The 228,670-nt window shown below is 39.3% G+C and overlaps 3 protein-coding genes across 5 annotated transcripts; 1 reads left to right on the top strand and 2 right to left on the bottom strand.

The window, feature by feature from the left end:
- Positions 1-412: 412 nt before the first annotated feature.
- CEP55 (centrosomal protein 55) lies at positions 413-19,699 on the bottom strand. Of its 3 annotated transcripts, none has more exons than XM_070945430.1 (9): positions 19,520-19,699; positions 16,903-17,116; positions 15,539-15,823; positions 12,246-12,311; positions 6,874-7,015; positions 4,185-4,489; positions 3,134-3,205; positions 2,605-2,730; positions 413-1,329 (listed from the first exon to the last, which is right to left on the bottom strand). In XM_070945430.1, the coding sequence occupies exons 2-9, from the start codon at positions 17,059-17,061 to the stop codon at positions 1,108-1,110; spliced, it is 1,377 nt and encodes a 458-aa protein (XP_070801531.1). In that variant the 5' UTR covers positions 17,062-17,116; positions 19,520-19,699; the 3' UTR covers positions 413-1,107. The 3 variants fall into 3 exon arrangements, with proteins under 3 accessions (XP_070801531.1, XP_070801532.1, XP_070801533.1); XM_070945431.1 differs by having other exon boundaries at positions 413-1,317; XM_070945432.1 differs by having other exon boundaries at positions 413-1,314.
- Positions 19,700-22,566: 2,867 nt separating this feature from the next.
- On the top strand, positions 22,567-124,133 carry MYOF (myoferlin). Its single transcript, XM_070946096.1, is given in 54 exon segments — positions 22,567-22,654; positions 29,335-29,390; positions 33,485-33,576; positions 45,689-45,797; positions 47,165-47,255; positions 52,580-52,740; positions 53,922-54,050; positions 55,540-55,605; positions 55,696-55,746; positions 56,369-56,399; positions 58,627-58,742; positions 61,481-61,607; positions 63,893-63,996; positions 65,106-65,174; positions 65,263-65,306; positions 66,908-66,990; positions 68,834-68,872; positions 69,797-69,921; positions 71,036-71,152; positions 73,249-73,426; positions 74,217-74,341; positions 75,209-75,322; positions 78,019-78,204; positions 78,701-78,856; positions 80,569-80,697; positions 82,314-82,477; positions 85,725-85,839; positions 87,767-87,872; positions 88,069-88,208; positions 88,353-88,526; positions 89,006-89,114; positions 90,309-90,386; positions 92,583-92,764; positions 92,847-93,005; positions 93,116-93,214; positions 94,080-94,241; positions 95,657-95,822; positions 97,154-97,230; positions 102,548-102,559; positions 103,038-103,136; positions 103,758-103,883; positions 109,192-109,347; positions 109,960-110,051; positions 110,516-110,686; positions 112,875-113,023; positions 115,094-115,233; positions 116,054-116,142; positions 116,349-116,444; positions 116,814-116,955; positions 119,021-119,120; positions 119,234-119,427; positions 120,963-121,072; positions 122,650-122,797; positions 123,828-124,133. Coding segments are annotated over 54 exon segments (6,186 nt in total). The 3' UTR covers positions 123,873-124,133.
- A 75,589-nt stretch (positions 124,134-199,722) lies between these two features.
- CYP26A1 (cytochrome P450 family 26 subfamily A member 1) lies at positions 199,723-213,772 on the bottom strand. The gene is made up of 7 exons (XM_070945640.1): positions 213,581-213,772; positions 213,240-213,464; positions 209,758-210,054; positions 208,759-208,908; positions 204,046-204,180; positions 202,755-202,907; positions 199,723-200,058 (listed from the first exon to the last, which is right to left on the bottom strand). The coding sequence occupies exons 1-7, from the start codon at positions 213,770-213,772 to the stop codon at positions 199,723-199,725; spliced, it is 1,488 nt and encodes a 495-aa protein (XP_070801741.1).
- Between the last annotated feature and the right edge of the window lie 14,898 nt (positions 213,773-228,670).

The following is a 228,670-nucleotide window of genomic DNA, read 5'->3' as shown; positions in this document are numbered from 1 at the left end:
ATCACCACAAAAAAGGTCATAAAATCGATTATATGACCATCAAGACTTGATGGACAGGCTGTCATTACAGTCGTAAGTCAAGGACTATTTGTACTTGGGTGCCTATGATTTTGGTAACAATAATTGCTTTCAGCTCGATGTGAAATATCTGTGTGGTGGTTACAAAACATTGTTCTTATCTACTTTAGTGGTTGCTTTATAAGCCATCAAGACACAGTGTCTCCTAAAGAAGGAGATACAGTCCAATCAAATTCTGGGCAGAATGACCAGAAGCTCAAATCACATTGAAGAAATAGCACAGTAGAAGTTACAAACAGAAGAACAGCACAGGAGATAGTAAATTCAAGAGGGAATAACAAGAAACTGCATGTACAGCTATTCATGATATTTAAAAAAAGACATATGTACAGGATTGGTGGCATAGCCGAATTCCATTTTATTAAAAGCATTTCCTTATACAGGTTCCCTGATAAGTTATATCCCTGAGCTTTCAGCTCAGGGATAACAAGTGCAAATGAGAGCATATCTTAAACAAAATAGATGCAATGGTCAAGACACACTCTGATGTTTTGAATTTGGGACTTGCTTTCTTTCTGCAAAGAAGAGTTCAGTGGAAATTAGAAGTTGGGCTACGTGATATTTGTTTTCCTATTACATCCAACTGTCTCCATGCATTCCTTCATGTGGCCTACATGTTCACAGCTCATTGGCTATTAAAAAGAATTTCCTTTTTTGCAAATGTTAGAGGGCCTCGGTAAGCTGAAATGTCAAAATGCATTTCTGGAGGCAAGGCAAAGAATCATATGTTAATCCAGTAAAGTAAAAACAGCGGTAATTGAACATTTGCATGATGCATTAGCCTACAGAAAATAAGACAACTTTCTTGCCCAAAAGTGCAAATACAATCAGTAGTTCAGAACTGAAGATACCATGCACAAAGTTGTTTACTGCGTGGTCCTTCATGATCATTAAATTATAGCTCAAATGTTTTGGTTGAAATATGAACTGTAGTCCTTTAGCATCTTTATGAGTTGTTTTTAAAAAGTTATTATTTTCTGTTAAATTGCATGGGTGTATTGAGACAGAGCTACAGGCTTACTCTAGGACTTAAACAGTACAGAAATCAACATGAGATAATAATTCCCTATGCTGGCTTGTAGGATATTGGGTTTTACATTTTGGACACTCTAGGAAACTTTCATCCAGAAGGCTTATACGTTTTGGTGAAGAACGTTTGTCTTGTATCATCAACTTGTCTTCAAAAGCAGCCTGGAAGTTGTCTAAGACTTCTAAACATCCACCACGTTCTGGAAGCTTCTGGAAAAAAAACTGTTGCATTTAAATATGACAGTATATAATTTATAATGCATGCCAACGGTATTTCTCCTAGATATCTCCGAGACCGCCTGCTGCTACCGACGGCCTCCCATCGACCCGTGCGCTCCCACAGAGAGGGTCTCCTTGGGGTGCCATCAGCCAAACAATGTAGGCTGGTGACCCCCAGGGGGAGAGCCTTCTCTGTGGGGGCACCCACCCTCTGGAACCAACTGCCCCCAGAGATAAGGAGAATCCAAGACCTCGGTTCCTTCCGCCGTGCCCTTAAAACCTTCTTTTTTCAGCAAGCCGGGCTGGCTTAACATTTTTAAATGTTTTTAACTGGTTTGTCACTTTTTTAATTATGGGGCCAAATTTATATATATCTTTTTAATAGTATTTTAATGTTTGTAGTTTATGTTTTTATTTGGCTGTACACCGCCCTGAGTCCTTAGGGAGAAGGGCGGTATATAAATTTGATATAAAATAAAAAAATAAAAAAATAAAAATTTCTTTTAGGGGGTCAAATATCTAAATATAATTGAATTAAAAAAGGATATCTGACTGGAATGTAACAGAATCTAGTGAGTTGTAAAGAAAAAAAAGACATTAATGTTTTATATCAGAAGTCTGTCTGACTGTCTTGATATTATCTACCATGTTTCTAAATTCCCCACCAGATGCTGTCTTAAAACCAAAGACAAAAGTTCTCAGAGGAGTCAGTACAGAATCGAATAGTCAGAAGTTGCAACAGTGTGTGATATTGTTATAAAAAACAACACATCTGGCAAATAAAATACAAACTCATCAACAATTGCAGTTCAGTATACATGCTGTGGAAAATGGAAAGGATGTCTTAGAGCTGTGCAGGTCTAGATTTGAAGAGCAAAATGACTTCAGAGATGTCTGAAGATGTGACTTCAGAGTCACATTCAGCCTTTCCCCAAGAGTGAACAGCTATCATATCTCAAAAAAAGACTCATTTGGGTTATGGTGTTCCTGACAGATGCTAGAAGTATATGTACACCTGCTGTAAATCTTTCCTTTCCTTTCCTTTCCTTTCCTTTCCTTTCCTTTCCTTTCCTTTCCTTTCCTTCTTTCCTTTCCTTCTTTCCTTTCCTTTCTCCTTTCCTTTCCCTTCCCTTCCCTTCCCCACTTCCCCATGCATCCATCCAATTTATTGGCTACCCATTTTACCACAGAGTAACTCTTATTTTGTCTTTCATGCTGGATCTCTGCACAGCTCTAGTAAAGATTCAGTCTTTAATTAATCCACCAATAAATACTTACTGAGGGCTCAAGACGAGTAATTTGGTCTCTTGCCTTCCGCAGTTCCTTAAGGACTTTGTTCAACTGGATTTGCAGGTTCTGGCGATCTAGTTTTTCATTCTCAAAGTCTGATGTGCATGACTGGATCTAGAAGAAAAGAACTGGATGAAAAAATGAACTGACCTCCTGTTTTTTCTTTCATAGCTGATAATTATATGTTCCATTTAAATATCTGTCGATACACAAAATAAATGTTACCTTTTTATAGATAAAAAGGGAAGAATAGTTTGATAAAAGAAGTAAAGACTTGTAAAGACTACAAAGGGGATACAATTAATCTTGAATGAATTTTAAATTCATATTCGGTTCAAAACTTAAACATGAGCAGTCATTAATGACAAATTACATTAATAACATTCGATTTCTGGACCATAGAAATGTATACTGTTTCTATATTAGAACACATTTTTTACATTAAAATGAATATTAGTGTCGTGGATATTAGTCACAGAGATCTATGCTCAGTGTGAGAGAGAGCATAATTTCGTACCTGCTGTTCCAAAGCTGCTATTCTTGTCTGTTCTTCTTGCTGTTTTATCAAAGACTTGTGGAGCACTTCAACCTGTAAAATATGAACAGGAGATTATGTGACAAAAATACATAAAAAGCTTCCAAATAATAGATATAAGACATTTCCATGGGTTTATTTTGCTACAGTTCACTTCTGCTGTAATAAAAAGAGTGATGAAGTGTAATGAAGAGGAGCAAGATCTCCTTTTCTTCACAGTTATGACTCCCAACTTCTTCTCAGCTACTGTATATTGGTCCAAATACAGAGATAACCTTCAATGGCAAGCCTAGACAGGATGCAGGTGTATCCAGGCCATTATCACCTTTGTTGATATTTAAAGCAATGTTAGGTGAATATATTTAGAGCAGAGGGTTGAAGATCTGCATGCTACAAATACAGGCAGTCCTCGACGTACGACCACAATCGAGCCCAAAATTTCTGTTGTTAAGTGAGACATTTGTTAAGTGAGTTTTGCCCCATTTTAACGATCTTTCTTGCCTCCGTTGTTAAGTGGATCACTATAATTGATAGTTAGCAACCCCGTTGTTAAATGAATCTGACCTTGCTTGTCAGATCGCAAAAGGAGATCACATGACTTTGGGACACAGCAACGGTCATAAATATGAACCGGTTGCCAGGCATCTGAATTTTGATCACGTGAAAGGATGCTACAAAGGTCGTAACTGTGAAAAACAGTCGTCACATTTTTCAATGACAGCATAACTTTGAACGGTCACTAAATGAACTGTTGTAAGTCGAGGACTGTCTGTACAATTCCCTTCCACCTGATTTGTTTCACTCACTGCCAAAATCAGGGTTAAGATATGCACCCAGGTTGTTAACCACATTAGCAGAACCATTTAGAGGGGTTTTATTTTTAAAGTGTCTTTAGACAGACACAACTCTGGTAATCCCAACCCAACCTTCCACCACCCAAATGGAATGAACCTACAATACCCTGAATTCCCAACCTGCGGGATGAGTTTGGGAAGCCTGTGATAAAAAGGCATCTAGGCAACAATACAAAGACCTGAATTGAGAGGGTATGTGCACGCTTCCTTTCTTCATCCAGCTTTTTCCTGGTCGCTTCATGTTCATGTGTAACTCTTTGCAAGAGCTGCCCTTTGAGGTGGTTTTCATCCTGAAGAGCCTTAATGTCAGTTTGCTTCTGCAGCTTGAAGAGGCCTTCTGCATTCAAGGCCTCTTGCTTAATTTCATCATACTTCCTTTGCAGTTCGTTAAGGTCAGCATGTAGCTGGGAGACTATTCGCCTTTCAGCTTCCAGATTCCTTTCAGCTGTGGCCAACATCTGTTCGTAGTATCTCTGCTTGTCTCCTTTTACGAATTCCGACAGAGGGGAAAGGGACACGGAGAAGAACAAAAAAGACATGGAAAAATGAATATACAAATATGTGAAAATATGAAGGGAAAAAGCATATTGCACTTTAGATATAAGAACTGAATTATGGCATCATAGTATTTCACATGTTGGCATCTTCTCATAGTGAGTCCAGAAATCGTAATCACAGTAGATCAAGGTTGTCAAACTCAAGGCCTGCAGGCCGGATCCGGACCATCGGCTGCTTAAATCTGGCCTGGAAATATCAAAGAACTGGCCAGTGGTGCCTCTGCCGGCCAAAATGGGCCACAGGAGGGCACATGCGACACCCAGGAGGCCCGTTTTCAGCCTCCCCAGCCTCTTGCAGCACTCTACTGTCCAAAAACAGGCCGCATGGAGGCCCCACGAGGCCTGTTTTTGGTCTCCCCGGCCTCTAGCAGCACTCTGCAGGCCAAAAATGGGCCGCGTAGAGGCCAAAAATGGCCCCTGCACGACCTGCCAGAATACTGCAGGCGGCCATGGAGGCCAAAAATGAGACACAGGAGGCCATGCGTGTTTTGGCTGGCAAAGTGCTGCAGGAAGCGTCTGTCCCATCTCCTCCCCGTCCCCGCCACTCCGTGCCTCCCCCTCTGCTGGCCCTCGGAGAACTAGTGTTGATCCAGCCCTCAAAAGAAATCCAGTTTGACACCCCTGCAGTAGATTCTTGGAATTTTTTAAATTTAGCACCCATACTATAATACTATTTAGTTATTTCAAATGACTGAATTTTAAGATATACTGTTTTGGGCCGCTATCTTGTATACTTGTTTCTTGCTTACAGAATATTAAAATTGAAAACAAAATAATTCAATAATCTAAATATGAAAATTTAACCAAAAACTGTGGAATGTTTCACAGATACTAGCAACATTAAGCACTTGTTTTGTAAAATGTTCTAACACGAGCATAAATTATCTTACGGTACTTTAAATAAATAAGAATATCACTTTATCTGCTGTTTATAAAGTACTTATAGTTCTAAACCAATATGGTTTTGCATGACAATCTGTTCTTTTTGTAAGAATATAGGTGGTACAAAATGGGAAACCTGATTTAATTGTATTCCGATGCAGACACTTCTTATAGCTTTCCATATGGCCCTTTGTATTACTGGAATTCTACAGCATATTCCAAGGGTACTACAGTGCTTGATGTACCTCTGTTCAAATCCCTAATAAGGTTCATTTAGTGACCTTAAAAACCAACAAGCACGAATAGATTAGTCCACAAACTTAGTCCATAAAATATCCTTCTCAATGATGAAGATCCAATGTTGACAGTTTCTTCCATGCCGCCATTCCATCTTTGAATGTGTTGTTATAGCAACTTTTCTAGTTCAAGTAAAAAGTCCTACTAATTTGCTATTTTTGATTATCAAGAGTCCTTCCTTCACTAATTTTACTTGGTAATGATGATATCAGTTTTGTAAAATGTATCTTGGAAATTGTAATGAAAGTACAAGGCTACAAACTCTAGTCCTCATTTCTACCATCATTCAAGATAAAGAAAGAACTTAGGGATGCAGGCACGGAGAGATGTCTAAACCCTTCCTCTCCTCTATACAATAAAATGTCTTTAAAACTAGTGGCAGAACTTGGGAAAACAGAACCAGTAGTGGTATGGCAAGGTGGGAAGGAGAAAATTACCACTGTTCTTCTCTAGCCTGTGATTACAATGGGATGCAGGAGAAATCTTGGAGCAGAAGGAGCATGATTCCAGAACAATCTCAACAGAACAATCTCAACACAAATAGGAAAAAACATTACTGGGAGATACTGCACTAGAATTTTGATCCTTATGTTTCCAGACTTAAGTTTAAAATTTTATCAACTTTAATCTTTCTGGACAATTAATGTCAGCAATGCCAATATGTCTCATGGCATACAGATGCTTAATCAAACATAGCATAGATAAAAAAATATAATACTAATAACTATTCAGGCACAAAACAGATACCTAATAGCAGAAGAAAGTGTGAAACTTGTTATCAAGAAGTCTTGCCTGCATCTCTGTACTATGGAAGTTGTTCTCAGAAATATTGTAAACTCAGTTGGAATGATATGCATTTTTCAATCAACATCTAAAAAACGAGCTTTATATGCCAGACCAGATCAACAAATCCTGTTTTCCTATTGACAAAATTGGGAGTCCAGGATCTAAACAATGACCGGAATGTATTTTCTCTCCCACTCTCTCTCCTAAAAAAGTACTGTGGCACAAAAACAGTTTTTAGAAGAGCTCTTCTTACAGCTACAATGTTTTGAACAATATATGGAAATCTGACCAATATAAGTTAATTTTTTTTTTATGCTACGCAGTTTGGAGACTAATCAGTCTATACCTGCTGTCCTAGCTTCTTTTGCTTGCTCTTGGATCACTGTTTTTAGCTGCTGTTCCAGGTCAAAAATTCTTGCTAAGACGCTCTGAACATAAGCTTCCCGTTGCTGGTCATATATTATCCATTGCTGGTTTTTCTCTAAAGCCTGTAAAGAGATTTGAAAGTGAGTGAGACTTCTATGAGAAAAAAAACAACTACTTGTTTTATCTCCCTTTTCTGTAAATCAAATATATCAAATGCATCCTATTTGCAAGGTCTCTTTTGCATGACTCCTACTATTAACACGACATTTCAGTAGAATACATGTAGTCTTCAACTTACAACCACAATGCAACCTCAAATTTATATTGTTGAATGAGACACTTGTTAAGTTAGTTTTACCCCATTTGCCATAGTTGTTAAGTGAATCATTGCAGATGTTAAGTTAGTAACATGGCTGTTAAGTGAATCTGGCCATTGACTTTGCTTGTCAGCTGGCAAAAGGTAAATCACATGACCTCCAGGACACTGCAACTGTCATAAAGATGAACCAGTGGCCAAAGCAGCCGAATTTTGATCATGTGACCATGGGAATGCTGCAACGGTTATCGTGTGAAAAAAAGGTTGTCCCTTTTTTTCAGTGCTGTTGGCAATTTGCATGGTCACTAAATGAACTGTTGTAAGTCGAGGACTACCTGTACAGCAGAAGCAAATACTAAACCAGTGAAAAATTATCTCTGTATTTTTTTTTCATTCTCAGCACACATTCTCTTACTGTGGGAAATGATTGTAAATTGATGTGGTTCAATATACAGTGATAGCTAGCCACAACGGTGTTTGAAAACCACTTTCAAATATAACTTGAAAAGAAACAGGTTAACTTAGACAATAGATTTGGATGTTATTTACCTTAATTTTTAACGGAACCCAATAGAAGGAACAATGCAATTCAATGCATCTACTCAAAAGTGAATTCTAGATTAAATCAACAAGATTTCAGGCAGCTATATGATGATATCCCAGTACATTTGTTACATATTGTTCCTTGGCTTGTTCAAACTATGAGTCACATAAAAGTAGGACAGTGGCAATGAGCTTGAAGAATTAGGACAAACTCATTTATCACAGCCTTCAAATCGTCTTTCTTAGGTGCAGGCCACATTGAGAATCAAACTTGCTCTATCACATGCCAAACATTTTCTTATTCAACTATTCTAGCACCTTTTAGATGGACTGGGTACCTATGACAGTACAGTCATACACATGTACGAGAGTTGTTAGTGAAATAAAGTATAAATTAGGAAGGAAGGAAGGAGAGAGGGAGGGAGGGAGGGAGGGAGGGTGGAAGGAAGGAAGGAAGGAAGGAAGGAAGGAAGGAAGGAAAGAAAGAAGAGTGCTAAAAACGAGGCTAGAAAAAGAACAGAAGTAAAAAAGATGGCTTGAGAAAGAATCAAAAAGAAACATTTAAAATAAGCCACTGTTGCTTATTTTGGCCACAAAAGCCTCCCCCACCCCTTGAAGAATGACTACTGCTGGAGATTACAGGTAGTTCTTGATTATTGAATGAACCATGGTTCAAAATTACAACAATCTTGGAAAAAATGATTTGCTACCTATGTTCACATTTATGACCATTGAATTATCCCACAATCACATGATCACAATCTTGGTGTTTGGCAACCAGCTCGGATTTCTGATCACCTCAGGCAATTTTCAACAAAAATCTGGTTGGAGAATTCTGGGTGTTGAAGTTCACAAGTCTTAAAGTTGCCAAGGTCAGAGACCCCTGCTTTAAAGCCTCCCCCAAGATTAATGATTCCAATACAATTTTAAGGTTGTCCTCCAAGTATAAGTATACCTGTGAAGCTGCGAAGTGTTTTTACGTCTTCCCAAATATACAGCTTAATATTTAAAGAGTTTATAATTTTTTGTTCCTTCACACATAGAATTTAGGGCCAAAGTACACAATGAATTCAATATGTGACTTCCTCACGTATTGTATTTTTTGTAGTATAAGTGTGTGGCAGCTGATTTGGTAGAAGGGAAATGTATGTATATTATTTTATGGTGCCAATGGAATTTTTTAACATTACTTATTTCATGCAGGACTGTGTGACTTTTTGTTCATAATTAGAGCCCTGGGGATAAGTCAGTCAGTCAGCCAGTCAGTCTGTCTGGCTAGCTAGCTAGCTATCACCTTCAAGTCATTGTTGACTCCTGGTGATTGCCTGGATTGCCTTGCAGTTTTCTTGGCAAGATTTTCAGAAAAGATTTGATGTAGCCTTGATGGTGGAGTGGTGACAATGCTGTATTGCAGGCTAATTCTGCTGACTGCCAGGAGTTCAATCCTCACCAGCTCACGGTTGACTCAGCCTTCCATCCTTCTGAGGTCAGTAAAATGAGAACTCAGATTGTTGGGGGCAATATGCTGACTCTGTAAACCGGTTGGAGAGGGCTGTAAAGCACTGTGAAGCGGAATATAAGTCTAAGTGCATATATTGCTATTGCTATTCTACCTAGGGCTAAAAGAGACAGACTGGCCCAAGGTCACCAAGTTTTGTAATGAAGGCATGATTAGAACTCACATTCTCATGTTTATTAATCAGATGCCTTAACCACTACAACAGTTACCCAATCTTTTTGACTTTGCAAACTGGTGGGGGGTCGGTGGGAATAGTGGGCCTGGGGATTGGGGACCCCTGCACTACAACAATTGGCTCTTACTTAGTCCCATATTTTGATCCTAATCTTGATCAGTCATTGTACACCCGGCATTGAAGCATCTGCAGTTTATTGGCTTGTGATATTAGCTTTGGTTTGAAACCCGGACCTAAAGAACTAATTCAGTTCCAAAAAGGATATGAAACTTTTACTTTCAGATTATTCTGAACTTTACCATACAAAAACCACCCTACAAAGAAAAGTAAAAATTTAAAACTAGTAATTTTCAGAACTAGAGGTCTCTGCCAGCCCTCTTTACTGAGTGTGAAAAAAATATATACGCACTGTATAAAAAGGTGTTGTCACCATGCATGGCTGGTGTAGCATGTAGGAAAAAGCAACTACAAATAAATTAAGGAACTGTAAATGAAGACTAGAATGTACTTTTCTTTAAGATCGACAAACTTTCGGAAGAACAGGGTAAACGCATGCATGCCATCTTTTATAAATATTTTGAATAATTCCCTATTGAGAGGTTTCTGAAAGCTCTTTAATTTGTACTTATTTTTTATAATTATTCAGTGAATTAACAATACCAAACAAACGATTTGGATTACAAAAATCTCAGAAAAATATTCGTTATAATTGATGTAAGTATGCCTACTTATAAGTATTTTCAACTGAAGATACAGTACTTGGAAGAACTGTATAAAACTGTAACCTTTTTTAAATATACATTCCAGAAGCTGATTATTGCTAAATATTTTTATTCAAAATAGAATGATAAACATTAAGGGCAGGGCCTTTTCAGCAGCAAACCTCCCCTAATGTAACTCCCAAGGAACCTATCCATTCCCTTCAAAGTTATGGCAATGAATTCCAAAACCATACATCTTTAAAATAGAAGCAAAGTGACTCTACTACTTTATATAGCACATCCATATACTGGTACAAGAAGAGTATCTTATTTATTTTTATTAATGTTAACTACATAAATGTATTAATATATTCTTTTGATTTTGATTGCTATATATTGTTGCTACCTGTGAAAGATGGCATTCAACAAGATGCCATATAAATGCATAAAACTGATATCACAGTATCCATAAGTGGCTGCTTGGTTTTAGAAAAAAATGCTCCTTGTTGAAATAAAATTTCCACAAAAGTAAAACAGTGCATTTAATGTGTAGTAATATGTAGGAGATTAAAAGACCCTGACAAGAAATTCCTTATTCCTTTACAGATAAAAAGCTTATGATAACATGCAGGTCAAATAATTTAATAATTATTCAATTTTTAAACTTTATTTGAATCCATATGGCTTTCAATAGCTCAACAAAAGCTTTTCTTTACTCAGACATCATTTGTATTATATTAAAGTAGTTTTTGAATTTCATGAGACATAAAGGTTACTATTAATGGAATTTAAAGCACTTTCTTTATAGCTCAGAGTACTATTTTCACAGTCCTCTTTATATTTTTCTTAAAATGAAAAAACAGAGATATAGACATGATAGCAATATTTAGGAGATGTAATCTAAGGCTTTCAGTCCCTGGCCTTGTTTGAAGTAAGCAGATTGAACTATACTGCATTTTTGTTTAATCATCCATTCTTAATGTTACTGGAACTGGATGTGCCATTTCATAGCAAAAGTTGCCAAGGCATAAACAGAAAGCCCACGTTAAGCTTTCAACATGGTTTGACCCTCTTTTCCAGCTAAGAATGGGAAATGAAATGTTGGCTGCCTGCCATACCTCCAATTTGTTTGTTTTATTCAGAAAAGCAGAGAAATATTATAACGCTTCAGATGCAGGTCAGGTGCACAGACTTAACTGCTGACCAGATGCTCTTTGTGTGACTGAACTATAGCAACAGCTAATTAAGTGGGGGAGGCATCACATCAGATCAGGGTTCTGCCTACAGACAAATACACTAATAGTTGAATGGATAAATTACAATTTAATTGATTTATTGCATTTTAGATGAGATAATGTGCTGCTCTTTGAATGGATACATTCCCAAACATTGAGGATAAAAGTCTAATTTATTCATGACATTGGAGGAGATCCATGTTACTTTATAGTAGCAAAAAATAAGGAGTCTGATTATACCTTTTCAGACTAAGGCATTTTAAATTATACTGATAGTGACTCATATATAGTATAATGTTGAGCTTACAAAGGTATGGCATAAACCAGCAAGTTATTAGCTTTTGTTGCATAGCATTTTATAATTATCTCACTTTCATGCAGTCCATGGAACCAAATTCAATTCCTGCCTCCTCCCTGAATGAAGAAACTTGAGCCCAGATTTAAATCTGCCTCAGCACAATATCTGAACTGGTACAATACACTATTTTACAGGGTAATATAATCATATGCAAGTAATCCTTGGTTAACAACCACTCATTCGGTAACCGTTCAAAGTTTTATACGGGTGATGTACAGTGAATGGTACTTCCAATTATTCCTCAACTTCTGGTTGTTCCCAGTATTCCCATTGTAACATGACTGTGGGGAGCTACAGATCTGACTGCTTACTTAAAAAAAAAAAAGATATTTTGTATGTGATCCTAATCTCCCTATTACAACTACATTCCTTTATACTCTTTGTTGGGGAACCAGCGACAATTAGCTCCAACAGGCTAATATAGGATAATTCTACATTATCTGTATTTATGTAATGTTATTTTATGCCTTAAATAAAACATAATGTATTTGGTAAAATGCCTTACATCTTTCAGTTGAATTTCAATTTCATGTATGTTGACTGGCATTCCAGCACAGTGCACAGCCTTTTCCTGTTAAAAAATAGAATAGTGAAACAGTTCAATTCCATTAACTGAAAGCAGATGCCTGTGTGTTGAAGATAGGAGTAGGTACTGCTATGTTATGCCTTGAAAGCACTGGGTTTCTGTAATTTTTCAAACTGCTAAAACATTCAAGATTCTACATATCATATTTCTACTAAATATTTCCTTCTGCAGAATAAAAGGGCTTGCCAAATTTAAAAAATACTAAGCCGGATGGAACCTAGTTATATTTAGATGAGAGATCACCATACAATCCTATGGCTTACATCTTGGGAGGGAGGGAGGCAGGGAGGGAGGGAGGGAGGGAGGGAGGAAGGGAGGGAGGAAGGAAGGAAGGAAGGAAGGAAGGAAGGAAGGAAGGAAGGAAGGAAGGAAGGAAGGAAGGAAGGAAGAATGGAAGGAAGCAGAAGGCAAACTGTTTCTGTACCAACACCAACATGGTCTTTTCTATTTCATCATGAGTTGAACTGACTCAAAGGAGATTCTTTAATAAATTCCAGAACAGAATCTAATGAGCTACCTACAAAAGGCAAAGTTTCATGTAATTGGCAAAAAATGACAGAAATTCTAAAAGTATTTGGATAAGTGTCAGATTACCTAGACTAGAATCTATTATTTTAAAACATTGTATATTACAGCTTCAGGATAAGAGAGTAATATGTCCCTAACCTATTCAGCCAGCATGCATATATTTGAGTTTAACTGTGCCTATTGTTTTGCATAATGGCTGACATGTTTCAATTACCCAATATCTATAAACATCCTTCCTGATTTGGACAAGCACCTGATTTATCACTGTGGCATTTGGTATTTTAATTTTCAAACTCTATAGGATTGATACTCTACTGCCATCTACTTTCAATAAGTGGTATTTTTCTAATCCTTCCTATAATGTCTCTTAGCTAATCAGGTCAATGGAATCAAATTTATAATCTGTTCAACTTGACTTTTAACAGAGGAATGTCCACAACAGCACTTTTCAGCATCTAGTATGAGTGTACATAGAAATAAAAATTATGTATGTCCATTTTTCATCTATCCTTACAGTTGACTTAATTACACGTAGTTATCAGTTAACTTTTGCTCATATGCTATGAAAACCTGATCTCCCATTAGAAATAACAAGAAGCCAGGGTGAAATTTTAGGACATTTATTCTCGCTCAGCAGCATAATCCAAAATTAAAATATTCTGTGTGGACCACTGTATCTGTCTAGTAAGTTTAAATTAAGGATGCTAAAGATAATAATTAATTTGTTAACTTCATTATTAAGAGTACTTACTCAAAACTACTATTTTAACAGAATTTCAATTTAAAAATGGAGTATAAAAATAAAACAGAGCATCAAAATATATAGAATTTACTAAAAACAAAAGTAACAAAATAGATAAGGAGTGAGTAATATCTTAGGCTAATTCAAACAGTGGTAGAGAGACAGACAGAAATAAATGAATATGAATTTATTAGCGGTACCTGACTGTTTAGTTAAGAGTTTGGAATACTGAAATGTCAAACTTAAAATTTATCCCAAAGGTCCATGAGATTACTATTTTATTAATTTAACTGCTCTCCTGAAAGTCATTTCTGAAATATCTGCTAGGAGGGGAACAATAAGAACAACATCTGTTTTTACCATGTCTGTTTGTTAAGGGGAATGTGAATAAAATGTTATTCTTGTTTCAATAAAAGGGACGACAAAGGATACATGCAGTTGATTCAATTTCCTTTAAGAGACACAGGCATAAACAGTCTTGCACATGTGTGCCATTATATCTCTCTTCCAGAGGAGCTGAAAGTAAAGCTCCAAGTCTGGCTAATGTAAAAGCTCTTCTCTATGTTCAGTACAAAATGCTGCCATGTTATATTATGGCACCTGTGAATGGTCTCCCTAACATGCTTAAGTTACAGGGTTTTGCAGTAAAACTTAGGTCCTTTTTAAGTCTAAGTTCAGAATCAGGTATTTTTTTTAATATCTGAAGAACTTTTTGGTAGCCAGTCAAGATCAGTTACTGTGTGGACAATCTTGGATTTATTTCAGTTAGCCATGAGGGTGGAAAGGTATCTTCTGAAGTTAAGGCAACCAAAGGGCTTTCAAAGATTAGTTTGAGTCAACCTCTCAGAATGCAATGTCAAATTTGGGCTTTAATACAGTCAGGCTTACATCTAATCTTAATAATAAAGAATTAACTGGTCACATACAGGAGGACACTTAGAAATTTTGACCAAACAATTCCAGAGACTGGTGATAGCTGAGATCAGTGCATCATGAAGCAGATACTACCTTAGTTCCGAAGACTTCAACTGTGGTGATGGCATGCTTATTACTGTTGTGGGGTGGAGAATTAGAAAATGGTGGTTATCGCTTTGATCTTAGTGATTTGATGCAGATCACTAAGCCATCTTGTTTCATTTCCTTATTTGCAACGACCCAATTTTTCATATTTATTTAATTCAGCTCAGAGATTTCCCAACTTGTTGACTCTGAGTGGTTCACAGCATAAAAAGCATACAGCAATGTGCAATCCAAATAAAATGGACAACACAGTGACTTTGGCCAATAGCATCATACATACAGCCTACAAGTCAGGGAATAGAACCAGGTCTTTAAGACTCTCTGGAACATCATCTGGCCAAGAGCCACCCAATTTCTCTATTTTTTTCCGATTATCAAGCAGTGCTGTGACAGATAGCACTGCTTGATATACAGAACCTAGAGTACATCAACCCTGTCGGATCAAGCCATACAGGTTGATACGATGGGAGATTGGCAATATCTCAAAAAATCAGGCTCTAGGCAACAAAGGGCTTCATAGGTCAAAACCAGTATCTTGAATTACATCTGGAAGCAAACTGCTTATGAATCAAACAGGCACACCCGACACTGCCTGTGCCACTGCATTCTGGATCAGCTGAAGATTCCAGGTGGAGTTCAAAGGCAGCCCAATGTAAAGTGCACTGCAGTAAGCTGCAAAGTGAAGGGCATTCTAATCTAGGAAAGGGCATACACCAAATGAAGCTGGGCAAGCATTCCTCACTCAGCATGAGCTGTGAGTTCAGACAAACCCTCCCCCCCAGATTGCACATCACTCTTAAACGGGCAAGTGCTACCCTATCCAAGGCTAAAGAGTTCAAAAGGTGTTCAGTCCCAAATAACTTCCAAATAGCAATATGAGGAAAAAGCTTAGGTAACATTGCACACATTTTTATAAACTCACCTGGGCGAGCTGGACATTACTGGCTCTGCTTTCAAGATCTGTACATCTTGCAGAAACTGCAGATATGTGATTTTTCTGCCATTCTACCTCTTCCGAGAGCGAATTTAATAGCTGTTCCCGCTTAGCCACTTCTTTTGTTTTCTCTTCTAGCTGACCTTGTAGAGAAGCAGCATCTGTACTTTTGCTTCTACCTCTTAACTCATCTTTCAGGACCTGGATTTCTTGATCTTTCGTTCCAAGTTTATTTTTATATTCTTCTATTTCTGTTTCAAGGGCAAGTATTTTCTATATGAAGTACAAGCAAGCATTTAACAAGAAAAGGTCAGTTTCCAAACTATAAATTCCTGATTGAGTAGAAACGGATAATCATGCTGGCAAATATTAATCTATTGGAGAATAAAGATAGTAAAATTAAGCTTATGGGACAAGATTTGGAATATGATTGTACTATTCTGCCTAGAAACTGTCCATTTAATTGTAGGTACACTCTCATTAAAATGTTCACGTTTTACCAAAATATGTCTAATATGTCAAAGCATTAAAAAACTCCCCAAAGAACTAAAACAAGACAAAAAAAAGCTACAGCTAAATTCACTTCTTATGAAATCAAGGATTTAATGTTAATATGAAAGCGAAACAAAAAATAGAAGAGCCTCCACCACTTTAACTAACCAAAAAATGGAGTCTTAACATGAACTGCACAATATAAATGACTTATATGTACATAAACAGCTCAGATGATTTCATCTGTCATTATCAACTGTCAGCTATTTACAATTAAATTTGAATTTAAATAGTTCAAAACAGTTCAACTATTTAAATTACAATAGTTCATATAGGCTTTCAAATATACAGACTCTATGAGAAGAGTAGAAGGAAGGGTCCTAAAAGCAACAGTGAAGGAGCCACCCCTTGTCCTGAGTGCTTCATATGCACTAGAACAAAAGGAGCTAATACGTGAATGAATAAAGCAAACATTTAGCATTTCTTAGGGAAGAGTAACTTGCCATCCCATTGTCAGATGTGGTTGTGGTTGCAGAAATCTAGAAGCAATGCTAACAGGCTGCACAGCAAGGCACAAAGAAAAAGCAGGGGTATCTATCACCCCTGGTAAGACATCACATTACAGTTAGGCAGAGTTGGGCAGCATGGCTGGCTCAGGAATTCTGGGAGTTGAAGTCCACAAGTCATAAAAGGGCCATCATTCCCTACCCTTGCAGTAAGGGTTAACATCCCATTATCAATTAGTTTCTTTTGTAATTAGATGAAAAGTGAAGCCCTTGCTTTACAAAATACTTTGTCTCGATCTTAATATCCAGGTTTTAATTTAGATGCAAAACTAGGATTATTTTAATTTATATCACCTCCAAAAGCCTCTTCCTTTCTTCAGGTGTCATTTTTCTCTTCTCCTTAATGATTTCTTCCAAAGACTTTTTCAAAGCTGCATTTTCTTTCTTATACACCTGCAATTCTGTTTCAGATTTGGAATCACCAGACTTGAATCCCCACTTCTTTGATGTCATTCTTGAGGTTCTCGGAAAAAATCATCAGGCGCTATTCAAGAAGCAACCACTTCATCTGCAAGATTTTTTGAAAAAAATCCCTCTAAATTCCAAACCCACAAATAGTACAAGCCCGTGGGAATTCTTTTCTAATATATATTATTACAACTAATCCATTTATTCATATTTTTATTGTATACCAACAGTGTTTTAAAAGTGACAGATAAAAACATGTACGATTCTGCCCTATCACAAATATTATGAAAAATAAAAATTCCTTTCAAAACCCCCTGAACATATTGGTAAAATAGCAAAAATTCTTCCCAAATAGAACATTAAATCTTAAAAATTGACATTATGAGGAAATTAAAGAAAACAGACACAATGTAGATGTTAATTGTCTTTAACTATCCATGTTAAACCTATCCAAATGAGGTAGCTTATGTCAAAGATATTACAATAAAGAATCTTGCAACTGGATGTATCACTTTTAAAAACAATAAAACCTGAAATGCAGCCAGATAAATTTGAGAGCAAAGTGGTGTGGAGAAACCGCCATTCCTCCAATTAAAATGTCTCTCCAATTGTTGCTTGTTTTGTAGAGGGAAAATGGACCTGTATTTTTTCATGCGCATCAGCTGAGGTGAACAATCATTTTATCGATTAAAAGACTTCATCTCAGACTTGCCCTTATTAAACATTAAATTGAAGTAAATGGAAATACCTTCAAATATGACATGTTCAAAAGGGCTGGGCTAGAAAACTAGCTTTAAAAATTTGATAACTGCCAGCCACTCCCTCTCAACCCAGTCCATCTCACCTTGTCATGGGGAAATAGACAGATGTATTAAGCATGTTCGCTGCCTTGAGTTTTATATAAACTATATATATAAAGAAAATAAAGCTAGGTAATATTATAAAATAGTTAATAAAATGCTAATTAAATGCCCATTTTAGAATCAATTACACAGAAGCAAGAGAATCACATAGATTACAAAGGAATGCAAGGCCAAATGTTATGCTCACAGCATAACAGAATTAAGGTATGCTACTTAGAAGCTGACAAAATACGCTATTTCTCATTATGAAACTAAAACTGGAATATTCTAGAACTAGAGATATGCATACTAGCTGTTCACACCTGAATATATAATGGCTTTTCACCTCTTGCAAGGAGTCCACTACATTCAACATTTTTGCCTTGTGTGCTTTATTGTTTTAGGGTGTTTTGATCTGAGCAAGTAATCAACTTTAGAAAAGCATAACTGTTGTGATAAGATAAAGAAGTCCTCAAGTCACACCCACTATTGAGCGCATCCAAGACTTTCTTTTGGCAAAGGGGCTCCGAAATGGCTTTGTCCTTGCCTGGTTCCATGATGTCCCAATGGAGACACAGCCTGGGGATTTCCTAGTGGTCTCCCTTCCAGCCCTAAGAGGGACAAGTGTGCGTCCCTTTCAAGATTGAAAAGTGCTTTTTCAGGAAACAACTGGACTTTCTTGTTTTTCCTTTGAAGACATTTTGCATCTCATCCAAGAAGCTTCTTCAGCTCTGACTGGATGGTGGGGAAAGGAAGGATTTATATTCCTTGCACAGGTGGCCCTTTGCATACTTTTAGAGGGTCATTGAGGCCACTTGGAGGTTTATCTGTGTCCTCGGGGTCACCTGAGTAGTGCAAATGGTTGTGGAGCCTTCTTGGAAGATGTGAACCCTTCCAAGTGGCCTCACTGACCCTCTAAAAAGAATGCAAATGACAAGTTGTTTGCAAGGAATATAAATCCTTTCATAGAAGAGACTAGACAGTCACTGGTCTAAAATGGTATAGGTGCTCCTGCTTGAGCGGGGGGGGGGGGGGGCTGGACTAGAGGACCTCCAAGGCTCATCTCTGCCCTGCTCCCTCAGTGCAGCCCCCCACCCAACACAATACAACTCACACTGAAGACAGAAAATCCCTAACCCAATAAATCATATTAAACAACCCCCAGTCCTATTGCACCGGTGTGAACACGTTACACGTTGCGCCGGCCCTGCAAGTCCATCGTACTACGTAGTTATGATGTTATTTCGCATTCAGGAGTCTGACAGCCCAGGGATAAAAAACTTGTTCTTCAGCCTGTTTGTGCAGGCTGGCTATGCTTCTATATCTCCTTCCCGATGGGTAGGGAGGATGAAGAAGTGTTGTCGACCAGGGTGTGAGGATTTTCCTCACTCTTCTATAGTCCGTTCATTCCCCACCATCTATCAGAACTGAAGAAGCTTCTTGGATGAGAGAAGCGAAACGTCTTCAAAGCACCAAAAAAAAAAACAAAAAAAAACCCAACCAAGAAAATCCAGTTGCCTCTTGAAAAAAGCACCTTTGGGACCCTGGAGGCCTGAGAATCTCCGTAGACATCGGTCAAAGGCCATAACCGCTTCCAAGGCAAGGCCTCCCTTTCTTTCCACACAAAAGGGCCGACGTGACAAGGGCGTCCCCATACACACCTCAGCAAAGCCTCTGGAGCGTTAGATGGAGACAGCCGGGCGGAGAAGGGCGCTTTAAGATGGCAAGGCGGCGGCGGCGGCACCGACAGCACCGCGCCCTCCCTTCCACGGAAGGAAGGGGACGGGACGGGACGGCCCGTAGCGGAGCGGCGAGCAGGAAACAACGGCAGAACCGCTCCGCTTCGAACTGACGCCCTCTGGAACGCGGCTTCCGAGAGTTTGAATCCAGCGGTTGCGTGTGACGTCACTTCCGTCCGGTTGCCAGGCTACGAGCGCCGCGTGGATCCAAAAGGAAAGGCGCGGCGGAACTTGACGGCGTCGTGACGTCACGGACGGGTTCCCTTCCCTGACCGTTCCAAGTGAAGCGGTCGGGAGGAGCGTTAATGAAAGGAACGAAGGCGGGGAGCTGACACACACACACACACACACACACACACACACACACACACACACACCGCTGTCAAAATTAAGCAAATGGGTTTTTTTTAGGAGGGCAAGATAGAATTTAGCTGTATAAATAAGACTAGTTAGTCACTTATCTAAAATAGTACAGGTTCTCCTGCTTGAGCAGGGGGCTGGACTAGACGACCTCTAAGGTCCCTTCCAGTTTCTGTTCCATTTTCTATTTCTATTCTGTTCTAAATATTCATCAGACACATCTAGGAAATCAGTCTAGCATAGATAGCATGAAAAGTAGCTGGACTGTTTGGAACTGTGTGGAATTTCCAAATATTTTTATTACATGCATGGGTGTCTCTGGATTTACAACCCCCAGAATGGTTTAATGATGGTTTTATTTTCTAATGAGTGAATTGTGCACAAATGCTTGGAGATACTTGTTAGCCCGCCAAGACTGGTCATCGAGCAGATATTAGCACCTGCTGTCAACAATAATCCAGTAAAGACACAACTCAATCATCATTTGCTGATCTTCAGAGATCACAGTCCTCTCCCACATGGCAAAAGTCCTGGGCTCATTGTGACTAACTCTCAATAGAGTTGAGTAGAAATGTACTAGAAATATTATTATGTGTGGGTAATCTACAGTTAGATTCATGCATTAACTTAATAATGCAAGTCCTAATCAAGAATCTAAGAATTGTTACTGTAACGACTAAGAATATAGGCAGTTCCAAGATTTCTGATAACCACATCATGAGAAAACTCAGAATCTGCTTTGCTAACATATTAATTGGATGCATATATTGTTCAAAATCATAATGGGGTCTTTAACATGTAGGAATCCCGCAATTGTAGGTTATAGGCCATAGATTATGGTTTAATATCAATCCTGTCATTTGTTGCTTATTGAATGAAGCATGAATTTAAAATTCTGATTTAGTATATTGTGTGATTTTAAATAATGAATGGCCTAGTATAGAAGGGCTTCAAGATATCTCACTTTGAATTAGTTCATTATCCTGGGACATATATATTCGTCTTCGTTCATATTAATTCCATACAATACCTAATGTATGTCTCGAATGGAAGACAGCTTGGTTTCACAATTTGTGCACTTAAACACAACTGAAATGCAGAAGGTTTCCAGAATAGGCTTTTATTCTCTTCCTATTGCAATATGTCAGAGTGGTTCAGATGATGCTAACTTTCTCCTTTCTCTTTCTCCTCTTCTTTCTCTTTCTTCATGGCCTGATCCTTCTGATTCTTTTTGTTTTCTTACAAAGCAAATGTTTTTCTTTTTTATAGGAGGACAAAATAGGATTTAGCTGCATAGATATGTATTTATCAGACATGTATAAGAAACCAGTCTAGCACAGGTAACATGAGAAGTACTTGAACTGTTTGGCGTTTGGGGGGGAAGAACAGAGAATTTCCAAATATGTTTATTACATGCATGGGTATCTGCCTGCCTGCCTGTTTTAGACCTAATCTGGAATCCTAACAACTGCCTGGGCATGTCCATGCAATTTGCAGTTTTGGAATTAGTTTGCTATTTTCTTTTTCCTTGGGCTGAGAGAGAATGACTGGCCCCAAATCACTCAGTTGGCCTTTTAAGGCAGGATTAGAACTGAGCATTTCCTGGTTTCTAGCCTGGTGCCTTAACCTCTAGACACAACTGTTTTATACAATTGCCTTGCCTTATTCCTCAAATTTTATGAAGGATATGATGAACAGTGGATTCCATTCAAAACCTTCCCAATATGTTTCACTTTTCCCATTCTTTTTTCTAAATCTGTTTAGAAGGAAAATCTGCAGTAATTGGTATAATATTTTGTGGCTGGTTCCCATTCAGAAATCTCCACTGGAAGTTCCCTGCAGCACACAGTGCGTGGAAGAACCAATCTGCTATTTTAGCTTCAGGCAGGATGCTGAAAAGCAGTTCAGTCACAATTGATCGCTTTGGAGTTTGATTCTTCTCTCTTCTTCTTACTACAAACTCTGACTGCATGAAATTTAGAGATGACTTTTAGAATTTATGTACAAGGTTGACTTTTGCCGAAGGGGGCGATCTAAGACTGTTTGCAACATTCCTGAATTAAAAAGAAGGAGAACGACACTCAAACCACAAACATGAGGAAAGAATGTATTTTTAAAGGAAACGTTCATGCTTTTTTTTTTTTTATTGTCTTGGTTTGGCCATTATTTCCATAGCCATAAAAATGGAAAGTATGCAATGGATTTGAATGAGTGAGTCCTTGATTCAGTAACTATTTAATGCACGTTTATATTTCTTCCTCATCATTTGCATAGAGAGCATTTTCCCCTTTTTAAGCATCATGCTTTGTAAATTCTTATGTTTGAATTTCAATCATATCAGTTTTGTTATCTAACGGACAGGATTTGTGAATGATGGTATGCATTTCTTTTCTTTAGCTTTGGTAACAAACTTGGTAATTCCGCTGTGAGCTTCTCGTTGCTGTAACAGAGCCATTCCTTCTTGTCTCCTCCTCCTCCTATTCTTCCTCCTCCTCCTGGCATTTCAGTCTGCAGCCTGCCGAGTATCTCAAGTATTTTTTTCCCTCTCTGAACTTTCTACTTCGAAAACAGCTTCTTTTTAAGAAGCATTCGTTTCATTGCTTGAAACAATGCTTCGGGTAATTGTAGAATCAGCTGCAAATATCCCTAAACATACATTTGGGAAACCAGATCCTATTACATCAATTATTTTTAAAGGTAAGGAAAACTAATTTTAGGAGGTTTCTTTTCTTTCTGACAAGGTGGCATGATTAGAACAAGATTGCAAAGAGCTTCTAAAGTGTATAGCTTCTTTTTTCAATGATGAAAAAGAATCTGGAGATGTCTTGAGGTGCCTTGACAAGCATATTTCATTGCACCTGCATCTAGGACACTCACTTTCAGTTTTGGTGAATGGGCAAGTGAATTATATTTTGGCACATAAATAATTTTCCTGCCACAGAAGATGTCTGGTTATTAACCTGCTATACAGGAATGCTATTGAATGCTAATTGATTGAATGCTGGTAGGAAGTGTATGATTTAAAATATTTAAATTCTATTTACATTATTAAATAGAATTTTTCTATGACCTTTCTTATTTGAATTATTAGTACATTAACCAAAAGTAAAGGACAACATTAAAAGCAATAGGATTTGAATTGTATTTGCAAATTTTGTAGTGGGCTTTATATTGGTCCTTTGGCTCACCGTTTAGTTGGATTTGTTTTGGATGTTAAAGAAATCAAATAACTTTTTGCTCAGTATATATATCAGTTTGGGGTACAGATTCCAGCTAAGACAGTTATATTACTTGGTGTACTGAATAAGGACACTCATTTTATTGGAAAAAGTAGGACTATCAAGGACTGGACTAGAATGAGTTTTCTATATTTCTCTACTGCCATCTAGTGGTCCTCTGGATTTCTGCTTCCCAAATTTAGTAGAGTTGCTAAAAGTGGACTGTGGCTTAAGCCTTAAAAAATGTACATGGGAAGCTTAAATGCATGGAGGAAAAAGTATTTCTTTTATTCTTCACTTTGTTCTGTTTTTAAAATGATTCTTCCCTAATATGAAGTCTTTCTCAAATGGGGTCTGGTGAACAAGGAATGCTTGGCTTTATTATCCCTGATCGTTTATGATAATTAAAAAGTTAACTGCATTTCTTTTATTTCAAAATTAGTCACTCAGAGCTGGTAGAATTATCGGTGCATAAATATATTAATCAATAGATAAAGATAAAATCTGGGACTTTTAATTTGTAAGAAAATGAAGCCTGGTGATTTGTTTTGCAACTTGTTTGTGAATCATTCATTCATTACCCAAGACTGGTTTTCCAGTTTCCACTTATATTTCAAAGGGGCCACATTTTTTTTTCCCAATTGGCTTTCTGTAGCCATAATCAAGATGCTTAAAAGGCACCAACAGAAATTAATTTCTATCTTTAAATGGTGTTGTCAATATTCTTCATCCCCTCTCTAAAGCTTCTGTGCTGCTGGGCATATGGGGAGGTGTTTTTTTTTGATAAAATTAGAGGGGGTGCATTTGGTACACCCATCATGCAGCTGATTTTGTTGTTTAAATTTGAATAAGTATCTTGAAACAAAAGCTTGGCAGAAAGGCCAAGAGTTACTGCGTGATTCATGCTTTTTTCCCATGGAAAATGTTAATTGAAGCCTTCAATAGAACAAACTTTAAACAAAGAAGAAACAAACTAAAGATGCAGCCATGCTGTACTTCTAGGAGGATGGGTTGTAGGCGGTGTTTAAAGGCTTAGAATGAAAAGTATTTGTGAGCAGAGACATTTCCATGGAATAGAAACTACACTGCTCAAAAAAATAAAGGGAAGACAAGCAGAAGACATCCGAGATCTGAATGAATGAAATAGCCTTATTAAATACTTTGTTCGTTACATAGAGTAGTTTTGTGTTCCCTTTAATTGTTTGAGCAGTGTATAAACTACTGTATGTAATGAACAAAGTATTTAATAAGACTATTTCATTCATTCAGATCTCGGATGTCTTCTGCTTGTGTTCCCTTTATTTTTTTTGAGCAGTATAGAACACCCTGCAGGAAACGATGGGAGAATGACTTGCGATAAAATGTTTAGAAGCAGTGTCTTCATCCTTGTTCCATTTATTTTTGGGATGTTCAGGTTGTGATTGAGTTGCTATGTACTCAAAATACACCCACTCACAAGGGAGAAGTATCAGTCAGCAGGCCTGAAGAAATCTCTAGAGTTTGCAGAAGTACAAAGATTGTAGGAGGAAAAAAGACATCTTGGTGGAAGCTTAGAAAGAGACAAAAGAAAGACAAATGTCCTTTGTGGCATTTAAAGCTAACTGAAAATGAATGGTCAGAATCTCCAAAAACAACATGTTCTGGATCCTGGTTATATATGCTAAGAACAACCTGGAAAGCACAGGTTTTGCTGAAATACAAATCAGCATTATTGGCATATATTTTAAGGAACTGAATATTGTTAGTGCCATGGAATAGCAATTGAGGTCATTTCCCCACTAGAGACTTACAGTATTATATAGTTATCCTTTCATTGTTGTGCCAAAATTAGTATAATAAAGACAGGCTTCATATTACTTCAGTGATGGCTAAATAATACTATGAAGATGCTAACGAGGAAATCATTTGAATAATGGAAAGGTTGGAGAGGAGGGGAGAGAATGGAATGGGATGAAATATCCTGAATAAGATAAGTATTAATATCTGTAGTTTAGGTTAGCTTAAATTCATATGTTCAAGTTCAAGTTGAACCAATTTCAAATGTTCATTGCAAGGGATCGGTTCAAAGCAGGGGTGAAATCCAGCAGGTTCTGAAAGGTTCTGGAGAACCGGTAGCGGAAATTTTGAGTAGTTCGGAGAACCGGCAAATACCACCTCTGGCTGGCCCCAGAGTGGGGTGGGAATGGAGATTTTGCAATATCCTTCCCCCAGGAGTGGGGTGGGAATGGAGATTTTGCAATATCCTTCCCCCAGGAGTGGGGTGGGAATGGAGATTTTGCATCTTCAAATCTTCGAATCTCGCTGTTTGAGAAACTTGCATAACATTCCTCAGAGATCCTTCCCATCCTGCTTACAATCTTTTTGGACTGTTGCCTTCTGGCAGAAGATAGAGAACAATTAAAACTCGGACCACACGTTTTCTGAATAGTTTTTATCCCAGAGCTATAATTGCACTCAACAATGAACTAAAGGGCCACCATCAGTGAGCTGTTGGACAGTATTACTTGGTCTGTTGTGTGGATGATTGGGTGGTTTAGGGGAAAATTGTGGTGGGTGGGAGTGTGTTTGGGGATTGTTATGTGTGTTGGAGACCTGGCCTTTGGGTGTTAAGTGAATTTCGTTGTATGGATATACTGTGTATACACGTACGATGACAATAAAGTTATTTATTTATTTATTTGCACTATCCTTCCCCTGGAGTGGGGTGGGAATGGAGATTTTGCAGTATCCTTCCCCTGCCATGCCCACCAAGCCATGCCCACCAGGCCTTGCCACGGCCACCAAGCCACGGCCACAGAACCAGTAGTAAAAAAATTTGAATTTCACCACTGGTTCAAAGTGATCTGTCTCCTCCCTCCAGGGAGAAGGAGACGATATCAGGGAAAAAGGAAACAATAGAAACCCAAAGTAAAACGAACGTCGCCATGTCACTTTTATATCTAGCCCTATCTAGTGCTTGCTTCATGTTGGCTAACATGAAGTGATGCTAGCCATGGATGGTGTCTTGAAGATCCCTTGGCCCTGCTTGGAAGCCCCATTGGTCCACTCTGCTGATTGGCTAACATGCAGCTGCATTAGCCAATGGGTAGAGCATCCTTTTTAAAATCCTCCCAAGTGAATTTAAAGCACTCCTTCAGAGAGAAGCACTTTTGTATCCTTAAGATTGCTTGCTTGTAATCTGTTTCTACTTGTTCTTCTATTCCATTTTTCTGTGATTCATTTGAGAACATCAACCTACTTTTGGGCCCTTAATTCAGCCCTGCTCACAACGTCCTAGCAGGTATTCTACGAACAAACACAGAAAATGTTGCCCTCCATAACTGAATTTAATATTTTTTTATATTTCTTGTTTTTTTTAAACCTAGCTTCTAAAGCTTCCTTGGAAAGCAGCATTAAACTTAAATGAAGGAATTATAAAGCAGACTTTATATGGGATTTTTCAATGGGGGTGTCTACCTCCTGTGTCCCAAGGTCACTCCCACAAACCATTATGGGCAGGGGTGGGTTCTAATTTTTTTTACTACCGGTTCTGTGGGTGTGGCTTATTTTGTGGGTGTGGCTTGGAGGTCATGTGACTAGGTGGGCGTGGCTAGCTGGTCAGAGTCATTTCTGGAAGGTCCTCGCACTTACGACCAGTCCTCGCACTTACGACCTGACTCATTTGTTTGCTTTTAACACTGATCAGGTGTAGGACAGCCCTTTGAAGCTCCGCGGCAAGAGTTTAAACAGTTTTTTTCCCTCTAGTCATCAGCTGGGACTCAGGAGGCAGCAATAGATTGGGGGTGGGACCAAATAAAAGGTAAGAATAACGTGGGTGGGTGGGTGGGTGGGAGGGCGGGGGGGAGAACCGGTTCAGTGACGTCATATCGTCACCGCTACCGGCTCGGCCGAACCGGACCAAACCGGGAGGAACCCACCACTGATTATGGAGATATAGCTGAGGATGAGGAGGAATACCTTATTGAGTATGGATATTTACTTGTAGTGATAATAATCTAGAAATCCAGGTACTTTAATAATTTACAGAACTGTGAGAGCTTTCTATCACCTGCTCCTTCAGCACAGAGACAAGGGTTCAGTTCTCTGCTGTTCTCCATTTTCCCTCTTACGTGAAAACTGTCTTACCATTACAACACCACCATCTTCAATACAACCACAATGGATAAATTGGTATTGTTTATTGCGGATTAACTAATGTGCTTAAAGAATTTCACTAAAACGAAATAAGTGAAGATTATACAGTACGACAGTGGAGCTTGCAGTGTTTGATGAGATCTCACATGTTCAGCATTTACCTCAGTAAGACTTACTCTTAGATAAATATACAATACGCGCAAATTTAACTTAAATTTAGCACTTCTCTTCAAAAAATATGTGATAAGCTCATACTTTGAGATTTCAAAGTATCAATTGTAGAAAATGTTGGGCCCAATTCAATTGTAACAGTGTATGCTAATATTAAATAATGGCAAAATTGCATGGGATTATAATAGATTTTTAGCTTAAATATAACATTACAGCTGATATTTGTTCAGTGGGACTTGCAAATCTTTTGTGATCTAGCCGGAACTAATATCTAACACACTCCTTTTTTAAAAAATGTTAATTCCTGTTAGAGTTTTATTACAGGAATGTGAATCACTAGTTTCCACATTGACTAAATAAGGACCAAATTTTCTGCTCTTCCCACACATATCTAGCAGAAGTAGTATGTTCTGTAATTGAACTTCATGGAAGCTATGCAGATTTAGCCATATTTGGAACAGAAGGAGAATATATATCTGAAGCATCCTTTTTTAAAAAAATCACTATTAAATCCTTCCATTACTTTTTAAAAACAGATTTAGTGCAATGCATGCTATAATAGCTGGCTTATTTGGAATAAAATTACTGTATTTTGGCTTTTTCTTATTTCTGTTAGAGATTCTATAGATTGAAAGTATGGATTTGATTTAAAAAGTACTGATTTTCTGTGCAGTTTTTACCTATATTTAGTCAATGTAAATGTGTTGAGGTTAAATGTCCATCTTTTGAAATGATCAGAGTGTCCTTCTATTTACCACAACTAAAATATATTAATAATGATTTAGTCCAATGTTTCTCAATCTCAGCAACTTTAAGATAAAAATTAACTTTTAAGCATGAGTGACTGGGAAATTCTGAAAGTTGAAGTCCATATTAGAGCTGTCAAGATTGAGAAGCACTGATCTAGTCCTAAATTAATACAGTTAGAATCACATGGGAAAAAATAGCTGAAGGGACAATCTGAATCTTACATGGAGATTTATCCTTGTCATGGCCAATTCGCTGCAGCCAGCATGCTGTGACCAACTCGCCATGGCCAGCTCCCCATGGGACAACTCACTGTGATACAAGAGTTGCACTAATATCAAAGGAATAGTAGAATAGAATCATTAAAGAAAAGATGCCAAAGGAGGGGGGAAATGAAATGTGAATGACAAAAGTTAAAATAAAATTTTAATTATTTTAAATAATTGAATTGTTGAATTGCCCTGCAGCAAGTTGTACTGTGGCAAGTTAGCCATGGTTAGTTGACCTGTGGCGAATTAACCGTGGTGAGTTGACCATGGCCAGTTGAATGCAGCGAGTTGTCCCATTCTGCCGAGACCACACTTTAAAAATCAACCATCTTAGATGAGAGGTGATTGCCGTGACACAGAAAAGAGTATTAGAGGTAGGATAAAGATCATCAGAAGGAAAAAGAATATCTGCTGATATACTTTTCTGTCAACATAAGGTCTGCTAAGTCAAATAAATATTTTAAAACTTCTCAATTTTAATTTCTTATGGTAAATATCAATAGATATAACCCTCATAAACCAAAGCTCTTTGGGATCCTCAATCATTTTTAAAACTGTAGAAGTGTTCTGAGACTGATGTGTTTGAGAGCCATTGCTGTAAAAATGTCAAAGCTGAAGAGATGTTATATATTTAACAGCTGTTCTTGGGTAGTGTTGCAAAAAAAGGGAAGCATTTGGAAATGTTATAGGTCTACCCAGGCCCACATAGTAAAGATGAACTCTACCAATGAGTTATTATCATAGCCATGAAAAAGTTTTTTTTTTAAAAAAAAAATTGTAATGGAGTTTTAAAAACTATTTTTCCACACTAGTAACACATTTCTTTCTTTATTTCCAGATGAGAAAAAGAAAACAAAGAAAATTGATAGTGAACTCAACCCTGTTTGGAATGAGGTAACCTGATCTTTCTGTCCCTATAATGTAGGAAAAAGCACAATGTGTTTAATAAGATTCAGTCACATGCCCTCTTTCATGACTTTGACTGTTGCAAACAAGAAGACAGTGAGAAACACATGTGTTGTATATTTGACACTGAGCTTGTCGATCAGAAAGGTCGGCAGTTCGCTGGTTCGAATCCCTAGTACAGGTCTCCTGCGTGAGCAGGGGGTTGGACTAGATGACCTCCAAGGTCCCTTCCAACTCCGTTACTGTAATTCTGCTCAGTTCAGGAGTAGAATTTCTTCCTGTCCTGCTAAGATTGTAATTAGTAGCAGCCAACTAGCAGCCTCTGCAGGAGACTACAGACTGCCAAAATGATGGCCTATGTGCAATGAGATGATTATGCAAATACTACCGTTATATGTTTACATCCCAGTGTTTGATGTAATTTACTGCATTTGCATGAGACCTCATTAAACACATTATCCTTTGCAATCTCCATTGCTCTCCTGGTGGATGCTCATGGAGGCAGTCTTTTTACAGTCAGTGACCATATTTGAGGAGTTAATTATGTTTCACTTAAGGACTTAAGGACTTAAGGACTTCCTTGGGCATGTCAAATCACATAGTAGTGTTTTGGGGTCTTCTGGCCATTGTTCGTTTGGGGATGGTGACAGTGACAGCTGTCACTGATAAGTACAAAACCATGGATTGCAACATATGGCTCTTAAGGACCTTTTTTGATGGTTCTTGAAGGTCCTCCTGACTATGATTAGTGAAAAGGAACAGCCACTTTTAGAAAGAAGCATATTAAATTGTGGAGTAAAGTAGTCATCAACTTATGACCAGTTGCTGTCATGGTCATGTGACCGTTTTACATGTTTTTGCTGAAAACCAGCATTTGCTTCCAATTGTCAGTAAAATCAGCCCACAGTGAACCACTGGTTTGCTTAATGACTGCCACAAAAAAAATTCATAATGTTGAGTTGGTGACCCATTTTACAGCTGCCGTAACTTATCATATCCTATGATGGGCAGGCTCTATTTTGACCAGTTGAGGGCTACCTCCCTATGCCAACTATAAAGAAAATCCCAAAACTGTCCATCTCAAAGCACATATATATATATTTCCACCTATTTGTGATCTTCAGCTATGTTCTCCCCAAAACGTTAAGCAGAGCCCTTAATTCAACAGGTTATCTATCACCTTCTGATATAATTGGTTTACTATCATATCATTCAGTAACTTCTATATCCTTTCCATTAAGTTTAATTGTTAAGAATCTGACCATTCTTCATGTCTTGATCAGGATTACATGGAGGCCTTGTTCTAAGACTGAGAAGTTCCAGGTAGCCAACATTGATGATCTGGAAGTCTCCAGTTATACCAATGGAGGGACTTCCTCCCAATTGAGATACCTGTTTCTGAGGATATTTTTTTACCCATGGGAGATAAAGTCTCCCTCACCTAATTCCAGTGATTGTCAACCTCCCCACCTATAATCTGAATTGTGAAAAGCAAAATAAATTTGCACAGTCAATCCAAAAATGCATCAGATTTGGAAGTTATGATTTGAGTGGGAAATCACCAGGTGACTTCTAGACTATAGGCTAAGCAGAAAAAAAAAATCCCAAACAGACCAAAGAATTCCTGTATTTTTCTCAAAACAGCTGCATCGACCAGGAGTTAAGTTCGGTTTTTATTAATAAGGCAGGAGTTAGTATTAAAATTGAGCAATCTAAATTCAAGGTTATTTTTATCCTCCTAAACAAATAGTTAAAATAAAGGAACAGTCTGGTTAATATCTTCCCTCTTCTTCCTTGTGATTTATTTATGCATATCCTTTTCAGGCCTCTGTTTTTGATAAATGTTAATCCCAGATCCCAATCATACCAGATCCCAATCATAATCCCAATCATACCAGAGCACTTGAATATTTTGAAATGCTTAGATAGGCAACATTTCCATTTCTATAGAAATTACTATTTTGACATCTGCACCAGCACCACAGTTACAATTTCTGGGAATCTAAACAAACAAACCAATAATTATTTGGAATCATTCACAACCTTTGAAATGTGTAAATATTGTGTATGTGTGCTTCTCGAGAATCTTTTGTCTGGGCAGGCAATCTTTTGTCTGGGGTTTTCATTATTTGAGACAGTCAAGAGCTGCAGGGATGCAGTTGCCATGGTTTGGGTGGTTGTTTTATTTAGTCTGGATTTTGGGGAAGGGGGTGGGGTATGTGAGTGGGTTGTTTTTTCTTGTCTCTAACATTTTCCCAAAGTTTGACTTCTCTTCCCCTCCAGAAAACAAGTGTGGGTGTGGGATTGGGGACTCAAAGGTGGCAACACAGCATATGTTAAGATAGTGTTTCTTTCATACTTTCACACATACTCACATCTTAAACTAACTCTAACCCTAATCCTAAACTAGAAAGGTTGGATGAAAGGGAAGGCAACATAGCTAGCTAATGAGTATAATAGCACTGCAAGTAGGAGGGGGCGGGTTCGTTGCTGCACAACTTCATGTGTTAAATATACCTAATATTTCTTTCTTTTCTGCTCATCCATTCCAAATGTCACAACTGCTCGTCTACAGTAACCCTAAAATCAGTAGTGGGTTTCAAATCCCAGCGCTACTGATTTGCTATTGGGAGTGCGCAGGCGCTTGCAAAGCGAGCACGCAGTGCTTCTGCCCATGCGCAGAGCGTTTTTGATGACGTCTGGGCAGGTGGGCGGAGCCTCCTGCCACCGCTGCTACTGGTTTGCCTGAACCAGGGCGAACCAGTAGCAACCCACCAATGCCTAAAATATTAGGAAGAAGAGCAACCCAAAACCCACCATTCCCCATCAATAATACACTTGTTTCCCAGTTGATTTAAAAAACAATATTCCATGCATGTTGGGTTTTTTATTTTTAGATTACAGGTAATCCTCAATTTACACCATTTGTTTAGTGACCGTTCAAAGTTAAAATAGCACTGTAAAAAAGTGATTTGTGACCAGTTTTCACACTTACAACCTTTGCAGCATCCCCATGGTCAAAATTCAGGCGCTAAGCAACCGGCATGTATTTATGACAGTTGCACTTTCCCGGGTCATGTGATCACCATTTGTAATCTTCCCAGCTGGCTTCAATGGGGTAAGCCAGATTCACTTAAAAACTGCATCGTTCACTTAACAACTGCAGTGATTTGATTAACAAGTATGGCAAAAGAAGGTTGTAAAATTCGGCACAGCTCCACATAACAACTACCTTGCCTAGCAACAAAATTTGGGGGCTCAATTGTATTGAGGAAGTTGTAAAAACATATGTTTTAAAGAAGCGTTACATCAATCAAATATTGTCCTATATCGGGTGTCGGCAATCTGCAACTCCAGAGCTGCATGCAGCTCTTTGGGCCCTCTGCTGTAGCTCTCCGTCCCATCACTGGTTGGCCCCGCCAAAGCGCAGGAAAGGTGCGTGCGGGCGGGTGGCTGCTCACTTAAGGAGGGTCTCCTGGCGTGTGCGCAGGCTCCTGGCTCATCCACAGCCCACCAGGGGGTCACAAGAGGAAGAGGGGGAGGAGGGTCACCTGATCATTCCTCTGCCAGCCTGGATTTCCAAAAATATCCAAAAATAAAAAATAAAAGGGGCGAGGGGTGGGGCCAAGCAGTGATAGCACAGGGAGCCACAGCAGAGGGCCTAAAGAGCCACATGCGGCTCCGGAGCCTTGGGTTGCCGACACCCAGACTAGGTATAGAAGTTAAAACACTTTCCGATTGTCTAGACAATATAGGAAACTCTAATTCTTTATTCCACTCATCTCTTGCTGTTTGCATATCAAATTCATTTATTGATAATAAATATTTATAGAAACTAATAATAGGGGTTATTTTTAGCTTTAAAAGATTTAACCAGATGTAGCTGTAAACTGAGTTACATCTGATAGATGATATTTGTATCATAGCAGAACAAATGTTAAAAATTCACCTTCACGTGATAACTGAGTTTAAAAAATATATATTTAAAATACTTATTCCTGAAATACGTTCATTTTCTACTTGTATATGTTCAGTTCTGGGTTAAATCAGTTTTAATGACTATTGCAATTCTTTTCACACAGATTCTTGAATTTGATTTGAAAGGATTACCACTGGATATTTCATCATCCCTGCAGATAATTGTGAAAGATTTTGAAACTATAGGGCAGAACAAGTAGGTTATTTTACTAAAAGTTTTAGTGCATTTATTTCTGAACAAACATTTCATGATTTTAAACTAAATGTACTACTTTTGCAATGCTGTTTATTTATTTCGTAAAGTGTAAAAAAATCAGATATGCTATTTTATGCTTTTTTTGCTTTATGATTAAAGTAAGGCTATTCCTGTGTTAACAGTGTTCAGAGACCATTCAGTTACAATGGCTCTGAATGAGTTGTACTTATGGCCAGTCCTCAAAGTTCTAGCCATCACCCCATCCCCCAGTCCTGTGATTGTAATCTGGGTGTTTGGCAATTAGCTTGCATTTATAATGGTTGCAGAGTCCTATGATCTTGTGATCACCATTTGCAACCTTCTCTGCCACTTTCCCTTCGGCAATGTGAAAGCCAGCAGAGAAGCTTACAAATCACTCCTCTAAGTTACTGCCATTCCCACCAACTTCCTGAGTGCCATCCCATCCTCTGGAGTACCCACCCCTGGCACATACACATTGGTCTGCATCAGCCACCTGTGTGCCTTCCTGCCCTCCGGAGTACCTGCCCTTCAGCCCTTGCACAACAATTGCACTCCATAGAACTCATCCATTTGTTGGCCTGCTAGCAAGCCCCCCGGGACTTGTAATTTCCTGCTGGCTTCCCCATTAACTTTGTTTGTTGCAAGCTGGCAGGAAGTTGCAAGTTACAGTTATGTGAGGTTCTCACTTAATAACCTATGATCGTCGCTTAATTACTGTGCAGTGAGGACTGTGGGTTTTCTGTGGTTAAGTCAGGTGACAACATATTTTATGACTGCACCACTTAATGGAAATTTTGGTCCTAGTTACTGTCATTCAGTGATGTCTACCAGTCAATATTTCTGAATTATTAACACTAGCTTTGTATAAGAGATGAGACAAATCGCATTAGCTTTCTATCCGGAAGGTTGAGTCAACCTTGAGCCGGTCAGGATCGAACTCCAGGCTGTGGTTATAGAGTTAGCCTGCAATACTGCATTGCAACCATTGCGCCACCAGGCCTCCTATACATTTGGTTTAGAAGAGTATTGCCAAAAAGAACCAGATCACTGCTATGATCTGAAAAATGTCTTTAGTAATATTTGTGTCAACACTGCAGACATATTATATAGTATTTCTCATATTGCAGGCATCAAATAGTTGATTTGATTTTTTGGAATGCTGCTTTTAAATTCTCTGTTTTGGTTTAACAAGTAAAGAAAATAGTCTAATGAGATTGTTTATAACTGATTTACATTAATATTTGTCAGGTTTTATTTGAATAAAGGTAAAGGTAAAGGTTCCCCTTGCACGTATGTGCTAGTCGTTCCCGACTCTAGGGGGCAGTGCTCATCTCCGTTTCAAAACTGAAGAGCCAGTGCTGTCCGAAGACATCTCTGTGGTCATGTGGCCGGCATGATTAAATGCTAAAGGCACATGGAACACTGTTATCTTCCCACCAAAGGTGGTCCCTATTTTTCTACTTGCATTTTTTACGTGCTTTTGAACTGCTAGGTTGGCAGAAGCTGGGACAAGTAATGGGAGCTCACATTACACAGCACTAGGGATTCGAATCGCTGAACTGCAGACCTTTCGCTCGACAAGCTCAGGGTCTTAGCCACAGAGCCACTGTGTCCCCTATTTATTTGAAATAGAGAAAGGCATATGTCTTTTGTGGAAATGTCAGTGAGACCAAGCAACCTAAGGATACGGAAACTGACATTTCTCCAGCTGGATGAATGGGAGGGTGGCTGGCAACCATGTGATGCTATTGGCAGTCTCACAAATATATGCAAGTATGTGATTTTTATTCCCATATTCCAGAATCACTTTGTGCAGGACAATTGGATTTCATGTTTGTGTTCTGGAAGTTAGACAAATATTCTATCTTAGAACTCTAAGACCTTAGAAGTCTAACTCAACATCTTGCAAAATTTATATTGTGATTCATATGTAAAAAATTTGCTCATAAGGGTTAATTCAAAGTTAACAGTGTAATGTTTATTTAAGGAACCATTTCCTGCAAGCACTTTTTCATTTTTCTTATGGTGACTTCCTCTAGGACATGTTATAAGCAAGTTTTATTTAACTTTTTTTTTTGTTGTGGAACTAAGTTATAAAACACTTTTTGTTCTGAATGAGAAAAGATGCTTCCCATATAGTTAATAAAATGTAACATCTAAGATCAGAGGTGAAGATCACTAACTGAATATGTTTAAAATATTTAAATAGTTTGCGAGTAAAGACAGTAGTATCCTACATGTGTCTGCTCAGAACATCTGCAGTAAGAACAGCAGAGTGTAGAAGGTTATATAAAGGTTTAAAAGATGATAATTTTAGCCTAAGAGAATTAATGAACTGATTAATGGCTGAATGAGTTAAGATTTTTTGTCCCATCCCTAAAGCTTCATTCCATATTTTTCAAGGAGGTCTTTTTGAAGAAGCATTTGGAAGGGGAGAAGAAATAAGAGGACGTTCCTTTAACTTCCGTAAATAAAGTCTAACAGTATTTCCATCACCACCCTCCAGGCTTTCACAACAGAGTTTGAAATTGACCTATGATCACATTCACTTCTGCCAACTTCCAAATGCAATTCCAGTCCATGGTTATCCTTTTTCCTCAGCATATCCAGCAAAGCAGTGGGAGAGTACACAAATGTTAACCAGTCTTCTGTCCCTTGAATACCACCAGTTTTCCAGTAACACAATTCATCTTACCTGTTCAAAAAAAACCCCAACCCTTTGGTGTTTCTCCCCACCCTTCCCCATTTTTCAGTAGGTACATTTGTGTATGTTCATCTGATGGTTTGCTAATAAAAATAAGAAGTTTTTAGGGTAGAAATAAGGGGAAGTCAATCACAAGATAAAGGTAAATTAAGGTGTTTAACAATAGTGCTCTGGAGTGCTTCAGATCTGATTCTAAGGAAAGGTATATTGGAGTGCCCAGAGATGTGGACATGATTTGTCTGCAACATCATAAATGATGGTGAACCTATGGCACGCGTGATGGCAAACCTATGGCACGCATGCCACAGGTGGCACGTGGAGCCATATTGGTGGGCACGCGAGCATTGCCCTAGCTCAGCTGCAGTGCATATGAGCGCGCAGGCCAACTGATTTTTGGGCCTTCCGGGCAACCGGAAGTTGGCAAGCGGCCGTTTCCAGCCTCCAGAGGGCCTCCAGGGGGGTGGGGAAGGCCGTTTTCACTCCTAGAAAGCCTCTGGAGCCTGGGGAGGGTGAAAAATGGGCCTACCTGGCCCACCGGGCCATCACGTGTCAAAAACAGGGAGCACAGGGTGGTTGCATGTGCATGTGTGGGGGTGGAGGGTGGGGCGCATTGAATTGTGGGTGTGGGCACGCACGCGCGCAACCCCCCGCGCTCCCCCGCTTTTGGCACGCGACGGCCATCACTGTCATGAACCAACTTATGGAATCTCACAGGAGTCCAATTTAAATCTTCCAAAGGCTTCCTGGCAATCTTCCATTTAAAAATATCTGAGAATTGAAGCTGAAATGGTACCCCGTTGGTTTTGATAACTTTCCAACAAACAGTTTCCCAAGTAGGTGTTGTCGTGGTTGCATGGTGCTGCAGGAGGCTGAACTGAAGAGGGAGGATTAATTATGAGGAAATAGATTCTGAACAATGCATACTTAAAGAAACAAGCTCCAGCAGCAAGATGCTGAAGAGAATAATAGCTTACTTGAACCCAGAAGCTCAGAGCAAAGATGAAGCAAGAATTATCATCAGGAAGTAAACAGAACATCCAGAAGCTGTGCAAACCAGCTGTAGTTTCGAACAAACCAGATAAGACCTAATGGCATTAGGAGATGCATCAGTTTCAGAGTTAAACCTAAAGTGATATAAAACACTTATGCGGAAGTTCCCAATCCACAGTATACATTATTACCTTAAGTTCTGCTACAAATTTACTTAATGCTACCTTCTCTGGGCTGCAAAACAAGTTGTAGTTTTTCTATAACCGTTTGCTGTTATCTGCTGTTTGTCCTGAGTGTTGCAGGCTAGATTTGGTAGCCCCAATTTTTTAATAACAATTTAAAATCAGAAGGTACAAAAATACATTTTGGAGGCTACATTCAGAATGTTCTGTAATGTAATGAAAGCCTGGGGCATATGCTGTTTTAAAATGCTTTCGTTGAGTAAGGTATAGAGGAATGTTCCTGAGATCACAAGAAAGATATATTCTTATCTGAACTCCCTAACAAGTTTAGTCTAGCATCCAAACTATGATTTCAGGTGGTTCTGGTTTTCCGTGTCTGAATAAGCTTGTGATATATTTTCTGGTATCAGCTGTGTTTTTATTTGCGTTTTGAATAATAGTCCAGTGCTGATCATTACAAATATTGGCTCTGCTCTTTATGGCTGGGGAGTTGGCTTTCGTGCCCAGCGCAAATAATGAATGTATAAACAAATCCTCTTGAGAACAGAGCCATTTTAAGGAGCAATAGTTATAACAAGGGTTGCCAACTGATCAGAGGTGGGAAAGGCACATGCTGGCTGTTCCTATGATTCTAGGAGTAAGCAAATATTTTCAAAATATGGGAATAAACTTTTTCAGCAGTATGTTCAACTGTTGTAATGAGCAGGGTAATAGCTGGCATAAAATTTATCAGATATCACCAGTGTTTTTGACTCCTCTCAAAGAGTGTATGTGCCAGATTGCTTGAGAGTTAAAAGCAGTTAACATAACTGGCCTACTGTGTGGTAGAACAGACCCAGATTCATTCAGATAATAAATAAATAACTGGTATGTACAATAATTGAATAGGTATTTGATAGTGAGGGAGCAAATTTATAGCCAGCAACACCGGATGACTAGAAATACATTTCTTGTGGCTATATACCTGATATATAGTGTGAAACCAGAAGTAGATATCCTACTAGGGCCTAGAGCAGTGTTTCTCAACCTTGGTAGCTTGAAGATGGGTGGACTTCAACTCCCAGAATCCCCCAGCCAGCAGTTGAGAAACACTGGCCTAGAGCCTCATTCATCAAATCAGTCATCTTCCAACAGTGCTGAATCAGCTACTTCCAGAAAACCCATAAGCAGGTAAGAATACCGTACTCATTTTGTGTTGTTCTTTCCCAGTAATTAGGTATGGAAGACTACTTCTCAATATTATTTATTGGTTATTATTCTTATATCTGCTTTAGTGTACTGGGAAGAAGCAGAAGTATTCTTCAGAAGTATTTCCTTTTTTTTTTCTCACCCCACACAATCTTATAAGCCTATGCTGCTCTACTAAAGTTCAACAATACTTAGACAACTTGTTCTCAGATAATATGCAAGACCTTTTGGGATTAAAAAGAGTTTATTCACAGTGACGGTGGTTTAGAATTGCAGCCTGAATCACCTTTTAGTTATGTTCTGACTAATGATGCTTTCAGATAGATGGCTCTTTGTGCATTGCTTCTTTTTTTAATAAATGCAGAAGAGATACAAGTGGAAACTATTATTAAATCACCTCTATATTAAGAATATACAGCACTAGTATTGTGACTGAATTTGTACCCTAAGTTATAAATTACAGAGTATGGATGTTTATAACTCTTCTCTCAAACATTTGCAAATCTATTTACAATATTTTCTTTTAGCAGCCACTGCAGTGTCTGATAATTTTAAGAACTAGACAACTAAATATCTAAATGGCAGTATGTTTATGGTTGTTTTAATCAGAATGATGTTCCTTTTAGTGAAAAAAAAGTGCAATAGGAAAGTTCTCCTTTCCTTGTCTGTCAAGGCCCCTGTCATACTTGTTACATCTAGGCATAATTTATTGAAAAAGATATCCTAAAAAAATCTTTTGCTTGTTTGAATGACTTTTATGTCGGATGGCCAGATGATAAGCAGGATATACCTGCTGAAATTCCTTTTGCTTATCACTTTTGGGCTTGTTTTACTTCTGGCCACTGTAAGTAGAAGGCTTTTGATGGGCTTTGCATAGAAAACATTGCACAGGATAACTTTAAAGTGAATTTTGTGCACTGAATGCAAACAATGCAACATAGGACATAGTAGGGCACTGAATTTTTATTTGTTAGGAGCCAAATGTTGATTAAACTGGAAGAGATTCCTTTCACAGAAAAAGAGAATGGGTTTTCATTTCTGTTTTTCCAGTTTTTCTTAGTGTTTGAGTTTGCTCTCAAGTTTGGTAACTGTTTCCTTGCAGCTTTGCGTTGCCAGCAAACTATTCATTGTTCTGGCATGTCTGTGTTGTCATATAAAGCTGAGAAAAATGCTGCCTCTTTTTCTGTTTTTTGTAGGTTAAGATTTTTGCAAGTTAACTTGCTTTAACTTGTAAAAGTCTTATCCAACCTTAAAGATCAAACCCGACTGAATTGTTATTACTAAGGTTTAGGTCATTTGGAAAAGTAGTGTCAACAATTGTAGGCTGATGGTATAAAGTAACCACAATATGAACAGAACCACCAGTCCATGTGACTAATTGCATAGCTGGATTTTCCCTTGTAAGGAAAATAGAACAGTAAAGACATCTGTTTTCTGTTATATGCTAACTTTTTCTTCGATGGCTCTGAATTTATTCAAGCTTTTAAAAAAATATTTAACATATTTCAGAAAAATAACTGTGGAAAATTATGTGCTGCTACTGTATATTTTAGAATATTGTACATTGTCGTGCTACAGAAAATAAATCAAACCAAAGTTTATATAAAAGGATCTTATTTCATAGGTAGGAAGAGAAATAAATTTCCCCCTTTTTTTCAGACACTAAATGGTTTGGCATTGGAAATAGAAGGGAAATAGCAGCTACCCAATTTTTCATTTTTTTAAAACAGACCTTAGAACATAGATTTTCAGATAAGTTCTGTAACTATTGTGCAGCTCTTGTCACATGCATTTTTATTCTTATATTGACTCCATAATAATTGTAAGTTTGCCTTCAGAAGTTGTGGGTACTCCAACACTGGAGGTTTTTAAGAAGAAATTGGACAGACATTTGTCTGGAATAGTAAAGTGTTTCCTGCTTGGAAGATCTCCAAAGTCCCTTCTAACTCTGTTATTTTGAATTTTGCAATTCTAGGCAGGATACAGAGTATGACTAATTAAAATTAAAGCAACTATCATTGTTGCAAGAAAGATTGGACAACTGTCTTTCCGTCTGATTATGGAGATAAGGATGGATTCCAGACCCTTGCAGTGATGACGTTATCTAGTTGGATAATGAAATATTTGCAAGCTCAGAGACCACCAGAAACTCCACTTTTCAACCCTGAGCTGCAACCCTGAATGGTTGTTTTCTGCAGAATCCTGCATAATACTAACTGTCCATTTTTAGAGCACTGGTTAAGTCTCTTGTGGTCTTATTTACATTGATTGCAAACTATTTTGAAAGAGTACAAGATCTGTTTTTTAAACACTATACTTGTAAGTGGCACCATTGAATATTTCATGCCAAGCGTCACCTTCTCCCTGCTGAAATAACAAGATTTTGGACACACCACACCATCACAGTAGAAGAAAACCAGGATGTGACATAATGGAAAGCACCAAGTTATACCATAAACAGACTGGTAGGGGACTCAATTTGCTTCCCAAATGGGAATTCTGCAGAAATTAAAGAGTATGACTCAGAATGAGAAGACAAATTATTTTTTTAGACAAAAGTACTTATTATTAAAGACTCACCTCCAATTCTTTTCTTTCTATGCTGTGAGTGAGACAAGGCAGTGTAAATCTGTGATCTGATAAAACTTCTATTGGCTTTGTTCCCATTACCATAGCAATTATGCATACTACCTGGGTTCACACTTTACAGAACACTCACAATATGGTTTCCTTAATTTTGGTTCAGTGTGTTGAACTAGCTTTTGTGATGTGTAAACAGTGGTGAAATCCAAATTTTTTTACTACCGGTTCTGTGGGCGTGGCTTGGTGTGGTGTGGCTTGGTGAGCATGGCTTGGTGGACGTGGCAGGGGAAGGATACTGCAAAATCTCCATTCCCGCCCCACTCCAGGGGAAGGATATTGCAAAATCTCGATTCCCACCCCACTCTGGGGCCAACCAGAGGTTGCATTTGCCAGTTCTCCGAACTACTCAAACTTTCTGCTACTGGTTCTCCGAACTACTCAAAATTTCCGCTATGAGTTCTCCAGAACCTGTCACAATCTGCTGGATTTCACCCCTGTGTGTAAATCACATCTTTTGGCTTAATGTATGCACTATTACAAATCCAATCTATTGCAATGTATTTTAGTAAATCAATGTTTCCTAACCTTGGTAATTAAGATGGGTGAGGTTCAACTGTTGTCCAACCAGCTGGCAGGGGAACTCCGGGAATTAAAGTACCGGTACACCAATCTTAAAATTGTAAAATTTAAGACAATAAATCATAGTTAAGGAAATCAAAGCTTAGCATGATGTACTATCCTGGCTACAGTGTCAAAACAAATGGACATCTTCAGTTGAGTGTTTCTTGCATTCTGTGCCTCAAATGAATATTGTGGAGAATGAAAACTTTTTGTTAATAATTAATACCAATTTACTTGAAATGTTTTTGAAGTCATCCTTTCTACAATCATTTTGCTTAAAAGTGAAAGAAAAGTTGGGGGGGGGAGAAAGGAAATGCTATTACATTAATTCTGTGATACTTTCTTCAGAAAGGAAATGTTCAGAATAAATACTATAACAACGTTGTTTCATTTGACAGTTTCAGCAACCACACCCTTATATTTCATAACAACAATGTGCAAATAAACTGCTAATCGGCCTGGCTTTGATTTTTTTTTTTCAAAGTAGCCCTTCTGTTTCTGCATAAAATGAGTTTTGTAGCCAGATTAAGCATGAAATTAAGCATTTAATATTTAGTATACTATATTTAATAAACAATACAGCAGTATTTGAGAACTTCCATGAGCATCTAATATACCCAATGGATTTTATAGCTATTTACCGGTAGTTATTAAGATTTCCTTAGAATGGAGTATGTATATATAAAATGTGGGTAGAAGTATAAACAGGTCATAAGTTCACATTCCTATATTAAATATAAATCATGATTTAGGTAATTAACACCCAAACAAAAAACAAAGCACATATTGTAAGGTCCTTGCCAATCACTTCGGATAACATTTTTGTTAACTATTATATCAGTTGCTGATCTGTAGAAAATTACAGAGCCAATCACCATAATAATTTTGAATAATAGTACCTGTTGCCAAGAAAATTGTTCTCTGCATTCTCCAAAGAAAATGGAGAACAAATCTCTTTTTGGTATGGTGGCAGGATATGACTGAGAACTTGCTATGAACTCACATTTGGCAATAAATGGATAGTGTGGTTGGGTGATATAGGAGAGCCAAATATTTAACTCATTCATGATTATCCATCCAAAAAATGTTTTAAAATTGCTTTTTTCTAGGTCAACTTTATATGCTGAATTTAAAGCCACCTGTGCTTTGCTTTAGCTATCCATTACCGATCCAACTCTCAACATATGACTTCCCCCATCATTTCTAATTATTTATCTAGCATTTGTTGGAGAGGAAATAATGAAACTTATGGCTGGCCTGTACATTCAACAAAATACTTGATTTTCTCATGTAAGAACGTTAGAATATTTTTCTCAGAATGCTAAAGTGAAAGACACATTGAACTCATTCTCCTTGGACTTCTATATGAATACAGAGAAAGTTCCCTTTTGAAATATGGATATTTTCTCTGATGACTTTACTAAATATAGGTTACGACCACAACTGAGCCTAACGTTTCTATGGCTAAGCAAGACAGTTAAGTCACTTTGGCTCTATTTTACAAACTTTTGTACCACAGTTGTTAAATGAATCAAAGCAGTTGTTAAGTTAGTAAGACAGTTGTTAAATGAATCTGATTTTGCTTATCAGAAGTTCACAAAAAGTTATCACATGACCCCGGGACATTGGAACCAGAATTACAGGTAGTCCTCAATTTACAACCACAATTGAGCTCCAAATTTATGTTGCTAAGTGAGCTATTTGTTAAGTGAGCATTGCCTCATTGTACGAATTTTCTGGCCACATTTGTTAATGCAGTTGTTAAATTAGTAACACTGTTGTTAAATTAATCTGGTTTCCCCATTGACTTTGATTGTCAGAAGGCCACAAAAGGGGATCACTTGACTCTGAGACATTGCAACTATCATAAATGTGAGTCAGCTGTCAAGCATCCAAATGTAAATCACATGAGTATGGGGATGCTGCAACAGTCATAAGCGTGAAAAATGGTCATAATCACTTTCTTCAGTGCCGTTGTAACTTCGAACAGTCACTAAACAAGCTGTTGTAAGTCGAGGACTACCTGTATGATCCAGGTGTAAGCATCTGAATTTTGATCACATGACCATGGGGGATGCTGTAACGGTTTGTAAGTGTGAAAAGCGACCATAAGTAGCTATTTCAGTGCTATTGTAGCTTCAAACTGTCACTAAACACATTGTTGTAAGTCAAGGACTACCTGTTCATAACTTATTCTAAACAGATAACATCCTGTAACATGGCTCAGAGGCATCCAGAGGAATGCAATTAAAGAGGATTTGGATAATGCTGCAAACATACATGTGCTGGTTAGTTAGAATGGCAATGATTAGCCAGGAGGCTATTTCTCTAAAATGATATATTTATGGTATAGGGCCGTGATGGCGAACCTATGGCACGGGTGCCAAAGGTGGCACATGGAGCCATATCGGTGGGCACGCGAGCTCAGCTCCAGCAAGCATGCGTGCGCCAGCCAGCTGATTTTTGGGCCTTCTGGGCCCACCAGAAGTCAGGAAACACACTGTTTCCGGCCTCCGGAGGGCCTCTGGGGGGGGTGGGGAAGGTCGTTTTTGCCCTCCCCAGGCTCTTAGAAAGGCTCTGGAGCCTGGGGAGAGCAAAAAACGGGCCTACTGGGCCCACCATGCCAAAAGCGGTGGGAGCATGGGGGGGGGCCACATAGAATTATGAATGTGGGCACGCTTGCCTGTGACCCCACCGCGCTCCCCCCACTTTTGGCACGCGATGGCAAAAAGGTTAGCCATCACTGGTATAGGGTTTCCTGCTTGAGCAAGGGATTGGACTACAAGACCTCCAAGGTCCCTTCTAACTCTGTTATTCTGATGCAACACAGTCCCCCTTTGGCTAGAAATTTTGTCTGTGGATGGATTTGAAGCCTAAAATTTCAGTGCTAATATTACTGCAATATGCAGATCTTTTGCAATTTAAAGCAGTGTTTTTCAATCTTGACAGCTTTAATATGTGTGGACCAGAGGTGGGTTCTAAATTTTTTTACTACCGGTTCTGTGGGGGGTGGCTTGATGGTCATGTGACAATTATTTAGGATTTAGCAGAGGTACTGGTATACCAGGCTTTTAACTGCTTGCAAAGCTGAACTGATCTACCTATGTATTTTTGCAGGCACTGGTCTACTCATTTGTTTTCTTTTAACACTGATCAGCTGTAAGGCAGCCCTTTGAAGCCCCACAGCAAGAGTTTAAACAGTTTTTTTTTCCCTCTAGCCATCAGCTGGGGCTCAGGAGGCAGCAATAGATTGGGGGTGGGGCCAAATAAAAGAGTAAGAGTAACGTGGGGAGGCGTGGGGGTGGGTGGGGAGGGCGGGGGGGGAGAACCGGTTCGGTGACATCATATCGTCACCGCTACCAGCTCGGGAGAACCGTGCTGAACCGGGAGGAACCCACCACTGGTGTGGACGTCAACTCCCAGCATTCTCCAGCTAGTTAGCTGGCTAGGGAATTCTGGCAGTTCAAGTCCATACATCTTAAAGTTGCCAAGGTTGCAAAACACTAAAGTATCTTCCAGACATACTGATCTACAAAGCCTACCAGCTTCAGCCATCAGAGGTATGGCTCATAATGTCTTGGGTGATGAGAGTTATAATCCAAGAGATTTGGAAAATATCATAGTGGAATAGGTTAGGTTTTTAGCCCATGGCCGTTGTGGTATTTGACAGCTTTGAATAATGTAGCAAACCCGAGCATATTTGTGATCAGCAGTGATTTTCAACATCTCAGGCCTAAATTGGCAACTTCTCAAAGGAAAGCATTGTTTTTCTTATAATACCGTAAGTGTCCTCTTGATAACAGATTTCCCTCTTTTCTTACAGGCTAATTGGCACAGCATCAGTAGCACTCAAGGAACTAGTAGGCACGCAAAGTAGATCTCTTCCATACAAGCTCATTCCCCTGATAAATGAAAAGGGACTGGAAACTGGAGTAAGTGCCCTCTTTATTTTTATTATTTAGCTGGATTATTTAGCTGGGGAACTTTTCGGAAGGATAAATCCACAGCTGCAATCGAAGATGGCTGAGTGGGGAAGATCAGAACTGGCAAGATGATTACTTTATGAATGAATGTATTTACATTAAAGGGACTAACAAAACAAAAATATACATGTTAAAAGGCAAAAGATCTATACGTTGGTTTTAATTATTCTAATATACTGCTTCAACTACCTTACTGTACAGTGGTGAAATCCAAATTTGGTTACTACCGGTTCTATGGGCGTGGCTGGGAGGGCGTGGTGTGGCTTGATGGGTGTGGCTTGGTGGTCATGGCAGGGGAAGGATACTGCAGAATCTTGATTCCCACCCCACTCCAGGGGAAGGATACTGCAATATCTCCATTCCCACCCCACTCTGGGGCCAGTTAGAGGTGGTATTTGCTGGTTCTCCAAACTACTACTATTTCCACTACCGGTTCTCCAGAACCTGTTGGATTTCACCCCTGGTAGCATAGCATTCTTCTGAAATGCAGCCCACAATGCATTTAAATACTAAATCCATAATATTAATGTTAAAGATCCAAAGAATTGGTGAGCCCAAATTTGCTCATACGGGTAGTCCTTGACACCATGGGGACCAGAATTTCCATTGTTAAGTAAGTCATGTCTGATTTTACAACCTTTTTTGCCACAGTTGTTAAGTGAATCACTGCAGTTGTTAAAAGAATCATGAGGTTGGTAATTGAATCCGTCTTTCCTCATTGATTTTTCATGTCCGATGTTGGACGGGACGGTCACATATGGTGATCACATGACCCTTCTACATTGCAACCATTGTAAATATATGCCGGTTGCCAAGCACCCAAATTCTGATCACGTGACCATGTGACTCCTTCAACAGTCATAATAGCAATAGTGCTTAGACTTATAGACCACTTTAAAGTGCTTTATAGCCCTCTCTAAGTGGTTTACAGAGTCAACATATTGCCCCCAACAATCTAGGTCCTCATTTTACCAACCTCAGAAGGATGGAAGGCTGAGTCAACCTTGAGCCGGTCATAATTGAACTCCTGGCAATGAGCAGCAAGTTACCCTACAGTAGTGCATTCTAACCACTGTGCCACCATGGCTAAGTGGAAAATCCAGTTGTAAATCACTTTTATCAGCGCCGTTGTAACTTTGAACGGTCACTAAACAAATGGTTGTAAATCAAAGACTATACTGGAGGTACAAAATAGCTTCATGAAATTAAGAGAATATGTTTTATATATAAGCCACAAGGGTGGCCTGTAGGTCCATAGAACCACCTTGAATTCATCCATTGCAGCATTTGTAAGTTCTTTTTTTCTTTTAATTTAGGCAACAATTGATTTGGTGGTAGGCTATGAGCCACCAGCTGGACCTCCAAATCCAAATGACCCAGGGGGAACAAACCCAGAGAGCACTGAAGGTATGCTAAAACCACTATTCCCACTCATCCTTCCATTAGCAAAGATAAGCAATAAGTTATCCCAAGATTTTAGTTGCCTGCATTTTAGTATTGTATGGAGGAGCTTTCCACTTTTTCTCTCCCCTGATCTGTGGATTGGCGTAACTTTCTCTCCATCTCCTTTGGCACTGCTATGAGAAGATCAAAAACTCCTTTTGGCTTTAAAACAGCACTGATTTTGTTACCTAGTTTGGGTAATGAAACTGCAAGAAAACCACCAGGCTGAGTAAGCATCAAGGACCTTTGGTTTTAAAATAACTTGAGATCTCTACTGCAGCTGAACTCAAGGAAAGGGGAATTCCATTTAGCTTTAATTATAATTAAAGAAGAAAAGGTTTCAAGTTGGCTTGTTCAAACCTTAATTTAAATTTAACCAGCTTTTTAAACATAATGGGGAAAAAATACCCTCAACTATGGAATAGGAGATGTAAGGGAGAATGATGGCTATGGGACAATTAACTACACTGTAAATCAGGGGTGTCAAACTCAAGACCCGCGCAGGCTGGATCCAGCCTGCAGGGTGCTTAAATCTGGCCCACGGGGCTGGCCTGGAAATAGCAAAGGACTGGCGCGTGGTGCCTCTGGCAGCCAGAACCGTGCCCCCCCCCCTTTTTTTTTTCAGCCTGGACAGCCTCCTGCAGCACTCTGCCAGCCAAAAAATATTTTCTGCAGTCTCACTCTAGGCATGATTTCTCAAATGAATAAGTGTGTTCAAGATCAAGTACCTGTATGTGCCTTTGAGTCAATTTTTGACCGCTGGCAACTGCCTGGACAAGTCCCTGCAGTTTTCTTGGTAAGGTTTTCCAGAAGTAGCTTGCCACAGCCTCTTTCCTAGGGCTGAGAGAAAGCGGCTGGCTGAAAATCAACCAGCTAGCTTTGTGCCTAAGGCAGAACTGGAACTCATGATCTCCCAGTTTCAAGCTTGGTGCTTTAACCACTATACCAAAATGGGTGTCTCAAAGTCAGGTAATCCTAGATGAACAGCCAAAGAGCTTTGTTAGCATGTTATATTCAGACTGTGGATTGGCGTAATTTCACAGCCCTGAATGTCCACCCCAATTCTGCTAAAGTAACAAGACTGGCGAGTGATACTCTTCCTACAGCTTTAAGTGATGGACAACTATTACTAGATTGCCCTGGATAGCATAGATAGTTGCCAGTCCTGCACCACACAGACTAAAAATTGTGAATGAATAAATTGTGTATCTGACAAATGATATTGGATAGGAAGGAAATGCTATCGGGGCAATCTAGTAATAATATACTTCAATTAAAGCTTTAGGAAGAGTATCACTTACCAGCCTTGTTAATATATATAGTTCTCTCTCCGTGTGTTTGTGTGTGTTCCTCAGGACATATAACGAAATGCTTTCAGCCTTCAAAATGGAATTGAAACTGAAATCATATATTTCACATTAGCATTTGCAATATGCAACTGCTACACCCTACCACAAGGAGTGAAATTGTAATGGGTGATCTACTGTAATGCCTTAATAGGAACTTTGTTGCCCAAATAAAAGCTTTCAAATAAAATTATTATTCAACTGATGTTATAACATTAAAGTGGATAAGTAGCAACAACATTCTATATTTCAAAATCAGCTTCTCTCAAATTATTTTTTTTTCAGATTCCCCATTGGACAGAAATCAAATTATTAGAAAAAGAAATTTTGCTTATAAAGATAATAGGAGATAAGTGGTTAGCTATATATAGTCCTACACAAATAGTCAAAAATAAAATTGTTCTTTAAAAAAATTCCACTTCAGGCTCCAAATGCAGATTTGTACAGTATTATTGTGATTTTGGTTAAAAAAATAAATTGTTTCCTTTATTTAACTCATTTATGTTTAGTTAAAAACTAAAGAGCCAGCTTATTTTTTTACAATACAATTTTAAGTTTAAAGGTGACACCAACTGGAAAAACTAGTTTTTTTTGTACCTTGGGGGAAGGTAGCACTCTGCCCTTAAAGTATATTTTTTCTATTTACAAAGTTTTCTCTTCTCACCTAGGAATTAAGATAGCATATACCAGCTATTCAGCAGGCTGTCTGTAAGCGAATAAAATGCTTTTCATAACATAAAAAGCCAAAGTTTTTGGAGAGGCTTTAAATCATAGTAGCAACTATTTTGGTCATTTACAACTGGAACAGGGAGCTTCAGATCTAAACCTGATTTATAGAGACATGAAGTGAAAGTGACTGGCATTGTTTCTTTCCTCGCCCAGTTCTTAAAGCAGCAAATCTGATAACCAAACTGTAGCACATAGCAGAACTGTTTCTTTCAACCATCAATCCTATGTAACTGGACGGGTAACAGCCAATGGTGGGATTCAAATAATTTAACAACCAGTTCTCTGCCCTAATGATTTCTTCCAACAACCAGTTCACCAAACTGCTCAGAAAGTTAACAACCGGTTTTCCCGAAGTGGTGCGAACTGGCTGAATCCCACCACTGGTATCAGCTCTCACATAGAATCTGCAAAAATCCAAATTATTACTAGATGGCAGCACAGCGAGAGAAAACTCTCATTCTTTCTTGACGTCTGATGGTGTTTGTGCAATCCTTGTGCAATCCAAGTAACCCTGCTTAATCTTTGTGTGTGATATAACTTTTGTTGAGCTTTCTATAACATACTAGATCAGAGCTCTCCAACCATGGCAACTTTAAGACTTGTGGACTTAAACTCCCAGAATTCCTCAGCCAGCAAAGCTGAGGAATGGAGACCCTTGTACTAGATAACCCGTGACCTGATGGGTCATTGTTAGAGATATTTCTTTTTCCAAACAGAGAAACAGAATGACCACAGGCAGGCAAAAAAAAAAGTACAAGTGATTTTCAATTTCCTGTCGGCTTCCTCATTAAGTTTCCTTGTGGGACGCTGACAAGAAGCATTGGAATTTTCCTTTCTCCCTTCCCTCCCTCCCTCCCATCTTTCTGCCACAACAAGTTTAGGCTTCCTGCCAGCTTCCCCATTGTCTTAATTTTTTTTAAAAAAAAGTTGCCCTGAGGGGAAGGTGTACAAGGGTGTGGTGAATGACGGGAATGGTGTGACTTTGCTTGTGGAAAGCTGGCAGGGAGCATGGACAATCACAATTGAGTTTTCACTTTCTGCCGGCATCCTCTTGATTTTTGTGAAGTTGTCAGGGAGCATTGAAAATGATCAGCTAACCATGGCTGACCATAGCAGACTGGCGGCAATGAAGCAGCCACGGATTTGCCAAATTTCAATCCCACAGTTCTCAAATTTTGGAACATTCTGTAAGTTAGCCAATTTGAGCTATGTTGTTGCCCTATGATACACTATTTTGCCCAACTGAAGATTACAAACATTCTGACACATGAGTTTTAGTATGGTAGTAGATGGATTGTTTGTGCTTTGTGTTTGGTGTTTGCTTATGATTACCTTTGCCATTATTTAATGTCCAATTGTTTTGGTTATCTGTAATGGTTAAATTGCTGAATTCCACTTAGCAGCACTTTAAATGCTTCAAGGATCAGACTGGTGCTGTTTGGATCATTGTCACATATCTTTCCCAAACTTGATACTCTCTGGAGTCCAGACTGGTTTAGCTATCATTCTCCACAGCCATCCTACCTGTGGTAACAATCCACAATTTAAAAACAAAATCTAAATGTATAACTACATTCACCATAAAACATTTTAAAATATTAATTCTCAAAAATATGCATCTCTATTTTTTGAAGGACATGATGTTCCCATGATGTTCCCTTTGTCGTGTCCCCAGCTAATGTGTTGCCTCGCTCTCACAAACATTCACACACTGCAATGGCTTTTATTCAACCCTCCCCCCACCCCACTCCCGCAATTCCAAGAAAGTCCACACAACGTGTGTGTCCCACTGCAATGCTCAGCAAGACTTAGAGCAATACGAGAGTTCTTGGCAACCCCAGTCCACAAAACCCAATACATAGTCCAGAGTCAGTCCAGAATCCAAAACACAAATTCAAGATGCACCAAACAGAGTGCAGAACAAAGAAGTGGACATGTTATTCCAGCAAGGCCCATCTCTTAGGGCGGGATTAAATAGGCAAATGCTGGCGCGGCCCTTCACAATGGGGTGAGGTTGCCTCCTCACAAGTAGTGTTGCATTGCACCTGTCTTCTTTCCATCCTACGTGTCCTTGGATCTGGAGGAGGTGTGGACTCCACCTCCTCATCTTTAGTAGACTCTGGCAGCTGCTCGCGCTCCTCACCTGGAACCTTCACGCTAACCTGCTGCAGCTGCGGCTTCCTCAGTTCAGGCTCAGCCTGCTGCCTGTCCGATTGAATGGCTGCTCCATTGGGCTAGTTCCCTCCATTCCCTAGTCCTGCGATTCCATGATAGTTTCCCCCGAGGTGCCAGGATGCGGCTCATCCTCCTCTTCTAAACTCGCATCCAGAGGGGAGTCCGGAGGAGGGTCCATGACAGCTAACTGCTGACGCAGCCTAAAACTTCCTTTAGTAATTTCAGATGAGAAATGGTATGTTCATTATTCTCCCAATCCAAAACTTCTCATGAAAACCATCTAGAACAGGGGTCCCCAAACTTGGCAGCTTTAAGATTTGTGGACTTCAACTCCCAGCCAGCATAGCTGGCTGGAGAATTCTGGGAGTCTGATCTAGAACAATGTTTCTCAACGTAAGGAACTTTAAGATGTGTGAACTTCAACTCCCCAAATTCCCCTGCCAGCTTATTCACCTTGGATAAACTACGGGTAATCTTTGACTTATGACCAGTCACTTGTTTGAAGTTATGATGGACCACCCCAAAAGCTACTTATGAACTGGTTTCAAAGTTATGGCCACTGAAGCACCCCTATGGTCATTCTCTCTTACCAACTTCTGACCAACTTCAGGGACACTGCAGTGCCTCCACCTATCTCCCCCACCCAACCAGCCTCTCTGAGTCCCTGCAGGCCTTGGGTCTGCTTCCCATGCAGCCACTCAGGGATTTGCATGACTCGGCCTACTCCCCAGCCAGCTTCAAGGTCCAGCAGCACCCAACTTACCTTCTTGTTTTTTTATAGCTCCTGAGAGAGCCTCAGACTTAGCTTTCCTACAGAAGCAGCCGCATATTCTGCAATCAGCTGCTATTCTCACGATCCTTTGGTAACTTCCATCTTTTTAAGGTGGCTCCATTTCATGATTTATCCATCTCATTTTCTTCAGCCCTGGGGATAGCACTTTCAGAGGTCCATATTAGTGCTGGGATCTTTCAGGTTCATTCAGTCTGAGTTTTTCTTACTTTGCTTTCGAGGATAGTAATGTTTGAAATTGTTGGTAGATGGTGAAGAAGATGGCGGTGAGGAGGGTATGCCCGATGGTGGAACTGGAGTTCTCCCCCAAAAGGGTCCAAGCGGTTCCCGTGAAGTTCAACTTGCTCGGCATATTACCAAAGGAAAGAAAAATCGCAGGGTGCTTTCTAATAAACCTCAAGATTTCCAGGTTGGAAAATAATGAATTTTATCAGTAATACGGTAATCCTAACACTAATAATTTACCAGAGAGTAAGCCCCACTGAGTACAATGAAGCATGTATTCTTACATGAAGCTTACTTCTTACATATAAGGCAAAGGTTTGTGGTTAGTACAGTTTGGGCAACATATTTATTTTCTATTTAGAAATCTCTTCCACAAGCTGTTATTTAAATCTTGGAAGATTCTTTTCCCTGGTGTGACGTTTTTGGCTCCAGTTCATAACAACAAAGGAGTGTATAAATAAATTTGAGAATTTAAGAATAAAGACTGGGAATACTTGTTGCATTCCAATTAACTTAAATCCACTATGCTAATTATGAAAAATACTGAAGCATTAGTCTCTAAATCAGGGATTTTTAACCTTTTTGTGACATAGATTCCTGTGACAGTCTGGAGAATAGATCCCTTCTAAGAAAAATGTATTTCAATGCATAAAATTTACAAGTTATTTAGTGGCTGTAAATTACTCTGTTATTATTAAATGAAAAAATCAAGATTACTGAAAATACTGTTGTATTTAGAAAATATGAACTTTCTCCAAGCTGTTCCCTTTCCTAACACGTTAAGAGTACAACTTGGAGAATGTATATATTAGAAGGCAGTATGTTGTTGAAGGCCACATTAAATATTCATCGAGGGGCATTTCTTTAATTCTTTGGGGAAACTTGGATTTTTAAAAACATGTAATGGAAGTTCTCATAATAGGTGTGCTCCAGGAGAGCACCATCCACATCCATTATCTTTTCTAATGTCCTCTTGGTATTCTTTATCATACTATTCTGCTTTTGAGAATGTCCTGAGGCTTAATTATGATTTGATGACTCTAGTGCATGATAGATTGTGATATGCACCTAGATCTTCATAACTGCAGAGGTAGCTGCCCTTCTCCTTCTATGCCTGGGGCTACTCCAGATATATCATGATCAGGTTCCTCATGAACATAAATTCCTTGGATGAGCTTTTCATATTCGGCTCTGTGTATCATTTGGAACTAATGAAACAGAATGTTGTTCATTATAATTCAATAACTGATAATCCCATTCTAATTTATTTAACAGGAAAGCACTCAAGGCACATTCAATTGATAACAGCCAATTAATAGAAAATGTTACCCATCTAATATATGTTATTGTATTACTTGTTACCAGATTCGTGTTAGGGTCATTGAAGGACGTCAGTTGTCCGGGAATAATATAAAGCCAGTTATAAAAGTACATGTTTGTGGCCAGACTCACAGAACAAGAATTAAAACAGGAAACAATCCCTATTTTGATGAGGTAAGTATAATATATATAACAAAACTACTGTATACTTTATAAGTTTAGCTACTATATTTTATGAAAATGGTAATTACATGCAGATAAACTTTGGAATGCCAATTTGGAAGTAAATCTTGTGAAACTGATGCATAGTTTAGTATGATTAGTAAAATCTCTTTCAAGTCCACATATGTTTCTTCTTTTCAGCAATAGTACAAAATTGTTGCTGTTCATCCCTTCAGAAATATTTTTTTGGTATCCTAGTGACTTCTACAGTTCCTGATAGTCTCCTCTCAATATACAAATTAGTTCTTATCCTACAAGGCTTTTTTGATCAGCTAAGATTAATGAGGTGAAAGTATCTACTGTAAATAAGTATGATTAAGTGTAAGTAACAGACACATGACTAAAAGTGAAATAATCTGTGCTGGTTCAAAGTTATCATTTATGTAAAATGTCCTCATGAATCAGCATGTTTCTGTCAGTTCCAAAAGATAGATGAACATTAACTCTGAAATCATGTATGCTGAAACTGCTTTTATCATAAGTTTACAGTGACAGAAACTTGCAACTCTGAATGTGTCCCCCCCACCTTCCTAGCCGCCTTTATTCTGCAGAGAATTAGAGAAGGTCAGATCAAAAATGCTTTGTCAAATTCCATTCCTGATCCAGATTTTTCTTATCTGACCATTTCCTTGGCTGTGGTTTTAATGCCTCTTTTTTCTGCCTCTTCCTCAAGATTATTCTCGAAGTTTATTACATTACAATGTACATAGTGTGTACACCGGGTAGATTATCTGAGACTCCAGGGCTACTGTACAGTAGCTATCCAACATCTTTACAGAGCCACTGGTGCTAGGATTGCCAGACACTAATTGCAAAGTTTCGGGTCAAGTTCAGATAACAAGAACACTAAAAATTGTAAACTCAACATAATTTAACATAACTGAGGTGTCCTCCCTAAGCATGCATCCCCCAACAGGGAAAACAGAAAGTTTCCACATACATGTGGCCACCCACTCTGTATTATTTCCCCACCCATATATATGTTTGTCTATGAATATTCATATGCAGCAGGATCTTTGGAAAAAATGTTTAATCAATTAATTAGAACTTTTACAGAAGAATATTCCTCAACCTCCCTGTGGCATGTCATGGGTCAGGACTGAAAGATCAGGTCCATAGATGAAGGTCCAATTAAATTGAATTATTGCTACTCATGCCTATGTACAGGACTATTCTTAGCACCTGCTTGGAGTTAGATAAGGGCCAGCAGAATTCAAGGGGGCTTGGAGTTAGTCCGCTAGTGGTTATGTAGAGATTCTAGGCTGATCCCTCGTTTAACTCCACTCCCAGGTTCTGCCACTTCTTTTACACAATGGAATTCAAGAGCTTGGTCACATACTGACATCTCATTTATTTTAATAGGGTAACCATCAAACACCTCTATGTTACACCCCAGTTTTTCCTGCAGATTTAGTCTAAAACTGTTTCCCCTTCCTAACAGATATTTTTCTACAACATACACAATATGACGCCTTCAGAGCTATTTGATGAAACCATAAGCATTCGGGTAAGGCAAATGAACGATTGTCTTTATTATTGCTTTACTTTTTGTTAAGTTAAAGCTATAACTTATTCTACTTCTTTCATTTCCTTAAAGGTTTATGATTCTTACTCTTTGCGTCCTGATAGTCTAATGGGGGAATTTAAGGTAAGCATTCTTGATGTTCCGCCATAAATTCATTTGGAGCTTACACAACATGAAATTAAAAGACAAAGAATCAAAACATCCTATTAAAGGCATCTGTTCAAGGCAATATCTGCTTTTTAAAAAATTTGGAAATGTAAATGTGTGAATAGATTTCCTCTTGCCAGTTTAGAATGAAAAAAATGGAAAAAAATAGTCCAAATTTTTATTTCATTTTCTTTTCTCAGGCTTAGAAATTATTTATCCAGTTCTGATAACTGTAAAGTATTATCTCTGCCTGAATTAATGTGAAAATACTCCGTTGGATTTAAGAACAAGAAGCAAAATCCGGGTTCAGCATTAAGCATATTGATGTGAAAAGGTTAATATCTATAACGGGTGTTGCAACTGATTGTGTTTGTGTAGCCACCGTAAAGCTTTAGTTTGAGTATGGCTTACTTTTAATGTAAATATATTTTAGTTACACATGTTTAAATTTAGATCCTGTACTACATGTGGCAGAAGAGCATTCAGATCTGTGACTGAACGCAAATGAGCTTTAAAGCCACATATGTAGTCTGTTATTTTTATTTGATTACCCTATCATTAACTCTAAGGCGATAATATTAATATATTTCTATTACAGATTGATATTGGTTATGTCTATGATGAACCTGGTAAGTAATCTTCATGCAAAATATCTTAGGTTGATTGAGACTAACCATCATATCTAGTAATAGATGCGTTGACTAGGATGGGGCTAAATTTAAGACTTGATCCAGCCTGTATATTCAACCACAGAAAGAAGGGATATATTTTATTTTATTTATTTATTTATAATTAAATTTATATACCTCCCTACTCCCGAAGGACTCAGGGCGGTGAACAGCCAAAAAGTAAAATATACATAATACAAACGTTAAAAACCATTTAAAATACATTAAATACTTTGGCCAGATTTAAAACACCCCAATTATAAAACCAATTTAAAAGCAATTAAAAAGGGAGGTTAGGCCAGACCAGCCTGCTGGAATAAGAATGTTTTGAGGGCGCGGCGGAAAGTACGCAGATCCTCCGTATCTCCAGGGGGAGCTTGTTCCAGATGGCAGGTGCCCCCACAGAGAAGGCTCTCCCCCTGGAGGCCGCCAGTCGACATTGTTTGACCAACGGCACTCTGAGAAGACCCTCTCTACGGGTAGAGGTCGGTGAGAGGCTATTGGTGGCAGAAGGCAGTCTCATAGGTACCCCGGTCCTAAGCCATGGAGCACTCTAAAGGTGGTAACCAGAACCTTGAAGCGCACCCGGAAGACCACCGGGAACCAGTGCAATTCGCGCAGGAGGGGAGTCACATGGGAGCGCCATGTCGCTCCCGTAACCACCCGCGCGGCCGCATTCTGGACCAGTTTGAGCCTCCGGGTGCTCCTCAAGGGGAGCCCCATGTGGAGAGCATTACAGTAGTCCAGTCCATTTTGATGTTGCACTTATCAGCAGGACACTAAAATTGCAATTTATAGTTATTCATTAAAAGTAAATCTTTTTGAAAGAAAAAGAGATTTTATGCTCACTCATAAAAATGTAGAGTGTGTTAATAAAACTGCTGGTAGGAAAATCAACTATCAGTCTTTCTCTTTTAACATATGGTAGTATGAGTTGCTTGGTTGTGGTATGTGTTTGAGCCATTGAATTTAATTGACTTTTAATTTACCTGAATGATAGATATTAAGTGCCAGATACTCCATACCTATGACTCCTCAAGCTGCTTCTAAAGATGTGTGTACCACTCTACTGAAAGCATTAATCCAAGTTGTAAGATAGCTAGCTGATTGGTTACAAGCATGAAGTGAAGCAGAAGACTATTTTCCCAGTGCATTGAGGAGAAGCATCAGACACATCTTCCTTCTTTATCCCATTACTTTTCTCCATTTCTGTGTAGGAATGTACATTCATTTGACCTACTTCTGAATATATTAAGCCTATGTCTAAAAATAGCCTGCCAGGTTGATGGCGTGGAAGAGATCTTTCCTAATTTACTTGGCACTCTTTCTCCAGCCTTGTGATGGATATAAATCATGCTAACAAATATGGAGAGGGTATGCAGAGTGAAGCAGGAAGGAGCAGTTAATAAGAAGTCATGGCCATCAGCATCGCTGGAAGTAGTGTCGGCAAAATGAATTAAGAATAATCAGCATGAGGTTCCTCCCCAAAAGAAAACAAGTAAATATTATGGCTACACAAATCTCCATGTTGGAAAAATCACCTATGTTCATTATTGACCAAAATAGGGGTGAAATCCAGCAGGTTCTGACAGGTTCTGGAGAACTGGTAGCGGAAATTTTGAGTAGTTCAGAGAACCGGCAAATACCACCTCTGGCTGGCCCCAGAATGGGGTGGGAATAGAGATTTTGCAATATCCTTCCCCCAGGAGTGGGAAGGAAATCGGGATTTTGCAGTGGAGTGGGGTGGGAATGGAAATCTTGCAGTATCCTTGCCCTGCCCTGCCATGCCCACAAAACCGGTAGTAAAAAAAATTGAATTTCACCACTGGACCAAAGGTAGACAGTGGAACTCACCTCTCCTTTCTGGTTTAATCTGATCAATGCAGCATAGAACCAGCACTCACCCAAGAGAAAATGTTGCTCTTATTTTTAAATGCATGCCTAGTGCTCTTATACTGTACATCCAAGTATACAAGCAATCAACATAACATCCTTTGAAGCCAGTTCCAGCTCCAGTTTCACATCTTCCTTTCCCCATATCAGCAGCAGGAGCAACAGAAGAAACTCTTTTTTTCCCACTATCACAACTTACAAAAGACTCCACTCTCTTAAAAAAAAAAAAAAATCACGTAAACATGATTTGTGACTTCGCTTCAGTGTTCATGTTCAGTGTTCTTTTGCTTTTCAGGCCATGCAGTCATGAGAAAATGGCTGCTTTTGAATGACCCGGAAGACACCAATTCAAGCCCAAAAGGCTACTTGAAAGTCAGCATGTTCGTTCTTGGAACAGGAGATGAGCCACCTGTAAGTTTAGATGTGCATTTTTTTTTTCTCCCAATACATCTTAGATTGGATACTTCATTTTAATATCCATGTGAGGCTTTACGTTTAATGATAGAAAACACTCAAAGAATGAACCTGCTGACCCTTTGTTTCTTTTCCCTAGTTCTGCTTATTCCGCTACTTTCCACTCTGTTGCCGCATAACCTCTCTTCCATGGCCTTCAACACCACTGCCTTTTGAAGGTACATTTCCCTTAACCTTTTTCACATTTTCATCTCTTGGGTCCAACTTCTCCTTCCTCGTAATGCTGCTTTATTCCTGCTGTTTCATTCAATTGCAAAAGAACATGAGAATATTTTGTGGGATTGTCAAGGATTCCCACTCTATAACATTCTCATGTATGGACACAATTTTCATAAGCATTCTCTCAAAAAGATCAACTTTTTTGCGATTGAATCTGCCTTAGTTAGAAATCACTGTTTAAAGAAGACAAATGAGATTATTTCTACCATTATCTCCAGCCCTCAAGAAGTCTGTTATTGCAGACAACTTATTTATTTTTTTTCTTGGCATGTCAGATATATTTCCAAATAAAATACTGGACGGCAGCCACATACTTTCCTTTTCTTAGACAAACAATGAAGTTTAGACACGTTTTTGTGGCATCTAGGCATACTCTTAGAAATAAATATTTTGATTAAAAATAATTTTATTTAAAAGGAATAAGGAGTGTGATGGGCATCAGTGGAAATATTTCTGTGCATATTGATATCTAAGAAACTTCCCAAAGTCGGTCTGTTAATGAGACATGTGATCTCCAAAATTGAAATATAAAATAAATATAATAAATAAATGCACATTGCTTATCCCTGTATCTTATTTGGCCTGATCTTTAAATTTTCCAAGATTAAAATGAATAAAGAATCTATTGTAGGTTGGCTGTTTGTATTTTTTTATGATAATAATGTATTTTGCATATTTAAAAACTAAAACTAATCATGTTTTAGCTAAAGTTGAGCAACATAAACTACACTATGTACAAATTAGGATCTGGAAATTCATATTTTTCATAAATAGTATTCACAGATAGTATTCATATTAAATGAATGAAAGCCCTACTAAGCAGGTATATACAAAAGTATGAAGGCTATTGCTTAACGCATTGTAAGCTGCCCTGAGTCTCCAGAGAAGGGCGGCATATAAATTGAACCAATAAATAAATAAAGGAGCCTTGGTGGTGCAGCAGACTAAAGTGCTGTTAAGTAGCACTTAGCTGCCAGCTGCCTGCAATTACTGCCAGTTCAAATCTCACCAGGCTCAAGGTTGACTCAGCCTTCCATCCTTCTGAGGTAGGTAAAATGAGGATCCGGATTGTGGGGGCAATAAGTTGACTTTGTATAAAAAAGAACACCGCTAAGGGGGGGCCGAAAGCCCTACTAAGCAGGTATATACAAAAGTATGAAGGCTATTGCTTAACGCATTGTAAGCCGCCCTGAGTCTCCAGAGAAGGGCGGCATATAAATCGAACCAATAAATAAATAAATAAATAAATAAATAAATAAATAAATAAATAAATAAATAAATAAATATCAGTGACAGCCAATGAAAGGTCCTGAAGCAGTCTTTTCAGTGGAAAATTCCTTTAGAAGTTCGATATTTAAATAGGATGGAGAAACTAAATGGGGATGCAGAATATCTTTGTAATTTCAAAGGTACTGTTAATATGGAAATAAGCTATATAACTTTGTTTGGCAAATAAATAAATGTAGAAGAGTAGTCACCTGTTATCCTGACTTTTAAAAAGTTCCGTTTAAAGCAGGAATTAGATATTCTTATCCAGAACTCATTATCAAATGCCATTATTTACAAAGTATAAACATTGGGAGGACACAAGAGTACTGAAAGGATGACTAATTGCTCAAGTGCATTTCTAGCTACCCCATGATACTAATATATTTCCAATGATCATTAAATGCTATTAATACTTACTAATGCTATTATTTGCAACAATCTCAGAAAATCAGCCACAAATACTGCTGTGATAGCCAAAACCTAAACCAGTTGGATATATGAAATTAAATTAATAGGGTTAAGAATTATCTCGGGCCCTTGCTCGGCATTATTCTAAATTATTTCAGATGATCATGTAGTATTCATGCCTTATTGATAGTGACCTGCCTATATTAATTGGCAGGGTGGTGGTGGGGGAACTTTGTAGGGAGAAAGGAGAATGGAAGAGATATATAGGTAGTCCTCAACTTACAACAGTTCATTTAGTGACATTCAAAGTTACAATGGCACTGAAAAAAGTGACTTATGATCGTTTTTCACAATTACAATCATTGTAGCATCCCCGTGGTCACGTGATCAAAATTCAGACGCTTGGCAACTGCCTCATATTTATGATGGTTGCAGTTCCTGGGAGCATGTTATTCACCTTTTGTGACCTTCTGACAAGCAGAGTCAATGGGGAAGCCAGATTCACTTAACAACCATGTTACTAACTTAACAACTGCAGGGATTCACTTAACAACTGTGAAAGAAAGTTGAAAATGAGGCAAAGTTCATTTAACAGCTGTCTTGCTTAACAACAGAAATTTTGGACTCAATTGTAGTTGTAAATTGAGGACTACCTGAGCATATTTCCTCTAATCAGGAAAAATCATAACTTTGCAATCTTTGGGGGTATTAACTGCTTGAGAAGAAAGGTTGCTTTTTTAAAAAAAGAATAGAATAACACTCAAATATGTTCCCAACAGGTGGAAAACAGAGAACGGGAGAATGAAAATGATGATGTGGAAACCAACCTATTGCTCCCAGCTGGAATAGCTCTCCGATGGGTCACTTTTGTTCTTAAAATCTACAGAGCTGAAGATATTCCTCAGAGTATGTATCATAGTTGGATAGTAGGAAAAATGAGTGTGTTTACTATGTTTGAAAATTGGAGAGAAATAGTTGTAGATTTCTTAAACTCTACTGCTGCTGCTGCTAATAGTAATATTTGACTTTAAAGGCCCCCAAATCAGAGAGACTAAAGTAAACCTGCATCTAGAATGCTCCATATTAGTCTTCAGCTGAAAACCTCTGTAATATTGCTATAGATTCAAAATTGGCTGTATCCAGGGGTATTTCATAGTTTTTGTTAAAGGGAACATAGCAGGGGTGGGTTCTACTTACCTTTACTACCGGTTTGCAACAGGGCCGCGCGCGCACTCTTCTGCGCATGTGCAGAAGCATTTTGGTGACCTTGGGGTCAGTGGGTGGGGCTTCCTGCTGGTTTTACTACCAATTCTATAGAACCGGTGCAAACCGGGGGAAATCCACCACTGGAACATAGCCCACATTGGACAGGTTATGATGCAAAGTGGTTTACAACATTATAGGACTACAAAACATTGCAGTTTTCTTATGATTTTCCATCTACAAATAGTGGAAACGTAGTGAAGGCAAAAGGAGATTGATATTACCTGTAAATATTTTTGTTTAGCAAACAAGTTTTCCTCTGTGATCAATTAAGCACGTGTAGAAGAAGATTAGGTTTATTAACCCGACATCAATATTTCATGTAAAAAGATCTTTATGTGGAATGTTCAGCTTTGTGAATTTTCAGTTGCTGTTTGAAGGGATACAGCCCAGATAAAGCTCTGGGATAAAGTGGTGGCAGGGTAATTCAGGAACCAGAATGGGGGAAAGTATTTATTTTTTCAAAGGATATCAAAATTTACCAAAATAGCACACATTAGTCATGGTAACGTTTCTGAGTTTCTGAGGGGAATGGTTGAGGGCCTGGCCACCTTTGCATGTTTTTTTTAATTTCTTTGTTTATTATGTTTTTATCCTATCTTTATTACTCAAGGGAGTAACTCAAGGGAACAAACATATTTCCTCCTATTTCCCCACAACAACCTTGTGAGGTGGGTTGGGCTGAAAGAGAGTGACTGACCCAAAATCACCTAGCCAGCTTTTATATCTAAGGCAGAACTAGAACTCACAGTCTCATGGTTTCTAGGCCAGCACTTTCACCACTATAATTGTAAAAAAGGAATTGAAAAGTTGAAACAATAAGTGGGAGCTGACATGTAATCCTTCTCTCTAGTGATGACAATTTTCTCTCCCTAAATTTGAAAGAGCAGTATTTGCCTGTACTTTCAGTTTTCCCCATTCCCTATCGACCATGATTAAACCAAATCTATCTAATTAAATTTGCTTTCCTTCTAATGCTGGCTCAAACGGAGGCAGTATGGCATGTGATGGTCCTAAATCAACTGGCAACCAGCTGGCATCCTGAGCCAAATCCCAAAAGTAGTTTTTTTTTCAATCATAATTCTGCATTGTCGTATCCACCTAATTCACCTGTATAAGTGAACCACTCTAAGGTACAAAGAGGCAGAGCTTCAGTATCTGAAAAAAAAATCTTAAAAAGAAAAAAACTCAGAACCATTAGTCTGTAATAATAAGTGGAACAAAACATTTATTAGGGGGCAGTAGCGATAGGGTGCCTTGGTGAAAGCAGGGAAGGGAAATCAGATCATGGTGACTGGGGAAAAAACAGAAAAGGAAAGGAATCAAGTAGATTAGCTGAAAATGACATCTGGCAAAAATGCAATGTCATTGATTTGGACAGTTAACATTAAAAGGATACCTGCCAGTAAGAGTCAGGACAAAGAGGTGAAGAAGCTGAAAAAGGAGGAAACAGAGAAAGCAACAGAAACTGGAAATTCTCAATAGGTTCTTTCTTAAATTATAATGAACATTTATTTCAAAACTGAGCAAGTGTAATGGGTAAGGAGGATACTGCTTTAATGCTGGAGGGGAAAGAAAAGAGGGAATGGAATAGAATTGGTGCTGCTGCAGCTGCTAAAACAATGCAACAAGCATTGCCCACTGTAATAGTTTATTGCAGTATTTCTCAAACTTAGCAACTTAAAAATGTGTGGAATTGCAGAATTCCCCAGCCAGTATGCTGGCTCAGGAATTCTGGGGGTTGAAGTTCATACATCTTAAAGTAACCAAGATGGAGAACCACTGATTTATTGCATAGTTTAAGCATCTGTGGCATTTAGTGCTCAATGACACCATTTTGCACGTTCAGAAATATATAATCATGGCTGCAAGTTTTGAGCAATAGAAAGTAACTTCTTTCATTCTCTGTTTTAAAAATTTCTGTCCAGTGGATGATGCCTTTGCACAGACTGTAAAAGAAATATTTGGAGGAGAAGCCGACAAGAAAAACCTTGTGGATCCCTTTGTGGAAGTTTGCTTTGCTGGAAAAAAGGTATTTTGTGCTAATAACTGTATTGTACTAAATAGCCATGGATAAAGTGTCTGATAACTGCTCTTGGATATATATGTTTTCACAGAGATCAAATAACAAAATCTATTGTGGTTTGGATTCAATTAAATTTATTTAGAAATGAACAAAGTATGATTGATTTGATAATACTATATTTTTATATTTTTTGGGAAATCGTGTGTTACCATATATATTAAATACATAGAATTGGGCAGAATTAAGTATTTCTACTAACCTTTAACTACAAAAAGAAAAAAAAATCATATGGAAATATATGTATTTTATGTTGCTTGAAAATATCTTGTCTGTTAAGGTATTTACTTGGATAGAAGACTCCCAGTGAATACCAAGGCTTTGGGGTAAACTGGGAAGTCAAAAATTATCCCGCTAAAAGACATTATTAGATTTTTTGCAAATTGTGGCTGAGAAAAGCACATGATAGTATCCATGTATACAACAGAAGTAAGGCTCAACTCATGCACGACCAATCTCGTTAGAATTATGCTGGAAAAGAACTGAGAAGATTTAACTCTGTTGTATTGCAATATTTAGCAGAATTTTTCTCTTCTTGATCTATCCTTTAGATGGGTTGGTTGGGAACTTCTAGCGTTCCTAGTCCTTGTTGCACAAAATGGAAAGAATTACAATTTAAACAAGATGGGGAGGGGATCAGATTGAGGATAGTTAAATTGATATTTAGATATGTAGAGTACTTCATATTCAAAGGGCAGTGTCTGATTCAGAACATTTAAGGCACATACAACTCATATCTGTTGAGCACCTTGCAAACTGAAGATGTCTCTTTCAGGATCAATTACTTATGCTAGTTCAAGACAGGAGAGGCTGCTCCATGGAGTTCTGGGCTGTTGCTATCTGCAGGACTACACACACTCTAGTGACATTTTCCCCTTTGAATCAGTCCTGCCCTACTGCCATTCAAGAATTAAGTGCATGAGGTCTTTCTCCAGGCTCTGAGTTAGCTAACATTAACAGGATGAGCAATTCTACTCATATCTTTGTGGATAATAAAGAGTAAGGATTAAAAATAGAATTGATTTGGTTTAAATAGAAATGGACTTTTTCTTTGGCAGGTTTGCACCAGTATAATTGAAAAAAATGCTAACCCCGAATGGAATCAGCTTATTAATCTTCAAATCAAGGTTTGTTCTCTAGTATGTTATTATACAATTAGGCTTTCGTATTTAAGAAAGAAGACTTCAATAAATAACATAATTTTCTTTTTTCTAGTTTCCCTCAATGTGTGAAAAAATAAGGCTGATGGTATATGATTGGTAAGCTCTTCCTTGTTATGAAGTCAGTCTTCTACAAAGCAACTGTTAGAATTCTGAGAACAAATATTTTTGCATAAGCTGTACATATTTTTGTTACGTTTACGCAAGCAATACTAATGCAAAGTTTAGTTCCATTTATTTGAAAAATTGTCTTAAAATAATTGCCTTAAAATTAACATAATTTCTTTTCATTCAGTCACTGGCCAACTTTATTTATTTATTAAATTTATATAGCCACTCATCTCATATTGTGACTCAGAACAGCACAGACAGTCAAAAACAAAAAATTCAAAATGATTAAAAAAACAAGACCACTAAATTATAGTTAAAATAGTGAAAAACCTTTAAGAAAAACACAAGAGAATGCATTCAACGTAAACACAATGCAACCATTTAACAGGGCTCTAACTTCCATGGGATTCCCCAGGCTCAGTGACAAAACCTGGTTTTAACAGCCTTCTGGAAAGCCAACATGGCTAGGGACAATCTCATCTCACAGGGAATGATGCTTCAAAGCAAGGGTGCTACAGCAGAAATGACCAGAGGTAGGCTGCATTTACTTAAGCAAAGGGTTCGCTGGTTGTGAAAGCACACGCCCCTTTGGGAGAGAAACAGAGCTTCAAACATGCTCCTAATCAACTCAGGCAGCTCCGGTGAGTATAGCAGGGGTGGCGGGGATCACAGCCGGGCCAGCCAACGAGCCAGAAAGTTAGTTATAAATGGAAAGCATAGCACAGGGGCGGGTGGGCAGGCCCAGCCAGAGCTGATCAGAGCTAAGGGTTCGCCCGAATCCTTGCGACCATGCAGCAGCCCACCACTGGAAATTACTCTCTTCCCTCCTTGACTGACAAGACCCAGGTCGGAACAGGTCAATGTAATCAAGGAGAGGTGGCCCCTCAGAAAACTTGATCCCATGGCATTTAGGGCTCTAAAGATCATAGCCAACACCTTGAATTGGATCCAGAAACAAACTCGCAACCAGTGTGTTTTGTAGAATAGTGATGTAACATGTCCAATTCTAGAAGCATGGATAACTAACTGCATACGCTACGATATTTTGCACCAGCTGAAGTTTCCAGATATTTTTCAAGGGTAGCCACATCTTGAGTGCATTGCAGTAATCCATTCAGAAGGTGACCAGGGCATGAGTAACTGAGAGTAAAGCCTTGAGTTTTTTATCAGCAAATATTTGGATAGTTTTGTGGTTAATTGTGCTTATTTGTAGTTGATAGTTCAGATTGTGGGGAATAAGGAACTGAGATAAATCCCTGCTCTAAAAGAAATACTGTAGGTGATATGCTCTTTTTGAAGATTGCACATTGTGCCCTCTGCTGGCTACCAGTGGAAGTGAAAACTTCCCACATCTGTAAGATACTAGCTATATGCATTTTCTAAAAAAAAAAAAAAGATACTAGCTATATGCATTTTCTATACTGTTGTCTTGCTAACCAATATAGTTACTGTTTATATAATCAACACTCAGAATTTCACACTATACAAGGAAATAGGACAGATACATAGTATTCTAAATGGGACTATTAGAGATACAATGTTTAAAAATAATGTGTATTTAAAATGAATATTGATGAATTTAAATACAGGGATCGTCTTACAAAAAATGATGTTGTAGGCACTACATATTTATGCCTTTCCAAAATAGCTGCCTCTGGTGGTGAAGTTGAAGGTAAGCCAGTCTCTTTTCTTACAGTAGATGTTTCCTCAAAATAACTATGACAAACTCAGAGCAGAAAGACAATGAACACAAAGGAGAATCAGTGGTATTTCCTTAAATATGGTGCAGGACAAAGACTTGGGGAATTTTGCTCTGGTTTATCCAGATTTAATATGAACAAGTCCAAACTGGAATAATCATGCTAATTAGTATAATGCAGATGATGGACTTCTTTCTTTAAATAAAATACTACTGGTTCTCTTATCTTTTCAGAATGACATTTAATGTTCTTGCTTGGCTAAATTTAGCACTGCAAATGATGTGTGTTGATTTTATTTCAGAATTGTTATTTAGTGTATGCTAAATAGTTATTAGAAATATATCATTTCAAACAGAAAGAAGCAAGATATAGTTCTAAATCAAATCAAACAATTATTTTTAAGTGTTGTTTTTCTAGAGTTATCATGCAGGCTTTCTCCATTATATAGAAACATGGCGTGCATGTGTGTGTGTGTGTCTGTGTGTGTCTGTGTGCATAAAATACTGAATTATCATTGGATCAGATGGATACTTAACATTGTTTCTTAGCTTATTCTTTTGATTCCTATTTAGCAGGATTGCTTTTCTTTTAATCTGAAATTTTTATTCTTGAGGAAAAGGCATACTGATTACATATTTTATTTGTCACAGTTAATTACATTAGTTCTTCTGTATAAATGGTAGTCATACGAAATCTGTTCCAATTCATGGAAATAATTTGAAATCTGTTTTAAATTGTATGTGATTTGATTGAATGTTTCTTACTTCATAATATCTGTCATTTGTCTAAGCCATTCAGAATAGAGCTAGTGGTGGTGGTTCAATCTTGTTCATACGTTATCTCTTGTTTAAGTTAATGGGTGAGTCTTTTAAAGTAAAACAATAGTAGCAACAACAAATCTAACATAGTAGGAAATAGTACTATTACTTTTTATAGTGTTCTGTGGATAACCTTGCTAGGGACACTTTACATTTAAAAAGATGAGATAGGATTATTTTGAGGTGCTCCTCACTGTCCAATTTATTGTAGTCATGACAACATAATGTACAGTTGTATGGTTATCTCCATAATGATACCATGTTTCCCCAAAAATAAGACTCTGTCTTATATTTTTTTAACCCCAAAATAAGCGCTTGGCCTTATTTTTGGGGTGGTCTTATTATTTTGGGGTGCGTGGAACAAGATGGGGCTCCTCTTGCCATCTTACCTGATTTCCAGCTCTAAGTTTAAATATTTTCGGGGAGGCTTATTTTAGTGCATGCGCTCAAAAGCCCGATTGCTCTTATTATCAGAGGATGCAGAGGTGGGTTTCAGCAGGTTCTGACTAGTTCTGGAGAACCGGTAGTGGAAATTTTGAGTAGTTTGGAGAACCGGTAGTAAAAATTCTGACTGGCCCCGCCCCCATCTATTCTCTGCCTCCCAAGTCCCAGCTAATCGTGAGGAAATGGGGATTTTGCAGTAACCTTCCCCTGGATTGGGGACGGAATGGAGATTTTACAGTATCCTTCCCCTGGAGTGGGGTGGGAATGGAGATTTTACAGTATTCTTTCCCTGCCATGTCCAAGCCACACCCACCAAGCCATGCCACACCCACCAAGCCATACCCACAGTAAAATTTTTTGAAACCCACCACTGAGGGGATGTCTTATTTTCGGGAAAACGGTAGTATAATTAATTGGTGTAGCTCTTATTAAGTTCTTATGAGCTTTGACACTCCCAATTTGTTAAGATTAATTTTGAGTAAAATGTTTAATATATTTGCTGAATACATTGTCTTATTTGCTAAGCAATTTCTTGTCTTTTTATAAAATGCAGAGCTTTCATCTTCGGGAGCTGGGGCTTCATCATATGAAGGTTCATAATCATATCTTGGAATGTAATATGATTTGCTTTCTTTGGTCCAAAGTAATATTTCTTTCAAATCAAAAGAGTTACCCAAATTATTGCTTAAAGTTGCATTAATGGCTGCAGCAATACATTTATCTTTGTGTAAATAACATTAATCAGCTTGGCATAATTGACAAAAAAAATGCTTTTGCCTTTTGCATGGCTGTATATCAGAGTTTTAGTGCAATTATTATTTCAGCAATCTGGCTGTACAATATCTCTGCTGCTTAAGGAGCTGTAGCTGGTTGGTGGTTTAAATCTCAGCGCTTCTCTTGGCTCAGTGAAAGTACAAACACATGAACAAGTGTTAACCATCAAAGGTGACCCAGTATAATATTGGATAGCCCAGCCATCATATGGTGTGGTTTTGCAGAAAATACATTGCAATATAAATTGGAGGAAAAGAATACAAAATAAAGGAATTGCCAGGAAAACCAGTTCATCCAGCCAGCTGCTGAGACTGCTTAGACACATATCAATGAGTTTGGGGCTAAATGGGCTTTCCAGCTCTATGATCCTGGGGACTTGGGTTTTATCTGTGGCAAGTCTATGAATAAAGGAGTCCTTGTTCATAAGATAGCTAGTCAATCATGTTTATGCCATGATTTTGCTCAGTCACTGATACTTTGCAATGGGCTTCCTTGTGTGGCCAGATTTGGCCTAGTGGCTGCCACTTTCCAACCTCAGGCATACAGCTGGAATTTATAGATTGGGATGGCTATATATATAGATGGAAATAGTCCTTAATATTTAAACTTTCTCCATGTAAACAGAAAAAAACCGTTCTCATTTTACTAACCATTAATACTTAACATTTAACCTTGCTGTAATTAGATTCAGTTATCACACTGTGAGCCTTAATGTCTCCTAATCATGATGTTTACTTATTAGCAAATACTGGAGAAACTGAAGTGGGCTTCTTACCAACATTTGGGCCTTGTTACCTGAATCTTTATGGAAGTCCAAGAGAATACACTGGATTTCCAGACCCATATGATGAGCTAAATTATGGAAAGGTTGGTTCTTGAATATTTCTAGAGAAAATATTTTTTTTCTAAATGTGCGCTCACATTCGCAAATCGGTAGGGAAGGGGCAGGGATTGGCAACCCGCGGTTCTGGAGCCGTATGTGGCTCTTTCATCCCTCTGCTGCGGATCCCTGTCGCTGGTCGGCTCCACAATTGATAGGGCTTTCAGTTATGACAGGTAGAGGAAAAAGGATACCGCGCTAGGAGGAGACTCTATGGTGGGGGAACCAGACTTCCGGTCAGCAGAGGAAAAAGGATGCCTCACTAGGAGAAGACTCTATAATGGAGGAACCGGACTTCAGAATTGAACAGGGGGCTTCTAATTAGAACCTTTGTGGCTCTTTGAGTGTTTAAGGTTGCCAACCCCTGCTTGAGCATGGAGTAGGAGGAGAACATCTCCAAAGTCCCTTCCAACTCTGTTATTCTGTTATTCAGCACCCAGAAGCATACTGGCAATCATTACAGTCCCTGAAGTAGTGGTATAACATGTGCCAAGTAACTGACACCATTTACTTCTCATGCAGCTGCATTTTGTACCAGTTGACGTTTGCAAATGCTCTTCAAGCCCCATATAGAACATATTGCCGTAATCTAGACAGGATGTCAAAAGGGCATGAGTGATGGTGAACAAGTCAATATAAACATCTAAGGGCAAATGCTTCAAGTGTAGAATATGCCCTCCTATGCTAGAGAGAGACTCACATATATGCACACAGAAACTTGTTGCTTTGACAAGTTTCTCTGTACCTATTTATAAGAGCCAGAGGGCAGCACACAAGAGGCTTTCCACTGCTTTCCACAAACAGCAACTCAGGAGATAGTTATAATATACGGCGGTTAACACAACCAGGAGAAGAAAGTCATTTTTAAATAAACCAAAATTCAAGACTCTTTTAAACCTTTAAAGTCTCAAAAAACCTCCCATCTTACAAACACATGTTGAAACCTGTTTTCTTGGGTTCGATAGTCACATTGTCAATGTAATTATAAACAAAAGAACTCTCTTATTCCGATTCAATATGTCAGTTGAAGAATATGGTGCTGCGTTTGTAATGTAGAATATTATGCTAACTCTACATTGAAGTAAATTGCTTGGGTTGCAGGGAGAAGGTGTCTCTTACAGAGGCAGAATCCTGGTCGAACTTTCTACAGTGCTTGATAGCAAACCACATGCTAATAAAATTGAAACTATACCCAGCGATGATGTATTAATTGTAGAGGTAAGTGGCGTTTTGTTTCTCAGTAAACAGCTATCATAGGAAGAAGCATCATCTATTCTAGCTGATCTGTCTTGTTTGGAACAGACTAGTCCTTGGACATCATCAGAAAATCCCAGGCTATAAGCTTTTATAAACTAGATTGGACAATTTTTTTTTAAATTAAACTTATTTGCTGCCCATCTCCCCGATAGGATGATTCTATGCAGCTTCAGATCATAAAGTGATAAATAGAAAAGCAATTCAAATTTTAAAACTATAGATATTAAAATGTTAAAACTATCAAAATACCCAGAACCGTGGAGAAAGATGACACGGAGATAGATCTTCTTATCCTGTCAACCTTTTCCGACAATGAGTAACCTCCTCAAAGCTCAAACAGCAAAACCAAGAAAAACAACACAGTTATTGTTTCTTGTTTTTGCCAAGAAAATGACACAGGCATATCCCTGATGTTACCAGGGCTACAAGCCATCCCATCAGAGGTATAAGGCTGACATCAAAATGTACTGCGTTGCAAGCAGGGGTGAAATGCTCCTGGTTTGGACCGGATCGCCTGATCCGGTAGCGATGGAGGCGGGTGATTCGGAGAACCGGTAGCAAAAATCCCTGCCCCCCCATGCCCAGCTGAGCCGCACAATCATCAGAGGCTTTTTTTTTTTCTATTAAAAGCATTTTTTCTACAACTCTTCTGCCGAAAAAATGCTTTTAAAAGTAAAAAAAAAAAAAAAAAGCCTCTGGCTCAGCTGGGAAAAAAACCCTTTTTTTCTTTTAAATGCCTCTGACGATCCAAGCAGAGTTGCCTGATTGGCAGAGGCTTTTTAAAAAATTCAGCTTGGATCGTCAGAGGCATTTAGGGTTTTTTTTCTTTTAAATGCCTCTGACGATCCCAGCTGAGTTGCCTGATTGGCAGAGCCTTTTGAAAGCATTTTTTTACAACCTCTTCGCTGAAGAGGTTGTAGAAAAAATGGTTTTAAAAGTAAAAAAAAAAATGGCCACACCCACCCAGTCACATTACCCCCCCCAACCAAGCCACGCCCTCAGAACCGGTAGTAACAAATTTTAGATTTCACCACTGGTTACAAATGTAAACAAACTGAAGAATTAGTACTGTATGTATGCCTGGAAAAGCATCAGATATACCACCTAATATCTGCTAAAATTTCCAGTGAATTATAATTTACTTGTTATTATTTTGACTATTGGACTGTAGAGGTATGGATGGATGGATGGATGGATAGATAGATAGATAGATAGATAGATAGATAGATAATATAGAACACAGTGAAGTGCTAAAAATACACTTAAAATTTATTGCAGTCAAAACAAATCATGTGAGACATTCCACCTGCTTGCTTAGCAGCGTTAAGAATTACAATGTATTTTCTTAGCATACCCTTCTAGAACTGCAGTTTTCATCTGCCCTGTATAAGGGCATCTGCAGGAAACCAAAATGGCAGCAGCATGTACAATGCATGAAAAAAGGGGTGAGACTCTATTCATATAACCATGGCTACCACCTTGACTTTTTTTACCGACTCTGTGGACAAGGCTACATAGGTTATAATTTTTAAGATGATAAAATAAATAAAAATAATGTAATAAAAAACATTAAATAACATTAAATAACACGATAGGTAGTTATATTTATTATATTCACCTATTTTAACTTTTATGATTTAATTTAAATTAAATGAAATTATGTTTCTATACCACTCATACATAAGGCCCCATATTATTTATATGTTTGAATATGGCCCCAACATAATAGCAATAGTACTTAGATGTATATAAGCTTCATAGAGCTTTATAGCCCTCTCTAAGTGGGTTTACATAGTCAGCATATTCTCCCCAATAATCTGGGTCGTCATTTTACGGACCTTGGAAGGATAGAAGGCTGAGTCAACCTCGAGCCAATCAGAATCGAACTCCTGGCAGTGAGCATTGAGTTAGCCTCCAATACTGGATTCTAACCACTGCACCACCACGCCTAAGCAAATGTTATGCATCCTGCTATGGATAATAATTAATCCATTAAAACCTTAGGGTAAGATTCAGTTAGTAATATAAGTAAACCAACATGTTTGTTGATCTTCTAGAAATACCAGCGCAGAAGAAAATACAGTCTCTGTGCTGTGTTTCATTCTGCCACCATGTTGCAAGATATTGGAGAGCCCATCCAGTTTGAAGTTAGCATTGGCAATTATGGCAATAAATTTGACAACACCTGTAAACCATTGGCATCAACCACCCAATACAGCCGGGCCATTTTTGATGGTGAGTACTGCGGTTGGGGATCCTACCCAGGGGTGGGTTCTACTCACCTTTACTACCGGTTTGCAATGGAGCTGCGCGCGCGTGCAGTTGCTTCACTCACACACATGTGCGCGCACTCTTCTGTGCATGCGCAGAAGCGTTCTGATGACTTCGGAGTCGGTGGGCGGAGCCTCCCTCCGGTTTTACTGCCAGTTCTATAGAACGAGTCCGAACTGGGGGGCAACCCACCACTGATCCTACCATGGTGACCTATTTAAAGAGGAAATGTTTTTTACATTTTGTTACGTAACTCAGGGCTGTGGTCAAAAAAGCAGGCAATGTTTTGATGACATAGTTTTGGCTACCATCTTGACTTTTTGACTACACCCCCTAAATTGTATGAAAAATATATCTTTCTCTCTCTCTCTCCCTCCCCCCCTCCCCCCCTCTGTCTTTCCATTTGATACTTCGTTATTTGCTTCCTATTTTTAAGCTACAATATTAGTTGTAGATAACCTTAGTTGATCTTGAAAAGAACTTGCAGGTCAAATTTACAATGAGAAAACTTCAGGAAATCTAAATGCTCTAGCTAGGCTAGCGTTTCTTTAACCCCACACCTTAAAGATGTGTGGATTTCAACTTTTAGCTCAGGGGCCAGTCATTTTCTCTCAGGCCAACATAAGTTGTTCTCGGGAAAAACTCGAGAAAGAAATGCTGTCTATGTATATTACTTGGAGCTCCTGAGAAAAGGTGGAATATAAATCTCATGAAATAAATAAATGACTATTCATCTATCAATGTTTCATCCTAGGAAACTATTATTATTATTTACCGTGGGCAAACACAAAGCCAGTAGTAACATTGACTTCTTATTGGGAGGACATAAGTCACAGATTGGATACTTTAAACTTGATTCTTGCCATGATAGTAAAATTGGTAAGTAGTTTGGGACTATTTTAATCAGTTTTTATTATTAACTATTTAATGTTAATGCATGCATTATGAATTTCCAGCATTAGATTTGTATCCAGTTTCTAAAAATAGACTGGTAATGCAGCATCTTTATCTTTATGGGCTGTCTGTTACCTCTAAAATTCGACCAGTTCGTTCCCACAGAGAGGGTCTCCTCAGGGTGCCGTCAGCCAAGTTATGTCGGCTGGCGACGCCCAGGGGGAGGGCCTTCTCTGTGGGAGCCCCAGCCCTGTGGAATGAACTGCCCCCAGAAATTCGTAAGATATCTGACCTCCGGGTGTTTCGCTGCGCATTGAAGACCCTGTTGTTCCGCCAGGGCGGACTATCAATACAATAGTTTTAAATTGGGGTATTTAAATTTATTGGGGTTTTAAATTTGAGCCATTTATTTAATTATTTTAAATTTTATATCATTGTTTTGTTTGTGTTTTTAAATAGGCTGTACACCGCCCTGAGTCCTTCGGGAGAAGGGCGGTATAGAAATAAAATTATTATTATTATTATTTATTATTATAAAATAACTATGCTATCCCCAGTTACATTATTACAATTTCACAATATTTCTAAACTATACACAACAATGCCAACATTCTAACTGAGATTTTGTGATATTTCAGAGTTTCCATCAAGTATGAATCATAGAAATCTTGTAAGATTTCAGGCAAGGGGAAAACCATTGAAGGTCTTAATTTTTGCTGATTTCTGTCCTACATAGAGATGTACACAATGCTTGTAATAAACTTAAATAACTATGAGAGGTCTTTCCAAAGTCGTTTTGATGAATTATAAAAATGAAGCTGGCATTGGCTATTCAATTCTTTCCCTTCCTAGCAAGCCAACCTAACAGCTTTAAAATCAGGAATACAAGCAAAGATGGCAGAAAATCAATTGGCAGAGATATGGTTGAAGCTGATCGATGAACTTATAGTGGACCTAAGGTAAGCTGTCCTGTATCTTTCTTCTCTGTGGCTGCCTCAGAATTAAGATTGCTAAGTATTCCTGTACCTGAGAGCCAGTTTGGTCTAGTGGTTAAAGTGCTGGCCTAGAAACCAGGAGATTGTGAATTCTAGTCCCGCTTTAGGCATGAAAGCCAGCTGGGGGACTCTAGGCCAATCACTGGGAGACTGTGAGTTCCAATCCTCTTTATGCATGAAACCTAGCTGATTCTGGGCCAAATAGTTTGTCTCAGCCTACATGAAAAAGGACATCCCCTCAAAAATTACATTATGGGTGTCAAGAGAGGACCATCTATTCCAATGTTGAGATACAACTGAGCTCTTACCATGCTTAAGCAATGTGCTAGATATTTGGAAGTGCAACTAGTTGAATGTTTCCTACCCGGACACATTTACTATCTATATCTTCCTTTTTAAGCCAGCAGGATACTTGAAACAAAAATTCCAAAGACAACAACTGTTATTGAAGATAATTGTAGAGAAAATAAATCTTTTTTTTTGAATATTTTTTTTTATTTTTTTAAAACAAAAACATAAAGCACATCTTTTCAAAACGAAGCTTTTGCTCCAGTCACATATTAAAGCAAATAAGGTAGGTTTAATAATAGAAATAAAGAGTATAAATTTGGAGTCTAATAGTTAGAAATAAAATGGGTATGTTGAAATTAAATATCTTTGGAATGTTTAATATAATTGTATGCTTTATATTGTTAAAATATATTGTTAAAATATATCCATCTAGGCAAATGAAAGAGAAAAATGGATTGATAATTGGTTAGTTTAAGGTAACGGGTTTTTGGGGATAATGGATAGTTATATAGACAGATTTGAGGGAAATACTTGTTTAAAATGTTTAGTTGTGTTAATTGAAAAATAAGATATGTTAATAATTTGCTTTAATATGTGAGAAAATAAATCTTGACAAACAAAATGGAGGCTTCACCCTCTTTCCCACCAAACTTTTAGATGTGAGCAGGATCAAACCCGGTTCATCTCTTTGCCTAATTCTATGAGGCTCAAATTGATCCTCCCTGCCTCAGACAAAGGCCCCTGCAATTCCATCAAAATCAAATTATAGAAGCCTCCTCACTAGCTCACAGCACAACACAAGGACAATCCTTTTAAGGAAATTACAAACTAGAGAAACTCCAACCTTCCATCCTCCATCAGCTGGTCACCTCAACATTATGGAGTCCATGGTGCTCTCTGAACCTGGTTGTTTTGAAAACTAAACTTGGTTTTCAACTTGGTTTACAAGTTTTCAACTTGGTTAAAAACAACAAAGGATCAAGAATTCCACAATTCAACCCTGGGTTACAAATATCTTCTATTGCAACCTCAACATTCAATTGTATCTTTTTTGCAATAAACTTCTGCTACCTGCTGAAAGGCCTATTTTGTTTAACAATAGTACTATCCCAGTTATCCAGACAAGGAACTGCCTAGATTCCCAAATTGGCTAGCAAATCCCTAGGATTTCCCATCTTGTAGCCCTCAACTTCTATAAATATCTTTGCTTTTCCATTATTTAAGAACTCTCTTTCAAAGCAGGCACCAAAGAATTTATTAAACATGGTTCTCCTCAGTGTTCTGCTCCTTATTCAGACTGATTGTACCTTATGATTCTTGACAAATGTATCTTTTTTTTAATGTACACTGAGAGCATATGCATCAAGACAAATTCCTTGTCTGTCCAATCACACTTGGCCAATAAAGAATTCTATTCTATTCTATTCTGAAAGCACAAGGGCAAATACAATTCTCTCAACCCCCACACCCCCAAAATCACGGCCTTATGAGTTAGGATTGTGCTCTTGTGGAGTAGACTTTATCAGATCCAAAGATCATGGCCTGTTATACTGCACACCTGCTTTATAACTTCCTATCTGGCAAAGTACCCAGATAATTCTGACATTTTGTGTACAATTACTGTTTATAAGATTAATGTGATTTCATTTCCTTGAATGTGCCTAATTATGTTGTATTGTTCCTAAAACTAGACAACCCCAGATCACCTCATCTCACCTCTACTTATAATTAAAACTTGTCTGATTTTATTTAGAATGGCAACTATTTATTTTAATTTTTGGTAATTGTAGAGTCCTGGTCAGTGATTGTAATAAAGATTCCAATTAATAAAGAGAAGAACTTGACTGAGCCTTATTGGTTCCAAGTGGCTGTAAATATAATTGTATCTTCTACTTTTTTCCTATAGAAAAAAGAAGTCAGTGTTTAACGTAATAATAATATATATAATATTATAATATATAATAATATATATAATATAAGTATATTATAATTATTATGATGATACATTTTTAAATGTTCAGTTGACTGACTTTCATGTTTAATAAATAAAAGTTAATAATAATAATAATATTTAAATAGGTGAGGTTTTTACTCTTTATATTTTCACATCTATATTCATGTATTTTCATTTTAAGAATCTTCCCCAACAAAAGGAATATGATTTTCTGAAATGCTTCAGTCATAAATCCTGCTCTTTTTGAGTACAGTTTTTTCCCTTGTACATTTGTTGCATTCAGAGTTTTCCATCCTGGTTTCGTGAGACCCCTGGGGCATTACTACATTGCATTAGTTTGTGGTGATTTTTATGACCTTTTAAGTATTTGCTGAATGAAATTTAATTGCTAAAAATTACTGGCATTTCCTTTCAGTAAGGAGTTGCCTCACTTAGAAGGCAAGCAGAATGTCACCGTCCTTGACACCCAGATCCTCAAATTACGAACCAAGTCCCTCCATCAGATTCAGGAAGCAGCAATTAGACTCAGGAATGAAGCCATGGATGTGAAGGCCACTCTGCCAGACATCGAAGATTGGCTGGACAGATTAATACAACTAACTGAAGAGGTGAATGGATTGTATGTTGGGGAGAGGGGGTTGTTTGCACACACACACACACACACACACACACACACACTTACTTGGGTGCCCATGGGCAAAGGACAACACATGCATCATGATCCCATAGCATAAATGGCATGACTCACCAACTTATGTCAGCTGCCACGATGCTGGTAACATAATTGTGTTATTTGTACATTGATGTCATGAGCCATAATGACATCACTTCGACATAATTCGACATAATTGTGGTTGTACAGATGGTACTGCCGATTCATGCATATATTGTAAATGTGAGTGGCATTTATAAGTGTACGGTATATGATAGTTTTGCAAGCTGGACTCCATTTCATCTGACATTGAAAATAAGTTGGCCTAGGAAGCACTTTAGAATGGGCCTGTTTGCTGATGAGGCATTTCCAAGGAAGTCTACAAATGATGTCGGATATTAGCAAGACTAATAAAGCTATTTCATTGCTCTCTTCTTCATTGAAAACAAAAGCCACAAAACAGTATGCCTGACGTGTTTATATGGATGATCCGGGGAGAGAAGAGACTGGCCTATGCACGTGTTCCTGCTCATGAGATTTTACATTCAACAACATGTCCTGAAGCATCTGGCAAATATTGTGGGAAAACTCAGACAGTCTTTTTAAAGGTACTGTTAACTCCATGCATATCTGTGGCTGGTGAGTCAGTCATTTCTAAACCAGGTTTGGTCCAGCATTTGGTGAATGCATGTAAATCAATAGATAGGCTCAGGATTCTTTTGTTTATGATGGTATCTGTTTTCTCCTAATTTGTCCAAACTAGAATTTTTGGTGACATTTCCTAGTATCTCCTAGTGCAGTGGTCCCCAACCCCCGGTCCGCGAACCGGTGCCGGGCCGTGGAGTACCTGGCACCGGGCCGCGCAGCGGCCGGGGGATATGAACGCTGCAGCGCAAAGGCTCCTGGGCCGTGCGCAATGGGCCGTGCGCAAAAGCTCCTGGGCCGTGCCCCCACCCCTGCGCGCGCTCAGCGGGCCGCGGCGATAAAAAGGTTGGGGACCACTGTCCTAGTGAATTAAAGTAAATACAGCAATTTTTCTCAATCTGGTAGAAATCCTGAAAGTTATAGAGCCAATGCAGTTGAAGGATTCAAGGTTAGAGAAAACTGAGGCAAACATTTCAGTTGGCATAATACACCCCTCTATAGAGAAGTCTGTTTGCTTTAGATGACTTTTTTGTTTGTTTGTTTGCATCCCACCTTTATTATTTTTACACATAACTCAAGGAGACAAACGAAGTCAACACATCTTCCTCCTCCTATTTTTTCCACCACGGCCAACCCTGTGAGGTGGGTTGGGTTGAGACAACCCAAAGCCACCCAGCTGGCTTTCATGGCTAAAATGGCACTTGAACTCATGGCCTTCTGCTTTCTAGCTTGGTGCCTTATCCACTAAACCAAACTGGCTCTAACTGATACAAGACTACTGCAGAATAGTTATTTCTTTAATTAATGATACGATCACCATGGAAATAGGTTGGCAATGTCCTCCAGGTAGCTATGGTATTTTAGCACAGTGTGCGTTCCAACATTAACCACCTCTATTGCCAACTCCCACTACTAAAAACTAAGATTGGGAAAGCCTTCCTCTCATTGCTGATGGTTCTGTTAGGGCATTAGCCAGTCTTGTATTCAATCACTCCTCTCAAGATTATTTGCTGTCATTACCATTGTCCAGGGCTGATTCTTTGCATTCTAGAGAAAAATTCAGAAAAATAACTTACACAAAAATAGGAGAACTGGCCCCTGTAAGGGCATGCCATTTGTATTTCTTAAACTCAAAAGCAATGATAGAAAGTCTGTGACCTCTCATTTCCATTTCCCTGGCCAGCCATACTGGCTGAGGCTGATAAGGGTTGGAGTCCAGCAATATTTAGAAGACCACCCCGTTATAAAAGTCCGGAAGTAAGACTAAAACATGCTTCCAATTTCAATTCAGAAGAAAACGGTGTTTCAGTGGTTAGAGTGTCTCAACTTAACAATGCTGATCTTCAAGTTGCTTATAGTAAGGAAATATTAGCAGTGATTACAATCTTCATTCTCGGAATTGGGTAGTGGCAAAGTATTGTAGGCTGACAATTGGGATTGGAAAAACAGGAAATAGATTAACCATCTGGCTGTCTTTGCTTCCTCTTAAGTCAAATCAAGGACAAGTTTATACTTTGAACCTCTCTCTTTTTTTTTTTGAAGTAGCCTCTGGTAGAAAAAGCACAAGCTATAAGGCACAAGTCCTGGAAATCTGTACTGTATGTCTTTTATTGTGATGAACACACATTGGAAGTGACTGGTTTTTTTTCCTTCTTTTTCTTAAAACATATTCTAGTACCCACAAGACAAAAACAACGTCAAAATACCAGCACAGCTGCGAGTCAATTTTTGGCTTGGCTTGAGTGCAGTCGAAAAAAAATTCAATAGCTTTGCGGAAGGAGCATTCAGTGTCTTTGCTGAAATGGTATGTGCCTAATCATTACTCTGTCATTACTCTGGGAAGTTGAGGTTTGGTCCTTACGCTAATATTCTGAAATCAGGCTTCAAGGATTGGTTTTCTTGTTCTTCATTCTCACGGCCCCTCAGGACTTGAAAATGAAATAAAAATTTATTTCTGTAATGTGTTGTACAGCTCCTGTTCGTTTTAGTGGAACATGCTTGGGACACATGTACAGTGGCTTCTGCCAAAGATTGATCAAATCGATAGTACAACTACTTGTTCAAGGGCAAATCTTAATCTTAATCTTTATTAGTTAATATGTCTATCACTGGTATTGCACATTGCCATCTGAAAACATGAAAAATGTATTGTTTTGTATTCCCCTATTTATTCTTTTGTGTTAGTTGTCTTGAGTGCCCCTTAATATAAAAGTAGGAAATAAAGTGATAAACAAAATAATTCAGCAAAAGCCATGTAATAGATAACAGTTTCATAGCTTGGCACGATATCACCCTTCTCAGTGTTTTGAATCAAAAGACTTATTTCAGGCTACCACAGCCCAAAGCTTGATTTTGAAGGTAGCAGGTGCTTCAGTTCAGACAGCTGCAGCTGTTATACATGGCAGGTAAATATTTTGTGGTTGGAGGCTACACTTTTTTGAGGATGCACTAATATTACCAGAGAGGTTGGGTTTGAAACTTCAGCACTTCTTTGGAAGGATAAGCAGAATTGATCCTGGACAATTTCCTATGGATTCAGGAGAAAGATCTAAAGGGGCAGCTTTATAGGCCACAAAAACTTGGCTGAGGGAAGCTAAAGAGATCTGCAGGCCATATAGGTGGGTTATATTTGGATTCACTGCTGCCATTAGAGAGAGAGAGTTTAATAAATGTGCTCAAGTCTTTATTTAATCTATAGTCCTAAAGCCTTTCCTTAGCTAAAGCTCTACAAAGGTTCCCATGTCTTTAGACTCATATGAACATTGCTCAGGCTTTATTTGAGAGACCAGCAAACTCCATCCTTGCCTCCTTCCATGATCTTCATGAATTTTTAGCTAATTCCAATAGTTTTATTTTTGAAATAGTTTTAAGGCTTCTCCCGACATTACTCACAGATGAACACAATGTATAATTATACATCTCCTGGGGAAGTTTCTTGAGCATTGATATATAAACCTGAACATTTATTAGACTGGGGAAGAGGTATAATACTTGATATGGAGATGTCTTTTCTGTGTGGGCAGAAAAATACCAAGATCTGTTTTTGACAACTAGAATTTTAGGTTTCATTAGGGAGAAGGATATGAGAAGATGAAGAACCTGGAAACCCCTTGACTAGGAATTATTTATTTATTAAATGTATGTGCCACCCATCTCATCTAGATGGAGATTATGGAGTAAAGTGGGAAGTGGTTAAATATGGTTTTCTGCTTGAGCAGGGGTTGGACTAGAAGATCTCCAAGGTCCCTTCCAATTCTGTTATTCTGTTCTGTTCTGTCCTGGGAAAGGCTGGAGTGATGATTATAGATTGAGTATAAAGAAGTTTTAAACATGTACCTGACTTCTTGTTTTGATGGCTTTGGAATGCTGACGGTGAACAGATTCATTTTTCTAAAGTTGTATTTACTTTTTTGGCAACAGTATGAAAACCAGGTTCTTATGTTTGGAAAGTGGGGAACCAGAGGGCTTGTTGGACGCCACAAGTTTTCTGATGTCACAGGAAAAATCAAACTGAAACGAGAATATTTTTTGCCTCCCAAAGGATGGGAGTGGGAAGACGAGTGGTTCGTTGATCCTGAAAGAAGGTCAGATTTTGACTCGGATTCTTCTCACAAAAAGGTGGGGAGGGGGAAGCTTATGTAATTTCCATTGGAGGAAATCTCATAAATTTAGCAGGAAGAAAGGAAGGCAGGAAAATGCTAACTCCTGTTGAAAAGCAGTTCTATCAAGATCTCCTGCATAAACCTGCTTATGCCAAGGGAAGGTAACAACATAAAGGCTTCCTTAAATTATGAATGTTGAGAAAAGGGCTGATGGGCGCAAGCTTGTTTTGACACTTCTGGAGAAGCCAACACAGGTGCATTGTATCCCAGGGAGAAATAACTATGCTATTTCAAGGGCCTCTCAAAGATTTTTAGAGGCAAATTCAAGTTTCGAGGGGCAGAAAAGGACCTTGTCTGAAACCAAGTAATCTACAGAACGTAACTTGGCTAATAGACCAGTCTTACTGAAATCTCAGCTATCAGCAGATGGAAGGAAGGATTGCATTTTCTCAATAAGCAGTTTACTAAAATTTTATTTACTTTTTAATCTATTTACTTTCACCGATTATGTAATCCATGATGATAAGATAGAAGATAAGTGGAAGCTAGGTGCATACCTCTAGTTTTGAGGCGTACTCCTGAGTCTTGTGCAGATTCTCTGTGATAAAATTCCTACTTTTATTAACTGTACTGGAATTATTCCTTTGTACAGGTAGTCCTTGACTTACAACAGTTTGTTAGTGACCATTCAAAGTTAAAACGGCACTGAAAAAAGTGACTTATGACTGTTTGTCACACTTACGACCTTTCCAGCATCCTCATGATCTTATGGTAAAAATTCTGATGCTTGGCAACTAGTTCATATTTATGACCATTGCTCTGTCCCAAGATCATGTGATCATGTTTTGCAAAGTCAATGGGGAAGCCAGATTCACTTAAGAACCGGGTTATTAACTTATCAACTGCAGTGATTCACTTTAACAACTGAGGCAAGGAAGGTCATAAAATGAGGCATAATTCACTTAACAAATGTCTCACTTAACAACCTGGGGCTCAATTGTGGTTGTAACTGGAGGGCCACCTGTAATAGAAGATGTAGGAGATATTTTATTCAGGAAAGTTAATGCTTCTCTTTCGTTCCTGAACAAATCTCCTTTTTTTCTCCTGCTGTATGAAGAAGGGACGCAGTGGCTCAGTGGCTAAAGTGCTGAGCTTGTCAATCGAAAGGTCGGCAGTTCAGCAGTTTGAATCCCTAGTGCTGCGTAATGGGGTGAGCTCCCGTTACTTGTCCCAGCTTCTGCCAACCTAGCAGTTCGAAAGCACGTAAAAAATGCAAGTAGAAAAATAGGGACCACCTTTGGTGGGAAGGTAATAGTGTTCTATGCACCTTTGGCGTTTAGCCATGCCAGCCATATGACCATGGAGATGTCTTCGGACAGCGCTGGCTCTTTGGCTTTGAAACGGAGATGAGCACCGCCCCCTAGAGTCAGGAACAACTAGCACATATGTGCGAGAGGAACCTTTACCTTTACCTTTTATGAAGATTTATGTGCCTAAACATAAATGTGCCTAAACAAATTGAGAAAATTTATATTAAGAACTCTAAAAACTGTGCCTGTGGGTAGAATATCCAGAATAGCTTGGCTGTTAACAACCAGTTCAGTTCCACATGTTTTGCCATCCACCAATCCTCTTTAGCATCCTCCCCTTCTCTTTTGTTGAACTCACCAAATTTTCCTACTCATCTGCTCTCTTGGATTCTGTCCCCAACCAGCTCAGTCCAACTACTACATCCACTCCCTTTAGACTGTCTTCCTTTATAGTGCTTTTTAGAGGTCACCCATCACCACTACTCTTTCCAATTTTCTCCTCTGCTTTTAGCTAATTCTTCTCTTATATGCTACTTATAAGTTATACTTCTTATATATTTATTAACCAAATGTATATGATCAACCAGAGGAACTCTGGATGGTGAACAACGATTAAAAACATAATTATCCAATTGATTTAAAAAAGAAAAATGAAAGACTTTAAAGGTGACAACTGGCATCTAAACTGCACCTCTATGCCAATTGGGAGCTAGTGCAGCTCACACAGCAGTGATATGGAGTGCCATATGTGCACATTATATTTCACTGCATTCTGGATTGAAATTTCAAATGGTTTTCAAGGGTAGCGTCATATTCAGCCTGTTGCAGATGATTAAGTACGTGTGACCTAAAACCCAAAGCCAGTCAGTTTTCTCAGGATTGAGCCAAAGCTAGTTCTTCCCCATCCAGACCTATATAGCCTCCAGGGCCTGGGAAAATGCCTTGACTGCATCAGTTGGATGAGTTGGGACAGAGATATATAACTGACTATCATCTGATGATTCTTGATTCCATGTTGATAGATAACCTCATCCAGCATTTTCATGTAGGGGTGTGGATGGATATGCTGCACCCATCCAAAATCTGCCTTCATCTATAAGCATGGCTGAAGCTGTTTTGGTGCTATATCTTAGCCTGAAACCTGACTGCAACAGGTCCAGATAATTAGCTGGAGATCTACTTCCTTCTCAACAACCAGAAAAGGAAGCTTAGCAACTGGATGAAATTTTCCAGTACTAATGGATCCAGTGACAGGGTCTTGAGAAGAAGGCAGAATAATGCAATCATTATGGCACATGGAATTGCTCCTTCCAACAAAGTAACATTGGACACAACGTGGCCTAGCCACATATCACTTTTCAGGAGGATATGAACCTAACATAGCTGTGATTGTATTTAATCACCCAAAAACACTGCCCACTTTCTTGGGAGTAATAGAACCAAACTCATCCCAGATAACTAATTTTTTTTTTAATTTTGCCCCCAAGCTCTTCTATCAACTCACTGCTTCTATTCTTGGTTTAACTCAATTTTTCCTCCTCCTCTCATGGAGTACTTTCATCCCCCCTCCCCCTTCACTTAGTTTTCTGTCTCCTCATATCTGGTTTTAATTTTTTTTATTCCCTATTGTTCTATTCATAATTTTCCTCCCAGTAGATGGAGCTGTATGTCACCAATGTCTGCATCATATTTTACTAAACTGCAGTTTTATTTATTGCTGTTATTACCAAAAAAAGTTCAGAAAAACTAAAAATAGCTACAATAGCTTTATATTAATTTAAAAAAATAGATAATGTAAATATTTAAAAAAAAAACATTTTAAAAAGAACCGTGCCCTGGGGTTTATACTGTAGCACAGTGTCTTTCGTTGAACATCCCCTGTTATCTAATGCTTTGAAGTCTTCCTTCTGGCTCCACAGCTTGCTAACAGAAGCAGATGCTGGCCACACTGAATTCACTGATGAAGTATATCAAAATGAGAGCCGTTATCCTGGAGGAGAATGGAAAGCAGCTGAAGATCAATATACAGATGTGGTAAGAGCTGCTTCTGGTGGCTTAGCAATTTTAAGTGCTGCTGATTTTTTTTCCAGGTATGGGTGACTTAATGTGTTTGGTGTGTGTGTGTGTGGGAGAGAGAGTGGGGGGGGGAGGGAGAGAGAGAGCGCAGCCAGTTGGTGAGGATCTACCTGAAACTAATTTCTTTCCAATCCCATAAGAGCCATGGTGGTGCAGTGGTTAGAATGCAGTATTGCAGGCTAATTCTGCTGACTGCTGACTGCCAGCAGTTCAGCAGTTCGAGTCTCACCAGCTCAAGGTTGGCTCAGCCTTCCATCCTTCCAAGGTGGGTGAAATGAGGACCCAGATTGTTGGGGGCAATATGGTGACTCTGGGAATCGCTTAGAGAGGGCTGTTAAAGCGCTGTGAAGTAGTATTTAAGTCTAAGGGCTACTGCTACAAGATCTCATTAAGTCTAAGCTATAAACAAATTTTCAGCTAATTGTTGTGGCCCGTCAGCGGCCTGCACGGATTGTGGCTGATCCTGACAACGAGGAGGTTGGTGTGGTGTCGCGCCAGCAGCCTGTGCAGCCGGCGCTCGAGTCGGACAGTGAGGAGGCTGAAGAAGATGTGTGCCAGAGGCAGAGATTCAGCCAGGGCCTTCAGATCCCCCAGAGGCTCCTTCAAGTGAAGAGAGTGAAGTGGAGGAGCCTCTTCTCAATGCACGAGCACGCAGAGCTGCCAAAAGGCAGGAGTGATTACTCAGGAGGAGGTCTCCTTGAGAGTAAGGCTTGGGGCTAATTGGCCACTCCCTTAGCCTATTTAAGTTTGCACACAGCTGGCAAACATTGCAGGAAACAACGTGTGTTCGTCTGGTCGTTCGTTGAGCATTTGAGAGTGAATTTTCCTTGCAAACCTGGTTTCTTGGCTAATTGCCAACTATTGTAAGCCTTTATCTAATCTTTGGAATTTCTGGCAGGTTGTTAAGGACATTTTTAGTAATAGTCTGCATTTGAAAAAGACTGTGTTTGTAGTAAACGGAGTTGTTTGGAGTTTTGTGTGTGCTACATTTCTTGGGTTCCGTAGCTGGGGCAGAACAGCTAATACTAAACCATAATATGGTTTGTTTATTTTGGCAGGGTATGATCTGTCCATTATGGCTTAGCATACTGAACACTGTATTTGTGTTTATCAAATCATGTTTAATATCCTATGTCTATGTCCCTTCAGCCATGGAAGCACTGTAGGTGAGGTTGGGTCAATTTTTGACTCTCAGCCAATACTTGTCTGCTAGATTATACGGAGAAGAATTGGTGGAGAAAATGTTGCCTTGAGCTCTTGAAGGAAACACATTTGTTTTTAATATTATTATTTCTGTGTAAAATGAAACTTAAATTGCAATGTGCAAGCAAACTAAAATGTGCATTACTGAGTTGTAAAATAAATTTGAATGCAGAATTCTTGTGTCACCCTTTAAAAAGTTGCATCTAACTCTATTGCTAGTTTACAACTATTGGATCCTAGTTTGCTGCTTCCAATTGTACATCAGGGGGAGTCAAATAGAAAAGAACTGGTCTTAGTCTTGCTAGTCTAGTGCATCAAACCACTCAATGGTATTATAGTACTTCAAAGGTTTAAACATTTCTTGGGACATACATTTTTGGACCCTCATTTGGATCTGATAATAAAATTAGTGGTCTTTCAGGTACTGTACTTTGAAATGAGTTATTATGAAATGTAGAGGTATCCCCAAATAATGGGGTAAAAAAAAATCAAGATGTTGACCCATCTACGAGATTGAATTTTTTTTTTTGTGCATTATGTGGAAAAAAACGAGTTTTGATATGCAGTTGCAGCTATTATGTTGATTTTTTAACCTCCCCTGAACATCCCTGATTGTATGCACATATATCATTCTGCTAAATGTGAATATAATTCTCAGTATGATTCTTTCTGTGTTTCAAAGAATGGAGAAAAAGCCCCCCCACCAGGTGAAATAACGTGTCCTCCTGGCTGGATGTGGGATGATGATGCTTGGATATATGACATCAACAGAGCAGTGGATGAAAAAGGCAAGTATTTGAACTTGCAGACTGCTTTTTATTTCAAATGTGAATGTAATGAGTCTTATGAATGTTGGCTTATGAGAAAAAGATGAGGAAAGGTTGGCGAACTGAAGGCTGTGAATCTTAGATTTCAGTAGCTACCCTATTGACTATGGAAGGAAAGTCCGGTTTTAATGGCCAATACATGTATTTTTCATTTAAGGTTGGGAATATGGAATTACCATTCCTCCTGACAATAAACCAAAATCCTGGGGTGCAACAGAAAAAATGTATCACACCCATCGAAGGCGAAGGTTGGTTCGAAAACGCAGAAAGGATCCAAACCAAACAACTGCATCAAAGGTAAGACAAAGAAATTGCAGCCGACAATGAGCGTCTATGGAAAAGAATGGGGAGAGGGGGCAGTATATAGAAAATAGATGTCAGAAAATAATTCTATGTTTTGTCAAAGAAGTACATTGAATTCTTGTTATGATTGTCTTTTAGGAAATCACATCATACGAAGATCGCGAAGGGTGGGAATTTGCATCTTTGATTGGGTGGAAGTTTCACTGGAAGCAAAGTAGTTCTGATACTTTTCGCCGCAGACGCTGGAGAAGAAAAATGGCTCCTTCAGATGCATATGGGGCAGCTGCCATCTTTAAACTTGAAGGAGCTCTTGTACGTAGGGATAATTTGCCTTGTTATCACTTAATGATCACTTCGAGGATAACCTATGATTTAAAAAGTGCACTTAAATGTGACCTAGGCAAGTGGATTAAAAAGTGGCACTCTCAATTCTTTTTTCCCTTGTCACAATCCTAACAATCTTCCCTTCTGCAGATGCTGTTTAATATACCAAGAAAGTGTTCTAAGCAGGGCAATTGTTCATTGAGTCGCACCTGATTTTGCGACCGTTTTTGCCGCAGTCATTAAGTGAGTCACTGTGGTTAGGTGAATTGCAGTGTCTTCAGTGACATCATTAATTTTAGGAATCCCTATAGCTAAGAATGGATGGCCGTGTTTGCCTTCTCTCCTTTCCTTTCCCTTTTTCTTTTCACGTTGGGTTTTTATTCGATAAGCCTGATAACAAAGACCACTTTGAAACTATGGGTTTAAGCTAAGTCCTTTATAAACATTGAATAATTATATACTCTTAGGGAGCAGATTTTAGTATTGAAGATGAAGACCACACTTCTGAGAAGTCTACAGATTCAGCAGCAAATTTGTTTGGTGCAAACACTCCAATTGTTTCTTGCAACTTTGACAGTAAGTCAGTTCAAATTGTTTATTCAAAGTGATGGGATTCCTTGATTTTCTCACAGCTGTTCTTTTATTGTAGTTGACATGCAGTATAAACTCAAACTGGCGAACATACCTAATACCCTTTTTGTATTAGGGCTCTTCTGAGCCCTTTCCTGCCAAGAAAGAAGACGCTATGACCCATAGGCCTGATGTAAGGCCTCCCAAAATGCAAATATGCAAACTCCAAGCCAAATTGCTCTCATTGGGCAATGCACAAAAATGAATAGAGTGAAGTGAGAACAGGAAGAAGTCCACATCATTAACCATGATCCATTAATGTCATTCAGTCTTCAGTCTGTTTCTTGGATTAGTAGAAATGTATTGCTATACTTTAACTTCTGGCAAGATTTAGTTAATAATCAATTTGTCTGTAGAATACAGCTGTATTTCACATTATTATTTCAAAATAAACACTGATAGAAATTATAAAGAAAGGTTAATTTCCATTTATTTGATCAGTTAAAGAAGCTAGTCCAAAATGTGGGCATATCTGATATGACCAGTCTTATGCTTATTAAAATTGTACTAAGTTTCCATTCCATTTTCGATCCGATTTGTAGAAATGATCCTAGTTGGTTAGTGCTTTCAACACCCTGGAAACCTACAACCCAAAGACTTCGGAGGCAGACAACACTTATATTAGAAATAACAAATGCATTAGCTGTTCTCCAGTGTTTTCCTGAATGCCAGATGTTGACATAGCATACTGTTGGACCAGATGAATCCATTTATTTGTGGCAAAAACAGATGAAGAGAATGATTGAAATGTTCAACAATCTTCAGCCTAACCAAATAATTAAAATTACTATAGAATTAATGAAGACTAATACATGCTAAACAATGACTAGAAATCGGAAATTATTGACAAGTACAGCATAAAAAATACACATGGGGGAATAACTACAGAGACTCGTACTAACATAGACAGAATAAAGAGGATAAGGAGGAGGAGCAAAAGTAAGTGTTTATAAACTGTCAATTTTAGCCCTTCCTTAGGCACGAAATCAGTTGTGTAATCATAGGCCAGTCACTCTCTCTCAGCCTTAGGAAATAAACTGGAAGGACTTGTCCACTTAGTCATCAGGAGTCATTGGTTCAAAGGTAAGTGTACACAAAGAAAAAGATTGTTTTATTTACACTGACTTTTTGTTGTTTTAGGAGTTTTTAGTTACCACCTTCGATGTTACATCTATCAGGGAAGAAATCTTACAGCTTTGGATAAAGACAGTTTTTCAGGTACAGAGAATAGAAGCTAGGGAATGAATTCAAAGAATGTATATCTTTTTCTGATATTTTTCTAGAACAAACAGCTTGATAAGCAAGGGAAATAATTTGAGCATTTCCTGTTCAGAATGTTATGGCTAATCAAAGATTTGCCTAATTATTTAATAGTGATGTCTATTCATTAAAATATTTATATAGCAGAACTCTTGTCAAATAGTTCAAACAATAACACAAAAAAATAGAAAAAAAAGCAATTTGCGTGCAAGGTCTTTACTTCATGGAAGCATCATTTATGTACATATATCTATACTATTTCATTCAAGAACAGCTCTCATGTCTCTACATATGGATATCACCCAGGGGTGAAATCTACTTACCTTCCCTACCGGTTTAGAAGTGCGTGCTCTGTATGTGATTTTGGACCCTCTGCACATGCGCAAAGCTTTCTGTGCATATGCAGAGGGTCAAAAACAGGTTACTTCCTGGTTAAAACCAGGAAGTAACGACATCCGGGTGAATGGATGGAGCTTCGCACTGCCGCCGCTACTGGTTCACCGGTCTGAACCGGTGCGAACCGGTAGCATTTCACCCCTGATATCACCCCATTAAAAATATGTAAAGGAGAAACATCCCACTAATGAATATTAATCCTCAGTCAGACTACTACTTCAAATATTTATATACTTCAAACATTTCTATTCCAACAAGCTGGTCTGGCCTAACTCTCCCTTTTTAATTGGCTTTTAAACTGGCTTTTAAATTGGGTTTTAAACCTCTTTAGATAAATTTGGAGGTTTTTTAATCTTTGAGCCTAAATTACTTAATCTGTTTCTTAATAGTTTTTAACTTCTATATGTATTTGTATTTATTATGGCTGTTCACTGCCCTGAGTCCTTTGGGAGTAGGGCGGTATACAAATATGAAAAATAAATAAATAAATAAATAAATAAATAAATAAATAAATAAATAAATAAATAAATAAATAAATAAATAAAATATCATGGTCCAATGCTTTATGGGCACCATTACTAAAGGAGCATCACCATACTTGCGCTTTGGTTCTCTTCTGTTTTTTTTCCTTGCTAACACTATCCTGTAACCCAGTCTTTCCCAACCATAAACATTTTAAGATGTGTGGACTTCAACTCCCAGAATATCCTAGCCAGAAGCCCTGGGGTGCAGTTGGGGAACATTGGACTTGGCTCTTCCTCCTCAGATTTAATTTCCAATCCTTCTCAATCTCCTTTTGCTTGTTTTCCAAGTTTCTTCTGATTTCTTCTCCTGTTTAAGGACCAGAAGAGCTCAGGAAAAGGCAGGCAAAAGATTTAGCTAATAATAGTTAGCCAAAAAAAATAAATAAAACATTAGTAGAATCACAAAGAGGAGTTAAGCTGTAATTAGGAGTATTATGCTGCATGTTATGCAATGTCTTTTTTGGGAGCGGGGTGGATTTGAAATTGTAAAATGCAGTTTGTGGTCATTTTGAATCTCTTTGGTTTTGGTTTAGTATATAAAATGTCATAACATATATAATGTAAAACGTATGACAATCTGCGAGGGCATCATATGTAGATTGTGATGATCACACAGCTTTAAGATTTTTCATTAGTTTTTAAAAGCTACAGACTCACAGTTCTTTTTCAAATATCCAGGTAGTTTTCATTTAAAAGTTACATTCTATTTCCCACACACAGAGATAAATCAGGACACCATAAACATTTTCCAGAAAAAAATTATACTATTGGAAAGAAAGAATTACCTGGATAAATATGGGCCCTTGAAGTCTTTATTCACTTCATTAACTTTCTAAATACTAAAGTTAAAAATATATATAACACTGCCATTACATCTCTTGCATAAGGAATCAGAGGGATTATCTTTAAATGATATCCAGTCATAGCAATTTGTACAGAAAACGATATCCTCCCCCACCCCTTCTTCAGAGGTCCGTTATGATTTTAACGGTTTAAAAAAAATAATAGGCCTAAAGCTCTTGTATTCATTTGCGTCTAGTTCTGAAAAAAAGGGAGAGATGTAAATTACAATTTTGGAATCTTTTGGAATCATGCAGTGTGGATTACTATGACTCAGTACCAAGGTTAGGGCTTTTAAGATTGTTAAGTGAAGCGAAAAGAGAGATGGTAGAAAAATGTACGAACTTAACTCTAAATAAGTCTATGTCAGTATTCCCTTGCTGTGCTCTTTCAGATCCATACGCTCATGTTTCATTCCTTCATCGAAGCAAAACAACTGAGATTATCCATTCAACTCTGAACCCAACCTGGGATCAAACAATTATATTTGATGATATTGAAATTTACGGTGATCCCCAAATGGTAGCACAAAATCCTCCTCTGGTGGTTGTTGACCTTTTTGACAATGACCAAGTGGTAGGTACCGTACCAAATTTTTATGTCTTGTTTTAGTTTAATGATATCAGATACATGATCATTTTGGTATTTGGGATTTCAGGGCAAAGACGAATTTCTTGGAAGAACCTCTTGCTCTCCAATGGTAAAATTGAATCCAGATATTGATATCAATCCAAAACTTCTTTGGTATCCAGTTAAGAATGGAGGCAAGGCTTGTGGAGATGTTCTTTTAGCTGCTGAGCTTATACTGAATGAAAAGGTAATGAAAAATAAATTGACTTATTTTGGGCTTAAGATACTTCGATAAGATAATATCCATGTTTGGTCTCACTATACATTGTAGAAACATGTATCTATATCTTTAAACAGGGTGGCACCAATCTTCCAATTCTTCCTTCTCAACGAGCACCAAATCTATATATGGTACCACAAGGAATTAGACCTGTTGTGCAACTTACTGCAATTGAGGTATTTTGATTATTGTTTATTTGTTATCCAAAGTGACATGTTAATAGGGCATTTGGGCATACTTGCTTACACAAGGCCAAGTGCTAGCATAAAATCTTAGTATACTTTTAATGTATAATAAACAGCTGCTATCAAGTGCTTAGGCAACTATCCCCCACCTCCCCAAAAAATCTGGATGATGTTTTATTTTCATTATGCAATGTTCATCCAAGATTTAATGTCATTATTAGAAGCTTTAATGATAAATTCAAAAACCTTAATTCATATCCGTCATGAACTTGATCTCAAATTAACAATTATATCTCAGTCTTGCATCTAAGGACTATTGTGGGCATCCAAGAACTACCTAGGTGAACTAAGAGCACTTTCAAAATATGTTATGGAAATGCTGAATATTATGAAATGGACTTGAATTTATGAATAAAGTAGCATTACATTCATGAGAATAGGTTACCCTGGGAATTAATACAACATTCTAGAAAAAGACAATGGCAAAACATTTGCAAATTCATGCCAAAAAAACCTTCATGGCTATATCTGTGAAGTCAGTAGGAGTCAAGATGCAAAATGAGGGACAAAAGGAAATGTGAATGACAATTTTTTTAAAAAAATATTTATTTTAAGTAATTGAATTGTTAAATGGTTCCATGGTGAGCTTGCTGTGGCAGGTTGGCCATGGCAAGTTGTCCCACAGTGAGTTGGCCATGGTGAGTTGGCCGTGGCAAGTTGGTTGCAGTGAGTTGGCCACAGCAAGTTGTCCCATTCAGACCCCCCCCCCTTTTTTTTTTACATTAATTTTGCAGCAGATTATGTTTCTCTTCATAATGTGATGTTTTGGGGCCTGTTGCTTCATTTGTTTTAATAGATCCTTGCCTGGGGATTACGGAACATGAAAAACTATCAAATGGCTTCTGTGACTTCTCCCAGTCTCATTATAGAATGTGGAGGTGAAATGGTAGAATCTGTAGTGATCAAAAACTTGAAGAGGACACCTAATTTTCCCGGATCTGTTCTCTTCATGAAAGTGGTATGATACTGCAAAGACTTCATAGCAAAGCTGTATAACATATTTTGACTACATATTGATCATTAAAAAAATAGAACTAGTATATATGTTGATACATATATTCACTCTGTAAACTGTCCAAAGCAAAAATTTAACCATTGTAAATAAATCCTATCTTTAAGTTTGGATATGTCTGTATCCTCATTCAGAAGTAGATGGGAAGATACATGATATGGAATGTTGAATTTCTATACCAGAGATATCATTATTACGGTATAAGCCAGTGATGAAATCCAATTTTTTTACTACCGGTTCTGTGGACATGGCTTGGTAGGCATGGCAGGGGAAGGATACTGAAAAATCTCCATTCCCTCCCCCACTCCTGGGGGAAGGATATTGCAAAATCTCCATTCCCACCCCATTCTGGGGCCAGCCAGAGGCGGTATTTGCCGGTTCCGCAAACTACTCAAAATTTCTGCTACCGGTTCTCCAGAACCTGTCAGAACCTGCTGGATTTCACCCCTACACATACAGATGCAAGTGGGAACATTGTAGAATATCAAGCAGTATTCAGTATATCTCCCTTTCCTACTAAATGCTTAATTGCATCCCTTGCTAAATTCATTATCTTCCACATCTCTTCCCTGAACATAACACAGTTTTTGAATTGAAGCAAAAATCACATTCTCCCATCTGAATATATAAAACTGTATTCATTTGTTAGCTTCTTTGGTGTTTAATAGTTTTTTATTCTGAATATCATATAGCAAAATGGATCAAAGCAATTTGTTTTTGATTTAGCTATTTTTTTTCTAAAAATCAAGCTGGGAGAGATGTAAGCAGTCTATGATTGGAGTCCCCAAGCATGTCCATTTTGACTGTAGAATGTGGATCTTAATTTTCACCAGAAAAGAAAGCTTAAATCTGTAATCTCCACGCTGTGCTCCCAATCCATATAAATGTCTTTTGCAGGGATACTCAGGAGATTTCAAACAGAAAAAAGTCAAGACAACAGCTGCAACTATGTCATAAAGTTCAATCAGATTTTATATATGTTGATATACAGTGGTACTTTTGTAGTCATTTTTAATTGGTTCCGGGAAGGGCGATGAGTGTCAAAACAATGAGTACCAAACAAATTTTTCCCATAAGGAACAATGTAGCAAATCACAAGGCGGCCAACACCAACAAGTTTTAATTTGTGCGTTGAGTATCAAACAATGAGTACTGGGACAAAATTTTGTGTTGAGTACCAAATTCAATGAGTTTCAAAGCAGTTGAGTACCACGGTATCACTGTACATTTAAAAATAAATGTAGCTTCAATTATTTTGACTTTTTATCTTCTCCATCCCAGATGTTGCTATGTTAGATGTATTTTTGTAATTGATTTTAAATGTAGTCTATATAATATATATTTTGTTTGTTTTTAACTAGCTGCTGCCCAAAGAGGAATTGTACACTCCATCACTAGTTCTTAAAGTGATAGATCACAGGCAGTTTGGCCGTAAGCCTATTGTGGGACAATGTACCATTGATTTACTGGAGAGGTTTCGCTGTGATCCTTACCTTACTAAAGAAGATATTGCACCACAGATGAAAGGTATAGTTATAAAATAAACACATTATTTTTCATTTATCGTTCTCTCAGTCTTGTTACTACTAAGATAATTTATTGACTTTACAAAAACCCCATTGAAATAAATGAGCACAACAAAACTTTGGTGATAGTTTAACACTTTTATAAAAGTCCATCACTGTTTTTCATATATTGGGTAGTCAGTGAAAAGAAAATCAGTATTAACTGAGAAAGAATGAAACCAGATAATTAATAGCCATTAACATTCATGGTTTGGAATATATACCAAGGATGAATAAGATTACTTTCATTGCTCCTACTATAATTTTGTCTCACTTCTTTAATTCTAGCATATAGTTCTGCATTTAACTTCATTAAAAAGGAATCTTAACCAAAATGTTGCAGTGGGGATTCAGATAGAGACCATCCACTTCACTGCCTTGCCCCCAGAAGTTTTCTGATTGTTCATGAGCACTGAATATGCCTCCTTTTACCTATAAGACTTTGGGGTTCCTCCAAGCTTGGTGATAATTCCATCTTGCAGGAATGGGTTATTTTGGCAACACAAAGCAACTGCATTTTGAGCTTAAATACAGAAAATGTACCTTGCTCTAAAATAAACACTAATTTATATATTTATATCCTGCCTTTTGGAAGCCAATTCCTGAGCAATTTGACTTGGCAGGTAATTTCTCCAAATAGAATTCATTTAGAGCAATGTTTTTCAAATTTGGCCACTTTAAGAAGTGTGTCTATGAAGATTCTCAGTCATCCAGGTCATGGTTGTCCCAAAGGTGCTTTTTTCAAGAGGCAACTAGACTCCATTCCCCACCATCCAATCGGAGCTAAAGAAGCTTCTTGGATGAGACATGAAACATCTTCAAAGGAAAAAAACAAGAAAGTCCATTTGTCTCTTGTTTAAGAAGTATGGACTTCAGCTCCCAGAATTTTGGCTGGGGAGATCTGGAAGTTGAAGTTCATTCATTTTAAAGTTGCTAAGTTTGAAAAACAGTGATTTAGAAGAAGGAAGGATATTTTATTCCAGTTTTAACAATCAGCAGCCCAGTTCTCTAGACCAGAGGTCTACAACCTTGGCAACCTTAAGACGTGTGGAGTGCAACTTCCAGAATTCTTCGCCCAGCAAAGCTGGCTGAGGAATTCTGGGACTTGAAGTCCACAAGTCTTAAAATGGCCAAGGTTGGAGACCCCTGCTCTAGACTGTCCCATCTGGAGGAAACAAATAAAAGAGCAAAGCATTAAGAGAAATAAAAGCTGAAGTTATGACTCCTGAATCTGGTTCTTAGTGTTTCTTGGCTCTTAGTGTTTCTTGGTTTAATAAGTTGTTTTATCTGCAGTTACTATTCTAGCAGCTGCACCTTGCCGAGATGTTGTAATTGAAGTGGAAGATGCACAACCCTTACTAACATCACAGGTAAACTTCTTGTTTACATACATTTTTCTGTGGCCAGTTCATTTGTTTTTTGGCATGCGAATCTTACCAGACAATTTATCCATAATAATTGTTGAAAGCTAATATATTCTCTTATGTAGCCAGAAGGTTACATGTCAATCACTCTATGTTTTTCCATTGTTTTTGTATGTATAAATCAGGTTTCCCTATTTGGTATTCTTCAGATGTGTTTGATTTCTTCAGTCAGTATGATGGTACTCTGATGGGGTCTTATGGGAACCGAAGACCAACATATTTGGAGACCATCAGCTAGGGGGGGCTGATTTAAATTATTGTCTGTCTTCTGTGTGGCTGCAGTTCCTGAGTTGTCTGCCAATAATTTTAGATCATATGTGCTCTCCAGTGAATAGACTGATAAATTGAACTGGCAGTTTGAAGGCTTATCTTCTGAAATCATCATCTAAAATACGTATGAAATTGGGTTAAATGTGGGAGCACTCTCCCTGTCAGATACCATTGGAAAAAATGACAGCTGCATGACAAAATGATTTGGGTGAAATGGCACAGCATAAATTTAAAATTGACATAGCTATTCAACCTTCAGACATATTTCCGATCAGTATCCTCCCTTTTCTGTAAAATAATCACTGTTTAACTACAATTAGATAGATAATTGCTGGGTTATCACAGACAGATATGAGACTAACCACTGATACTAAAGGGATTGTTTTAGTTTTTGAAGCTAAATGATGAAAATATTTAACATTAGATATTCAATTCAGAAAAGTCAACATTTAAATTCAGTGAATTATTCATTTTCTCTCTGTAATTGCAGCGTTTTAAAACTGTGTTCCTCTTGCTTTAAAAATTCCTCACCTCATCTTATTCAATATGTGAAAAGAGAGCCAGTCACAATATATTGTTACTCCTAATTTTATTTATTTATTTATTTATTTATTCATTCATTCATTCATTCATTCATTCATTCATTCATTCATTTCTTAGATTTGCTTGCCACCCATTTTGCCACAATTACAAATAAGAGTAGAAGCTGTACTAGAATTAAGTTGTACAAGATGTAACAGAATTAATTTCAGTAATGTGTGTGTTTTTGCAGCTAATACATTTCTCTGTTATGGTAGTCAGTCTCTTCATTCACTACAGATGGTCCCTGACAGTTACTTTGCAACTGCTGAAAAAAAGCTACTTATGACCCGGATTCAAAGTTCCAACTGCCACCTCCTCAGAGTCACATGACCCCATATTGTGCGCTTGTCAGTCAGCCTCCATTTACATCCATTTTCAGCTACTTACGGTCACGTGACCATGATTTATGTCATTTGTGCCAGAACCTAGCATTTACTTCCAGTTTCTGGCAAAAAGTACCCCCTAACAAACAATGGGTTCCATCGACCATTAAGTTAAGCAGTGGCTTAACTATTGCCATGTTTATAACTGCCAGATTCACTCTTAAAAAAAAGATTGTGAAGTCACATGATGACCTGCTTAGTGACTGTCACATACTTATGACCATAATTGTGGGCTCAATTACAGACATAAGTCGAAGACTACCTGTGGAGCAACTAATAGAGATTGCTCATTAAATATTGGGCACTACTTCATTGTGCATTCTTATGACTGCTACTTTTTGTTAACCTTACATTTCACCAGAGGACACATTATTAGAATTATGACCGAAAGCAAAATGGTTATATTCCCTAATTATTCTGGGGTCTTTAAGCAGCAAACAACATTTTTCTCTATAGAAGATTTCAAAAATCTAAGATAATTTAAAGGCTAAATAGTCAATTCATAGAGATAAACTCCAATATTTTTGTGGTAATTTTTAGGGAGGGGGAAAGCGTGCCACATACAGGTAGTCTTCAATTTACGACCACAATTGAGCTCAAAATTTCTGTTGTTAAGCGAGACATTTATTAAATGAGTTTTTCTCTACTTTATGACCTTTCTTATCACAGTTGTTAAGTGAATCAATGCAGTTAATAAGTTAGTAACATGGTTGTTAAGTGAATGTGGCTTCCCCATTGATTTTGTTTGTCAAAAGGTTGCAAAAGGGGATCACATGTCCTTGGGACACAGCAACCGTCATAAGTATGAACCAGGTGCCAAGCATCTGAATTTTGATTACTTGATCATGGGGATGCTGCAAAGATCGTGACTGTGAAAAACAGTCATAAGTCACTTTTTTCAGTGCTGTTGTAACTTTGAACGGTCACTAAATGAACTGTTGGAAATCAAAGACTACCTACACTATATCCTATATGCTAAATTAGATGTTTGCATATATTGCATACTGTGTAAAAAGATCAACTCATGGCATCTCAAACCACTTTACAGGGTTTACAGGCGAGCAACTGAAAAGATTCCTAATTAAGCTTCTGTTCAACCACTGCCAGACAGAAAAGTGATACTTGTAAAGCAATTTAATAGGCCAAAGTGACTTTAGAGATTAACTACAGAATGGCAACTATGTACATGCTTAGAATAATGTATTATTTATAGGATACCTGAAATAATTAAAGACAAGATAGTAAGCTATAGTGCCTTATTTAAATAAAATAAGGATCACTTTAAGGGGCTTCAAGAAAGCATAAGAAATAAATAATTTATTAAATTTTGAAGGCCAATGTGCATTATTACTGAGTTCCTTTTGGTGAGAACCATTGATGATACAACTCTGTACCAGTAGGTGCTGCATAATCTTTGCACTGTGTTTCTAACAATTAGTGGCAGTTGTAACAATAGGAACTTCTCTAGATCTGCAGCTTCAGGCACAAGGCAAATTGACCAAATAATTATCATTAATGGTTATATTTTGGTATATAGAATATTTTGACTGATATCTAGCCATCAGCACATGGAATTAAGACATGGAATTCTGTGTTCAAAGTAAACATATTTAAAAGCAAAGGGATGTTTAAATCTAATTTCATATATTAATTTGTTTGGAGCTGAATGTTCCTTTAAAGATGCAGCATTCTAATTTTTAATGGAGCAGAATGGAAAATAAAGACTTCTTAGAACAAATGATGTGCAGATCTCAGGCTAGTGTGATAGATGCAGAACTTTCACAAACTGCATTCCAATTTCTAGTGCATAAGCAGTATGTCAGCTGCACTCAGCAAAATGGCTTCTCCAAGCGCAGTACATGTATGTATAGATGAAAAAAATGCATGGGGATTATTCACCTTTGATGCTTTTATCATTGAGCTTTTATGCCACTTTTCAATATTCTACACAGGGAGCTTTTGGAGAAAAATAAAAGTTTTGGTTCAAAGCAAAATTGAGAAACATTTCCATTGTCACCGCTTTGAGGCAGCTGAAAATTACACCTTTCACTGAGAATGGGAAAAGTTGCTTTCACACAGATGTGTTGCCACTAATGTAGCATCTGATTGGCTTGCTAACAGTAGAACATTATGTGTGCATCCTCAGAAATGAATCCAGTGAATTCAGAGGGATAGGCCCCCGTCTATATGGACATAGGATTGCAGTCAATCACAATAAAATTGCATTGCTTGATATGACCAATTTTTTTTCTGCCATTGGAAAACAAAATTTGGTAGTGATTATTTTTACACGCTTTCTCCAAAATCTCAAAGCACTAAGTATGTAATAAATAGATGAAACAACTTTTGGTGATCAGTGATTGCTTATGGGTTCTATCATCAACTGGGTTCCTACTTAGAAATTGTAATTGTATTTTGCTGTGAAGGTCTATTTAAAGACTTCTGCAGGATAATCTATGAAAATAATACTTTTTCAGGAATAATTATAAGAAACAATTTACAGAAGATCTTTCTTTTGGTAAAAACTATAAAGCTCAGCCCATAGGGGTTTTGTTGTATTGAAAAAATGGAGGATGGAAAGGGAAGATATAAAATATATACATACATACATAATATTCTATTCCACTTTCTGTTCATGTGGAAAAATTGAGTTGTTCTTTATCACTCTCCATAAAACAATTCCTGCCTTGTCTGAAGGAAACAGGCAAGCTTAAGGGCATCAGGCAAACTACTTAGCATTCTATATTCTTCTCTAATCTGTGTTCCCCTTAGTGCCATCTGGTTGGCAGGATTATAACATATAGAGACAGAAAGCTTAAACCTGGGATTTCAAACTCAAGGCTAGGGGGCCGGATATGGCCCACAAGGTACTTAGATCTGGCCCATGGGGCCACCCTGGAAACAGCGAAGAACCGGCCCGTGGTGCTTCTGCCAGTGAAAATGGGCTCCCAAGCTCCATTTTTGGCTGCCACAGCCTCCTGCAACCCTCTGCCAGTGAAAACAGAGCTCGGGAGCCTGTTTTTGCTGACAGAGCCCTCGGACCACCCCAGGCGTCCCCAACAGGAATGACGTCGAGCTGGCCCTGCCCCCCCTCCCCCCCCCTCCCGAGGTCAAACACAACCCTGATGTGGCCCTTAATGAAATCAAGTTTGACACCCCTGGCTTAAATAATCATCTGTAGTGTAACGGATAACTTTTTATAAATATTTAGAAAAAAATACAAACTCATTATTTACTGTCATTCAATATTTCTTATATAGCTGGTTTAACATAGTTAAGAATCATTTAATTTTGTTTCCAAATAAAGTTGTATAGTGCTTTTCTTAAAAGATAAACTGTCTTAGCTTATAATAACAGGAAAAAAAATCAAAATACACAGAAAATATGTGTTAGATTACAAATTTCATACAATGTTAAATAAAGCAAAATAGCTGTGCACCCCTATCTGGAAGTACATTTTGTCAAATTCACTGGGATATAATTAATAGAATTTTATTGTAAATTGTTTAAAAAGGTGGTCGTAGGACAAAACGTAGTCAGAGGAACAATTTAATTCAAGCTATTTGGAATTCCTTTGACACATAATAGCAATGTCTATGAAATTAAAGATAAATAGAATAAGATTATTATGCTCCTAACTTTAGTCCTCTTTCAGAGAAACAGATTATTGGTCCAGTCTAAATTTCTTGATGTTCCTAAACAAATCAATTAATCCTTTGATTCTTGGGCTAATCCAGAAGTGTCCTGGAGATAATTTCAAGACATGATTTCTCTTTATGTTCATTTGATAAGACTTATGGAATTATAATATCTCTGGTGGATCTGAATGAACTTCTTCACTTCACTAATTAAAGACACGGGCAATGTTCAGAGAAAAACAAAACACATTATCTGAAAATATATCTGTAATCCAAAATCACATTTTGTCTTCTATAATGTTGTATCAAATACAGATGCTTGGTTTGATTTTAATTGTTCTGTTTTGGTTTTCCCCACCGATCCACCCCGGAATGTGTTTCCATAAACAGCTCACTGAAAAGGTAATTGAATTACATCTATGTAATTTGAATTATTGATGCTATATCTATTAATTTTAACATGCATGAATTTAATATGCACTACTTAATTGGAAAAAAATCTGCCAGAGTCCCTTTATTTGAGAAATAGCTTTACAGGTCCAAAGGATTTAGAAGCTTCTTTGGAAAAATAATGGAACTGAATTACAGTAATTGAATACAATTCTTCAATGTATGCTATAGTATAATGTATATTATAATGTTTTCTTTTTCACAAAAAAAGCTTCTAACGCTAACTCTAACCTTAACTCTGTTCCTCTTTGAACAGGCAGAGACTTATATCAGTGGAAGAGGGAAGGGATTTGGGGTGTGGCTTAAGGAATTGTAACCTAATATGACAGGAAGAAACCAAATTGAAGAAATTATGTGTACAGTATAGCTAAAATAATTATCCTAGAGATTGTTATTGCTTGCTTTTAGTTTTAAATTTGTTATTCTTTAGGAAAAAGAAGTTGTGGATTGGTGGAGCAAATTTTATGCCTCAATAGGTGACACTGAAAAATGTGGACAGTACGTTCAGAAAGGATATGATACATTGAAGGTATTTATTTTTTATTGATGAGACTAGTATTGGTGTCTGAGTTTTAAAAAATAACAATGTTTAAAAATGACTAGGTTTTGGATCGCTACCTTTTCTTAGCCCAATCCATCCTCTCTAGAAAAAAAATATGCAGGACAGGACTTATATCTATTATAATAATTTGTAGTGTTATGATGCTGTTATTTGTTTGTTTTTATTTGGGGGTGGTGCCTTCAAGTCATTGTTGACTCCTGGACAAGTTTTCTTGGCAAAATTTTTCAGAAATGGTTTGCCATTGCTTGCTTCTAAGACTGAGAGGGTATGACTGGCCTAGTCACCTAACTAGCTTTGTGCCTAAGGTGAGACTAGAACTCAGAGCCTCCTGGTTTTCAGCTTGGTGCCTTAACCACTAGACCAAAATGTCTCTTTATGCTATTATTCATTAATTTATTGTTTGAATAATCTGATTTTTTTTTTACCATTATCGAGAATTATTTCACAAGTACAATTAAACATTTTCCCCATATCCTTATATTGGTTTGGAACTGGGAATATTTTTTCCTATTTTAAATTTATCAGCATCTGTCATCGACGTATACATCACAGTTCTTTTAATTGTGGCACTTCACTTTTTTTTGGTAGGTTTACAACTGTGAACTGGAGAATGTACCTGACTTTAGGGGTTTAACAGACTTCTGTGATACTTTCAAGCTGTATCGAGGTAAAACCGAAGAAAATGATGACCCTACAGTTGCAGGAGAATTTAAGGTACAATGAAAACAACAAATAAATTATATTTGCAATAGGGAAACATGGGATACATTGATTTCATCTGTCCTCATAAGCCCATTGAGAATGCAGTCAAACTAAATAGTACAATTATTCCATATTTTCTCATGAACGGATTTGTGAAAAGAAAAGAAAAAATAGAAGTAGATGAAAGACATAATGGGTATAAATGATCGACATTATTTGGGCCAATAGTAAAACTTTAACTGAGGAATGGCTCTTTCTGGAAAGACCAAGAGAAAATGGGGGCTTGTGAAATGATTGCATTATGTGTACAAGGTTGATTCATTCTCCCATGGTCTTATTTATGTTTTTAATTTTATTTAATGGTTATTTTAGACTTGTTTTAAATATTTGTTTTATTTTATACCTTGCAGAGTCACATTATATGAGAAGGACTGGATGGATGGATGGATGGATGGATGGATGGACGGATGGACGGGTGGATGGATGGATGGATGGATGGATGGATGGATGGATGGATAGATATAGAAAACAGGAAGATATAAGAAGCTTCAGAGAGCGAAAGGGAGAAAGCAAACAACATGAAACCCTCCCCACTCTTGGCGTGCAGCTTACCCCTGATTTCCTCCACAATGCATTGATATTCTTGTCAGATTGCCTCAAGGGAACAAGTGTAGCAGTAGTCCACAGAATGAATGGCTGGAAGTTTCAAGTATTCTGTCTCAGAAATATACTGAGATTATATACCCTGGCCCAATCTCCTACTCAGGAATAGTTGTATGGTAGTTACTGCCATCACCCCATATTTTTCCTTGGCATCCTCATTCCTAACTTAGTCCATGAAAGAAACAAACTGCCACAACCTATGTTGTCCTTCTGGCATATAAAGGGTAATGAAATTTTTTTAAAAAAGATTTCAGTACAGTATCCTCACCCTGTAGTTTATAGGCATATGACTAAAGATTACAGTACTTCCTGCCCTTTGGAGACAGAGCAACCTTATCCGAAATAAACAAAATCAAACTTTATTTTAAAAATGCAGGCAGTATGAAATGTTATTTACCAAAATATATGCCATGATGACACTGTGTTAAAATTAATGAGCTGAGGTTGATTCTGCTTTCAAATTAAATTTCAGCTCACGTGAAATTAATAAAAAATGAAATAAGCTTCTTGATAACAATTAGATATTCCATTAAATGTTCTTTTTGTGCAGCTAAATAAAAACATGGAGCAAAAAGTTTTAATAGAACACCCACACACATAAATGAAGATCAAATTCTAATATTTTATTCTGGCTAAACTGGCTTATTTATTTATTTATTTATTTATTTTATTAAATTTCTATACCGCCCTTCTCCCGAAGGACTCAGAGCAGTGAACAGCCAAAAGATAAAACACAGAGATACAAAATTTAAAATAGATTAAAACAGATTAAACAATTTGGCTAAATTTTAAAAATATCCCATAATTAAACAAATTAAAATTAGTGTTTAAAATTTAAATTTAAAAATTTTAAAAGGGAGAAGATTTAGGCCAGGCCAGCTTGATGAAATAAAAACGTTTTAAGCGCGCAACGGAAGGTGCGCAGATCCGGGATCATCCGTATCTCCGGGGGGAGCTCGTTCCAGATCGTAGGTGCCCCCACAGAGAAGGCTCTCCCCCTAGGGGCCGCCAGTCAACATTGTTTGGCCGATGGCACCCGGAGGAGCCCCTCTCTATGGGAGTGTACTGGCCGGTGGGAGGCTATTGGTGGTAGCAGGCGGTCCCGTAGATAACCAGGTCCTAAGCCATGGAGCGCTTTAAAGGTGGTAACCAGAACCTTGAAGCACACTCAGAAGACCACCGGGAGCCAGTGCAGCTCGCGCAGGAGAGGTGTTACATGGGAGCTCCACGTTGCTCCCATAACCACCCGCGCGGCCACACTCTGCGCCAGTTGGAGCCTCCGAGTGGGAGGGAGGGGAGGCCCATGTAGAGAGCGTTACAATAGTCCAGACGAGAGGTGACGAGGGCATGAGTGACCGTGTGTAGGGAGTCCCGATCTAGAAAGGGACGCAACTGGCGGATCAGGCGAACCTGATGAAAAATCCTCCCGGTCACGGCCGTCAAGTGCTCTTCTAGAGACAGCCATGAATCCAGGAGGACGCCCAAGTTGCGAGCCCTTTCCGTGGGGGCCAATGATTCGCCCCCAATAGTCAGCGATGACACCAGCTGACTATATCGGGACGTCGGAAACCACAGCCACTCAGTCTTGGATGGGTTGAGCCTGAGCCTGTTCCTCCCCATCCAGATCGGTACGGCCTCCAGGCACCGGGACATCACTTCAAGGGCATCGTTGGGGTGGTCCGGGGTGGAGATGTACAGCTGGGTGTCGTCAGCGTACTGATGGTACTTCACCCCGAAACCACGGATGATCTCGCCAAGCGGCTTTATATAAATGTTGAACAAAAGGGGCGAGAGGACCCATCCCTGCGGCACCCCACATTTGAGGGGCCTCGGGGTCGACCTCTGCCCCCCTGTCAACACAGACTGCGACCGGTCGGAGAGAAAGGAGGAGAACCACCGTAATACGGTGCCTCCCACCCCCAACTCTTCCAACCGGTGCAGCATGATACCATGGTTGATGGTATCAAAAGCTGCTGAGAAATCTAACAGGACCAAGACAGAGGAGCAACCCCTGTCCCGAGCCCTCCAGAGATCATCAACCAACGCAACCAATGCCGTTTCCATGCTGTACCCAGGCCTGAAACCCGACTGGAACGGATCTAGATACGACGTTTCATCCAGGTACTGGGGAAGCTGTCGTGCAACCACACTCTCAACAACCTTCGCAACGAAGCAAAGGTTGGAGACTGGACGATAATTAGCCAATACTGCCGGGTCCAGGGAAGGCTTCTTGAGGAGAGGCCTCACCACCGCCTCCTTCAAGGCGGCGGGGAAGGCACCCTCACCCAATGAAGCATTTATAATCCCCTGGAGCCAGCCTCGCGTCACCTCCCGGGAAGCCAGTACTAACCAGGAGGGACACGGGTCCAACAAACATGTGGTCGCATTCAGTCTACCCAGAATCCTGTCCACGTCATCTGGGGTCACAGGATCAAACTCGTCCCAGATAACATTCTCAAGACCTGCCCCCGTCACCCTCGCTGGACCTACCCAGTCGGAGTCCAGACCTTCCCGAATCTGAGTGATTTTGTCATGCAAATATTGAACAAAGTCCTCGGCTCTTCCCTCCAAGGGGTCCTCCCGCACTTCCTGGTGGAGCAGGGAGTGGGTCACCCTAAACAGGGCGGCCGGGCGATTATCTGATGACGCAATAAGAGCAGCACAATGAGTACATTTTGCTGCTTTTATCGCCACTAGGTAATTCTTAATATGAGATCTTACCAGTGACCGGTCCGATTCAGAACGACTAGCCCTCCAACTACTCTCTAGGCGTCTTTTCCGGCGCTTCATCTCCCTCAGCTCCTCAGTAAACCAAGGAGCCAGGTGAGAACAGCGCCGGGTCAGAGGCCGCAAAGGCATGACTCGATCCAGAGCTCCAGCGGCCGCTCTATCCCAAGCGGCCACTAGGTCTCCAGTCGAGGCGTGTGCAAGATCCTCGGGGATTGGCCCAAGCTCCCTTTGGAACCTATCAGGTTCCATCAGGCGCCTGGGGTGGTACCATCTTACCGGTTCCGCCTCCCTGCGGCGGGGTACCGCGGTTCGAAGGTCAAGGCGAAGGAGAGAGTGATCCGACCATGACAAGGGCTCAATGACTATGTCCCCTATCTCAAGATCACTCAATCACTGTCCAGAGACAAAAATCAGGTCCAGTGTGTTTCCCCCCCTGTGCGTAGGGCCATGAATTAGCTGGGTCAGGTCCATGGCCGTCATGGAAGCCATGAACTCCCGAGCCACCTCAGATGCCTCACCCGCGGACGGCAGGTTGAAATCCCCCATGACCATAAGTCTGGGGGTATCAACCGCCACCGCGGCGATAACATTGAGTAGCTCGGGCAGGGCTGCAGCCACGTGGCAGGGAGCCAGGTACGTGATCAACAAGCCCATCTGAACCCCATGACCCCACTTCACAAGGAGGGACTCACAACCGGCTGTCTGAGGAACAGTGGTCTCCCTCGGCCTAAGGCCTTCACTAATAATAACCGCTACTCCCCCGCCCCTCCCCTGAGGCCTCGGCTGATGGAATGCGTGGAAGCCTGGTGGGCACATTTCTACCAGAGGGACCCCTCCCTCCGGGCCAAACCAGGTCTCCGTAATACCCGCCAGGTCCGCTCCCCCCTCCTGAATAAGATCACAAATGAGGGGGGCTTTATTTACTTCAGACCTGGTGTTGCACAACATCAGTCAAAGGCCCGGGCCCTGAGGGTCTGTGCAACCTGGAGAATGAGTGGAGCTATGGGGGCCGGAGCGCCCTACTGCTTGAAGACAGCGGGTGCGTGCTCCCTTAACATGATATGGCCCCCTACTCCCTATTTATTGCCCATTTCTTTTTAAATAAAATCCTCTGAGACTAATTCCAGATAGCTAACAGAGTTATTGGGGAGATGTTATCCCAAATACAAATTCATCTTCCATTTCTGAGGAATTAGATTGAAATCTACTAAATCTACTAAAAAGGAAAGATATCAGGAAAAACTGTGTTTCACACGTATGATAGAGAGAATATCTATCCCTCGAATATTGATTGAAAGATTGGCTATCAAATTATTGCAGAGTTTTCATTCTACAGTTATCCAAATAGGTTTTAATCAGTGGTGGGTTTAAATCTTTTTTACTACCGGTTCTGTGGGCGTGGCTTGGTGGGCGTAGCATGGCTTGGTGGGCGTGGCTTGGTGGACATCGCAGGGGAAGGATACTGTAAAATCTCCATTCCCACCCCACTCCAGGGGAAGGATACTGCAAAATCCCCATTTCCTCCCGATCAGCTGGGACTTGGGAGGCAGAGAATAGATGGGAGCGGGGCCAGTCAGAATTTTTACTACCATTTTGAGTAGTTCTCCAAACTACTCAAAATTTCCGCTACCGGTTCTCCAGAACTGGTCAGAACCTGCTGAAACCCACCTCTGGTTTAAATGTTTGGCTTATAGGAATTAATATTTCCAAACTCGTACTTGTTCATTTTGTATTCAGAACAATACAAATAGATCAAGTCAAATCTTACAAACAAATATTTTTAATGAAAATAATGAAGTATGATTGTATATTATGGCTGGATACCATTTTAATAAATGAATAAATAAATGTGATCGTATTTTCATACCTTCCTTTACTGTAATAAGCTTGTTTTGGTTTATTTACTAGTATTCATGTGATTTATTAGGGCTCTTTCCGGATCTACACACTACCAGATGATCCAACCGTACCACCTCCTCCTCGGCAATTTTGTGTGTTACCAGACAGTGGGCCTCAGGAGTGTATTGTACGGATTTATGTAGTACGAGCCTTAGAGCTCCAACCTAAGGATAATAATGGACTGGTAAGTTAATAGCTCCAGCCAATAGAACCAATTAGAGCAGTGTTTCTCAGTCTCAGGAAGTTTAGGTTGTCTGGAATTCAACTCCCAGAATTCCTCGGTCAGCATGCTGACTGGAGAATTCTGGGAGTTGAAGTCCAGACATCTTAAAGCAGCTGAGGTTGAGAATCACTGGATTAAAGCATTGTGGTGCATTAACTGGTAAATAATGAGTTGGAATGTAGTTGATAGGAATGAATAAATATACGGAGATATGAATTGTTCCTGAATAAATGAGTTTCACTAAAGTTATCTGTAAAACAGCATTTATCATGATCTGTCTCAAAGTGGTATGGAGGAATGAATAAGTTAAAGGTTCTGTATTTAATGCCATAATGGAGTAATTAAATGCAACATAAGTAAATCCCAGGCAATTAATTGAAAGTCTTTGGGAACACAGCTACCTTCTCCAGTGAAATTTTTGGAAATTTATAATTTTTCTACCTGGACAGCTGTGAACTTAACATTTATAATGTATTTTTTGATCAGTCTAGCAATGAATGTTAACGTATTTTTAAACATTATTAATATTATTATTAACACTAACAACTTTTTTGTTTATTTGTTTCCAAATAGTGTGACCCTTACATTAAGATCAGCTTAGGCAAAAAAATTGTTGAGGATAGAGATCATTACATTCCCAATACACTGAATCCAATTTTTGGCAGGTAGGTAATTAAAATGTTCTTCCTTCTCTTGTAATTAGAATTTATGTACAGAATACCATCTTGGGAACATTCTATTAAAATAGTAAAAAAATAAATTGTGAATTTATTTTCCTATATGAAAAAATAGGTATGTATGAGAAAGAGGGGGAAAGTGATATGGTTTTCTGGTTTTTTTCTTTCTGTCATTTCTGTTGATTTTATCTAGAGTATATCCTTAGCTGGATTAAAATTCAGAGAATAATTGTGATAGAATAGACCCGTGCTTTGGGCACTCGGTCTGGAAAAGGTTAGCCATCACTGATCAATATCCTTTCCTTTCAAGTACTCTTTTCAATATTACTCTTTTGTTTTAAATAACAGATCTTCAATATTCATCAGTTGTGTGAGCAGTGCTAGTAATATTTTAGCTTCGTTCATCTTTTCAATATCACTTTTCTGGAATTGAAATTTATTTCTGCACTTAGAATGTATGAACTGAGCTGCTTCTTGCCTCAAGAGAAGGATTTGAAAATTTCCATCTATGACTATGATCTGATGACTCGAGATGAGAAAGTTGGTGAAACTACAATTGATCTGGAAAACAGGTTCCTCTCGCGCTTTGGATCTCATTGTGGGATACCACAACAACACTGCACGTAAGTCTTTCCTATCCCAATTAGTCCTCCATGGGTCCTGCTAAAATCAAATCCTGGGCTTAATCCTATGGCAAAAACCACCTAGAATGTGATTGACTGACATACTAGTCAGTCAATAATTCAATAAATCTGAGTGATTTACTCAAAAAACCTAGGTGGGTTCATCTTTCTCTTTCCTTTTATCTGGTTTATTTTTTAAAGATGTGCAGCATGATTGGGAATTGCACTTATTTCTTTTAAACTATAACAAAATATGGAAAGAATGTAACTTCTGGAATTCTTCCCAACTTCTTTTGGATTCCAGTAGTGTCCTCATTTTCTTTGTCAAAACAGTGTAGCATCTTTCATTTCTGTGTGTCTTTCTGTTCTTCTGTTGTATTTATGTGTCTCTATGTATGTTACAGGTAGTTCTCGACTTACGACCACAATTGAGCCCAAAATTTATGTTGCTAAGTGAGACATTTGTTAAGTGAATTTTGCCCCATTTTATGACCTTTCTCGCCATAGTTGTTAAGGGGATTACTGCAGTTGTTAAGTTAATAACCTGGTAGTTAAGTGAATTTGGATTCCCCATTGACTTTGCTTGTCAGAGGATCGTAAAAGTTGATGATATGACCCTGGGACACCACAACTACAATAAACACGAACCAGTTGCCAAAAATCTGAATTTTGATCCCATGCCCATGGGGATGCTGCAATCATCGTAAGTGTGAAAAATGGTCATAAGTCACATTTTTTATTGCTATTGTAACTTTAAATGGTCACTAAATGAACTGTTGTAAGTCAAGGACTACCTATGTTTACTGAGAAACCTAGTATACTCTGCTATGCATCAGATGGAAGTGATGACAGCTGACCAACAATGTTCCAAAGTTCTTTGCAAATGCCTCATTCACAGGAATGCACTGGCAGGGATTTTTTTTCTGGAATGTTCTTCTCTGCAACTCCAAACTGAGTTTTCAAGCCTGATTTTTCTTTTGCTTTTGTTGTGACCTAGGTACCAAGTCATTACAAGACACAATTAGTCCCAAACAAACCTATTTTATTGTAACAGCTGAGAATTACATTCATTCCCAGCTGAGTCCCAATTAGTTGCAAAACAAGTCCTTCGGAAGAAGTCTTTTGGGATAATCACAAGCCTTTATCTTCTTTGACACCCTGCCAAAGGCCTTACTTGGCAAAGCCCCACGAAGTTCAGAAACAAACAAGAGATGCCGACTGGAAACAGAGTTAGCAATGTTGCTTTCCTGCAAAAGACCCCAAGTGCCTTTGTTTCTCTTTTACGCCTTATGGGAGGGGCCAATCATCTCCTGGCCTTACTCCCGAATCGTTCCTTTTGCTTTAGCTGATCTTGCCTTCTGGCAGCTCTGCACATGCGTGCACTAGGAACAGGCTCCTCTTGTTCCTCTGCCTCTCTGCTGTCCAACTCTGGGGGCTCCAGAGTCCATGCATCACTCCCACATGGCCCTGGCCCCATCTCTGCCTCCTTCCCCAGACTCCAGGACTGGCCCATGTTCTCCTCAGCCTCTTCACTGTCCAACTCCACTGCCAGCTCTGCAGGCTGCTGGCAGACCACATCAACTTTTCCCGTGACACTAAAATGATCCTGTCTAGATATGAGAACTCTCTTTTCAAAGTTATCTTATAATGTCACTGTCTTGAGCCACTTTACATAATACCTTTCCATGTGACCTTGGGTGGGAACAAATAAATATGATCCATATAATCACACACATAAAAAATCACTTCTTCCTGAAATGACTTTTCCTACAGTTCTTTCCTACAACTAAACATTTATGCCACAATTCTATAAACTCAAACAGTGTTTTCCAGTTAATTTTATTTATAAACTCCTTTGGAGTTTCATTTAGAAAAGCTCCCTTGTTGAAATCATGGAAAACCTTTAGTAATTCCATATATGCATCGTTGCTTTTCTAAGTATCTGGAAAATGAAATTAAAACAAACTAAAAATAGTTTTCAGGAGGTTATTTCTTTTAAAAAAAACTTACATTATTTGTCATTTTGATGGTACTGCTTTTCTTTTCTTTTCTTTCTTTCTATCTACCTACCTTTTTTTTGCAAGCAGTAGAATTTTACAACAATCACATCTAAGAGTAATCAAAGTATATATAGTATGGCCGAGACTATAATGCATTTATTCCAAAATGTGTTTTGTTTTCTATAAAGGTCAGGTATCAATACTTGGAGGGATCAATTAAAGCCAACACAACTTTTGCAAAATCTTGCCAGAGTTAAAGGCTATCGTACTCCAGTCCTCTCTGAAAATGGAAAAATAATTAGTTATGGAGGAAGGGACTATACTTTGGAAGAATTTGGTAAATCCTTTTCTATTAACTGAGTGTTACTGATTCATATTTGGCAAATTTCCATTTATCTCTATTATGCTTTTAACTATATTCATACAGACTGTAGGGTTGCATTTATGGGCAGTCCTTGTTTAGCAGTCACAAATGAGACCAGCAACTTGGTTGTTAAGTGAAGTGGTCGCATAACCAAAGTCAAAGTTTCATTTTTTTGTTCATCACAAGCACAAAATCCAAAACGATATCCAAATAAAAACCATAAATATATTCTCCTCTTTTAATAGAACAATCAAGTTAGCCATTTCTGTTTTATCTTCCTTGCTAAGGGAAGTTGCTAAACAAAGACACTGCTAAACAACTATCCATACATAAGAGGTTGTGATTTGGGATGCCAGCTCAGCAATGCTCAATGGACTTTTCTCTTGTACACTAGGGAAATGTGAAAAATATGTTTACATAAAATGTGAGGGGTCCTTGGTGGTCTCTCAGCTTGCTTGTTTTCTTGCAGACACTTCATTACCCAAACTAAGTAACCAGTGTATCATCATCAGTGTAAGTATCGGTGTAAATATCATCAGTGCTAGTAAGAAGTGTAGTTTGCTGTCAGATTATATTCTAGTGCCTTGCCCTGTCAATGTTGGTGGGGGGCGTGATCTTAGAGATCCTTTGGTTGGGCTGTTTACCGTTGGCTTCTTTGTCACTATATAGAACAAACAGGCAGAAGACTGGCAGGACACATCCATGAACACCAACTAGCAGTCAGAAGACATGATAAAAACTCTTCAATTTCGCAACATGTAGACAGACTTAACCATAGTTTCAATTGGGAAAAAGTGACCATCCCAGAGCAAGCCAAGTCCAAAAACACCAGGAAATTTCAAGAAGCCTGGTACTCTGACAAATTAGCCATCAAATAAACACATAGGCATTAACATCTGTATATGCAAAAGAGACAATCAACAAGCTAAAAAGGGAACAAAAAGACCCAAGCTCCTCTCCACCAGCAATCAACACCCAGATCAGCATAGATTAACTTCAAGATTAACATCAGACCAACAATCAAGTAAACAATACCCCAATCAAGAAACTGCCAAAGAAGTCAACAGTAAACAGCCCAACCAAAGAATCTCTAAGAGATTCACCAACACTGACAGGGCCAGTCACTAAAATAATAATAATAATAATAATAATAATAATAATAATAATAATAATAATAATAATAATAATAATAATAATAATAATAATAATAATAATTTTATTTCTATACCACCCTTCTCCCGAAGGACTCAGGGCGGTGTACAGCCAGTTTAAAAACACAAGACACAACAATAATTAAAAATTAAAATAATTAAATAGATTTGGCTGCTTTAAAAACTCTAAAATTTAAAATACCCCAATTTAAAATTATTATATTGACAGCCCTGCCTGGCGGAACAACAAGGTCTTCAATGCGCAGCGGAACACCTGGAGGTCAGAGATCTTGCGTATTTCCGTATTTCTAAACTAACAGCAAACCGCACTCCTAACTAGCATTAAATTATCTAGTTTGAGTAATGAAAAGTCTGCAAGAAAACAAGCAAACTCAGAGAGCACCAAGGACCCCACATTTCAACCCTGAGCTACAAATGTTTTCCTTTATTGGTATTATACAAAATATGTCAAAAATCTGAATCCCATATATTTTAGATTTAAAGCACAACATGTAGATATATTCTGAAACCAATATGTAGATATAATGGTATGTGAGAAAGACCTTGAGAGACAGGGCAAGGAAAGGATTACTAGGGAATGGTCAAGTAAGAGAGAGCATAGCCCACAGCTGTATAATGGGTGGAGAAAGAGACTCAGAAGAGACTCTCCCTAGCTTTCCAGGCATTTAAGGAGATAGCAGGAGATGTGTACTTTCAGACTTGCAAGATGTACCTTTAAAAATGTACCTTTACAATAAAGTAGAATTAGCTCACCTGATCATGTTTCCTGTCTGGTCTATTTAGAAAGGTTGACAGCAGATAGGGATGTCTACTTTCAATGCTCTATAGTGAGTGTCTTGTGAGTTTCATTGTTTCTTTCACTTGATTTCAGAGGTAAACAAAATACTGCACGAGCATCTGGGACCTGGAGAAGAAAGGCTGGCTCTTCACATTCTCAGAACTCAGGGTTTGGTGCCTGAGCATGTAGAAACCAGAACCCTGTACAGTACTTTCCAACCTAACATTCCTCAGGTATTACATTTTTTTCTTTTCTTTCTGTTTATGAGATGCAAATCCGTGAAAAAGCTAGATACAAAATGACTTTTCTACTCTCGCATCCTCCTTTTGTCAGTAATTTTATAGGGATATTATCATTTTTTTAGGGATATTCAGGTGTACGTCTAGAAAAAGCCCATTATGAAACACAGAAATTAAGTAAACATCCATAACATAGTCTCCTACCATATGATTTTTCTGATGTAGCTAACTATATAACGCTTGGTACCACACCTTGCATTATCATTACTTTGTTTCATCCAGGTAGGGAGACCTGCATTGGCAGGAAATATACACACACCTTGTAATACTATTTTTAAAAAATCATTCTTATGGTGAAATATCACACACACAACAAAAAATAGTAGAAATATATCATAATAACCAGATGGTCATTACAGGAAGTACCGTGTGAAGGATGCTTCTGACAGTTAAAGTGGGAATAATTTCAAAGCAATCTCACTGCATTATTATGACTTGTTATTATGGGAGAGAGTCTAAAGGGCTGTTTTGCGTATGTCCTGTGAATGGTCTTCTGTTCCCCACTCCATTGCAAAATGCTTTTGAAAAACCCATTAGTTTTAATCATAGTTTGTCCTTTGAATATAAAAGAATTAGGTGGGACTCCTCTTTAGCACAATCCAGCCAAATATGACCTGGGCATGCAGAGTGAATTCTTAGGGGGTTGCATCCATGTCATGTCATCAAATTAGAATACTGATAGTTTAAGAGATGGGTTTTCTTTTCTTCTTTATTTAAGTTAAAGCCTGACATGATCATTATCTTATTGATACAGGGGAAGCTTCAAATGTGGGTGGATGTTTTTCCCAAAAGCTTGGGCCCACCAGGTCCTCCTTTTAACATCACTCCTCGCAAGGCTAAAAAGTGAGTAAGCTTGGCTGAAGTTTGTAGCATGCTATTTCATGGCCCAGAAATATTGATCCTTTCAAATCCTTTCAAGATGAACGAGAAGTTTGCCTTGCATTCTGTTCCCTTCTGTTGCCCCTTGTCACCATCGCTGAATTCACGTGGAAGCAAAGACAAGAGCTTTAAGCCGTACCACTTCATTCTTTCCATTACTTGCATTACAGATATGAACTACGGGTGATAATTTGGAACACCAAGGATGTCATCCTGGATGAGAAAAGCATCACAGGAGAAGAAATGAGTGACATCTACGTAAAAGGGTAACGATGACTTCGGCATTCGAAACTTGTTGAAAATAGGAAAGCATTGTTTAGTGTTATGGAACTTGGTCATTTTGCCCTGCAATCAGTTAGAAGTATTGGAATTGAATAATCGCGTAATATTCACATTCCATCATTTGGTCCATATTAAAAACCATACATTTGGATGCAAGGTTGTACAGTGTTCTTAGGTTAGAAGGATTAGTCCATTAATCTTGACAACTTTCAGATGTATAAACTTCAGCTGCCAGAATTTCCCCACCAGCATGGACAACTGGGCGTTGAAGTCCACACATCTTAAAGTTGCCAAGGTTTGGATTGGTCAGTTCCATGGACTACACAGCCCAATCTGCTGCTTCTGCCTTTCAGATGGATGCCTGGCCACGAAGAGCACAAACAGAAAACGGATGTCCATTATAGGTCCCTTGATGGGGAAGGGAATTTCAATTGGAGATTTATTTTTCCCTTCGATTATTTTCCAGCGGAGCAACTCTGTACAGTTTCCAAAAAGGTATAGATACCAAGGACAACTCTGCAATCGTTAATGAACCTGACAATGAGCATCTAGGCTTGTATTTGTTTTAATGAAACTCTGAAAACCATTGTGCACAAATCCGTAGGAAGACCCACGAGGGATTGTCCTGCTTCTCTGGCTTACTCAACCACTTCTTCATCCATAGGAGAAAAGAATTTTGACTTAATATTTTTCCCTAAGGATGGAAGAGCAAGGAAATGGTATATGGGAAGGGTAATTCTGAATAGGAAATAGAAAAGGGAAACAGCTCTTCCCTTTGCTGTTTTTTCACTAAAGGCTTTCATCTTTCATGCTCAATTTTCTTTTAAAACAACAACAATCAAATATGTTTGTCATGTAATGTCTCATTTGAGAGATATTACATGGTGCAAGTAATAGCCTAGAAATATACTGCTCAAAAAAATAAAGGGAACACAAGCAGAAGACATCCGAGATCTGAATGAATGAAATAGCTTTATTAAATACTTTGTTCTTTACATACAGTAGTTTATGCACTGCTCAAACAACTAAATGGAACACAAAACTATTGTATGTAACGAACAAAATATTTAAAGGCTATTTCATTCATTCAGATCTTGGATATCTTCTGCTTGTGTTCCCTTTGTTTTTTTGAGCAGTGTATAAGACAGGTCACTTTAAGAGTGATTATGCCTTTAAGTGGGCAGTCTTTCCTATGATTGCAGCAAGCACTCATCCCACCTTATTTATTTATAAAAAAAATTTAGCCACCCATCTTACCATAAGGTAACTCTGGGCAGCTTACAATAATAAAAGATATATACACATTATAAATAAGTTAAAATAAACCAAACACTACAATCCATTTAAAGTTGGGAAGGCTGGGGGGGGATGGGGGAGTTGGCATCCATTGTTAATCAGCCACTGAGATGTTCCCCCATTGGACCCCCAAGCTAGCTAGCAGAGCCAGGTCTTCAGAATATTGCGGAAGGGCAGGGGGATGCTGACCTCACAATGTGGGGCGGGGGGAGATATTCCACAGAGCAGGTGGGATGGCAGAGAAGGACCTTCTCCTGACCCTGCCCACCAGAATAATTGGGCTAATGAGGCCTACAGGATGCCTCCTCTGCCAGCACAGGTGGAACAGCAGGACACCTTGCTAGCTGATATTTATTTCTGTATCTATAAAAACACTTTTCTCTCCTTTTTTACTGTAGCAATGACAATAGAAGGAAAGCTCAATTTTTCAGGCAAAAGTGTTCACAAAAAATTGAAATTCAGAGACGCAAACTACATAATCAGATATTGAAAACAATGAAAAACTATATTCAATTCAAAATGAAAAGACTGAGTAAAATACAATCAAAGATTTTAAAATGAGTCAGAACAATTGAGCCTTCAAATTCTTTTCTAAGAACTACAAAGATTGGGGTTGGGGAGTGATGTCAGAGAAAAGACCCCTCCTCCTAATTCTTATTCTGTTTTGCATTATTTTGCCAAATGTGGCAGCAAGGCTGCTAACTGATGCAAGGGATGGGGACCGCATAGTGTGCTGAAAGTTTAACACAGTTCAACACAGATTGTTAGTGATTTACCAAGTGCAAATCATCGAATTCTACTAATCCCTAACAGTGGACAGTTCCACACTTAAATTAGAAGGCAAAAAGAGTCACACATGACATGAGGCACCTATCTGCAACTTCTTAAAAAAAATCTATCTTTTCCCAGGATCATGTAGCATTGTCTCAAGTTCACAGCAGAAAAAATAAATTGCCAAAGATTTTTTGTATAAGACTAACTGAATCTAGTTTACGTATATATTCCTTGAATACAGAGTGTTTAACCAGCTTTCAGTGGTCAGTATCACTGGCTTCTAATGTACGCATTACCATACCTTGAAATACAAAGAACTGAAGGTAATCGATCTTTTTAATCTCTGTAGATTTTCTTCAGACAGAACTGAAATGCTGCTGATAGAAAGTGGTAGATGGGTGATGCTAAGAGCAGTTTTACAAAAGATGATGAGGGAAATTCATTATAAATTCCTTGCTTAGTCTCCTTCTGTTCTGATTCTGGTTCTTAGGAACACTTCTGGAGTCTTGACAATACCGAATTCAGAATTCCACCCAAGCTGCTTATTCAGATATGGGATAATGATAAATTTTCTTTGGATGATTATCTGGGTATGTATAAAGTATTTCCGGATAAGGAAAGTTATATCCTTAAGTTCTCTGTGCCAAAATATCTTGAGATAATAACGATGTTCTCTTTCTCTGCCCTTTCGCTTTTTCTTTAGGTTTTGTTGAACTTGATTTGCACAACACAGTGGTGCCAGCAAAGGTTTCACAAAAGTGCAGTTTAGACATGATTCCAGAGCACAAGCCAATGAGCTTGATGAAGAATGTTAAGATTGCTTCACTCTTTGAACAAAAATCCATGAGGGGATGGTGGCCGTGCTACGTCGAAAAAGATGGCTCCCGTGTTCTGGCTGTAAGGTTCTGTTAATACTCCTTAATCCTTGGGTTTTCATTTTGGAATGGGACAAATCGCCATGGCCAACTCACGTCAGCTGACTTGCCATGGTTAATACACCACAGGACAACTCACTGTGGCCATGGGACAATTCAATGCGGGATAACTCAAGAGAGGGACAAGTGATTTGCAGCAGGCCTTGTCTTGCTTTAGGTTTGAATTTTCTCAAGTTAGAAGTCCTTGGGTTGAAACCTAAAGCAAGACTTTAGCAGCAAGACAAGGTCTGCTGCTACAATTCACTTGTCTCTCTCTTGAGTTATCCCATGTTGAATTGTTCCACGGTGAGTTGTTCCATGGTGATTTGGCTGCAGTGAGTTGGCTAAGGTGAGTCAACTGTAATGAGATGACTAGGACGTGTTGTCCTAGACCCGTGATGGCTAACCTATGGCATGCGTGCCACAAGTGGCACGTGGAGCCATATCAGTGGGCACATGAACGTTGCTTTAGTTCAGCTCTGGTGCGCATGTGTGCGCCGGCCAGCTGATTTTTGGGCCTTCCAGGCCCACCGGAAGTTGGCAAATGGGCCGTTTCTGGCCTCCAGAGGATCTCCGGGGGGGGGGGGAAGGCTGTTTTCGCCCTCCTCAGGCTCCTAGAAAGCCTCTGGAGCCTGGGGAGGGCGAAAAACAGGCCTACCAGGGCCACTGTGGCATCACGTGCCAAAAGCAGGGGAAGTGCAAAGGGGGTTGTGGTGCATTGAAATTATGAGTGTGGGCACACACGTGCATGATCTCCCGCGCTCCCCCCTCTTTTGGCATGCGACGGCAAAAAGGTCCGCCATCGCTGTCCTAAACCCTTTCATTTTGCTTCTCAAACTTTTAACTACCCTTCTTCCTCACAAAAGATTTAAATTGTTTTTGAAGGGAAGTACTGCACACACTATTTAGTTAGTAAGTAAGTAATTAAGTAAATAACAGTTCTACACCTGGAAGCTCCTTGCATGGGATTGTCATTTCATTTGTGTTGAGATTTATAATTCCGAACTATTTACATAAACTCATTAAATTTTGCTTTATAGAATCCACTCCATTTCTGGAGTGGATTCTTCTTCATCCCATTTCTTTGCCTTCTCCACAATAGACCCTGATAAAGGGACAGAAAGAATCCACAAGCTATTTAATAACTCTTTCTTGCCCCAAATATTAAAGTAGAAGAAATTGAATTGATTATGAAGATAAATTCCCAGAAGTACCAATATGCAGTGAAAATCAGTGCAACTAATGCACACAAAGCACACCCTTATGCCACATTCACAAAATCTGAATGTGATTTTTGCTTGGTAGGTTGGGGGATTTTCCTGGGGAGAATCTGATTGGGGAATTCTTTTTTTTTGGGGGGGGAACACATTTTAAAGCTGCTGAAGTTGAGACACTTTGCACTGAATCACATTTCAGGATGGGCTTGAAATCTGTTCATGTATCATTGAACATCATGAATAAAACATCATTAAGCTGCAGCACTATAAAGTTCTTGATCATATTTTTATTTATTTAAAGGGTAAAGTTGAAATGACTCTGGAAGTTCTTGGTGAAAAAGACATTGAAGAACGACCAGCTGGTAAAGGAAGAGATGAACCTAATATGAACCCCAAACTAGACATGCCAAAGTAAGATATTTTCCACTTTTTTATTTTAGGGTCTTGTAGATTATGCTTCCCAACATGTTTATATGAGGGTTTAAAGTTTTGGGGATACCTTGAGTATGGCAAGTCCATGGAAACCTAAAGGTTTGAAACAAGAATCATTTCAGTGAGAACACATGAACACATTAGTTGGCTCTTACTGGGCCAGTGGCCTTTGTTTTAATGCATAGTCTCTAGCCCAAAGGTTTGACTTTAATGGAGACATTAGAATTCATTTCTATATTATTGCACAACTTCTCATCTGTAACTTGGAAAATTACACTGAAATAATCATTTGATAATCATTTCCTGCAGCTCTTTCTCCTCCAATTATCAGTCTTTTCTTCATGACAAATATGTCTGAAGTTTAGGAGCAAGCTAATTTATGCCAAGCATATTATGTAAACCTTAGTTTTAAGAACTATAATAGAAACAGCAGTGGACATTTGGAGATGAGGGATAGAAATAAACCTCTTTTTAGGCAGAAAAACTGGAAAAATTGAACATTTGCACAAATACGCAGGTAGTGCTCACTTACTGATCATTCAGTGATCCTTTGAAGTTATAATGGTACTTAAAAAATAACTTTACAACACATTTATGACCTTTTATGACTTTGCAGGGTCCATCATTCAGGTAATTGCTATTATAGTCAGTACATGTTGTCCTGTGTCTGACCTCTTTCTCCCCCCATCTTACAGAGCAGAGAGATTGAAGTGGAGGGGGATTGTAAGAGAGTAAGATGATTGCTCTTCTACACATCAGATGCAATGCAGCCCAATGCATCCTACGCAAACAACTTACTCTCTTGAAATTTCTTCGTCTCCAATCTCTCTGCTCTGCGATGGGGAGGGAGGAAGCAATTTTTGCAGACCCTTCATTTGTCTGATCCTTCAATCCTCCTGCTAAGGGGGTGGTTGGAAAGGGATTTCAAGAGGATAAGCTGTTTGCTCTTCTACACACTGAGAATAATGAGATCACACCAGTAGCAGAAAAAGGTCAGGTAAAGGATACCTATAGATATCCCTTGCTTTTTTCCCCCTCCCATACACCTGTGCACAGAGTGGAGAGATTGGGAAAAAAGGGATTTCAAGAATACTATAAATTGTTTGCGTAGTACACCCACATCTCCCAGCCCAAAGCTGGGGGGGGGAGGAGGTGTCACTGCATTGCTTTCAATGTGTACAAGGCAATAAACTAGCACTTGAACATTCCAAAGGACAGAGGAGTGGCTGGGAGGCAAACAAAAGCCAAAGGTATAAAACTGAGTGGTCACATCTCTTTCCAGCCAGAAAGCACATTTGTGAACACCCTATTTCCCACTTAGCAACTACTTCTCTTAGTGGCAGAATTACCCATCTCAATTAGGATCATTAAGCAAGGAGTCCCTGTGCCTCTTATTACATATTATACACCATTAGTATCTTATAGGATTCTTATCTTCAACAGTTCAGTCATAGTATTCGTAGTATTTATACTAGATTCTTAAAGTTAGGATTTCTGCACACATAAGTCAACTATATGAAAGCCATGCACCAACTGGATCTTTTTTCTTTTCACAGCCGACCAGAAACGTCCTTCCTTTGGTTCACAAATCCATGCAAGACAATGAAATTTATTGTGTGGCGGAGATTTAAGTGGGTCTTCATTGGCATCATCATCCTGCTGATTGTGCTTTTATTTCTAGCGATCCTCCTATATTCCTTGCCAGTATGTATTTTCTGTTTGTATCTTTTTACTTTCAAATTAGTTAGGCTGATAATCAGGTTATACATATGTGCACTTGACCACAGACAAACATTCCTTCTTGGTTTCAATAGGCATTGATGGAAAGCTACATGTTTTCAATTTTACTAAGCAAAACGAGTATTGTTAAATGGATTAAAATCTAAATCAATTCATTATTGCATTAATTAGGCAATTACTTTACACATATTCAAAGTATATTTTAGTGATTTTTTTCCCCCCTTTGGTTCAATTGTCCTATTTTCAGAGACTTCCTGGTCATATCCCTGCAGGTTTTTTTGGTTTGCCATAGCCTTTTTCCTAGAGCTAACAGTAATTAGACTATTTAGGCTTATAGTAAACAGACAAATTAGAATGTTTGATTCTGTGAAACTATACTGATAATCCTCAATTTACGATCCAATTTTACAAACGTTTTTTCCTATGGTTGTTAAACGAACCCATTGTTTGCTATGGGGAGTTTTTGCTGAAAACTAGAAGTAAACATGGTCATGTGACCACAGGAAGCTGCACATGACTGTAAATACAGGCCAGTTGCCCCTGAAATACAACCACATGACCTAGAGGGGGCGGCCATTGGGCTTTTGAACCAGGTTACAGGTATCTTTTGGGGAGGATCTAGGTATCTTTTGGGGGGGGGTAGTTATGAACGGCCGCTAAGCTATGAGTCGTAACTCAAAGACTATAACAGTAATTAAACTAATTACTAATAATTGTAGCACCGGGTCAAGATTATATTAAAGATCACTCCCTTGCCGCAATATCTATATACACTGCTCTGAAAGCAAGTTAAGTGTATCACCAAAGCAAGAGCTTTTTGAACCTAAACTGTGAGCCAAAAAGGAGTCTATATATGAAGGAGATGATTGACACAATATGCATGTTTTTTCTTTAAACTATTTTGCAATGATTTTAGTTGAACACTTGTGAATTAAAAACTACCATGCCTGTCCAAATGTGAAGAATTCCTTATGGCTTCTTTTTATTTTTGTAGAACTACATTTCAATGAAGATTGTGAATCCTTTTTCATCTCGTTAAGGAACACATTGTTCTTGAAGCTTGACTTTGAAACGAGGTTATACAACCTTTGGGCCAAATTGAACCACCACCTCAAATTATGTGTCTGTCTCTGATCTCCTGAGTTTTGCACCAGGAAAAAGACCACTTATGTGAATTCAACTGCTATCCAAGATGTTTTGAGAAATAACAGCCGAAAGTGACTATGATTTCTGAATTATGACTTTGATAGAAGATTATAAAATGATATGTCTTTTTTGTTCTTAAATGTTTTTCTCAGTATACCGTTCATTATTTTTTTCAGTTTTACCTTCCTTTTAAATATGTACTCTGTTTACACTGTAATTCTATACATGTCTACTGGCAAGTAAGCCCCTTTGAGTTTCACAGGGAGTGACTTCCAGGTAAGTGGAAACTTCAAAGGTTTATTTTAATTATGAGCAGTTTGAAATGGTGCCTCTTAACTTTATGGGAGGGGGGAAACACATACTACTTGTTTTTACAAAAGAAAGGACTGTAAAATGGTTCACTAGTGGCATGAATAGGATAGTATAAAAGGTCATAAATATAGCTCTAAGCTTCATTTTGCTACAGTCCTGCCTTATAAACAAAGCAGTGAAATAAAGCCAAACAAATTTTCAGTTTAGCTTTGTGGTTATTGTGCTTAGCAAAATATAGATTTGTTTTTTATTTCATATCATTTTCCCTCAAGTGCAGAGTTCGCTTTTTTCAAAGTATTGAATATTTGGTTACAACAGGAATTGACTGACCAGCTTGTTGCTGACATCATGGGCTGAGAGAGAGAGTTACTGGCCCTAAGTCACCATAAGTTGGACATGCCTCCTCTAAAGTAACCTCCTCAGAGTCTCAGAGTCAGAACTGCCATGACACTTGGGTCCCGTTTGCCTTAAACTTGGTCCAGGTAAGGGACTAATAAATTTCACACACTGTACCAGCGGAGAATGAGAATGAAAGGTACTCATCTTCTTTTCTTAGCTGAGGGAGCCAGCATTGTCCAAAGACATTTTCCATGGTCATGTGATCAGCATGAGTGTCTGCCAAGGCACATGGAATGCTGTTACCTTCCCACCGAAGTGGTACCTATTTATCTACTCGCACTTGCATGCTTTTGCACTTCCAGGAGTTATAGCAAATAACCGGAGCTCAGTCTGTTGCGCGGCGCTTCGGTCTCAAACCCGGGCTGTCAGTTTTACAGCTGACCAGCTCAGCATGTTTAACTGCTCAGTCATTGCGCCTGCAAGCAAGTGCCCCTAAAATAGACATACATGATTGTGGCATCTAATGCCAACCAAGTGGGAATGGAACAGGGAAAATTGGCTTTAACCCCAACAAAAATGATGGTATACTGTTCTGATCACCACTGTTCATCAGATTAATGTTGGAGACTTTGGTTGTTTAGAAAGTCTCTTCCCTGCTTAAGTTGAAATGAAAACAGGCCCATTGAATGTGTTGCAATAATTCAAACAGATAATAATAATACACAGTCCTGTCCTAAATGAAATTCAAAATTTCACATTAATCAAGGGATTCAGGATGGGGAAGCAGGTTAGCTACACAGGACTATCTGCTCATTCTTCATATGATTCCTTTTTCTTCTTCTTGTCATCAGATATAATGTTTTTAATGTTTTTATTTTATTTTATTTTTATCCTACCTTTATTATTTTTTTAAGTGACTCAAGGCAACAAATATACCTAATGCATCTTCCTCCTATTTTACCTGCAACCATCACCCTGTGAGGTTCTTGGTCTGAGAGTGAATGACTGGCTTGCATGCCTAAGAAGGGACTCGAAGGGACTCAAACTCATGGTCTTCTAGTTTCTGGCCTGGTGCCTTAACCACTAGACCAAACTGGCTCAGTATTTTTCCCCATTGCTTATATATACACTTAATATATACACTATGTGGAATTAATACAGTAACTTATTCAATAAATTATGGCAGCATACTCTGAAGAGAAGATAGTGAACCCTAACTTGTACTATCATCAGAAGATAAATTGTCTCACAACAAAGAGTTATACCACCGCATATTCTAAAAACTCGATTGGTAAGGTAAGAGTTCTCAAAGCGGACATTTGTGGTTCATCTTACAAACAGAAATTCTAAGCATGAATGCATTTTAATGCATTTAATGTGTTTTTGTAGCTACTGGAAATTTGCTACAGTCTCTCATGTCATCCCCATGATCTATCAACGTCTCCATGGAGACAATGGCCATAATCACAAACGTCAAAACTAGTTAACTCATAGAGCTGAGAACCTTCTCTTTTGGCTGTGTTCACATAATAAATAAACCTAATCAGGCTAAAAAAAAATACAATTCATAAATTCATAAAACATGCAGCAACTCCAATAAACCGTATTGTCACTTACCATCATGGCTTGGTCCCTACAATCTATCAAAGCCCACTTTAGTTTAGTCAAGTGTCTTAAGAAGGTCAGGTGTTTGTGTGAAGTTACCATTTAGAAAGCACAAGTTCCTTTTTTAAAAAAATGAGCCATCCACGCTTAATTGTTACAGAGGCAATTTGAGACAGGAATCACTTCTGCAGAGGACTCAGTTCCTACCATATGTTTATACTTAGACACGAAGCATGGTTAGGATGAAGAAAGTTAGGATTTTACAGATGGGCCTTCTTTCTCATTGGAATGCAACTTGCCCAGTCATTCCCAATAAGTCAATGGCGGCTACAGAAATTAGAAAATTCTTGCTTCTTGGTGAGTCATGGCAGGGCAACCTTTGAATCTGTATGAAGCTTATAGAAATTGCTTATTTTTCACCTTGACTGGGTAAATGATAATGGTCTGAATTTGGTGAATAAACTAATGGCTATAATTCCACGAAATTATTTCCATAACGTGGATGGGAATGTTAGAATGGAACAGTTTTTCTGTCAAAACATAATTGCCCTTTATTTGGGAGTGGTAAGAACCAACTTGAAAAGTATGACCTAAGAGCAATAGCTCAGGGCTGGAACTAATCAGAATCCAGATGGATTGCTATTTAGTGACATAATATTTTGGCAGTAACTTGCCTGGATATAAGTGAACATTTGATCACTTCTCATTTAGTAAGGGTTCAGTCAGTGCCACGATTAAGCAAAGAATGAAAATCACAAATGGATGGCTTTTCATCCAAGAGCTGAAACGCAATGTACTTAAAAGTTCTTATTAGAAAAAACATTTCCCTTAGAGAACTTTAAAGAGTATCATTTTAAGAAAATTAAAAATAGATTGTGGAGAGACCTGGACCTTCTTGTTCACTTAGATTGCAATTCTATGGAGAGAAGATTGGCTTCTATCTTTAACACTGCTCTTTCCACATATGATTGTGATAAAAATTAATTCTTAAATTAGTTCTTAAATCCAGTGGGGGTAAAAAGGAACTATGGGAGGATTAAATTAGAATAATATGAGGAAGAAATTGATCTTAAGAATTCTTTAGTGAGATTCAGCATGGATAGTTGTGTGTCTGTGTGTTTACCTTTGTGTTTGTGTGTGCAAATTTCCAAAGCAGCCCCCCTCCCCCTTCTCTGGTCTCTCCCAAGCAGTAGAAGAGAATTTCCATTACTACTTTTTGTTTATAATCTCTGACATTCTTTGCTTATTCCTCTAAAATGTTCACCTCTATAATAATACAGAAGATAAATAAAAACTTAGAGCACTTGAAAAGAGTTTGACAACTGTTTATTGAATATAACACAGAGACTTATCAATTTCAAACTAAAATTATCATTTTTTAAAAAGTTACTACATGAACGTTTCATTGAATTTTACTGTTTATTTCTCTTTCTTGGCTACTCTGATGTACTTGCTCTTTTATGACAAGAAGACAAGGCTATGTAAAATTGATGGTTATTATTAGCTCCAGGTAATAAGTAAAGAAATAGTAATCACATCTGCATGAGAATTGCCTTAACACTTGTTAAATAATCAAAACTGCTTCATGTCAGGAACCAAAGTTGCTGATGGAGATATATAGATACGATTTCTTAGCATATTTGCTTTTTTTCCCCTTCCACATAGACATGTATTTATTCATTAAAACATTTTCCAGCTTTTCCAGCTTTTTTCCTCACAAGAAGGAACTTAATATTGTTTTTAAAACAATGGGACAGCCACTGAACATAGAATTCAGAAGCAAAAAGATTAACCCAGCCAAAAGCTTTTTATTATTAGAATTATTTTTAAAATTCCCCTGCTGCTTGGTCCAAATATAACATAGCATTTCTTCTGTCAGTCACAAGATGTCAGTGTCTCTATTCTCTTTGTAAGGGCTCCACATGCAAATCTTTGTATGTTCCAAATGTTTAAGTAGAAAAGTGATGTGTAATGTTAGTCTTATCCTTTTATAGACCAGTGAGAAAATTAAGAGAGTTATGATATAAACTTTCCAAAACTACCCCAAAACAAAGGTGACAATTTATTTAAAATTCTAATGCAAAGAGATTTAAATAATTATGAAAAATACAATCAATATAAACTCAACAACATCTGGCAACTTCATCTAGATTCACCAAAGAATAACAACCTCATTTTTCTGTAATTTTGAAAAAGCAAAAACATTTTTGCAATTCATTGATAAGGCAGCAGAATTATTTTTGATATGGCCATGTCACTGTTTCAGTTAGAAGATCTAGAGGGAGGGAGGGAGGGAGGGAGGAAGGAAGGAAGGAAGGAAGGAAGGAAGGAAGGAAGGAAGGAAGGAAGGAAGGAAGGAAGGAAGATTTATGAATAAACATTACAATTTGCCTTTACTTGCCAATTGCTTTCTATGGGTTCTCTGTTCAGTCTGCTTAAGATTGGGAAGGGTTAGTTTAGGCATTAAAAGCCATCAGATATTTACCATAACAGATGTAACAGATTAACAGAGTTGGAAGGGACCTTATAGGTTATCTAGTCCAACTCCCCGCTCAAGCAGGAGACCCTACACCATTTCTGACAAATGGCGTCCAATCTTTTCTTGAAAGTCTCTAGTGATGAAACTCCCACAACTTCCGAAGGCAAGCTGTTTCATTGGTTGATTGTTCTCACTGTCAGAAAGTTCCTCCTTATTTCTAGGTTGAATCTCTCCTTGGTCAGTTTCCATCCATTATTCCTTGTCTGGCCTTCAGGTGCTTTGGAAAATAGCTTGCTCCTTCCCCTCTGTGGCAGACCCTCAAGTATTGGAAGATGGCTATCATGTCTCCCCTGGTCCTTCTCTTCACTAGACTAGCCATGCCCAGTTCATGTAACCATTCTTCATATGTTTTAGTCTCCAGTCCCCTAATCATCCTGGTTGCTCTTTTTCTTCTCTGCACTTTTTCTAGAGTCTCAACATCTTTTTTATAGTATGGTGACCAAAACTGGATGCAGTACTCTAGGTGTGGTCTTACTAGGGCTTTATAGAGTGGTATTAGTATCTCACTTGATCTTGATTGTATCCCTTTGTTAATGCAATTTAGGATTGTGTTGGATTTTTTAACTGCCACTGCATACTGCTGGCTCATATTTAGCTGATTGTCCACTAAGACTCCAAGATCCCTCTCACAGTCACTGCTATTAAACCTGGTTTCCCCCAGTTTATATGTGTGCTTTTGGTTTTTCTTACTTAAGTGTAAGACTTTACTTTTCTCCACATTGAATTTCATTTTGTTAGATAGGGCCCAGTGTTCAAGTCTGTCAAGATCCATCTGGATCTTGAGTCTATCTTCTAGGGTGTTAGCTATTCCTGCCAGCTTAGTATCATCTGCAAATTTCCCTCTTAGATGATTCCCTCATCTAAGTCATTTATGAAGATATTGAACCGTACTGGGCCTAAGACAGAACCTTGTGGCACCCCACTGCTTACTTCTCTCCATGTAGACTTAGACCCATTAAAGACTACTCGTTGAGTACAGTTTGTCAGTCAGTTGTGAATCCATCTGGTGGTGAAACTATCCCACTTTTTTCTAGCTTACAAAGAAATAGATTGTGGTCTACTTTGTCGAATGCCTTGCTGAAGTCTAAGTATATTATGTCCACAGTATTTTGCTCGTCTACTAATTTAGTCACTATGTTGAGGAATGAAATACAATGAGATAATACGATGAAAAAAGAATGAAATAATAACATGGGCCTGTATCCCTGAAAACAAGCCCACAAAAGTCAATTTCTGAACATTTTATCAATCAGTATTGAGCTCAGCTATCTAACTTACTAACTGTATCTTCTTAAATAAGCAGCTAGAGCCAGTTTGGGATTGTGGCTAAGGCATCAAGCTAGAAACTGAGAGACTGTGAGTTGCATGACTAGCAATGCTTTTTTGATGTGATCAAAAATATTTAATTCGCTTCATTTAGTCACATCTTTATTTTAAATCTGAGCTACTATTATTCCAGAGAGCCAGTTTGGTATCATGATTAAGGTTCAAAGCTATTAAGGAGACTAGGAATTCTAGTCCTGTCTTGTCTACAAAGCCAACTGGGTGACCTTGAGCCAGACAATTTCTCTCAGCCCTAAGAAGGAGGTAATGACAAAACATTTCTGAATAATTTTGCCAAGAAAACCACAGGGACCTATGCAGGCAGTCTCTTGAAAATTGAACATGATTGAATAGAAGAAAAAAACTATATATCAACATCTACCTGACAACAGAACATGATAGAATTATTTTTATTTCTTTAAAGTATGGTAGGAAAAACATGCAGAGTATTTTTTTCCCTCACTGACACCTTCTCTTTGTTCTTTTTATTTATAACAATTTTGATACCACCCATTTTAAAGAAGCTGACTAGCCTTTATCATAAATTGGAAGGGATCTTGGATAAAGAAAAACCCATCGGAGTTTGTGCCCAGTATTCAGAAACTGCTTCCTTCCGCCATAAATCTTAACTTTGAACTTCAGCACTTTATTTACTACACAAGAGCTTTTTTAAAAAGTAAAGTAAAGTAACATAAAGGACAGGAAAGGAGTGAAATAATATGTTAGTTTCAAGTGTGGGACCTAGAATAACCCAAGGAAATATTTAACTTGTTTTGTTTTTCTTGGACTGGTTGACATCTTGAAGCAAAATGCTAATTGCTTTAATTCCCCCTTAAATTTAAAAAATGCCCTGAAGCTTAGAGAACTACAGTTCACCCCCCACCAACCCACCCTTCCTGCCCTCCCGAAAATAAAAAATCTAAAACTTATTTGGTGTTTTGGCAAAGAAATAAATCCTGCCTCTTCTGTAGAAAACATTATGTATGAAATATTCCAACTTGCATTCAACCTAATTTTAGTACATTCAGGGCAAATAGATGCGATATTTGGTACTTGATATTCTGAAAGTTCCCTCAAGATCTGTTTATGTTGCCAAGGTGCCAGGGACATGGCACCATTGTTGAGGGGCCATTTTTATCCTCCCCTCCAGTATGGTTCATATTTTTGTGTTTATAATATTTATTACTGTGGGGTTTTTTTCCCCCAGATTTTTACCTGTTCTTTTTATATTGGCAGATGTATCTATTCTTGTGTGTTGCCCAGAATTGCCTTTTGGTGAGATGGACAGCTGTATAAATTTGATAGACAAATAAACAAAAAACTATTTAAAGGGCCAATATACTTTTGTTGAAATGCTCATGAAACAAATTTAGCTTTTAAGGCCAACCAAACCTGAACAATTTGAGTTTCATTAAAATAAGAATCTTCTGCTTGGTAAATATCTATCAGCCCCCTCAGCTCTCTACTCACCCACCCCCAGCAGGGACCCAGAACCAGCTAAATCCTTTTCGGTGCATTTGAATAGCCCACAATCTGCCCTCTCAACATTTTGCCATTCAAATTAACCTCCATTACAATGGAAAGAAAATAACCCTGAAATCAACTAATTTCCAAGTGTAAAAGCTTCATCAGAAAACAACTTTTGCATGTAAATTGGGCCTCCACCTTCTGGTCTTGTTTAAGGCTGACTTGGAAGCCAGATTTTAAACATTCAACCTCCACATCCCATATGGTTTTAAGCCCAGGGGGAAAAAAATAAAAGATGAGGAAAAATATATAAAAGTGAGAAAACAATAAGGGCTGTGTCCAGCATGGTCCCTGCAACAATTCTTCTTTTCATGAAGCTTCAGGAGAACAGACAATAATCTTTCACACATTTTTTGAGCCCAATTAGGATGAAGAGCTGAACAAAGGAACTCACTTGAAGCCACTTTTTTTTAATTGACAGCCACTCCTGGAATTAAAAGATACCTTCAGAGGTGAAGAGGAGGTATATTTAGAAGTTACAGGAGCTCTTCACCACAGTCTCTATAATCCTTTCTCCCTTCAGAGAGTATAAAAGAGTGAAATAGGCTTTTTTTCTCAGCCTTCTAGGTTTTAATCTGTCACAAATGAACCCTTCCTGTCACCTCACTCAATTCTTTTAGTGGCCTTTCAGACAGATATGTCAGGAGTGTGGGTATAAAAAAGGCTAAAATGGTGAGTGCAACCTGCACAATACACATTTTAAAAAAAGGAATGGGGCTTCGATCATGCAGCAAAAATCCATTCTTCTTGACTCTTTTGACACCACCCCCCCTTTGTGAAAACCCCCGTGTGTGAAACTGACTGCATTATAATTTTATAAGCTTTAGTTTTCCATATTGAATAATAGGGAAAGTTTGATAGTCAATGATAACAATTAATTACACCAGAGTATCAAAAATGCAGACTGTCATTAAAAATAAGGATATAAACAACAAATATCTCAAGCAGAGTTGGAAACCTGATGATGTAATTTCTTGTCACTGACTTCAATCAGGTTGTCTTTAATTCCTAGTGCAGACTTCATTCTTGAGATTAACTTATGATTTCCCAATCATGTCTTGATTAACTACATGCTACTACCAGAGCTGGACTAAATCTGGGGAGTCAATGTTAGCTGGAAGACAAATCACTCAAGAGCAGTAATATTGGAAAATTAAATTAGGAGATGTGAATGTTTGTTTGTATAACAGGATTTCACTCAATTACTTTTTGGTGTGTATGTGTCTTCATATCAGTGCTGACCCCTGGAGATTGTCTGGACAAGTCACTAGCCCCTGCAGTTTTCTTGACAGGTTCTTTTAAAAGTAGTTTGCCATTTTTTTCCCTAGGGCTGAAAGAGAATAACTGGCTCAAGATCAACAAGTTAAAAAGCAGGACTAGAACTCACCTTCTCCTGATTATTCCTTAGCTGGTAGGTGCCTAATCATTACTTCAGTAAGATGGCTAATATTAACACATTGCCTCTGTAATATACATAACAGCCCCAGGATGTAGGTCAATTCATGCATTTGACCTCAGATGGAGATATAACAATGGGGTCGAATGATCTCAGGATTAGCTAAACCAGTGCTTTTCAACCTTGGCAACTTTAAGATATGTGGACTTCACCTCCCAGGATTTTATTTGCCAAGATTGAAAAATAGTGAGCTAAGCCATTATATGATGACCTGTTTAAAATACTTATGGATGACCTGTCAAAAACATTTAAGACAATAAAAGTTGCATTTGGAAGCTACAGTAAAAAAAAACCAATGGTTTCAAGGGAACTTGATCCAGCCTGTCTTGAAACTTTCTCTTCAACTCAGATGTTTATGGTGCTAATTCAATAAGAGACTGGATTACAAGGAATGAATGAGTGATGAGAAACATGGAAAATTAACACATTACAGGAAACAGAAAGATTCAAATGCCTATGGCAACATGCTATTTTTAATACTAATTTGCAGCTTCTAGACATTTGGAAGTATATCAAAAAGAAGATTGAAAGACTGAAGATTTGCATCGCTCTTGGGAAATATCGTATTCTGGGAAATATAACAAGCTTAATTCATGATCATTCTTGTTCCAGGAGCTAGATCCATTTCAAAAATAATTTTAAAAGAAGAATGGGAAGGGCATTCAAACCACTTTCCAGTTAGCTCTGATTACACTGTCTCATTATCCATAACTACAAACAATGCTATTTGTTTTGGATTCTATATAATACAAATACCACCTTTAGATCCCCTCAAATGTGAATTTTTGTTTCCAGTTTGCAGTCATTATTGTGGTTGCCAGAAAAGCAAGATGAAAGGGCAAAGAATTTACAATGTCCAAAGTGAAAGAGAGGAAGTGATGTAGGAAATGGGCTGTGCATATATTTTGAAATTTTGCTAAAAAATTATCATACTGCCTTAACCCAAAAGACTTTTTTTTTTCTAACCTTGTCTTCAAAATTGTAATTCTGTTCTAAATCATTCTAGCGTGGTGTTTCTCAACTTTAAGATGTGTGGACTTCAACTCCCAGGATTCACCAGCCACCAAGTTTGGCTACTGAATTCTGGGAGTTGAAGTCCACACTTAGGGTATGGTCATAGTTTTTTTTTTTTCCCTAAATATGGATTTCCTCCCATTTTTATTAATTGGAGGAATAAGTCTGCTCTAGTCCCTTCAGGAGAGTCATTTCTAATGGTATTATTTTCTCATTTATCAAATATTTCATGGAATTAATCTGATTTCTAATTTAGTTTTGGAAATACTGCTCTAATTTGGGAGATGGACAGAGGACATTGTCTAACAATGGCTGAAATTGATGCAAATTGTTATTGTGAGTCAATGATCCTTTACTGATGATTATGTGCTTTCTATATATCATATACTTCCTATTAACTCAAATTTTCTATTTAATCTTCTTATAATGGAGTTTCAATTATTTTCTGAATTTTTTTCTTTATTCCAAGCAACCATTTATGGATAGAGATAAATGATTGACAGATGATAGATAATAAGGCTCAAAAGATCCTTGGTAGTACAGTGGTCTAAAGCACCCTGTTATTAAGACCAGCTGCCTGCAATTACTGCAGGTTCAAATCTCGCCAGGCTCAAGGTTGACTCAGCCTTCCATCCTTTCTAAGGTAGGTAAATTGAGGACCCAGTTGTGGGGGCAATAAGATGACTTTGTATAAATATACAAAAGGATGAAGGCTATTGCTTAGTGCATTGTAAGCCTCCCTGAGACTCCGGAGAAGGGCGGCATATAAATCAAATTAAAAATAAATAAATAAATAAATATCTCACTTAAAAAATGATACACATAGATGGTTCAAAATCCCATTAAATTTGTGGGGGAAGATAAGTGTTACAAAAATGAAAAAGAAATCAACTCATATTAGCTTGAATGCGTTCTTACCCTAGTATACTTTAATTACTCTAAGATTATATTAACTTTATTTTCCCATGGAAAGAAAAACCCCTTGATTTTCTATATTTAAATTATGGCTACCATATAATGTTTCAGGGGGTTACCTTGTCTGATTTGCAACTTTATATATTTTAACATTTTATGGAATGAAGTCAGTGATTAAAACAAATCCATTACATGCATAATTAGAAAGTTACTATAGATATTCCTCGACTTTTGACCACAATTGAGCCCAAAATTTCTGTTATTAAGCGAGACAGTTAAGCAAATTTTGCCCATTTAAGACCTTTCTTGCCAGAGTTGTTAAGTGAATCGATGCAGTTATAAATTAGTTTATACATTAAATCATGGTTGCTAAATGAATCTGGCGTCCCCATTTATTTATTTTTTTAATTTGATTTATATGCTGCCCTTCTCCGGAGACTCAGGGCGGCTTACAATGCGTTAAGCAATAGCCTTCATACTTTTGTATATTTATACAAAGTCAGCTTATTGCCCCCACAAACTGGGTCCTCATTTAACCTACCTTAGAAAGGATGGAAGGCTGAGTCAACCTTGAGCCTGGTAAGATTCGAACCTGCAGTAATTGCAGGCAGCTGTGTTAATAACAGGGTGCTTTAAACCACTGTACTACCAAGGCCTATTGATTTTAATTGCCAGAAGATTGTGAAAGGTGATCACATGACCCCAGGACACTTCAACCATTATAAATATGAGTCACTTGCCAAGTATCTGAATTTTGATCAGATGACCATGGAGATGATGTAATGGTTGTTAAGTTTGAAAAACAATCATAAGTCACTTTTTTCAGGGCCATTGTAATTTCAAACAGTCACTATATGAAGTGTTGTAAGTCAAGGATTGCCTGTACTGTGTGTTATCTCTGTCATGTCATGGCAACAAAGCAGGGGTGGGTTCTACTTACCTTTACTACTGGTTCGTAATGGGGCTGTGCGTGTGTGTTCTCTCTCTTCTGCACAAGGACAGAAGTGTTTTGATGATGTCAGGATCAGTGGGCGGAGCCTCCCGCCGGTTTTACTACCGGTTCTATAGAACTGGTGCGAACCGGGGGCATCACTGCAACAAAGGATATCCTGCATTAAAGGCTACAAGGCACATTTGGAAAATTCTGGGACTGAAGTATAACTTTGATTCCTATTCACACAATAAACCTACCTACTGGGACAATTCCAGTTTATTGGATTTGAATTATTGGAAAAGGAATCTGGGCTGCTTGAAACTTTACACATAAAGTATATTCAATTCAAACATCTACATAGTCCTCAATTTACAGGCTTTCATTTAGTGACTGTTCAAAGTTATAACGTCACTGAAAAAGTGACTTATGACCTATTTTCACACTTGCAATTCTTGTAGCATCCCTAGGGCCATGTAATCAAAATTTGGAAGCTTGGCAGTTGGCATGTATTTATGATGGTTGCAGTGATAAGCAAAGGCAATGGAGAAGCCAGATCATTAACATCCAAGTTGCTAACTATACAACTGCAGTGATTCATTTAACAACTGTGCAAGAAAGGTTATAAAATGGGGCAAAATTCACTTAATAACTGTCTTGCTTGATGTCTATGGAGATTCTCAGTCATCCAGGTCATGGTTTTCCCAAAGGTGCTTTTTCAAGAGGCAACTGGACTTTCTTGCTTTTTTTCTTTGAAGACGTTTCACTTCTCATTCCAGTCAGAGCTGAAGAAGCTTCTTGGATGAAAAGTGAAACGTTTTCAGAGAAAGATTGAGCAACAAAGATGATTAGGGGACTGGAGGCTAAAACATGAAGAATGGTTGCAGGAACTGGGCATGTCTAGTTTAATGAAAAGAAGGACTAGGTGAGACATGATAGCAGTGTTCCAATATCTCAGGGGTTGCCACAAAGAAGAGGGAGGCAAATTATTCTCCAAAGCACCTGAGGGTAGAACAAGAAGCAATGGGTGGAAACTAATCAAGGAGAGAAGCAACCTAGAACTAAGGAGAAATTTCCTGACAGAACAATTAATAAGTGGAACAACTTGCCTGCAGAAGTTGTGAATGCTCCAACACTGGAAATTTTTAAGAAGATGTTGGATAACATCTGAAGTGGCGTAGGGTTTCCTGCCTGGGCAGGGGGTTGGACTAGAAGACCTCCAAGGTCCCTTCTAACTCTGTCTATTCTATTCTATTCTATTCTATTCTATTCTATTCTATTCTATTCTATTCTATTCTATTCTATTCTATTCTATTCTATTCTAAAAACAAGAAAGTCCAGTTGCCTCTTGAAAAAGCACCTTTGGGAAAACTGTCTTGCTTAACAACGGAAATTTTGGCTTAATTGTAATTGTTAGCTGAGGACTACCTGTATTGATTTCAAAAATGCATTTACAAGCATGTAAAACTTCTCAAATTTCTGTCAGTATTGGAACATGTTTCAGATAACCCTAGACCTACAACATTTTTATGCGCAATTAAAAAGTATCACTAAGATAGATATTAATAATCTGCATGGGTTCTGGATCAAAGAGTTGGGATATCCTATATTAATCACATTGCTAAATCACATCAATTAAAATGATACTAATTGATCAAAAAAAATTCACGTTTACTAGGCATCCCAGATAATGCATTAAAAAGGCTGGTGATTAACTTCATTATTTTGGATGTAAAAAGGGCTATGGAGGAATACTTGTCATATGATGTGGGGCCCATTTTGATATCAATAAGTTTGTTAATATGATATTTTTAAATTCCTTCAAGTAAACCTTGATTACAGACAACTTGTTGGACAAGTCCTTGCAATTTTCTTGGCAAAATTTCACAAGGGGTTGGCTGAGAAAGAATGACTGGCCCAAGGTCACCCAGCTGGCTTTCATTCTTAAACCCAGACTAGAATTTACGGTCTCCTGGTTTCTAGTCTAATGTTTTAATCATGACACAAACTAGGTCTCTTTAATATGATAGTAGAAACATTACCAATTATAATAACTGTAATATAATTACAATTATTATATTACAATTATTGTAATATAGTTTACAATGTGAATGTACTTTTGAATTATACTTTTTAATAAGAACCCTGGTCCTTATTATATGAACAAATATCAATTTATCAAGCAAGGAGACAGAAAAATATCACTGTTTAATGTAGGAAAAACAGTGCAATCCAGATTTACACTTTTGGATTACTAGCATGTATTCGCTTTCTATTTATGAGCTGTCCAGTTTCTACCTCTTCATAGGTAGAAATATGTTTTTTTCCCCTCTTTTTCCTTCTCTCCTTTTGTATATTAAAAAAACAGCCCACTCTTATGTCTCATTTCATTTTATTCAAGAGGGTCTCTTTCCCAGCCTATGAACAGGTAGAAATTATTACAAAATGGAAGAGATAAGAAGCTTCATTTCCAAGCAACAATACCCTTAACTAGTTCAGAAGGTTGAGTAGGATATATTTTAATTATAAGCTTTACAAAATCTGGGTGTTCCCATGAGAACCTGGATGTAAAAGAGGAGGTGAATGTTATGTGTGAAGTGTCCCAATTTAATCACCTTAATCTTCCTTTTTGTTGACTGCATAGCCTCCATATTCCTTCTGCGCAGTTCTATTTCTTCCTGTTTGCTGAATTGCTATATGTTTATTCGTATTTCTTTGGGTCTTCTGCCATATCTGTTCATAGTTTTGCAACTGAAGATTAGATGGAAACGTTAGCCCAAATCTCCTTTGCCTTGTATTGATTAGGAAAAGTAGCCATTTGTTCTTTTAGGAATCATGAAATGTATGTTACTCAGATGAGATCTAGGTGTACTTTTAGAGGAGATCACTTTTCTGCATTTTCACTTTTGAGGTTTATCTCTGGAAACCCCCATGAATGGTATCCAATCCATGGGGATTTCCAGGTTCATTTTAAAAGAAACCATATCCAAATGGTATTGCTATCCAAAATCATGCCCTCTTTTATCCTGTAACTGAGACTATGAATGGTTCCAGACCAATTAAGTGATACATCCTTCTATAATAGGGATGAATAATCCGTGGCCTACAAGCCCTACACCATCGTTTAATTCAATAGCAAACTATATTTCTAAATGTTTTCCACCAAGTCTCAAAAATCCCATCTCACCTTTCAAAGAACACAAATCAAAAGTAATATATTTCCTCATCCCTCTGATTCTTCACTTTGATCTTGATAGCATAGAAAAATGACATGTGTGCTAACACAAATGGGACCTGCTACAAAATTCTCACCATCTTACAGGAACGGTGTTGCTCAAAAAACCAGTCAAATGTGCTCTCCTCCAATATATCATAAGCTATAATAGTAATGCCAAATTCTTATTTTATGGTTCACCATTGTTCCCATCAAATGTTTTCTGAACCATCAGCTAAGCATGAGATCTTTAATGTAATCTATGGTGACAGAAATCAAGTGTAAATATCAAGAAATATTAAAAACACCTTGTGGTCCATTTTATTCACTGAGACTCATTGTAGGCCAGCTCCTGTATACCACTTAGTACCATGTATTGTGGCAAGAATGCCCTGTCTTCCCAGTCATTGGCTATGGCCCTTCACAACTGTGATTTTTGACATTTTCACTTCACAGTTCAAGATGGATCTATAAAAGAGGTGATATCAAAAGTCCACTTTCCCCTCCTGGCTTAATTGAATGGGTAAAAATGGCAAAACTGTGCCCCCCTTTTTTTAGATGGGTAAAGAAGGAAGGAAATCCACCAGCAGGGCTGAAATTCAGCAGGTTCTGACAGGTTCTGGAGAACCAGTAGCAGAAATTTTGAGCAGTTTGGAGAACCGGTAGTGGAAATTTTGAGTAATTCGGAAAACCGGCAAATACCACCTCTGGCTGGCCCCAGAGCAGGATGGGAATGGAATTTTTGCAATATCCTTCCCCCAGGAGTGAGGAGGGAATGGGGATTTTGCAGTATTCTTTCCCTGGAGTGGGGTGGGAATGGAGATTTTGCAGTAACCTTCCCCTGCCACGTCCACCAAGCCACACTACACCCACCAAGCCATGCCCACAGAACCGGTAGTAAAAAATTTTGGATTTCACCAGCCAGAGAAATTCACCACAATCACAACTTCAGGTCTTTTCTGTGGCCCAAACAGGGGAAGGGTTGAAATCTGGAAGAGGCTTTTTAAAGCCACCTTCATTTCCATTTGGTTTACGCATAGGAGACAAGCAGCCGAAAGATGCAGGGCAGACCAAGGCCCTTGTTCTTCAAGATACTTTAGCTGTTGAAATTGGCAGATATTAACTCCTTGTTGCTGTTTTTCTGTGGTTCTTCTCTCGGTTTTAAGTACAGATAGTCCTCAATTTACAACAGTTATTTAGTGACCGAAGTTCAGCGGCACTGAAAAAAGTATCTTATGACCATTTTTCACACTTATGACCATTGCAGCATCCCCATGGCCAGGCGATTTACATACAGATGCTTGACAATTGATTCAAGTTTATGACGGTTATACTTGTCCAGGGGGTCATGTGATCACCTTTTGCGACCTACTGACAAGCAAAGTTAATGGGGAAGCCAGATTCACTTGACAATCGTTAATAATTTCACAGCTGTGGTGATTTACTTAACAACCATGGCAATAAAGGTCATAAAATGGGGCAAATTTAACTTAAGAACCGTTTCACTTAGCAACATAATATTTTGGGCTCAATTGTGGTCGTAAATCGAGGACTACCTGTACACTGAAAATGGGATTGTACGTTGACTTTTTTCAAAAGGTTTATTTGTTATTTATTTATTTAGAGTACGGTGGATTTTTTTTTTTTTTTTAATTTGATTTATATGCCGCCCTTCTCCGGAGACTCAGGGCGGCTTACAATGCGTTAAGCAATAGCCTTCATACTTTTGTATATTTATACAAAGTCAGCTTATTGCCCCCACAAACTGGGTCCTCATTTCACCTACCTTAGAAAGGATGGAAGGCTGAGTCAACCTTGAGCCTTGGAGAGATTCGAACCAGCAGAAATTGCAGGCAGCTGTGTTAATAACAGGGTGCGTATACCACTGTACTATCAAGGATTTATTGAGTGTGCGCTTATAGTACCACAGCATATGATTATTCATAGAATATAAATTCTGTAAATAAATGAAAGAGGCAAACAAATAGATACTTTTGTATTTTGGTCAGTAGGTGGCATTGGACTAAATTGCATCTGAGTGAATTGGTGATTTCCCTGGCTATTCTATTTTAAGTGGTCTCAACAATAGAAAACTCTTCTAGCACCTTAACTATTTTATCTTCTCTGAGCCTTCCCTGGCAGACTGTTGTTGTTTGTACACAGTATTTGTGGCTCCCCCAGAACAACACAGCTGCCTCTTTGGAAATCATAGAAGGTGATTCCCATTTATTTAAAAAACAATAATAAATGCCTGTGAGAGCCCTGATGAGACTCCAGAAAACATTCATTTACAGGAAAGCACCTACAACTCCTTTGTTATCTATTTGCACCACTGTAATCCATTTATCAGGATTTTGAAGCAACTTGCAAAGCCAGCAAATCATTAAGCGCATCATTATTCATGTAATTGCCAGAAGAAATGGACATCTCTTCAGTTGGGTGGCATGCTGGCGTAATTCTGTAATTCTTCGTTTGAAGTCAGCGGCCCGGCAATTATTTCCTTAATTTGCAGAGAAGTGGGGGGTATTACAGAGAGGAAGCGAAATAGGAAGACAACAAGGCTTTGAACGTTAGTGAACAGGTGTCCTATCAAGCTAAAAGGTTTATGAATCATGTCTTCACTTTGTATCCCACTTTACAAGAAGATACCAAGCCAATTTGTTAAGATTTTAGGATTGAGCGGACATAAAAGAGCCAGTTGCAGAGATTAATAAGACATTGGTTCATGTTTATCTATGATCAATCTGAAATATTGTATAGACCGTGTATTACTACAATAGCAGAGGTAAATCTCATCTCCCAGCTCAGCAGTTTCTCAGAGTTTGTTCACAACAATATCGCAACATTCCCACTGCCTACTCAAGCAGTATAATATAAATTTTAAATTCACCCTTTGCTACTTGCCTCCCTCAGAAAATTGCTAAACTCATCACCCAAATCCCATAAACACGTCATCAATTTGTACTTCACCTGTAGATAACCTATGAAATTACCAACATTACAGGAATAAGAATGTAAGGTGTCAAATAACAGATTAAGAACAGAGATGTAGGGATTGCTAACACAAAATCTAAAACTTCAAAAAAATTAATGTCTGAATGTAAGAACTGTACTTAACTATTGATATTAAATTAAGTGGTGTAATGAATTTATAAACATAAATGTAATAATTTAATTTAATAATAATATTAATAAAATGACAAAGACTAATAGGCCAGTAGACTGTACGTCCTTGGAAGTTGTTAAATTCGGCCATACAGTTGTTAAAAGTAGGTGGGAGATGACATTTCCTTAGTATGTTTTTTGGACTCTTGACATTTCACTTTGCTTAGGGATAAAGCTTTTATTTTAAGCAATACCATTATTTTACTTTCATTTAAGGTTATTCTTAGCTCAGGTCATTTAAGTTTATTATTAGCAACAGCGTGCTAGATGCATTTATTGAAAGTAATCAAAATCCATGTTCTTCATATTGTGCTGTTATTAGATTATTTCTGTTTTGCTTTATTTTTGTTTAAATTCTTTTTTTTAATGCTGGTCCTTGCCCAAAATAAAGAATTGATTGATTGATTGAGTCTAATATATGATGATAGTCAGTAAAATAAAGCAGCATAAAATAAATGAAATTAAAAAAATATATCCTAGAATGGTGAACAGGTCAAACAATCTGAGCTATATTATTATCTTCTCACAGATTTCATGATGTAAGAAGTTTGTTGATGCCATCAGCCGGTCATTTGAAATGATAGGAATAAGAATTTAGGGTTAGATTGTTGAAGTCTAATATCAGCTCTTTCACCATGTCTAATTAAATCATATAACAGGATCAGCCACTTCCTCTCAGCTTCTTTTTCTCTGCTTCCTGTAAACCAGACAGGATCTGCTGGGGGCGGGAACGGCTATTTAGCAGGATGGGGAGATCAAAGAGTTGTTGAAGCGGTTAAGAGATGACACTTCATTGTGGACAATTATTAGCCTCTTCCGAGCCTTCCTTCCAAACTACAATCTATTGCTCCAAGAGCTTTCATTATTTCTCTGCTTTATATCTCTTTACTAATTCCTAACCTCTACAAAAGAAAGAAAAAAATATGGGAGGATATTTAGCTTAAAACAGTGTGTGAGCTTCTTCACAACAACTAAAACACTTCCTATGCCATTTTCTAGCCACCCCCTGCCTTCCCCTGCCTCAGATCGTTTTTTAGAGAACCAAGAAGGATCTCTGAAAAGAGAAGGACAGGAAAGCCCTTCTGGGAAGACAAACTCTGAATCCAGTCTACGTTTTACCTTCTGAAGAGCACTTTTTTCCTCAGATCTCAAGCCCACCAGACCTTAGAACCTGTAATTTATTGGCAAGCTAATCAATTGATTCAGTTTATCCAGCTTTTGATCAAAATTGCACTGGCCAAGCAGGGGAGATGTTTGTTTCTTCTGTGGCTCGTCTGCCACAACAGGAGCTGAATGAATGAGCCGGAAACATGTTGTATACTTTCCAGGGGTGGGTTCTACTTATCTTTACTACCGGTTCGCAATGGGAGCACGCACATGTGCTTCTGTGCATGCACAGATCATCAATTATTACATCCGGGCGGAGCCTCCCACTGCTTTTACTACCGGTTCTAAAGAACCGGACAAAACCAGGAGCAACCCACCACTGATACCTTCCCTCTTGTTTTCTGAATAGCACATAGATGTCCCAAGTATCACAGCTACAACACTCTGCTTTTACAGCTTCACCAGGTTGGGCAATGGCAACCCTCCGTTCTCCTTATGTTGATGTTGCAACCTGGGTTTTTCCCAATAGGAGGCTAGGGCTCAATTTAGTTTCTGCTCAAATAACTCCGGTGTACAATTTTTTTTCCATACACCAAATACTCAATCAAAAGAGAGAGAGGCAATAAGGGGGTAGAAGCACCAAAAGCAAATTTAAAAAATTAAGAGTGTACTTGGATCCCAGCCGGTTCCCACATCTTGGATCAGGAAATACTTTTGTAGTACTGCAGCTTGATACATTTAGTGACTTGGTCTGACAATGAGTCTGTGAACAAATGTACCTGTTGGTGAGATATTGGAACAATTATCCTGTTCTAGCATTGTTTCTTGTTTTTTCTTCATTTGATACCAGTCTCTGTTGACCAGGCGTTTTCTGTAAAAAAAAAAAAAGTCACAAAATGTTGTGGGCGTGTGATGTGGCCTCTTTCAAAGCACTTCATTCTATTCTGTGCCCACCTGTTGTTGGATTTGTTTGTTTTCCTTCAACAAGCAGCCAGTATTATACAACCACTTATGATTGTATAATACACTTACATTATATTCTCACTGAGGATTGGGGGGGGGTGTCTTCTGATTTGGAGAGATTCCTAATCTATTGTGTTGATTAAGTGGAATCCTTCAGATTTAGCCTTTCTTTCTGTAAATATTTCTCTCTTTTTGCAATCCTTGACTGCAGTCTCTCTCCTCTCAGGAGAATCCACATACATGTCTGAATCTTAAATAATCAAGGAAGGGATGATATGCATTTGATTTACATCTCTACAAACCCACACTTAATCAAGCAATCAGAATAGACCTGGAAAGGACCTTGGAGGTCTTTTAGTCCAACCCACTGCTCAACCAGGAGACCGTATAGTATTTCAGGCAAGTGACTGTCCAGTCGCTTCTTAAAAACCTCCAGTGATGAAGCATCTACAACTTCTGAAGGCAAACTGTTCCACTGGTTAATTGGCCTCACTGTTAGGAAGTTTCTCCTTAGTTCCAAGTTGCTTCTCTCCTTGATTATTTTATTATTATTATTATTATTATTATTATTATTATTATTATTTAAATTTCTATACCGCCCTTCTCCAAAATAGGACTCAGGGCGGTGAACAGCCAGAGTAAAAAACAATACATACAAAATTTAAAAGCAATTTAAAATAATTAAATATTATTGGCCGTAAATTAAAACAACCCAATTTAAAATCAATTTAAAATTTTCATCCATTGTCTTTGTCCTGCCTACAGGTGCTTTGGTAAATAAGTTGACCCCCTCCTCTTTGTGGCAACCTCTCAAATACTGAAATAATGCTATCACCCGCTAGTCCTTCTTTTCTCTAAACTAGCCAAACCCAAATCCTACAAGCATTCTTCATATGGTTTCACTTAAAACTAGATAGATCTAATATTTAGTCCTTAAGAACTTTACCCTGGGACAAACATTTGGGAAGCTGTAGCATAGAACTGAATAAAAATGGGAAAAGTGTAAAGCAACTTCTGACCATGAATTTTTGTTTATTTATTTTTTAAAATCAGCATTTCTAGAGGAAACTTAAAGTCGCTCTGGCTATACAATCTGAATTTGAGATCACATTTTCCCCCTTCTGGTTCTTAATCCATTCCCACAGAACAAGGAAGGTAACATCTGTAGAGATGTGAATGGTTGGTATTAGAGAGAAATGCGTCTTTGGAGTTTTCTCAAGATTTTCCTCTCTCTCGACCCCCGTAGCACACCTGACTTTTATATCTCTGGAATATGATCAGGCTGCCTATGTAAAATATACTCAGTTCCATTAGTTAAGCCAACAAGAATTGGTCCCTCATAAAAACTTTATGATTGTGAAATAGGTTTTGGTATATGTCTCTCCACTAAAAGAGAAAGGAAATTGTAATTCTTTGGAATATTAATTGTATTCCTTCAATAGAAAAACAAGTTCCTTGTGTTCAAGAATAGCTGCTACAGTCTTCTTATAATACATATCAACTCAGGAGGTGAAAGATATTTACAAAAATTGCCCTTTGACTACTTATCTATTGTTCTCCATTGACACCTCAACTCTAAATCTATGTTAAATTGCTCTCATAAGGATAGTATCATAGTTCATCTAAACTACTCCAAAAAGTATTATGGGTATGTTCCAGTGGTGAAATCCAATTTTTTTTATTACTGGTTCTGTGGGTGTGGCTTGGTGGGCATGGCAGGGGAAGGATACTGCAAAATCTCCATTCCCTCCCTACTCCTGGGGGAAGGATATTGCAAAATCTCCATTCCCACCCCACTCTGGGGCCAGCCAGAGATGGCGTTTGACGGTTCTCTGAACTACTCAAAATTTCCACTACCGGTTCTCCAGAATCTGTCATAATCTGTTGGATTTCACCCCTGGTATGTTTTAGATATTTAATCAATTACATCATTAGTCTGCCTTCCATAAAAGTCCAATTCTTGTGAGATAGGTTAAATTGAAAGGCAAGATCGTGCCTCCAAATCAAGAATTTAAACTCCTTTCTACCTAGGCTAGGGGTGTCCAATCTTACCAACTTTAAGACATGTAGACTTCAACTCCCAGAATTCCCCAGCCAGCTACCCAGAGTTCACATCCACAAGATTTAAAGTTACCAAGATTGAACACTGCTGATCTAGGCCATGTCTACCATTGTTTCTAAAGCATAATGTTGGATTCTTAAGTTCTAATTACTAACATATGTACTATATTTACAACAACTTTCCACAACCTGGTACCCCCAGGTGGACTTGTGGAATTCCCATGATCCATCTCAAAATAATATTTCCATCTTGTTCCAATGTATTGATTCAAGATGGTATGTACTCCTCTGTATTAGTTAAAAATGAGAGGTAAACACGCCTTCTCAAATAACGTTTTTCCTGCAATTCCTAAAAGGCATTATTGTCAGTTAGCATAGAACAGAAGAATTGCCCTCCGGCACCACGTTCTGAAATTGAACTTCCAAGTATGAGCAGAGTCACTGGAAATGCTGACATCTACTCAAAGTGGTGAGAAGTCTGAAAGAATCAAGGGAATTTAACTCCTCCATTTTACTGGTATGAATAATTCAAGAGAACAGGATTTTCCCCCCTCCAAGCCACACTTGAAACTGGATCAAAAGAGAACTAGAAAATCGTATTTTATCCAGGATTGTCAGGAATTGATTTAGTGCCAGTGTAGACCATTTCTGACACTAATAATAACCAAAGTAAACTCTCCTTCATACTCAGAAGAAATTCAAAGAAGAATTTTACAATAGCAACTAAAAGTGGCAGAGATGAAGGCTTGTTTGCAGGTTGGCTCTCATAGGGTGGATTACGCACCTGTTTTTCTGTGTGCAATATCCACACAACTTAAATTTTCACAACTGAACATACAGAGTGCGACCTGGGATCTCCATGAGCACAGAAACTTGGAATAACTTTTTTTTAACTGAATAACTGAAAATTACTATTCCAGTTTAATAAATGGGAAATAGCTGTCCTAGACTATTTTGCAATGTTGGGAATTACTAAAGCAATAATAGTTTAAATGTAAATGAGAAACTCCATAATCTAGATCAGGGTGTCCAACTTTGGCAACTCTAAAACTTGTAGACTTCAGCTTCCTGAATTCCCCAGCCAGTGGGGCTGACTGAGAATTCTGGGAATTGAAGTTCACAGGTCTTAAAGTTACCAAGATTGGACACCCGTGATCTAGATTTAGATGTCTTATCTAAAATCATGTGATGGACCATTGGCACTGCCAAGAAGCCACAAATAGGGTCTTCTGGCTCACCCACCAGCGAACTCCATCATGCCAAAAGCCAACGCATTGATTAAATTGTTACAATGGGTTGGTTAAAAAGAGCAAGCCACAGGACTACCACATATTCAAAGATTTTGCATTCTTCTTTTAAACTGCTTGACTTCACTATCTATGGTAACACATTCAAAATGCAAGCAAGGGCAGATGAGAATAACTGGGAATTTTCTAATCAATCAACTACTACTTCAGAAGGAGACATGTTAGAAAAGCATAGTGCTTACCTATTTGCCAATTACCTTTAAAATCCTTTATTTTTCTGGAGCGCTCACCTTTCTTCTTGTAACAAGATTTGTAGGGTTACAAATCCTCTCCGGTCTCTCTACTCACATGCACATCTTTGGAAGAAGTATGTACAGGTAGTCCTCAACTTACAACAGTTCATTTAGTGACCATTCAAAGTTACAACATCCATGAAAAAAGTGACTTAAGACTTTTTTTTCACATTTACGACCATTGTAGCATCTCCATGGTCATGTGATCAAAATTTGGATGCTTGGCAACTGATTCATATTTATGATGGTTGCATGAGATCATCTTTTGGGACCTTCTGACAAGCAAAGTCAACGGGGAAGCAAGATTAACTTAACAACTGTGTTACTAAGTTATGACCTGCAGTGATTCACTTAATAACCCTGGCAAGAAAAGTTGTAAAATGGGGCAAAATTAACTTAAGAACAGTTTCATTTAGCAACATAATATTTTGGGCTCAATTGGGGTCACAAGTCGAGGATTACCTCTATATGTGAATAAAATTCCTTTACATTTTGTTCTACATTTTTTTTTTTAAAGAAAAGCTAGACTCCTGAGTCTTCATGGACACATCCTTGCTGTTTTCTTTGCAACAAACAGACATATTTTACTATTAATATCAGTTGTGAAATCCAATTTTTTTTACTACCAGTTCTGTGGGAGGGGTGTGGTGTGGCTTGGTGGGCATGGCAGGGGAAGGATACTGCAAAATCTCCATTCCCACCTCACTCCAGGGGAAGGATACTGCAAAATTTCGCCAGGCTCAAGGTTGACTCATCCTTCCATCCTTTCTAAGGTAGGTAAATTGAGGACCCAGTTTGTGGGGGCAATAAGCTGACTTTGTATAAATATACAAAAGTATGAAGGCTATTGCTTAACGCACTGTAAGCCGCCCTGAGTCTCCGGAGAAGGGCGGCATATAAATCAAAATTTTTTTTTAAAAATCTCCATTCCCACCCCACTCTGGGACCAGCCAGAGGTGGTGTTTGCCAGTTCTCTGAACTACTCAAAATTTCCGCTACCGAACTGCTCAAAATTTCCACTACCGGTTCTCCAGAACCTGCTGGATTTCACCCCTTATTAATTTCTTCTATAATATTTCATTCCCTAGCTTAACTCACAATCCTTTTGTTTCCTGGAAGTCTCTTAACCAACCACCAAAGAAGCCTAACTTTACTTAGTTCTGGAGCCCAACCAAGTTCAACCAGATGCTGCTGCAACTGACCTATATTAGCCTTTGCCCACTTGGTGCTCTTCAGAAGTATTGGAGCTCAATTTCCCAGAATTCTGAGCAGTGTTGACTAGGAATTCTGGGAACTGTAGATACAGTATATCTGGAAGGAAGTACAGTGAGAGTTACCTAGGTTTGGTCAAAATACTGACCAAATATGAAATTTGGTCAAAATACCGAAATCTTTAATACCCTCTAAAGCAGGGGTGTCAAACTCGATTTCATTGAGAGCTGTATCTGGGTTGTGTTTGACCTCGGGGGGGGGGGGGTGTGGGGGCGTGGCCATCTTGATGTCACTCATGTTGAGGGCACCTGTGACAGCCCAAGCTTTTTGCCAGTGAAAACAGGCTCCCAAGCTCCATTTTCAGCTACCACAACCTCCTGCAATCCTCTGCCAGTGAAAAGAGAGCTCAGGAGGGCTGCACACTGCCTTCCAGAGCTCCATTTTCACTGGCAGAAGCACCGCGGGCTATTTCCAGGGTGGCTCCACAGGCCAGATCTAAGTACCCGTGAGCCGGATCCAGTCCCCGAGCCTTGAGTTTGACACCCCTGCTCTAAAGCCTTGATTAAACTTCTCCATCACTGTACATCAGGGAATGGGTGCATCTGTCGTTTGGAGACGGTTGCACTGGTGTTGCATTTATATTTCTGTACATGTTAACATTCTAGCTAGGAGGCGCTCAAACAACAAAGCACAGAAGCGGAAGGCGAATCAACCAAACAGCATGCAAGATATGCACTTCCGCACGAGTGCAGTTGGGATTTGGGAGCTATGAATATCGGCCCGTCTGCAGCCATCTGCAACATATGCTTACCCATCAACCCCTTCGCAGTGTAGGTACGCGGCTACATGCAGTTGCAGGCAGATTTAAATCAAGCTTTAGTCTGCCATTTTAGTTACAGTCTCATGGAATTGAAACTTGTATGATGTGCTTTGGAATAAAGAGGCATAGAAAAGTGCTGTAATGATTGGTGGGGGGTAGGTTAGTTGCAGATCCATTCAATATTTTTCTTATACGTCCCCTTTGTCCTACACTCTGCAAGCCATTAATATTGCATTCAGGTTCAGCGTGAAGTCAGCTAAGAGCATATATATGTATATGAAATGCACAGGCACTTCCTTGTTAAATTATTACTGTGTTACCCTGAACTGTAAATGACCCTTTTTGCTTATAAAAGAAGCAGCTGTTCTTGCAATTGAAACCACGGTTCATTACAAAATGACCTCAAATCCTGGGGTAAAACTTCCTCCTTTTTACTATTCAGATGTCGCCTAGCTCGATATAAACAATAATCAACATCGGGATGAAATCCGACTAGAGGAAAACCACTCCGGTACACTCATTTGACAAAATGACAGTCGTTCTTGAATCCCGAAGAGTGAAGCAATGTTTAAATGACCCTCAAAGGAGCTGGCTTGCGAGCTCTGAATCCTTAAGCATATACAGTGGACAAGTACTAATTAATACAATTCTTTCATGTTAGACATTGGGAAAGGGTTGAGAGAAAATATGTTATATTATTTTGACTGTGGAATATTTCTTAAGACGGGCAAGTCATTTAAAATTCTGAGAGAACTTTATTTCTTAGCATTGCTTTCTCTGTAGGCTAAATTATCCTTAAATATGATAAGTTGGAATGAACTATATTGTTGCATGCAATAATCCACATCAGAGGTGGGTTTCAGCAGATTCTGACCAGTTCTGGAGAACCGGTAGCAGAAATTTTGAGTAGTTTGGAGAACCAGTAAATACCACCTCTGACTGGCCCCGCCCCCATCTATTCTCTGCCTCCTGAGTCCCAGCTGATCGGGAGGAAATGGGAATTTTGCAGTAACCTTCCCCTGGAGTGGGGTGGAATGGAAATTTTACAGTATCCTTTCCCTGCCACGCCCACCAAGCCACGCCCACAGAACCAGTAGTAAAAAAATTTGAATTCCACCACTGATCCACATATACATTGTAGTGCTAAGGCAAAAGCTTAATCTTTGCGGCCACATGGGTGATTATGGGAGCGGCGGGGCGCTCCCATGTAACTCCTCTCCTGCGCGAGCTGCATTGGCTCCCAGTGGTCTTCCGGGTGCAATTCAAGGTGTTGATTAACATCTTTAAAGCGCTCCATGGCTTAGGACCTGGATACTTACGGGACTGCCTTCTGCTGCTGACAGCCTCCCACTAGCCAGTATGCCCCCACAGGGAGGGGCTCCTTGGGGTGCTGTCAGTCAGACAATGTCGACTGGTGACCCCGCGGGGGAGAGCCTTCTCAGTGGGGGTTCCCGCCCTTTGGAACGAGCTGCCCCTGGAGGTACGGAGGATCCCGGACTTGCGCATCTTCCGCCGTGCCCTGAAGACTTTGTTATTCCAGCAAGCCGGGCTAGCCTAATTTTAACGGTTTTAAATTTTAAATTGGATTTTAATGGGATGTTTTAATTATGGGCCAAAGTATTTAATCTGGTTTAAAATTGTTTTTAATTTTTATATTTATGTATTTGATCTTGGCTGTTCACCGCCCTGAGTCCTTCAGGAGAAGGGCGGTATACAAATATAATAAATAAATAAATAAATAAATAAATAAATAAATAAATAAATAAATAAATAAATAAATAAATAAATAAATAAATAAATAAATAAATTATAACCAAATAGACAGGCCTGAGATGGCATCTCAAAATAGCACCAGCCTACTACAAATATCTCATTAATCCCTCTTTCTTTGCAGCATATATAATCTGTAGTTTTACTAAACTATATTGGCCTGTTTACCATGATTAGAAATTCATCACAGTGAGAAAGAGGGATCACTATCCCCTTTGATATAGGTGCATTTAGAATTCATTTGTGTCGAGGATGAGCATCCAATTTGGTCTATGTAGAGAGGCTCCATCTGGGGATTGCCCATTGTCATTGTGAAAAGAGGACATAGTTGATCATAGTCATTCTGGGAATTGTTATGTACAGATGGTTTTGGGAGACACTGAGGTAGTAGTCAGAAAAATAGTTATATTTTAGGTCTCTGAGGGTAAAATTAACATTGATGCTAGGGGTAGCTAGAATGGCAATTACACTACATTATTACTATGCCAGGATAAAGGATCTGAGAATTACCTTGTAAATGTTGTGTCACTTATTAATATTAAATGCTGATTTATTCATTAGAAAGAATCCCTTAATGCCATGGATCAGTTTATCTTATTTCAGTGAATGGCAATGTTCTGTGACATTGTCTAGGGAAAAGTTATCTTCAGTCTAAATGGCACGTACATGCAACATGTCAATATTACAACTATGAAGTTTACTCAGAAGTAAATTGTTCTGAGTAAGATAGAATTTGTTCCCAGGTAAGACCAGATACGACTCCAGCCTTTGTCTAGTTACGCAATTTCTAAGACATATGCTTCTTTTTTGTGCTACTCTGAGTGTCTTGTCATCTTCTCCGGATTCTTTCTTCGCTGACATCACCCCTTCCTTTTGTTGTGCATGACTTGGCTCCTCAGGCAAGCTCTTCCAATCTTCCCAGGCTCCATGCATATCTTGACTGCATAGATATAAAAGTAATAAATATACTAGCATCTGTTTGCTGGCCGATAAATCAAAATCAACTCCCCCAGTCAGATACCCAAACATGATGAAATCATGATATTCACTTGGGACATGTGTCTGTACCCCAAAGAGTAAATGCATAAAAGGAATGAGATGAATTAGATATATGGGACTCCTCCATGGGTTTTCTATTGATACTCTAAAAGGAAATTAAATTATTCCTCCAATCTAATGCCATTCAGATAGGTTGGATTTTAGCTCCCAGAGTTGAACCAGCCTATGAATTGAATCCTATTTATCTGGAAGGTATTAACTTAATCATGCTCCTATATAACAGGGTGGATGTTTTTCCCGCAGGTTTACTAGAGGTACAATTCTGTTCAAAAATGTCACAAGCCAAGGGAAATTCTCTTGATTTTTTTTTTAATGTCCTTACTGCAGCCTCTAAACTAGTGCTTCTCAACTTTAAGGTGAGTGGATTTCAGCACCCAGAATTCCTATCCAGCATGTTGCGTTGAGAAACACTGCTCTAAACTCTTCCAAATATAGTTCCAAGAACTCACACAAATTCTGCAGATAAAAGTCTGAAGGAGGACAACTGGGTGAACAATGGCTTCTTCTTCCTCTTCCTGTGAGTGATAATTTCAACCTGATTGTAGATTCTTCTACAAAGAATATTCACATTTATCATATTTGCACCACAGTACTGTATTTGTGTGAGCTCACTGGGCTTTCATTTACAGTAACTAAAAGCCCAGGTAGTACTTGTAGTATTTTAAAAAGTATAAACAAGTCCTACAAATAAACAGCTGACATGCAGGAAAGACTGGACAGCTGTTTGCTATGTGGTGTGGTAGTGATAGAGCCACTATGAAAGAAATATAATCAGAATTCCAGCTATACAGGGAAAATTGATATCCCTGAGAAAGCCTTCCGGAGCCTGAGATCAACAGTGTTTTCAAAGGTTTCATATAATGCTGTTGTCTTAGTTTCTGTCCAATTAAGTTCAGACACTCATTGCTCACAACTACACTGAAATGGTTCACTAGATGGACCTGTTCTTCTGAGAAGACAGGAAGCAAAAGGAGATATCTAGAGAGTGTAAATATTTTCCTGATGTGTATATTTCACTTTTGTACTCCACTCCGTTGTTGAGGCTAATGTGTTGGATCCAACACTCTGTTGTTGGCCGTTGAGTGATTCAGGATTACTTGGCCCATTGAATTCAATAAACCCAACTGATGATGTTGCATCTATGTATTGATACATGTATTGATCTTGTGTTGATATTTTAATGTTATTGATTCTTGATGCCAACTTTTAGCTTGATCTTCAACTAAACCTCTCTTTTTTTAAATGTAAATATTAATATATTCAAAACACAATCTTTAAACCTTGCTGAAAAATCTTATAATAATCCACAGTTAGTGAATTCTTCTTGCCTTAGTATTACTCCACTTCAACCTGATACTCTACCTTTATAGTCACAAGATGGTATAATCAATTATTACCTTTTAAAAAAATTAAACCATCCAATTCCTGAAGCTCCTTGACTGGTTTGCAACACAACCAAAAAGAAAAAAAAACGAGGTCAAACATATGCCATAAAATCAAATAAAGTACAAAATAAAGATACTATACAAACTAGAAAGCTCAAGGTAGACATCAAAATCTAAAACTATCAAGCATGAATTAAGAATATAATTAAAAATACTGGAAAAAAAAAAGGCTTTTCACCTAGTGCCAAACTATTGCTAAGGTGAACATCTGATAAATCTCTCTGAAAAGGACAACCCATCAATGTCCTTTCAACAGAAAAGGCAAACCCACAGTACCTCAACTCCCTTGTGGGAGGGGACCTGGAAGAATAGAATAGAATTCTTTATTGGCCAAGTGTGATTAAACACACAAGGAATTTGTTTCCGGTGCGTAAGCTCTCAATGTACATACAACAATAGTGATAAGCAACAAAGTTATAGTCATAAGATAAGGAGAGAGGTAATAGGGAAGATGAGAATAATGATGGTAATACACTAAGATACAAGTCAGTAAGCTTCCTTATGATTTCATGGAATAGGAAAATACCATTACTGAGTGATTACTTAATAGTTTATCCTTTGGCTACATTTGTAGAGTGTGTAAAATGTAATCTGTTTTGTAACAAGAACCTTTTAAAAGCAAACAGACAACGATCAGTGAAGTTTTAAATTATGTTTATGACTCTTTACAAGAAAGCTACCACATGAGTACTTTTCCATCTCCCAATCTTTCAAATTTCAGTTTAAAAGAAACTCGAAACTGGAGCCAATTTTACTACATGCAGTGCTGCCGTTATGAGCCGGGGCTTGTAAGCTGTTGAAGTTTGCCAGCCTTTCAGGATTTATCCTTTCTAACCAATAACTGAGCAGAGAAAGATGTCAACCAATCCGCATTCGTTTACTGGCCAGAAAAGCCAGTATCTTATTCTGCTCCTTGCAGTTTGTGTCTTGCTTCCAATTCCCTTCCCCCTTTGCAAAAGGAAAAATAAAATTGCCAACATTTCCTTGCGTTTCTGGATTCACCAGGTTGAAATTACCATTGCATCAAATTTCTCAGCTTGACTTACTCTTACATTCTGCATTTTTTAAAAAATTGTATTTATTAATCAAATTTAGACACCATTCATCTCACCATCTGAGTGACTCCCTTTGCAAGTAAAAATAACATAAAAATGTAAAATCCTTACAAAAAGTAACAAAGGGAAAGCCAACAGCGAAATGAAGCCAACAGTTCACCAAGGACAACCTAGATGGCACATTCTAACACTTCTAGCACTTCATGGTTGCTGAAAAAACCTTTGCTGTCTTGAAACAGTTTTCCTTCCAAAGATGAAACATCTCTGGCACGAAGGTACAATGAAGTCCTAGCAGTCGTGAGATCTAGATGACAGCATTATGTGCCCAGTATATCATCGTGTATGCCTACAATGTCGACTGATCTGATGTGAGATTTAAACATGGAAATTCTTTTGAAGACAAAGCATCTGAGAAGTTTTAAAGATAATGAAAAGCTCCTGGCATTTTTATAGGGAAAACATCCTCAGAATTCTCCATAAAATTAATAGTAAAAAGGTATAAATTACTATTATTATACTATGTTTAAATAATGGATAAGGTGTAAGGAATATATTATATTATTATTAGTATATTATGTATTAGTTTAAAGTGTTGGAAGATGCTTTGGACCAGTGATGTCATATCTATGTCCAATGTGTTTAATTTTGAACTACTAATAAAAAACTTTTTTAAAAAAGAATTCTCCATAAAATTAATAGTCAGTGGGATGTTTTATCTTAGAATTCTTAAAAGCGGCTTATTATATCCCAGATAGCATCATTTTACCTTCTTCAACGTTCCTCTGACTATCAAATTGTGAGAAAAGGAGAAAAATTAACCACCAAGGTTGAGTTGGGAGCAGGTATGCAAATCGCTTATAAAAGTGATACTTATAATTACTGTATAGTTTCACAGGTAAAAATAGCAGAGGAAAAAACTATTGATGGAAGGGTAGGATATAATTGCTTAAGAAAATGTACAATGCCGACAAATGCAGACTTTCTTGATGCCTACTTTGCTTTATATTTTTGATTTATTAGATTCCAGAACTCACTAGTTCTCAATATATGGTTGGTCCAGGGATTTCTTTCACCCCCAAACTGGCCTTTCAGCCTTTTTATATTCACAATCATGAGTTCTCTCCTTGTTTATTTCAGAGAGACTATAGTTTGATGCCAGAAATGCTGGCTAATCCATTGCAAGTCATCCATTTGTTTTCAGAGGAATCCCATCTACCTAGTTCACATCAGTGGTGGGTTGCCCTCGGTTCGCACTGGTTCTATAGAACCGGTAGTAAAACCAGCGGGAGGCTCCGCCCACTGACCCCAACATTATCAGAATGCTTCTGCGCATGCGACCCCGTTGCGAATCGGTAGTAAAGATAAGTAGAACCCACCTCTGGTTCACATACAAGACAATGTACAGTAAGAAATTTCACGGCTAGCAATATTTTTTGATGTGATAGAAAATATTTAATGTGCTTCATTCGTTGAAATCTTTATTTTAAATCTGAGCTACTCATACACAAAAAACCCAGTTTGGTGCAATGCTTAATGTCCAAGGGTAGAAATCAGGAGACTGGGAGTTCTAGTCCTGCCTTGGGCATGGAGCAGTGATGGTATTCAGCCGGTTCTATCTGGTTCGGGGGGGAACCAGTTGCGGTGACTGTGGGAGGCTCCGCCCACCCACTCGGATGTCATCATGTCCCATTTTTGACGCTCTGCGCATGCGCAGAAGGTCCTGCGCATGCACGGAGGTGGCACGTGCGCGGTCCCATTTGCAAACCGGTAGTGAAGGTAAGTGAATACCACCCCTGGCATGGAGGTGACTTTAGGTCAGTCATTCTCTCTCAGGCCTGGAAAAGAAGCAAGGGTAAACTACTGATGAAAACCTTGCCAAGAAAACTGCAGGGTTTTGTCCAGCCAATCTCCAGGAATTAATACTAGAAAAAAATAAATATTATCTAACTTAGCATTCCACAGTAACAAATCCAAAATAAAATTGGCAGAGTAGATCACATGATTATCTTGAAATCAGTGCGCATTTAGAAGCATGAATACCAACAGAATTTTCCAGTATTTCAATCCATAGGAATACTGGAAATGAATGGGACAATTTAAAGCTTCGTGTAGTCACCGAAATAGTTAGGGAGATACACATAATGGAAGCATGAATTATAAACAGTATATTCATACATCCATTAGACCAAAATATTGCCGAGGCAGGTTAATAAATCACGGAGAATATACGTGTTTCAGGATATTGTTGCAGAATCCAATCTGGATCAGTCACCAGGACCAGAGGTTTTGTCTTCCGAGCTTTCGGACTTCCAAGGATGGTTTCTAGCATAGAAAGCTTGGAAAACAAAATCTCTGGTCCCAGTGACCAACCCAGATTGGATCCTGCAGAGGCAAATTAAGTTTATGTTGAGAATCACCAGTCATACATCAGACATTTAATTTTTATTCCACATCTTTATATCGTCAAGTAGGCCTTTGACCAAGAGTAGATGGGTTCAGAGGATTAAAAGTGGACTCAGAGGATTCACTTCTTTCCTTACCAGCCCTTTCTTGTCTCTTTCTCACTCCATCCTCGTTCCCCATTGAATGCAGCAGCCACCTGTGGACCAAAAGCTCAGATTAGAGATTTGAACCAATCAATCTCTTGGCGAAGAGCTTTCAAAGTAGCTTCTGTGTCTAGAGTGCAGAGAATTATTCCTGATTCAAGGCTAAATTACTCTGGAAAAGCAGCCCAAAAAGCATCTCTCACCCCCCACAAACTGTTACTTTATAATTTGCTGCAATCAGGATTCAAAGATGTTCTGATCTTTTCTAGTTTAGCTCTTTCTTTTAAAATACATTCACAGAGAACTTTGCTGTGCATTCTCTCCCTCCCTCCCTCTCTCTCTCTCTTGTCTTTCTCTCACTTGTAGGTGAGCAGTTGTACAGTTTTATTGCACAGTATTTACTCACCTCTCCCTCCCTCGCTCTCTCTCTCTCCCTCTCTTTTTTCCTCTCTCTCTCTCTCTCTCTCTCCCGGTTTTGACCCCAAGCCCTGGCGAATTCCACAGACCATTAAACTGCTTACAGTAAAAGCATTTGTTGAATCGTCTACTTTTGAGCCAAACAGAGGCCTTCTCTATCAAGAATGAAAGCCGAGTTCCCTTGAATTCTCTTGACATAGGAGTGAACCCATCCAGTATGGAAGGTAAAAACAAAGGAAGGGTGTTAAAACAGGAGTGAAATGTAGCAAGGAGCAGTTTCTCCTTCATGAATTACGGGGAGATTTGTAGAGGTCCAGCCAGTGGAAGGCTTTCAGCCTGTGTATCCAGAAGTGTCATGGGCTCCCTGCATTATATTCCAGCTGCCCTCTTCATGAACTGGGCAGCTTCCTTTCACCAGTTTATTTTTGCTTCTATTCTGGCAGCTGCTTACAAGAGGAGATGCTTATCTTAAATAATTTGCTACTTGTTTGAGGATTTGTGCCAGTTTACGCAAAGAAAGTGGAGGGGAGGGGCTTAGGGTCTTCTGTGGTAACAAGTTGAACTGAAAAACCAACAGAGGACAAGAAATACTCTATACTTATTAAAAGTGGTCTCTTTCATAGGCTCAGTGATTCCTGAAGCTTCTGGAAGCCAGCGTTTTAAGTTCTGCAGAACTCTATTTTAGATGTAAGCAAGGCATACCCATCACCAGAGATCAAGAATGGGAGGAAAAGATGATGACATATATTGGGCTGTGATTAAACGTAACATTCTCTAAATCTTCATTGCAAACTGAACACCATGATATCTCAAATCTTGTACTGGATAGCAAATAAGTATATCCATACTTCACAGGGAGTAAATGCCACTGTCTCCATGATGGAATTCCATTTCAGCCATAGGGCTGAGATGTGTAGATCCAATGAGAGAAGGGAAACTGGAATTGCCATTTATTTATTTGATTTTGATCCTGCTTTACTACTTTATAAGTAAACATAAGCAAACATACATAATTCTTCTTCCTCTTCCTATTTTCCCCACAATAATCCTTTGAAGTGAGCTGGTCCAAAGTCAGCCAGACAGCTTTCAGGCCTAAGAGAGGACTAGAACTCACAGTCTCCTGGTTTCTAGGGTAATACCTTAACCACTACATCAAACTGGCTCAAAATGCTATTTAGTAGTTAGTGGTAATAATTCATAAAATATAGTTCTATGATATGATATACTGTAGTCTCCCAGAGTTACTCTGCGGTAAGATGGGCAGCCAATAAATTTGATTAATAAAAATAAATTAAATAAATAGCTATCTTACTATTCTGATAGGTCTGTTTCTTTATATTTTTCCTTCCCTTTACTGTTTGCTAGTGGCAAGTTCTAGATAGAAACAACCTTTATTACAACTAGTAACAAACAATTGAAACCTTGGCTGTGGTTAAACTGAGTTGAGGAAAATTATGCGAGAGGGAAGAATTGTCTATAGAAATTCTCAGTCATCCAGGTCATGGTTGTCCCAAAAATGCTTTTCCAAAAGGCAACTTGAAGATGTTTCGCTTCTCATCCAAGAAGCTTCTTCAGTTCTTCAGTGACCAGCAATTCTGCCACTAACTCTGTTTATGATTTAGCTTCAGGGTTTTGTTTTGTTTTGTTTTGTTTTGTTTGGTTTGGTTTTGTTTTGTTTTGTTTTGTTTTTGTTTGCTTTACAGACCTATGAAGGTCATCAATGCAAGGATTAGTCAAAAAGTTACTTTACTGAAATTGATAGCTGCAAATAAAACCAGGAACATTTCAGGATTCAATGTGAATTGTGCATATGGTGGGATTTGCAAGAATTTTTACAATTGAAAGTGTTGAAATGGTTGCTGAGGAGAGACTTGGTATATGACTTATGAGCACAACCAGGGGTGGGTTCTAATTTTTTTTACTACCGGTTCTGTGGGCGTGGCTTATTTTGTGGGTGTGGCTTGTGGGGAGTAATGTAACTGGGTGGGCGTGGCCAACTTTTTTTTTTTTACTTTTAAAAGCATTTTTTCTACAACCTTAAGAGGTTGCAGAAAAAAATGCTTTCAGAAGCCTCTGAGATCCCAGCTGAACCGCACAATCATCAGAGGCTTTTTAAAAAACTTTTAAAAGCATTTTTTTCAGCCGAAGAGGTTGTAGAAAAAATGCTTTTAAAAGTAAAAAAAAGCCTCTGATGAGGTGGGCGGGGTAAGCGAGCGGCGACCGGGCCGGGGACTGGTTCGGGGGCGTGGCCAGCCAATGTTATTAACAGTTCTCTGAACTACTAAAAAATTTTACTACCGGTTCTTGCGAACCGGTGTGAACCGGGAGCAACCCACCACTGAGCACAACTGAGTTCAAAATTTCTGTTGCTAATTGAGACAGTTGTTAAGTGAATGTTAAGTGAAGATCGCTTTGCTTGTCAGAAGGTTGCAAAAGGCGATCACATGATTCTGGGACACTGCAATCGTCATAAATATGAACTAGTTGCCAAGCATCCAAATCAGTGGTGGGATCCTGCCAGTTTAACAACCGGTTCGGTGATCGCACGCGCACGCACCTGATGCATGCTGTGCGCGCGAGCGCAGTTTTACAAAAATTTACCTTCTGCGTTACTGCTGGGGAGTAACACAGCTGAGGCGCGGCAATCTGCTCTGCCGTGCGAATCAGCTGAGAAGATATAGGTCAGTAAAGTGCAGGGGAGGGTGGGCAGGCCCACCTGATCGTCGGAGCGAACTGATTCACTCCCAGCTGATCGTCGGAGCTACTAGTTCGCCCAAACTGGTAGAATCCCACCCCTGATCCAAATTCTGATTACATGACCATGGGAATGCGCTCGTAGGTATAAAAAACAGTCATAAGTCATTTTTTTCAGTGTCATTCTAACTTTGAACTGTTGCTAAATGAACTGTTGTAAGTCAAGGACTACCTGTAATTCTAGAAAAAAAAAATACCAAAACAGGATATATTAGTTTTGCCTAAAATTTGGAATCTCGTTTAATAACCTGCCCAAAACCCTATGACTACCAACATTATACAAAAGCAGAATTCTCAGCAATATGTTGCTATCCTTTTATCAGCCATGATTGCAAATCTGTTATGTATTACATTGTCTTAAAATATGTCATTAGTCTCTCTGTACATGATTTAATAATGATGACAGTGTTATGTGTGAGATCAGGGGGGTCTATTCACAGGAGACATGTCCTTTTCCTTCTGTCAAAACTCCTTTTCTCTTAGCCCCTGATGCTAATAGAGGATCCTTCAATGGTTAATAAACTTGCATGTTAGGGCTCTATAATATAAACTGAAGTGCCATAGAGAAAAAAAGATTTCACTCATGCTTGCGATTTTTTTTAAAGCCAAAATGTAACTCTATGTTATAATATCATGTCTCACTTCATATATAAACAGAAAACAATAAAGATACAAAGAGCAGCATTAACTGAACTTTACAATGCCCCTAGGCATTCGTTTATAATTGATTTATAGTTGTTCTGAAGCAAAAGTTTCTTTTTCTTTTCTTTTTTTAATCTCAAACAAATGCAAGAGGGATGTAAATCCCTTCGGCTGTCTTTGATTTCAAAAATGGAGCAGCCAAAAACTCACCATTTCATTTCCAGGAGATGTGATTAGCCCTCTCTCTATTGGCAAAAATCAGTGATCCATTGAATGTCAAAGAACTAAAAAAACAGGAAATAATGCCTAAGCTGCAAATCCTGAGCATAAGACTTTATAGCATTCCACTTGGAATGGCAAAGGGTTTTGGTTTGGCATTTGAACGAAAATAAATATTTAAAACCAAGCAGCAGCATTGCCTTTCGGACAAAGAAAGTCCCAGAATCCAATAGCTACATTTTATTCAGTCAGCAATCTGCCTCTTAGCTGCTGATTCCTTCCATGGCGCAGACGCTATCTATTGTGAATTTTATTTTATAGCATCTTTCACCTTTTCCTTCCTTTAAATCAAGGAGGGCTAGCCTTTCTCCTAGGACTTTCCCAAGCCATTAAGTCAAGAGAAGACCTCCCCTCATTCATACGTGGAATAAAAAGTGCCCGATTGAGCTGATTGATAGATGATAAAGAATAAGATGGTAGAAGTGTGTACTGGGTTGTTTCAAGCAGCTGGTTGTGTTCCTGAAAGATTCTGCTATGTTTGTAATGTTGTTTCATAAAAAACCCTTGCGTGTAGCAATGTAGTCCAGTATTATCAGGGGAGAGTCTAATTTGTTTAATATGCTAAATTAACATAATTAATAAATAACTTCTATCACACCGTAAGATTTTTTAAACATGAGGAAAATATTCAAAACTCTCTCTGTCTCTGTCTGTCTCTCTGTCTCTCTGTCTCTCTGTCTCTCTCTCTCTCTCTCTCTCTCTCTCTCTCTCTCTCTCTCTCTCTCACACACACACACACACACACACACACACACACACACAGAGAGAGAGAGAGAGAGAGAGTCTAAGCAGTGCTATACAGAATTTTCTCACTATGTAAGATTGCACTCCCCAATCTTTTTGCCACCATTTTGTGGAAGACAATTTTTCCACAGACTGGGTAGTGGAGTGGGAAGGTAGAACATGCAACCTAGATCCCTTGCATGCACAGTTTACAGTAGAGTTCACACGCCTATGAGAATCAAATGCCTGATGATCTGAGGTGGAGCTGAGGCAGGGATGCTAGCATTGGGGAAAGGCTGCAAATAAAGAGGAAATTTCACTCACTTGACTGCCACTCACCTCCAAGTGGGCAGCCTGGTTCCTAACAGGCCATGGATTGGTACCAGGCCCCGGCCTGGGATTGGAGACCCCTGGTGTAAGAATTCCTCTGATAGGACCAATGTGAAAGTAGGTTTAATACAACTTCTCCTAAACTTGTAGCCTCTATTCATAATAAACTACAACTCAGTACAACTTGAATTGATTATTAAGGGAGTTATAATCCAGCAATTCTGGAGGGTGATATTTGTTTACAGCATGTCTTAAATCTCTTGAAAGGATATTTCAATAGCTAAGAATGTCATGAGGGGGGCCTCAAGTATAGTCTGGGAAGTGGTTGGAGGCAATATCTTGCAACAAGAAATGTTGGCCAGAAGAAAAGGTGGCCCGAGCATGTCAGTGCATCCTTGAAAGAAAATGAGAAAAGGCGCCATGTCTTCTCTAACTGGCACTTGCAGTCTAGTTCAGACAGGAGTCTTCCCAAAAATTAAAAAGAATTTGCTAGCATCTTTTCAGGCCACCAAATTTTATTAAAAGTCATACATTCAATCATTCCTTCTGGTTTTAAATGCCATAAGCCAGCATGATTGTCCTCTTAACAAAGTCTTCCTAAGAAACCTGGAACTGTGATGTGATGGATTGTTGAATGCAAAGGTCAAACAAGACTATTCCAATACTTTAAAATAATAGATTTCTCATCATTTAGTAGAAATGAAAGAAATTATGCGCAGAAGCATTTTGCTTCTTCTTGAGACTCTTCTATCAAAGAAACATTCCCAAAGAATTTCCCAAATCCTTGGAAAAGGCAGAGCACAAATAAAGTGAGTAATGGTTAACAAGAAATCCATGGCAGTAAGTAAAGCGATTCTGAATGTATATAATCCAATGAGTAACTAGAATATCTTTCTTCTGAAACTGTCTGTGTAGAGAAAATGAAAGAAGTGTATGAAATAGTGTTGAGTGGAACCAAAATTGTAGAACCCCAGTTTAGAAGAAAAAAACCAGAACAGAGAGGGCAAGTATGAGGAAAAAATAGCAAAGATTATTCAAAATCTTAAAAGGGAACACATGGTAAAGATGACAGTAGTATATTTACATCACTTTTTCATTATATAGTGCACTGTGATCCATCTTTTGTATTGGAAAAGAAAGATAATTTTAATAAGAATCTATTTCTTCTATGGTTTAATTAAAGAAATGGGAACTTCATCAATTGTAACCATAAAAGGTAATATTTCCTAACTGTTTATCTTCTTGAAGCATCAGACTCATAATTTGTCATGCTGGCTATAAATAATGAGAATTGTAATCCAACACATTTGCAAGGCTCAGAAGAGAAAGTAATAAGGTGTCATTAGCATACAGAGTTTATTTAATTCAAACTTTAATTTAAAAAAAAATCCCAAACAGGATCATAAGTATAATGACAAATAGTAGAATTTTCAATAAAGCCCAACAAAACGAGCAGATAGTAAAACATAGGTGCAGAATTCATTTCAATTCAAGAATTAAATCTCCCTCAGTAATCCATCTTGCAAAATATTTCTTTTAAAAAGTAGCTAGGCAAGATACCCAAAAGGATCTTGTTAAGGGTATTCCAGAACTTGGAAAGCACAAAAAATTCTGTTTCATGGCTTCTTCCAGTAAATAAAAATTCAATCAATTTTATCACTCATCTAAGAAAGGCACCTTGAGTGCAAGTTTCCTTGTATTGAATCAGATCCTGCCTGGCATTAAGTCTTCACCCTTTTCATTTAAGACTAAACCTTTGATGCCACCGTCCTAAATACACCATTGATCTTCCTTAAGGAAATCAAGCTTTTATATTTTAAATATATGTTTTAGTAAGGTTATCCTAGTCATCATTTCCTCTTGAAAACATTTTTCTCATATCAACTTTTGGAAAGCTGAATCAAGAAGCATTTTGGGCTCTTTTATATGTGAGCGGTGGCCATATGGTCTTCCTTCAAAGGCAATAGCTGCTTGGGAGTTAAATCATAATTATGACTGCATTAGGAGTGATCGTTGTGGGTATTGCAGCTTCCATCTGCTGTTGAATATAGAAAGTTGAAGCATTCTCCATTTTACTTGTGGAATGCTGCTAGGAGAAGATGCACTGCCTTTTTCAGGAGAAATCATGTTAGGGAAGTGTAGATTTTATTGCTTTTTTCTTTATTTTAAATTGACATTATGAAAATGAACAGAGGGGTTATAAAATTATCTGTGTTCTTTGATGGTATTCCAAAGAGACTGGAATTAATATATAAGTAGTCTAGGTACTACAACAATTTGACAGATGTGGCTTGAAAGGTGGAGGGAAGGAAGCTGACATTGTAACTATTGATTATCCTGGAAGTTGGTTGTTTGGGCTGATTAGTCTATATAAAACATTTCTCTTAGAGACTATAACCCTACAAGATTCAGTGGATCTTGTCTTTGTTTAAAAGAGATCACATGATTTGTATTAAAATCGTTGCATATTTGGTTTGATAGTTTTAAACAAGTTTCATATTGTCCCAGTCCCGGTGACTTTCTCCATAGGTTTCTGTTTTTTATTTTGTCTTCAAAATATGGAGAAGGAATGTCCTTGATCTTCCCGATTTGAAGCCCCATGTGTCCTTCCATAAGGATTCAGGTGAAGAGACCGTATCGCAAGACAGCAGGGATCCAAACTTTAAAAACCAATCTGTAAAGTCATGACCTATTTGTTTGGATATTTGATCATGCCCAGACGGGAGAAAAACTATTGCTGAGACTGTAAAGACATAGAAGACTTCACAATTTATGAAGCAGATTAGCCGGGTTTAGCTGGGCATTAAGGACCCGCCATTGAATGTGTGTCATTCTGAATACTTCATCTCTTTCCAACCATTGAGAAATTATTTGATTTTCAAAAGGTGCATTCTTGCTGTCTTTGTGCAACCTGATGCAAACATATTGTTAATGTTACACAAATATGTATCAGGAGAGACCAAATGAAAGGCGCCCTAAATATCGAGGCACGTGGCCCATCTTTCTTCTCCCACCCACCCACCCACTCTCACCCACTATATTTGGGCTATATTTGTAGAACGACCTGCTGTGAAATGACAAGGTTCATGGTTCATCTGAACTTTTGAACTCCAGTGAGTATTTGACACAGCAAAAACAATCTAACATGAACCTAACACAAAGTTTTCATAGTTTTAAAACCTGGCTTTCAAGCCTTTGTCTGGGGCAATTGGATAGGAAAGTTCTTTATTGATGTTGTAAAAACGACCCATTTAATAACAGAAAGGGAGGGATGCCCAGATCAGGGGAAAGAGAGCACCTAGCATAGCTGAAATACTGCTGGGCTGGTAGTTCGTTGAACTCTACCTGACCCCGTTATTAAAGGCTTCCTTGGGACAAGTTGGAGAAGCATTTGTGACGAGACCAAAGATTCCTTGTCTATTTCAAATGCTCCAAGGCTGGGAGTTCACATCCAAATATAGGTTAAAAGAAAGAAAGGGAGGGGGGAGGAAAGTGCACACCAAACACTGCACTCACAACCTTGTGAGCTTCTCCTACTGAGCTGTAAGGAAGGAAGGAAGGAAAACAAGGGATGCTACAATGCCTCTTCATCTCTTTTCTAATCTCTGCGTAGAAAAGGGTTGTGGGGTTGTTGTTTTTTTAAAGTGTGCCTTTATGCTATTTCCTATCTCTAAGCCAGAAGTTAAGATGAGTCAGGAATTTTTATGGCGGTGACAAATGGCGTGTGTATGTGTGTGTGTGAGTGCACAAGGTCTGGAGGAATGTCCTTGCTGGAGTTGTAGCAAGAACTAAATTAGCAATTGTGTATGCAGAAACGTTTATTTGGGGATGGCAGTTTTTTGTGGCATTGTTGGACAATAATTGATCAAAATTAATGGCATAATTTCCTACTATTTTGAGTGGCAAACAATCAAAACATGTCACATCAATCCTGTGATAAACTCCATTTAATGCCTCTCGGTGTTCCAAATCTAGGAAAAATGGGGAAATCAGCCCTATCCAAGCAGAGTTCTGCTGTCGCAGTGAACACACCAAGAAAAACTGGGGCATGTCAGGGGCAGGTATGGAAATGATGTAACAGAAGGGACTTCTTCTATAGGCTCTGGAAACTATTACAACATTTTATCAGCTGAACTAGTTTAATTTATTTGCTTCCATTCCAGGTAGTGGAAGACGAAACTGAGACACTTTTGCACACTCTTCCCCCAGCAAAATGGCAAGCTGGTAGATTGGAAGGCTGCTGCTCGACAGCAGAGATGCTCAAACCCAGAATAGCCTATGGCCTCCAGGTCTCCAAAACCGTCATCTTTAATATGGTGGAAGAGTAATCATATTGACTTGTAATTTAATAATTCACTCTCTATTTTTGTTCTTGACTTGCCCATATCTACAATCTGGCTCTCCGTATTCCTCACCATGCCACCCAAAGAACCACTCTAACTTTCAGTCACTCCCGACGTTGAGCTCATGGATCAGGTGATCTTCTGACCCACCTTCTCCTCCCTACAAAATTGCAGGTTTATTTATTTATTTATTTATTTATACAACACATAAGGCTACACAAATTATGTTGTATGGCTCTGCACAGCAATATGTCAATAAAAAAAACCCAAAATCAGAGTCCACCAAATATAAAGTGGGTGTTACCATACATATAACAATCAGAAACCAGATTGTCTCATAAACCACTGGTCCCAAACAAAACATGCTAGTTTTCATTAAAAACTAATAACTTCCTGTTATTCAGGATACTGCTTATAAGCACTATATACTTAAAGCTCAAAGCATTGTTAGAGAGCCCACACACCAGGGGTCACTTGCTTTCACTTACTTTTGCTACCGGTTCGCTCGTGCATGAGCACTCACTTTGCTCACGCACGAACCGCTTCTGTGCATGCACAGATCTTATTTTATGACATCCAGGCGGGTGGGCGGAGCCTCCCGCTGCTGCTGCTACCGGTTTGCCCAAACCAGGGTGAACCGGTGGCAACCCACCACTGCCACACACCGACTTCACGGTCTGTTTCTGTTGCTCCCCTCTGGGAGGAGGTTTCAAAATATTTCTAGCAGGACTACCAGATTCTGTAACAGCTTTGTTCCCTATGCCATCTGGTAAACTCGCAAGATTCGTTTTTCTCGCCATGTACATGTACACATCCAAACTAGACTGTGTTGTTTCTCTGTGTCATATAATATATGTGGATATATGTGTACATGATTTATTTATTTATTTATTTATTTATTTATTTATTTATTTATCATGATTATTTATTTATTTGTCATGTAGTGATTATGTAATGTATATTGGAGGTGATGACCTTTTGAGAGCTGTATGCAACAAAATTTCATTTTAATGTATGCCGATTACTGTACATTTAAAGTGACAATAAAGTTAGTCTAAGTCTAAGTCTAAGATAGGCTTGGAATTCTAAATGACTCCATTTGCTCGTTTTTGGGGAATTAGTCCGTTCATGTTAAATTATGAATTAAATTACATTGATTTAAATTATAACATATTCCCAACCTCTCTATGGCATTTCTGAGGAAAGGAAAAATCCCCAATTAGAAATAACATTCTCTTCTACAATAACCCATGTCTGTGACCTGTTCCTGAACTAACATGCATGGACAACATTTTCAAAGTATCAGTCACATAAATCCTAATGACTCACACAATCTTAATACATCAGCCATATGAAACTATTCCCAACAAGCGCCTTGAAAAAAATCCGCAGGCCAAGCATCCTTGTAGGTAATCTTATAGCACTATCATAATACACTTCAGAGTACATCCCTTAATGGGGGAAAATGTTTAATCAGATCTTGATTTATTTTTTGAAAATGAATAATTGCTCTCTGGCAAGAGAAAAAGCTTTTAGACCGATCATCCAGCAACTGTTGGTATGATTGCTAGAAGATGTATTTTAAAACAACCAAGTACTTCATCCACTGGAGAAAATAGAACAGATCCAATTGCAGAAGGTTGAAGCTCGGGTCATATTATATTTACTGCATAATATCAAGATGATTTGTGGCTTCTAGGAAATGTGGAGATTCCTTAGGATCTAAAGCAGCCTTCCCCAACTAGGTGCCCCATCAGATGAATTACTGAATCTGGCTTCCCCATTGAGACTTTGCTTGTCAAAAGGTCGCAACAGCTGATCACATGACACACACACACACCCGTGATCACATGAACATTGCAGCCATCATAAATATAAGCCAGTTGCCAAGCATCTGAATTTTGATTATGTGGCCATGAGGATGTTACAACAGTCCTAAGTGTGAAAAATGGTCATGTGAAGAAGGCACAGAAGAGGCTGTACTTCCTGAGAATGCTCAGGAAGATACATCTATCTCAGCATCTACTTCTGTCCTCCTATTGCAGCACCATTGAGAGTGTCCTGACATACAGCATTCTTGCATGGTATGGGAGCAGTTCTGTAGCGGACAAAAAAGCTCTACCAAGAATCATTAAAACTGCCCAGAATATCATCGGGCTCCAGCTACCAGCCCTGGACGACATCTTCGAATCTCGCTGCTTGAGGAAGTTGCATAACATTCTCAGAGACTCTTCCCATCCTGCTTACAATCTTTTTGGACTGTTGCCTTCTGGCAGAAGATACAGAACAATTAAAACTCAGACCACATGTTTTCTGAATAGTTTTTATCCCAGAGCTATAATTGTACTAACAATGAACTAAAGGGCCACCATCAGTGAGCTGTTGGACAGCATTACTTGGTCTGTTGTGTGGATGTTTGGGCGGTTTAGGGGTGGAGAATTGTGGTGGGTGGGTGGGGGTGTTTGGGGATTGTTATGTGTTTGGGTGTTAAGTGAATTTCATTGTATGGATATACTGTGTATACACGTACAATGACAATAAAGTTATTTATTTATTTATAAGTCACTTTTTTCAGCACCATTGTACCAGCACCAACTTTGAATTATCACTAAATGAACTCCTGTCAGTTGAGGACTACCTATACTAATTTAACAACTGTAGCGATTCACTTAACAACTGTGGCATGAAAAGTGGTAAAATGGGGCAACATGTACTTAACAAATGTCTCACTTAGCAACAGAAATTTTGGGCTTCATTATAGTTGTATGTCGAGGACTACGTGTACAATTGCTGTGTGCTCAGAAGGACCCTTTATTCAGAGAAGGAGAGCAGGACTTAGAACTGGGCACTTTCCAATTAGTTCCTGTTGTGTTTGTTGAAATCCCATTAACTGCATTGATACGACTTGCTGAACCATGGACACCGACCCTCAGGGAATTCTAATAGTCCAAAGTTTGGGATTTGCACAACACATAATGAGAGAGAGTTTGGGATAGTGGTTAAAGCACCAGATTAGAAACTGGGAGACCATGAGTTGTTGTCTAGCCTTAGGCACAAAGCCATCTGGAACCCCTTGAACCGGTCCCTCTCTTTTAGCCCCAGGAAGCAGGCAATGGCAAACCACTTCCAAAAACATTGCCAAGAAAAATGCCAGGACTTGTCCAGGCAGTCACTGAGAATCAACACTAATTTGAAGCCACCAAAAATTAAGCAGACCACATGGGACTACAAACAAATCACACAAATAAAATTGGTGCAAATGCTAGATTAAACTAGTGATTGCCTATTTTGTGCCATTACGTTGTGCAAAAGCAGCCAGAGCTGTCAACAAGCTTCAGATTAGTTGCAAGAGATTTAAATTAGATCTCACCTTGATTTTAACTAGGTTTAGGCCTAGCTTATTAAGGCTACTTTGGACTCTTAATTTTAGATGAAAATGTGATCTGCTAGCTAGCCAGAGAAAGACATCCTAATTTGTTTGACCGCTTTAAAAGGCACACTGACATAACGTATTCAAGTTGTATTCATGGTGACGATGACTGACACTGAATTTATCTTATACTTCTCTGGGGAAGGTGAGTTTTATGTTTAAGCAGATTCCCATTTCAGAAACCCATGGTTTTCTATCTTACTTGGGAAGCTGGTTTTTTATCCAGGAATCCCTGATTTGCTCCTGGGTTTTCTCCCCTCTGATCAGGGTGGGTTCTACTTACCTTTACCACTGGTTCGCAACGGGATCGCACGCCTTGCTTCTGCGCATGCACAGATCGCTGATGACATCTGGGGCAGTGGGCAGGGCCTCCCGCCGGTTTTATTACCGGTTCTTGCGAACCGGTCCAAACCGTGGGCAACCCACCACTGCCTCTGATGTGTTGTAAGCTAACTATTAGCAGCTTATTGAAATAGCCTTAATCCAATGCAACTCCAAAACTGGTGGCTAAAAGGATTCTAATCTAGTCTAACCCTCTGCTCAAGCAGGAGACCCTATACTATTTCAGACAAATGACTGTCCAGTCTTTTCTTTAGAACCTCCAGTGATGAAGCACCCACGAGCTATTCCACTGGTTTATTATCCTCACTATTAATTGTCCTCACTGTTTGAATAGATCCTAAATGGCCATCTCTTCCGTCATCACTACTCTGAGTTCAATATAGCCCATAGCCCCAGACTTACAACCTATTTTATTTTTAATGCATGCTTCTATTAAAATCAGTACGGTAGATTTCAAAATCATCACAAGCTTTGTTTTCTCATGGACAAAGATCTTGCCCTCAGGCTTACTCCAGGACAGGTTCAACTCTATGTCTCCCCAGCTGAACCCAATGAGATTTATTCTTAGGTAAGTTCACACTGAGTTTTTCCCAGGCCTGGTGGGAGGCTGGAGCGTTAAGGGCGCCTTGCACATCTGGAAGGCACCAGATGCTGCAAGGTTGGCCATATAAGATCACAGCCTTTGGATGCATCTAATTTTTCACCTGCCTCCTAATCTTCTTAAGAACCTTGGGAACCAAATCATTGGCTACCCTTATTGGTGGTGGAAGCTGCCTGGTTCACCACAAAAACAAAGCCCGGTCACGCGAATGAGATTCTTTTTATATTATTATTAAATCTTCCCCCTTAATTCTCTTCTGAAAAGGTATTACCCTGTATTCCAAGACATGAACTGCTGAACCAGCTGCGTCTTTTTAGCTGAGTCTATATAAAAGGGTTATGTTTCAGGTTCTTTAAAGCCTCCGAGAGGCTGTTGTTCCCAGGCTGTGAGCCTACTATTGCTGCTTCTGCATTCCGGTTTGCTTGAAGAACGTATAATTCTTTCGGCCTCTTGTGTATTGTTTGCTGTCAAAACAGCTCTCCCAGCTCCTGTAGTTCTCAGGCCTGAACATCCGGCAAAGATTCTTTCCCATGGGGTGATATTACAAAGAGTAGTATCAATATTTATTGCCCCTTTGCTACATCTTTAATCTGCCTTCGCTTGGGGTTCGGATTCCCACTTTAGACTCACCGGATCACCTGCTTCTCCATTCAGAGTCTTCCTTTTCTCCATTTAATCAGACCCCCTTACCAGATCTACTTTGCTTGCTGCATATTGGCATCGCTTAACTTCAACTTTCAGTGCCCTTTGCATTTTGTCTGCCATTTCATTGCTTTGATTGCCCCAATAAAACTTCTACAGGTTCCTCCTTGGGCATTTTGGCACCTATGTGTTGTCCTTTCTTTTCCCACCAGCACCAAAATAGTTTGGCTCAGGATCACTGACAACTGCTTCAGCTATATACAGTGAACAATTTTCACAGATCTATTGATTCCAGATCCCTTCATGTCTGCAGAGAGGGTCAAAGAAGTGAGATGGTCTCCATGATTATACAGTTGAAGCCCCTGTCTCACGTAACAGTTCGAGTCTCACCGGCTCAAGGTTGACTCAGCCTTCCATCCTTCTGAAATCAGTAAAATGAGGATCCAGATTGTTGGGGGCCATATGCAGACTCTGTAAACTGCTTAGAGAAGGCTGGAAAGCACTGTAAAATGGTATATAAGTCTAAGGGCTATTGCTCCTGCTGTCACTTGTCAAGAGGGCAAGGTTTTGATCATGCAATTGTGGCCACTATCTTGGCAACTACTCCTCCATAAGTGATGCCCATCATACCTGATGTGCACAGATTTAAACTGATGAAGGCAAAAACTTACAAATCCAATGCTGGAGCAAAGATAGTTCTCTTACAGTTGCTGAATAACTTCATATGATCTAGTAAACTAAAGGAGTAGATTGATGAGCACACATATACAATCTCTTTCCTTTGCATACTGTATTTTAATCAAGATTTGAGACTTGCTGACTCTGGAGCAATTGCCATTTTAGTTTGAAGGTTAGAGTATGTAATTTGCACAGATTCAAGATGGAGCTGCACGTGTGTTCATTCAATGAGAGTGTGGCCTTCAGATGTGAAAGTACAGCCACTGCATCAGAGCTTAATCCATCTACTCAACATTGTGGACAAAAATAGTGCTAGACTAGTTGGTTTTGGTTAACTAAAGGTATGGGAACCCAACCATTATAGTTTATGATGAATAGATCAGGAACCGAACAAAAGAGATTTCTGTAGACAAAGCACCAACTAGAGGTAGTCCTTGATTTACAAAGTTCATTTAGTGACCATTCAAAGTTATAACACTGAAAAAAGTGATTTATGATACTTTTTCACACTTATGACCATTGCAACATCCCCATGGACACATGAGCAAAATTCTGACGCTTGGCAACTAGTTCATATTTATGACACTTGCAGTGTTCCAAGGTCATGTGGTCATCTTTTGCGACCTTCTGACAAGCAAAATCAATGGGGAAGTCATATTCACTTAACAACCTTGTTATTAACAGAAAAACTGCAGTGATTTACTTAACAACTTACTTAACAATTTACTTTGCAAGAAAAGTCATAAAATGGGGCAAAACTCACTTAACAATGTCTCACTTAACAACTGAAATGTTAGGCTTAATTTTAGGCACAATTAAGAAATATATATTTATATATATATATATAAAATTTGCCAAGCTATCTATTTCCTTCAAATGTCCAAAGATAGGCCCACTTGGTCTCCAAAGATATATTCAAGACAGTACAGAAAATATTGTAACTTTCATATGTAGCATTCCCCTCTGTGAAAAATCAAAGTCCAATAAAAATGGATTTTATTTTGTTGTATCTATGATGCAAAAGATCCTAAATAGTTAAGAGTGTTTAAACCTAAAGCATTTACTTATCGCAACTTAACAAACCGGCACAATTTGCCATTTTAAGAAAAGGAATTGTTTTACTGATGAAGTTTACACGTTGTCTAAAGCCATAATCTGGATTGTTTGCTTGTGATTTAGTGTGTTGGAAGAATCATCCCATTCTGGCCCACAATGGCTTATTTTTTAAAAAGTTGAAACAAACCACAACCAATATGTGGCTATAGTCAGCACTTCAATTGACTCTTTATTAAAACATTAAATCTTGGAAGTGTTCAGAGTTTGGATACTTTTCAGATTTTCTGAAATTGCCTATGTTTACCTCCAGAGTAACCAATATTCTATGAATTTAGCCCTGTGGTAAATCTGTGGCTGCCTATGTTGTGTGATCGTAGAAAACTGGGATAAAGTGTGACATATATCCCATCTGCAGCTTGCTATGCAGATCTAAAAAACCATTCCTTTCCTAAAACTTTCTTTTTCCTCCTGCTATGTCCAACTTTGCCCAGTTGAAAAACAGGAAGAGGCATGTGAAGAAAAATTTCAGGTAGTCCTCGATTTACAATAATTTGTTTAGTGACTGAAATTGCAACAGCACTAGAAAAAAATGGACAAGAGCCTTTTTCACACATACTGTTGCAACATCCCCACAGCCACGTGATCAAGATTTGGATCCTTGGCCACTAGCTCATATTTATGACAGACACAGTGTCCTTTTGTGACCTTCTGAAGCCAGACTCACTTAACAATTGTGTTACTCGTTTAATAACGGCAGTGATTCACTTAAGAAACGTTGTAAAATGGGGGCAAAACTCAATAAGTATCTTGCTTAGCAACAGAAATTTTGGACTCAATTGTAGTTGTAAGTCAAGGACTACCTGTACACAGAGTTGCCATGGATACAGTTCTGCAGCAATTGTAATGCTCCCAGAATGGATCCTGAAAATACTTAGTTTAGGGCAGTGTTTCTCAACCTTGGAAGCTTGAAGATGGGTGGACTTCAACTCCCAGAATACCCCAGCCAGCAGCCAGATTGAGAAAAACTGGTTTAGGAGAAGACATGTTTTCACCCTTGCTGGATGAAAAAAATTAAATTTCTCCCCTTCAATTCATCTTCTTTTTTTGTTTCAATTCTTCTCTTTTTGTTAACCATCTGGTTCAGTATGTCTCAAAGCAATGGCCTGGTTATCGATGGCTGTTAAACAGCCAAAACTAAGCAAGTCACATTATGACTTAGGCCAGATGTATTTATTATTTAAGTTTATTAAAAACTTCCCTTGAGCTCAATGGGACTCATTTCTCTGTAGGCATGTTCCTGTCGCACACCTGCTTTATTTTCTGGGGCACGATAGAATATGTGCCATTCTGCGCTAAAAATCTTAGTCCTGTGGTGTAAATTTCCTGATCCGGCAGAACAGGCTGAGAACCTATTTATTGTAACCCAACAGGTCTATTAAGAAGAGAAACCCATTGCAAACAGGTTGGCCTTCTTTTCTTCTTGGTAACACACCATCTCCAGCATTTTGAGGCCTCCAGAGGCCCAAAGTACTTTCCCTTGATTGTTAAAGTTTTCTTTTGACATGACAATAGTTTTGAGGAAAACGCCTACCCACAAATGGTTAGATAGAAGCAAAGCAGTGCAAGAATCCTTCATCAGTATAGTCGCCTTTGGAAATGTTGGGAACATCTAGAGTTTGAGTTGAAGAACACAACAAACAGGTGCTGCCTGACATCAGCAACCATTAGCTTTCGCCTTGATGGATGCAAGCCTCATCCGTCTCTCAAATGGTCGCCACAAGGCAGCTAAAAGTCATTGTCTGGAAACAAATGAATGAATGGGTAGATAACAATGCACTACCTTCTTTTCTTTTACAAATGGCATTTTTAATGATCGAGGCTGCTGTGCCATTAAATTTTAAATGGGGATGCATTTTACATTACACTATCAATACATGCGTATTCTTCACTCATGGCTTTTTAATGAGCTCCTGGTAAAAATTAATGGGTTTTGAAGACTTTAACAAAAATAAACAACCTCATTAACCAAATGCAAAAGGAAACTGGGGGCGGGGGGGGGGTTAAAAATGAAGAGGGAAAAGTTCTTTGAAGGACAAAGTCTCAGTTAGAAAGTCAAGAAGCAGAGCAGCTACTGAGATCTTAGAGTGGGAGAGTGGCCCAAAGGGAAATTTTGATGGAATTCATAGAGTTCAATCAACCCTACCGCGACAAGTTTACTGGAAAAACTCAGGTTGTCCTCAATTTACAACCATTCATTTAGTGACTCTTTGAAGTTACAACAGCACTGAAAGAAGTGACTTATGACTGTTTTTCACACTTAACGTCCATTGAGGCATCCCTATGGTCCTGGGATAGCAAAATTCAGACACTTGGCCACTGGACTATATTTATGATGGTCGCTGTCTCCCAAGGTCATGTGATCAACTTTTGCAACCTTCTGACAAGCAAAGTCAATAGGGAAGCCAGATTCAGTTAACAACCAGGTTACTAACTTAACAACTGCAGTGATGCACTTAGCAACTGTGGCAAGAAAGGTCGTAAAATGGGGCAAAACTCATTTAACAACTGTCTTGTTTAGCAATGGAAATTCTGGGCTCCGTTGTGATCGTAAGTTGAGGACAACCTGTAAGTGAAATGGGCATCATAAACTACATTCTACGTTTGGAAAGGAGAAACTAACCCCAAATTTGTAAGTCTTCTATAAGAACCGTACAGCTTTTTTCAAGCCTACAATTATCCCTGAATTTTCCTTGGCTTGCAGAGGCCACATTCTAACAAGAACAAAAAAAACCCCTAACATTGAGTGTAAGTTTGATGTAAATCTAATTAAATAACTGATAGGTTTGCTCCCATGAATTTAATCTTTTTTTCTTCCATCATGTTCAATACTGTAATTTAGTTACAATTGAGGGGGAGTATTAAAACTACCTTATTTTTCAGAGTATAAGATGCACCGGAGTATAAGACGCACCTTAGTTTTTGGGGAGGGGAGGAAAATCAGAAAAAAGCTGATTGGCGGGTGGATTGGCCTCCCAGAATATCCCCAATCAGCTGTTCCCAGAGGTGAATTTTAGCAACAGGTTCCTTGGTTGTGAGCTCTGTGCCTTGCTTTTTTTTCTGCCTCTGAAAGCCTCTGAAACAGAGCTTCAGAAAAAAAGCCTCTGAATCTCTGTTTCTGAGGCTTTTTTTTTCTGAAGCTCTGTTTATGGACTTTTTTTCTGAAGCTTTGTTTCTGATGCTTTTTTCAGCCTCTGAAACCTCCATTTGAGAAGCTGGGTGGGGCTACATTCGGAGTATAAGATGCACCTAGATTTTCACCCTCTTTTTTGGGGGGGGAAGGTGTGTCTTATACTCCAAAAAATATGGTACATGCAGGGCCATTTATAAGGCTCTTGGTTGCAAACTCTGGCCCTAATTAATCCAACCTCATCATTGCTAGGCAGAAGAATTTAGCATTTAGCACCCCAAACAAGCAAAAGTTCAGTGCCGTGATTGGGCTCCCAATTTGCTTGGTCATGTTTAATAGTTTGCATATTGTTGCTTTAATGGCAGTGGGTTCACCACAGTAAGTACATATTTAAAATTAAAATTACTTCATTGTTTGGTATTTGCCAATTGAGAAACCACAGTATTTGGAAGAAGCCTGCAATCCTGTACAGCAATATAGTATAGAAACATCTCAGAGCTGTACAGATAAATCACCATATACTTTTCCCTATCCGTTCACATTGAGTTTGATGATAGAGCATTTGACTTAGAAATCCTCTCAGAAGAGAAGAAAATATCAGATATTTTATAGCTGTAATATGGTGTTTGGGCACCTATTGTGTTGCAAGGCAGCCATAGGAAGATTATGTAATTTTTTTTTAATTTACTTATTCAATTTATATGCCACCCATCTTGCCTAGAGAGGAATCTAGATAGCTTACAAACATAAAATAAGATAAATATTAAGGTATTAAAACACTAAATATTAACACTAAAATTGATTTAAAATTGACAAGATGGGAAGGAAGGAAGCAGGATGCATATCGGGAGGGGGTGGGGTTTTATCTTAATCCATTAACCACCCCAAGAGTGATAGGCCCCATTGGGATCTCTGGCTGGTTGGCAGAGCAGGTTTTCAGGCCCTTTCAGAAGGTCAAAAGGATGGGTATGGATCTCATATGTCTGGTGGGGACAATATTCCAAAGGACAGGAGCCATGGCAGAAAAGGCTTTCTCCTGGACCTCACCAGCCAGAATTCCTTGATGAGCGGAGTTCCCAATATGCCCCTTCTGCTGGCATAGGAGGGGCAGGCCAATCCCACTGGGGTGGGATGGTTTCTCAGATAACCTGGACCCGTGATGGCGAACCTATGGCACTTGTGCCACAGGTGGCACACATAGCCATATCTGTGGGCATGCGAGCGTTGCCCTAGCTGAGCTCCAGCACGCATGTGCACACTGGCCAGCTGATTTTTGGGCCTTCCAGGCCCACCAGAAGTCGGGAAATGGTCCGTTTCTGGCCTCCAGAGGGCCTCTGGAGGGTGGGGGGAGGCCGTTTTGGCCTCCCCAGGCTCCAAGAAAGTCTCTAGAGCCTGGGGAGGGCGAAAAATTGGCCTGCCAGGCCCACTGGTAATCTTTTTGCCGTTGCGGGCCAAAAGCGGGGGTAGCGCAGGGGGGTTGTGCACGCATGCAAAGGGGGGCGAGGGGCAGGGGGTATTGAATTATGAGTGTAGGCACACACATGTGCAACACGCCCCGCACAATCCCCACTTTTGGCAAGTAATGGCAAAAAGGACCTATGCTATGAAGAGCTTTAAAGGTAAGAACCTTGAATTGGAGCCAGAAGCAAAGTGGCAACCAGGCAGATCACAGAACCAGCAGTATAATATGAGCCACCCTAGGGGCACTAAGAACTTTCCACACAGCTGCGTTCTGCACCAGTTTCCGAGTACGCTTCAAGGGCAGCCCCATGTAGAGTACCTTGCAATAGCCCAAGCCATGTCCAAATATCATAGAATCCCAGAATTAGAAGTTACCTTAAAAGTTATCTAATCCATCTACATCTCAGTGCAGGATCCTCTAAAGCAGTGGTTCTCAACCTTTCCTTCACCATGGACCTCCTTTAAATACCTTTTGTGGTCATGGATCATGACCACAGACCACCAAGACTTAAATCATAACATTTCTTCAAGCCTTCACAGATCCCCTGTAACAACATCCATGGACCACAGATTGAAAACCACTGCTCTAAAGCACCTCTAACAGGTAACATCCAAGATCTTTCTCAGTAGATCTGAGTTAATAGACTGGGTGATACTGGGAGAAAGCATTTTTTTAAAAAAATACTTAGATCTTAAGCTGTTTAGGGTTTATATGCCAATGTAAAAACCTTCAGTCTGGTCCATACTTGATCACCTGTGGACCTTTCATAGAGGTGAAGGTCAGGTTAGCTCCCTGACTTAGCAGTCAGGTTGCAACATCCAGATGGCCTTCAAAGGTGGACCCATAGAAAGGACATTATAGTAATCGAATTGAAAAGATTATCAGCAGTGATCTCACTACCATTTTGTATTTTTATAATGATGAATGATGAATGAAAATCCAGGAAATATTACAATAAGAACCAGACAAGACAAAATCAGAAATTTGCAGTTGTATACAGTAGTATCCAAATACTGGAAACAGTGGGGGGGGAATTGATTTTGATTATACTATAAATTAAATCCAATTTCCAAGTTTTGTACATGTATCATCTCGTTTATGGCAATTATGTCTGTGTGCATAAGTGTAGTAGAATCCAAATTTGATCTACTTGGAAGAATTGAGCATATCTAGATGTGCTGGGGGGAGTCAGGAACCTTTAGTAATGTTGGTTACAAGTTGCCCATGCCTGACAACATGATGCTTAAAAAGTATTTAGATGTGTGCCTAGAATAGAGGTGGGGAACTATGGCCCCTTCATGAATTATCGACTTCAACTCCCAGAATGGCTGGCTCAGGAATTCTGGGATTTGAAGTCCACAAGCGGATAGATAGATAGATAGATAGATAGATAGATAGATAGATAGATGATAGATAGATAGATAGATAGATAGATAGATAGATAGATAATAGATAGATAGATAGATAGATAGATAGATAGATAGATAGATAGATAGATAGATACTGTAGATCGATAGATGGATGGATGGATAGATGATAGGATTCTGTATTGGCCAAGTGTGATTGGACACACAAGGAATTTGTCTTTGGTGCATATGCTCTCAGTGTACATAAAAAGAAACAAAATACATTCATCAAGAATCATAAGATACAAGACTTAGTGATAGTCATAGGTTACTAAATAAGGTTACTTATTCAGTAACCTTATTTATTTTATATTATTTAGTAACATAATTTACTAAGAAGAACTACTGAAGGAGAAGTTTAAAATTTCCAATTCTAGTTGTGAAGTTCGTGCCCAAATTCCTCATGCTGCAGCTATCCCTAGGAGTTGGTAACATTGCTTTGTACTTAATCAAGTACAAAGTATGAATTCATAATAGTGCTAGATGCTACTTTGAGGGCAAACAAGAAGGGGATAAGAGAGAGAGAAGGGTTAAATGTCCTCTCAGCCCCAGGCCTAATCTGGATCTGGTTGTTCTCCAGTAAAACCAACCCACTTGTACAGAACCTCATTGTGTAAGGAATATGTAGTTCAATTTGCGGATATTAGGGCACCTTTCACTTCCTTGTCCGATTTCATGTTGTCCTTCAAAAGAAACACAAGTAAACTAATTAAATCTGACAAAAAAGAGAAGTAGAAAGACCATGAATCATGAGAGGTATGGATTTCAAGGAAAAACCAGATGACATCAAGGACTGACATAGTTATCTCTAGAGCAGAGAAGATGGGGAAAGATCTGAGTGTATAAAAAAAATTATCTACAGTGTACAAATGGCTCATGCAAAGATGCTTCAGTACAAAGCAGTCCTTAACTTAATGGGTCTTAAGCAATCCTCAAAACAGTCCATCAGGCGCCAACACTAGGCGCCAGATTAAAACGTTGCTTCCCTTGTCTCAGACATTAAACGCATTTGAGTTATTTGATCCCTTTTAACTGTGCAATTTTATATTTGTGATGCTACTTTCTTATTGGTACTAATGCTTCATTTTAAAATGACCTCGGAGAATAGTTGGTCCAAAAAGTTGAATCGAAAATAGTTTTGCAAAACAGGCCAATTTCAAAGCTGGCTTTTTGGTTTCCGCTAAGAAAGGGTGTGGAGAACCCTTCAAAAAAAAAAAAAAAAAAAAGACAGCTCAAAGGCCCTTGTTCCCAGAAGTTTTTTTCCTAGTGTTTCTTTTCATTATATGCAGTTTTGTTGTGTTTCCTGACTGAGACAATTGAGACACACAAATCTAATTTCTTAAAATACTCTCTTCACCTGGAAGATATAATTAAAACAGCTAAGTTGAATGAGAGTAGTTCTGGGGGGGAAATTCAATTTCCATCTATTTAAACATACAATAAATCTTCTGTTAAGTAAAAAAAAAAAAACAATCTTCAGAAGTGGTTAATATATTTTCTTGCAGTGTAACAAAGGACACATATCTGAAACCTGTCTTTGTGCAATTAGAAATGGATACATTCTTTTCCTTGAATCATCCTTCCTTGATCTGGTGCCTTCCAGATGTGGGTACAATGCAAAGTACATGAATAAATATGGAGAACCATGCTTGCTGAGGACATTAGGAGCTGAATTCCTTTGGCAAGAACCAGATGCAGAATGACTGGTCTTTAGCAAAGTGTCAGCCATCATACCCAATTGGTTCCACTTCCCATCCTCAACACCAGTTCATGTGGATTTCTAAGAGGGTGAATTAGCTCTTCCATTTGATTTAGGTACTGCATTAAGCATAGAGAATCATACTGAGTTAACTAGTTAACAATGGGATTGAGGCAGTTCCAGGCTGCTCCTGTTGTTCCTACAGTCATTAACATAATGACCTTCACTTTCACCAGCTTCAAAATGCTGAAAAGACGGAGCAGAGAATGCAGTTTTGTTCCTCTCCCCCATTCCTACAATCCTCACCACAATCCTAATCCAATCCACACGAAAAGGGGTTTTTTTTAAAAAAAAAAAAATTGTACATGCATATCTCAATCTTGATTTCAAGTTGTGTTAATTAGTTTAATGGCCCCTATAAGGGAAAACTGAAAAGCCACCGAGTTGCTTCCTCCTTGGAAGACTGGCGAAAGAAGGTGAAGCCTAGGAGTTGTCAGGGAAAGGAAGGCAGGAATGTCCTCGCAACACACATAATGAAGGGATGGGCTTTGATCACAGTCATAGCCAACATCTTGACTTTTCTGCTACCTGAACAAACCTCCCTGAGTGCTTGTAAATGAGTAAACACTGCCTACAACCGTGATGGTGAACCTATGGCACGTGTGCCAGAAGTGGCATGCAGAGCCATCTCTCCAGGCACGCCAGCTGTCACCTGTTGCTCTTCCAGGTTCTGGCGTGCACATGTGCACCAGCCAGTTGGTCTTCGCATGCGCGGGAGCACCAAAAACTGAAAGAGCAGCTCCCTGGCGCACATATGCGCACTGGGAAACTGAGTTTCTGGTTTCCGGCGTATGCATGCATGCATGCACGCCAGCCAGCTGGTCTTTGTGCGCGCATGCACGCCAGAAACCAGAAGACCAGGTGACTGGCACACATGCGCATGCTGGAAACCGGAACCTCAGTGCGTGCCAGGGAACTGCTCTTCCGGTTTCCAGCGCTCCCGCGCATGCGCACCAGGGAGCTGTTCTTCTGGTTTCTTGCGCTCCCCCACTCACTCCCGTTTCAGCACTCAGTGCCAAAAAGGTTCGCCGAAAAGGTTCATTCGGCGTCTACAATCTCCCCAGAGTCTTGGTGTTTTACGGAAACAACTAAATGAAACATCCTCTGGAAAAAGATAACAAATAACAAAAATGTTTAATGTGATGGTTTATTTGCTCCATTACCTCAAGTGGCCTGTGTTTTAATTTAAATAGCCATCAGCCTAGGGGGAGAATAAGGCAAATATTTCGTTTGGCCAACTGTGGGGACAGGACAATATGGAAAGCTCCTGACCAAAGTAAGAGAGTCAGTTTGGGGTAGCGGTTGAACGCCCTGGGCTAGAAACCAGAAAACCATGGGTTCTAATCCTACCTTAGGCATGAAGCTATCAGTGTGACTTTGCACCAGCTGTGCTCTCTCCCAACCTTAGGAAGAAGGCAATAAAAAGCCCCTTCCAAAATCATGTCAATGTAATATTTATTTGAGTCATTAACTAGTAAGTGAAGAAAACAGCATGGACTGTCCTTGTAATCACCAAGTGACTCAATGTCATCCCCCCGCCCCCCGCAAATCCCTCCTTCCTGCCTTATGTCCTTCATAGTTCATATGGAATCTTGGAATTTTAGCGTTGTTTGATAGTCTTGCATAGAGTATATAGCAAAGTATGAAGTGGGCACTCAACAGATTGGTCTCTCATCCAACTTCTTCTTCTGTTTTGGAGGGTTAGTTGTTCAAATGGGAAATAGCATATATATAAAAACACTAGAATAGAATAGAATAGAATAGAATAGAATAGAATAGAATAGAATAGAATAGAATAGAATAGAATAGAATAGAATAGAATAGAATAGCTGGAAGGGACCTTGGAGGTCTACTAGTCCAGCCCTGTTCAAGTAGGAGAACCGATACAATCTCAGACCAGTGACTGTCCACTCTCTTCTTTAAAACCTCCAGTGATAGAATGCCTATGATTTCTGAAGGCAAAGCAGTGGTGAAATCCAATTTTTTTTTACTACCGGTTCTGTTGACGTGGCTTGGTGGGCGTGGTGTGGCTTGGTGGGCATGGCAGGGGAAGGATACTGCAAAATCACCATTCCCACTCCACTCCAGGAAAGGATACTGCAAAATCTCAATTCCCACCCCATTCCAGGGGAAGGATGCTGCAAAATCCCCATTCCCTCCTCACTCCTGGGGGAAGGATATTGCAAAATATCCATTCCCACCCCACTTTGGGGCCAGCCAGAGGTGGTATTTGCCAGTTCTCTGAACTGCTCAACATTTCCGCTACCGGTTCTCCAGAACCTGTCAGAACCTGCTGGATTTCATCCCTGAGGCAAAGATTACATCGAAGTCCAAGAAAGTATTTCCTAATAGATGTGGATTCAGCATACTTGGTTATTTCATTTGACTCACAAAGGAATTAATAATCGATCAGCCTTGTTGCTTAAAATCAGATTGGATGTGCAGAGAGTTAAAAAGAGAATATATATGCTTGCCTGCACTGAAATATTGAACCTTCCTTACTTTATGGGTAAGGAAATTGCAAAAATATGCCTCTTACTTTATGCAAGAATCTGGTCCATCGGTTACTTTGTCTGGCAGCTCTACAAGAATCACCCTTAGCTGACCATCATCTTTTGGTTTCCCAAGTCACCTGTAAAATGATAAAGTTATAAATTTCCCAACAAAGCTGTAGAATCATGGTTACTCAAATGAAGCAAACAAAATGTGTAAAAGTTATAATACTTATGTAGTTACTTACCAAGCACATCTAAATTATATGAAAGTAACCAAAAATCTTTACAATCCACAAGGCATGTTGCAACTTTTAAGCACCCCTAATGTTTGAAAATTGAAAGTTAAAAATTTGACATACCCTAATAGTTAGCAACTTGTGAAACCTGGACAGCTCGGTAAGCATCCCCCAAAGTTGCCCGTTCTTTTCATTTATACGAAGATCAGAGTTGTACCAAGACATTTTGTGGCCTGAAGTAGTACAACAAAATGGCCATCCATCTATCTGCACCCACCAGCTGCGTGAGATGTGAGGCAGAAGTCCACCGCTGATCTCCAAACCCTAAAAATTAAAAGAAGAAAGCAACAATCCCAAATTAAATAAGTAAAGGAGCTGTTTCAGGTATGACGTTGGCCATCAAGGCATGCTTCATTGATGGCCAAAATCATACCTGAAACTGCTCTTTCACTCAATCTCTTGAGAGCACCTACTGAATATCAGCATTCTGTTAACACATGATGCCTTTTCTGGAACCAGCATTGCCTGCTCAGTGTCTGCTGGGCAAGACACTATTACACAAACTAGACTTGTGCTTAAGGCACAGCGTCAGAAGCAGCAACAAATATTGGCAACTTTCTTTCTTCCCAATCCGACTCCCCCAGTTTCTCCTACAACCTCCCTGCCTTGTCTTACAGCAAGAGCAAGGCTGCATACTGATGAGACATGCAGTCAAGGAAGGTATTTCTGAGCTAAATCTCAGATGGGGGCACCATATATACCAGCAATATATTCTCATCATCTCCCCAAAACAAGTGGAATGCTTCTATGGCCTCCTCCCATTCATTTTGCCTAATCAAGCCTAGGATGTTCATTCTTTGTTTACTTTAATACAGTATACTGAAGGAAGACAAAGTCAACCATCTCCTGCTCTTTTTATGTTTTTCATTAAATGTTCTGAATGACTAGACAACAGTGTGTATAAAAGCCCTCCCCGGGACAATGTTAGGCGGGCAGCCATTATGTTGATTTACTTTGGACCATTTTAAGTTCAGGCAGTGGGGTAAAAGCCTTGAAGAGCTTAAAACCTCTTTCACTTGGCTGTAATAAATTCTGCACATAGCTTTAAAGATAGAGCAAAATAGCTAGTTTAGCGAAAGTAGAGGGTGGAAGGCGAAGAACTGGTTTTGTATTCCACTCTGGTGGAAAACAATAGATGATGGGAAAGTTCTCCAGAAGGTAATCAGAGGAAAAGTTCACCAGCATCGATCATGGGCTGTGTCTATGAGGCCTGCTGGGATAGGGGGGAGGGACATAAAGGTGTCAGCAGTTGAGCCCATACTGTAAATCACAACCATGTGAGCGGAGAGAAATGGCCAAGCAACGGAGAAAAAAATGCCTTCGAATTCTACTTCTTTCTTGACGTTTAGGATGTATTCCTTCCTTAACCCCGACTCCTTCCTTGTGACCTGGGTAACGCTGGGTTTTGTGCAGAGCATTTCTTATTAGCTTTCATGTCAAGGGCTATTTTCAGGTTCAGAAAAGGTGAAAAGATGAATGACCTTCAGACCACCAAAGTTTCCAGGGACATGTGTAGGAGTTTGCATTTGTTTTCTTGGAATCTTTCGCCATTCTTTTTCTTTCTTTTTTTTTTTGGCTTCCTTTTTTGATTAAATGCACGGAAGAGAAAATCATTTTTAAAAGAAAAAGAAATTAAAGCACAGAATAAGAGGATCCTAATGGTGGCCTCAGAAAATGTATAGATATGATCGTTTGATTTTTATGAACCGTTTTTTAAAAAAGAAGTTACATCTTTTACTCTGAAATCTTCTGCACACTTACCTGAAAATAAGTAAGCAATGTGCAACACATTTTACAGATGTAATGTGTGAATAAGACAAAACCAGCATGCATGCATACCATCCACAAGATATTAAATTGGCTGAAGTTCTCCTTTTGAAGTATTTAATTCTAAGGTAGAACCAGTTTGGTGTGGAGATTAATTCATCAGGCTGGAAACTGGGAAACTGTGAGTTCTAGTTCTGCCTAAAGCCCAAACCAGCTGAGTGACCTTGGACCAGTCACTCTCTCTCAGCCCTAGGAAGGAGACAATGCAAACCACTGCTGAAAAATCTTGCCAAGAAAATTGCAGAGACTTCTCCAGGCTGTCTCCAAGAATCAGGCAGAAGAAAACAAAAATCAACAGTGATTTTTGAAGTGGTTGGAATCATTGAATCAAATCAGCTGCCTCCAAATCGATTCAGAAAGATACAGATTCAGCACTTAAAAAAAAGAAAACAAGTATTTTTAAACATTTCAGCAGTGATGAAATCCAATTTTTTTTACTACCGGTTCTGTGGGCATGGTTTGGTGGGTGTGATGTGGCTTGGTGGGCGTGGCTTGGTGGGTATGGCAGGGGAAGGATACTGCAAAATCCCCATTCCCTCCCACTCCTGGGGGAAGGATATTGCAAAATCTTCATTCCCACCCCACTCTGGAGCCAGCCAGAGGTGGTATTTGCCGGTTCTCCGAACTGCTCAAAATTTCCACTACCGGTTCTTCAGAACCTGTCAGAACCTGCTGGATTTCACCCCTGCATTTCAGACAAGAGACAAAGAAGCCCTTGAAAGACAAAGTTCACACTGCCTATCATCCATAAACTACAGTTTGTTGAACAGAATTTAGCAATCTGATACACACCAAGTCGTATAGTAGAGTTCATAAATATGAGGGGGGCCTCATGTACCACATGTCAGTTAAAACTAAACAAGCAATATCATAATATCTCTCTCCAAGAGTATCTACACAACCTTACGGTGTCTGATATATTGGGTACATTCCAGATCCACTCCCTTAAATGCTGTCATCTGATGGGACCTTGGAGGCATGCCTTATCTGTAGCCACCCCACCCTTTGGAGTCGCCTCCCACATGAGATTCGAAAGTCTCTATCTTTTAACCTTCCAGAAGGCCATGAAGATTTGGCTCTTCCCCCAAATGCTGGGCTAGGATGGGGGTTGAGTCAGGAAGCTAATAGCGCAGTTGGTCTGGCGCCAGGTGGGAAGGGTGGTTCTGTTATTATTCTTATTTTTACAGTTGGTTTGAGCTGCCTAGGATCATTATATGAGGTAGGCAACCATATAGGTTCTTTAAATAAATAAACCAGAACTATATCATAGCTTTGTGTTATGTGTGAATAAAGTCAGTATGACTCCAATTTTTAATTTACTTTGGAAAGGATTTTTTTTTAAAAAAAAAACCCTTCTTTACTTACCCCCATCCAAATACCATTCATTTATGGTGTTTGAGAATTTGTGAGAGTTAAAATCCAACGCTTCGGTACATACCAGATTGAAAGAATATTGTTACAAACTGTAAAATCCATCTTCGTGTTCTTTGCATTAATATTCTTAGGAGTAGGCCAGTTTGCACTGAGATGAATTTCTAAAGAGAAACAATGCTATTATCTTAAAGTTGTATTATCGGACTTTTCCTTTGTTGAATGTCGATTGGAAACCTCTGTTGAACTTCTTGCATAAAACCAAAAAAACCCTGAAACTATTATGCATGTTTGATTATTAGAAAAAATAATTTTAAAAATGAAAGTTATGTTGTAACCTTTTACTAAGAAGTCAATTTAAATTTATACTTATAATTATTGTAAAATCAGAAATCATTTACCAGTATATTTGTTTTTTCTTTAAACTTGGCTTTGTTGTCTCTTTCTTTATTTTTTTTCTCACATCTTCATTATTACTTTCTGTTAGTTTTTATTCTTCTCGTCTAACTTTTAATAAAAATTATCATAAAACAAGACTTTTCCTATGTTTGCTCTAAAAAGATAAACCTGCACACTCTGCTAAACATGTGGTTGGTAAATTTGTAGCTTGGCTTACTATGAGAATAGATAGTTTATTTGCCAATGTCTTATGAAAATCCTTTGCCTTAGGCTAAGTTTTAACTATGGTTTCTTGGGTTGTCTGTCCACAAACAGTCTTATGAAAACAACTAGACAATCATGGAAAAAACTGCTGGTCTTCATTAGCCAAATCCAATGGACAAGTTAAAATTTTGATTAGCAGAACCATTAAACACTATTAATCTGAGCATTTTCAAAGAACTTCTATTCCATAATGCCAAAAGAATATCAAGGTTATTCACCTTCCAAGGAACATATGAATGACTAGACATCTGGTCTGCTCAATCAAGATACTTCTTATCTTCTACAGTCTCGGTTATCGCAAAATGCGTCCCTTTCATGTTTTAAACTCATTGTAAAACTCCAGTGCCCTTGAGCAAGGTTGGATTTTCCGGAAACTTTCAGAAGTTTCTGGGCCATTCAGATAAACAAGGTTGTACTGAGTTCATTGGGAATTGCAAGTCTGTGTTCTTTCTTACCAATATTAATCTCCTTTGTAGGTGACAGATAGCTTTTCAATAGAGCCTTGAAGTGTCCAATGTAGACATTTTTTTTTATTTTGCTGCCAGCTACTTTTGGAAATAAAATAGGTTCAAAGTAATTAAAAGACTGATCATTATATCCATCTGTTTCCATATGGAAACAGTTAAATATTTCATCTCAAACCCATCCATGAAGTTGCATTTATTTCCCTACCATAATGAAGACTGCATAATTCATGCAACTTTTCATGTCATCGTTTTTCATGTTGATTTATTAAACACTTTGGGCACCCCACCCCCCGTCCTGAAAATGGCTTTTTCTGAGTTTGCTGCCATTTGTCTTCCTGATTTTCCATCTGTAACATTAATGACTTCTGCACGTAGACAGAAAGATACTTTTTTATGGGTGATCTATATAATGCTTGCATGTATAAATAGGAAGGGGAAGATAATTTGAACTAGGCTGACTGCCAAAATTGCCCATCCATCCCCCACCTAGCTTTGAAGTTCTGCAGAAAATATAACCCAACCTTGTAAAACACTTCGATCTTAAGAGTTTTTCAGCCAGAAATTACTACACCTATTGAACTGTTACCCACTCCATGTAAGAAGCAGCAATTGTTAAAAGTACACCTATATGCAAAGATATGTGAGTGGACTAGCATGGGATAATCGCAATTTGTACATAATGTAATTAGCAGATACATTCTCGAGAGATAGCTGTATTAGACCATCATAGTAAAAAAAAAAAACACCCTACAAAGAGATCTGCCCCATCTGAAAGATAAATGAATTTCTGGCCTGATGCCCTCATCATCAGATGAATGAAACAGATCCATTCAGTTGAGAAACGTTGATATACCTTCAAATATGCACTTACTTAAATACACCTTCCCAAATTAGCTAAATTCAGGAAGTATGGGATGGTAGAGATATTAATGCTTATGTTTTTTACAGACCCCTCACATCCTGGACATAAACTGTTTCAACTTCTACCCTCAACATGACTAGACACAAGGATAGGTTTTTTCCCCCATGCCATCATTCTGCTAAACAAATAATTCCCACAACACTGTCAAACTATCTAGTAAGACTGCATTACTATTATTCTTCTCATCTTTCCTATTACCTATCTCCTTTTCTATGTATGACTATAACTTTGTTGCTTGTATCTTACGATTTATATTGTTTCATTTAGTATCCTAGTATGATTTATGTTCGTTGCTTATTTAGCAACTTGTGACTATCACTAAGTATTGTATCTTATGATTATGATGAATGTATTTTTTTATGATGACTATGATCATGATTTATCATTTGTATGTACACTGAGAGCTTATGTACTGGAGACAAATTCCTTGTGTGTCCAATCACACTTGGTCAATAAAGAATTCTATTCTTTTCTATTAAAATGTCATTAAGGTGTCAAAAATTAAGGTGCTTGTGAAATGATTTAATAGACCTGGCAACTAGCTGGGTCCACCATTAATACATTTTGGCAGAACTAGGACCATAGTTGGCAGTAAAAGCAAGAGCTTCACGCAAGACAATAGATGTAAAAAAAAAAATGCAGGTTTTCACAACAGCACTTTAGGCAGCTAATCCAGTTCCAACTTCTGCATCTCTGTGTAGCTCCTTGGAGTACAGGCAGAGTAAAGGGATGATGTGAAGAAACTTTGAGTCACATTGTTACAAGAAATCCACCTTTCCCAAAGTTTCACTGTATGGTTTTTCACAGTTCTTTTATGTTTATATTTAAATGATTACTTGCAACCATGGGTTTTAGCAAAATACATATAAAATTACAGCAAAGGTATCAATTCAATACATCCCCTCTAATATTAAAAGTGCCATTTGCTTTGTATCTTCCTTGCAGTCATTGCAAACAGTGCAACTGTTCTTTTATGTTCATTTTGGTGTTTGAATTTTTAGGAAACGTGTGTGCATTTAGTGTAAAAGAGAAGTGTGATGGCACAACATTTAGGAACCCCTGACCTAGAGGGAAGTGTTCCCCAAAAAGATTAAACTTTTCAAACTTTGGAAGCTTCAAGCTTCCAGAAACCTTCAGTAAGCCATCACAGAAAAGAAGACCTAAGAAAGAAATAATTGAAGCATTGTTCCATCTTCCTTTTATGGGGTAGACTGCTGCTACTGCTGCTTCTACTATTACTAATAGGAGCATCTGCAGGGAATGGTCAAAAATAGCAGCCCAGCTGTGCATTTTATACATGTCTGAAACATGTATAAAACAGGCAGACTTTTGATCACATCATCATGGATACCATAATTGTTGATCATACTCTGTGGACACCCCTGGCTATTGCTATTTACCCTAGGACAGGCGTGGGCAATTGTGGCTCTTTTACAACCTGTGGACTTAAACTCCCATAAGGAGTTGAAGCCAAGCTGTCTCAGGAATTATGGGAGTTGAAGTCCACAGGTTGTAAAAGAGCCACAATTGCCCACCCCTGCCCTAGGACTATAATAACTAGACTAGGAAATCCATCTAGATAATATTTCCCTAAACTGGCAACTCCAAGATTAAAGAGAAACAGATCTTGCAATTACAAGACGGGAATTATATGGGCAATAGAAAGCATTCTACTATTATAAAACATTCTAGAGATAGTAGTCTTTACATACCACTTGTATCTTCATGAATGTAGCTACATATTGTCTTTTTGCTTCTGTTTACATATCTACGTATGTAGTTGTGGTGAGATGTACTCAAGTGTTATGTACTCACAAGTTATGTAACTCTTGATCATATACTTTTAAACAGTTTGTGAGATCAAAAGCTCTCCAAACTTTAAAATTAGCCGCATGCCATCAGTTAGTATTTTGTTCTGCTTAGAATGAGTGTTTCTAAAACAATTCAGGATGTTTGAGAATGAGGCTTTTCCTGATGTACTGTAACTCAGAGAGAATTCTTGTCTGTCCAGTAGCCTCATTACCTATTAGTAAAAGTTTGCAAACCTTCAAAAAAGGTTTCACAGTATATTTCTGCATATCTCATTGCAGAATCAAGCCAGTCTGGTTCCAGTTATCTCAATCTCATCCCCATGCTCCTCAAAATAAGTGGGGCCAGAACAAAAAGTTAGCCTGACCCACAGCAAAAGCAGAATTGGATTTATTCCAATTGAACAGGTATCAGTATCCTCCGTGTATTTATTAATTTCTCCCTTCTAAAAATAGAAAATCACTATTTGGTGGCAACATTTAGAATAGCTCCAATAAGTCATACCAACGGCTTGGCTGGAGGAAGCAGACGGCTGGTTTTGGTGTCCTATGTGTAGAAAGCACAGATTACATTTTAAAGTAATACCAGGGGGAGAATTCATTTTTTGAAGTTACTATTTAATATTTTAAGTATGGAAGATCAGATCAAAGGCTGATGAATTCAGTTTTCTGCCATCAGAAGTCAACCTTGGAGAGCATTCCATAGAAGTCATGATTATGTCACGGTGTGTGATGTCATTAGCCAGCCACCTTTTACCACCCTTGTAGATATCCATGGTAGCCAATTGCCCATGGGAAGCCTATAACATGGATATGTATATAACAGTATGCTCCCACTTCTGTATCCACAACAGTTGGTGTGAAGATGTTTGTATGCTTTTATTCTGGCATATTTTCCTGACTTCACTAGAAGATGCAGAGAACTGCCTTTCCGTGAATATATTTAATTTCTTTTAACACTGTTCAAGTTGGCGGGTCTTACTACACCTTGCATTGGCAGAGTTTACCTGTGTTAAATGGTGTTTTTATCTGTGTGATAAAATTATATAATCATGATAATATTTAAACAATATGATAATCATTTAATAACATTAAATCCCAAAACTCAGACAGAGGCAGACAAACTTTCTTGATATCATGGCTTTATTTCCTCATCTTTCTACTAAGTTATCAAATCTTGACTATTGTAGGAACACTATTCCAGTTCCTTGATAATGCTGGCTGCTCTTGTCTATACTTTTTTCAGTTCTACAATATCCTTTTTTTTTTTTTTTTTCAGTGTGATGATATAACTATACTTAAAAGGCAGGGGCAAACTTTCCTGTGGATTTTAGTGTTGATCCAAGAAAGAGAAGACTCGAATTTTTTTAAAACATTTCACCCTGTGTAAAAATCCTAAAAATAAAATCAATTGCAGAAATGTACAGTTAGTAGGTGGCCTCAACAGTTGCTTTGAGTATGTTGAAAGCTTATCTTCCTGTGGAAAAAGGAAAATCATATCTGCCCAGCATGCTTGAAATACTCAATAGTTCAACAGATTGTGTTTTATTTACATGGACGGAATGATGTATGGCAAAAAACTCTTGTTTTTTTAACTATTGACCCAGCTAAATTGCCTTCGTGCTAACGTTGAAGTGCTTAGCGAAGGCCACAACTGCAGTTGAGGTAGAAATGTTGACTGAATGTATGTCTTTAAGGTTATCCAAGGTTCAGAAGGTCATTCCCGGGCCATTTTATCCATCTCAGGCACACATGTACCATATGACCATGTTTTTTTATTTACAGCCATAAGCTAGGAAAGAAACAAAGAGATTCCAGGGTAGGTGAAGGACATATTAGAGCCAAGAGGATGAAAACCTGCTGACCTACAACCTAGTAGTTCAACTTTCTGATAAAGGCTGACCCATAAGAGACTAGATGTCCATGTTTTTTTAGAAACAGAGAAAATAGCCCTTATCAACCTGAGCAAACACCTCCAGAGGCATGGAATCTTCAAAATTTTGGTAAGCAAACAGTGGATTAAATAAGAAGTCCACATAACTCCATATAAGCTGCTTTCAGAATACTGTACCCATCAGTAGGATATTAAGAAACAACATACTACTGTTTCTGCAGAGGAACCAGTTATGTATTACCTGCGTTGACCAGGTAGCTTCATATAGTTGCCATGGATGAAAACTAGCCATTCATAGAAAACTTCTCTCCATGGAATTTATCTCTCTTTTAAAAGCCAGATAAGGCAGTGGGGAGAGAAGCAAATGACCAGACTGTATGTGGTGATTTTTATGGTTATTACCTTGTTCACCAGTGTATCCTGATAGAATTTGGACAAATGGTTCAAGAGTAGAACAAGCATGCAAAAAGAGTTTTGAAGAAGAAATGTGATCAGCACAGCAGAAATTTGTTTGGCTAAAGGTAGAGTGCAATGGTTTGGTAATAGTAAATCAATGCAACAACAGGATGCAACAAAAACAATATGAACGTAGATAAATATGGAAAAAGCATGAAGAAAGTAAAGATGGTTTTGATACACATTATTCTGTGCTTTTGCCGAGGTACAATAGGAAAGTTTTTTTTAAGGTTGGGCAGATGTCAGTATACAGTAGTACAAGTCTCAGTAATGGCTACTAGCATGACCAGTGAAAAGTTCAACCACATCTGAAACCATCTTAATTGATTGATTGACTGACATATTGATTCATTATGTGCAATCAAGTTATTTTTGACACCTAGCCACAACTTAAGTTTTTTCCATGATGATCTATTCCCCAGCCTGTTCTATTAGGTTTTACAATGCTGCATTCAGCACCACAGTAACAGAGTCCATCCACCTTACTGCTGGTCTTCTCCTCTTCTTCTCTTTCCCAGCATTAAAGCCTTTTCCAGAGAATTGGATCTTTGCATAAAGTGTCCAAAGTAGGATAATTTAAATCTGGTCATTTGTGCCTCAAGTGACAATTCCGGGTTGATTTGTTTGATAATCCATTAGTTTGTTTTCTTGGATCTTCATGATATTCTCAAGAGTCTTCTCCAACATCGAAGTTCAAAGACATGAATACACTTCCTATCATGTTTCTTCAAAGTCCAATGTCTGCTTCCAGTCACAGGGAAGACCATGGCTTGCATGATTCTGATCTTTGTACATATAGCCACATCACAACATTTGAATATTTTCTTCAAGGCCTTCATGGTGGCTAAACAAATCTAATTTTTTTGATCCATGGTTTTGGACCATGTCCTTTCAATGATTTTCATTCCATGCACGAATGCTTCAATTACAGAAAGCAAACTGGTCCAAGGTTTGGCTTTTATTGGGGTTGTCTATGAGGAATTCATAACAGAGGTAACCCATAATGAACCTGTCTTCTAGTGTATTTTTTATCAAGGATACAACAGGGCAATACCCTTTACCTTGTTAGTGGCAGATTCATGGCCATAGATGATTTGCTGTCAAGAATTAGCCAAGTGCAATTCTACATATCATACTAATCCATGGCTTGCTTGAAGATGTTACAATTGGCTGAATGCGCACATTGCATTCAGCCATGATACTAAATGGATTGGTTCATATATCACACTAAATCCAAAATGTTTCATTATGACTTATTATGATTCATGAACCTATCCATGGAGCTCTAACAAATTTAATGATACAAATACTACTTGTTTTCACTTTCTGGGAAGCAATAATAAGTATTGGGATATTTCTTTTATCATTCTTAAATTGATTATAGAAATATTGAGAATATCCTCTCTCGAAGATATTTTTAGAAAAAAAACGTATACAAAAAAAGGAGTTGGAAGGCTTCATATATTCTAGAGTGAAATGTTGATACATTTTGCCATTGTCTGTCCTGACTGAGTTATAGAACTGGAGGTACCAGACTGCCTATCCTTGAGGTAGAACTGATACCTCAAGATAGTGTTTCAGAGACAGACAATTTATGACCTTCTAGAATAAGGGATTGTCAAACATTTCCAGGCTGTTACTTAACAAAAAGAATCCTGCACCCAGTTCAAGCGTCAAAGCTCTAAAAATAAAAAATAAAAAGGTTGTATTCAAGTTATTGTTTCCCCTTAATCTCTCACACAACCCTGTAAAGTTCTTGTGGAACCTTAGGTTCCAATGGAACACAGCTTGAAATATCTTAAATATTACTAAACGAGCAATCTTGCTAGCCATTATGACCAAAGGTGAAGATAAAGTAAAGGTAAAGGTTCCCCTCCCACATATGTGCTAGTTGTTGCTGACTCTTGGGGGCGGTACTCATCTCCATTTCAAAGCAGAAGAGCCAGCATTGTTCAAAGACGTCTCCATAGTCATGTGGTTGGCATAACTAAATGCCAAAGGCGCATGGAACGCTGTTACCTTCCCACCAAAAGTGGCCCCTATTTTTCTACTTGCATTTTTTACGTGCTTTCGAACTGCTAGGTTGGCAGAAGCTGGGACAAATAATGGGAGCTCTCCCCGTTACGCGGTCCTAGGGATTCGAACCGCTGAACTGCCGATCTTTCAATCGACAAACTCAGCATCTTAGCCACTGAACCATCACGTCCCTCAAGGTGAAGATGATTGGTACAATTTACATGATCTGCCTGATATCACTATCCATTGAACATTGAAGATGTGTGGACTTCAACTCCCCGTGTTCTCCAGATAGCTATGCTAAGGCTAAGGAATTCTGGGAGTTGAAGTCCACACATCTTAAAGTTGGCATGGTTGAGAAACAATGACCTAGGGCTTTGAGGAGAGGAAGCAGCAGAGTAGTGCCTTGAAGACCAGTGAATGGACAAGAAGTACGGGTATACCTAACCAAGTATGTGCACATGTTCAAGTCTTTTCTGTGATAAGAGAGCTGAATCATTGTTAGTTTTCCTCTTTTATGGCTTAAGTTTTCATCCAGCAACTTGATTCAGCTGGCTGATTCCACTAGGAGAAAAATAGCATCAAGCATTCCTGCCCAGTCACCAGGATTAAATAGCACAGCACTTTGTCAGTAAAATCGCTCAGATTCTCTCACGTTTTGACTCTATGCGGACAGAATCTGGAGGAATGACTGGCGCATATCTTGCCTAGTTCTCTGGAATTCCTTTTGGTTTGGGTGGACAGTGGAGTAGTGGACAGAGGGCTCTCTAAGAAATCCTCTACCGTTTGCAGGTTGGATCCTACCCCTTCTGGCTCCTTCATGAAGCTGGAAAGTAGGGTAGCTTTCTGGATGGTGGGGCATTGAGACTATTGACTGATTGGGGAAGGGGATGTTGCCAGCAGCTTTGAACAAGGCTGTAGTATCCCCTCTTTAAGAATCCCTCCCTGTGTCCAGAGGTGTTAAGCAAAACTACTGCCCACTCTCTACTCTTCCCTTTTTCAAAAGGCTGTTGTGGTGAATTAACTACGCAACACCCTAAAGGAAATAGTTGATTTGGATTCTGGACATAAACTGTTTCAACTCCTACCCTCAAAACAACGCTATAGAGCACTGCACACCAGAACAACTAGACACAAGAACAGTTTTTTCCCGAACGCCATCACTCTGCTAAACAAATAATTCCCTCAACACTGTCAAACTAGTTACTAAGTCTGCACTACTATTGATCTTCTCATCGTTCCCATCACCCATCTCCTCCCACCTATGACTGTATGACTGTAATCCTGTTGCTGATATCCTTATGATTTATATTGATATTGTTTCCTGATTGCTTATTTGTAATCTATGACTATCATTAAGTGTTGTACTTTATGATTCTTGATGAACGTATCTTTTCTTTTATGTACACTGAGAGCATATGCACCAAGACAAATTCCTTGTGTATCCAATCACACTTGACCAATAAAAATTCTATTCTATTCTATTCTATTCTATTCTATTCTATTCTATTCTATTCGATTCGATTCGATTCGATTCGATTCGATTCGATTCGATTCGATTCTTTTTTAGACAAGGCCTATGCGTGGAATGGAGACAGCAACAGCATGGCCATGACATCAGGACCTGGATGGGGAAGAAAACTTTTCCTGGCCCTGTTAGATCTCTCAGCGATGTGCAGTATGGCACCCTTCTGGGCCACCTGCAGAGGTTGGGGATTGTAGGCATGGTATGAATCATTTTCAGATTTCATATTACAATATGCAGATGATACATCACAACCCCCAGTCCTGATTCAATACTTGGAAGCTATAATGGTCTTGGTGGGACAAACCACTCTTAAACTGAATCTAAGCAAGTTGGAGTTAGATAGAATGGCAATATCCCTGATGGAAAGAGGTCTGTAATTTGAGCTTCCTTCTGGGTGTGCAGTATCTTGACTTATAACCACAACTGAGAGCAGAATTCTCATTGCTAAGCAATGAGTCACGGCCAATTTTATGACCTTTTTTGTGCCATAGTTGTTAAGCAAATCATGCAGTTAAGTGAATCCAGCTTCCCCCATTGACTTTGCTTGTCAAAATCCAGCTGGGAAGGTCACAAATGGCTATCACATGACCCCCTGTGACCCTGCAAAACATCATAAATACACTGCTTGCCAAATACTCCAGTTCTGATCATGTGACCATGGAGATGCTGTGACGGCCTAAGTCTGAAGACCTTTCATAAGTCACTATTTCAGGGCCATTGAACCATTGCTAAATAAATAAATAGTTGCAAATCGAGGACTACATATACATATAAATAAATGGTTGTAAGTCGAGGTCATAGCCAAGAGGACTTTCCCTAATTTTGCTTGTGCATTGGCTGTGATACAACCTGGGGAAGGAGGAACTTGCTGCAGTAACTCATGCCTTTGTCAGATAACTGAAACTTGCTCCATATGGACTTGTCTTCAAAGATCTTTAGAAAATTGCAGTGGGTTTGAAATGACCTGGGCCATGCACTAGCCTGCATTTGACAGTGGGAGCAGACACCATGGCTGTTGACTCTTCACTGGTTACTAGCAAGCTTTGGGGTACAATTTGCTGATGCTAACCTATAGAGCCCTACAAGGCTTGTTGCAATTACCTGCAGGGCCATATTTCTCATTGGAATAAGCCCAACCAGTCCAGTCTATCCCCAGGAGAAGTTGCTAGCCGTTAACCCAAAGGTGCTTTTTCAAGAGGCAACTGTACTTTCTGGTTTTTCTTTGAAGACGTTTCATTTCTCATTCAAGAAGCTTCTTCAGAGCTGAAGCTTCTTGGGTGAGAAGCAAAACATCTTCAAAGAAAAACCAGAAAGTCCACTTGCCTCTTGAAAAAGCACCTTTGGGATAACCATGACCTGGATGGCTGAGAATCTCCATAGACATTGCTAGCAGGTTCTTCAGTTTGTGGAGGTGAGGGGACCTAAGACTCAGCACCACTTCTCAGAGGTAACATCAGAGCTTGGGAACAATCTCCCAACGGACAACCAGTGGAGTCCCTTTTGGACTGCTTCCCATAAGCAGTTCACAATGGAGTCTTCTGGAGGGTGTCTGGGCTCTGATACTGTACTGGGGTTACAGATTCAAGTTTAATTTTAACTGTGTCCTTTAAATGTTTGTGAGTGGCTTTTGTCTTTTGACATGCTGAGACTGCTTCATAATTGCAATGGTCTCTAAATGTGATAAATATTCGTCTTCAGAACTGTGCTTAAATGTGCAGTTTCGCCAATATTTCCCTTACTTAAAAATTACTTACTTTCTTAATTACTTAAAAAAAAAGTTTTGAATAGGTTTCTTAAATAAAACTTTTTTATTTTTATAGAAATAAAATTATCCAGTTATGAACCCCAAGGATCTGCAAGTATAACGCTTGCTTTAAAAAAAAAACAAACCCTAAGTTTAATATAAGAAACATTTTTAAAAGAACACTTTATAAATAACTATTACAACTTTATATAAAGTTAATTGTACAACATTGAACGTAAGACATTATAGAAAGCCACCGTGCAAGCTTTAAATGGAATTCCTTCATCTCAACCTTTGAAAGTGGTAAATTTCGTAGGGAGATTGTCCGCTGGATAAACAGTTGGGCCGGTCTTCATTATTGGAGGTCCATTTAAAAGCTGCCAATCACAGTTCCGGGCCAACTCTACTGTGAAGATTTTGAGAAGAAGTTTGGCAAACTCTTTGCCCACACAGCTTCTTAAGCCTCCTCCGAAAGGAATGAAACTAAATCGTGACGCATCTTCTGGGAAAGGAGCCATGAAACGGTCAGGGTTGAATTCTTCCTTGTTGGTGAAAAGTTCTGCAACGCTGTGAGTGTCACTGATGCTATATATGACATTCCAGCCTTTTGGAATCTGGTATCCCTATAAGAAACAGACAAATAATGATGCAATGACCAGCATTTATAGGCATTTGCTTCGTTGGACCAACCAATTTTTACTAAATGCTCTGTCTGGCCCTGCTTCCTAAGAGCGTATACATAATTGAACAACAAGTAGTTAAAAGTACCATTATAAAGATGATTTACCTTGAAGGAGAGGGCAATTCCATCTAAGTAGTTACCTAAATATTGCAGCTCGGGTAATTCTGAACATTTTATTTCCCCAACGCCTTATACTTTTGCAAAGCTCGAAGTTTACCCAAGTTACTGACCCCTGCACTTACGGAGGGAAGGTCACTGGAGTAAAGACTGACGTTCAATGATTACTATGAGCAAGTATGGTGTACAACAGCCTTCTGCAGCTTGGCTGAAGGCCATGTTGACTGAGGGAATTCCAGAAACTGCAATTTCAACATAGCAAGAGGACACCAGGTTGAGATGGCTGCAATTACTAGAGTCACATAGAAAGATGGCCATTTTGAACAAATGTACTTTACCACAAAGGCATTGGAGAAGACATTCCATCTTAATGGGATACTAGAGATATCAACCACTTGTTGTCGTATAGATCTAAGTCTCCAGGCTATACTCTAACCCACTAAGAATGACCCATGCATAGAACCAAGCTTCTTTGTGTGGTTATTCTTCAGAATTGATTACTTATTGAGAGAGAGACATAATTTCAAGTATTACTTCCTAAGCACATACAACAAGCATTTGGGACCTACCAAGTACAAGTACAAGTAATCTTCTGCTCAGAGGTGAATTCCTGGCTCAGAAGGAGGTGATACCCCATCCAACATGCACATACCTGTGTGTATGTGTATGTGTGTAATTATACATAATGTTAACACCCCATTAAGCCACCTATTTCTCTATTCTTCTTCAGTGAATGGATTGCCAATGCAGAAATTTATTCTAACACAACAAAACAAATTATGGAATCCCATGAGTTATCAAACCAGTGGAGAAGCAAGTTTAAAGAATAAAAAAATATTCTAATGCCTACTTAATGTGTGTGCGTGTGTGTTTGTGTGTGCTCATTGCAACACAATATGATTTTCCTGAATATATGTATTGCTTTCCGTTTTTTGAAATCCCCAAGAAATATTTACTATATACTATAGTACTCTATTAATTGTCCCTTCATTTAATTCCACAAGTATCACAAGCCATGATAATACCCATACCACAATCTCTCTGCCAAAAATGACACTTGCCACCAGAATAGGAAAATTAGTTTTCAACAGATGCCCTATTCCATTGCACACTGAACTGTAGGAGGAAGGGCAAATTTGAACATTTATTTTTATTATAGGGGCAAGGGGCATTTATTGCTCAATGGATTTAATACCTCCTCTTGTCCTTTGATAATGATATAGTCAGCTTAGTTAATAATATTCTTAGTTATGAGCCTAAACACTACAAGTGCGCACAAAAAAGACCACCGTGTTTAATTTTTGTGTCCTGGAAATTTGGCTGAACCATTTCAGATCAGCCATAATTCAGCACAACTGAAACATAAATTCAGTTCAGATTGTGGAGGCAAAACAAAACCTGAAACCCAAGTACTGTATATGGCAGGGGTGGGTTCTACTTACCTTTACTACTGGCTTGCAATGGGAGCACGCATGCGCGCTTCTGCGCATACGCAGATCGTCAATTATGACATCCGGGAGGTTGGGCGGAGCCTCCTGCTGCTTTTACTACCAGTTCTAAAGAACTGGACAGAACTGGGAGCAACCCACCACTGGTATATGGCCAAATATATATTTGGATCAGCCAAAACAAGCTATTCCATACTTAAGATGTTCAGACAGAGAAGTATTAAAATATATTTAACTGCATATAAAGAAAATCAATACAAGATGTTTTACAGGTGGCATTACCACCCACAAAACTGGCCAAGATGTGCAAAAATTGCTCACCGAAATGTTGGAAATGTAAAGCAACATTAGGCACCTATTATTATATGTGGTGGGGGTGCTTGAAAGCCAAGGACTTTTGGTGCCAAATAAAACAGTGGCTAGAAGAGATGTTAAACAAGATGATAGATATGACACCAGAACTCTTCCTTCTGGATATAGTAAGGGATAATTACAAAAAAGAAGAAATATATCTTATGGTACACATACTAACAGCAGCGAGGTTGATATTCGCACAAAATTGGAAATGCAGAGAGCCCACAGGAGGTAGAAATAATTAACAAAATATTGACCTGTGCAGAAATGGACAGGTTAACACTGGAGCTCAAAGATAAAGATGAATCGGAATTCTATGTAACCTGGAATACATTTTATAAATGGCTAGAGAAAAGGAGGAATGTAGGGATAGAGAATTAGAAACAGAGTGAAAGAAAGGGGAGAAAAATAAATAAAATAAAATTAAGAAATATTAGATAGGAATAAATTGGATTTGAATAGGTACGAAGGGAATATGTATGTAACTGAAGTGTGATTGAATATACAAAAAGTATATATGGAATATGCATGATATTATATTGTAATATACATGAAAGAAAAAGTTCTAGAAAAGTATGTACCAGACAAGTCGCACCAAGTCTAATGTTTTTAAATTGTATATTTAATAAAATTAATTTTATATAAAAGTCTTCTAAATCATCAGCCTTACCCAGGAGATGCATTTAAGAAATCACGAACTTCACGATCTCTTACTTACATTGAGCTCAAAAGTTTTGAGGGCCACCCTGAACCCTCCTGGAACCGGTGGGCTCAGTCGGATAGTCTCTTTGACAACACAGCCAGTGTATTTCAACTGCTCCAGCACTTCCATTCCCAAAAGCTTCTCTTGACTGCAATTGCCCAATAATCCCTAGAAGCAGAGGTTATGTCACGATAAATATTACCGTTTCCCCCAAAATAAGACATCCCCTGATAATAAGCCCAATTGGGCTTTTGAGCGCATGGCAATAAGGCCAAGGGCTTATTTCAGGGTTCAAAAAAATGTAGGACAGGGTCTTATTTTCAGGGAAACATGGTAGAAGAGATGTAAAGCAGAGACTTATTTGACTAACAGAAATTACAAAAACATGCAGCATCTCTCAAACAGGTTATTCATGGAGGTAGAAACCCTCGTAGACTAAATCAAAACATCAGCAGTATTTTCTGAGCACAAATCTAATTTAATTTACTTTTTTTTCCCTTCAGCCTTCCTGCTACATTGCATTTTTCCCCAGGAGTTCAAAAGATTTTTGCTCATCTGGAATACTGCAAAGCCATAAAATGGATGTACATCCAAGAGGCTAAATACTATTTTGCCTAATTTGAAAACAGAACAAAATACTCCATACAAATTGCATAGGTTACTGCACTGTTTATAGTTACATCATTGGATTAAGCCATCCAATATAAGATTTAATCAAAAAAATACTTGAATATATTTGTATGTATACAGACAAAGATACAGTCCATGCAGCACTGAGGACTTTCTGTCAACTATAGGGTCCTCACTGATTATTTTAATAAAAACTGACTTTGTATTTTCTTACCATTTTTGAAGCTGGAAACACATGAGAACTGTAATTGTAAGCCCTAAATATGGGCAGCTTATATTTTTAAAAGCACAAAGAAATCTCAACTCTGCATTCCACATGATCATAATCAATTTGCAACCCTCTAAAGCAGAGGTCTTCAAACTTGGCAGCTTTAAGACTTGTGGACTTCAACTCCCAGAATTCTCCAGCCAGCTGGAATTCTGGGCGTTGAAGTCCACAAGTCTTAAAGCTGCCAAGTTTGAAGACCTCTGCTCTGAACATTTAACTGTGACCCTCAACCAATAAAAAGTAGTCATCTTTGATAAATAACAATATCTGGACCGATTCAATCCACAATTAAAATCAATTAAAAGGCTACAGCTACCCACTACCTGGACCTGTGCTTTTTGGGCCAGGTCATTCTCCTTCGTGCCCTGTCCTAGCTTCTTGCCTAGAGACCTTGAAGGCAAAACCCACCTTCTCTTGTAATTCCTTTCTCACTTTTTGTAGTACTTTAGGGTGAAGGCTGAGGTAGGTAAGCAAGGATGTTGCTGCACTAGCTGTGGTCTCATGCCCGCCAAAGAGAAGTTCGGTTGCTGATTCCTTTAGCTCCTTTGGAGGAAGGAAACAAAGATAGTGATCAGATTGTATTTTGCATGACAAGATATTTTCAAGTCTAATACTTCTGCATGCAGATATTGAGAGCCATACCCCAAAGTTTGCATGCAAAAGTGTTGCTTGGTTGGAAGATTCCTATTGCTGGTGGTCAGGGGTGAAATCCAGCAGGTTCTGGAGAACTGGTAGCAGAAATTTTGAGTAGTTCGGAGAACCGTCAAATATCACCTCTGGCTGGCCCCAGAGTGGGAAGGGAATGGGGATTTTGCAATATCCTTCCCCCTGGAGTGGGGTGGAATGGAGATTTTGCAGTATCCTTCCTCTGCCACGCCCACCAAGCCACACCACGCCCACCAAGCCATGCCCACAGAACCGGTAGTAAAAAATTTTGGATTTCACCACTGCTGGTGGTCCTTTTCTTTAGATCGATATCATGCATTCCTCCTTTCCATCCAGGAACTTCCATAAACTTTTTGCCCATGGCTTCCCATTTCTCCAAAGGCCTTTCATGGCTGATGCAGGTACCTTCCTTCTATTCTTATTCTCAACCAGCCACATGTTGTCCAGCAATCAGCCTCGGAATTTTTCAACCAAATTTCTCTCCATTGTACAGTTAGTCCTCAATTTATGACCGCAACTGAGCGCAAAATTTATGTTGCTATGTGAGACGCTTGTTAAATGAGTTTTGCTGCATTGCACAATTCTTCTTTGCGCAGTTGTTAAAAGAATCGTTGCAGTTGTTAAGAATCTGGCTTCCCCGTTGACTTTGCTCGTTAGAAGGTTACAAAAGATGATCACACATCCTCAGGACACAGCAACCGTCGTAAATATGAACTAATTGCCAAACACCCAAATTTTGATCATGTGACCATGGGGATGCTCCAATGGTCGTGTGAAAAAATGGTCATAAGTCACTTTTTTCAGTGCTGTTGTAACTTGGGACAATCACTAAACAAACTGTTGTTGTAAGTTGAGGATTACCTTTATATATACCCTTGTTTATAAGAAGAAGCTACAAAGAAGGACATTTTCCCCTGCAATCCATTTCCTGCATTTTCTTATACACCTCAACATTTGCAATTGCTAGCTCAAAATATGGAGAGATAAAGTTAAAGGTTCCCCTCGTATATATGTGCTAGTCATTCCCGACTCTAGGGGGCGGTGCTCATCTCCATTTCAAAGCCCAAGAGCCAGCGCTGTCCGAAGACATCTCCATGGTCATGTAGCCGGCATGACTAAATGCCAAAGGTGCATAGAACGCTGTTACCTTCCCACCAAAGGTGGTCCCTATTTTTCTACTTGCATTTTTACACGCTTTCGAACTGCTAGGTTGGCAGAAGCTGGGACAAGGAACGGGGGCTCACCCTGTTACGCGGCACTAGGGATGCGGCACGAACCGCTGAACTGCCGACCTTTCAATTAACAAGCTCACCGTCTTAGCCACTGAGCCACCACGTCCCTTCCGTGGAGAGATAGACATGCCTAATTATTACCTAAACCTTGGGCTCTCTTAAAGAGAACATGGTTTAGAGATTGGCGGTGAGATAACAAGTCCCATAGAAAAGTTTTAAGGCTAATAGCTTGCACTCCATTAAAATTTCATTTTGGTTGGGTCTTTCTGTGATACAAATGAACCACTTATGTCTAAGGACTGCTAGTAGCAGTCTGGTTTTCCTACATACGGCATACTGCAGTCAAATAAGTGCACAAACTATGCCATAATAATCAATTTGTACAACAGGATGCACATGCACACATGCACATATATACACAGACAGACAGACAGACAGACAGACATTGTTCTCTATGGCTCTTCATTAGGAGAGGAAGGATAAAAGCAGGAATGGGGGAAAATGATCCTTTGGATTCGATAATGAGAAAATTACTAAAGACAAGCTCACCACTTAAATGAATTGCAATCTAACACACCTAAAAGATTACTTTGCTCTAAATTATCTTTCTGCCCTCAAGTATGATGGAAAACTATGTCCAAGTCAAGCTGAAGAATCAAATGCTGCCTTATCCTTTATCTAAAGCAATAAAACCTCTTGAGCCAATCCTGGCCTTACTTAGGAATCTTCATTGTGAACAGCAGTGGGGGAAATGAGAGAGAGAATTCCATTGGGGATTAAGGATGGCCTTAATCTCGCTTGGCCTTCAGCTCAATGCAGAAGGCAGGTTCATAGAGTCAGAGAATCATGGCTGCAATATGTAAGGGCTAAGAAGAGCAGGACTGTAAAAATGGAAGAGAAGATAGTAGAGATTAGAAGGTGGGGGAGAAAACAGCCAAAAAAAAAAAAATTGGCCAATAGTGAAGATGTTTGGATAAGATATATTATCCAAACAAGATATATATATAACAATTATTTAATTGTTTTTAAATTGTTTTTAAATTTTATATGCAATGTTTTATCTTGGCTGTACACCGCCCTGAGTCCCGCAGGAGAAGGACGGTATAGAAATAAAATAAAATAAAATAAAATAAAATAAATAAATAAATAAATATAATTTGAAAGTAAAAAGGCCGCGGATCTGTTTGCTAGAGTAGCAAAGGAACTCAAGGAATGGTAAATGTAATGGAGTACAATTGAATGGCAATTCCATTAAAGATACTAGGGAAGGAATGCTGGAGGCAGAGGTGGGATAAGGAAGGTCAACAATGAGGTAGAGAAACTGTAGCAAAGACTTATCATTGAAGATTATATGGTCCTTGAAGGAAACGAAGGGCTTGCAAAAATAGCTTCTTTTTTAATATATTGTCCATGTAATTCTTTTGCCTGATGGCCCATTTGGTTCCCTGAGCTCCTACACCAGCTCTAAACTGGGACAGTTTATACATACATATATTTGTTCACTGAAGTTTAGAAGTCATGGTCAGCCCTCGATCTGGCCCATGGGGTCACCCCGGACACTCTCACTGCCTCCTGGGTGGCCCCGTGGGCCAGATCTAGCCACATCACAGGCTGGGTCCGGTCCGTCTTGCGTTTGACATGTCTGCTCTAATGAATTTAAACTGAATAAAATTCAAAGAATTGAAAGCAATAAAGGTTTGATTTGTGGGATTATAATCCTTTTCCGACTGGGAACCACTGTATCCTATCAATGCTAAATTAGAAAGAACGCCAGTTATGATAAGGCTTATTTCCGAGAAAACGGGCACATGTCCACGTTTTCACCTAATGAACATCAGCACAAAGTTGAAGAAAAAGAAGTGAGCAAGAAAAATCTAGGACCTCTGCCTGCGGAAAACCTTGGCATTTAGCAAAGAGTTACATTTCTAGGATTGCATTTAATATAAAAAGTCCATCAGAAGACCAAAGACAAGCATCTCCCTCTTCTGGACTTTTTTTTTTTTTTTTAAATTTGATTTATATGCCGCCCTTCTCCGGAGACTCAGGGTGGTTTACAATGCGTTAAGCAATAGCCTTCATACTTTTGTATATTTTATACAAAGTCAGCTTATTGCCCCCACAAACTGGGTCCTCATTTAACCTACCTTAGAAAGGATGGAAGGCTGAGTCAACCTTGAGCCTTGGAGAGATTCGAACCAGCAGTAAATTGCAGGCAGCTGTGTTAATAACAGGGTGCTTTAAACCACTGTACTACCAAGGCTCTTTTTAGTCAGGATAAGAGTTATTTCATTGAAGTTAACATCTACATCTGCTTCAGGATTAGACCTCTGGAAATATATACATCCACTCAGCTGATGGGAAACTTGCACTGCCAGATGCACTAGGGCAGCAGATCAGCAGTATGACTTTCACAGGTACAGGAATAGAGAGAAAAATGTTACAGGATGCTCTAAAAAAGAAATAGTGTAATCCTTCTAATTAATTTTCCCTCCCATGATAAAATATAGCTTTTCTTGATCTCAAGCCTACTACTGAATTTCTGAATCTATCTGGAGAAAGCTACCGTATTTTTCCAAGTATACAGTACTACACACCTTTCTTCCCCAAAAAAGAGGCTGAAAATCTGGGTGAATATGTATGTATGGTTCCAAATGTAGCCACGCCCAGCTTCTCAAACGGAGGTTTCAGAGGCTGAAAAAAGCATCAGAAACCAAGCTTCAGAAAAGAAGCCCCCAAACAGAGCTTCAGAGGCTTTTTTTCTGAAGCTCTGTTTCGGAGGCTTTCAGAGGCAGAAAAAAAAAGCAAAAAAGAGCAAGGCACAGAGCTCACAACCAAGGAACCTGTTGCTAAAATTCACCTCTGGGAACAGCTGATTGGGGGTATTCCAGGAGGCCAATCCACCTGCCAATCAGCTTTTTTCTTATTTTCCTCCCCAAAAACTAAGGTACTTATACTCCGAAAAATATGGTATTCTCCATTACTTTTGGCTCTGTTGTGCAGCCATGACAGCTATATTCTCCTTCAACCTAATTTAAAATTAGCAGATATCCTGAAGACTTGCATACAAAATTGGGAGGAGGACCCTATATCAGAAACATAAAATACATCATTTTCTCCCAGCCAAACAGCTTTTCCTGTTTGACCAAACAGCAGAACAGTTGTCATTCACTTCAAAGAATTGGACTTTGGAGGCTTCCAGCCAGATGCTGAATGAAACACTCACCTGCATGTTAAGCTGCTCCCCTCTGCTTTGGGTGTGCTCTATCAACAGCTGCAGCACATCTTTATAACCATTGGAGGGCTCCTTCTCAGCCAATTTCACTCGAATGATCTCCTCAATTTTGGCATGGATGACATTCCGTGCTTTCAAACCCTGGGAACAGAGCAAGAATTGTTTTGAGTCTTTTAAGACAGGACTGTGTTCATGAGCTGAGAAACACAACTTTTCCCCTAAAGCAGGGGTGTCCAGCCTTGGCAACTTTTAAGACTCATGAACTTCAATTCCCAGCTGGCTGGGGAATTCTGGGAGTTGAAGTCCACAAGTCTTCAAGTTGCCAAGGGTACTGTAGACATTGTTGTGCTCCGCCGCAGGCCTGAGGAGCTGGCAGCAGAGTCGGACAGTGAGGAGGTTGGGGAGAAACATGTCAGACGCCAGTCCTGGAGTCTGGGAAAGGCTCGGACGAGGGCTCTGCGTCAGAGGCAGAGAAAGGGCCATCTGGGAGGTATGTGCTGCCTCCAGAGTCAGGCCTCAGCGAGGCAGAGGAACATGTTCCCATGCGCAAAGTGCCAGAAGATAAGAACAGTTAAAACAAAAAGGCCGACTCTGGAGTAGGGCTTGGAGATGATTGGCCCCTCCCATAAGACTTAAAAGAGGAGCAAAGGCACGTGGGCCTTTGCAGGAAGCAACTTTGTTAATTCTGTTCAGTTTAAAGTCTGAAGCTCTGTTTGATTCTAGACTCCATGTGGCTTTGCCAATTAGGTCTTTGGCCGTGTGTCAAGGGAGATAAAGGTGGGTGATTATCAGCCTTATCCCGAAGGACTCTTTACAACTATTTGGGACTCATCTGTGAATGAACAGAATTCACAGCTGTTGCAATAAAAGAGGGACTACTCGTGTGTTTTACTGACTCGGGAAGCCTAGGTCCGAGCAGACATGCCTGCTCTGCAGGATGTCTATCTCATTGTCTAAATTCATAAATAGAGGCAGACTTCACAGCTTTACCTTATATAAGCCACTGAAAGGCACATAAATTGGCAGAGAGAAAAGGTTGCGGATCATCTCTTCAAAGGTGTCGACCAGCTGCTGCTCACTCTTGCAACCTGCCTCATTGGGCTGGAATCCCAGTAGAATGCGCATTGCAATGCGGAACATGAGGCGCTTAACCTCTGGGTACACCAGTAGGCAGGAGCCACTAGCAGAACTAGCCAAGAGCCATCGCTTCAAGCAAGCACACACCTCCTCCTGGATGACTGGGGTGTAATGCTCCAAGGCTTCACGGGAGAAAGCTTTCATGATGACCTGAAAATGGAAAAGGAGGTTAGGGGCCAAATTATTTAATATGTTTTTAAATTGTTTTTAAATTTTATATATGTACTTGTTTTATCTTTGGCTGTGCACCGCCCCGAGTCCTTCGGGAGAAGAGCAATATAAAAATTAGATTAATAAATAAATAAATGTTATTAATCACCTCAGTTTGGTGAAAATTTGGAAGCTACGGCTGAATTATTAAACCTGTTCAAAGTCTCCATCAAATGAATGGAGCTAACTAGGTGGCTCAGTGGCTAAGACACTGAGCTTGTAAATCAGAAAAGTCGGCAGTTCAGCGGTTCGAATCCCTAATATAGGTGTCCTGCGTGAGCAGGGGGTTGGACTAGATGACCTCCAAGGTCCCTTCCAACTCTGTTACTGAATAGTGTTTGGTTCTCTTTCATTTCCTAAAGCTGGACTATTTTAATGATTGGAACACTCCATAGATTCTCCTGAGCACAATAAGTGTTTAACAGGGAGGCAATAAAAGTTGCAGTATGATTAGAGAAAAACCATCTGAATGCCCCTTCAGTATCCAAATGGCTTGAACAATGAGATTACAGCCCTGAGTTCTTATACTGAAATGAAAATCTAGCTGAATTCAAGTAGGGGTTTTTTTTTTCAAAATCAATGCACCCAGCATAAAATTAGGTGTCTAAGGAAGACTTCAAGAACTAAAAGCAATGAGGTGTTGTCCTTTTTAATGGAATTGTGTCCCAAAGAGCAATGATTTGTTTTGAGTTAAATAATTTGATTTTTTTTCTAAATGATCCCCATAGCTTTAAGAGTAGCAAAAACATGGATTTGGCTTTTTATAGGGAACTCACTTCAGTTCAATCATTTCTGAGCTCAGAATCCAAATTCTGAACATATTTGCTCATCTCAGAACTGCTTTAGTCATCTTAGGTTCTGGGAGGTGGGAGATAGAATAGATCCTATATTTATCTATTTGTTTCCAGGACCTTTTCCATGGCTGAGGACTCTTCCTCAAAACTGAGCTAAAATGCTATCTTCTATCTCTTTGAGGCAGGACAAAAAAAATCCAACATAAATTGAATTGTTCCTCCTACATACACACAAACACACAAAAAATTTCCAATCTCTGTTCTGCCAAAGATATTAGGTTCACAAATGGTGCTTATCTTTACATACCTGCTTACATTCACCATGCTGATCAAATTAAGAAAAGGGATTGGTGGATTTCTTCTGTTTCCTCTATCAATGGGGAAAAGAACCTACCAATCACTCTCTCTATGGTAGCATGGGGTTCATTTAAGTTGGCTGTTTTGAATGATGGGCACTTTTAAGCCAAAATGGAAATGGAGAACAGTGTCCAGTAGGCAGAGGAAGCTGACCCACACCAGCCTAAAACAAACAATAGGAGCCAGATAGGAACCCCCCCCCCCAAGCTCTGGTAAGTACCCTCAACCAAACTATCAGCAAAGCATGGAATCAATCACAAAAATTGCATTTGGGATAAACTGGAGAAAGCTACTTTAAAATTCAAACATCAAGAAGTGACTTTAGATGAGTTGGGGATGAGTTGAAGGTAATGTAACAAGGATATTATGGAAACCAAGTTGGCAGTAGATGCGTGTGCAAAAACCAAGTTGGCAGGAGATGTGTGCATTTTATCCATTCATTCCTGAGACATGATAAAAACAGCATAGAAACCATTCCCCATTGCCAGTCCTTATTCTACTTTTAATTCATCATCACTGCCAACCCTTCTAATCACACCCACAAAGATCAGCTGACCTCACCCTTAAGATAGCAGACAACAAAATCCTACACACCTTAAGACTCTAATGCAGGGGTCTCCAACCTTGGCAACTTTAAGACTTGTGGACTCTTAACTCTCAGAATTCCTCCCCAAAGCTTTGCTGACTGAGGAATTCTGAGAGTTGGAGTCCACAAGTCTTAAAGTTGCCAAGGTTGGAGACCCCTGCTCTAATGTGAAGCTGGCTGCAAGGGGGAAAGGCTTTTGTTCCTTTCTGGCCTCCACCCAAAAAGGTTTTGCCAGCCAGCAAGATTCAAAATCACAACAATATCTTCTGATTGATGTATCTGTGCAATATTCATGCAACTAAATTGTTGATACATAAAAAGTTCTCAGAACCGCCTGGGAGAATTTATCTGCCATCAGACAGTCTCAAAAACATGAAATTGCATCACTAGAAGTGGACTAAAAAGGAACAAGAGCCAAGAAACTATTATTTTAAAATTGACACACCTAGGAGAGCATCAGCAATTTTCCTCAACCAGGGCAAAGAAGGGCCAAGTGATACGGATTGTGTTAAAATACAGATCAGGATAAAACCTCCCTCTTTTCAAATCTTCTACAACTAACCACTAGTGAGCACAGAAAGCGATTACATTTTTTAATATCCCTGGACTGTACTCCCTTTTTTGGCACACCGTCCAACCACTTGAAAGGAAAGGAAATGCTTTGGAAAAGGGGAGGAGGGATTTCATCATAAGTCTTAAGGTGTGGAGGGTCGGGGAAGCAACCCCTCTTTATGGCCTCTAGATTGCCCCCCTTGCTTCTGGAAAAGAGTTCTCAAAGGCACCATTCATTTTATGGGGGCCTGTTTTATGGGGAAGGACCTTTTCAGATGTGTTTTAAGATCCTCCTCTGCGGCTTTCCCTTCCCTTCTTCCCTTCTCCCTTTTACAACGAGCCCTACAGCCCGTTTATTCCGAAGCAGGGCAGTCCGCTGAATACGACGGCTTTTTTCTTCTTCTTCTTCTTTTGGCTAAAGAAGTTACAAACTAAAAGGCACATCGCACAGATTAAAAACTGGGCCTTAGCCGGCCTCCTTAAAACTTCATCCGACTTCAGGGTTTTCAGCTAAGACTCGGGTCCTTAGGTTGCCCCGCCACACATTTATACATGCATACACACATACATACGTGTATACATGCATGCATGCATGTAAAGGTTTTCAGCTAAGACTCGGATCCTTAGGTTGCCCCGCCACACATCCATACATTCATGCATACACACACAAAATACATCTCCTCTCTAATAATTAGGAATCCAGATCCCGCGACAAACCTTCCTCGCCTTTAAGCTAGCCAGAGGCCGATCTCCTTTTCCCACGTCTTAAACCCCCGGCCGGATCAGGGGGCTGCTTTGCCACGGAAGGGAAGGAGCCCTTTCCCCAACCCGCTTACCTTCTTGCGATGCTTGTGCTGACCGTCGTGCAGGTTGGAGAGGCAGCCGGAGCCCAGGATGATGCGCACCGAAGCCGGCCAGTGCACAGCCACCAACCGGTGCTCGCCCAAGAGGATGTGCCGCACGTTCTCCACTCCCATCACCCGCACCGTCGGCCTCCCGAAGAGGTGCGTCTTGTAGACCTGGCCGTATTGCCGACGCTTCATCGACAGGAATTTCCGACGCTGGGAAGGAAAGGGGGGGGGGAGGCAAGCGATGGAGTGGAGCCCGGGCGCTTGGATCGGGTCCCCGGGGCTCCCCAACCGAGAAGGCGCGGTGCCCGCCGCCCTCCTCGCCTTACCTGCAGCACCAGCTGGAGAGTTTCCCCCAGGAAAGGCAGCCCCATGGTGCCCGGCGGCAGCGGCAAGGGGCAAGCGGGATCGCGGCCCCGCAGGCAATAGAAGTGCCAGAGTTTGACGGAGGCCAGGCAGAGCAAGAGCGGCACCAGGACGAGGGTGCCCAAGGCGCTGGCCAGCAAGAAGGAGAAGCCCATGCTTGAGCGGCTCGTTTGGCTCCCACGGCTGGAGCGGAGGCAGCGGGACCGGTATTTGCCTTCCCTCTCGGCGAGCGATGGAGCGCAAGGGCTAAGCCCCGCTACGGGGACCCCTTTTATACCCATCCTCGCCCCCAGGTCGCTGCCCACTTTACCTTGGTCCGGACGATCAATTAGTTCATCCAAAGTTCAGCTTTAATTGCTGCTGGTGGCCAGCAAGCTCCGCCCCATCGTTTCCTCGACCCCGCCCCGCCCTGGCTTCAAGCCTTTGGAGAGGGGGAGGTGTTGCCCCTTCCCGTCCCCGCCCCTTTACCAAACCGCGGGCCCGAAGCCGGGCGAGGTCTCCTGTCACTCGGGCCAGGCAACAGCTCCGCGCGATCAGCTCCTGGCCCTGGGATCGGGATCCCGTGGGGAGGGCGGATTCTCCTTCCGAAAAATTAAAGGGAGCTTTACAGCTCCGATCCCAAGTAGGCTGTTCTGGAATCCGTCCTCTTCACCCCTGGAGAGATCGGGCATCTCTATCTCGAGCCTCCGGGCTGCGTGGGAAGCAGGTGCGGCGGTTCGTTCGCCCGTTTTGCTGGCAGGATCCGCCAGTTCGGCCTCGCGGTGCCATCCTCAGTATTTCGATTCCGGAATCCACCCTCTCTCTGATTTGTGATGGTGTCTTGAAACTAGAAACCAACCCCAAGGAACGGCGTCTAAACGAGAGACTGGCAATCCAAGTAGAATAGGGTAAAGCTAAGAGGCGTGGGTTCGGAATATTCCCTGGTTGGGTTCACACGTTCTAGGGCAGGGTCTGGCTGGGCTTATCGTGGGTGTAAACTCAGCCACTTATGGTAGATTTAGGGTTAAGTGAGATGAACTGGGTTAATGCGTAGGCGGGTTACACAGCCTCAAAAGCGGAGTCCCGAAAACACTCGGGGAAGAATCTGCTTGCTCGGTCGCTCAGCACAATCCTGAACCACATTTATTCAGAGGAAATCCCTGCACGGCGGCCATGCATGAAATGCAAGTGATTTTGGCCTTTCATTCAAGCGCGGTAGCCCCTTCCTACTCCTTCTAGGAAGTAAATTCCTGGGTTCCACGGAAGGTTTTCAGAACCTTTCCGACATTTCTCCGCTTCTGAGCAGCCCATAATGAAGGCACTCCGTTTTTTTAGGTTTTAAGCGGCAGCCTGCTGAATTCAAGAGATTTATAATGTTAAGGGCCACAACCCCCATAATCCCCAGCCAGTAGAGGGAAAGCTAATTTGAGCTAGTTTTAGACTTCCTTTAGTCTCGTTCCAAGGCCTATGAATTTTGCTTCGATTGCTCCCTGGAGAATCAGCTTCTCTCAAGGGGGCACAAAGGAGGCTAAACCGAATTTCAGCTGGTTAGGCATAGACCTCCTTCAGCAACTGAAAAGCTCCAAAAGATTTTTTTTTTCCCCTAATCACTTTTTCTAATACCATCCGGGTGTTGAAAGGCTTGAACCTCGAACGAGTTTACTCTTTCCGTGCAAATTAATTTTCTTCCCGGTGTCCAAAATACATAGCACTATAAACTAAAACAGGTCAATCAACCAATAAACAGATTTATACTGGTTGATGACCACAATAAAGATCTGACTTGATTAAATGGGCTTAGCGTGTTCTAGAAATAACACTGTAAGGGTTAATGAAGTTGGTTAAGCGTGCTGAGCAACCGAACCCGCCGTCTACTATTAAAATGTCTTTTCTCGCACAGTAACCTAAGACCGTGGAGTTCCAAATTATATACTTAAAAACAACCAATTCCTGGAAAGTCGATCGCTTCCGTTCGTTTTATCCTCCTACCAGCTCGTGTGAAGCAAAAAATGAAGATTTGTGTTATGTAAGGAAAGGAGGAATCTGATCCGGGCATTTCTAAGGAAATAAAATATCGACTGGACGCCAATCGTGAATTGCAGACTTGACCAGCGCTCGGTCCGGTTTCCTACTAACCCCATTCCGTCCTAGTTTCTCCGAATCTGTCGGTGTTTCGGAAAAGCAGTGGACTGCCCCAAGGTCATCCAGTGAGTTTCGTGCTTGTAGGATCTGTCCGGATCTCCTCAGAGATCAGAGTCCATCCCTGGCTTGGTCCACATTCTTAAAAAGTTTTATTATCTCTCTTAAGTATTTCCCCCACTCCAGAGGTTGCGAAATTCCTCCATGAATAATAATTACCTGTGAAAATCCTGAGCATTGCTGGCAGCTAAATCGTTGGCAATTTCCTTGAGTCAAACTATTTGGACTTAAAGTCACCTTCACCGCCTGTCCTCAGGTTTTGCACCCTCACCCTCCCCCCCCCCCTTTTTTTTTTTTTTTTTTTTTTTTGCGTTTTGCATGATATGCAGAAATGCAATTTATCTCAACACTTTCGGGCGTGGCAATGAAACGAGAAGCGAGAGCAGGACTTGCTGAATTCCGGCCTGTGTTATCTAAAGACGCAGAGTTCACGAGTTAATCTAATTTCGTTTTGGTGCCACAAGGTCCATTTGGTCTCCCTGTTTTCCTAACACCTCAACTGATGAAGAATGTTGAACTGGGAACTTTGCTCAGCTTTTTAGCCATTCTATTAGATTAGAGCCTTCTGCAGATAGGAATATTGATCATATAACTTAAATGATCTGCAGTTGATTGATGCTAGACTTCTCTACCGCTTTTCATGTCCATAGCTACCTTTAACCAACACCTATGGGCGACTTCATCGTTTTTCCAGAGACTTGTCTGTCTCTGGAAGTTTGTTTTTTACCCATAAATGGAGCCCTCTGATGCGGCTATGTAAATAATTAATCAATAAGCTTCATGCTGTTAAATTCAATTGGTGTTGTTAATCCCCTTCCCCTCATGGCTCTGTAGGGATCCGCTCCAGCTGGAGCCATGGGGCTTCAGATTTGATCTGGTTTCGAACCAAATAGTTGTAAGATATTGAGATCCAGTCGACCAGGTTCCTTGATAGTTGCATTCATACTCATCGTCTCTTGAGAACCTTGGAAGCCATCAGATCCAGATAGATCTATCAGGAGATTCTTCATCTGATCGGCAAGAATTTGTGACACACACACACACCCCTCCAGAGAAATAAGATCCAACCTTTTTTTTTTAACCACCTAAACTAGAGAGCAAGACTGGTGTAGGGGTTAAAGCGGGAGACAGGTCTACCCAGAGTTATGCCCAGAGGCAAAAGCCAGCCTGGTGACCTTGGACCCATCACTCTAGCCAACCCTAAGAAAGAGGCTGCACGAAACCACTTCTGAGAATTTTGCCACGAGATGAAAGTAGAGACTTATCTAGTCACCAGGAATTGACTCTGATTCGAAGGCAGAAACAAAAGAAGTAAATTAGAGGGCTAAAATCTGGAAGTAGAAAGATACCAGGGTGACTTGAGTTTTGGGGTTGGCTCTCTCTCCCCCTACTCTTACCCCCCCCCCATACACACTCACACAGAGGCCCCAGTTTTTCCTCTTGGCCTATATCCGCTTTTTGCTGGGCCCAGCAGTGGATTTGGTGGGGGGTCAAATGAATCCCCAGCACAGGAGACCCGCCAAAATTGCAGAAAATACGACTTCAGCAACAGAGTGGTCAACGCCTGGAATGCACTACCTGACTCTGTGGTTTCTTCCCCAAACCCCCAAAACTTTAACCTAAAACTGTCTACTGTTGACTTCACCCCATTCCTAAGAGGTCTGTAAAGGGCGTGCATAAGAACACCAGCCTGCCTCCCGTCCCTGTTCTGATATTCCTTTTTACTCTTACTCTTTTCATGTATTCAAATTATGTTTATATGCTTAACAAATAAATAAATAAATAAACCGCTGGTGCCCCCCCTCCCTCACCACCGCCTTGCCTCCGCGCGGAGAGCATCGGCCTTGGGTCTCTCCTCCCCTAGAAAAAGTCCTCCTTGGCCTTCGCTTCACCTCCCAAAGCAGGAGTTTTATCTTTACGTTCGGGGCCCTGAGAGGAAGAATCCGCCCCAGCAGCAAGAAGAGACGCAGCAGATTCTCGAACCGGCGAAGCGCTGTTAATCGCAGGTTCAACCGCAGGTCAGCGAGAGGGAGGGGGAAAAAAAGGTTAGGGTGGCCAAAGGTAAACACGCGCCAGCGCCGCGGCTTCTCGTCGCCCCTGACTGGCGCGGGCGGGAAAAAGCTTTTGCTCCTTTCGCCTTGGCCCCGCTCGCAGGCCCGAGGGCGGCTCCTCCGGACGGGCGGAGCGGCGCTCAAGCAGCCTCATTTCTGTGGGAACAAGGACCGGGAAGAGGAGAGAGAGAGGCCGCCGGCTGTCTGCTCCCCTGCTCAACTCCGGCAGGCCGAGGGAATTCTGCATACAAATTACGCGGGAGACGAGCACTGGGAAACGAACCGGGGCCGGGCCTGGCAGACGAGGCGCCGGGCTCCAGAAGCCAGCGAGGGCCCAGTTCAGAGAACTTGGGGGCGCCTTTCCAGACGCCTCAGCCTCGGGTTTCGCCGGTGAGGAGGAGTGACAGAAGGCCTCCTTCTCGCCCAACAGCCGAGGCAGCGGAGGAGAGGGTGGGAGGGAAGGGGGGGACGGTGCAGCCAGAGGCCCGCTTGTCTTGCCCGCGCTCTCCTCAGAAGTCCCGAGGGAAACGATTCCACGGGCGCAGGCTCTTTCCCGCGCGGGACCTTTCCACCTGTCGATAAGCCACACATCCCTGCCGGCAACGCCTCACGAGTTCCCTCGTTCGAGCCGGGGGTGGGGAGGGGCTTTACCGACCTCGGAGTCGAATGGGAAGCAGCGGGCGCCCCCCCCCCCCTCCTTCCCTCCCGGCGCCGCCCTTGGGACGATCGCCCGCGCCCTTTAAGACTTCGTTGCCTGGGCGATCCAGCCCGAAGGCACCGCTAAGGAGCAATGCCGCCGCCAAGAAGACCTGCGCTCTCAAGAGTAGCTTCTACTGCCTCGACTTCTTCGCTCCGGGAAAACGCTGCGGGGGTGGAAAAGCCGCGGCCTTGGATCCAACGGGATCCATCGGGGATTGATTTGTCTCTCTTCCCCCACCCCCCCACCTCTCCGTCCCCAATGCGTTGCGAAAGGTACCGCGTTCTTCGCTCACCGCCACGACCCCCCCTCCCCACTACCCCCCCCCCCCCGCAGCCAGCCTGACTTCTGTGGTGTGGCGCTTTACGTGGACCCTCTTCAGCTCTGAACGCGGCCAGGTCGCCTCGCTTTTTCTCGGGAGTCGGGTGCGGGCTGGGTGAATGTCTCGCCGCGCAAGTGAGGAGTTCAACGCTTCGAGGGGCAGCCACTCTCGGGCGACCCTCCCTTCCGAGATCGCCACCGGTTTTGTTTTTTATTCCCCCTTCCAGAGAGCAGAAGCCAAGAAATCCACCATTGCAGAGACTTCCCTTCTTTGAAAACGGGGTGGCGGTGGGGAGCTCGGTCAAAGGCGGCGGCCACCCTGTTCATCCGAAGCGGCGGCGGGAGAATAGGGGGGTTTCCTGGAGGATCGGGTTCGCCTTTGCCCTTCGCTCGCGTCCGACGGGCTCGAGAGGGATGACTGGAGAATGCGATCCAAGCGGAAAGACGGAATGGATGGAAGCCTCAAGGAAGGCGATCCAGGAGGCCGCGGTCCCCTTCTTAGAGCCGAGTGAGAAACGGGAGTTCGTCCTTCTCGTGTTTCAGCGGAGATACTTGAAACCGGGCGGGTTCGGCCATCTGCTCTTCCTGGTTCTCGTTGTTACTGTTTGCACCGATTCCCCCCAATTCCGAGGGATTTGCTCTGGGGGGGAGGGGAGGGAAAAGGTCCAATTAAGGCTGGCGTTAAGAGACAGAAGTGGGGGGCCGAACTCAGGGGGTGTCTAGCGTTCTTTTATTTCACAAACAGAACTGGGGAAGAGAGCAAATCTAACATTAAGCATCTTTTAAAAAAACGGATGAAGAAAATCGAAAATGGACAACGGTCTCCTGCAGTTTCAATAGAGTTCAGCTGACACTCCATCCCCGCCGTCCAAGTCAAACCTTTTGGGGACAATTAATAGTCAGGGTAGCTTGAGGTTTGGTCTGAAACGAAACAAGTTTAAACCCTCAACCTCCAAATCCGAAGAGTAATTTTCGCTCAGATATAGAACCTCTCCTATAAATCTGCTTCTCCGGGGGTCCTTCGGGAGATGAACCCTCAAAAGAGGAAGGGGGAAAGGCTGCCGGCCAGAAATGTGGCAAAGAAAGCATAGGGGGCAGGTCTCTTCATAATTCGTGCATCATTAATCTGTGTTAAATGATCGTAGCAAGACGCTCCTGTCGAAGAACAGGACGCGCCAACTCAAAAAAAGTTTATTTACTCCAACGCTTTGCATTAATTGCTCCAGTCATTTCACTCTCTGGGAATTGGACACCCAGAGGCGCACCGCACCGCCCGGCCTTTTGACACGTTTTACACCGAATTGTTCCGCTTTTCTGGGACTTCCTCCAAGTGAAACTGCACTTCCCTCTGTGAGAGCTTGGCCTCTTCCATGGGAAGAGAGGACTCCTGGTGGCGGATTAACTCTTCACATCCTGAACGATGCCCAGAAATGGGGGAGAAGAGAAGGAGACGGCCGAGACTATGGGGGAGGGGAGGGGAAATGATGTTTTATTTCCTATGGATATCCCAATTCCCCCCCCCACATTCCCAAATTAATAAAGATTCTTTGTATTGCGGTCCTTCAGAAAAACTAAGGGGCCGATCTGTTTTATGTAGAAAACCCGGGCACGTTTTGAATATTGAATATAACAGGTAATGAATCTAACCAGGGAACTTGTAAAGCAGTGAGATAATCCCAAGGCCACTAAGCACCTTCACACTGAATTCCCTCTCATTGGCTCTTAATCGTCAATCTTGTTCTGTACCGTTTTTATCTTTAACAACACACAATCCTGCGCTTATTTCTAAGTCCGAAGTCAGCCTTACAAGTACATAGACACAACTCCTGCCCAGGATCCATTCTTCTACGGGTGTCCTCAACTTAGAACCACAATTGAGCCCAACAATTACGTTGCTAAGTGTAAAATTTGCCTCATTTTACAACTTTCCTCGCCACTTTTGTTAAGTGAATCGCTGCAGTTCTTAAATTAGAAACCCGGCTGTTAAGTGAATCCAGCTTCCCCATGGACTTTGCTTGTCAAGAAGGCCGCAAAGGGGGATCAGGTGACTCTGAGACACTGCAACCATCATAAGTATGAACCAGTTGCCAAGTATTTGAATTTTGATCATGTGACCATGGGGATGCTGCAATGGTCATTAAGTGTGAAAAATGTTCATAAGTCACTTTGTTATAACTTCGACTGGTCGCTGAGCAAACTGTTGTAAGTAGAGGATTACCTGTACAGTCTCTTCATGGAAAGTTATTTTTCCCCCCCTAAGTTTGCATCTTCATTTTTTTGGGCAAATGCTGATTTTAATAGGATACCTCTGGGGCAAGGGACACCGGAGGGGGGGCAATTGCACCCTCCCTCTCCCCACACCATACTTCTAAGTGTGCCTGTGTGTATGCGTGCACGGGGTGCCTCTTGGATCGCAAGGGGACCTAATTGTGAGCGAAGGGTGGGGATTGTGCAACCACGCAATCTATTTCCCCAAGTTGGCTCTTTGTTTGGTGGGAGTTTAAAGCCCCCCCCCCCCACGTGCCCACTCTTGCTCTTTGTCGCCGCTCCGCCTGACCTAGATAATCCCAGCGCCCCAGCGAGGTGAAAACCGACGGGATCCACCTCCAACTACGTGCCTGCTCGCCTAATGGCTGGGGCGGGGAGGAGGAGGAGGAGGAGAAGCGGGGGTGGGTGGGGGGAGAGACGGATGCCCCTTTGGCAGGGCCCGTCTGCGGTTTTGCAGCCACCAGAAAACAAGGGCATGACCTCGGGGCACTTGCGCCTTCCCAGGCGCTGACCTGCAGGCGACCTACAGCCCGGACCGTGACATTTGAATGAACCCTGCCTGCTTCTTCGCCAAGTTCACTGTCTATCAAATAACGAGATACGGAGGTCTGAGCACCGTTAATTGCCACAGGAAGCCTTCATTATCTCCGCGGCCATCTAGTTTCTGTGCGTCAATCCCGGGGTAGCTGGGGGTGGGGGGGGACACACGAGGGGGGGTGGGGAGCTGTGCGCGCTCCGATGGCCACAGAGTGAAAAGGATAATTAAAGACATCTTGAAAGGAGGTTAATAAATGAACAGCCCAAGAGGAGCTGCTGGCGAAGATGGCAAGTTTTTCCTCGGGGAAAACCTTCCGTGGAATGACGCTGCCCTTGCGCTTCTCAAAAACGCCTTATTGCGAAATCGAAGTAAATTTACCAGAAGAATCCCATTCCCCCCCTAAGGCCACGTTTACTGGAGATCCGATAATTGCGGGATCCCGGTTAGAAAAACTGGCCCGTTTTTCTTTAAAATAGCAATTAAATAGAGGAAGTCTTTCAGGTGATAAAGCATTTGCCTCTTGGTTAGCTAGACTCGTAAACCTTCTTCATAATTTGTCCAGAAACAGAGCAACAAACTCGATGGACGATCTCAAAAGCTTCAGGAAAAAAAAAATTTTTTTTCACAAGTTTTAAAGGCGCTAATGAATCAGTTCCGTGGGGTTTTTTTTTAACAGATCCGCGATTGAACCTTTTGTCATTAAAGTGCCCGGACTTGTTTTCACAGGAAATACTTCAGACATTCAGGCAATGGTCACTTAAATGGCCATTTCTAAAGCAGATTAACATATTTTACATAGGGATTCAAATTGGATCTGCTCTACTTTCTAACTTTGCCTTTAGATATTCATTATGACTACTTTCTGGTTTCAATTGAGGTTTCCAACAATATATGTAAATCTAAAACTACCATCTGTTTCAAAAGTTCCTGTTATGATGCGATTGTAATGAAGATGAAATAATTCGCAGGGAATGAAAAGCTGGGGAGGGGTGTTTCCTCTCCTACACCTATGAGAAACCTACATGAGCTATTTTAACTTATCGATGTCCCAAACTGGAAAGTCCAGTTGCCTCTTGAAAAAGCACCTTTGGGACAGCCATGACCTGGATGACTGAGAATCTCCATAGACATTTCACTTATGAATGCATAAATGAACTGAACTTATTGGGTGTGCAAGGCCCACTAAAGTGCATGGTTTCAAGTTGGGCATTTATTGCTACTTAAGATTTGATTGGCTTGTTCGTAGCTCAGGGTGTTGTAGAGAAACAGCAGCTCAATTCAACCTCTGTGTGCTTTAGGTCAGGGGTCTCCAACCTTGGCAACGGGTTGGAGTCTGGAGGACTTCAACTCCCAGAATTCCCTACCCAGCTTTGCCAAGGTTGGAGACCCCTGCTTTAGGTTGGATATGCATTCAATTTTTTCCAATGATAGATCAGCTGAGTTTTCTTGAGACTAGCTTTCTCAAAACCACACCCCGGCCTTAACCAAACAAGAGCAAGATCCACACAACGGGACAGGATTTATTTAGCTAGAACAGAGATAATTCTGAATTTATAACTATGAAGAAAGGAAAAATCCATCATTTCAGTCATTGGGTTTTCAGAACACAAATTTAAAATAATTCTTGGATTTTCAGGATGTGACTAATCGAAGGGAAATTTCCTCATCTTGTTTTGCCCATATGTGTTGGTGCCTAGTGGCTATTATTCTCCAGCTACGCTGCCTGCAGTGACGGATGGGAAATGTAGTCCAAACATGTCCCAAACACACGGATGGGGGGAAGGGAGGCTGAGACCTCTCTACCCTGAAAAATACAAAGCAAGGTGTGCGGAGTCACTGATGGGAAATGTAGTCCAACATGTCCCAAAGATATGAATGGGCAGTGAGGCAAGGGAGAGTTTTTACCCTGATGGATACAAATACAAAACAAGAGACATAAATGTCACTTTCTTGCCCCTTTAAAAAGCTATTTCTTTGCTCTCCTTCATCCTAACCTGGGTTTATATTTAAATTAATAAGATTGAGGTGTGTCTTGAAATTAAACAATTATAACTAGAGAGATAAATAGATTTTAAAATCAGCTTTTGGATGTTTGAATCGAAATCCTTTGATTAAAGGCAAATCTTAGAACTGTAGCATCACAGCACTTTAGATGCACCATACAGAAAGTTATGTTAATTAAAGTTAGTCATTGACATTTGGCTGTTTTCTTTCAGCTGACCACAAAGATTTACCTTAAAGACAAGGTCAGGAGGGCAGAAGCTTCTGGTTCACTTGAAGGTCAATCTGCCAACAGTATTTAACTCAGCATTATAGTGCAACCTTTACCCGCTTTGATGGGGGAGAGGAAAGAAAAGGAGAATTACCTTACATAGGAGCAGCACCTCCCTTAATTCGGAAGTCCTTCCTGATCATTGGAAGTGTCCTGCATGCAGACAGGAGAGTTCTAGGACTTCGGAATCAAATAACAGATGCAATTGTTTTAAAAAACCAAACCGCGAACACACTGGCTTCCTCCTTTGCTTTAAAACCAACTTTTATTTTAAAGGTTAGAAGGATTTATTTTACAAAACTATCTTCCTTCCATTCTCTTTCAGGAAAAAGAGAGCCAGGGACGTGTGAGAACTTCAGGGAGTGATTAATCCAGTGAATGAAAAAGTGTCTTCCTCTATAAATGAAATCTAGGGGAGAATTTGGGTACCAGAGGCCTAAGTCAGGAGGCCAGGTTAATGTTAAAACTTTCAGACAGGCAGCTATCCAACAGATTAAGTGATGTGGATTAGAAGCTTAGGAAATATACGGAGAAAACTTCACTTTCTGAATATCTGCCTTTTTATCACAGTTGAAAGCATGATGCTTTCATGAGGAAAGGAAGGCAATTCTAACAAGACAGATAAGGAAGTTTATAGGCTAAAGGAAAATCTACTGTCAGCATCATCTTCTGGCTGCACAGTTTAATCAGTTATGGTCTCTAATGGACTTTGCTCTGAAATGTGGACTTTATGAGAATTTTTTTCACAGGTACTGATTGCTTTTCTTTAAGTGGCTGGGGATCTGTAAATTCTGGCCACAGGCAACTGATAAACAACTTTGTCATGGAGTAAAGTACCACAACTGCACAAGAGAAACATTTAAGTTTTAAAGATTTGTGTAAGATTTTAAGGATTTATTTTTTAACCTTAAAAACTAAATTTTTGAAAGATTGAACTAAAGAAACCATTGATGACTAATATGTCTTAAATTTGGTAATTGCAAAACAGAGAAGCTTGTATATTTGGCTTTGAAATTTGACTTTAGATTAAAAACAAATATTGTTCCGTTATCTATCAATGAAACACAAACTTTTAAAAACTGCAGAGGAGAATCACCCTGGTGACCTGATGACACGGTGTTCCCAACAGTAACTGGGATTAGTGCCAGTCAAACATCTATAAGGGATTAGAAGCAGGGCTGAAATGAAGCTTATCGTCCATTGAAACCAGCCTGTTTTGATTTTTAAATGGAACCTTTGCTTTTACTTTGCATATTTTACTTTGAACCTCATGAATTTGAAAACAAACCCTTTAAGCATCTACTTTTCCTGTAAACTTCCTAAATATAACCATGTTCATTACTGATAATTTGGAAGAGAATTCAAAGTCTTATTATGTTCCTGTTCCCAGCAAAAATATTGGCATCAGGCCAACCATCCACCGAAAATCGCTTGTGTTTTAGGAAGCCCCCCAAAGAACATGGCTTAACTGTGTACGCAATGCATGTCTATTTGGGTAGTTGAATTTTTAAATTTTTTAAAAAGTAAATTTGCGGTAACACCAATTAAAAATGAAGATAGCTGCCACATAGATAAACAAGGATTCCCCTGCCACGAGGCGCCCTCTTGTGGCCAGGCATGTAAAGAAAATCCAAGATGGTGGACATGACCATGCAACTGAAACTCCGCCTCTTTTTGACATGCAACATTTCTTTATGGAGAGATTCGTAGGCACATCATACAACCACATCTATCTAGGGGACAATACAGGTAGTCCTTGACGTATGACCACAATTGAGCCCAAAATTTATGTTGCTAAGTGAGAAATTTGTCAAGTGCCCCATTTTACAACTTTTCTTGCCATATTTGTTAAGTGAATCACTGCAGTTGTTAAATTAGTAACCTGATTGTTAAGTGAATCTGGCTTCCCTATTGACTTTGCTCATCAGAAGGTCACAAAAGATGATCTCATGACCCTGGGACAGTGCAAATGTCATAAATGTCAGTCAATTGTCAAGCATCCAAATGTCAATCATGTGACCATGGGGATGCTGCAACGGTCATAACTGAAATATGGTCATAAGTCGTTTTTTTCAGTGCCATTGTAACTTTGAACTGTTGTAAGTCGAGGACTACCTGTAGAGGACTACATCATATTCCCTGTTTTGAGGAAAAGACAGTACATCTCTCTACATGGAGGAGTGAGAGGAACAGAGACAGCACACAGCTGATATATCTTGAGTGGGCAAAACAACAAATTAAACATTAATTGCTTGAAACTGAAACAATGCCAGTCCAGACACATAGTATAGGTACAATTCTGTCCACTCAGGTGATGATAGCTACTCAGGAGTGGGTTCTACTTACCTTTACTACCAGTTCGCAACAGGAGCGCACACACAGAAGCTTATGCACATGCGCAGATCGTCAATTATGACATCTGGGTGGGTGGGCGGAGCCTCCCGCCACTTTTACTACCGTTCTAAAGAACCGGACAGAACTGGGAGCAACCCACCACTGTACCTACTGAGAGATCTTCAAGTAGCACCATTCACTGATCTGAATGCTCATTGGGAATAGCTTAGTTCCACAACTAGGATGCTCATGGCCAGAGCTTCCAATTTTCCAAATTTAATTTTGAATTTAGGAAGATTTCAATTAGCAAAATAATCTCTCCCCCCGCCCCCCCAAATCCAATCGTATCTGATTCTCAGAGACTGTCTGAATGGGTCCATGCAGTTTTCTTGGCATGTTTTTTCAGTAGTTTCCCCCCTCGCTTCCTTCCTAAGGCTTAGGGAGAGTGACTGAGCCAAGGTCACCCAGTTGGCTCTGTGTCTAAGATAGGACTAGAACTCATAATTTCTAGCTCGATGCTTTAACCACTACACCAAACTGGCTTTCTAAAATAAGAAATAGGAGGAAAGTGAGCAAGGTTTCACCAGTGGCACTGTCTAAACTATTGAAATACTGTAGTGAATTAAAAGAACATGTTCTATAGGGCTAACTTAGGGGTGATGGAAAATGCTGTTCGAAACATTGGAAAGACAGCAGATCGTGGAAATCCCATTTAGATAATGCAAAGAAGCTATTTGGGTGTCATTCCCCTCCAACACTCTAGTGGTGCTCTACAAACTCCAGCCATCCCCCCCCAAAAAAAAACAGGTTATAGGTACCCAATACTTCTAAAGATGCTAAAAGTTCCAGATATTTAATTTTGTTGTTTTAATTGCTTGAGGTTATTTTTGAGTACCATGCCCGTGCAGCAGGGCAAATATATCTGCCTTACTTCCTTTTGTTTAAATGATGACATAAATCAAAGGCAGCTTTTCCAATGTTCAGTAAGGCACCGTAATTGTTGAGTAAATTGCTTTCTTGCAACATTAATGGGCTAAGTTAATGGGAATCCCAGCTCTCAATTTCTTGGCATTACAGTTCACAACATGAGATGTTGCGTATTTGGCAGAATGCCCCACCATATGTCCACCTCTCAGTTTAGATGAGGATTAAGCTCTATTTGAGGGGCCAGGGGCCAGCAGACCACAAGAGAGAGAAAAAACAGCACAATACCAAAGCTGCACTCCTTTCGATTCTGACTCTCCCCAATGCCCCTTCCAGCCCGGATTTAATTTTTCTCAGGCCAACTGTTTAGCAGAAAACTATTTCCCCTATCAGGCGTTGTGCCAGGCAGTAAATATTTTAAATAAATGCAGAGCAAAAAGAAGTTCTGGCAGGATTTGTTTCTGAAAGGCCTTTCCTCCCACATCTTTTATAGGAATTTTATTTAGCAATCAGTTACCTACAGCAGAGCTATTCCGGATAGTGATAGCTAAAGTTGGGGCAGCCTGGTGATCAAGAAAAGGGAGCTGAAAGACAAAATTATCACAATCCATCCAATGCATCCCTACACTATGTGACAGGACAAGCAGCTTTTGCTGACCAGGAGCTCTGCTGGGTAACGGTGTGGCAGATGATGCCAAGTAGATATAGCAATGTCACAGAACTGGGTTTATTTAAAAAATAAATAAAAGGCAGGAAAAAACTGTTGCTGATTTTCAAGAGGACAAGAAGTTAGTTTTGGTAAGATGGAAGGGCAAAGAGAGGGGCAAACAATGGCCTTGGGCATTAAATATGCTGTTCAAGGATATTCCCTTTGCTGAAACGCACTCACTTTAAGACAGGCACAGCCGGCTGTAAATCCATTGCCAGCACAATGGCATCACGGGAGTTCCAATCCAACCATGTAGAAAGCATATCAAACTGAAGTTAATCTGGAAAGCTGTGTTTGGGCTGCACCATATCATTCTCGCAGGTAGGGGGAGCTCACACAGTGAAAACCCGGGTCTATACCCCACAGAGAGGAAAATGCTGCATATGGAGAGGCAGAATAACAATAACTTGAGCCTAACTTTCTCCTTGCTGTATCAAATTCTTACATTTAGGTCTTAAAGGATTCCTAGCATTGGGGGATTGAATTACAACTGAGTTTCTGATTTGCCTTTATGGTACTTGGGCCACCTACTCAACACCTACTCAATCTCCCGATGATCCTGTTGCAAGTCAAGTGGATACAGCTCTCCAATCCAATTTTGCAATTTGCATTATCTTAGTCTACTGTCAATCATATTTGCTAGAAGCTTTGGGCATCTTTTGTTCTATGCTCTAAGTCTCTGTCTTCCTCCTGTGTTTTTTTTTTTTTTTTTGAAGAGTAATAACCTTTTGTTCCTTATGTCATTTGTGTCCAACTTCTCT

This window comes from Pituophis catenifer, unplaced genomic scaffold (assembly GCF_029215685.1).
Source record: "Pituophis catenifer annectens isolate HBS135680 unplaced genomic scaffold, rPitCat1.0.hap2 SCAF_6, whole genome shotgun sequence".
Classification (NCBI taxonomy): Eukaryota; Metazoa; Chordata; class Lepidosauria; order Squamata; family Colubridae; genus Pituophis; species Pituophis catenifer.
This window is presented reverse-complemented; position numbering and strand designations above follow the sequence as displayed.

What these genes read in the sequence shown, in the direction of transcription:
- CEP55 (XM_070945430.1), bottom strand. Translation starts at nt 17,061, where the DNA reads ATGACATCAAAGAAGTGGGGATTCAAGTCTGGTGATTCCAAATCTGAA. An exon ending in AAAGGAAGAGGCTTTTGGAG is followed by an intron (nt 15,824 to 16,902) that starts GTGATATAAATT and finishes TACTTCATATAG; the next exon opens with AAAATACTTGCCCTTGAAAC. An exon ending in AAAAGAAGCTAGGACAGCAG is followed by an intron (nt 4,490 to 6,873) that starts GTATAGACTGAT and finishes AATTCGTAAAAG; the next exon opens with GAGACAAGCAGAGATACTAC.
- CYP26A1 (XM_070945640.1), bottom strand. Translation starts at nt 213,772, where the DNA reads ATGGGCTTCTCCTTCTTGCTGGCCAGCGCCTTGGGCACCCTCGTCCTG. An exon ending in AGCACAAGCATCGCAAGAAG is followed by an intron (nt 210,055 to 213,239) that starts GTAAGCGGGTTG and finishes TTCCATTTTCAG; the next exon opens with GTCATCATGAAAGCTTTCTC. An exon ending in TCAAAACTTTTGAGCTCAAT is followed by an intron (nt 200,059 to 202,754) that starts GTAAGTAAGAGA and finishes TGTTTCTTATAG; the next exon opens with GGATACCAGATTCCAAAAGG.